Here is a 288,358-nt window from a genome sequence, read left to right as displayed (position 1 = left end):
AAAAATCATTCATTCGTCGGAAAACAGCTATCAATTTAGGATTGAGCATAAAGGATTCGAAGATATTAGTGTCATGCTTAGGTACTTTCAATACAACTACTACTGGAGAAGTTGAGTTGTTGTTTACACCTCATTTTAATACTAATTACAGAATTTCAACATCCGCTTACATAATAGACAAAATTACAGGAAACATTCCAAGTGTAACTTTACCTTTGAATTTATATGAAAATTTCCAGGATTTAACTTTAGCAGATCCTACATTTCATGAATCGGGAGAAATTGATATTTTACTTGGAGTTAATGTATTCCTTACTTTAATAAATGGCGAGGTAATTAAAAGGGGCAAAAATCTTCCATTTGCATGTTGTTCTAAGTTAGGATGGATAATTGCTGGAACTACACATTTTGAATTCCCAAACCGTAAGCAGGTTTCAGTCAATACGCTAAACGTAAACATGGAGGAATTAGTTAAATCATTTTGGGATTTGGAACAAATTCCCACATCGAAACCTTTAACTAAAGAGGAAAGATTGTGTGAAAATCATTTCGTGGAAAATCACGTGTGTAGTGAAAAGGGTCGTTACACAGTAAAACTGCCATTCAAGCCTAAAAGAAATGAGTTAGGTAATTCCAGACCATCAGCCTTTCGAAACTTTCTTAATGTGGAACAAAAATTAATAAAAACTCCTGAAGTATATCAACAGTATAAAGACTTCATGTCCGAATATTTATCACTTGGACACATGGAAGAATTATCCGATGATAATCCAAATAAAGTAAATTTTCATTATTATATACCTCATCATCACGTGCTAAAAGAATCCAGTCTTACCACAAAATTACGCGTCGTTTTCAATGCTAGTGCCAAAACTACATCAGGGATATCGCTTAATGACACGCTAATGAATGGTCCCAAGGTACAAGACGACTTATTTACTATTCTTTTGAGGTTTAGATGCTATCCCATAGCCATTACTAGCGACTTATTGAAAATATATCGACAAGTTCAAATTCATGATGAAGATCGCGATTACCAAAAAATATTTTGGAGTGATGATCCATCGAAGCCGATTAAAACTTACAGGTTGTGCACAGTTACGTACGGCACTACTTCCGCTTCATACCTGGCTACTCGCGTATTCAAACAACTAACAATTGACGAAGGAACTAAATTCCCAAAGGCAGCTGAAATAATATTACACAATTGTTATATTGATGATGTCCTATTTGGTTCAGACACAGTAGAAGACGCAGTAGAGTTAATTTCACAACTGAGTGAACTTTTACAAAAAGGTGGCTTTCAATTGTATAAATGGTGTACAAATGATCGCTCGATTTTGGAAACTGCTTTGAGTGCTCGGAACTCAAATTCTTCATGTACAGTAGTTGATACTAAATCAATAAAATTATTGGGTTTGGAGTGGTATCCAACGCAAGACGAGTTTACTTGCCACTTTGGAAATTTCGAAAACAGAGAGTGTTCTACTAAAAGGATAATTTTATCTTCTATTTCAAAAATCTTTGATCCACTTGGTTGGTTAGCACCTTTTATAGTTGCAGCAAAAATCTTGCTTCAAGACATATGGAAATTACAAATCTCGTGGGATGATCCCTTGCCAGATGAAATCAATCAAAGATGGAAAATCTATTGTGAAGATATCGCAAATCTTGAATGTATTCATATTCCTAGGAGAGTATTATTGCCCAAATTTACGAAAGTAGAACTTCATTGTTTCTGTGACGCATCAGAGAAAGCTTACGCCGCAGTGATTTATTTAAAGTCTTCAAATCATTCTTCAATTTCGGTGCAGCTACTAACATCAAAAACTCGCGTAGCTCCCCTGAAAGTAATCTCTATTCCTCGTTTAGAACTCTGCTCTGCAGTTCTATTAGTGCATTTGGTTCGAGCTGTGCAGAATTCATTGCAAATTCATGTTGACAGTATTTACGCATGGAGTGATTCAATGATAGTTTTGTCCTGGATACAATCAGAACCAACACGCTGGCAAACATTTGTAGCCAACCGCGTTTCAGAAATTCAATCAGTCTTACCTTCATCGCATTGGAATCACATAAAAGGAAAGGAGAATCCAGCTGATTGCGCATCAAGAGGTCTTTTGCCTTCAGAGCTTTCTACTCATGACTTGTGGTGGACAGGTCCTCAGTGGCTTAATTCAAATAATATTCCGTTCTCTATCAACTTACCATTTTCAGAATAGTCTTTAAGGGAACAACGAAAAAATATTTCTTGTTCAATTGGAAAAGTCGCTTCGCAAATTCCAGTCCTTAATGAAGTTTCATCATTTTTGAAACTTAAAAGAATCATCGCTTGGTGTTTTCGGTTTGCGAATAATTCAGCTAAATCTACCGCAAAAAGGATTAAGGGTTGCCTTAAAACCGAAGAATTGCAATACGCTAGAAATGCAATTGTTAGAGTAGTTCAAATGGATGAGTTTTTTAACGAATATAATCTTCTGAAAAATAATCAACCGTTAAACTCAAATAGTAAGATCCTTTCTTTGAACCCGTTTATCGATAAGAATGGACTTATACGCGTTGGAGGAAGATTAAGACAATCCAACATGGCGCAGGACAGAAAATATCCTATTTTGTTGCCCAAGAAACATCACATAACACAGATTATAGTGAATCATTTTCATATATTCCATCTTCATGCAGGCCCCCTGCTATTGCTATCAGTAATTAGAAGAGAATATTGGATAATCCACGCTAGGTCAGTTGTAAGACAACAGATTTGAAAATGTGTGAAATGTCATCGTGTACGAGCTAAAACATCTACCCAGATAATGTCTGATTTACCATCGTCTAGAGTCGTTCCGTCAAAGGTTTTCTCCAAAGTTGGAATTGACTACGCCGGGCCATTTCAAGTGAAGCCCAGGCAAGGTCGAGGAGTAAAACCAATGAAATGCTACATTTGTGTATTCGTGTGTTTTACTACAAGAGCTATACATATTGAATTAGTAGGTAATCTTACATCAAAATCATTTATTGCCGCTTTGAAGCGCTTTGTATCTCGAAGAAGAAAACCGATAGAAGTGCATAGCGATTGTGGCACAAATTTTATTGCTGCAGATAAGGAATTGAAAAGAGTACTCCTTGAAGGAAAATGAATTGGTTAATAAATATTGCTCTACTGAAGGTATTAAGTGGATATTTAATCCTCCCGCAGCGCCACATTTTGGAGGATTATGGGAAGCTGCAGTCAAATCTACAAAGTTACATCTCAAGCGAACCATAGGTGAACAACTTCTAACGCAAGAAGAATTTACGACATTGCTAGCTCAAATTGAAGCTTGTTTAAATTCGCGACCTTTGTGTCCACTGTCTGAAGATCCATCAGAATTTTCTGCACTTACGCCAGGCCATTTTTTAATTGGTACCCCGCTAACTGCCTTACCAGAAGAAAGTTTACACGATCAAAAAATTCCTATATTGCAACGTTGGAAGCTTGTTGAGAAAATGTTTCAAAGCTTTTGGAAAAGATGGTCCAATGAATACATTTCTGATTTGCAACGACGTTCAAAATGGTTGAAAGAGCAACCTAATTTAAAGGTTAATGATTTAGTTATCATAAAGGAAGACAATTTACCCCCGCTACGATGGAAATTAGGAAAGTTTTTCCTAGCTCAGATAATATTGTGCGTATCGTGAAGATCAAAACTGCTAAGGGAGTTCTCAAAAGGCCAATTCACAAACTTAGTGTTTTGCCTATCAATGATTAAGTTTTTTTCCTAAAGCATTATAACTTTGTACTTTGCTTTAGCTATATAAGTTCCTGAATTGTATCAAGGCTTCTGTGCATCTGTTTTAAGAATAATTTAGTTTCATTGCATAATTTCATATTATGTTTTCTTATGAATATTTTGATGATACATTTTTGCATAATTTAATATTGTTATGATAATTTCATTTTGTAAAAGCTATTTAGTTTGAAACGATGTTTCAACGCCGGGCGGAATGTTTCGGCCACCAGAGCTCTCTGCCTGTCTGTTAGATATTATTTCTCAATGCGCAGATTGTATGCGTAGTTCGCATTTTGTTCTTGCATTCTTAAAACCGCTAATTGTAACTCTGTCGCTTTACCTTGTGCTGTGTTGTGTTCGAAAGTTCAAACCGCCGAATAAAGGTTAAATTTTACAGTCCACTCGTAGTGATGTATTCTTAGGTTTATTAATTTAAAGTTAAGATACCGCTTCGCTACACTAAGAGATATATGTCGGAAAGATTTTTCCCTTTTTTCTTTTTCTTTTTCTTTCTTTTTTTTTTTTTTTTTTTTTTTTTTTTTTATTTATATTTTAACATTATACCGTACCAAAAAAAAAAAAAAAAAAAAAAAAAAAAAAAAAAAAAAGGTTTAATATGCAATATCAGCGTATTTTGGATAGATGCTGTAAGACCTGTCTCTGTTACTCCACATAAACTAAATTAGATCCTACAATGAATCTGGCGAATTTTCGCACAAATGTGAATAAATTACCAGCACAGAAGAAAAGTGAAAAATAAACCTTTATTTAATTCAAATGATTTACAGAAAAGCACGATCTTTGTGCTTTACATTGGCACCGTCAACTTGCGATGAAACTGAAATGTAGAATATAGTTCAAGTCAACTTCTAAAATAAAATAGTGGTGGATTAGAACGTTAAGTTACGCCTAACAGCTTTGACTCACAAAAGCCTAACAGACGTGACGGGAATCCGAAATGGTCAAGAGGCTTACTAGCGTTAACAGCGAGATGGGCACGAAACGTGAGCTGGCTAGCGAAAACACGCTCTGAATAAACTCAGAGATTCACCCGTTTAATACTCACTTCACTTTAAATTTACATCCTGGCGAAAAGATGTGAGGGGAAGTAGAAAAATTCAGGAAAAGTATCAAACTTAAATTTGTTATGCAAAAATAAGGGAAACCCTACAATGTGCCGAGTAACGCGTATGTCAGAGTAATTTTTCATTGGCCGACCGGATCTAACCTAAAAACAGCAAATTGTTTGCTTTCTGGGTTACCTTAATGTTAAATTCTATACTCACAGCATTTCAAAAATCTGAAATTATCACGAAGGAATTCAACAACACTGCAGCTGAAAAGCGGCCCACTGCATGCAAATATTTTGCTTTTTTATTGCTATCTTATGGCATAACTAATTGTACACAACCTACAAAATAATTTAAAATTATTTATGCATTCTTTAGCTCTCTAACTGTTAAAAATCATAAAAATTGTCTTCCTATACATATTTTTATCAAGATGAGTATCTATGAAAGTCATAAAGTAAGTTATATATTATCGTACCTTATGTATTTAGTTATTTGTGAGTCTTGCATTAAATTGTTGATCTATAATATTACCCAGTATATGTTCCTTCAGAAGCGTCTTAATTATGAATAAGAGCTACGCGATTTAGAGGCTGTTGTGGCTTGTGGGGATTAATTTTGATACTTTATCCCTTTCGAGGCGGTGCGCCTTTGTTTAAGACCTTCTTTCGGGACGGATGAAAGTCCAAAGGAATCGTAACAATCGTATAATTTATGAATCTAGTTCTTTCAAAATATTGAAGTCTAACTTTAATTAACAAGTTGTTACTGAGCCTAGAAGCATTAATTAAAGTCAATTAAATAGATTGATTTGCAATAAACTGACGTTTTCTTGGGGTTTCGATGCATACGGAATTTAAAACTCTCCAACCGTGCAACAGTTTCGCTCCGAAACCCCGAACTTCCCAAAACTCCCACGAGAACGAGTTATCCTTTTAATGCCAAAATGCGCCTCGAAATTTATACTTGGATTTATTTATTTTAATCTGTATATAGTCTTAATTTCTTGAACATACTTCAAGATGCAAGTACATATGGTTTCTTAATGACTTTAAAACTATTCTAGAACGTATACATACAGCTTGACCAGTCAGAGGACTAAGTAAGACTAAGTAAAATTTTTTTGTCGACTAGAGGAACACTAATTTTGAAACCATAAAGGGTGTTAATTTTCGTATAAAATAAGTGCTTAATTAAATTGCGTTAAGAGAGTTTTCTCGCATAGAGGGGTTAGGTTGTTTCTCCCAAAGCACGACCTTCGTTTCTTTTGATATTTTCTTATTGCCAACCTAACTACACAGGTAACGCAGGTAATATGTTTTCGGTACAAAAATTGAAGAGTTTTCAGTGAATAAGCACGAATAAGTGCCCCCAAAACATGTTTTTGCAATTTTTACTATGATGTCTGTTTATCTGTGTGGGACGATTTTTTTTTCCACGATAAGGCTTACATCAAACTTTTAAAAAGGTTCCATTTTACGTATTTAAGATTTCGATATTCATACCACATCATTGTAAGAACAGTTAATTATAGTTTAAGTAAAACTAGACAACCAGAAGTTGTGTTTTACGTACTTGAAACCCATAAATGCCTGTTTACACTAGCGGGATTTTTAGCCCTAGAACTGCGCATGAACTTGACAGTTCTGTTAAACTTTAAAAAGGGTGCTCTGTACTTTTATTTACCGCAAATTATATACGTAGGTGAAAGTGGTAGTAAATAAAACTTCTATACATAGCTAAGAAAGGTAGTGAAATTAAGGTGTCCATAGCAGTTTTTTTACTATTTTTACAGTGATGTGTGTCTGTCTGTGGTTCTGTATGTTAAGATAAATTTTCGCCCATAATAACGCCTATGTGAAGCTTCTAAAACTTCTGTTCCTCGTAATTGAGCTTTCTACATTCATATATAGAGGTTTTAGAGACATTAGGTATTTTTTGAAACCACGGACCTCTTGATAATGGCCCAGCGTGCAGAACCACTACACCACGAAGGCATGCTAGGAAGGCGGAAGAAGTATCTTATATACTACCCCTTTTAAAGGGCGACTGAAGCTTTTAGGGGTCCCAAACGCCAACTCCTGGGTGAGGAGAATCATCATCCACCACCCTTTTAGTTCGAGCGACACTGTAGAGACATTATGTATTTTTTGGAAGAAGGCAAGATGAAAAATATCCAACGCCTTCGGCGGCAATCGAATCGCGGACTTCTCAATTACGCACTGAGCGTGCAGACCACTACATCACGAAGGCACGCTAGAAAGGCGGGAGAAATACTTTATAAGGTGATCAACTTTTTTGTTAAAACTAGACAATAGGAAGCCGTAATTTATCAAAACCAAATAGATAACAGATGTTAATGGAAAATTATATTAAGATATAATCTACTAGTAAAACTTTGCAATTTTAGTTTTTGAGACTTTTGTATCAATGGGAACAAAAAATTTTATTAAATTTTGGCTAAAACTGATAAACCGAAAGTCAGCCTGTATTTGAAGCTCTAAAAGGATTTTCCTAAAAAATACATATGTAAGATAATCTAAAAACTCCTAAATATTTTATTTAAAATAGTTGTGTGATTGAGAAAAATATATTAATTTATAATATTAATTTATAATATATTAATTTTTAATGCATTCTTTTAATTAGGCTACAAGTATCGAGAATAAGCTCATTATGAAGACGAGCTCCCATTATAAAGCAATTAAAATACATTAGCTTCAATCCTCAATTTTCTATTCGCTTCACTTATGTATCGAGTCACTTTGGAAAAACTGTTACCAAATATTAAAGTTATGTATTACTTTTAAAGAAAAAGAGGAAAAATATAAATAACATAGTAAAATAAAAATGTACGGACTCAACATTCTTATAGGGAATTCTATAGTTAAGTTGATTTTAAAGATTTTGTGACTTTGTTGTTGGATTTTATGTGACGTAAGTAGATAGAAAATGACAGTTCTGCATCAGGAGGAGCTGAGGGCGTGGTCAATGACGTCACACAGAATGCGAGGCCAAAGGCAACGTCATCACACTAGGAGGCGTGGTCACGAGTGGAGTTGAGTTGTTGGTAGACTGCTGGTTGAGTTGTAGACCTCCTGTTTTTCATTTAAAGTTAGTTTTTTAAATTGGCAACAGGAAATATTTTCTGCATCTTAATTTTGATGAAATGGCGATGATGCCCTCTCTTGACGAAAAAGTGAATTATATGTTTTAGAAATATATTTTTTAAGTCTGGTGTTAAAATTATTCAATGCGCGGCTCTGAAAACAATGTAAAAGAAACAAATATAAAAAAGACTTTCCTTTAATGATAGTTCATCATGTCATGAAAATGAAACTACAAGATAATTTTTTTTATTACTCAATTTTATTCTGATACTTTTATTCTTTTTTTTTCCATGAAACTTTAACTTATTTCTCAGGTTTTCTGTTCATAATAACATATTCATTTACTGTCATATTTTTTTAATACTTAACGTTTCTAATTTGTAATATTTTATTTAATTTCCACATACTATTTTTTTTTCATACCTTTCATACCATTTCAGCATACCCTGATTTTTAACTTATATTTCACAAACGTTCCCGAACATGCTGTTTATTTGTTACATTACTTAATTTTAGATGCAATTTCACACTTTTTTAACGTTATAATGTTCAATATATTCTGAATTTTAACTTCATTTACTTTTTTTAAAACCACTCTAGTATATTATACACACTTTAACTTAGTGGTTTGAAATTCTATTTCAAAAGAAACGTTTATTTTTCGTAATCTTAGTTCTTTTACTAAATTTTCTACAAAATTTCTAATTTCTTTCACATGTTCAACAATATCTTCCTTACATTACCGAATATTTTTTTTTAAAAACTTAAGTCTATAACTGTTAATTGCTTCTCTTACGTTCATGATTTCCCTTCTGTGTTTATATTTCTTAATTCTAGTTTAACTTATTTATTATAACGTTTTTATTTCTGTCTCATCACTCGTAATTCCAACATTTTATCCCTTTTTATTCATTTTAACGATATGGATTGTTTTCATTTACTCCATATTCAAATATTTCCTTGCAATTTTTAAAATACTTGTTTTATTCTCCGATCATAATAGATCATCTACAGGTTTTCCTCAGAAATTTCCATTCACAACTTTACAGTTTAATACCATTTATATATAATGTATTCCTTTCTCATATAGTTTTATGGTCTTCAAAGTGTCTAACATCATGTTCAGTTTTAAATCCCGATTACCTTTAAGTGTGTTGATAATTTTCATTTCTAATTTTACAACCACGTTCAGTGTTTCATCCACACATACCAAAATATTTCTTACATCTTCTGATATTTAGTATAGTCATATTTCAGTACTTCAAATGAATTTACACTGCTCACACTATTATTTTTTCATGTTTTAGAGACACTGACTATACAAATTTTACTATTTTTCCTACACTAATTGCATCTATGTCAGCACTCATGATAAACTAGCAATTGTTTTGCATCACATGTATAAAGAAATTCTTAAAACCAACTTTTTCAATATCGTACTCAAATTACTCTTTTCCAGATGGGAATTACCAGTATTCTTTAGTTTTACTCTGTTACATCTTTTTAAATTTTAACATCTTACTTTTAATTCTAACATACATCTTATGAACAGTTTTTTCTTTTAATGATAGCCTTATCTTATCTGTTCAAATTAATTCTTTCATTCACCTTCTTTACTACCTTTCAGTACCTTCATAATTCACTATGCAAACGCAATGTCTTTCACTGACATTCTGTTTGATAATACTACAAGTTTCCTTAATTGACAAAAAGCGAATTATTTCTCATTTCAAAATAGAACTACTATATTTTCGCACAAACATTACCTTCATCCATTCAAGACAGCCCTTAACCTGTAACTGACGTAGCGATAGGAAAGGAGACTCTTATCATATGCTCTTTCGACATTTGAAGTTTCTAGAACTTCTTTGACAAGTATATCAATACCATTAGAAAATATACTTAACATTTTTACCCAGTTTAAAGGCAACATACTGTTATAAGAATGGTTTTAGTTAAATTTATAAGACAAATAAACACATTTTGTGCTAAATAGGCATAAACATTTAGATTCAGAATATTTCTTTTTAATCCGATGTAAGACTTGAATTTCATTCATGATACGGATTGTCTCTTGATTTTTTTGTTTACCTTACACTAATAGAAAATTTTTATTTTAAAAGTTCAGCTTTTAACGAAATAGAAATAAAAACTACGATACACCTGGTGTTTTTAAGAAAAGGAACTTTGATATATTTCTGAAAATGTAAATGTTTTTAGAGTTTTTTTCTTTCAATAACGTTGATTTTCATTACTTTACTAATTTCAATAATTCTCTTATTAGCTAATATGAATGAAAGAAGATTGTCAAAAATGTGACACAGTATAATTCTTACGAACATACGTACCTTTACCAGCATACAGATGTTACCGATTGAAATGAAGAAAGATACAGATATTTTACTCCAATCTACATTAAATTAAAAAAATATTTAAACTTACATACATTCCAAAGAATAAACGAAAACTCAATAGATATTGTCATGTTTGTATATATGAGATAAAAGTTTTATGAATGGTATTTAAAGTAATGCTTAGAACTTCATAAAAGCGAACATTCACTATGTTAATACACATATCATCAGTTATTTACATAATTCAATGTAATATTAATCATTACATGTACTATATGCATATATATTTAAAGTTTAATTGTCTTACAATTGAATAATTAACTATTGAGAGAAAGAGGTTCATATATTACACTATTTAATTCACATGGAACAAATTTTTCCATCAACCACATTGAACCGCGTTTATTAAATTCGCCAAAGCTCTTTTATTTCTGCATTTTCACACTCACGACACATTTTAAATGTAACTATTGATTACCATTTCAAACACCGATATCATAACTCAGTGTAAAACTACATCATAACTCATTTTTTCCCTACTAACTACAATTTTATATATTCAAGAAGTACATCTAAGACATGATCATTTTCTATGTTCTAGCAAATCGATTCAATTGCGAACATACTATTAAGACTTGCGATTTTAGAAGACTTGCATGTATTAACGATGTCAACGTTTCTTCATTTTTATAAGATTCGCATCAAATCATGTCGCATTCGAATGTGGTGTAAGAGATCACTTTTTCTTTTAAACACTTGTAAACAATGGATGCAATTTATAAGAAGAGAAGTATCATGCTGTTTCAAAACATCATCATCAGCATATTTCTGTTTCTTTTGACACCAGCAAAATTAAAAAAAAAAAAAAAGGTTCGTGAGAATTTTTTCAAATTCTGTTTTACTTGAAAAAATGTCCGAACATTCAATACGATGTAAAGATTCATATTGTTTTAAATTCTTATGCTCACTAAATATTTTTTATCATGATTTACTCTTAAAAGTAACTTTATAAGTTTTCATATCCTTTTTACATGAAAAGAACTTGTGATTATTCACTACAAAATTCTAAGACGAGAAGCTTCGCGACTTTTCAAACTATAAACTTAAATTTCTTAGGACATACACTACATCTGATGTTTCTTTCATGAGATTTCAAATATCTCTTCAGATTACTTATATTCAAGAAACCTTACAAATATATCACATAAGTTCAGCGAATAATCGCTTCATAAACTCTTAAATTTTCATCACGAGTGAATCACTTGAAGCATATACTGCACTGTAAACATACAATACTTAAAAAAATTGTTATAAAAAATAAAAATACATTCATTTCACCGAGAAGCTTTTCTATTTAAATACATTTATTTATTTCCAAAGAACAAGTTTCTGTATTACACATAAAATATACTTAGAATTTTCTTACATTAATTAACATCAAATTAACCGCATTATCCATTTACTGACATTTGATATACATGTTTGCTTTAAAATTAAAACTAAAATTTCAATATATTTCTATTAAAAAAATAAGGAAAAAAAATAGTCATAACATCAAACAAACACAGAAATTTAAATAGAATAGCTGTACTTATATTAATGCATTTTTATAATCTTCATAACATTTCAATTCAAAAAACCTATCACAAAATAAATGAAAAAATTTTTTCTGCCTTAAAGAATCTCTTATATTTTTTAAATTAATACATAAAAATATATCTTCACCAATATATTTAATTCTATTATCAACACTTATAATGCAATCATGTCTTGTTTGTGAAGGATGATTTACAATGCAACCTTCGCATTTAAGTAGTTTTTTAATCACCGAATTTAATTCAGTTTTGATAGAGTTTACGAGTTCTTTAAAAAGTTCATCATCATCACTTACCATAACCGAACAATTGTTTTTACATTTGATTTGCAACGGTAAAATAATTTCAAAAATACTTTTATATAAAGTATTAGATACATCAGGAATAATTTCTTTCAATTTTTTTAAAATATCACAGTTTACTTTTAGGTATGTAGGTTTTAGTTTAAAAGAATTTTCATCTTGTTTAAAAACTTGTTGAAAAATACACTCACCTTCTTTGTTGAAAACTACCAACTCAATATTGCAAATGATGCTGGCAGTCGTATAGACAAGATTAAATTCATATATTTTTGAGGAAAATTCTTGCCATGTTGCAGGAGTTATAACAACACCGCATGTAGTAGGGTATAATATTTTATTTTGTTCCACACATTCACGTAGATGAATGTTCATTTTGTTTTCAAACTGATTTATGAACACAAAATATCCCCAACCAAGAGTCCACTGTGCAATCAACTTCGAACTTTCTTTTTTCTGTTCTCGATTATTCGGCATGAAGATATTTTCAGGAACAGATTTCATATAGTGGGCAAACCAGTCATCCTCTGGAAGTTCATCCTCATTATCTTCCAAGCGTCGTTTTTTAATTTTCGAAATTTTTATGTTTTGGAATGTGATACTAATTCTAGGATCTTTAACGTCAGGTTGAGAGGGTATTCCGTGCATCCAAAATTGATTCGTTGGGGGTTTCATTACAAGGAGAGTTCCATGAGTTAAGTCTACGCTTCGAGATGTGAAATTTCGCCTGGTAAATACCATTTGACATTTTGCACCTAAACTGATGATAGGTATATCACTTTCAGGTTCGAGACAAGTTTCATTGTCTTTATGCGTTGAAAGTTTCGCCACTCCGTCAGGATAATAGTTCAATAAGGCAAAATTATATTTTTTGCCAGTTATCGTTTCAACATAATCTTTTACATTTATAAGAGTTTGAGTCCATGGTTCTGCACAAATGCTCGTTCCAGAGAATTCGTAACTAAGTCCTTCCTCACCAAAACCGAGTACTTTTCTTCGTGGAACATACTGAGTCCCATTAATTTCAAAACTAATATTTTTAAAATCATAATTTGATAGTTCATCTAGCAAAATATCAGCTTCATTTCGTGAATAAAATTCTTCGTATAATTCCACATTTAACTCTGTATCACATATATTCCTCACATTCGCTTTTGAATCTAACGACAATTCTGAATGATATAGAAATACGTAGCATTCTTAAATAGCAAAAATTATCTAAAAAATACATTAACGAAATGATTTCATCAACACTTATCGTAATACATTCTTGTCATGTCTTGTTTGTGAAGCCAGTCTTTCCGGCGTCGTATGTGTAAAAATAATCATGATAGGATAGTGGGAAAGAGTTATAGTGTCCTAATGTTATTATTCTGAACCTCGATATTACATATATGCATAAGGAGAACCTTAAAAGCATCATCCACTTATCATGATAGAGTAATGGAAAATTTCTAAAACTCTGATAATCATACGCGAAAGAATGTATTATCTTAAGGTTGTTGTTGCTATTCCAAGTTTGACAGTACATACAGAAGTGAAGGAAGATCCTTGATAAGCGCTCTTCACGTTATCATGATAACGTGCATTCTCCTTATGCATATATGTAATATCGAGGTTCAGAATAATAACATTAGGACACTATAACTCTTTGCTGGTTGGGATTAAACGCTTTCTACCTTTCTTTCCTTCGTCAAACCTGTAATCTATTTATCTAATCAGAAATTCTGTTGTAGCATCTTGTGGTCCTGAGGGAGTATTATTTTATTATACCTGTATAATATATTCTTAATAATGTTTATAATATTGTGATTGTGTCAACTGAATAGTATGACTATTTTTGTTTCCCTAATTTTTATATCCCTAAAAAGCACGTCTAGGTTTATTAATCTAAAACATTTAGTTGATAAATTCAATGATTTTATATTTTGTTTGTTTCTCTAGTATCCAATATATATATATTAATATTATATCTAATTTATAACTAGCAATTATGTTGTTCTATACTTAATTATTATGTTCATAGCTTCCTTGTGCATATTTGTGTCTATGTAATCAGTAATATATTTGTTGCATTATAAGGAATATATAGTAATATTTTCAACTGTATTTTTTGTTTTAAAGAATGTAGAAAGTAGATGTTATCCTCAACAAGTCATATAGGCAAATTTGTTATTCTCTATTCAGTAAATGTAACTTCTAATGTATGTAACTATAATTTTATAATAAGTGCGTTTACTTTTGTCATTTGAGTATATTGATTTTAATCGATTCTATTGTAATTATCTGTTTATAAAAAAGAGTGAATCTGGTATTTAATTCATAACGGGATCTATTAATCTTGTGCAACTGTAAATTTTGTATTTAGTTTGTAATGTGCGCTGTTAATCTTTTTGCAAAGTAACCTCCTGAAAGTGTTTAGTAAAATGAATCTTTACTAATTTGCAACAAATAGGAAATTTAACTAAGCTATGTAAGTCATAACAAATAGCTGTATTTAGCAACCTAACATCGAAAATGTATAGTATTATAAGTAAAGTTTTTATATAAAACTGTATGTATATGTGGCACTGTAACCGTATAGAGACATTAGGTATTTTTTAAAACAGGATAGATGAAAAATCAGCAGCATCTTCGACGGGAATCGAATGGCGGACTTCTGCAATATGCGCCCAGCGTGCAGACCACTACACCACGAAGGCATTCTAAGAAGGCAGGAGAAGTACATTATATACTCCCCCTTTTAAAGAGCGACTGGGGTTTTAGGGGACCCAATCGCTAAATCCTGGACGGTTATTCTACGCTACGAGAGTCGACAGCATGTTCTGGGCCGCCAGATGTCGCTGCTAGTGAAAAACAGGTCTGCCCGACATCCTATATTCTCTGAGTACGGAAGTTGTAGAAAGCGCGCAAAAAAAGTGTTGCCGCGTGGTCAATCAGGGTTGTGCAGCTGGCGTACTAAATAGACAATGGCTTTGTATATGTTTTCGCCGCTGACTTTTTTCATATTTAAACGAAGAATACGGTCGTAGATCTCTGAATCGGTGGCGAATTTATAGAAAATATGTTGATGCTTTTGCTCTGCCAGAAGATGTTTTCATTGCGTATTTCAGATTGCCAAAATTTATAGTTATTTTAATTTGCGATGAACTGATAGAGTATTTGGAGCCACATTCAGAAAACAAGAACGCAGTTTCTACTGAAATTATAGATATAAATTTTAATTATATGCTTTAAAAATGTAGAAGATAATAAGTTTATTAAGCACATATATACATCCGATAAGCTTCTACTCGATTTATGTATAGCAAGAATTACGTTTATTTTAAAATCTAACAGTTGAATACCTTACGAACAATACTGTACACAAAAAGGAATGTCGTTCATTATTACGCGAAATTCACACTACTGTAAAATAAAAATTTAAAAAACAGTTATAAAACTATAAAATAGCTTTATAATATTTTTTCAGTAGCAGTACTACTACTAGTGTGATACTTTTAAAAATAAGTTTTAGCCCAGAAGGGCTATTAACTTCGTTTTGCCATTTTGTAGCGTTTCACTTTTCAAATCGTTGCCACTAAATATCATCGCACTGTATTATATTTAGAGAAATTAAATAATGAGAAATCTGCATAAATGTATGAATGTTTCTCGCACTGTGATAAAACAACGGTACCTAGAGCCATGAAATTTTGAATAACGTAATCCTCCATCCTAATATAGGCATCTTGGAGGCCAAAATTTGGAACTGGGAATTTGTTTTATTATCTATTTCATATTTTGTAAAGCATTTATGAGTGTTTGATTAAGAAACTGAATGATTTCAAAGCGAGCAATGGCAACATTGTACGCAAAAGAAAAAGAGGAAAAAAACATTTTCATCTCTAACGCGCGAAACTATGTATCGGAAGTTCTAAAGATATGCTCTTTTTAAATTATATGATTTTGCTGTTGAATTGAATTTTATGGTTTAAATGCGAAGAACATGATATTTAATAAATAAAGGTAACACGCAAAAAATAAAAATAAAAAAACCGGCCTTTTGGAAGTAATATAAAATCTGAAAGCTTTTTTTTTTTTTTTTTTTTTTTTTTTTTTAAAGCCACGAAAACGCTGATGCGGGCAGCTCGTTCGTGGGACTCGAACCTCGGACCAAACTACCTGCGTTCAGCGACTCTACCGCTCGGCCACTGGTTGGCTTATTAGCAGAATTATACTGTATTATTATTGTATTATGCTATAAAGTAACAATGCTATAAGATTGAGGCATACCTTTAGAATTACCGATACATAGTTTCGCGCGCTAGAGACGAAAATGTTTTTTTTTTTTTTTTTTTCCCTCCCTTTTTTGTTCATGGAGTAGTACTTTTGTAATCCTAGTATTAAAAAATCATTGTTTCTTTGCAAACTTAAAAAAAAGATACTGTTCATAGCAGAGTTCTCATTTATATATTGTAAAAGAGATATTGATTATTATTAGTTTTCTATTTAATGTGTCGAAACGCTGGCAGAAAAATATTTAAAGAAACAGTGCGAATCTGGAAAAAAATCACCTTCAGTATATTTAAAAAACACTGATAAATTTATAAAATAATCTGAATTAATATAAAACATTTTCTTATATGAAATTATCTAAGTGCATTTAATTACAATATTATTAGAGCGAATATCGTTTTGTGTAAAGGTAAAGAAATATTTTTTCGTGCTAATTTAATTAATGGATGAATTATTTTGAGAAAAAAAAAAAAAAAAAAAAAAAGCACGAAATTCCGGGTTTAAATTATCGCGAAAAGTCAAAGAAACGTTTTGTCAAAGAACGATTCATCTTAAACCCTGTTCCTCAATTTCCTATATACGTCGTACATTGATTATTTTTATTTTGGTACTTGCATTGTGAAAATAATATTACTATCTTTTAATTATTTTCACAGAATAAAATCTTTTGAGAAGGAAGAATATTTTAAATAAGCAGTTTATATATATATAAGAAATTAAAACAACAGCAATGTAATATTAAAAAAAAGTATTAGTAATTGTGTGACAAAAATTGCAATACGAATTAATCACACATACAGGATAGATTAGTATAATTTTGATATATATTTTATATTGAAAAAATATTTTCTTTCATGTTAATTATAAAATAAATGATTTAAAATAAAACATTTTGATGCGTGTGTGATAGCTGAATGCAACAGCAATCGGCCGTACTGTAATAGCGAATGAATTTTAGTCCTTTTCCTGAAAGAAATAATTTTCATAGAAAAAGAAAAAAAGGAAGAAATATTTTCTTTCTAATTTCTTACCTAAAGAAATATTTTTTTAATATTAACTGTAAAATAAAATGCGTGAAAACAGCTTAATGTAAGCATATAAAAAAAAAAAAAAAAAAAAAAAAAAAAAAAAAAAACTTAGTTTGCAATTAGATTGTAGTGCAATAGTGCAAGTTAATCATATTATAAATTTAAATGAATAAAATTGTTTATTTCTAAAAAGATTTGAAATAAGCTTAATTCATTTACTCTTATCTATTTACCGTTGCTTTCATGGTTTCCCATACCACTCTATATTTCTTAGTCCTAAATTCCTGCGTTAACTTTCCCCTTAAAAAACGGGATCCTTAAAAAACGGATAACATAGCAGCATATTCTGCTGCGTGTTGGTCATAATACTGTTTTGTGCCATTTTTTTCAAACTACAAATGCAGCGTGTGAGTTAGTGAAATAATGGGAGAATATTCCTAGAACTTCAGCCAGCGCGCGCTATAAATTTCGTCACTGGTCTGTACTGCTATTGGTCTAAAGCTCCTTGAAGCCTTGTCCCCTTTCAGTAAAGTCAAATGGACCCACCCGCCCACCAACTGAGGACCACAGAATGGCTTTCTCCGATAAGTTGTGATGGGTTGTCCATACCGGTTTTTTTGAGTCAATATTGTTCGCTCAAGTTGTAGACAGATCCAGTGATCATAGAAGAGGCGTCCTGGGTTGGAGAATCATCATCCACCACCCCTTTAGTTTGAACGCCAATGTAGAGACATTAAAGCCGTTATCACATTAGCTGTTTGTTGCCGGGACAAAACGTTTGTAGCAACAGTTCTGAGAAACGGCCTTTGGCGAAATAGGGTTACCATCTTCACTTGGCAAACAGGCTGAAAGCCAAACAAGAATCAGTTATCGCTCAGATTGGCGAAAGTGACATTCGCTTCTTCGTGTTGTTTTGAATCGCTCACACGCTTTTCGTTTTAAACTTTATTGTTAGTAATGGAAGATAATAGAAAGGTGATTGCTATCAAGTTAATCACTTTGATCTCCACTCTGGCACTTCATGTAACAGATAAACACACTTCTGGTTATAGCAATCAATTACATCAGTAATAGCCAAATTCTGTATACACTCTAAGAAGTTTAAAAACATGTGCTGGATAAGTATATTTATCACACATCGCTTATGTGTATTTTCTGTTGTCTGCATTTCAATGAAAATTTGATGGCTCACTGGAAAATTTGTGACCTGGTGAAAGCATTTTCTGACTAACTTTATGGCTCATAATTGCTGTTCTGTCCATTCAAATGACAAAAATGTATATGGCTGATATTTACCTATTCACAGCCAGCAGATACTATTCAGCAAAATGAAGATCAAATAAAGCATATGAATACATGAGCAATCAAACATGTGCGAGTTGTTTACTGTCCCATAGAGCACTCGGTAATATACCTAAAACACATTAATTATACCAACTCTAGAAATTAGGTGTTCACATCATGAGTTTGTTTTATGGTTTGATTTATTGAGATTACAGTAAAGCCCACTAGGGCTATCTGCCTAAGGGAAGGGATGCCTTCGGGGAGGACTTTCTAAGGGAAACTGGCTCGTCTACACGTTACACATGGGGAAAACCACGAAAGCGTCCATGCAGCCAGCCCGTTCGCGGGATTCGAACCTCGGACCGAACTACCAGTGTTCAGCGACTTTACCGCTCGGCCGCTGGTGGGCTCAGTTGGTTTTATGTGATTACCGCAAAGCGTGAAGGGATAACAACAGGAGGGATCCCTTTGTAGAAGATTTTTTAAAACTGGCTCGTATACCAGTTACAAATGGGGCAAACCAAGGAAACGTCATGTAGCCAGCCCGTTCGCGGCATTCTTACCTGAGACAGAACTACCAGTGTTCAACGACGCTTCGGCCACTAGTAGGCCCGTGCACTTAATTGGAAAGTGCAATTCATTATGTAAACAGACATGAAGGTGATAATCAGTTGAGCGCTGCTTTAAGTAATCAAATGCTATAAATGCACAGCTGTTGCATTTCTTATTATTTATTAGTCATGTTTTTATTACGTAGATCATACGTATGATATAATTATGAATTAACTCAATAACAAAATGTGTACACTCTTTAGTACTCAAATACTCATCAATTATTTTTCAACTGATTATTACATACCCATAATAATTTGCAAAGAACTGATAACTATAGTTGCTACCAATTACATAATCGTTATCTGAATTAAAAGTAACTTCAAATAAACTTCTTGGCAATGTTCATTTTTGTATTCATACATACATATATATATATACAAATCTAATAAGTCATATATTTACATACAGATAGAGAGATGCGATGTTTTAGAAGTTGTTAATATATATTTATTAGTATTAATGTAATGAATAAGATTTATATTAATGAATGTATATACAAATGTTTTTTATCATGCATAATAATAAATCCATAAATTTTCAATGTTTCAATATGTAGCATTTCCAATAAAAGTATAGTTTCTAATGTATTTATAATTCAAAAAGTATTTCATTAATAACATGAAAATAATAGAAAAATTTAATGAGTATTCTCATTATTACATAAGCTATGCTTTTCTTTTTTATGCATCTTTTATGCTGTTTAAAATGTGTCACTGATTATGCAGTTAACAATTTAAAAGATAAGTAATTAGGAGAAAAGCCGCGCATATACAAACGGATTTTAAAAAATTATTCAACTTAAATTTAAGAAATAAAATTCTATTATATAACAGTGTTATAATACACGATCAGCACGAAATACGACAAATTTGGCGAAATTTTGGCTACGAACAATTTGTAAACAAATCCGAAATGCAAGAACGTCGTAAAATAATGTCAACTCTGAAATTTCCACGATTATATATTTAATGAATATATACACATTTAAAAAATGACTCAGGCAGTTGTATTACAACAAAACAGCAATAATTAAATCGGCCTCTATTTCCACCGTCCATCACTTCACAGTGAGAGCCATCGCCATATTGAAAGTTACCCGTGATCCTTCAGAAGCTGACCTTTCGTCTGATTGGTTGAACGTTCAAGGAACACGTCTCCAGCCGGAACATTTTGGGAAAAGTTTTAAAATGTTGCTCGTAGCCGGGACACGTTCCTCCTAGCTAAACGAAACATTTCTCGGAAGCCTGCCGCTTAAAGCCGTGCTACTAGAATCTCGTTTCTCGGAATTGTCCCGGGTAAGCGCGCGCGTCTATAGATGTGATAACAGCATTAGGTACTTTTTAAAGCAGGAGAGAGGGAAAATAACCAACGCCTTAGCCGGGAATCGAACCGGGGACCTCTGGAATACGAGCCCAACATGCAGACCACTACACCAGGAAAGCACGCTAAGAAAGCGGGGGAAATACCTTATAACCTCTTGGAGAATTGTTAAAAATGCATCGTGCCTGCTAGCTGTAACCACGGATAACAGGTATTAGATGGCATTTGCCAACATGATGATTACACCGAGAGACTCAATAAGTCCTAGGGTTGATGGTCATTTTGGTAGTGTTTCCAGAATATTCTTTATCAAAATTAGAGGTGGAAGTCGTCCTATCACTTAAATATTGCTCATTGCTCTTGCCAATGGCAGGCGCAATCTTGTACTTCTTGCCTCGGATTTCGTGGGCTTGTTTTGATGTTATTGTCAAAAAGTGAGATAAGTCACAATAACAGTTCAATTCTGAGTTGGCAATTGGGTATTGAATGCGAAATTCTAGATTCTGATTTTGTCATGTTGACTAGTGAATCAACATGATAAAACTTTAATTCTGAGATCAGTATTGCAATATATGATCCTATCCTACGTGGGAGTTGGATGGTATCTTCATTCTTTAGAATTCTGTTTCTTTCTTTTCCTGAACATTTTTTGTTACTGATCTGAAGCTACAATAAACGATCACATCCTTTTACACAAAAAAAAAATTAACACAACTCTTCTTAATACGTAAAAATATCTCCCAATTCTGAAATATTTTCGTTTTTCTTAATTTCTTAATTTGCTTATTTGTCAACAACACTAATAAAATATTTTTTCTACCCCAGCACATTATACTTTTACTAATAGTTAATACTTCTTTGGAATGCAACTTTTAACACTTATAACGCTGTGTGTATATTTATTTTATAAATTCTAAGCCTTTATAGTTTGCATATTATTACTGATATCCGATATACTTTTTTTTTTTTTTTTTTTTTTTTTTTTTTTTCAATATTACGAATCATCACTTCGAACTTCATGTTCCCATTCTTGTTCCTTAAAACATTTTCATCGATTTGAAGCCCTATTCGTTTCAAAACTGCATTCTTTTAGAGAAAAGATATAATTGTTCTAGTTATATGAACTCTATTTCTAGCCTTAATTAAAGCCTCAAGTCTTAAGTTACAAGTTCTCCTTCATTTCTTATTTAGAACAATTAATTTTTTAGTATGTTATCACCACTGCTAATTAAAAGGCACTTTTTTCTATATGATCGTTACTTCAATATCATCTCTTCTAATTAAAAGATAATTTTCACTAACGAGTGCTTTTACAAAATTACTGCTGTGTAATTTTTGCTTGTTGCTTAGCGACATGTCGATAAACATACTAATCTCAGTTTTTTTAATGAGGTAGTTACGTATTTAAATTTTATGATGTATTATATTCGAGAGCAATTATGACATTTATGAGAGATTTAGCATTTGTTTGCACTTTCTAATGTTTTTGTATTTTAACTCTAGTCTTACATTTTGTGTTTCTCTACAGTCTCTACATTTCTATACATGTGCCTACAAGAATAAGAAAGCTTCTTCAAGTTTTCTTATTTGTGCATACTCTTTTATCTCTTCTTTGGATAAAAACATACACAAATTGCGTGATTTTCCTTGGGTCTCATGCAGTATTGAATTCATAAAACAAAAACAAAATCAACGCAGTAAATCAGGCCTCCTAAAAGTAATAAGATTTTGAAATGAATTAACAAAGGTAATATGGCAATAAACACTTAACATTTACAGTACTGAATAAAGAAATTTAAAAAGAAAGTTGATTCATCTTTAGAAGTTGTTATCTGAGTTTTGCCATTTTTAATTTTTTGTGTTTGTGAAGCATTTAGCCAGAACAGTTTTAGAATTTGGGAAGAAATAGTTGCCATGAGAAGGTTGTTTTTCTACAATTTTAAAACTGGCATCTTGTAACGAGTAGATTGGCACAGAAATTATCCTCTGTCTCTCTGTTATTTCTTACCTGCTTTTGTTGAAGATCATGGCGAACGAAGTGATATCTCAGTTTGTATTCTATTCTTGAAATACCCTTATATGCGGTCATGTCCTAAATTTAGAACCCCTTTTTTCACAGGGGGGGAGCTGAAAAGTAGGGAATAATCTTGCTCGTGGTCTTGGGGTCGTTTAAACGGTGGCTTGGCAAATGCGGTCGAGAGCAGGAGACTGACGTTAATTACGGAAGGGGAAAGTAAACGGCTGTGCCAGGATCATAAGAGGTGATATATTTAAAAAAAAGTGTTTTGAGCTCTCATTCAGTATCAGTATATCAGAAATAAATGATGCACATGGTATCAGAATGGAGACAAATTACATAAGATACGAAAAGTTATATTTATTTGTTTATTAACATTTCATTATTACATTGTTTTCGTATAGGAATTTCCTTCCACCCTCCTCTGAGCAATACAAACAGGTACATGTAAGTCGGCTGAAAAGCACTGCTATAAACAAATAATCCAACCCAATTCCAGTTGAACAGCGCTTATTAATACTAATTGTTTACGGAAAGCATCCTAGTTTTTGAAAAGCTTCGTATCATCTAACATAAAATTAATTAATTAATCATCTTAAGAATGATTTTGTGTTGAATATGGCAAAACATATGAGGGTTGGCTAGGCATGATTTCATGGAGAATTTTCTAAGGGAAATGGGCTCATATATACATACCTTAAGATTATAAGTATTGATTAACATTTCCTATAACTACTTCTAATTGAGGCTTTCTAAGAGCAACCCCCTTAATTTTGACTCGCAGCTTTTAATTTTAGACTAAAATATGAGCATAGAATCTACCTTTAAACAATGGGATTTGTTTTTAAACACTGTGGCATGAGAGTGCCTAGTAATAATAGTTTTAGCGTCGCTAAGAATCATTTTCTGGATTCTCCTATTGATTTTTTTCCAAAAGATATTAAAAGCTGCAATTGACAAGTATGAGCAATGCATAATACATACATATATAACGTAAGCATACCATAAAGAAAAATGAACCCCCAACAAAAGCTGATCGACTGCTATTGAACTCTAAAGAGGGGTTTATCAGAGGAAAAATGGCAATTAAAATCAATTAAAATTCCATTTAATTGATTTTAATTATTTATTTACTGTATCGATTTATTACTTATTGTAATGGATTGGAATATTTGAATATGAATTAGCTGAATATTTAAAAAAAAAAATATTATGACTGCGAGAATAGGAAAAAAAAACATTTTTTGAATATTTACTTTCTTATAGAATGCAGATGAATTCATTTTTACTCAACGAAAATCAAAATTTAGTAGTTAATTAATCTGTCTTGTATCGACCACTTTAGTTCAGTGATTCGTATTAATGTGCGCTTTTTTTTAAAAAAGTTAAATGCTTCAAGAATAATTAATTAGAAAAAAGCATAATTTTTTTCTTACCCTTAAATTCTTCAATAAAAAAAACTGCATTTTCAGCTATAACCAAGTGAAATAATTTTCTAAATATTGCATGAAAAATAAGTTACATAAACAGCTTGGAAATGGAACTAGCATTGAGATTCTCTAAGAAATATGGTGAGGCTTAACAAAAAGTCTACGAAGTGAAGTAATTCCGTAAAATATTTTCTAACTCTTTATGATTAAATTGCATTCAATTATACTTTATAAACGACATGTAAATACTATTTAATGTATATGTGTGGATGTGTGTGTGTGTGTGTGTGCGTGCATGTGTGTGTGTGTGTGTGGCTCACTAACGGCTGAGCTGGCTGTAAAGTCGTTGAACTCTGGCAGGTCGATCCGGGGTTCGAATCCGGATCGACGGGGATGGCTGTATTGGCGTTTTCGAGGTTTTCCCCACGTGTAACGTGCATAAGAGTCAGTTTTGCTTAGAAAGTTCTCCACGAGGCACCCTTACCCTTAGGCAAATAACCGTCGAATGCTTTGCTATAATCAAACAAACCAGACCAAACAATAGATATATAAATAAGTAGCTTAAAAACTGCTATATTTTATGTATACTCATTAAGTAGTATTTCAATATATATAATGATTAAAAGAAAGGAAAAGTCGGATCCTAACTGATTGTATGTAATGTAATCCCTATGAAAGCCCTAACAATTCTTTCTCACTTAAAGTCGTAACCCAAAAAGAGAACAAATTAAACTTCAGATACGTATACAATACTGAATCTAATACAAAAAATACAAAATATAAAAATAAATTATATATGTACGAAACCTAACTAACTATTTATATTGATATTACGTAAATATACGTATGGTAATGAACATTGTATAAATAAAGATATTTTATACCTTATTCTATATTTGGTTCCATTTATATACACCTATACATAGATATATATAATTTAAGGATTCCGTTTAAGGATTATAGTAGTAGTTAATACTACTACATATAAAACACAAAAGTGCATCAATAATGTATTTTTCAGTATTAACTTCATTCTGAAGAATTTTCTACAGTCTAGTTTGCGTTATTTTATTCATAAGTCTCAAATTAAAACAATTTAATGTTTATATGTCATTAGAAAATTAACCAAAAAGCAGCGACCACAATGTAATTGAGAAACAGTCCTTAGCCGTGAAAAGGTTGAAAGCCATTCGGTTATGACTATTATCTCACATACTCAGCTACTTCGCATACCTGGAACATAGCATTCGAAATGAAAAACTCAATATTTACTACAAATTCATTCGTGTAACAAATATCTGTCTTTCTACATCTATGGCTTTAAAAAAAGATGGTATTTATCTTACAGTTTATCGTTAAGTAATACATTTTCATTGTACAAAATTGCATTCATTCGAAGACTTCAATTTGTATTTTCCTGTGTATAAAACTGAAAGTAGAGAAGTTAGATGTTTAAACAACCCCCTCATTTTCTCAAGATCCCTAGCGAGATTGTCCGCACCTTGTCAGCTCTCCCCCTGAAAAAAGGGATTGTAAATTTATGACCTGACCGCAAATGAGGGTATTTCGTACCCTCATTTGCGGGTATATTTAAATACTACTTGATAAGTATACATAAAATATAGCAGGTTTTTAAGGTACTTATTTATATATCTATTGTTTGGTCTTGTTTGTTTGATTATAGCAAAGCATTCCACGGATATTTGCCTAAGGTTAAAGGTGCCTCGTGGAGAACTTTATAAAGTATAATTGAGTGCAATTTAATCATAAAGAGTTAAAAAATATTCTACGGAATTACTTCACTTCGTAGACTTTTTGTTAAGCTTCACCATATTTCTTAAAGAGAATCTCAATGCTAGTTCCATTTCCAAGCTGTTCATGTACCTTATTTTTCATGCTTTGAATTATATTTAGAAAATTATTTCACTTGGTTATAGCTGAAAATGCAGTTTTTTTATTGAAGAATTTAAGGGTAAGAAGAGAGTTATGCCCTTTTCTAATTATTCTTGAAGCATTTAAATTTTTTTAAAAAAAAGCGCACATTAATACGGATCACTGAACTAAAGTGCTCGATACAGGACAGATTAATTAGCTACTAAATTTTGATTTTCACTGAGTAAAAATGAATTCATCTGCATTCTATAAGAAAGTAAATATTCATAAAATGTTTTTTTTTTTCCTATTCTCGTAGTCATAATATTTTTCTTAAATATTCAGCTAATTCATATTCAAATATTCCAATCCATTACAATTAGTTATAAATCGATACAGTAAATAAATAATTAAAATCAATTAAATGGAATTTTAATTGCCATTTCCCTCTGATAAACCCCTCTTTAGTAGTCGATCAGCTTTTGTTGGGGGTTCATTTTTCTTTATGGTATGCTTACGTTATATATGTATGTATTATGCATTGCTCATACACGTCAATTGCAGCTTTTAATATTTTTTGGAAAAAAATCAATATGAGAATCCAGAAAATGATTCTTAGCGACGCTAAAACTATTATTACTAGGCACTCTCATGCCACAGTGTTTAAAAAAAAATCGCATTGTTTAAAGGTAGATTCTATGCTCATATTTTAGTCTAAAATTAAAAGCTGAAAGTCAAAATTAAGGGGGTTGCTCTTAGAAAGCCTCAATTAGAAGTAGTTATAGGAAATGTTAATCAATACTTATAATCTTACGGATTAAACACTCATTCCCTATTTTATCACGTGTATGGCAAACAGATATTCGTCATTCATAAAGAAAAGAAAGGTGAATCAAAATGAGTTATATTCTTGTTTTTCCAACTGCAAAAACATCTTAAGATACTATCGGATTTAATCTTTAAATTATTCCAGTAATAATAAGAACAATGGAGGCCATTATTCTTAACTATAATTTACTAATGCAAATCCTACTTTTGGTTTCAAATGGCTTTAATTGATTACGTTAATGATATACTGATACTGAATGAGACCTAAAAATACTTTTTTTTTTAATATATCTCCCCTTATGATCCCCGACACAGCCGTTTACTTCCCCTTCCGTAATTAACGTCAGTCTCCTGCTGTTGACCGCATTTGCCAAGCCACCCTATTCTTGAGGGAGGGAAGAAGGAGTTGCATCTGAAACGTGATAGAAAATACGTAGAAAATGGGAAGAGGGTTGAAACAAAGGTTGAAATACGTATTATTTTCCTCTCATTTATTTTAAGCTTCAAATGATTGCTTCTCTCCATTATTTGATATATATATATATATATATATGTATATGATTTGGATCTAATATACAAAATATCCATTATTGTACTGAGAAAAATAGACAGTGACTATAATGATAGAATTTAAAAATTTTTTAACAGTCTCTTCAAAATAATGAATATTATCAAAGCAGATGTTCTAATATCCGCTTTCTCCATTGAATGCGCTGATTCATTCACAGAAGATTAATATGATGTATGCATTAACATAAAGAGCCGTATAACATTTTTATTAGTATCGATACATGTTAAAATAAAAATGAGCTGAACAAATTTTCAATTACACTAAGTTTTTTTTTTTTTTTTTTTTTTTTTTTTGAATTCAAATTTTGCGATTTCCAATACCTGTTGTTTGTTCCATTTGCTTGCTGTTGTTTAAGCAGACTAAAGTTTAAATATTTTTGTTTAATTTATATGATTTTTAGAAAAAAAATTTAAACTAGAATAGATCTTTCACTTCTTAAAGTACAAGATTTATTGAATTTCATTTGAAACCATTGCTTGATCCTATTCCTCATTCTACCTTCATAACTGAGAAATATTAATTTTATAAAATCATAGATGTCACTCTCAAAAAATTCCTCTTAGTGTAAATTTAAGCGTTTCGTAAATTTAAATCTGAAACCTGTATTAAATTGCAAAATTTTCTGGAATTAACTTTACATGTACAATTTAATTACAAAATACTCTAACTGTTATAAATCGAAAACTACTAACAATTTGCAAAATATTTGAACTTCTTTGAATTGAAACTGATAAAATGAGTATACTTATAGACTAGCTCCACAGATATTGCATAATTTTTAACATTAATCTGCTCTTCATTACAGATTGAAACGTGCACGTGGTACGTGATGTTATCACTTTCAGTCATTATTAATATATTCATTTTCTGAAATTATATATGCGGGGTGAATGCGTAACTCTTTTACTAAGTCTACCACGGATATAGTCAATATTTACCATTTCCCTATCTTGTTTGCAGGTATGATTTAGTTCATATTAGGCACCAATATATCCAATTAATTCGTTATGCCTTTATCTATTAAATGCATATATTACTCTGATTTTAATTACTTTTGTACGGCAGTAATAGAAGACTTGTTATAAACATTTCCCAGGACCACCAATGAACTATCATCTCCTATTTTGATGCATCATATTAGACAAGTGTCCAGATAAGGAGAATAATAACTGTTTTTGAATTTATGCGTGTTTCAATTTTTCCGAAATCAGCTTGTGTAAGTATACTTAATTTTACTCGGCTTACTTCATTAAGCAAGTAGTAGATCTGTGTATAGGGAATCCTCACATAACAGAACAGCTAGTTTTAAAAAGGTGCCCTATTTTATTAGTTTGTGTTGTAAGAATCGAAGAATTATTTTTAATAATTATCAAAATATATTTACTAGAAATAAAAACACGTGATGTTGTGTGATGCATAAACTTGTATCTGTAGAAGAACTGACGTTTCAAACTTTAATTGTCTTTTATGTTCATGCCTTTCTGCAAGTTCGGCCTGCATTTTACCCAAATAAAATTTCACCCGAATTTTTCTCTGCTGTCTTTCACTAAGGGATATTTGCCCTTCTACTGATATTCCGATTTCGCACAAAGCAAAGAATATCTATGTACACTGCGCAAAAGAAAAAAAAAAAAAAAAAATCTGAAATGTTTTCAGATTTTAAATTACGTCCAAAGGGGTGTTTTTTTAACGTTTTGTGTGTTACCTTTATTTATTAAATATCGTGTTCTTTGCACTTAAACCATAAAATTCAGTTCAACAGCAATGTCGCAAAATAATTTTAAAATTAGCATATCTTTAGGATTTCCGATATACAGTCGCGCGCTGGAGATAAAAGGTTCCCCCCCCCCAGTAGAGTGTTACCATTGCTCACTTTTAAATCATTGAGTTTGTTAATCAAAAATTCATTAAAGTTTTACAAAATATGAAATCGATAATAAAAAAATTCCAAATTTGGGCTTTCAGATGCCCATATTCGCAGTAAGATTACGTCATTCAAAATTGCAATCCGTACCGTTGTTTTATCATAATGTGAGAGACATACTTACATTTATGCATATTCTTCATTATTTAATTTCTTCAAATATAATGCAGGACTCTAACATTTGGTGGCAACAATTTGAAAAGTGGTACGCCGTTTACAGTGATTCGACGCAAACTCGCAGAACGAAAACAATAGTCCTTCAGGCACAAAGCCCCTTTGGACATTGTTCTAATATAAGTATTTTGACACAAAATCGGACTTTTCTGAATTAACATGCCTTTTTTTTTTTTTTTTTTTTTTTTTTTTTTCACATTTCAATTCTACGACTCAAATTACGTCAAACTCTCATGGTCTGTAAAAATCGTAAGAGTAGTTTTTAAAATATCAGCTCTCAAAATTTTAGCTCCTCAATGTTAATTGAGATTACTATATATATATTAATATCTCTTTCTTATTAAACTTATCTGATTCTTCCTTTCGCATTTGGAAATTTAGGTTCATTCCAAATAAAATTCGCCCATTTTTCATGATTTATTTTTTAAATTTGTGTTTTAAAATAATTTCTATAAATTTTTCGAAAAAAATTGAATTATAAATGTATAAAATTTTTACCATCATCTTAAGGTAGATGTAATTTTAAGCATACCTGTAAAATATTAGTTTTTTATTAAAAATTTTCGAACATATACGTGAATTTATATATAGGCAAGAATTTGAAAAATTTGAAATTTGTTGAAAGCGATGATTACATCAAATGTGGTTTAGGCTTTTTGTTAAAATTATTTGAATGTAGGAACGATGTGAGCTTTTTCCCGCTCACGCACAATGTAAAAAATTGGGAACGATGTGACTATTTTTCCTTCACAATGGAAGGGAAAGAAAAATAGGTTGACGTATATTAAGAAGTTCGCCAAATGAATTATTCTTAATGCAAACTTTAAAAAAAAAAAAAAAAAAAAGCAAGATAAATTTGTGAATTTTTCCGTAAATTTCGCACCAAATTTTACAAAATTTAATATCTAAGCATAATCGAGATGTGGAAAAAAATTGGTATGTTATTTCAGAAAAGGTCCGATTTTGTAATTCTATATCCGATCTAATATATATCCTAAGTCGCACTTTCGAGACATGAAAAACGCAATTTAATTTTGTCAATCGGTCCAGTAGAACGGGAGATATAGAACTGCCCCTTATATTTTATTTATTTTTGCGTAGTGTACATGTTCTTTACTCAAAGTTTCTAAACGCCAGGTGACGTTCTATATTTCTCATCTGAGAGTACTTTCTTTTCTTATTTACTAAATCCTCCTCCACTTTCTCATTAACTTTTACTCTCTGCATTTAAATTTTAAGCCACCGTCTTAACGATGTTCGAAATTATTAGCTAATTATTCTATTTGAGTTCGATTCATTGTTATCTGTACAATAATTTTTTTCCCCCTCCAGGTTAAAAACGATACTGTGAATATCGTTCTGAGATACTTTGATGAAAAGAAAACTGAAAAATTTGCAGATGTCTAGATATAACTTTGAGACTTTTGAATTAAAAATGTAGGATACCTCCGTATAATAAACTTGAAATCTTCAACCGTACGAAGACAGTCAGACGAGTTGTTGCTCCGTCTGTGAAATTAACTACTGAAACATGAAACGGCTTAAACAACCATATTCTATAAAATTTTTAACTGAACAGCTGCACGATTTATGCATAAAATTTAAATCTACGCAGCTGCGGGATATCAATAACAAAAAGTTTGGAGATCATATTATGCAAACAGCTTAACAAGCCCTGACTCAAAATACCAAGGGGGGTTTACTTAGCAAAATGGCTAAGCTTTAAAGACCTCTGTTTTAAATGTACCTATCTCATTTATATCCTGAGCAGAATTAGCGAGAAAATAAGTGAAACTACAATTCCAGATCATAAGAAAATGGGTTAATAAATATTAAATATATCTTACAAAGGTCCGAAAACGTTTCTATATAATAAATTTGATTATTAGGACAAAAAGAATAATTTCAGTATGGAAAAGTTTCCTCTTCTAATAAGAATCAAAGAAATATTAAATAATATTTTTGATAAATATTTGATAATATATGATAAATATTTATTGTTTGATAATATTAATGGTTTTGTTGTTTGGGGATCATTTAGCCGACTTTTGGATCCGGTCCTTGTATTAGCGTAATAGGTATTGTAATTGAATAAATGCAATTGATCCCCGTATTAGCTGAAACCGTAATTCGACCCTTATATTGCTTTCCAGTTATTTCGAGAAGCAGAAAGTACTCGAAATATCTCGGTGATCCCAAGTGACTATATAACGCCTGTGACAGCATCTGCTCTCATTTGTTATTGTTGCTGTTAGCTGTTAGCTTGTCGTGAGTTCGAAGTACTGATATATCTCTGAGTAGCTTTCTCTTTAGCTACGCTTTGCATTGAGTTGTGTTTAACGTTCATAGTAGTTTGAAATATAAATACTGATTGTACATTGTAATATTGTGAAGAGTTGTATGATTATCTTTGTGGAAAGTTTCAGAACATTGAACCGTATCTTTCGATAAAATTAATTTCATTAACCTGTTGTCGTACGCTTGCGCATTTAATCTACTACGAACCCCTAAGTACGCAACACTTTTGGTGTCAGAAAGCTGGTGAGAAAAGCGATGGATGAGCAATTAAGACAGCTGGTGACTGTTCTTGCTGCTTTTGAAGAAAAAAAATTGGAAGGGGCAGTCCATTGCGTCAAAGAAGAGATGAAAGCAAAGCAAGTTCCTGTTAAAGGAGAGATGAAGGTTGTTCAAGAGAAGATGGGAGCTGGCTGAGAATCCGTCAAAGAAAATATGAAAGCTTTTTAAGGAAAATGAAAGCTGGTCAAGAATTAATTAAAGGAGAGATGAAAGACGTTCAATAAATGATTGAAATAATCAAGAGGAAATGAGAAAAAAATTACCTTCATAATAGAAAACAAATTTGAGGCTATGGAAGGCAGAATAGAAGCGGTTGAAAATAAAGTTGGACAAATTGAAAAAAGAGTTTCTTCAGTCGAAGGTCAACTAGTAGAAGAGAGGGTTTCTGCCGTAGAACAACAAATAGATTACACGGTTTCTGCTGTTACCAAAGAAGTTAACACCTTAAAGTAATTCGTAACATCACCAAAATGCGATTCTGATGGTTTTAATTTTGTACACATGTCTTTTCGTCCCTCTTTAAAGCTATCCAGATATGATGCTAAGACCTCCTAGCAAGTATTTAAGACATAATTTTCTGTAGTGGCGGAAGCGAATGAATGGGATTCCCAAGTTAAGCTTGTCATCTCACCGCTTCTCTGAGAGCAGACGCAGCGGATGTTCTTCAGATTCTTCCCGAAAACCATAGCCTAGACTTCGAAGCTCTATTTGGTGCGTTCGAGCTGCACTTTGAGGAGAAAAATTAAAATAACTATACCAGGTTTCACTTAAATTCCTGTCAACAGAAGCCCACGGAAACATTCCAAGAACTCCTACGGATGATGAAAGTCTGTCTCATCTCGCATCCAGAGAAATCAATGCCTTGCGACAGAAAAGAAGTAACAAGAAATTGACGATAAAGTGCTGGAACTGCGGTGCAGAAGGCCATGTACGAAGGAACTGCAAAACACCCCAGTGCACGGAAAATAAGACCACTCTCCTGCAACGACACAGAAAACGAATTAGTGGCCGTATTACGAAGTTCAAGTTGCCAGATAATGAGACGTACCATTTTAAATCGCTTCAGATTTATGCAATGAGCGGCAGCAGTAATGAACTTTTCATCATGGGACGTATCAAGGGAGTTACTTACAATATGGCCATTGATACGGAAGCCAACATTATAATCATTCGAAAAGATCTGGCTTAACAACTGGCTTCAGATTTCTCCAGTGAGTGGCGGCAGTAATGGACTTTTCATCATAGGACACATCAATGGAGTTCCCTGTAGTATAACCATTGATACGGAAGCCAATATTACAATTGTTGGAAAAAATGTGGCTCAACCATTGAAAAGTAAACTCATCTGGTATCATCAGTAAACTCATCTTTGCGATACTCTCCAGCCTGTGTTTGTGAAGAAGATCGATATCGACGGAAAATTAAATCATGTTTGGAAGTGCCGCCTACCATCAGACGGCATATGTGGCAGGTATTATAGATGCCCTCATACTCGGATTGGACTTTCTAAGGAAATACAATTTCTCCTTGGACTTTAAAAATAATGAAATGCATTCTGCCTCTGAGGACATAACCCTATTCGGAATCAATGGCGAAGGAATTAAATCTTTTCACAAAATCACAGCTCAAAATGACTGTAACTGTAATTGAAAATTCTCGCCATCACAAGTATTGTCAGCTCCACTTTTACTCATTTCACCAATAAACCCAAATACAAGTATAATAGCAACATCGCAGAAGTTTCAAAATTTATGTACATTGGAAACATCATAAGATAAAAAGACATTGAGTACATATGCCTCTTAAACATCATAAAATCAGTAAACATCACCTTCAAATCCAAAAACTTATATTCTAATGCAACCTTAATGGAAATTATATTATTTTGGATGACGAAATAAAAGCTTCTTTGGATAATGCACTAAAAAACACGGTGTCGTCGGACCAAAAACACTGCAAAATAAGCATAAACAAACAATTTCAGTAAAAAAAGACAGTTAATATCAGTGACTTCTAACAAAAAATTTCAGGAGAAGAGAAAGTCAGTATCATCATAGTCCACAATCTGCTGTTATCCTAGACGATCACAGCCCGTATTTTTGCCAGCTCTCCAGAAGTAACACTATCTTAGAATAACTCTTTCTAGTCTAATGTAAGGTTATGGATCTTACTAATGTAAGAGTACATACAGATCAGACGGAAAAAAAACGTAAAATAATTATTAAAAATAATAAAATAATCTGCACCTTTTCAATAAAGCAGTACCTATTGTTAGACGAGCTCGATTTTTAGGAGTCATCCTTAATAGTAGCCTTACCTGGACACATCACATTCAGCATGTACGAAACAAAGCTTTAAACGTGGTGAAATTCCTATATTTGATCATCAGAAGATACTCAGAACTGGATATCTGTAAAAGGAGAGTGATCTACATTTCAAATACCCGTCCAATTATAAAGTTCGCATCACCAGCCTGAGCTGCCGCCACTCAAGCGGATATTGAAGAACTACAAACAGTGCAAAACCGCTTCCTTCGGATAATGAACGCTCACTACTTTGTGCGTAATAAATTGCTTTACGAAAATGTGCAGACGATCTGATAATTTTTTTAGTAATGCACAGGTCTTTTAGATCATGCAATATTTCGACATGTTTCATTACGAGGTTTTAAATGAAAATGAATATCTTAGACCATATGCAGCTTATTTTCGCACGGATAATCAGAATTTCTCTACATAATACTGCTTATGTTTGTGTATATTTGCATTTCTGCAGTCTAGGATATTATGGACTGCTATGGTTTTCAAAATCAAGAAGCATCTCTTAGAGTCAGTACTTGTGTGGAGGATCACTCACGTGACCTCCTCCTGGATTTTATGCTTTAAGGAACTCATGCTATGAACTTTGCACAATATATATAATAACAACTTAACTTAGCACAGTGTATATATGTAACGCAATGTTGTATGAGAGTGTGCAGTAACTTTCCTGGCCGGATAGTAATCGACCTTATGCTTAACGCACCCAACACAATGTATACATGTATATATTATTATTATTATTATTATTATAAGGGCAGAACCCCAATCCTCCTAGCCGTCACAAGCCAGCCATATGATCAAAAAATGGGACTGGCCAGAATATATATAATTATCTTTTTTTAATTTACTTATATTATTTTTAATTTATTTTGTGTACTTTATTGTCTGTATTAAGTACGGTGATTACTTTGACGGACTGCATTTCACTTCTAAACAGCACTCCTCAGCATCCCTATCTTGTAGGTGACCAAGTTACGTGACTTTAGAACTCTTACATAACCTTCATTTTCACTCTATAACATTGTAAATACCTTAATGACCATCACCTGCATTATATTTCATGACTTTTATTTATCAATTAATTTGTAATTTTGCATATTTTGTAAATTTTAAATAAAACATAAATAAAAAATTTATTTATGTTTCCTATGTAACAATCCTCAGAGAATTTTCATAGTGAAACGGGGCATTTCACTCAATCAGCATAACTAAAGGGAAAAAAGGGCACAGACATATGGTAAAAGTGAAAAGCGTAAATTTGACAAAATTGGAGACTTTGTATAACTAAAGGTATGTTTTGCTTCGGTGCTCTTTATTTCAAATTTATGTCTTCCAGTGATTGAGCGGTAAAGTCACTGAACACAGGTATTTTGATTCAAGGTTCGAATCCCTTGAGTGAGCTGGCTGCATGACGTTTTCGTGGTTTTCCGCATGTGTAAAGTCAGTTTCCCTTAGAACGTCCTCCTCGAAGCCATCCCTTCCCTTAGGCAGACAGCCCTCGAGGCTTTGCCATAATCACATAAACCAAGCTAAAACCATTTCAAATTTAATTCATAAACAATATTCCATGTGTCTCTTTTAATCTTGCAAACTTTGGGTTGCAAGATTAAAAGAGACACATGGAATATTGTTTATGTTATTATTGAACACATGGAATATATCACATTTATTTCAACGAATAATTTTATTGATCAATAAATTAATCATCGTGATTTTTTATTTCTTCAAACTTTTGCGTTTTCCTTAGCTCTGATACTGTCTTTGGTAATGTTTAATTTTTTATTAACCTGCATGATGAATTCATATTGCATATTGTTTTCTTGTCATTAAACAAGTATACGAAAATCATTTTTCAGATTTTTCTGGTTAGATTTCTTTTTACCGATTATTGCTTTTATGTGCTTTTCTTTGCAAGTAGCGTCTTCTAAAACCGTCAGTGTGTTTTGACTGGTAAAAATCAAAGCTAAATCTTCTACTTATATTTTGTTTATCCACTGAGCCCATTAAAGCAACATTTTTCCAGCTTACATGTTTTATTAAGAAGCTTATTTAACAGGCCTAGAAAAACTGCGCCAAAAAATATTTCTCTTGGAGAAGAAACATTTCAAGTACACTTTTATTTTCTGAAATCGCAAGGATCTTGAAAATGTTTGTGTCATATTCACAATGTGTCTTTACCGAGGAAAGAAAAATATTGTCATTTTTACCTCCATGACAGTTTGACACTTGTGGAGAGGAAAAAGAACGTTTACTTCGTGGGCTGTCTTCTGCTTCTGAACGGAATCTTGTCATTCTCTGATATAAAACAGCAGGTTGGAAAAAAAATAAGGATTCTTTGTATTTCGAATTTCATAAGGGGAGGGGAGGCTTCTTGGAACAAGGCAATCACGCATTCCATTTAGATCCCTGTCAAGAAATAAATCTAAGATGTAAAAGGTAATTTGAGATTTATTCCTTTCAGTTATCTCGTATTAACTTTTTCTAATGGTAATCCTTATAAATGATTTATTAAATAGGCTTCTTACTCACTGTAAAATTCTTCATAAAATTAAAAATTTCAAAAGATTTTTAATATACAGAATTATTACAAATAATTTATCTGATTACGAAATCTTACAGTTCCTAAGTTATAGATCAGATGTGTTCTTGATACTAAAGTAACGGAACAAAATAATTAAAATTTTAAATTGAGCGTGGAGTCTTTCTTACAACGCATCGTAAAGTAGATATGAGTTCCATTTTCAAAATGACGGATTTGCAGCCAGAAGTACTTCGGATCTTCGAATATATTTATATTTTTTTACTATGCAGCATGCGCTTTGAAAGCAGCACGATAATATCAAACAAGCCACCAGAGCATTCTGAGATGGTATCGACTATTTTGTAAATACTAATTGTATAAAGTGTAAAGGCCACATCCACGAGCGGAGAAGCATTTCCAGCAAAACAGGGAAGGAAATCGGAATGAATTTCAAGTAGCCTATAAAAAAAACTCCGTAAATCGTGCTAGTAGCTAATTTAGTATACAGTAGCTGTTTATTTGGAAGATTTTGCTATTACAACTGCAAATGAGACTTTATCGTTTTAGAATATGTAACACTTAAAGCCAACTATCAAGCTGGTCTGATCTGGTAGAAATGTAGTGGGACACACATTGTTACTTATAGACACCAATTGTCTATAAGTAATGTGAAGATCATCGATGACCGATGCTGAATTAGCGAATACTTAGCGAGGTGACTTTATCGCAGCTTAGGACAGTGCGGAGCAATCGTGACAACGCCAGATAACTTCCAGACGTGGACAAGAACAGAGGCAAGCAGACGGCTTGCAGATTCTCCAAGGACTTGGTGGGAAACAGACGATTTCCGTAAAGGTTCAAGTTCCTTGTGTTTCAAGCGTACGATGCTTGTCTATTGCTTATATCTAGCCAGCCATATGTGGGCAAGACGTGCCTTTGAATGTTTTTAAGGACTGAGTGCTAGCGATCGTTATATGATCACGGTATAATTGTCGGACTTACTTTCACCATGAGATTACCAGTGGAATTATTAACTTTTACTTTTTATCTTTTATTTCCTGTATTCAATATTAGTAAAATAAAGCAGTAATTGTGCATTAAATGTGCTCTACCATGCGTTTTTGAAAGTAAATACTACAGTAATTTAGGTATAATCCCACCGAACTTCGTCTATCACCACTTAAAAACAACACACGGTTTTGCATACACGGATCAGGAAAACGCGGTCACATTTGCAAATTATCTGAGTGAGCAGTTCCCTCCGAATGCAATTCTGAATAATAATGACTCTGATATTGACAATTTTGTTCAAGGGTGTTTTGAGATTAGCACTCTGAACAACACGATTAAGCTCACTACTCCTTTAGAAATAAAAGATATGATCAAGAACATCAACTCAGAAAAGGCGCCTGGAAGTGATAAAATTAGGAACAGAATGATGAATAACCTGCCTCACCGTCTAATTACCAAGCTGACTAGCATCTACAATGCTTGCTTGACGCATTCGTATTTTCCAACCCCGTGGAAGCATGCAAGCATTTTTTCTGATACCAAAACCAGGCAAGCCTCCCGATAAACCGGCCAGTTACAGACCAGTTAGCCTCCTGTCGACACTAGGAAAGATTTTTGAAAGAGTCATTTACAATAGAATTAAACTTTTCCTCGATATCCTGGCAGATGCACAATATGGCTTTCGAAGGGGACTATCCACTTCTCATCAGTTAGTCAGAATCACTGAATATATTAGAGCGGCTTTACATAGCAAAAATAGTGCAGCTATACTCATACTAGACGTGGCAAAAGTATTTGACCACGTCTGGCACAGAGGACCTATTTTTTAAGCTCATTAATTTGAATTTTCCACGGGAAATTATTCTCATCCTCAGCTCATTTTTGAACTCTCGAAATTTCTCAGTGCGGCAAGGAGATTTCAGTTCAAGCCCACATCAAATTTACGCTGGTGTCCAACAAGGAAGTATTCTTGAACCAATATTTGCTTTATTTTGTACGTAAATGACTTCCCAAAATTCATACAAGACCTGAATATGATGTCAGCATACTACGCAGAAGAAACCGCCATCATTGCGAAGTACAGATGGCAAAACCACGCCTTGGAAAAGATTCAACAGATTATTCCTGATATTGAAGCATGGTGTCAGCAATGGAAAAGAGTACGGCGTTATGAAAAAGCTTTACTCACTACTTTCTAAGGACTCTGGATTAAACCTTACACGCAAAATAAGGCTTTACACTGCAATTGTCAGGCATGTTATCACATATGCCACCCCGGCCTGGCAAGTGAAGTTCACCGCCTGCAAATTCTGCAAAATACGATCCTGAGAACCATGACGAACGCCCCATACTATATTAGAAATGAAGATTTACATCACGACCTTCATATTGATTATATCAAAGACCACTTATCCAAGCTAAATGGAAACTTTTTCAGGAAAGCAGGTCAACAGTACAGCTAACTTTGAGGATATTCTGAGCTATGAAATCATTCCGGACGATTTGCTCATCAGACCTTATGCTGTACACTTAATTAGGCAAGCCAATAATTAGTTTTACTTGTAGGTACTCTGTGTACATCTGTGCTTACGCTCCGTGTGCATCATTCCACATCATCTCTTCTGACAAGCATTCCAACAAGATCTCGACCAATCATACTGAATCGCCATCTACTACAAGCATCTCACAGTTTTTTAGGTGTAACTACTTTAGACTTGTTCTTGTTTGGACCAGTGTTGGAAATAGCTCGCGTCAGCTCCAGAGCCCAGGAAACGTATTGCTTTTCCTCCCTATTATTTCTCCCCTCTTAGGAAACTAATTAAGGAATTTTCTAATACCAGGCTCCGCATGGAACTCTTTGCATGACTGGGAAGTATTGCTCCGGCAATAGAAACCCAGTACAGTACAGGATATCGCGGTATCTCTCACCACACATCGACCTAGAGAAAGCCCTAAACATCACAGGGCTCACCAAGCTGTCAGGGAGCGAAACATTTGTTTCACCTCACACCGACAGTCCAGAGACCTCCCATGAACCCCGGGACTTCCAAAAAAAAAAAAAAAAAAAAAAAAAAACTCCGGAGATTTATTAAAATTTCGAAAACATATAAAAAAATGTACATAACATTTAACAGCCCTGCTAAAAATGCCCCGTAGAAACCCATAAAATTTTTTACGGGGAATTGGCCTACGGGTACCCACACACCTCTGCGGGTACCCGTAGGCCAAATCCCAGTAAAAACCGACAGACAGAAACCTGTAAAACTGTACGGGTACCCATAGGCCAAATACCTATAAAAACCTATAAAAAGAAACCTCAAATACCCATAAAAAACCTGTAAACAGAAACCCGTACGACTGTATTGATACGAGTAAGCCAAATCTCTGTAGAAACCTGTAAAACTGTAGGCACTATAAACAACATCCCTGTAAAAACCCACAACCAGAAATCAGAACTTTATGCATATCCATTTGCTAAATCTCCATTAAAAAAATGGATATGCCGTAGGTCTATGCCTCGTAAAAACCAGTAGACAAAAGCACGTACACCTATACAGGCACCCACAGGCCAAACCCCCTAAAAACCACTACACAAAAATCCACAGACCAATAAAGGTACCTCTTGAAAAAATCGCTGCACAAAACAGAACACAAAAACCCATAAACAAAACCAATAGAATTATACCATAGCGGCGTATTCATGCAGAGAATCGTACATAGAACGGGTATCCATATACAGAATCCCTATAAAAAACAATACACAAAAATAGAACTGTAGATCAAATTTCCATAAAAACATAAACCAGCAGAAGTACATAATTAGCAATGATGAAATGTGCAGAATTAAATAGCAGAGAAAGCATGTAAAGTAATTTTAAATAAAATTCAATGCGACTAAATAAAATTTTTAAAATATCTAGAAGCCTACAAGCCCCTGTCCTTCTCGATGCACGTCAATATCTATAAGCATATTACAAAATATTTGTATAAATTCTTTTCACAAAATTTTTAACTCCCTTTATATAATTTTGAAAATAAAATGAATAGAAAGATAATAATCAAAGTCATAATTCATAACCATGGAATGATATATGTACATATATATATGTAAGAAAAATAAAGAATATGCAAAAACTTAAATTAGCAGCGTAACATTAATTTTTCTTCTCTATTCTAAATATAGTAATGTCTTTGCGCTGCATCATTTCGAGATTAATTCATGTCGTATGACTCTTACATAATTTGATGTTGTAAAAGGAACTAAAACTCAAACAGCCAATAGTAATTTTACAGCAGTATTAATTATCAAATAAAAATGCATCGAGAACCAAAATTAACTCGGTCTGAATTAAGATTTCACCCTTAACATAACGCATTTGCTTTCTACGCTTTGGCCTAGCTGGACTACAGTCTGTCTGCTCCTTGTTTCTTACTACAAATTTAATTAGAATATTAAATGTAAATTTTTGGAATAGGCATAAATAATGTGCCAACTTGTTGTGGCACAACATATTTGCTGAAAGAAAAGTTGAATTAAAACTACCTCGACTGCCAAATTTCTTATTCATTATGGATTGGAGTTTCAACATCTCTAAGCCATCAAAATTCTTGCGGTTCATTGCGGATTCAGCTGCTTGTATTCGACTACAGAATCTATTACATATATATACATATCATTTGATGGTTGCGAATTATTACTTTGACTATATATATGTTATTGATTTGATTATAAATATATACATATAGTACTGTATCTCACTTAATATATTTGTATTTCAGTTCTTTAATTGGGAAATTAAACAATGGTATTTAATCACATCAGCTTGTTTAACTATTTGATACCTAATGAGAAATGTATTGCCAAGGCATGGTACTTTCTAGCATCTGCTTAAATTTTATTTTACCTACAATGCACTGAATCAAATTTAAAAGCAAAACTAGAAGAAAGCCAAATTTTCAGGAAGAGAAACACTATTAACAAGCAAGCAAAAAGAATAAGGGACTTAAAGCTCGCTTAAGGGGATAGTAAGTTTAACAACTTATTATGACACGCATACACATAGATGTTTTGCGTGGAAGAAAGGATGAATCCTAGAATATAATGTAGTAAAGAAATAATAATATACAAACACTGTGTCGACTCCTTATTACAATACCTGAATGTTACCTGTATCTCTCAGAAGATAAATGAAACATGAAGATGAAATGCAATAAACTTAATAATACCCAAAATACAATAAATTATATTGTAACGAAACGAACTTTAAAAAATTTACAAGTCTCAACAAATACCAATTCTCAACGCACAGTTCGGGAATTAAGGAAATACCTCATAACGTATAATATTTTATTCCGTATCTTACTTTTAGTGCTATATAATCTTCCACAGATTTTATATAAATAAAGTCTTTAACATAATGGGTATTTATACTATATGTAGCTCTTGATGTAAAAAAGATTGACTTTTGTACTGTAAAAATTCCATCTATGTGAAGAAGTATGAGTATTCTCATATACACATAACTATAAGTATCTATTTATTAAATAACTAATTTAATGAAACTAAATTCCTATAGAAAAATGCGGAAAGTGTAGAATCGACCACTGCTTGGCGCGTAATTAAGACTTGCAGATACTGAGTATCCATGTACACATATGACCTATTTTCACTTAAGAAAACATCCCAGAATTGCACAAAAAATGGCATTGCGCACTCCTTTGGCTTTATCCATGTACACATCGACCTAGTTTCATTTAAAATGTCAAAGGAAATAGACAAAAATCCAATTCTTTTAACTCTTGTAAAAAGCGCCAAACAAACGCCAAATAAATGTTTCCGTAACCGGGCACTTGGCGAAATTTCGGATTTATTTACATCAGAAAAGAGCGTATGTGCGCCAGAATATAACCCTGATAAGTGTTGCACCCCACACAGGGAATTTTCCTGAAGGAGGAAAAGGGAAATTTTCTGTTTACTTTTCGAACATTACGGTAAGGGAAAGTTTGAAAATCGCAAATCATTATTAGTTCGTATTTTCGCAAAACTTTTATGGGGAGCTAATTGAAAAAAAAAAAAAAAAAAAAAAAAGAAAAAACAAATCTATTTATTCTGAGAAATAAAACTAATCTGTTTACTTTTCGAACATTACGGTAAGGGAAAGTTTGAAAATCGCAAATCATTATTAGTTCGTATTTTCGCAAAACTTTTATGGGGAGCTAATTGAAAAAAAAAAAAAAAAATCTATTTATTCTGAGAAATAAAACTAATCTGTTTACTTTTCGAACATTACGGTAAGAGAAAATAAAATTTAAAAAAATTATTCTATTTATTCTGAGAAAAAAAAAACTAATAACAACAGCTTTTAAGCTTGAAAATCGCAAATCATTATTAGTTCATATTTTCGCAAAACGTTTAAGGGAAAATAAAATAAAAGAAATTATTCTATTTATTCTGAGAAATAAAACTAATAACAACAGCTTAAAAGCTTGAAAATCGCAAATCATTATTAGTTCATATTTTCGCAAAACATATTAATTCATATTTTCGCAAAACTTGTATTCTATTTATTTATTATAGCTTTTTTCTTACTTTTACTAGAATTCAAATGATAAAATGCTTAATGGGCATCTAGTGCATTTAAATACATATTCAATGAAAATATTAAAATAGATATGAAGATGCATTAAATATCATTTGGACTAATTTAATTATGCTATCACTTGTTTTAATTAATTCTGTATTCTTAAATATATAGCTATGCACATTTAATTTTTCTCAAATGTAATACTTCACTTAAAATAAAATTTACAAATTATTTTAATAAAAATTTCATAATAAAAATAATTAAGCTATCCTTATTCGTTTTAGATGTCTGTAATTTTTTTTTTTTTTTTTTTTTTTTTTTTTTACTCCGCATATAGTTACTCAAAAAGATATATGGATAGGATATAAGATAAAAATTATTAATCTTCCCTCCCAAGTTAAATGGATATTGCTGTAGTGTACGATTTCAAAAAAGTAAACCATTAGAATATTAAGCTGAAATTATAAGTCTGTAGCAAAGAGATTTTTCTTAAATTCTAACTGTGCACAAAACTTTTCAGATGCATTCAAACTCTGAGCTGGAATAAGTTAATTTACTATTGTGGGACTAATATGAAAATAATATTTTTGATATTATAGTAAGAAAGTTAAGATCTGTATAGTGTACCACCAGAGAATTTATGCTGTGAGAAGAAGCAAAGCTTTGATGACACCACAAAGCCAAATGAAAACTTTCTTAATTTTTACTGTTTTTATGTATAAAATGTCTTAGTCGTTAGTATCATGTTAAAATGTATTTTGTAATATATAATGGTTTACAAATGATGAAATTTACTTGTCATTAAAACCTTTTGTGCTATACATACTTCAGCTTATAAAAGAAGTTAAAGTTATTACAGCCTATCCCCATATTAAAAATTTTTTGATTAAATCAGGTTCTTGTCTAATGCATCAAAAATATAAATAAGCCTTCTATATTATTTGTCAAATATGTTTCATGGCCTTAAATTGGATGTAAGATTTACTATTTCACAAAGTTATGTTTTCATTTATGTGGCAAAACTTTTAAATTTATGTTATTTGAACCTGTTGCATTGGTCTTTATTTTAAAGGAGCCCACCAGCAGCCGAGCGGTAAAGTCGCTAAACACTGGTAGTTCAGTCCTAGGTTCGAAGCACGTGAACGGGCTGGCTGCATGAGTGTTTGCGTAGTTTTCTCCATGTGTAACGTGTATACGAGCCAATTTCCCTTAGAAAGTCCTCCACGAAGGCATCCATCCCCTTAGGCAGATAGCCCTCGAGGCTTAGCCGTAATTAAATAACCTAACCTAACCTTTATTTTAAAGAATATAGTGTATGTCATATGGCCATGAAGGCAATCTGGCTAAAGTAGAAATGAAATCAGATTTTCTAATTAATGTTATTTGGAGCCATTGTGTTATACTTTGAGGAATATGATGTATGGTAAATATGTGTGCTCATGTTTTTCCTAGAAAGGCGTAAATTTTTTTTTACAGAAATAAATTACCTACCTAAATCTATTGTCATGGCAATTAATTTTTTCTGAAAGAGCAGAATTATTTATAAACCAGGTGTTAAACCTTTATATTTTTACTGTAATCATAATTTTTTAAATGGTGATTTAATTTCTTTTTTCAGGTTGAACTGCTTTTCATTGAAAGTTTTTATTTGATGTGTGGCGTGTAATAACAATACGTGGAACTTTTGTAAACAGAAATTTGTTTCCCTAAAATACAAAAAGGTAAAATACAACTTTTTACTTAAGCCTAATGTTCTTAAAACATATTAGAATATGTATAGTTGACATTTGATTATTAACGTGATCACCATAATAAAATAAGCTGATTGAATTGCCAAATTTATAACTTTTAAATATTGCCAGACTTTGTTTGCTTTAATAAGGAAGTAACATACAGTGCATGTATGGCAGTGTTTTGATTTTCATTTATCATTTTATTCTGTTTTAATTATGAGTTCAGCAATGCTCCAACCTAAGGTATCCCAATTTATATAAGCTTGAAATTATGCAGCTCTTTATTTTATTTTGCATATTTATACTTGTTAATTTGTTTCGAAATTGTCATTAATTCAAAAAATGCTAATGAACAAACATTATTATGCCTATATATAAAAATTAGCTTTAATGAAATAAGAAGCATTAAAGTACAATAATTTATGATTAATTGCTCTAAAACTCTCCATACTCTTCCTCAGAACAGCACTTCGGTTATAATTGTGTTAACAGACAATGCAGTTATTCAACATTTTTATACAGGGTGCTGTTAATTTCATACTTTGATTCAGTAAAGTAAATGGAATTTGATATTGTTTATTTCTTTTTCCCCCATATTATAATTATGAATTCAGTTGTCAGATAAGAATTATTAAATTTATGAAACCATCAACATTAGAATAACTCCACTTCTTGCACATTTACTTTCCCACCCCGCAATGGTGCTTGCCTGTGCCGGCATTGGCCACTCCTAAGGCCAGATATGGTGGTTTCTTTATTATGGAGGCACCTAATAGACGGGTCACCTTTGCCTCCTATGAATGGACGGACAATTTACATCCTTGCCTTCTCCGGGATTCGAGCCCGGGTCCTTCGATATAGTAGTCAGGCTTCCTTAACCACTGTACCGTCTGGATGGCTACACATTTACTTTAATATGCTATTTTGTATTGATATGTAATATGAAAAACTACATTCTTTATTCAATATTTTTAATCATTGGTTCTATTTAACTAAAATTCACATGTATTGTTTTATATGCAAAATAAGTAGGACCCCGACTAATTAGAATCTGACTTCAAAGCTTTCATTCGTTGCATCTGTCACATAACTTCAGAGCTCTAACTGTGTTATATTTAATTTTTAGTACCAATAATTATTTTCATAACAATAATGTGCAGTTGTCCCTCTTTAGTAATGGTTTTGATTATCTGCAAGCTAAAGAAAATTGAAAAAAGTTGTTAAAATTAGTTTATTTTATTAAATTGCAATTGCCAATAAAGATTTACTTGCTTATAAATGACTTCTAAATGTGACATAAACTTTATGATAGCGTCAAAGGTCTATAGTACTATTATTAGGACAGTTTAACACTGGATATTTGCACCACATTACCTCAGATTGAAACTATAGGATAAAATGTAGTTGAAAAATTTGGGAGGTTATAAATTAAATAAACGCAGAAATTCTATGCAAAAGAAATTAACTCAAGCCTCTATCATTGTGAATGAATAAAAGAGCAGCTAGAATATTTTTTTATAATTCAGAATTAATGTTTAGTACTGGCGAAGAGAAAGTGAACAGTGTATTAAGTCAAATAGTTTTCACAATAGGAATATTAGCTGAAATACAAAAGAACAAAATTATAAATTTCATCTCATTTATTATTAATACTTTTATTCAATCATGTTTCATTATTAAACATGATTATTACTTCTGTATCTTGCCAAACAGACTGGCTGCATGGAATTTTTCATAATTTTCTCTGTGTGTGACATGAATTAATGCATTCAAAATGCTAACCTTGTATTAATACTCACTCATTATTTATGTTTTAAAGTCCCAATACTCGTTTAATTTAGCGTTTGTGGTATCAGTGTTATTACATTATAAGTGTTACTAATATTTTAATTCAGTGCTGCTTTTTAATAACTTTAACATTTATTTTATTCAATAAATAAATGAACGAAAATATAAAATTTATTGTGAAGCGGCGGCAAAGTTAGAGAAATGAAGAAGTCGTTTGAAGTTTAATGGCTCATCAATAGTTGTCAGTAAAACAGTTTTAAACAAAAGGCTTAGAAACTTTTCACAGCCTCCATTATCTCACTAAAGTATCTTCTAGCCAGTGATTCTTGAAAAGGACAAATAAACAGATCAATGGTAAATACTGACCTACCTCTCTATAGAGGCGAACCCCTGTATGGGAGCGCAAATTTTCTTGGAACTTCAGGTGTAGTCGTTTTTCGGGATGTTTCAGTAATGAATTTCTGAGAACAGAAAATATGCAGTCCCCTGCGGAAAGGTGCTTGCGATACTAGGGTGCCTGAGCCGAGGCTTTACCTCTAGTAGAACAATAAGGGATTACGAAAAGTAGCATCAAATAACCAGTTAAAAATAATGATTTGGTTGAGGGTAAAAATTACTACTTTTCTTGCGCACTGTAGACTTTACACCAATTTTTGTTTTAAAGCTTGGTTATGCAATTAATGTATTTACATAAATCTTACGATAATGGTTTAATCTCGAATAAAAGTTAAAAAAAAAGGTCAAAATAATCTCTCCTCTTTCTTACTTTCTATTCATATTTCTTATTTCTTTCATAGTTTTTCACTTTTTCTCATTTGTCAGATTGAAATAGTTTATAAATCTGACGCGTATTAAAGTTTTCGTGTACATAATTTTTATGATACTGAAATCTTATTCGACTATTTAAACAGTTAACATTTGTATTTAATATTTTTTGTTTTACTTCAATATATGTTACATTATAAAGTTTATACGCACAAATGTTATGCATATTAACTATTATTTATTTATTTATTTATTTATTTATTTCATTTTAAAAGTACTTAATGTATTAAAGCTTTCCTTCCTTAAGATGATTCGTTATTTCCTCAGCATCCATGGGCGTAGCCAGTTCAAATTACGGGGGGGGGGGGGCCTTTACGACTCCTATGGCTATACTATTCTACCTATTCTCATAGGTAGAATAGTATAGCCATAGGAGTCGTAAAGGGCAAATATATTATGTTAATGGCAGTTATGATAATATAAATAACAATTATATTATGGAATTTATTAATGATAAAATTATGTAACATAATTATGGATATATTGCATTTCATTATCGTATTTATAATTATTAACTTACAAACATACTAAATGCGTAATTCAATATCTTTATTTTTAAATTTTAAAAATTATTATTAAAATATTAAGAGAATTTTGAAATTCATCTTTCTTTGGTTTCATAATGCAATTATAATGATAAATAAATATATAAAATCCATATTTCTGTTGTATATAATTATATAATAAAGATATTGAATTAAATACATAAAAGTTGAAAATATCATCGTTTATTTTGGTCATGAAATTCAACTGCAAATACTATTTTTTTTTTTTTTTAAGGGAAACATTTTTCTGGCTAAATTTTTTGGTTCGGCAATTAAAATATTCCCTAATTCCATTTTCCGTGGCTGTAAACTGGCGAATATATCAATAATTTTGTCAATTGCTATATCTTTGGCACTAATGCCAAAGAATTTCTGTGCTCTTCCGTTAAAGTAGCTCTATTATATTTTCGAAGCACTTGCGGAACATTCATATTCACAAGATGTTGAGAATAATTTTGTCTATTACTACTTTTTTTTTTTTTTTTTTTTGTATAATGAATGTGCAATTAATGCCAAAGAATTTTTGGGCTCTTCCATTATAGTAGCTCTATTATAATTGTCTAACCTTTTCAAAGTTCTTGCGGAACGTTCACTTTCGCAAGATGTTATTGATAGTGTAGCTGCTTGCTATGTGCAAAAGCACATCAATATTGGGTAAAAAGATTTTATTTGAAGATTTTAAAGCCAAAATTCGTGTGTCTGGAAGCTTTGCTTAGGGAATAGTCATTAAAATGCCATCGCCAACGTTTCGTCTCTTCCTTTAGATATTCCGGAGAGGGTAAATCCTCTTTATGTATCACCTTCAACATATTTACACGATCAGCACAAACTGATGGTTGTATGCAAAACAGAGATGATGCAGTCAATGGCGTAACTAGAACTTTAAGGCCCCTATGCAAAAAATATTTCTTGGCGTCCCCTCCAAAGAAATTTACAGTACTAACCCCCCTCCAAATCGAAGTTTTCAGAAGCCAACATTTTGATAACGGTTTTTATCAGATCAGGATTAATATTTAAAAATCTGATATGGACACATATGACTTTCATGTATCGCTTATTATGCACATCTTTTGCTGCATTTCATTTAAGGTTATTTCCTCGAATAATTTTAATTTTATTACCCGATTTCTGAAAGCAAGCTGAAAGTTACATCAAAAATTGCAATTTTTTTTTTTAATTAAATATCCCGGTTATACGGAAATCAAAGTTTTTTTTTTTTTTTTTTTTTCATAACAAGTACAAAACTTTCCCAAGTATAGGAACAGGGAAGTTAAATTTCGTTATTTCCCGAGAATTATATTGTTTTAAATTTCACATACCCAAAACATTTTTCGTCATTTAGAAAACTTCTGTAATTGGAGGATATGACTACGACCAACGATTTCGAAAATAAAGGCCGGGTAAGGGGGAGAATATAATGTAAATGTACACAGACAATTGCAATCAAAAAGAAAAGTTCACAAATGGATATTATAGCATCCCCATGTGAAAACTTTCAACGGTATACGGCTAATCTGTTTTGAGTTATGCGATGCATATATATATGCATACATACGTACGTATATGGGAGCATACAAATGTCCAGAAAAAATCCCTTTTGAATCCATAAAAAAAAAAAAAAAAAAATTCTGTCTGTATGTACAGACGTCACCACGATCAAAAAATAAATAAATAAAATAAAATAAAATAAAAAATAAGCAAATGGATTCGGTTTGGTTTATGAGATTACTGCAAATTCTCGAGGGCTATCTTCCCAAGGGAAGGGATGCCTTCGTGTAGGTCTTTCTACGGGAAACTGGGTCGTATACACGTTACACCTGGGTAAAACTACAAAGGCCCATGAAGCCAGACCGTTCGGGGAATTCAAACCTCGGACCTAACTACCAGTGTTCAGCGATTTTACCGCTCGGCCGCTGGTGGGCCCCAGATGGATTCGAGAACAGTCAAAATGGATATTTCCATTGAAATAAGGTAATCAAATATTTTCGCGATTACGATACTTTCTTTACTTCGTACAAAGAAAAAAAAGAGAATTTTTTACTTCATCCAAAAGATTTGTTTTAAACAAATACTACTTAAACAGTCAATTAACTCATAACTCATTTTATGTTGCAGAATTCGTATATTTAACAGTGCTTGAGAGCATTTTTATAACGTCATTCATTCATCACCGTGTCATATTCTTCCAATAATTTGACATCAGATAAAAAATTAGCTATGTATGTAACCATTTTTATTTTTTGCTATAGTTGTCTTGATTTAATCTCTCTAAAATTCAGTGAAATTAATTTCATCTTTTACAGATTTTTTTCATTATTTGATCAATAAAGTTATCTCTTTCCCAATTTTCTTTTCAATACAGCTTGCGATATGATGAAAACTTCTCTGGCACTTTTCTTCCACATCTATCCTTATTTGAAATTAACCAATATTGTTCGCAATAGTCTTTCTTAAGTTCAAGTGAATAACAAAGCAAAATCTGTCTCTAAAACGGAGTTATTAATCCTTGCATAATGAACAGAAGAAAATGATTTGTCTTTATTTTGGGAAAGTAAGCAATATCTGCGGAGTAAGCAGATGTGGCAAAAGCTCCCAATTAAATACACTAATTTTTTGCAGCGTTGTTCTAGCTTTCGTGGAGGACTGTATGCGGTCTAGCGTTATCATGATCGAGTAACACTTTCTTGATATTCACCAATCGTTGTCTTTTTTTTTGATCAATTCTGAGTTTAGACGGCAAAGTTGTTCACTATAAACTTCTGAATTAATCCTTTGACTTAATTCTAACAGTTCAAAACGTCCTGAAAACGGGGTTCATCATGAATGCTGCTTTTTACAACTTTAAATTTTTTAAACCATTTCTGGGCAGTCCTTACACTAATAGTGTGTTCATCATGTACACTATTAATTTTTATCGCTGAAAAACCTGGCATATTCACCACGCATACACTTAATGTGCAGGAACTTATGGACTGACTCGTATTTTCCCGCCACTTATTAGCTGAGGAAGGATATTTTTCCTGATCTTACTTCTAAATGAAAAATCGTAAATTTTCCGTTCATTTTTTTTTTTTTTTTTTTTTTTTTCTTTTTGTTAATCACATGAATATTTTGGGAAGCTGGAAGGCAATATTTTAAAAACTTAAGCTTTATCTATGGAAAATTAATTAGCGCTTTTTTTAAGTGCAGTGGGAGGGTGCCCGTCCCCCCCACTGGCTATACGCCTGGCATCAAAGTGTAAGAAAATTAAAAATTGAAACGGCTTGGACATTCAGTATCAGCGGTTACCATGGAAGGCCGCAGACAACAAATCTTATTTAATAAAAATATCACAATGGTTTTCGCAAACGCAAAATTCCTCAGTTACATATATAACTTATCTTTTATCTGATGTCAAATTATTGGCAGAATATGACAGTGTGATGAATGACGTTATAAAAATGCTCTTAAGCACAGTTAAATATTCGAATCCATCCACATAAAATGATTATTATTGATTGTTTAAGTAGTAGCTGTTTGAAAACAAAGCTTTTGGATGAAATTAAAAGTTTCCTTTTTTATTTCTTTGCACGAAGTACAGAAATAATCATAATCGCGGAAAACTTCGGTTATCATATTTAAACGGCAATATCCATTTTGGTGACCGAATCCATTTGGTGCCCACCAGCGGCCTAGCGGTACCGTCGCTGAACACTGGTAGTTCGGTCCAAAGTTCGCACGGGCGCCTTTGTAGTTTTCCCCATGTGTAACGAGTATACGAGCCAGTTTGCCTTAGTCCTCCACGAAAGCATCCCTTCTCGTAGGCAGATAGCCTTCGAGATTTTGCCGTAATGGTTTTGGCGACCAACCCTTCTACAGCAAAGGCATTTTTTTTTTTTTTTTTACTCAACATTTTTTTCCAACAATCTGTTAGCCGAATTACGCTTATGCTAGAACTTTTATGGAATAAAAGTGTTTAATCGTGACGAAGATTAGGTGCGAAATTGGGAGAAAGTACAGAATCGCAAACTGCTTGCCGCGTTTTTAAGAATTGCACATACACGGTAACCATGTACACGTCGACCTATTTTCACTTAAAAAAACATCCTAGAATTGCACAAAAATGGCATTGCGCACAATTTTGACTTTATCCACGTAGACTGCTAAAGTCCTAGCTAGTAACCTTTATCGCCTTACCAAAATGTCGCCAAACTACCTGTTACCACATTCCAAAGATTAGTTTTTTTTTTTTTTTTTTTTTTTTTTTTTTTTTTTTCATGACGTCTGTACGTACAGACAGAATAAAGGACACTTTTTACAAAAAGGATTGTAAAATGGGTTTAAAATTGATTCAAAAAGGATTTGTTCTTGACATCTGTATGTACGTACATGTATATACATACGTATGTATATGTACATACATGTATATACATGCATCGCATAACTCAAAACGATTAGTCGCAGAGCGTTAAAATTTTGTGTATGGGACTGCTATAATATCCATTTATGCACTTGTCTTCTTCATTGCAACTGGCAGCGCATATATGTATATATATATATATATATATATAACCGGTCTTTATTTTAGCAATCGTTGGTCGTAGTCATATCTTCCCATTACAGAAGTGATTTAAATGACGAAAAATATTTTGGCTATGTCAAATTTAAAAAAAAAAAAAAAAAAGCAATAATAATAATTTTCGTCAAATAACGAAAACTGGACTTTTCCTGCAGTCTCCTGGTTCTCATACTTAAAGTTTTACATTCCTTATGAAAAAATAAATTAGAAGTTTGACTCCGTTATGACAAAAACTGACCGGGATAAGTAATTCAACATTTGAAGTTTTTGATATCATTTTAATTCAGTTCAAATATTCTAATTTTTAAAGGAATTACAAGCATTTAAAATGGGTAAACAACGTAAACTTCTCTGCCTTTTAAATTTTGGAGAAAATGTTTAAAATATATATATATATATATATCAACAGTTATTTACTGATCTTATAATTTATATTTTCCCAAAAGAAGTATTCATTTCTAAAAAGAAGGCTAGAAATGTCAGTACTGACAACTATTAATGAATTTAACTTCGTTTATGTAAATGCTATACGCATAAAACTTCGAATCACATACCAATTTGCAATGTGTTTCTTTTTGTCATATTTAATATTATGAGATTAAAAATAGTGAAATGATATGAAAATGTTATCTAGTGTTTCCAAATTCACATTTAAAGTTAATTTGCTTTTTCTCATGGCACTCATAAGGTACTCATAGGTTATATATGTCATGGCACTCATAGGTTATATATATCATGGCACTCATAGGTTATATAATAAGGTACGCTTGAAGGAAAATCTTAAATTCGGTTTTTTTCAAATGAAATTCTTTCGCAGTTCGTATCTTTCGAAATGCCTCTCAGTTTTAGTTAAAAATGAATGATATTCGGAAGAAACTATCTTTCATATGTTACAGTAGATCAGTGTATGCATTTTTGGATATGAGTCTATTAAGAAGTTTAAACTTGTGATAATGTTTAACAAAAGGTGACATTTTTCTGAAAGCTGTGTTTAAGTTCACAAAAATCCTTTTTTAAAATTTCTGATTAATAATATTTAGTAATGGACACACAAAAACTTTATAACTAGCTTAAAGGAAAAAATCTTCCTTTAAGTTACTTAAAAGTAAGTCTTCATAACTAAGTTTACGGAAAAATTAGGAAAAAGTATTGAAAATTAGATCGCAAGGAGCATTTTAAATCTTTAATTAAAATAGTTATTTATTTGGTTTAAAAATTTTTAATTTAAAATACATTGAAATTTTGAACATATGTTTTATAAACTAATGTTCTAATATGTATAAAACTTCTTGTTGAAAACACAAAAACATAAAAGAAACTAAACAAAAGAACAAAAAGGTGCTTAAGCTTAATTGCAACACAGGGATAAATAAAAGGGCTAGGTCATTCCTTTGTTCGACTCCTCGCCGACGCGAGCCTCATGGAGAGGGTTAACTGGAAGTAATTTAACGTGCCTCTGTTGCACCTGCTCTGATTTCGCGCTTTTAAAACTGTAGTTTCATTCAGTTGCGAGACAATTTTCTGGAGGTCGCATATCCCAAATTAATTTTAATCATACATGTTTATTTTCTAATATTGCAAATATTTAATAATTTGTGTATATAAATGTAATAATAAAATTCCATAGTCAAGAATACACTTAATTATTTTAACTGTATGTTCTTTTCATTTTTTTAATGGCGACGGTCTCTTATTTGAAAGTACGTGGAATTAAATCCACAGCCCCGTAGTCAAGTTGTTTTTGCCGCCTTTTCTACACGTACAGTTATAGAATGTTCTGGAAATATTTAAAGCAAATTGGAATGGCTGACGAGGCTGACGTCATTTCTTGGAAGCTCCGCCTTTCCAGAGGCTATAAAAGGACTCGCAAAGGAATATCTGGGTCTTTTCTTTAATGTAACGATGCAGTAAACTTCATACAAAAAGTTATTAGTAGTTCTTTTTTATTTACTCCGGATATCTGATTTTGTAACTGCTATTTCTCCTGACCAATAATAAATGGATCCTGTTTTTTAAACTTATCTTCTGATAATTTAAGCTACGACTACATCTATGATTCTTCACCAATCTATTTATTCCGGACAAAAGCTGGTACATCACATATATATAGTTTTAGTCAATTTTCCTTTTAAATTCTATATTTAAAGTATCCTTTATGTAATATTGCTTCTTGTGCTGTAGCAACGTGCCGTAACACTTATAGAAATACGAAAGGATTCATGCTTTTCCCAAGGACAGTTTGTTTTTGTCGAAAGAATGGATACATAAATGTCGAAGACAGGATTTTATTAATGTGAAAAACGCGAGAATTTGCGGCAATAATTTTCTGTGCAGTGATTATGAAGATGACATGAGAAATCGCTTGCTTGGATTGCCGCAAAAGAAACTGTTGAAATGCAATACTGTGTCTAAAGTAAATTTATCGTGTGCAGTAAACGAAATAACAGCAAGAAATCGGAGACATTTGAAAAGAAAACTAATGCAGAGTGCTTTTGAAAGACTACACGAATTAAGCCCAAAAAGAATTTATTTTGAGGCACAGAACGAAATTGAAGCTGACAATAATAAATAAAATGTGAATGATTTTGAAATGAAACTCACAAGTGGCAATGCCCTAAGTCAATGGTCGGCAAACTTATTAGCCAAAGAGCCAAATATGAACATTAGAATAATTTTAAAAAAATGGGAGCCAAATCTGCTTGTTTAGTCAACTTTTGTTACACTAAATAAAACTAAATACTTAATAAATATTTATTAATGCGAACAATGTGATTGCATCTCCTTGGAAAGTTTGAATAAGTCAGGTTCGTAATGCTGTTGTTTTTAATTTTAGGCATGATTCCAAGTTCTCATCAATAAGACGACTTCTCAGTTTACTCTTGATAATGTTCATGCTTGAAAAATATTGTTCGCATATGTATATGTAGAACCGAAAAGGGAAAGAACAGCAAACGCGGGCTTTTTCAGCTGATCGTTAGAGTCAGGAATACTATTCCAAGCGTTGAAAATGATCATGTCTTCCTTCTCCAGGTCATTCAAAGCAGACCACTTGTGTTGTGAGCTAAGATCACATTTTTTCTTCTCCAAAATTTCCAATTCAACACAAAGACGTTTGAATTTAGAGCGCCATATCTCCTTGTTTTTTAAATACAGCAATTGTATTTCAACGCTACCAATGTCCATTTCAAAAGGAGAAAATTTCAACTCGGTTATCGTAGCATTAAGAGGATTTTTGACAAATGCTAAAGTTGCTCTGCTGTTTTTAAATTCCTGAAACCTGCTGAGAAATGTTTCCCTCATATTTAAAATTATTGTTTCAAAATGGTGTTTATCAATAGAGGAATTTTTTTCTTGGCTATGCTTCAGCAGGTTCGGAAAGTGAAACAATGTTTCCCTTTAAAAATCTTGTGCAAAAATGGATAATTTGTTTTCGAATGTTATTACTTCTTCTAATGAGCATCCGGTTTCGGCTAAACGTTGCAGTCGCGTTTTTTTTTTTTTTTTTTTTTTTTCGCTCCGAGTTTTTGTTTAATAACTGCGGAAGTTTTCTTCGGATCAACATAGAAGTAGTTGGAGCATTTTGGAAGAGATTGAGCTAAGTTTCATGATTGCACGATAATTAGAACTTTAATTATTGATTTTCAATTTTTCTCTAAATGTAGTGTATTGTGAAGCATAGCTAACGCCGCTCTGTTCGTCTTTGAGAACACCTACAGAACCGTCGTGGACTGAACCTGCATAAATTTTGTACCATTGTGTACCCTGCAAATTGTACTTCAAAAAGATACAAGTCTTATTACGATCCGACAATTAGCTAATTAACTATGATTTAATTACTGTTTTAAAAGTTCGTTCTTGAAGGAGCTACAGTGTTTTTGACCGTTGGAGCGACCGTTAGATGAGTCATTCGCTTCAAATGCGCTCTTCTCCTGTTAAAAAAGGGGTCGTGGCCTTAATTGCACCATCTTCTAATTAAGCAACCGCCATTCCAACACCAATCTTCATCAGTGTGCCTCAGGAGATCAGGTTTCAAAATTCGTGTCATTCGGTCTATTAGAACCGAATTTACAAATTTGCGGCTTAATTTTTGGACTTAGAATTTCTACATTTTTTTTTGTGCGGGCCTTCGCTATTTCTGTGTGTACTTACAGTGTTTGTGTGTGTTCCTATTCCATTTTACGGATTACCTGGATTAAAAATCTGGATTACACTATAATTACACAGATAGAAAACAGATGAACAATTAGCATCCAGGCTTCCATAGGAGTACAGTATTAATTGCACCTGTTCAGGAACCCATCAGTGCTAGCCTACACAGTGATTCCCGGTTAATATAAAATGCCAGATCTGGACAACTTGGCTTACGAAGGTGACCTAGCCCTCCAGTCCTTGCTTTCCTCAACCGAAATTGCTTTTGTCGATAAAGTTACCACAGTGTTCAACAAGTGTGTAGCCATCGCGACAGTAGAAAGTGGCAGGAAACACATTTTGACATTGGACATGCGACATAGGCTATTGGCAGCCTTAGAAGCCTTCAAGGAACTTGCATTCATAGGCCCTGAAGGAACACATCCACAAACTACTGCAGACAGTGCAACTAACACGGAAGTACCGACAGTAGCTAACGTTGCTACCACCACTAACAAAAGTGAAATACGACAGACTCTAGCCGCTCAGACTAGCAGCTCACAGGAGCCCATACTGCAGAGCCATCCAAGAACTAAGACGTACGCAGAGATCACACGCAGGCGCACAAGACCAAGTCTGCTGATTCAACCTAAAGGGGATACAACACCGACCTCCCTGAGGGAACAGTTAAAAGAAAAGATCCCGATCTCTAAACTACAAGTGCGCATTGATAAGATCGTTCCAACTCGCCAAGGCGGATACCAAGTCTTTTGCAACTCAACCGATGACGTCGGGGCGCTGGAGACAGAGCTGCAAAATGCAGCCATACCTGCAGAAATCAAGAGACCACAGCGAAGACTACCACGCTGTGCAGTACACAATGTCCCAGCGCATACGCAGCCAAAGGATATCATCGATGAGCTCAGCGTCATCACCAGCTCTCCCAATAGTCACTTCAAAGCCCTCTACGTCTCAAGGAACGAGGAGGCGATAGAGTTAAGTGGATCATCGAATGTCAGCCAGCAAGCTTCGCGGCAGCAATCAAGCAAAGACGTCTCTTCCTTGGATGGAATGCGCATTCCATATCAAAATACTACGGCATCACAAGATGCTACCGATGCCAAAGGCTGGGGCACACTCAGGCCAACTGCCATAGCCAGAAGAATTCTGCGCGTACTGCGCAGGGGAGCACAGTGTGCGAGACTGCAGATCGGAGGTCGCGGCATGCATTAACTGTGGAGATGCCATCCACCGCTGTGGAGCAAGACGTGATCACAAGCACCCAGCCTATCACAGAGACTGCCCAGAGTATAAGCTGGCAGTCCAGAAATATCGCGACACGGTTGAGTACTAATATAAGCCCCAACGAACAGTGTCAGGATCCCTCAGCAAGTAACACAAGCCCGGAAATACCAAAGTGCATAGTTAACGAAATTAAGCTGCGTGACACCAACCCGATAAGATGCCTGCAGATAAACCTTCAAAAGGCACGTGCAGCTACAGCACATGTCACAGCCTACGCTCTGGAAAGCAATACAGACGTAATCTTTCTCCAGGAACCATATACCACAGAGGGTAAAGTGGTTGGGTTCCCTCTTACATGGGGCTTGTTCCAGAAGGAAGATCCAGAATCCCCACCAAGAGCAGCCATCACCATCTGCAATCCGGCATGGACACCAAGCATCATCTGCCTAGAGCATGACCATGTAGCTGTTCTACTAGAAATGCATGACATGAAACTAGTCCTAGCTTCTATTTATTCACCACCCACAGAGGTATCCGACCCCACCACAGAATTCATGTCTAAAGTGCTCGGAGATTTTAGAAATTATGGCGTTGTATTCGCCGAAGACTTTAACGCCCACAATGTATGTGCTGGGGCTATGCTGACACCGATGTTAAAGGCAGATATCTGGAGGATTTTATCTCGGCTAACAATCTAGTAATTCATAACTCTACTGATGCACCCCCTACTTTTGACAGGATCTACGCCAACGTGTGGCCGGATTTGACTATTTCAACCACTCGTGTTGCTCCTCTGGTACAGGGATGTGAGATAGTAGAAGAGATAAGCGTGTCCGACCACAACTATATAAAATTCACCATAGCATGTGAGACGATTACTTCTATCATCCGACGCTACAACTTACCCGGAAGCAAGATAAAGCAATTCACGAGGCGATGTAAGACCCACCTGGATAGAATGCGTATCAAAGTACTTAAGGAGTCCACTCAGACGGACCTAGAAAAATTCACTGAAGACGTCGTTAGCGCAATACAGGATGCATGCGAGGAAACTCTTCCAGCGAGATCAACTAAAAGACTGATACGCAGTCGCATGGACCTCCGACCTAAGGTTCTACACCAATCAGAGTTATATGTCCATGCGATGGAAAAGAATCTACAATCCACCGACAAACACTGAGCTGGTGGACCAGTGAACTGAGAAGAAATGCCGGTCCCTCCGACGTCGACTCAAACGAGAACGGCAGAGGAGCAACGGCACCGAGACGTCTATTCTCAAAACATTTCAAAGAGAAAGGGCACTTTATAAAAGGATGATTCTTCAGGCAAAACTAAACGCATGGAGAGCCTTCTGTACAGACAGTACAGCTCCATACGGTATCCACCACAAGCTGGCCACCGGAAAAAGGTTCATGCCAACCAACTTCCATCTTATACCAGCAACAGGAAATTACAACGACAGTCCCACAGTGCACACTTTAAATGACATCCTGGATGCGGTCTTCCCGCAAGATAATGAGGATGAGGACACAACAGAACATCACTTCTTGAGGAACACAGCTCTGGATACCCACCACCCAAACGATCAGCAATTCACCTCTTATGAGTTTCAGCAAGTGCTGCGTCAGCTACGTCGCCAAAAAGCACCGAGTCCGGACGGTATCAACAATAAGATCATTAAGGTGGTGATTCACACCAATATTGAATTCTTCAGGACCCTCTTCAATAGCCTGTACGACACAGGCACATTTCCAAGATGCTTTAAAGTAGGCCAAGCGGTTTTCTTTTTAAAGAAGAATAGAGACCCCACCAACACGGACTCGTACAGGCCAATTTGCCTGTTGTCCGCGTTGGGAAAGGTGTATGAAAAGCTCTTAATGAACAGGCTGCGGCATCACCTCTATTATACGGACTACCTAAGCCCCAACCAGTTTGGGTTCAGAACAGGAAAATCAGCAGTTCATGCGCTAGCAGAGGTGAAGAATGTAATACTTGCAAACAAAGGAAGCGGCCACCACACGGCATTCATCAGTCTACACCTGAAAAGTGCCTTCGACACGTTGTGGTGGCCCGCCGTCCTAAACGCATTAGCGGATGCCAGATGCCCCTCCAACCTCTACTGCACTATCCGACACTACTTATCAGATAGGAGCACGATCATAGTGCACAATGGTGGTATTCTACAAAGGAGGCAAACCCGTGGATGCCCACAGGGCTCGTGCGCGGGCCCTCACTTGTGGAAAATTACTTTTAATCGCATAATAGCAGAGCAGTGGCCATCACATACTAAAGTAATAGCCTACGCAGATGACGCGGCCTTTATTTGTAAAAGGACGTACCAGAAGGGAGCTCGAAGCTAACTGCATCGAAACCTGCTCCATCTTCAACACCAGATGCAGCACTTATAAATTACTCATAGCAGAGAGCAAATCGCAGATAGTTCTGTACCCCAAAAAAGGTGGTTCACTCTCGCGTCAACCGCGCATCGCGCTAAATAACCAGCGGATAAAGATTGTGCCTCAGTTTAAATATTTGGGACTCATCTTCGATAACAAACTCAGCTGGATCCCTCATATAATGGATTTAAAGAAACGCACACAGGCTATCGCTAAGTACTTGCGCCATATGCAAGGTTACAGATGGGGCCTCAACCCCCATATACATAAGATCCTGTATCAGACTGTAACAGAAAAAATGGTAACATATAGTGCGGCCGTGTGGGCACAGCCGATGCAGGGCCGAAAGGTCCGGCACCTGCTCAGCATTCAATGACAGTTCGCTCTTAATATAACGAGAGCATTTCGCACAACGGCCACAAATGAGCTGAACGTTCTAGCAGGACTGGTTCCCTTACACATCAGCACGGAACGGGAAGCAGTTCTACAGCAAATCAAACAGCTCAATGTGCCAGCGTCTTTTGAGGATACGACGTACTGGCCGAGTGACTATGAAGTACCTGCGGTGATCCTAGACAAGCACCCGGCCGAACAATGCATAGGGATAAACGTCAGCATCAAAGAACAGTCTCTCGAGACCCATAGGCACAATACCTATGCTTACACCGACGACTCAAAGATGGACGGACAGCCAGAAGATATACAAATGTTCAACACCCTCATCTTCACTGATGGTTCCAAAATGGACCACAATGTGGGATGCGCGTTTGTTACGTTTCAAGGCCAGGAGCAAGTCACGCAATGGAAGGGCCATCTTCACGGGAACAACAGCATCTTTCAAGGGGAGGCAGTTGCTATCCAGAAAGCAGTACAATATATTGCCAGCAAGAACATCAAAAAAGCTGTTAAAGTATCCGATAGTATGTCAACTCTGCGAGCCTTGCAAGATCCGGCACACTCCTTCTCAATAGTCCAGGAAATTCAAAGCCTCTTACGACAGTTTAAACATCTCGAAGCCCGCCTGACATGGACGAAAGCCCATGCAGGCAATATGGGAAGTGAGGCCTTCCCAAGTATTTCGTGATTAATTTTAGGGCCTGACTGAGACATAAATCTTACAAAAAGTGAAACTTGCGCTGTATCATTTATGTCACAAGACTCGTCAACTGCTATTGATAAAGCCGAATCCAATTTCAGATCGTCGATATGCTGGGTGGTTATATTCGAACACATTTTAATTGTTCTACCTTTAATGGTTTTGGCAGACAATGATAACTCTTTAATTCTTTTCAGAACATCTGCTTTGTTCTTAAAATCCCAAAATAGCTCTTCGGATGCATTTATAAAACAACTTTTTATGTATTCGCCGTCTGTGTACGGTTTTCCTCTTTTAGCAATCTCTTGGCTACAAACAAAACTTGCCATATTAATATTTCTGGAAGACTGCATCCAGTTATTAAACACAGAAGTTGACGACTCTTGACTCTTCTGAAATTCCTCAACTGCTTTCTTCCTTGCATCACCGGTAGGATATTTAGTGCAAAATGACGCGTGCTTTCTTGTAAAGTGTTTCTGTAAGTTTGACTTCTTGTTATGCGCGAATTTCTCCTCACAAATAAGACATGTCGGAAATCCATTCAAGTTTTGAATAAACGCAAAATTCTCGGTCCACTCAACTTTAAATTCGCGGTTTTCGTCTTCCGTTTTTCTTTGCTTTTTTTTTTTTTTTTTGGTAGCCATGTTAATTGGGGTGCCTATAAAATATTCCAAATATATTTTTTTCTAAAGTCACCAGTACAAAATTATTATCAATATTGAATTGATAAAATAAAAAATAAAAAAAAACTTTTTAAAAAATACAATTTTATTAATATATGTAACTGCACTAAAAAGAAAAAAATATTTTTTTTTCCATTATCAGAATAACAGAACTTTTAATATGGCCAAAAATGGAAGAAAATTTCCAACATTTGGACAAATAGAAGTTGTGCAGTTAGATTAAAAAATACAACGTTTTAATAAGACAGGACAACTGCAGACACGGTAGATAAGACAAAAGTGTTCGCACTGCAACTGCTGCTCTGTGATGCCAATTTGTACCTTCAATACTTTATAAAAAGCATGCACTCGCATGCCGGTAGCTTGTACATGGTTTATGTTTACGTTTACGAAAACTAATAAAATTAAACTCGATGTTCGTTACGTATTTTTATAACAATATAAAATTTTAATTACCCATCTATCTTTTTACTCAAACAAAAAAATATACATGTTCTCGATTTATAGAAGAATTTTTATTTATCAAAATAAGATGTAATTTTTTTCTTACCAAGTTTTTTTAAATGAAAATATTATTGTGCCTTCCGTGGATATTTGTACCCGCGCCGCACTTAAGGAGCCAAAAAGCCACATGCGGCTCTGGAGCCGCACTTTGCCGACCACTGCCCTAGGTGACAATATCCCTGAATGACCTAAGTGTAAAGATAAACAAGAATGTATTGATAATTTGAAGAACAAAATAATATCCTTAGAAAATCGTAATAAAATATTGAAAAATAGAGAAAAGAAAAATTTTATAGAGTGTTTGCTCAGCGACAAAGGTGGACGACATCCAGAAAGAAATTTGTAACGGAAATTCAGAAATTAAAATCCCAAACAATGAAATTTAGGAAAAGAACAGCACAGTTTGGAGAATTTGGAAAAACGTCTAAAGCATACTTTTGCAAAGACGCAGTTTAACGCATTGCTAAAAAAGAAGGAAAAATTCATTTGGACTAGTGAAGATATTTCACGTTGCATTGTCATAAGAGCTCTGCAGAATACGTTTCTTAAATAGAAATGCATGTTTTTACCCAAAGGAAAGCAACCCAAAAGACAAAAAAGTGGATTGCTTCGCATGTGGTAGCCAATAAATAACATTTCAACAACTTGTACTTGCACTGTGACTGTACAAGTAAGCATATATAATATGATTTGATTTGAAATATTTCTAGATGACATTTTAGAAGTTAATAGCGTAAAGCATATTTCAAATGAGAACTAATTTTGTTAAGTTCTTGTTAAAGTTATTTTTACTGTAACCTGTGTTATTATTGATTGGATTTTGTGCTAGCTTAGCATTCTAGATAAAATGTAATATTATAACATCAAATTACTTGGCATAAGGAAACCTGCCTCCTTAACTCCCACTTTTGAAAAATTAAATAATTTTTTTTAGGTACTGTGAGTAAAGTTGTTTTGTCTAAATTAAGATAACAATCTTACATGCATTTATTTAAATGTAATATTGATGTAAGCCTAAGTTACAAAATTATTTAAAAAAATATATGTTATTATATTGAATCGGTAGAAAAATATGTCAATGTAAAATTTACAATTAGGCTGAAACTCAAACTTAGATTAGCAGAAATTTTGAAAACTATGCCAATTTAAGGTTGCTTTTTGATTAATTTTAAATAGCTATTATTATAGTTACCTTAGAAGCAGTAGTACAGTTCTCTTAGTTAACATGCAGATAAAGAAATGATTAGAAATAAACAGGCATTTAAAGAAAAAAAATCTCTGCAAATTAAAAAAAAAAAGGAACTTCATGCTAAGAGTAGCGCATTTTATCTGCTATTTTAAAATCGAGTAAGTACTATTAAATTTTTTAATGTTCAGTGTAAAATGCATACTGCAGTAACATTGTCTCTTCTAAATTATAGCTATCTTTCACACACAGCTCATTTTAAAAGCTGGTTCTTCAGATTTAAAACGCTAATTTCTATGCTATCAATTGTATCTCCGCGCTCAGTCGTCATCACTCACCCCCTGCCTGTTTCAGGGGGAAAAGATATGAGCTAGCCCTTCTCTTTTAAGTCCTGATTGCAACCGCTTACAGTTAAAAGAGATAAGAAAGGACCTTCAACTGAGCCAGTTCGTCCTTCGTCCTATAGGGAACCAAATAGTAAATGACGTCAAAATGTAGACACCAGCCCCTCAGAGTAGATAGTCAATCCAAAGAATGTCCAAACAATACATACTCTTTGGTCAATCCTCCTCTAGCAGAACTCCTAAACTATTTTATTGACTGAGAGCATATAAAAGCTTCTTTTAACAGATCAGCAGCCGCTTTTCTACTCAGTGGAAACCAGGATTTTCCAACATAATTTGTGTTTTTAAGTATGTAGTGAAAAACTTATTTGACTTGTAAATAATGATGTTTAGAAATCTTAGCCGGATGATCATGTAACACACACAGCCAAGCCCACAAGATATTACTTATATTTTTCCTGTATATACTATTATACTTTTTGGAATCGTATTCTATTTTCTGCATTTATGACTGCAACACACACCTTTTATGAACTGATTTAGTACTATTTTATGTATAACTACTGTAAAACTTCAGATTTACAGCGCTACGATGCCTGGATACCTCATCGCCAACCAGATGTCTTATCGCTCATCACGTGACATTGGTCACACCCCCTGCATCTGCTATCCTGTCTCCACGAGAACTACGTTCGGCATTTCCTTACCTGCAGCGCTCCTAGAAGCACCAAAGTTCGATAGCCGGAACACAACCTGCGATTTCGCAGGTTAATCGCGGCAAATAAAGCAAGTTGGAGTTGGAGTTCAGCAGTTCTGTTGAGCAGTTAGTTCATTTTGGTTCATTCTAACATTTGGCAAAGGTTTTTGCTAACTTGCTGTTTTTGCTTTTTCCTGACATCTATTTCAATACTATTGTGTTACTTAATTGTTTGCTTTTCAGCATGGATTCCGCTTTTATAGAAAATTTTTTCTCAGACTTCATGTCCTATTGCAGAGACGTCTGCGAAATATACTCTTCCCACTACAGTGAGAAATTAGGAGGACCTGAAAAGACGATTCTTCTGGATGAAACTTTTTTAACGAAAAGAAAATATAACAGAGGCCGTGCTACAAAAAGTATGACCAAAACGGTCCTTGGCATATATTGCAGTGATGATAAAGAAGGCCTTTTTTTTTCAGGCAGGCAAAATCTAATTTTTAATAATTCATATTAAAGTCTTAGCTTAAATGTATAAGCACATTTAAAAATGTTTGATTTAAACAATATCTATTTTTATTTTAGGTGAATGGAAAAAAAAAGTCGGATTTATGGCCATACATAAAAGAATTTGTCTGTCCGGACACAAAAATTATATGCACGGATTCAGCTGCTCAGTATAAAGATGTCCATAATATGTTCAACAATGCACAGCATAAAACTACGAATCACAGTAAAGGTAACGGTTTAGATTGAAAAATAGAAGTTCCGAGGAAATGTTGACGCAATTTATGGCGTTGCATTATTATCGTCGCTCAAGGTTGGACAAAATATCAAACAAAAGACAAAAAATTTTGAAATTTATTGAAGACATTATAGCAGTTTTTCCGGGTTATGGAAAAAAAAAAAAGTGGCTCGAGCTGAAGTATTTTGACCACCTACTCCCGAGTCGGAAGGAATAGAGCATTTGATGCCAGCAGCAAAGCGCCCAAGGCTGGATGAGAGAATTACGTTTCTTGGACAGGAAAACGATTCTTGGGGTATTTTACAAATCATTATTTGTTCATATTTTAGTTTATCGTTGTTGATATGCATAATGCAAATTTCACTCTCTTTGCTTTTTACAGAATAGAACTTCTCTGCTGTTCAAGTGGAGGCGGCATAAATCATAAGACAGAGGATTAGGGCTCCTGGCGATACCTCTATAAAAAAAACGCATCTGGATTCCTACCTCAATGGTGATGTGGAAAAGGAATCATTAAAAAAAGGCTGATGTAAAATGCATCAGTACATACCAAAATACATAAAGGTCTACATAGCAAAATTACAACTATGCATATAAACGTTTTACATTTGCTCAGAAAGATAATGGACGAAATAAGAAAAAACTGCGTCAGTGATTTGAAAGATTTCCAAAAATTAAATCATTAGAACTTTATGCTAAAATAATGAACAGATTTTTCCTAAAATCAAATTATACACAAAATTTTTGAAGATTACAGCATAATTTTAAAAATTACATTATAGTTTGCCTAAATGTTACATATAATATCTGCATACCTTTAGTTGTAAACACAACTGTAAATGATTCTCTCAATATATATATTCTTAATGCATTATGAAATATACATACATACCATTATAAAGTAAAAGACACAAACATATATTATGGTAAAACGCAATACGAAAGACAAAATAAATACATAACTGACTGCTATTTAAGTTTGTCTCTATTTTTTGGATGGTACGATAAAGCAGTTAAGCTTTCTAAAGCATTTAATAACAGTTTCTCTCACCTAGACTCAACTGGAATTTCATAAAAGCCTGCAAACATAGAACTAAGTAAATTCTAAACATGTGTTTGAAAAGTAGAAGCCATAAGATTTTGAATAATTTAAAATAACATTGCAGATGTGTGCATGTTTGAGTAGATGCCAATGAAGCTTACGAAAATCACCTTTACCACCCTCTAAGTCCACAAACTGATCCTTAGCTTCAAATACAGGAGTGGAGTAATGTGAAAAGGAACACAATCAATGAATCTTCTATATACATATATATATACACATACATTCATATATATCTTCTTACACAAGGAGGAGAAAAATCGAGTATCAAAATTAAATCAACTATACGTATTGCTAACAGCAATTTACTTAGAGGAAAATATTATGAATAAAAATTATAGGAAAACATTTTTTTAACATACTTAGAGCAAAATATTATGAAGGGAAAAAATATAGAAAAAGCTTTTCTTTTGAACACGGTCTTACTTAATATATACTTTTCTTTTAATTGATTACATTTATCAAATTCAATATATGCTTTTCTCTTAAGCTGATTACATGTACCAAATTCGTCTTTTCGGTGGCATGAAATTATGATTTGACATATCTGTTTCTCCTAATATTTTGTATTATGTTTATCTGCAAGGTCCATCAGAAACATCCATGCACACTTTAATGCCAAAACTTATAATAGATTAATGGAAACATAAATATTATAGCTAAGTAGGAGATACATATTAAACATAAGTTAGATTTAATACAACCTTCCTGCACTTGTACAGTTACGTAGAGTGCTAAAAGTATCAGAGTGATGACTATTCGCAGTCAGTTACTTAGTACAAGCAATTGCTTGAACAGTTGTGGGTCAATATGTCTATAGGGATTACGACGATTTCTTAATGAACACCTTTAGCAATACCAATTTCCTGCCCAACTCAGTATTTATGAAGGTCTCTCAGGGTGATTTTGCTTACATGCTATGAGAGTATCTCTATATATGGAGATAATATCATACCATGTATCATAAACGTAATTCCAGTTAAAATCCAATATGCAGATACTATTTAAGTGTGCCTCTATTTTTTGGGTGGAAACTGTATGTATTTATTTATATCCATATCTAACTATGTCTCTCTCTCTGTAGAGAGAGAGAGTATCACAATTTTTTTTTTTTTTTTTTAAATATCCAAATTTTATTGTTTCTTTTTAAATAAATTACAGAAATGTTTGAAAATGGACTTGCCACTAATGATGGTAGAATAGTGAAATAGACAAAATATACAACTTATCAATCCTATTAATAAGGATTATTCCCACTCAGCCTTGTTTTACAATAAAATAAACTGATATAGTGTCTTTCTTTATAATTTTACATATAATTTGCTTTTTATTTAATCTTTTTATTTATGACATAAATAAAGATCACTTTCCTTTGTCAAGTTTCTCAATAAAAAATAACCTCTTATGTGGATCAACAAAATATAATTCCTCTCTCTATAACATATAAAAGCTATCATAAAACTCAATGTATAAACACTGAGAAGATGAAGAGTAAAAAAATATGAACAGTATTTACATAGAAGAGTGACCAGAAATGGGAAAACAGACTGTATGTATTTTATTCAAGTAACTATAAGTCATCTAGGGGAGCTTCCAGATCAAAGTTTGCAATACCATGCTGAAAAGTACCAGTTCTTGTGTGATAACCATTTTATAAACACTGAGTTGGCAGACATGCACCTCACGTAATGGATAACTGACAGGAAAGGACGAGCGACCATAAGAATATATCGGGAAAGATACCCAGCTACAATTTATAATACTTCTAATGGTATCCACATCCTTTACAAATTTATATAGTTTCTGACAGGGCTGTTTTTAGGCCATTGGCTGTCCGCGTACTTTCCTAAGATTGCGACCCCAAAATTTAAAAAAAAAGTGCTCAATGATAAATAAAATTTTTTACTTCATACTCACTAAGTATGATAAATTGGTATAAAAATTACTTACATATAAGAAGTACTTACAATGAATTTAAAATATTTAGGCGTGCTACGGCGATAGTCCGACCGCCTTTCTACCTTTACCCGTTGCACCCCTGCTAGGAATGGTTCTGGTTTCTGAATGCCTTTGCAGAGGTCAACTGTTAGATTCCTTTTAATTTTTACATTCTGTTCTAAAATGTTTCCAAAATGGTACCTTAACTTGATATAAGCAACCAAAAGTAATTTGCAATCTACAAGTACAAAGTTGGCAAATAAAATAAATAATTCGGAACAGTTAAACAGTAGAATCCTGTAAACTGAATTTAATGTGGACTGACAGGGTGATGAGTTACAAAAAATGTTGACTTGAATGGATTAATAAGAAGGGATGCGTTATTCACAACTTTTATTTCATCCAGCAGTTTAATCCACGGCAATTTTGTTAATACTTTCCTCTTTGTCCAGTCTCTTAAGGCATCAATGTCATTTGCATTGTCAAATTGATTTGTTTTCTTTTCTTCTCATTCATCATTTTCCCATGCAAACAAACACTTCTAAAACTGGATGACACTCTGCCTAGAAGAATTGGACTTGTAGTACTTCCCTGAACTTTGAGCAAGCCTTATGATGATTGCTTTTGTTCAGTTTACTTGATTATGGCATATGCTAGGGCTATATGCCTAAGAGAAAGGATGCCTTTGAGGAGGAATTTATAATAGAAATTGGCTCATACCCATGTTACACACACAGCGAAAACCATGAAAACACCCATGCAGTGAGCCTGTTTGCATGGAATTTAAACATTGGTCAAATTGCCAATATCCAGTGAATTTACGACTTATGAATAGACATATATAATCTATCATGTGTGTTGTTAATGACCATTACCAACAGAAAGAAATGAGAGTGGCAATCAGCAGCGTCTACCTGACTTTCTTCAGGTTTCAAAAAATAGTATCAGAAAGAGAAAACGACAAAAACTGCTGAAATAGCATAGCATAACAAATCGTTGAATAGAACAGAAAAACATAAGGATATTCATAAGCATAAATATGTCCTGTAAATTACAACAATACAATGATTGAAATGTATTTATACTGTCTGCAATGTTAGAAATTATTACATTTTTGTTATTTTTAAATCACATTATTTTAAAATGTAATAATTAGCAGCAATAATTTAGTGTTTAAAAACAGTGACCAAGTTACACGGAATGTTGAGTTTGTGGTACTCTAGTGGATACTTCTATATAATAAATCTCTTGACGATACTTACAGCACACAATACTTCAATCTCTAATGATAGAGTATATAAAGTCATATAAAAATTTTTAATAAAACTTCTTTTTGTGTACAGAAATGTACTAATGAATGCAGATTTAAAAGTGTCAATACGAACAGCATTGTAATTACTGCAGGTTCATGGATCCCACACTGAGGCATTATTCAGGGTTTCACCAGCCTTAAAGCTTTAAGAAGATGTTCGAGTCACGAAGTTTTAGATGATTCCACTCTTCAAATATGGCGAAAGGTAATGTTTCTGTGATAACATAACCATAGCAGTTTCTTGGGGTGGCAGTGTTAGCAAATTTTTTGACTAGAAATAATAATTTAAAATTGATGATAAAGTTGTAATTATTAGTAAACATAAAAGTTGTAATCAAAAGAATCATTTGGGAGAAATTTACGATCATCAAGATCATATAGTTTAAGTTTTAAAATTAAATAAACTGCACGTAGAGAAGTAAAAAATTAATAAATGGTATTTCCTGATTATCTGCACTCTATCAAAAAGCTGCATAAAAGTATCGATGAGGCAACACACCAAACAGCATTTATGTGCAACATTTGCGCCTAGAATATTGCTAAAGCTTTCTTAACGTATATATACAGAGTAATGTGGGTCGCTTAAAGGCATCATGCAGCTCTTTTTGGCCTAACATTTTAGGACTGATTCTGGTGCTGAGATTGTGCAATTCTTATTTTTTTTTAAGACTAAACAGATAGTTATGTGCATGGAGAAGAATTAAAAAAAAAAAAAACGAGATTTATGCATATCTTGCAGAGGCGTAGCTAGGGTTTTCAGCGCCCGGGACAATTGAAGATCTTGTGCCCCTTTCTGTGTACCAAAAGTGTAAAAAGTTTCATTCTAAAATTTTGTACCATTAATTTGGCGCCCCTGGATACTGCGCCCGGAGACAGATGTCCCCCTTTGCCCCTCCCTAGCTACGCTACTGATATCTTGTATGCAAAAAAGATTACAGAGAAAATAAGCGGCCCAGGATGTTTTGAAAGTAAAGGTACTCAAAAGAATCATTTCTTTCCAAAGTTGGTCTACCGTTAATTAGAAATACATTAATGAAAAACAGGTGAATTATTATGAATTCACTTATTTAGAAGTCAGATGTTATTACAGTTTGTCAGAAACTAAAGCATGCTAGATGACTCCAATACATGACATCGGGATATTTAAAATCTGTCAAGTAGAAAATCTTCTTGAGAGGCATTGAATGAAAAAGAGAGATACAACGATCTTTGAATTTCATCCTGCCCCTGGGCTAATTTATCAGAATCCAGCTTAGGGAAATAGTTCTATTATGTTTCGTATAAATTAAGTAATAAATCATTCAAGTTTTTTAGCTATTAATTTAATTGAGTTTAACAGCTACAATGACAGACATAGTGTAGCAGCGAAATAACGCTTTGCTTAGAGATACTTTTTATATTAATTTAATCAAATTAGAAAACATTATTATTATTAATTATTAATATAGAGTTATAAAAATAACATCTTATATATTTGATTCTCGAATCAGTTCAAAGCTAGTGTGCAAATGCACAAAAGCATGCAGATATAAGAAAATTATAATATATAAATATTTTACTTATTTATATATAATAAGCAGCAATTATCGTTTTAATAACTGTACTCCTAAAAATTTGAGTGAAACTTCTTAATGTTAACTAAATTTATTTAGCCAAACTTAGTTCATTTTTCACTGCAACCGTAAGGAATCAAATTTTTTAATTTTTTAAAAATTTAATTTTTAAATTTTTTAAATTTAATCAAATTAGAAAGCATAATTAAATATTCTGAACTGTAAAAAAAAGACCTTAAATATAAAAAAAAAAAAAAAAAAAAAAAATATCAAGCCTAATTTAAAAGAATCAGAATCAACCCTGAATTTTTAAAATTTTATTTTAATCAAATTAGAAAGCAGAATTAATTATTCTGAACTGTAAAAACAAAACCTTGATTATAATCAGGTCAAAGGTAGATTGTAAATAAACAAATGAGTATGAATAAAAAAAAAAAAAAAAAAAAATATCAGTTCTAATTTCAACAATTCTATTAACATAAACTTGCATGAACTTCTTAATAAATGTCTGCCAAAATTATTAACTTAACGATCTGAATTCATAGTTCACTGCAACCATGCCTTTCGGCGCCAATTTCTGGCACGCGCGCAAAAGTATCTCTGTACTCGATGTAAGTGTTTATTTTTTATTAAAACATTTTATCTGTGTGTATTTAAAATATATTATGATATCAATTAACTTTAATTCCATATATTGTTGGAGGATGCTAACGAGAATAAAGTAAATACTTAGTTTAACCTGATTACTTTTAACCTGATTACTTTTATTAACGATACTAAGAATTAAAAAAAAAGAATTTTTTTTTTTAATTCTTAGTATCGTTTAAGTTAATGTTTTAAGCTTCAAGTTTTTCTAACTTTATAAAAAATAGTTTATGTATTTATTATTTATAAAAGAGTAGGTTTCGTGATTGATTTTATGATAGATATTTCTTTTAAATTTATTCTTATTTCTTTTCTCTCTGTCTTTTCTTTAATGGAAAAAACAAGAATATTAAAATTTATATAAATGTGGATGATCAAATTTATTTTTTTATGTTGAAATATGAAGATCGAAATATATAAAATGCGAAAAATTTAGTAATTCTGCAAATCGTATATTTGAAAATATTAAGCAGTTGTATTTAATATAATTTAAGCATTTTCATTTAATATTTCTTAAACTAGTTGCTCAGCAAAAAAATATTATATTCTGTTTTTCTTATAATTTGCAGTTATCCTGATAATTCACAGATGATATCTGAAGAAACAGCGATGAGTAGCCTCAGGATGTCACTATAAATTCGGGAAGTTCGTGTTTTCTTGTTTTTTTGCATGTTCGGTAGGTCAGAGTTGTTTTCCCTCTCCGATTTCCCTCTTACAGGGAAAACAATTTGGGATTTCAATTTGAAATCCAAGATGGCGGCCAAAAAATCGTTAAGTGCCGGTTACAGAAAATTTGCCGGTATTTGCTTTCATATTCATAGTCAGTGGTGGTATTTTATTATTTATTACTAATTTCTAAACAGTAAAACACAGTAAAATTTGTAATACAGTAAATTATAGTTAATTATATATTGCATTAGTACATCCACGAAGAAAATAACACCTCCATCACAGAACCATAACTAGAAGGGCGCCATATTGCTTGTTTGGGAAATTTTTGAGAGTAGGGTAGAGAGCATGGGAGGGAGGGGGAATTTTTTTTCTCACGTCAGCGTTAACACGGAGAAAGTTTTGCGATTGTGAATGAACTTGGTCGCGTTAAAGAGATGTTGGTTGATACCGGTGTTCATTTGTAATATCAGAAATGTAAGTGCTTATGTGTGTGCATTCAGACAACCAACTCGTAGCAAAAACCACCTCCCTAAGACGACCGCTTCTGAAAGAAACCAGTATTTCTGAAAACATAAGTATATTTTGGTATTGAACATTCCCTCTGTAAGGCGACCATTGACAAAGAAATTTCTGCAAGAGTCGCTGTAGAGAGATTCATTTCGTAGATGCCATCTCCCTAAGACGACCACCTCTAAAAGATAAACGTATTTCTGAGAACGTGAGTATATATTGGTATTGAGCATCACCTCTCTAAGGCGACCACTTGCAAAGATGAATTTTCATTTGAAGCTGATCGCCTTAAAGAGACCTCGTTGTGTCTGGTGTATATGATTACTGTTATTGTTTCCGAAAAAAATTTTTAAATCAAATAAATAAGCATATTTAGTAAAAAACCTCTCTAAAACGACCACCAGCGCTTCCAGGCTACTCTGATGGTCTTAATGAGATCATATTTTCATTCTGTTAATTTTATTGTTTACAAGAAGTTTATTAACGTCAGATAGAAAAATAGCATAAACCCATATAAACCCACAGAAGATTTATTATTATTTTGATACCCGAAAGAAAACCAGTAAAAGTCAATATAAACCAATACAAACCAGTAGAAAGTTCTGACATTGATGTTGGTTGCATGGCTGTCAATTGATACCAGTAAGAAAAACTCACAGAGATCAATAGAAACCAGTAAAAGTCAGTAGAGACCATCAAAAATTCTATGGGTACCAGAAGAAAGTTTTACTGGTTTCTATGGGGCATTTTTAGCATGGAGGTGATGCCATCGCTCTTACATGCTTTGGATACATATCCAGTTTCGACTGGTACAATTTGGTCTTTGTGGTAGCAAGACATCTATATTAGGTATAATACAGTTGATACAATTAATACAATGCAATTTTGACTAGTTAGCAATAGATGGTATAGTTTTGAGAATTTAAATTAATTATAACAGTACTTAGATGAATAATACAATTTAGTGTTTCACTAATTCAATATATAATGCAATGTAAAATTCAATTTAGTTTAGTATAGTAATTCAATATAAATATTCGACTATAACAATAGATCAGTGATAAAAAGTTCATTGATCCTAATAGTTTATAATTGCATAGTTCACAAAAGGTCAAAGTAATACATTGGCATAACAGTTCACAAATAGTTCTTGCTATATGCTTCATAGTAGTACACTTATACGATATTGGTAAATAATCCTTAGTATTTCATAATAGTTTATGAGCAAAATGATTGGCGTTATGAACAACAAGAATAATTATAATAATTCACTGGCATTTCGTTATTATAAATTAGTGCTTATAATAGTTCTTAATAGTTAATAATAAATAATTCCATAATTAGGTAAACTGTTCCCAAATATTAGTATTTGGTATAGTTTATTCAGCAGGATTATTAAATCCGTTAGGCTCTAGGAATGGCTCTAGATTAATAGTTAATATTTTTATTAGTTCATAATAGTTCATTCTCGTTATTATTAGTGTCATAATTAACATATTAATAGACAATGACATGATCATGTATATTTTTTTAAGTTAGTATATGTAATAGTTTATAATAGTAAATTGACATTTTGATTGGTATCATAATCGTTAGATGTAGTTATAATAGTTTTGACAGATATAATAATAGTAGACCAACAGCCATAATTATAAAAGTTTCTTCATGTATATTTTATTATACGATTCCGTTTCTTTTATTTCAGATGTTATCATTTCGCGTTATAAGTTTTTGTCCAATTCTTTTAGTTAACGCATATATCACATTTTGTTTAATGTAAATATTTTCACTTGATAGCGTAAAGTAATAAGTTGGCATAATAGGTTTACATGATAAGTTATAATTTAGTTTTAGTTCATGTAAATAGATTTCATTAGTTTATTTTGTAGCATAAATATATTTATATCAGTATTGTAGTTATCTTCCTAATATTTTTCTGTCTTCTTTCTTGTGAAGCACTTGTCTTTAATGGATATATATATACATTTAAATAGTATTATCAACATTTTAATTATGTTGTTTTGGTGAATCAAGGTGAAGAAGTGATTTTATTTTAAAATTAGTGATTTTTAGGATGAATTTAATCTAAGATGTCATATTTGGTTCTTGTAACTATTTTGGTCACTTCCTTTTGATATACTGGACAGTTTGGTGCGTAAGCACGGTAATATGTATTAAGATACGTATCATTAGCGTCATTATGGAGTTTGCAGTTTATACACGATGGACTTTCTGTTTGGCATTCTCTGATATTGTGATTGATACCACCATGGAGGTAGGAAGTAAGATGGAGTGGCCCTAAAAGGTTTCTCTCGTAGGAAAAGAGTATTTTATTCTGTCCTTACGTACAGGTATTTTGCAAAAACATCGTTAAATTGCATTCGATATCAGTCAAAATCGATATTTTCGTTGAAATATGCTGACTGAAACTTTTCGCGATTACAATCCTTCCTTTTTACTTCTTACAAGGAAGTAAAAAATGTGGCCTTAGATGCCGTATAACGTGAATTTTCATAATAAATGAAGTTTCGAATTTTAGAATTTCTACAAATGATATTTTGAGATCTAAATTAATACAGTATGTTCACGAATACCACGCTCCAGCGAATAAGACGCGCACTCGATTTTTTCGATGCACCAAAAAAGAAAACAATGTCTGCGCATATTTTCATCAAGCCCCAAAAGTGGCAAAATATTCGAACATTTTGATCGCTTAAGAACAAGTATCTTTTTGTGTTTCTTTATTTCCACTTTCCAATCAAAGTATTGTACTACGTTCTTCTGTTGCAACAATATAGAACAATGAAAAAGCACATGCTTTGCTTTTCCTCGCGACATCAGTTTTTCTCCAAGCGCTGCACCTGCAACTTCAGCCACCTGCAAGCAGACACTGACTGGCTGCAACTAAATTGACAACCCCCTCCTCCGCTTTTGTCTTGTCCGTTTGTGTATCGGAATTCCTTCTTCCTTATCAGTTGAGCTCCAGTGCGTCTTCTTAGTCCAATGACTAATGCACAAGGACTAATGTCCAAAACCATTCAGAGAATAATAGTCTTACTTCCTACCTCCATGGGCGAAAAGACCCATATATCCCCTGACTAGGATTTATTATTTGAGAGAGTACAATAGCATCATATGGGGTTATACATTCTGGGAATACCTATCTTCAAATTAGGTATAGGGAACTTATAACTGATTTTCAAACAGTATTTTCAAATAGGATGTCAGTGAAAGAGATTGCGGTTGCATAGTGAATTAAGAAGGTACTGTATGAAATTTTAATAAACAAAATAAGGTTGTACGCTAGAATTTAAAAATAAATAATGCAAAAGAGGTCTGCTAGAATTAAAAGTAAGATGTAAAAATTTAAAAAAAAATACAACTGAGTAAAATTACAGAAACTTAATAATTCACATTTGGAAAATGGTAATTTGAGTACGACTCTCAAAAATTGAGTACGATTCTTAAAACCAACTATAGAAAAAAGTTCGTTTTAAGAATTTCTTTATGCATGTGATGTAAAAAATTGTTAGTTTCCCTTAAACGTTTTCTACGAGTGTAGATATAGATGCAATTCGTACGGGAAAAACGTCAAATTAGCATAGTGAGCGTCTCTAAAATATGAAAAAATAATGGTATGAGTGGTTTAAATTCATTTGAAGTAATGAAATATGACGTAAACTAAACATTAAAAGTTTTAAGAAATATTTCGGTAGGAATTCGAAACGGTGAAAATGTTTGTAAAATTAGAAATGAAAATTCTGAAAGCACTGAAGGTAATCGGGCTTTAAAACTAAACATGATGTTAGAAACGTTTTAAGACCTTAAAACTATATGAGAAAGAAATGCATTTAGATATAAATCGCATTAAACTGTAAAGTTGTGAAAGGAAATTTCTGAGTAAAACTGAGTCAAATAAAAAATCATGTAGATGATCAATTATGATTGGAGAATATAATAAGTATATTTAAAATGGTAAGGAAATGTTTGAATACGCTGTAGAGACATTAGGTTATTTGGAAGCCAGAGAGATGAAAAATAACAACGCTTTGGTCGGGAATTGAAACACGGACCTCTCAATTACGCCCTGAGCGTGTAGACCACCACACCACGAAAGCATGTGAAAAAGTGTGGGGGGGGGAATACTTTATAAACTTCCCCTTTTAATGGGCGACTACGTTTTTTTTTTTTTTTTTTTTTTTTTTTTTAGGGGACACAATTGCCAAATCCTGGGTGAGGAGAATCACCATCCAACACCCTTTTAGTTCAGGCGCCACTGTAGAGACATTAGGTATATTTTGGAAGCAGGAGAGATGAAAAATAGCAAACCGCCTCCGCCTGGAATCGAACCACGAACCTCTGGAATACCGGGCCAGAGTGCGGGCCACCACACCACGAAGGCCCGATAGGAAAGTAGGAGGAGTGCCTTATAACGCAGTAAATTCAAACGCTCCATATTGTTAAAAATTGTGTTAATGTCTGAAATGGAATAAAATATTAGAATTATGACCGATGAGACACAAATAAAAATAGTATAGTAAATAATTTAAACTAGATCTATGAAATGTAAACTAAAGAAGGAAATCATAAACGTAAGAAAAGTAGTTAACAGTTATAGACTTAAATTGGTTAAATAAAAAAAAAAAAAAAAAAAAAAAAAAAAAAAAAAAATATTGGGCAGTGTAAGGAAGATATTGTTAAATACGTAAAAGAAATTAGAAATTTTGTAGAAAATTAAGTAAAATAACTAAGATCATGAAAAAAGTTTCTTTTTAAATAGAATTTGAAACAAATAAGTTAAAATGAAAGTATGTATAGAAAACTAGAAAGGTTAAAAATATAGACAAAAAAAAAAAAAAAAAATAATAATAATAATAAATAAATAAAATAATGTTAAAATTATGTTTAAAATTACACAATATAATAAACAGTAGTTATGTAAATGAAGTTAAAATTCAGAATACATTGAACACTATAGCGTTAAAAAAGGGTGAAATTACAACTAAAATTAAGCAATGTAACAAATAAACAGCATGCACGAGAACAATTACGTTCGATAAATATAACATATAAGTTAAATTTCAGTTGAAAATTATGAAAGGTATGAAAAAAATCATCTAGGAAATTTAAAAGAAAATATTACAAATTAGAAATGTTAAGTATTAAAAAATATGACGGCAAACAAATATGTTATTATGAAAAGAAAATATAACAAATGAGTAAAAATTAAAAATTCAAGGAAACCTAGAAAGATAAAAGTAAAAATAAAATTAAGTAGAATAATAAATAAAAAACAAATATTGTGTAGTTTCAAATTTTCATGACATGATGAACATGTTATTAGAGGGAACTTCTTTTTTTAAATTTTTTCCTCTTATACATTGTTTTCAGAGCCTTGCATTGAATGTTTTTAACACGAGACTTAAAAATATATTTCTAAAACACGTAAATCACTTTTTCGTCAACAGAAGGCAGCATGAGCATATCACTAAAATTAAGATGCAGAAAATATTTTCTGTTGCCAATTTTGGAAAAATAAATTTAATTGAAAAGCAGGAGGTCTACAACTGAACAAGCAGCCTAAAAACAACTCGTGCCGTTATTGTTGCACCTGTGACGTCATTGTTAACGCCCTCGACTCCAGAGCTCCACAGATGCAGAACTGTCATTCTTATACTAATCGTGTATGACTAAAACATTCGTAGCATTAAGATCTGCGATAATTAACCCATTTTTTAAATCTAGATCCATGCCAACCCACAACTAATATCAGAGCAGAAAGGATAGTCATATTCAAACATTTAAGGCTAATCAAAATGCTCAAAGAAATCTTTAAAAAATTGTATTGTAATTTGTTGACATTCCCTGTCTTTCTTTAAAATTGAACAACTTTCTTGTTTTGATCTTTCCTTAATTTCACTTAAATAATTTTATATGTAATGCCTGACAAATAGAAAAAATGTTACATGCTTCTTTTCTATATGAGTATATATTTAATAAAGGAGTAGATTAATAGTGTGAGGTCTCTATCCAAGTCAGCTGAAATAAACTTAAAAATGAGCCCCTCATGCCAGACGTGGTCGAATGCCTTCGCCACGTCTAGCATAAGTAACTTCACACTTTGTTTCTTGTGCAGGGCATCACCTGTGAACTCCATAAGTCGAACGAGTTATTTCGTTGTCGAGAGTCCTTTTTCTAAACCCGAAGTGTTCGGGTGGGAGTCTAGACATGTAGGGTTCAAGACGTTTGAGAATTACGCGCTCAAAAATTTTCTTAAATCCTTTTTGAGTACTTGCATATTTAGAGATGATATTCATTTGCAAGTACTTGATAGCGATATTTGTAATTGAATCATATCCGGGGGCTTTTCTTAGGTGATGTGAAATTTATACAATTATGCACCCCGGGACCGCTAATCCAGTCTTTGATGAAATAGCAAATGTGAGATCACAGGGATCCGTATTAAACATAAACAGATTAGCCAAATGTTGAGCCATAACAGAAGCCTTATCCTTGTGGTAAGTGCTATGCAATATCCACTATAGATGGGTTTGTTGCACCGTGGTTTGCGTCGTAGGTTTCTGGCAAAATTCCAAAAAGCATTATCTGGCTCATTAAAATTAAGCATTTTTTCATTCCACGTGTCTTCGCGGTGAATCTGAATAGCCTTTTAAATTTCCCCATTTAACTTGTTAAGATCCTTTTTAACACGAGGGTTCCAGGAGAAAAGATATCTTTTGCGAAGTCTGTTCCTATTTTTAATCATATCACGGATAATGCGCTGTAATAAATCCGGATCCTGATCTGCGGGAATTTTTGTCGTAGTTGAGTTGTAGGCACTTAGGATCGTATTATTCAAGACATCAATTAATTGCATTATCAATGTCTCTTGTACTTTTGAGACTACAGAAAATCGGGCCATTATTAATCAAATAATCATTATAAGCATTCCAGTCAGTACAAAAATTGTACTTTTCATCCAAGCATTGATTTGTACCAAGCGTTGCGATTACTGGCAGATAGTCGGAAGTTAATTCAACTTAACATCAAGGTACATAGATATTGAGGTTGTAGTAAGCAGAATATCTCCCTTCCTCGGATTATCGGGAACATAAATATACTCTGAAGGAGCATAAAAGTAAATTGGATGATTATTGTTTTCCAAGAGAGTTTCACCATTAAGATTCGTTCTTCTGCAACCCCATTTGATGTTTTTGGAAGTTAAATCTCCCGCCAGTATAACATTTATGTCATTGGGGAGTAATTCTGTAAGGAGATTCTCGTCAGTTCGATTCTGATGCGGGTTGTAGAAAGCAGTAAAGTACACAACACCGTACTATGGCAGAGACAAATAGACAAAATAGAGACAGTGAGGGCTTCAAGTCCATTAATGCGGTAATCAGCAATATCACATGACTGTACAGAATTTTTAACATAAATGCCACTCCATCTCCGCAATGTTTTAGCCGATCGCAGTGGTAGCACCTGTAATTTGCTATCTTCAGACTAAAGCACGGAATAGCAAAAGTCTCTGTTATGATAGCAACGTCAATATCATACGTCAACAAAAAGTTGTGTAACTGCATAATTTTATTCAACACGCTGTGTGCATTCCAGATCAGGACATTTATGGGGGCCCTTTATCCTTAGTATTATTGTTAGAAGTTTTCAGATTATTCATATTTAATTCATTAACTTGCTAGGTTAGTTGTATGTTAAAATTCCTGGCCGCTTTGCTACTAAATTTGAATGCAGCCTGTCTAACTGTAGACAGTAGATGGCAGCAGTGATGGTTTGGCTGAGTGGCAGGACCCCCCAGTGAATTATTCCCTGCACATCCCACCATACACTCAATAACTCCTTCTTGGAATGAAGTTCGGCTTTCGAAGTCGATGCAGGCGGATCAAAAGGGCGACACACATTTCTACGACGCTTTATATTTACGGTACATAACCCACTTCTCATCTCCTGTCAAAATTCGTGTCAAGAATGCGTTGTCTTTGTACCGGGAAAGCAAGAAAACACAGGTGCCGATTCGGTCATCTCGTTGATAAGATGTCAGGCTATGTGTAACACAACAATCCAACTTTCTCGTAAAACCCAACTTAACCAGCCGTCTCTCGACCGTTGTCCGGTGTACGTTGAAACTCTCTGCTAATTCTTGCACGGCTGGGTTCGAATTGTTCCTTATGTCTCGGTCAGTATCGTTATTTCCAGCGTCTGATGGCCGTTCACTCCTATTCTGATCTTAGCAGCTTCTCTCTCCTTCCCTAAATTTACGAATTTTGTTGGAAGTGCACAGAAATGTAAATATCGCATCTTCGGCGAACAGTAATCATCATATTTGAAATGTAATGAACATATTCTAGCACTTTTGTACAAATCCAACAATCCAACTTACCAACTTTTTATTTACTAAGTCTTCATTATTGCTTGCGGCAGCCCATTTTTTTTTCGATCTATGAGAATCAAAAACATTAATTTTATTTTTTGAATTTCAATAAATCCATTTTAAGTGTTAGTAGAAAAATAGCAAAGTAAAAACATTCCTTCTACATTAGTTATACAACCTTGAGAAGAATTACATATTAAGAATAAACATTAAATTACAATTTCGGAAAAAATTCATGTATAACACAATAAACTTAAATATGATTTACTACATTTCTGACATATTTATAATAATTCTCTATTATTACAAAAACAATTTTATTTTCTTTAATTCAAAGAATCCCTTTTCAGTGCTAGTAGAAATTTAGCCATGTTAAAAAATTCCTTTTACAATAGTAACAAATCTTGAAATGATTTTATTTCATCTAATTTTATCTTGATCTACAAAAACCAATAATTTTGCAGATTTTCTGTGTTAAATGCAGTTACTGGTCATAGTATCCGGTTAAACATTTCATCATGTGTTTGTAGTGTTAACAATATGATTAAAATGTGTAAAACACCAATAAAAAATGCGCATTGTTCATAAAGCGTGTCTTTATTCACGTTTATAAAGCGTTTATTTCCTTCATTATTCACAACAATATATAGTGGCTCTCTAAGGTGTTCGTGCACTTACGACTTTCAGTGAAATATTACTATGAAAATTTTTTAATATCTATAAATTTCTCTTAGCAAAACTATATAAAAGTATTTTAAGAGCATAGTAAAACTTGTTTTGGGAAATCAATAATTAAAAAGTAACAAAAAAGTTACGTCACAAAACTCTTCGTGCACTTTAAAGAAATCTGCACACACTATTACAAAATATTGCAGTTAAATTTCTGTCAGTTTTTGCAGGATATCCTACAGCATTTATGACAGCTTTCAAACATCTGGCCAGAGAGTTCACCAGACTCATTTTTGGTAATATCTGCATCTATGTTCCTCCATCATTACTTTTTAGAATCCTTATTCTTATAAAAAATTAAGTTGTTTCTAATACATAAATTACAAAAATTATCTTTAAAATATTAGAGAAAAAAAATTAAAAAAAAATTGGTTTCATTCAAAATCACATTCAGACGATATGAGAAAATATTGAGCTTTATAATCAAATTCCGGGTTACAGCGCATTTTCTACAAATTCTTAAAGTGTACGAAAACTTTTGGTTGCTACTGTATCGCAAGCATAGCTATCTTGGATATTTACAGAGGAACACTGAACTATTTGTCTATAATGAGGAGCACTTAATAGAAATAATTATAATGAGGAGCACTTAATAGAAAACAAACGAGCTACTTATTTAAACTATTCCAAATACATGAAATATTTGCTGCTCTATCAAAAATTGAGATATATATTAATAATAATCAAAGCTTAATTTCTTTTAAACTTAGAAATGATTTATCTAATAGGATACTTAGAAAAATCTGGAGAATTTCCTGTCTGGTGTTTTTCGAAACATTGTTCCACAAACAAAACAGCAATACCAAGATTTGATTTGTTTGCTAAGTAAAGATAGAGTGAGTTAGTCTGTTATTCAGTACACCACATCAAATATTGATAGAGCTGAAAATTATATTTTTATCACAAAGAATTCAAATTTAAAAATTTTTCAAAAGCAATCATAAAATATGAAAAGCTGTATATAACTATCAATATACTAAATTCAAAATAATACTGTAATATCTTCAGTGGCCACTAGTATTAAATAAGTTTAAATTTTCTCAGATAAAATATTTGGTAATCTATAGCACAACTTTAAAGCTCAATAAAGCATAACACAATTGATTTATTAATAAAATTAATTTATACAATCATACATGCCATTAGTTGCAGCATTATTTTAAATAGAAAATTTATTTCAGATCGCTCGTTTTTCGCAATATTATTATTAGTTGACTCTAAAGCTCAAAACTCATTTAAAAATTTAGAAAGAAATACCAATTTGCCTATTTCACAAAATATAGTATATGTTTGCCATAGGATTAATTATATAAATTGTGTTGATTCATACTCTAAAATGCAAAGTCAATATAGTAAGTAACTTAAGAATGAAAATCTATCTGCTGTCTTATACAATGAGACAAAATATTTTTGGTGCTTGAGAATCAAAATTAATGTACTATACAAAATCAATTTTTAAAATCTATGATACGTATGCAAATTTAAAAATCAAGCTTACCTTGCAGAAATAGAATCGGATGAATTCCAATGGTAGTCTTGAGAAACTACAATATCCATCTTTAGATTTGCTGAAACAATTACAACAAAGAACCTTTCAAAGAACGTTTTCGAATAACACGGTAAAAGATTACTAATATGGCCGACGGCATGCCGGTTTGTTGCCTTCAGATGTTATTTTGCACAATCGCAGAAAGGTACGGAGAGTGGATGGATTGCCCCTTTAAAATAAGCTTCAGGGATATACATAATGTGTCTCTTCGGTCTGACGGAGCCACATTTGCTTAGAGGAACCTTTACTTCTTCTCCTTAGAGATTCTTTGGGCCAAATTTTCACAGGAGATTTAGTCAACCTACAACGTCAACAAGACGTTCTTTGACGTAAATCTGTAGTTTTAAATGTTGGAGAAATGATAGCCAGTGTCACGGGACTAGACCCCCAACAGCAATAGAAACTGTTGAATGGGGTTTCCACATATCAACAGGGCCAAGAAGAAAAGTCGTTAGCAACAGCACAAACTGGGGCTTCAAGAGAGTATATAAAGGAAAGACATTCAATTCCAAACTAATGTTCAATTCTCGGATCATTTCTACTCGTCGTTCAGAGCTAGACCCAATTCCTTAAGCGATCACTATTAGCTACTTACTTTGACTTTATTCTGACTTCTTTATTTTTCGTGTGATCCCTTTGGGTTTCACAAACCATATCCTACTTCAGGACACCTACCTGTGACGATGATATCAGTGATTACGCCGGGTCCGAGCAGTCTACTTATTCGTTGCCCAGCTGTTCACAGAGACAAGAATTCCTGAAGAGCCCTGCATCCGAGATAGCAGTTAAGTCTAAGAAAATAAAAAAGAAGAAAGCAGAAACCAATCTAGTTTCCCTAGAAGCAAAAAAGACCCTTGATATTGATAATGAAAAGGGAAAATTGATTTTTTGTTGAATGTATTTAAAGAAAACGGATAGCAATACGTTCTTGACATACTCAGGCGAAAGGGAAATATTCCAATACTACCGCAGACGAACCCAGCTCCAAATATTGATGACGGACGGAAAAGAACGCGCACCGACGAACCCCAGAAAATCGAGACGACAGAAACTGAATGGAAAACTCCAAAAAAGTTTGCAAAAATTATTGATGAGCCGAAACCTACGGAAATCGAGCAGTTCAAGCCCTGCAACAGCAGCCAGATGAAGGAAACGAAATTAATTATGAAGAGCTACTCTCACCCATTGTACAACCGCATGATAAAACTGACTCGTTAGGCATGTAATGAAATGTTTAAAAGGAATTGCAAAATTGAATACGAATCATCATTCTGGAGGTGGCCTTCCATGAGTGAAGGTTGCGTATGAGTGAGATCCTCCGAATCCGGTCCCTGCGACGATCTCACTCTTCGATGAGCACAGCCACGTGCTAGGCTTAGTGGATGCTCGGTGCGACTCAACGCTATCCGATCACGTCGTTTGTTGAAACGCCTGATTGCTTATCGGTACTGGTTTAGTACTGAATTGTTTTATTTGATTTTTGCTAGATTTTTCGCTCACTTAGTTACCCTAGCTTTCGCAGTCACGCGTTAGTCAGGAGCCTAGTGAGTTTTCCGCCTGCCCATCTGTCTGCCGAGACGCGGTCGAGCGAGCCCGGTTCCAGGGCACAGGCTTTTGTGCGCGTTTTGGGGCGCTGCGATCTCGCTTTTCGTTTGGATCATGGACAGAATAAGGCTAGTTTTTCAACAGCTTTTAGCTGAATTGGATGAGGGGCGTAGCGTTGCTGGAGCGCTTGCGAGCGATAACGAACGCAATTATAAATTTTATCAACAAATTGTACTGATATGTATGCATGTATTGATAATTACATTGCAGGACCAGATAGTGACACACTTAGCGTTACTACACATAATACTGATGCACATAAAGACGACATGAATGCTACACATATTGACAACGATCGTTCCCGTAACCCTATAAAGTTGAATGATAACTTTCCAGTTAACTCTGATCATGAAATAACGTTAGATCAAGATGTAAGCTCCAATGAGGAGCTTTATAGGAAAAGGCGAGGCGATCAAATGTTCGTAGTCGCGCTGTTAAAGCGGCGGTGAAAAATCAGAACAAGATCACAAATCACTTAATATAAGTAACCTCCCTCCTTTAACTAAATCCGATATTGCACGCGCTAAATGCAACACAGTATAAGTAAAAATAAAAATGACTAAATCTTCTTCTAAGGTGACCAATAATGATGAAGATAAAACAAATAAAGCTAAAAATTCTAATATTAATGAGAATGCAGGAAATGTAAATACAGCTGATAACGAAATAATGGATACTTCCTCCGCTGCTAATGAGCAGATTAACACTTTAACAATAGACACTACCACTCAAAATGATAACCTTGAAGCAGAATTTGTTAAGAAAAATAAAATTCCGCCCATTACTATCAGAGTTAGTAATAAAATTTTTCAAAATCTAAGAAAAACATTTATTGAGAGAAAGATAGATGTCATGAGTAAAAATATCCCTAAAGGTATTAAAAATTTGCCAAGGATGCTAATGACTACAAAATCATTGTTAGACTGCTTCGTGCTACCAATATTGAGCATCACTCATTTATACTCCCTCAGGATAGAGACCTAAAGGTTGTTGTCCGGGGTTTATTAGTTGATACTGACATAAATGATATACAAGCCGAACTCGAAGCTAAAAACTTTACTGTTGAATCTATAAAACAGGTAACCCGTAGGAGTAACGGTGAAGTTATAAAGTTACCATTATTCTTAATTATATTTCCCAAGAAAGACAAATCAAAGGAAATTTATTATGTCACTAATTTATGTAGACTTGGCACCAAATTTGAAGATTACGGCGGTCAGGCTGGGCCCATGCAACGTTACCGTTGCCAGGGGTTCCACCACAACCAGGCCGGTTGCTACTTTACCCCAAGTGTGTGCGATGCGCAGAACACTATTCTTATGAGTGTCCAAATAAAAGTAAGGAGAAACCCCCGAAATGCGCGAACTGTAATTTAGAACACACTTCGAGCTTCAGAGGGTGTGAAAAGTTTCCTAAGAAAAACAAGACAAAGTTAAGACCTTCCCAAGCCGTGTAATCTAAAATAAAACATTTGCGCAGGCTTTATCTGCTGGTCTTTACACGGATACTATCAAAGAAGCTAAAAGGGTTTTTGAGTATATAGTAGAATTAGTAAATGTCATTAAGGCTTTTTACTTCCAAAACAATCACAACAGGCCAAAAATTTAATTGATGTAACTCGCAATTCCAACGAACATAATGACAAATAACATCATTATTAAGGCTCCCATCAGATTAGTGTATTGGAATGCGCACAGCATTCAAAATAAGTTAACGGAGCTAGAAAATTTTCTATTCGATCATGAAGTTGACATTGTCCTGATTACGGAGACCTACGCTACTCCATGTAGTACTAACTATAAGGATAAAAAATTTTTGTGCATATCGTTGCCACAAACTGAGTTACAGAGGGGAGGGTGTGGCGGTGCATGTTAGAAACTCCCTTTCAGTCTTGTTTAATAGCCGAAGATAGAGACAACTCCCACGAGCTAGTTACAGCTTCGGTCTTATTACCCTTTCTGGGTACCATCTATTTTAGTGCCTTCTACAACCCGCCACAACCAAGTGAAATTCAGCGAAGATATTCTTAAGAGTATTTGTCTTGAACAGAACCAGTATATCTTAGCGGGCGACCTCAATGCTAAGCCCAGATTATGGATTGTCGTACTACAAATAAGAGCAAAAAAAAAGTACGAATTTTTGAACAATTACCCAATTATATTGGAAACCATAAGCATATTTTGAGAATATATTTTTGTAGCAAACGACCGATGTTTATAGTCTTACCCATTACAGAAAAATATGAAACTCTCTAAATACCTCTCATATTTATCAAGTAAAACTTCCATTTATATACCATTTTATATTAAGCAAATGAAAATTGCTGTTAAGAATTTTTAACGTTAAATTTACATTATTGTCATATAATAAATTATTTTTAAAATTATGTTATATATCAGTATTGATCAAAATTAAAATGACTAGGGATTTAAATTTAGCAAATCTCTTACCTCAGTTTTTAAATTTCCTCCCTTTTAAATATGCAGAGATACGCAATAAAATACCGTGTTGTCTCAAAACATAATGGTGTCATATATAAAAAAATTTTGTGTTTTAAAAATCTTTCAGAAAGACCAAAGGGGCTTGCATACTATAAGATTTTCCCACGTTTGATATATCAAAGTAAGTTACAAGAAAAGCCATTAAAAGTTTAATCTTATTATTTGAGATAAAATTATGTAAATACATCTTCCATAGCTTTACAAGTTAAAAAATACTCTTAAACGTATTCTTTAAGCTGCCTGATCAGGATGATTTCAGAAAGGCATAGAAATTAAAAATTTCGTCCTATGGTATTAAATTTACTGAATTTTATTAAAATATAGATAGCTTATTAAACTAAAAATTTATCCACTGTAAACAAATACTCTAAAGTCATTTTCTCACACAAACATGAATTAATGAAAAATAAAACGAAATAAAATTTTAATTGATAGGAATTTTTCAAAAATATCGTTATTGTTAATACCAAATCTCCAATAAATTTTAGCTTCGCATACCGCTTCAGTTAATAAATGATATTTAAACGAACAGGGCATCATCATTTGTCGTTCATAATTTCTCTAATGAAATAACATTTGATTTATACTATTCAAGAGACTTAAATAAAACACACATTATATGGTGTAAAATATCATTCACATATATTCATGAAAGCTAGTATAATTGTAAATATCAACTCTTGCAGAAGTTAAACCTGAATAAGACGTTTGAAGCGTAGAAGTTAGTTAAGGTGCTACTGATTTCTTATAGCGTCATTAAACATTAATTGCTCCGAAATTTACCTGTAATGATTGTGAGAAAAGTTTTTTTTAAAAAAAACTTGCTTCATGCCCATGAACGTACAGAGCATGGTAAAAGTTACACTCCTAAGCTCATAGAAGGTGGTAAATGGTACAGCTTACAGCTATAAAAAGTGCCTGATGTGATTTTAAATCTACAAAGGCAGAATTGCTGACACATTCCGCAGCATATCGCTTAAGAGGTTATCTATCACATATGGCTACAGTCCCTGCTAGACGGGGCTTTTCTGAGAAACGAGATTCTGGTAGCACTTCTATAAGAAAGAGCCCTTCTTATAGGATTCCTATAAGAAAGAGCCCGGCTGGAAACAAAGGTCCCGCCTAGCTACGGAAGCAACGTTGCGGCTACGCGGGATTTTTCCAAACCTCCTCAAAAATGTCTCGGGTCCCGGTAGAGACAGCCAATCAGGCGAAAGTTTTGCTTCTGAAGGATCACGTGATCCCGATTTGAGCGATAATCCATTAGTATTTGGCGTTCAAATCTTTGTAGTAAGTGAGAACGGTAACCTAACTATGTGGGTTTCCTGGAATTGTGTGGGTTCTGAGAATTGTCCCTTTCGACGTCAAGTCCCGCGTAGCCGAAACATAATGTGATTCGGACCTTAAGAATCGCAGAAATCTGAATTCATCGCCAAGCCAAGCATACATACATGTTCTTTGGCCAAGCGACGACGGTTACCATGCTGAAAATATGCCTGTTGCGCATGTGTGAAGCAACTTCGATGCTAAGGCTAGACGTTACTGTGAATTGCATCTCTGCGCTCAGTGACATCATGACTACGTCATCACTTCTCCCTTTCTGCTTCAGGGGGAAAAGCTCTATGAGCTAGCCCTTCTCTTTTAAGTCTTAGAAAGAACTAGTTTTCGCTTACGATCGAATCTGCTCTTCTGAACGGGGCGCATATAAGCATTATGTACCGAGCCATACGCATAGGCAAAAATCCGTCCATCTGATTGGATACACTTTCCGATGACATCTCAAGAAGGAAAGTAACGTAGTAACGACGTTGCAAACTTGTCGCGGATGTCATTGCAATATGTCGTCTTTAAGACGCCCAGATGTCCGCGAACATCCACTGTTTTGCAACCGTTGCAAAGACGTCTGTATTATGTCTTTGCAGATGAAGTTTTTGTCGCATAGACGTCGTTATTGCGTCTTTCCCGAGTGATATTTTGGTTGTGAAATTATCGTATTACGACGTCTTAAAGACGCCTAAATGTTCGCAAAATTCCACCTTTTTGCAACAGTTGTGAAAATGTCGTTATTATCTCCTTGTATTACATATTGATTTATGCAGAAAATGAAGCTTAATAATTAATATGTTTTTCTTCTTTTTTAAAATTTTTTATTCCTTGTACTTATATAAAGCATAAATATTTTATCATTTCCTGAAAACCAGAAGATAATAGGATTTTTTCTCTTTAGACTAAATGTGCATAATTAATAATAGCTTTAATTATTTTCAGTACTTTAAACTATAGTTTTTAAATAACTTAAATTCTATGTTAGGATTATTTAAGATTTCATCATTTTTTTCCTTAAGTGAGAGTAATTACGAAAGTTGTTATTATAAATATATAACATCAATAGTAGGTTTTAAATAAATAAAACTCAATTAGACATAAATAAAAGTAAAGATACATATGTGGGTAAAAAAAGGAGCTATTCTGATAACAGCATTACCACACTTATTTCTGTTAAATCTCAGAAACATTGAAAATTGCACCCGTCATGATAAATTAGGAAGCGATTTTTAAGGTAGCATAATCAGTATTTTACCTGAACTTAAGTATAAATAAATTTATTCGCGTTTCACAGTAAAAAATATAATTATTAACTTCTATATCTCCAAGATATGCAAATTGAAAGACAGTATAAAGTAGTTAATAAATTTGATCAAAAATATACCTAAATCTAATAACTTCCCATATTCATATCTAAATTGAAATAATAACCTAACAAACAACATGCATGACAGCACTATTTAAGAAAAAACATGAACTAATAGTGTTTGAAAGTATAAATAGCAGAAGGAAGGTAACAGAACTAAAATTTCCAATTAATAAAAAAAATATTTGTGTTTTTTAAATAGTAAGCAATTAAAAGTGCAATAATTATGAATTGCAGTATTTACTAGTAATGTTAATGATTCTTAACACAATTTCTTTCGATCATATGTTAATGTATTTACTTATTTTTAGTTTACATTTTAGAATAGTGGTAGATTACAATGATTATTTCATGCACTTTTTATAATCAATAAATTTCCTTTTTGTTACTGTACAGAAATAATTGAAATAATATAGTATACGATAGCAAGCTAAGTACGTTAAAGTAAGCTCTTTGTTAAATAGCACACGATGAAACTTTTTGTTTCTATTTATTATGATTTTTTTTATCACAAGCACATAAAAAAGTAAGCGAAGAAAATAGAATATACTTAAATTTAACAAAAAATAAAACCTAATTTCCAACATTCATTTATTGAGATAATCTACTATACATACATAACGGCAATAGAATATACTTAAATTTAATAAAAAACAAAACCTGATTTCGAACATTCATTTATTGAGATAATCTAATAAACATACATAACTGCAATATTTAAAAAAAAAAGCGAATTACATAGTGTTTGGAAGAATAGATACCAAGCGAAAAGCAATAAAACTGCAATTTGCAATCAATAAAAAATATTTAGTGTTTTTTAATATTACACAATTAAATATCACACAATTATAGATTACAATATTTCGTAGAAATGCTAATGTTTCCTTAGCACTAGTTTTTCGATCATACATTTCATACACTGTTTAAAATCATTAACCTTTTCTTCATACTGTACAAGAGACAATATACTATAGAATGTGCATTATTATTAATTTTAATAATTAATTAATTGCTTATATTATGCGTATATATAATTCATCTTCAGTCCTATTAAGTACTGGTACCAGTCCAATAATTTTTTTTTGTATTTTGAAAATCATGAACATAATATAACAGCTTGAATTGTTGTTGCTTCTGTATTAATTGTATTTTAAGCAAAACCAAAAAGTGGCTTACCATTGTATGTTATTTTTGGTTTTATATGAATTAATTCTGAAAGCCAACTTTTCAATATGAACACAATAATCGATTAATATGAATGATATGCGATATAGCACTTAGGAATTTATAACCGAAGCACAAAGCTAGTAAGGTTATCTAAATATTGCACCGCTGGAACCACAGTGACTGGAGACAGACACTATTTCACTAACCACAAAAACACTATTTCACGAATACTATATTCCACAGATCACTATAGACCACAGAGAAACTATTTCCCGAACACTAGATTCACACACAAAATAAGCACAAATTAGCATTCTGACCATAATTTCACTCACTGAATGCAGTTGAAGTAAATAGATACAGAACAATGAGATGATTCACAATGCGTTCTTTGATTGACAGTGCATTACATTTACTTTAATATAAGCAATATTATTTATATCAGTCATTGCTTGACTCAATTTCAAACATGAAGTATGTCTTTTCAAACGCCTTACAGATGGCGTGTTTACCAAATTACTTGAGAGAACTGCTAGAATCTGAATTAATTGCGCAGTTGTTCGAATTTGGCAACTATCCAAAGTGCGCAAATCTCGTGGTGTTCGTTTATAATAGGCATCCAGTAAATAATGTACAGGGCTGCTTCTCCTTCCGCCATATATATTGGACAGCCGTGAATTCGTCCTTACTTCAGAAATAAGAAATAAAGTCATATTTCAGTAGTGAAATAGTTGCTAACGTGTGATTTGCATTGATTTCGGAAATAAGATTTTTTTTAGTATATAAAATGCATAACTTAATAACTTACCTTATAGATTAGTTTCATTTTTAAATATTTTGTTGTGGGTATTTATTATGGGTAAGTATGACAATTTGTCTGTTTCTTTTGTACAAATAAATTTACACAAATCAAAACTTGTTACTCAGCAACTTATTTTATATAGAGAGGCAAATGACACTGATGTCGCACTGATTCAGGAGCCGCACTTTTATAAAGGTGTTCTTCCTGGCTTTCCAATAAAATATAAAGTTTACTATGATTTCGAAGCAGAAGTTATCAAGTCTGCTGTTATTGTTCGCAACCAGAATCTTTCTCCTTTTTTGGACTTAAATCATACAGTTTATAATACTGTTGTTTTAGATATAAAAATCAATGGATCTGACTTGACTATTTGTTCCGCTTATTTCGAGCCCCAAACTAATATTGACATAAAGCTATTAAAAATTTCACAGATTTAACGATGAAGAAACCATGCAATTTTTTATGTGGTATGGATTCGAATAGCAAATCAGCGATTTGGCATAGTCCTATTACTGATGCTAGAGGAACGAAACTTAGTGATTTTATTAGTGCGAATCATTTGTTTCTACTTAATGCAAATCGCGGACCTACTTTCTGTTCCACGCAAAGCTCGAGTTATATTGACCTTACGCTTTGTAGCTTAACACTGCTGCCATACCTTCAAGGTTGGGATATCTCTGAGGAAGATTATCTTTCTGACCATAAAATGATTACCTTTGAACTTGTTTTATGCCGTCCGATTATATCTTCTAATTTGTGTACTTTTAATTTAAAAAGAGCGAACTGGTTTTTATTTAATGAACTTTGTAAGAGAGAATTGTGTAACTTGAATATCCTTCTTAACAGTTGCTTTGATTGTATTGCATTAGAAAATGTTGTAAACAGACTTTATACCGTTGTTTTTAATTGTGCTTTACTTTCAATTCCGATGAAGAAAAGTAAGAAGAATGGGGTTCCTTGGTGGTCTAAGGAAATTGATTGTTATAGAATGCATGTAAATGCTGCTAGGCGTAGATTCCAGAGAGTAAGAAACTGTCTTCTTAAAAATATTTATAAAATTAAATATTTCGAATTGCGGCATAAGTACAAGGCTAAATTAGCTAATGCTAAGCTTGAGTCGTAGAGTAATTTTCTCTCAACTATTAATGTTCACAATGTCTGGAAATCTATATATAAGTATGGGGTTAAGACCAATTTTGCGAAAAGGATTGAGATTTCGGGAATTAAATTCCCGGAGGGCAGTGTTACTTCGAGTTTGAGTGATACAATTGTTGCTATAATGACAAAGAATTTCCCAAGAGATAATCCGCGTGATGATAGAAATTCTCATAGAACTATGCGCACTGAGTCTGATGGACCTTATATTTCTTTTATGGACTGTCCGTTCTCTACTTCAGAAGTTAACAGTGTTATTAAAAATCTCAAGAACAAATCACCTGGGCTTGACTCTCTTTCTAATGAAATTGTACAGTACTTTCATGCGGTGGATAGCACATTTCTACACAGACTTTTCAACCTTTGTTTACAATTAGCAGTTTTTCCAGCACAATGGAAGAGAGCTCGGGTTGTTTTAATTCCTAAAACTTTAGATACAAGAACCCCTTATCTTGATAATATTAGATGCATTAGTCTTTTGCCTATTTTGGGAAAATGTCTTGAAACTCTCTTCATTAACAGAATAAATTGGTATTTGAGACAAAAATATTTTTATAATGATTCTCAGTTCGGATTTACTCCTCGGAAGTCCGCTGAAGACGACATTATTCGCCTTTGTAATATCTTGCAGTGTGCAAAGAAAATGAAATATACTACACTTCTTATTTTCCTGGATTTCAAAGGAGCTTTTGATAATGCTTGGTGGCCATCTATCTTAAAAATTTTAAAAAATGCTGGTATACCACATAATATCTATAACCTTCTTAAAAGCTTCTTGAACGAGAGGACTGCTGAGCTTCAGCTTGGGAACGAAGCTAAGGTTTATTCTCTAGAAAAAGGCTCTGTATCCGGACCTACTCTTTGGAACATAATCATAAATGATCTCTTAAGTCATCTCGAAGGTTGTTTAAAAATTGCATTTGCAGACGACTTACTATTAATTTTCCAAGGAAGGATTTTGAATAACATTCTTTTGAGAGCACAAGAAGTTCTAGATTTTGTCTCCAGTTGGGCGATTTCTCATAAACTCACTTTCAATCCTTCAAAAAGTAAAGCTATGCTTGTTCCCAGTACGTTTGATGAACAAAATATTGCTTCTTTGATGCTCGATAATTCTCCGTTGGAATTTGTAGAAAATGTTAAATATCTTGGTGTCATTCTTGACCAAAAATTAACATGGAAAAAGCACATTGAATTCCTTTCTGCTAAATGTGAAAAAAATCATTAATGGCTTTCACCGAATTGCCAAAAATACTTTTGGAGTAAGCTACGATGTTAAGAAACTCATGTATAAGCAGTGTATTGTACCTTTCATTTCGTACGGCTGTCGTGCTTGGGGACATGTTCTTGCCAAGAAGGTTAACAAAAGAAATTTAAGAAAGATTCAACGGAGAATTCTTCTTCGTATTATTAGTGGTTATAGAACCTTAAGCTATGAGGCTACTTTTGTTCTTGCAGGAGTTCCGCCTATTGATTTTGAAATTGCATATAAGAATAATATTTTTGAGTCATTGGCAACTTATGCTTCGGAAGACTGTATTAATGGAATTGTCCCCTTCACTGATCTTCCTCATCTCGCTTCTTTAGAACCAATAAATTTCTGCGATTATAAAGAGACTGCTGAAATAAGTTTTCATATGGTTTTCTTTACAGATGGCAGCAAGATGAACAACAAGGTTGGCCTTGCATTTCCTCTTTTTGAAGGCCATTCCGAGATTTGTTTTCTTAGACACCGTATACGGAATGAATGTACAGTTTTTCAAGCAGAACTTCTGTGCATTTATCTTGCCGTCAAATGGATTCAGGATCATGGGACAACATCCTCAAAGTACCTTATTTGTTCTGATATTCTTTCTTCTCTTCAACTTTTGAACAGTATTACCAGCTGCGATAAATTAGTTATCGAAACCCTAATAACTGTTAGTTCACTTAGAATTAGAGGTATTGATATCTGCTTTGCTTATGTGCGTGCTCATCATGGTTTCTACGGAAATGAAAGAGCGGATTTCTTAGCTAAAGATGCCTTAAATTTACCCAATGATATCAACATTAGCATTCCAAAGAGTTATTGGAAGTCCTTTCATTATAAAAAGTTTTTAGCTATGTGGAATGAGGAATACATTTCATCTTGTAATGCTGAAGTCACCAAAATGTTCCTTCCTTCTATTTACCATAGACTGAATTCTGAGTCTTTCCTCTCTTTAAATTTTAAAGTGGCTCAGTTTTTATCTGGTCACGGTAAATTTGCAAGTTATCTGTTTCGTTTTAATCTACGATCAAACAATTTATGTGAATGTTCAAAAAGAGTTCCTCAGGATGTGGAACATTTGATTTTCTGGTGCCCTACATTTGATGGCCCTAGATTATGCTTAAAGAATGAATTGAAAATGTTTGGAGTGACTTGGCCAGTGAACTTATCTGTTTTCGAGTAGTCCAGACTGCTGTTCTCTGCTTTTGTTCGCTTTATTTATGCATGTAATTTTTAATGTTTATTTATACATGTAACCTTTAATGTTCTAGTTATTTTGTAAGCCCCGTGTTGCCCGTTTTGTAAGCCGGGGAGTCTGTATGTTCTCAAAGGAAAAAAAAAATATTTTGCTGTAATATTTATAAAAAAATATTTTAAGTATTAATTATTTTAACAGAATTTTAAACAATAATTTAGCACGTATTTTTACTACTAATTAAAATTAATAAATAAAAAGTATTCATATTAAATTTACATTTCATTAGATTAATCTACCTTAGATTAACATATTTAGATGAAATAAAGTAATGAAACGTTGCAAAGTAAATCTTATGCGGACTTCAGATTCTTGAAAGGGCAGATTTAGTCTCTTTTCATTCTAAAAATAACGCTGATGAACTAAAAACGAATGCTAAAACGACCACATCTAAAAGCGGTCGTATCATGACGTTTCAGGGACGTCGACAAATTTCCAAGATGCGACGGCAAATATTTTGCGTCTTCGCAACGTTGTAAAGACGTCGTGAAAGTTACCACGACTACTTTGCAACCTCTCGGACCAGTTTGCGACGTCGTTGCAACATCGTGTGCTTCTTGAGATATAAGTGTTTCTGTAAAAAATGTGCCATTCTTCAAATAGTTTAACAGCTTTTTCTAAGTTTTAAATTTCTTTCCTATTTATGTTCAATATATATATAGGCATTGTAAATTCATGCAATATTTATTTATTTCCTGTTATGTTCTAAGGTATATGTATATATTTTATAATTTTATGAGCAAGCCAAAGATCCACTCTGTACCACGTGTACAATTGTAACCAATGTTAAAAAACATCAGTTGTGTAAAACTTATGCTCAAAATACATAAACACCTGATGCAGCACTCTTAGTGTCTCTAGACAGTGATGTTGTGGATAGGACAGAGTGTGGCATGAATTCGCATGAATTGAGGTAGTAATGAGTACTTAGTCTTTAAGACTTTGACTCAGAAGTTATTTACCCTACGTTGTGCAGAGTGGTGAATGAGATCCACTTTAGTAAATTAAAGTGGAAAAATTCTTGAGTTTCATTTGCTTGGTGAGGATACTGTGGCTCCATCTGTTGGTCTTGGTAGAAGTTGTTGCCGGAGAGCTCGAAGCAGGGTTGGTTGAATAGAGCAATTTATTAAGATAAGCAATAATTGTAGAGGCATAAAATTATATGAGGATGAACGATTTTGATGATAAAACACTTAGTACACTTAAGCACTTAGGATGACAAAGTGTGGAAAATTCACTTGTTTATATATGTTAGACATCAGATATTAAGAATAGCACATACAGTTTCGTACAACAGATTATTGTATAGTTTTTATTCTTTGATTATTTCATATTACAGTCATTTATTGGTATTTCTATATACTTAAAATTTTAAGTATTAAACAAAACTCGTTTGAGAACTGCAAGTTACCACTTTCAGTTCGCTTACATTTACTTGCATAGGTCTTTTATACGTATAAATAATACAGCAAAAGTGATGATAAAAAGTAATGGAATTAGTAAATATAAAAAGATAATGGTATTCCATCTTGCTGAGCATGTGCTTGTTACAGTTATTTGAACATCTAAAATACTAGAATCTGAAAAAAATAAAAAATAAAACACATGGTTAAAAAAGATAAGCCGATATATACATATATATATTATCAAAACCCTTCAAAACCAACAACATTTAAGTCTGCATATTTTTAATGTGAGGTTTAGTTCTTTCACTATTCTGCAATAATTTCAAATCTTTGACAACAGGCATATATATATCTTATTATATTTTGTCAAATTACTCATCTTTCTCCTAGATCATGAAAGGAGCTCCTCTGGCTGTACGTATTTGTAAATATCAACTTTCTAGAAATTAAGATGCGGAATTTGCTATTCAAGCTATCCTATAGTGCTTAAATTACTCCTTTGCCTACCGCACTCTAGATCCTTTGCTGCTCACTTTTGAGGATAAATCATAATTATTACCAGAGCGCACCGAGAAACTCAACAAGATAATTTCGGGAACAGAAAATTCTTTTGATTTTATAACATTTTATAAAAATTAAGATTTAGAATTTAATAAGTAAGGCTAAGAGACAGATATTAACTTCTGAACGCATGTTTGTCGTTATCTGAGAAATAAATCCATAGTTTGAAATTGGAAAACTTAAGGCAAGAAAAGCCACCAAAGACGAGAATATACATGAAAATTATAAATTTCGAGCTCCCGAACATACTTGTGGCCACCCCAGTGCATCTGCTGATATGGTTTTTATCTTTTATGCTTTTAATGTCCCCCAAATAACAACAGACCTTACATAGTGAAATCCTAAGGTAAATGGCTCAGACTTGTGAAACACTAGTGACATCCCAATGAAAAAGATCACCTGCGAGCTTTTCAGATAACTGTTACCAAATATTGGGGAATAGACTAAGAAAAGTCACTTTTTCTATTGCTTGGAGTAGTAGTTTATTTGATTATCATAAAATATATGAGGGCTGTGCCGAAGGATAATGTCTTTGTGGAAGATTCTCAAAAGAAATTGGCTCAATCATTTAAACGTGGGGAAAATGACGAAAACACCTATGCAACTAGCTCATTGACCGGCATTTGATACTGCGTATACGGCAGGGTAATCCACTCCCCTAGCTCTAATAAATTCTCAGTGGAAAGCCTCTGCAGCTACATCTAATAATATCTTTTTATTTGCGAAAAAACCATATTTAATCTTTAAAACTCCTACCCAGGATAATAGCACTAGCACTACCTTTTTATGCTGTTTTCGTAATTCCGTAAGTTAAGGTACCAAATTTTAATACATTTTTGCCAAGGAAATTTCCTTATATTCCTTATATCTATATTCCTCTTTGGCTTCAAGCTTAAGACAAAATTTTGATTCCTTCGAATTTCGAAATTTTTAATCCTAGTCGCGAGCAAATTATTCTCACATTATTGCAAAATATTAGCAGCAATTAGCTTAGATAGCTAATAGTCATAACATCAAATTTTTTAAACAATGCATGTAAGTTACTAAACTTTGGAAGACTTGGTATAAATTATGTTAAATACTTGACATACTTTTCCCTGTTAAGTTGAGACTTTATATTAAAAGAATGTACACAAATTGTTCTTCCTAAGCTTGTGTGTGGATCCCACAATATCCGTGCAAAGTGACGCTCCTTCGGACATTTCTACTTGTGTGAAACAGCTGCTGATCGCTGATAAAATCACAAGCCGCCATTTTCCAACAGGCTGGCAGCCACGTTTGCCCGACTAAACCTCAGTGATTTTTGGCTTTGGGGATACCTGAAGAATGTTGTGTATAGTGGGTGGATTGGAAATCTGGCAGACTTGAAGGCAAGCATCAAACACCACATTCATAGCATCAGAACAGATACCCTCCGAACTGTTGCTGGAAGCGCAAAACGGCATGTACCACTAGTAGCGGAAAAAGGCGTAAGCCGTATCGAACAACTTATGTTCCGTAAGGTTGTTATTCATCCTTAAGGTGTTTGCTTCATGCAGCTTCTCTTTTTCTCTTGTCGCTATTATTGTTTTCGCTATACACACGTATTCTTCAAACTGTTCTCTGTGAACACTTCTTTTCTCCTGTCATAAAACCTTGGAGTTCCCTTAGATTATTTCCTTTTGACTAGCAACATGCCTGTGTTTAATGATTAGGTCTTACCACAGCCAACTGGAAAAATATGGCCTGATTAGCTACATAGTGAAGTAACGGAAGGCGTCTGAGTCTTCCCTTAGTCTGCTCCAGGTTTGAATAAGCCCGTTTCGTTAAATATTTAGATTCTTTTAATTTAAGTAATGCTTAGTAATTAAATTTTCACAGACGGAAAAAGGTATATAAAAGTTCATTTACTGTTAAGACTGATAGCTTAATACGTAGTTTAAGAAATATTCACGAAATTTTCTATACAGTGTTTTACGATATTTTGCACAATTATTTTTATACTGCATAATAATGATTTTTTAGGATTTGTTGAAAACAAAATTTTAAAATAAATAAATAAAAAAGTTTGCTATTTATGAAGATAAATAAATCTTTATAGTTTGATTATTCTTACCTTCACTAAATATTAAAATAAAATTCTTTAATAAATATATTTACAAAATTTACTGTGGATTTCACTGATCCCACATTTTGCAGGTTTGATTTCGCAAATGTGATGGAAAGGGGAAGAAAAGGAATGAAAAGATTCCAGAATATAAGAAATTTAGCTGACAAAATATAAACACTGTTTAACCAATTAAAAGACATAAAACTGACTTTTTTTGTTATCTTATCACAATATAATTATTTATTAATTATTATTGCAATTTTAATTTTAAGAATAATTTGAATGAAGGATCAGTACTATATCCAATGATTTAAAACTATAAATACACTATAAATACTTGAGCGCTTTCAGAAAGTATGCAAATGCATTTTTATTCATTTCAATATTATCTAATAAAAAGAACAAGAGCTCCAAAGTCGCAGAAAAATTAAAATTTCCTGAAATCCTCTTGGATTTTGCCAAAATAAATTAAATACACCGTACTTTTTTTTGAAAAGTTACAGTAATCGAACTCATGCAATGATATCTTTATAATCTGATAACAAAGGAGAAATCATAAAGGACTGAACAGATGTTGCTTCAATACTTTCAAGATTCTCAGCAAAGGCAATTATTTTTTCGCCTTCTGTATCGCTTGAAATTCATGAATTGTTCATACATAAATATATATGCTACTTTCCTGCCGAATTTTGTGTCAATCGAAGCAGCAATTTGTTGATTTTTTTGCAATTTACATCTTCGTGCTTAACTTTTGGAAGTGGGTGTATAACAAGAAGTTTACTTAATGTATAATAATTTAATTTGACTTGAGTTAGTTTGTTATGGCAAGGCACACTCGATCTATCTATCTGAGGGAGGCTTTCGTGGAGGAATTTCTAAGGGAAACTTTATAAATGGGAAAATTTACGAAATTGACCTTGTAGCAACCTAGGTCGGAACTATCAGTATTCTGCAATTTTACCGCTAGGTGGCTGGTGGACTAATGTATAACGAATAAGCAATGAAGAGCATCTTTAAGCCATTTTTACTTGTAATGACACATTTTCATTTGTCTAAAAGGTAAAATGTTTTTTTCTTCAAATAAGCTTCTCCAGTGATTTTTATTCAACGTATGCTTCCTAGTTATATAATGATAAGTTATAGTTGGAATTTAATATTTTTAATTACTATTCTTTTGACATAGCTATAAATGTTTTTAAATTCAGTCGATAATGTAAGTTTAGTATTTCCATTTAATATATTTTTAAATACTCCCATTTCATTTTCATTCAACTCCAAGAAATACTGCTGTATTCATATGAAGTGATGCATAGATACTTTTACCAATTTTACGTTGCAGCTTAAAACTGAGCAATAAAATATAAATTTTTATCAGCAGATTTTATGTGAAATTATATCTGAACCATCTAAAATGTTTAGTTTATTACATAATGGTGAAGAAAAATCATCAATAGAGGCAATTTTGTCCTTTTTCAAAAATACATTAAAAATATGTTTATCCATATCGGCTCTTTTTTTTCCCCCCTCTCTGCTCATCGTCGGAGATGTCGGATTCTCAGATAAGTATTTTGGACAACCAGTAAAATGTATCGATAAGCATCGTTTATAATTTAGGGTGTCCTTTACAAACTTAAATAACAGTGCCTTCGTTTTTTGATATTTTGATAAATAATCGTACTGAATGATATGATCTTCTCAAAAATGTACCTCCCTTACAAAGCTCCCTTGGAATATTTTATTCCAGAAATCTCGTTTTAGTGTGTCTTTTAGAAACTTGAATACCTATATATATTCATTGGTTTCATCATAATTCGATTTGCAGCCTTGAATGCAACATTGTGTGGGCCTGAAAGAAGACTTAACACTAAGCTCTACATAAAAATCGACAGCTATATTTATTAACAAATACTAAAGAAATAAGTAAACTTAACTATCAGTGTGAACTTAAAAACCAAAACTGAATAACTACTTTATTTCAATTACTTAACTTAAATTTAGTAATAAAAAATTCATGAATAATGAAAAAACAAAGTGCAACCTTAAAGAACAGCACAGAAACTAAAGTAGGAATTCTTCACTTGCAGTGTCCACAGTACAGCGCGAAGGATAAAGTTCAGACGTCTTTCGTGACATCTAATCAAGTGACTTTGTAGCTGACCAGGCCATCTAAATTCCCGACAAAGTTCCATTGCCTCACTATTATTCTGGTAAAATATGAAGTCATTCTGACCGGTAGTTTTAAAGTTAGAGTGTTTTGAAATCGCAACTTTAATTATAATCACCCTGGATTCCTGTATAACATTATTAGCCCAAATGGGCGTTATCCCAGAAGGACTATTAGACTCAAAACGACATTTTGCGTCGAATCACTTTAAATGTCCGAACGACTTTTTAAAATGTTGCTACCAAATATTATTGTTCTGTGTTATATTTAAAGAAACTGAAAAAAGAAGAATCTGCATGAATGCATGTATGCTTCTTTCATTCTAAAGAAACAGCGGTAACTAGAGTCATGAAATTTTGTGTAACATAGTTATCCAACTGTTGATAAGCCCGAGTTTGGAATTTCGAATTCGCTTTATTGTCTATTTAATATTTTTTAAAACTTTATTAATTTTTTTTAATTAAAAAACTCAGCACTTTCAAAGCAAGCAATGGCAACATTGCAGGGAATAAAACATTTTTATCTGTAGCGCGCGAAACTGCCTTTTTGAAATTTTAAAGATATGCTGTTTTTAAAGTATATTGTGCGATTTTGCGGTTCAGGTGAATTTTATGTGGCGTTAACGCTTCACCATGATTTCTAAATGTACACTGCTCTGCCTGTAAAATTATTGTAATTTAGCTGTTGAATTGCATATGGGATAAGTGCGAAGGAAATGATGTTTGATAATGATACCGAAAATGACACAAAGTTTAAAAAATGGTAAAAAAATTAAACACAATGGTTTAATTGTAATAAAAAAATCTGAAGGCTTTCAGATTTTACGTTACACCCAAAGAGGCGTTTTTTAACGTTTTTTTGTGTTACCTTTATTTATTAAGTATCCTGTTCTTCGCACTTAAACTATAAAATTCAGTTCAACAGCAATATCGCAAAATAATTTTAAAATGATCATACCTTTAGAATTTCCGTTACACAGCTGGAGACGATTTTTTTTTTTTTTTTTCCCTGGTACAGTGCTGCTATTGCTCTCTTTTAAATCTTTGAGTTTACTAATAAAAATTTATTAAAGTTTTAAAAAATATGAAATAGATAATAAAACAAATTTCAAATTCAAATTTGGGCTTCCAGATGCCCATATTCAGGTGGAAACGCACGTTATTCAAAACTGGATGGATGTATCGTTGTTTTATCACAATGCGAGAAACATACATACATTTAAGGTAGATTCTTCATTATTTAATTTCTTTAAATATCATACAAAGCTCTATTATTTGGTGGCAACAATTTCAAACGTGAACCGACATTTATAGTTTTCAACTCAAAATGTCAAAACGAAATTAATATCCCTTCTGGGTTAACGTCCTTTGGATTAAAAATGGTTTAGTAGGAGAGAGTGTAACAGCAAACTCTAGAGTGCGAGCTCAGCGACAGTGTAAAAAAAAAAAAAAAACTTACAAACCTTTTTGGACGATCGTTAAAATCAAAAACACTTCAGATTTATTTTATTACTTTAATTTCATTTCGTCTTCTTGCAAGAGAAGATGTAATCCTTTGGCTATGGATGAAATATTTGAAAAATGCATGGAGACTATTTTCTAACAACCCCGAAGCACGTGACAAATTAAGCGCGTGTCGTCATAAATATCGGTTTCTTATGTTGATAACTTTAAGTTTTCAAAACTACAAAACAGATGAAAAAAAAGAAGATATTAATTGCGTGATAATTAATAGAAATTATGAATACTTTACCTGTCTCATTCATTCCATCGATGATCATTACAGAAATGTCCGTGATTCTGAAGTATCCAACGGATGCCGCGTCCGAATTTTTACCTTGAGGGAAAAAAAATTATAAAAACATAATAAGTGCAAGCTCTGGTTGGATTTTTTAAAATTAAGGTGTACAATATAATATTATATTTTATGTTTCACTAACAACTAAAATTTGAAATGAAGATGTCATTATATATGACAGAATATTTAGCATTTCTGGGGGGGAGGACAAATTAAGAAATAAAAATGTTATTTTTTTTTAATTGCAAAGCTGATATCTCAAGTTGGAATAGCACTTGTCATTTAACTATCCTTAACATCAAGTCGTTTACCCCCCCCCAAAAAAAAATTAAATAACAAATAGCATAGAATTGGTACCACGTATACTTTAATATTCCGGCGGTTGATTTTGAAAACTGGGGAAATAATAAAAAAAAAAAATTGTAATGTAAGAATTCAGAATTCCGAATTCGTATTTTCGAGTTATCGTAGTACTGCAAATACACTGTAGGAGAAAGCCAGAAAAGTTTATTTGCTGTTTTAAAATAGTTTACATGCATACAAAATTGCTGAGTTTGCAAACTCTCTACCTGCTTAGACCAATGCTGAAGAAAGTCTTCAGTATAATTACTGCTAAGTTTAGAATACATTTTTTATTTTATTTTATTTATTTTGCTATACTGTTAACCAGGGCAATTCAAATTTCTTGCAGCAATTGTCTGAGTGAACAAGTCACACCGTTTCAACAACAGGTGCTGACCCTTTTGTGATGCTATAAAGTACTTATGCTTTTTGACACCAAAATTAAAAGCAAAATCACAATAAAAATTTCACCAAATTTAACTTGAACTTTATGAAAGTCTGTTATTATAGTGACAACTTCCAGCTCGAAATACTGGCGAGAGCGGTTCTTGTAACAGACAGTTTCATTATTTGCTATACTTTCATGTATAAAACAAAGACTAAAATATTAAACAAATTTTATTTTCATCTTTCTTTGTAAAAGACTGAGGATTCCTTCTGTTAAATGAAAAGCATATAGCTTCAACTAGAAAAAGACAATTATCTTTCAAAGACTGTCGATCACAGTGTTATGACAATGCACCTGTAATGTCCGGCTACAAATCAGGTGTGCAACAGAGACTCACAGCACTTAACCCAAAAGCTATATTTGTTAACTGTGATAATCATACACTTAATTTAGTTGGGATTCATGCTGTTAGTCATGAGGTAGCTTCTGTGACGTTTTTTAGTACCTTACAAGCTATCGATGTTCATTTTTCAAGATCAACTGTCCGATGGAAAAGACTGAAAACTGCTCTAGGTGTATAGTTGAAGTCGGAGTCAGAAACTCGTTGGAATGCCAGAGTAGAAGCTGTTAAACCCGTACATGATCAACTCGAAACCTTAGTAGAATTATTTGAAAATATTACAGAGGATCATGATGAAAATGCAGATACAAGAAGTGATGCAATTCAATTGTTGCATCGGATCTTAACTTTTGAGTTTTTTGTTCTACTTCGATTCTGGAATACAGTACTTGCCAAAATTGACAGGGTTCAGAAAAGGCTTCAATACCCCACTATGAATTTCCACAATGCTGTTCGAGATATTCACGCTTTACAAGACTATATCCTACAAAACAGAGATGAGATATGCACGAAATCTCTTGGAGACGCCAAGGAACTGTGTAATGTTTGTGATGTCCAAGCTGAAAGACGACAGAGAAAGAAGAAGAAAATGCCTGGAGAAATTGCAGAAGATGTAGGACTCACAGCAGAAAATGAAATGCTGCAATTGATGAAAAGTATGCTGGACAAAATACACATAGAAATGGCTGACAGATTCATCAGCTTAAAGAAAGTAGACTCTAATTTTGGCTTTCTTTTAGATATAAACGGACTAATGGCTACAGGCAACGAAAGTAGCTCGAAACAGTGCTGCATTTCCATGGAAAACGTTTACGATACAGACTTGGATGGCTTGGAGATGTATACTGAAATAGTGGACTGCCGAATGCTACTCAAGAAAAGAGCTGATGTTAAGCTTTCCAGATAAGATGTTAAGACGCCAGAGGACCTGCTTTATTGTACAGTATGGAGAAGATGTATCTCCCAATCTGAGAGTTGGTCTTCAGATTTTACTAACTAGTGGAACCTCCATCGTCAGCTGTGAAAGATCTTTCAGTAAATTGAAACTTATCTTGTCGTACCTGAGATTATCCAGGAAAGATTATCTGCCTTAGCTTTGCTCAGTGTAGAACAGCAGGTTGCCCAGAGTATAAATTTTAATGAACTAATCGATAAATTTGCAGCAGCTAAAGCTAGAAAAATTTCTCTTTGAAATTAGTGATTACGTTTGAAGCATTATACATTAAACTGTCTTTATACATTTTCAAGTTATTATATTATTATATCCAATATGATGTTTAAGTTTTCGGAATTTATATTTGAATAATATTTTAGAATAATCATATTTTCGAACTATCATTATTATCTTAATTATTTTACTACGTTCTAAGTTAGTGAACTTAGCGAAACTTAAAAAATATACGCTTAAAAGTGCTTTAAAAATTAAAATATTTAATAATTTAAACTATTTAAAATTAAAAAATCTCATATTTTAGAAGATTATTGTTATTTTAAACAATTAAAATGTTATTATTTTTAAAGTTTTCTTTTCGTTCTCCACTGCATTTTGGCAGACGCGGGGGGGGGGGCGAAATCTTCACTTGTCTCCGGGCGCTGATAACTCTAGCTACACCTCTGATTATAGTTAGATACTTTGAATTTTATATTCTAATTTTCTTTTTTACGCATTTATACTCAGAAAATTCTGAGTAAGAAAACGAGGCTTTTGTTTATCGAGTTACTTGAACGATGATGAAAGGTAACAAACTCTGATAAATAGGTTGAATATAAATATAATTAATAATTTACGTACTATTGTGTAGAAAAACTTAATAACGTACCATATATTATTGTAAAATAAAATTAAATTCAAATATTAAATTATTAAATATCATTAAACAATTCTACAAATATGTATGATAGATTATCACGCTTCAAATCAGGTGAAATTTAATAACAAAAATTATGCTCGAAATTCCTTCATTATCCGTCAGTAAATTCCTAATCGCAACACTTTGACAACAGGAGGAAAAATTTGAACCAGTTATTAGTAATTAAAAGTACCCATAAGGGGATCAATATCATGATTTAGATTGAGGAATATATTAAAGCATACAATTTGTATCTAAAGAGAGAGAGGACTTCATGGAGTACATTCTAAGAAAAACTAGTTCGTAATTGAAATTACGCATGAGGAAAAACACTAAAACCAATTATACAACAAAGACTGTTCGCCTGAGATTGAATACCCAGTATTCAGCGGTCTTAGCGCTCGGCTACTTAATATTAGAGGGATATTATAATTTAGGAGTAAATATGTGCTTGAAGCGATTAGCGCATAGATGAGTATTTTATTTGCCACTATTTTTTGTTAAAAAAGAGTCGTATCCCAAAGTCTCTCAAATGAAGTACTTGCCACAAATAATAGTTCGAAATTTGAATTATCATTAGCCTTCCGGCACGCACATATGCGCAAAATTTATGACAAATTCTGTTTTTAATACACATTTTTCGCATATCGAAGTTGAGACGTCTGAAGGTCATTTCTATTCCTCCCACATCATGGAATTTCTACCCTTCCCCACATCATGGAATGTGCCAACAGGAAGTCATTTGACTTTTTTTTTTTTTAACTGGGCTTTTGTGCTACGTGGCAGCTTTTCCATAAAATTTACAACACGCGCGCGGTAGTGTTTTAAAATTCGGAAAATATTTTTTTTCTCAAATATTTTGTAATTTTGTGTTATTGCATTGTATTATTTTAATTTGAATACATTTGGCTCTGTAAATTTTATATCAGTTTTCATTGCAAAAAATATGTGCAACCAGCTGATTTTGCACGGATTCTTCAAGAATTATCTGATGAAGAAAAGGAAACCTTTGGATGGGAGAACAATAGAGATTTCCATTCCTTATTTTCTTTTATTTCTATTTTTTAGAAATAAATAAAAACACTAAAGTTAGTTTAAAGTGCGTTTTGTAACCAGTAAGATGCAAATTTCCTTGCAGAAGTAAGTAATGCTAAGCTTTCTTTTTTTCTTACCACGGTGTTTTCCTTTTCATATTGCCTATATTTGTCTTTGAGGAATATTAAAATTAGCTTCGATTTTAAAATTATTAAATAATAAATTTAAAATTTTCTATAATGTAATACATCATTGGATTTCCATCTCACTAACATAAGAACATAAAAATAATTTACTTATATTTGAATGTGATATCAGTTGTATTTTGCAATAATAAGATTAATATTTTATTTCTTAACAAATTTATTATCAATATTCACTCGTTTCTGTCGTTTTTCGTGCCGAAAACGGTAAAATAACGGATGTCTTAAAAAATACGACGCACGCGTGCTCATGTAAAATTGCCAAGTGCGCATGCTGGAAGGTTAGAATAGAAAGTTTAAATAGTGATTTCGGAGGTTATTCGGAGCCTAGTGTTTTATTTTCAAACATGATACAGATTTTTTACGAAATAAAATGATGGTTAAGCCCAAATATTAGATATTTTTACTAAGGAAATGCTTTTACTGTCTGTAGTTCAGTCTTCTATAATTCATTTTTTCACATAACTTTGTTAACTTCAAAGGTAAAGCATAAAAAATCCTTATCCTTAAAACGTTTCAGTATTTCGATATAAAAAGTCGTTCACTTTTACAACCATATGTAAATTTCCTTCTCATTAACAAAAAACAAAATATTAGATTACTTAACAGCAGATGAATAGTTGTCACCATATCAACTACTTCAAAATTAACGCGTGTAATTAGCTAATTTCCGAATAAATAATTAAAGTGAACATATATTTTTTTGCGTAGAATATATGCACAAAATTTGAAATTAGATAACAGCTGAAATAACAGACAACAGCTGAAAATAAGAAGCTAATTAATAACATATCAATTATAAGAAGTTATTAGAATTTTACCATCGATTGGACTATTGACCTCAAGAGAGCACTTCGTGATGTTTACGTCTCCCAGCAAAGACAAGGTTCCATTTCTATCTGAAATTTAAATAATAACTACAGTAACTTTCCAGAACATAACTTTAGTAAATTTTGAGTAAACTTTCTAAATTTCTTAACATAAAAATCTATTCCATTTATTTAATAGATAGTACAAATAAATTTTGAATGATATATAAGGAGATATTTAATAAAATTCTTTAAACGAAGATAGCATACATATTTTCACGTTTCTTGACATTTTATGCTCTTGTCACTTCAATAATTATTAAAATATCAAGAGAAAATTTTAATGAACCCGGTTCACCTCTTTTGTGAAGGGGGCGGAAAATTGGACTCATTAAAAAATCAGCGCTGCCTTTCAGGACAATACATTTATTCCTACCCACTGTACATATACTATTATACAGAGAAAACTAGAAAGATTATCCAGCGCCATCTCTCGGTGGCAGTGGAGGTCATAACACACTGTGCCCAGATGACCTCGTAGTCAGCTCAACTAGAAACATAAAGTGAAATATAATGCAATACATAAAAATTAAACAAACTGTAAATATAATTATAAAACATGAAAGAAAGAAATAAATCAGTCGTTTATGGGAAGTCTGACCAGTCTATGTATTGGTCTTTTCATTTCATTTTTAAGTTGACTGACCTTACTCTTTGGTCACTTCCCTTTGTAAGTGCAAATTACTTTTGCCATCTTCCACTTAAGTAAAGGCAAATTCTCATCCTTGATTAGCACTAAGTCATTCACACGTAAATCGGCACTGGGAAGTTTCCACTTGTTGCGCACTTGCAACTGAGTCAAGTAGCCACGAATTCCAAAACGATTGGGAAATCTGTGTGACTAATTTCCACCGTTCACGGATGGGAATTTTCTCATTTTTAACATCAGGCTAGGGAACACTTTTTAACACGGAACCGACAATAAATGAACCGGTGTAATGACAGAAAAATCATTTGGGTCCTGATCAGCCACTAAAGGACGGGAGTTAAGTATAAGAAAAATTATAGAGGCCAAGTTAATCTCATGGAGAACTTTCTGTAGTAATGTCACTGAAGCCTTTGGACCTACTCAAAAGATAGCATATAACAAGGTGTTTCGTCCCACGACCCTTTCGCCTATGGTGAATAGCACTGCCTCATCCAACATCGAAGTAATCAGTGAGATCATAAATGCCGCTTTTCCTGTTGATGATGAAGAGGATTTCTTAGAGGAAGCGAGAAGAACCTACAGTATGAAATTTCGCCAAGTTACCAGAAGAGACGAACCCCTTCCTACGCAAATGGAAGTGGATAACACCATACGTACTCTGGCACCAAAAAAAGCTCCAGGTCCGGATGGAATTGATAATACCATCATTAGAGAGATACACCGGGAATTCCCAAAACTATTCTTTGTGGTCATTTCAGCTTGCTGGAAACATCAGCACTTTCCTAAAAATATGAAATTGGCAGAAGTGGCGTTATTTCTAAAATCTGGGAAATCTCCGGGCAGAACCTTCATCTTACAGGCCAAACTGTCTACTGCCAGCGCTCGGTAAGGTATTGAAAAGAGTAATTTTTTCCAGACTGGACTTCTTCCTGCAAAGGAACAACGCCCTGCATCCCAACAATATGGATTCCGAATAGGCAACTCAACTGAGCATGCTATAAAAGTCTTAATGGCCACTATCCAACAGAACAAGGATAACAATTTGCACTCACTGGCAATAGCCATTGACATCAACGGAGCCTTTGACTCCCTTTGGTGGTTAGACGTAATGAATTTGCTGCACAGCATGGCCTGCCCAACAGCCATTATTACAATCCTTCGCCCACACTTTCAAGATCGAAGAGTACAAGTAACATTAGACAGCGGCCTTTGTGTAAAAATGTGTTTAGAGGGTGCCCACAGGGGTCATGCCTTGGACCAACCCTGTGGAATATAGTGGCAAACTCGGCATTTCGTCAGTTCGAGAGCGTAGAATACGATCGAATCATAGCCTATGCGGACGATTTTATGTTAGTTGTGGCAGAAAGGAGTAACCTCGAAATGAGATCTCAATACTGTCTTGATCTGTTCTTCCGATGGGCCAGAGCTCATATGCTTCAGATTTCGTCAGAGAAAACTAAAGCTTTACTCTAAACTAAAGTTTATATTTAACTCTTCTTTTACTTTAATTCCTAAAGCATCAAGCTCCCACAATACCTGAACATCTGAAGCGGCTACACAAAAATTTGCTGAAACTGCAGTCTTAACATTTGGCTTGTAAACATCTTGACTTCCCCGTAAAGCAAACCCGAAAATCGTTGGCACGCAAGTAATTTCCTGGTTTAGTTTTCCGAAAGATGAGGCTTCAATAATCTGCCGAAACACATCTGCCCCAATTAATATCTCAATGTTTATAGCACTGTCACGGCAGTCGGCTAAGACTAATAATAATACTGCATAATAATTTCTACTTCTTCATTTGGAAAAGAAACAGATGCAGCTGTAATGGTATCGGCCTCTAGCACTTCAATTTGAATACACTGAAATTAGGGTTGTATCTACTAGATAATTTTCATTCTACTACTTCATATCATTTCTCAGTAGGCTTTGCTGAGCCAAAGGAAAAATCTAACAACCTTTCCTTTCTAATTTATTTTAATTTTAAGAGACTTCGTACACCAGCTTCTTTCGGAGACATTATCGCATAATATGCGCGTCATTTTATTGAATTTTGTTTTATTAATAGAACTAACGTATACACTGCAAGTGAGTAACAGGACAGATGATTTTTGTACTCGGTTTGACCTTGACTCTGAAGAATTGCATTTATTCGATGACACCGTACTCTACTTTGGAAAAAGGTATATTTTGTTTATAGAAATGAATCATAGAATGATGAACTTTCCCACAGAAAAAATTTGTGGCTCTATAGTTTTTATAGTTCATTACACTCCGAAGAAAAACATTTGAAACAAAGGTTATTTTGCTTAATAATTTCAACACGCTCATTTACTGAAAGCCTTTTAAAATTAGAACAATTTTGTATCGAGTAGTTTGGATTAGTTTTACACAAAATAAATGTTTGATCTTTTGCTCCAGATACATATACATTAGATATCTTTTTGTAATTATCATTGCGATATTTATTTCTCATCAAAAGGTAAACAGAAACCAAAATCCCTTTTTGCAAAGTCATTTACGGGTAACGATAATAAAAGAGGCGATGGAAATAATAATAATAAACAAAAAATTTTCACCTCTTTTGTGAAGGGAGGGGGGCGGAAAAGTGGACTCCACAGATTAAAAAATCAGCGCTGCCTTTCAGAACAAGACATTTATTCCTACTCACTGTACATATACTATGATACAGAAAAAACTAGAAATATTATCCAGCGTCATCTCTCTGCGGCAGTGGAGGTCATAACAAACCCAGTAACTAACTATTTTATTAAAATGAGTTATACTGTGCCGCACAACAGTTTATAAATTTGCTTAGTTTTCTTGTAATATTGCCGCTTCGAATGAGTTTATCTACCTATTGTAGCCAATATTACTGTCTGAGACCGAAGAGTGTTATTTGCTGTTAAAATGCATTTGAATGGGCTTGAGTATTGCAATAAATTCAACTGGTCGCCGGTCAGAGTCGGACAAGGTCATGCCATGCTGAATCACATTCATGACCCTCATGGTCGTAATCATGGTCTTGATAGTCAGGGAGGATATCTCACTGACAGTATTAGGAATCTCCTAAATCAAAGCAGACCGAACGGGCTAAAGGCAACAAGACTGTCAAATTTCAGGACATGGGTATCTTAGTCCTTACGACTGAAGAAATGAACCCCGAAGAAAATAATTGTAGAAGAAGCAGGTACAGCGATATGCTAAACAGAAAAGGAGAATCAAATTTCACTTCTAAGAGAATCTTAATTTATTTGGTATAGAAACAAAGAATCGAAATTTTTTTCAAAGAAAAACTTCATCAGTTTATTTAAAGAAAATTCTAAGCCTGACCAAAGACTTCAAGATGGTAAGCAGAGCAGAAGAAAATTCGATCTAGGCATAAACGAGGAATTTCGTGGCAAGGAGACAGATGTCAGACAAATGAGGGTAAGCAACAACGGAAGATCACGTTAGGAAATCGATATTAAATCTAGCAGTGCAGAGAAGATGGAGCAACTGGAATGGATCATTTCTCCTTTTCGGCATTTTATCGCTCAAGACTGATGCAGTAGCGCTCATGGACGTTTGTTTATGGACTTGAGCACTCATGGACTCATTATTTTACCTGCGGAACCAGGAGTCATGTATTCTAAACCTAGACAGTAGATGTCTGCAAATTAAAAAAGCATCATTCAATGCATGTAGAAATATCAAAGAACGTTAAACTGCTTGTCCACTAGCCATTATAAAATAGAAGAACGTCAGAATGGCTTTGCATATTGACAAAAATCAGTCCATACGTAGATGATCATCACCAGAACATAACTACTGGAAACTTGGATATAATTCAAAACGTTTAACTTAAAAAACACATGAGTCATGGAGTAAAATATAGACCAGTCAAATACGTCAACAAAAATTACTATTACAAGAATTTAGAAAACAGCATTAACGCATTTATTGCTAAAGCTAGCTATCAGCTATCAGCTTAATTTTAAAAAAAAAGATATCAGCTTAATTTGACTATTGATACATTTTTAAAATGGATAAATAAAATTAAACAAATTAAACTGAACTAAAATTATCAAAATTTGAAAGTCATTTAAATCGGTCTGAACTTCTTTCAAATTTAAACAACTGTTCGCCATCACCAAAATTGATAAAGCAAATAATAACTTTAGCATTATATGAAAAATTCTCTACAAAACAATTATTTGTAAAGAACTTTTTAACAATACTTACCAGCTAGCTAACAATGCTTACCAGCTAGCAAACACTACAGAAACATCTATAATTAACATAATTAAAGCATTAAATAAAAAACTCAAAATCTCTGCAAATCTAAGGTACAACAGATTTACTAGCCTTTATGCTCTCCCCAAATTCCATAAAACACCACTAAATTTTGGATTCATTGCAAATGGCACCAATAAGTACAAGAAAAATCTAGACTATTATTTTGCACTTCAACTTAAAAATATTTGTAATTAATCTTCAATACTTGTACCACAAAACACAATTTTTGCTGGATAATAAATAATAATACGCTTGTAATTAATACCGTTCAGTCTATTGACATAAAAAATATTAACTGCTATAAGTTTGAAAACTTATATGCCTCTCTTCCATTAGAAGAAATCTATACTAGCTCGCTTGATCTGCCTGAAATCTTTCCTGCTATGCTTATAATTATAGATTTTAATAGATGGAAAACCTTCCTTAAATGCAGTATTTTTAATAACTACATTAAATTTCAAAATCAAAACTTTGAGCTAGTCAGGAAAATTCCAATGGGAGCTCACACGAGTACAAGTGTTTGTAATATATTTTTATTCATTAAAGGATTTATCTTCCAAAAATATTTTTACAGCAACACGATTTAATTTACAACACCCATACTTAGTAGATACGTGGCTTATCTTTTTATCTCTAGTAATTTTAACAAGATTGAAAATTCATAAATTTATCCATATTGCCTTTTTCTTAATATTACTGATACTTCACAAAATGCAGTCGACTATCATGATCTTCAAATAATTAAATCGAAAAAAATTCGACTGTTTGACAAAACACAGAACTTCAATTTAAATACTAACAAATTAATAAATTGGACTTCGAACATTTCAAAGAAGGTTATTAATAATACTATATTAAATCAAATACAACGCATTCGAAGTATTTGTACAGATACAATAGATCTACAACACGAAATTCTACTGTGTATTAAAATTGTTAAAAATAATCAAGTACCGAATAACTTTATCAATCTTTGTCTTAGATGAGCTGGCGTTAAATACGCAATCTAAATCATTTAGCTGATAAGTATATGAAAATATATTCCTAAACTTTAACAGACGGTATATGTTGGATGAATATCAGTGAAAAGACTTCTAAATAGAGTAATTACTGTAGTTATTGAATATGATGTAGAAATCATTATTTCTGATATTTTCTTTATTACTGTTACTAAACAAGTGGATATATTTCAGATTTTCTCAGTCTGTTTAAGAGCTCTGATTCCTTGTACTTTGTTGCTCTTTCCACTATGACAATTAGCCAGAAATTAATTAATTTCTTTTGTTTGGTTAGTTTAAAATCAAAATTTCAACAGACGCATCTTACGCTCAAAAGTTTGCCGAAGTTTCTAAGACCGCTTCTCTCCCGCATTCTAAAAATAGATTACAACAGGTCCCCGGTTTCGCGCTCTTTTTCTCTAATCCTCCATTCTTCATCGCAGTTCGATTTCCAAATTCCAGCCTGAGTACGCAGAAAGTAACGGAAATGTATCTGCTAGCAAACATGTAAATTAATTAATTCATGTTCTGGTTATTCTGGTAAATTATGTAAATTTCCTTTTCATACATTTTTTATATTCAATTTTAGTCTTATATGAATATATATTTATTCACCTCTTTTTCCTTATTTAATTGTGTTTTCAAGGATTTCATTATGTTCATTATTTTCACAAAATGTACTATATTGCGTTAATATGATTAAAGGTGTGCATTTTACTCAAGTAAGAAAATAAAACTCTTATAAGAATATATTCCGGTTTTAAAATTAACTTTAAGACTTGACTGTACAGCCAATTTCTTACTGAATTTTAATTAGCAGTTTTACTTCAAAATTTTTTTTTTCCAATGGCTAGGCAAAGATTGCAAAGAACTAAAATAATACATATAAAGGTTACAAACACTAGAACTAAAAACAAAAAGAACGAAGTGATTGCCTAAGGAGCGCTCTTGCTTCCCAGTATTTCGACACTCTTCCTCTCTCTGTAGAACGGAGTTTGAGACACCAGGGTGCCTGAACCAAAGCTCTACCCCTTGTAGAAAAATTTGGTCATTTCGCAAGGTGGTATAGAATAACCGAATGATGAAGCGAATAGTTTTTTTTTTAATAATTTTGTTAAGGTCAGATAGGAATACTTGTTAACGTATTAATAACAATGGTATGTCTGTGTGTAACAATGGTATGTCTGTACAACAACTGCTTAAGTTAGTGCGAGCAGAAAATCAAGGAACTGGTGACTGTGACAAGAATGAGGTAGTGCAAACATAGGCAAATTGAATTCATTAAGAATTATGAAATGTAAAACTTCAAGTACTAAGACATGAACTTGGAATAATTATATACATATACCTATAACTTACACAAAAATGAGAATGCAGACAGAAAATTCGAAGTGTAGCATATAAGAGAAATGAAAATAAATACATAAATAAACACATATAACAAATTATTAGAGTTGCATATTACATGATCCATACCATAGGCGATAGGCCTATACATATTTTCCAAACAGTTATAGTCGTAATCGCAAATTTTAATACTGGGATTGTCAATATTTGGCTGCCTTTCATAAAATGTTTTGGCTAAGTTATAATAATGAGTATGCAATAACTCAGTACCTAACTCTTCGTGTATTCTATTATTCCTTACATACCATTCAGCATTTACAATTTGTTGTAGAACAGTGTTTTGGCAGACTTACAATCTTTTCCTATTAGTTTTCTGGGTATATGCCCAAACTGGACTTGTATGACACAAAAGTGGACGTAGAATGGACTTGAAAATGAGTAGCTTGTTGTCAATACATAATATACTGTTTCGAGCAATTAAGGGCTATAGTTTGGCTTTACGAACTCAAAACTTTTGGATAATATAATGTGCGGGGACCATGTAAGTGACTTATTCAGGATCATCCCCAGATAAGGGACTTGCTTGGCCCAGGGAATAGCTCAACACTCTGTAAGATCACGAAGAGCCCCACATCAAAACAGGTGTTCCCTGCCCATTTCTTCTCCAGAATTATAAAGTGAACAAATATAATCGCTTGCCTATGCCTTGGTGGTGGGCAGCAAGACAAATATGTCCTGTAGACAGACGGAAAGCTGCAACTGCATTGCACCTTGGGCTATCGGAATTAAGAGAACTGATCATTCTCTAACTTTTTAAGGCTGTACGAGTCTGAAGATCTCATAAGATATTAGACGTAAATAAACATTTTAAAAATGGTTTAATTATCCAATAAGAAATGGCTGTATTAGGACGTTTTAATAAGCTGGCACCTCTTTCTGCAAGTAAGTCCGCTTGTTCATTACCCCAAAGGCCGCGATGGCCAGGCACCCACTGGAGAACGATTTGTTCCAGTTTAAAATGAGAATTCTCAGGAATTCTTGACATTGCAAAATCTCAGGTGCTAATGGGCGTTCAACAGAACTAATTGTTTGAATGGCTGCATGAGAATCAGAAAAAAAAATGGCTGTCTTTGCAAACTTTTAATGAATAACAAATAATTGTTGTAGAGCTATACAGATGGCTACTACTTCACTATCAAAGGAGCTACCAATGTATCCAGCAGGGGAGTAGAAAGAAAAAAGATTTGAAAACACACCAGCTCCAGCCTTAAAATGACAGTCAAACTGAGAACAATCAGTAAAAATATGCAGCCATTGAATAAGTGGATATCTAGTCGCAATGGCCTCCAAAGAGAGAGACATTTCAAAACTCTTGGTGCAACATCTCTCTTTCTATGAATGATTTCCACTAGGTATTCTTACTTAGACATTAATCTCATTACTTCGACATTAATCACCTCACTAGGTCTATCCTTACTTCGACATTATTCATCAAAAGGGCTTCTAGTTGTCAAGAGAGGTTGTATATTACCTGGAATCTCAAGATATTTCTCCGCGTCTAACACTTTTTGAATAAATCCATACTGGGTTATTAATTTCTTAGGCTTGACTGCGTAGTCCCTCCAGTAAGGATCCTCCGTCCACAGTAGTTTTTCATAGAAAAACAAGGTCTTCATTTTCAAAATATCCTGGAAGGGTTTATTTCCTGTCAACAGTAACATCACATCGATACGTGTGAACTTCACAGCTCCTTGTTATCAAGAGAAAAGCTTGGTTTTGCATCACTTCAAATTTTATGAACCAACGAATGTGGGGGGGGGGCAGTAATGACAGCTTCACAACAATAAGTCATTAAAATCAGGATATAAGTATTAAATGCAATGTTAAGAGTGGACCGAACGCGCCCCCAAATACATCTTGCTAGGCGATTAAGAATACTAAGTTTATTTGAAACACGTTCGATAAGCTGCTCAACATGAAGCTTCTAACTTACTTCACTATCAAAAGTCATTGCCAGATTAAGTAAAGTTGCCCATTTTGGTAATCAAAGTATGTAACTTCGCACGTTAACTCTGGGCGAAAATTTCATGGTTTAGAGAAAAAGACTGTGAAGCTGTCTTTTCCATATTTACAGTCATATTATTTTCTTCACACTAATTCGAGCGCCCCTTCAGGGCCTTATTTAATCGGCTTTCAATAAGGTATTTTGCACCATGTTTTGGACCCTCACTCTAAATTACCAAATCATCAGCAAATAGTAGACAATTAATACCAGGTGTTGATTTAAGAAAAGAAACTAGATCATTGGCATATATATTAAAAAAGGTGCAGCTACTAACTGCTCCCCGAGGAAGCCCAGTTTGAAAATTAAAACATTTGGAGAAGGAATCGTCAAACTTTACCCCGCATGTCCTCTGGCTTGTGAAAGGCCTAATCAAATTAAATAATTTTGATGAAACACCAATACTGAGGATCTTCGTATAGAACTTTTCCCACCAGACAGAATCATAAGCCCCCTCAACGTCAACATAAACAGCTGTCAAAGTGTTTCTGTCATCCAACGCATCCTTAATAAATTGGCTGAATTTTCGGAAACCAGCCCGTTCTACATTTAAAATACTACGTTTCTCAAGTTACAGTTCAAACGGTTTACCACAAATCTTTCCATAGTTTTCGCAAGAATACTCGTAAACGAAATGGGTCTGTAGCTGTTTAGCTGTCCGTTGTTCTTATTTTCCTTTAGGACAGGAATAATTATAGTTCTTCTCCAATGTGCCGGAATCTAACCTGACTAGCAATTTTATTTCAACTCATCTCGCTCAACTTAATTAATTTAAATACACCTTACTAAATAAAAAGCTTGTCATAATTCTTATGTGGGAAAAAACGAAACACGTTCTCACTTATTCAGTATTGTTAACTGATTGAAAGTTACTTTATGCCCCTCAATGTCTTTATGTCAGCTAATTCCTGATCAATGACGATAATTACTTGGTTTATTGACTTCATTTTCAATTTTAATTATACCTTTTCTTTTGTTTTCATTTTCAATTGTTTCAAGATTCAGATTTTTAAATATGATAATGAGTTACTTAATTTCAACAGAATTTTAACTACCTTTATCAAAGGAGATAATAATAATCTAATAGAAAAATAATCTATTAGAAAATAAATTATTATTTTATTACTTTGCAGTTTTTAGCGCAAGTATTGGGCAATTTATTGAGATTGACTAAATTGTTTACTTTAACCTTTGATTTTACTTATATATATATACATATAACATGTTAAATTATGCATCTGAGACCAGCAACGGAAAATAAAATAGCAATTAACTGAATATTAATATTAGAAGTTAGTAGCATTTTACCATTATTCTTCATTTTATGTGTAAGAGAGCAGTTCATGCTGTCTAAGTATGTCAGCAAACTGTATTTTGGATTTTCACCTGAAATAAAAATTACAGAAGTTAACTATAATCATTTTTGAGAAAACCTTCTAAAATTCGAAGTACAATAATTTAATTTTTATTAGAAATAATTTGGTAATGATTAAATAAGACTTTTGTTAAAACCCCTAAAACATGAAAAAACAAATATTTTAAATCAGAAATAATGATAAGGGAAATCTGAGTCCATATATCATGCATATTTATGAGCTTTCTGAATTCTAATTTCTACAAGAAAATAAAATTTCAAAAATAAAATTTTAAATACACAATTGTAATGCATACAATTATCTCAAATGCACTTGCAATGCATATATCGGTTATGAATGTAAAGATTTATATATAGCATGCTTAGCTTAAACTCTGTATTAGAAAATGTGTTTTTTTTTATTTATTTTTTTTATTTTTATATATATATATATATGCACACTTTTTAAATAATTCTACTTTAATTAAACTTAGGAGATAATATAATCAATTAATCAATACTGTTTAGGAAATAAATTATTATATATATATATATATATAACACAATTCTTCATTTGCCTGCGTGCCTGCGTATTTATCTTTTCAATCAGAACTGCTTCAAAAGTTTTCATATTTAAATTTGGTCGAAACTCAGTCTGATATTTTTAATAATAGAAAAAGTTCTTTCGCAAGCTCCATTTGAATGAAATTTAAGCAGCAAGCATTATAATAGGAAAATTTTGTATTTAACTCTTTTAGTTTTGCAATTTCTTCTCATGCTATATCAATTAGTCAATCTGCAAATTCTTTCAAATTACATACTTCGTAACGTAGAAAACTGAATTTTCACTTGCGCAAGATATTTTTTCATCAATAATGGATGTTAAATTACTCATCAGAAACAAACACATGAAAATGAAACTTTGGATTTCAAGTTAATCTCAGCAATTTCGCACGTTTTAGAAATAGATCATTTAGAAGAAACTTGTCAATTATATATATGAACATGCAGTTACAAAAAAAAACTTTCACTGAGTTAAAAACTACCTGCATTTCCCTTTCATCCAACCAATCCTTTATTAAATATAATCTTGTTTTTGCACCAATCATGAAATTTTCTTTTTGCTTATTATGCTTTCTAAATGCATACTTGCCAACCTATGACACTCAAAAATCAGGAGATTTTTTTAAAGAAATCAGGAGATTTTTCACAATGTTAAAAAGACTTTTTAAATGATAAAAATACAGTTACAAATGTTATAAACAGTGGCAGATTTTGCTTTCTTTAAGAAAGAAACTTCATAATTTTGTTCACAGCAATTGCCACGTAGGCCTGCTTTCGTTAATAAAAGTTTTCCTAATGTGTCATCACTAATATTAGATCTAAATTTAGTCCTCGTTTTCGCAAACACACTGAAAATCCTCTCACACTCTGCATTACTATGGGGAACTGTCAAGATGGCCAACATAATTCTAGATAGTTCACTATATTTTACAATTCCATCAGCACCTTTCAGTTTTCCAATTAAACTCCACTGGGTGTCAATCCTAGCTGATTTTATAACTTCATCCAAGTTTTCTAATTGTAAACTGCTGTTATGCAGCTGTTGGAACTGTTTCAATTTTTCCTTCCTTTTAGAACTCCTTCCAAGATAATAATAAATATCAACAATGTGTTCATCCACGTTTATAAGTTTTAATAATTAGATGTGCAAAGCCTGTTGAATGTCCTTCTAAAGTGGGGACAGAAAGTAAACTTCACTCCATTTCTGAAAACTCTGGATTAAAAAAAAAGAAACAACAATTGGATACAGTTTTGAATCGGTATTATTGCTTCCATCCCTAAAGAGGCAGAACAGTGTTTTAACGCAATCAACTAAAGATTTATTTTTCAAACTCATTTCTTTAACAATTTACCTATTTTGGTCCTTACACTTGAGTATTTCTTAGCGATTTGGCTATCGGGAAACATTTTTCTAAATAAAGCTGCAGCGTGATCCGATGCATTCAGTTGCAGGTTGTGCTCGAGGAAAAAGGCAGAGAACAGACATTCTGCATTAATAACGTTTTGGTCCTTTGTTTCTGAAGAAAAATTTAATTTTTCGTTTTTTTTTCAAAACAACTCATGTTGTCCTTGTATTTTTGTGTACTCACATGTTTGAGAACACTCGCCCTTCTACCATCGAAATCGAAAAATCGCAACGCAGGCGGTACATATCTCAAATTTATTACATTTCCTTGAGGAAATTATGAAAGTAAAGTCAACTGTGTACAATTTTTGAAATGTACACCAGTATTTCGCCTTTCTCGCAGACAATGACATATTCTAAAACTAATTCCAGAAGGCACGTGTACTCAAACAACTCAGGACAAGGTAAACGAAATAACTAAAGAACATACAAATAACAGCCTTGAGCTTGCTTTGTGCTCATTGGCTGATATATGCCAGATGACACGCAGTGGAGCTTGTATGAAGTAAAAAGAAAGTATTGTAATCGTGAAAAGTTTCAGGCACCATATTTCAACGAAAATATCCATTTTGACCGCTATCGAATGCAATTTAACGATGTTTCTGCGTGATATCTGTACGTAAGGACAGAATAAAATACTCTGTTCCTCCAAAAAAAATATAAAACTGCTTTAAAATTAATTCTGAAGACAATTTTTCGTGGCGTCTGTACGAACGTATGTACGAACGTATGTACGTGCGTGCGTACGTACGTATCTCGCATAACTCAAAAACGAGTAGCCTCAGAACGTTGAAATTTTGTATATAGGACTGCTATAACATGTAGATGTGCACCTCGTATTTTGGTTGCAATCGGCCGCACCAAACGTATATAAATATATTTATATATATATCCACTCTATTACCCGGCTCAGTAATCTCAGTTTCTTTACTCTTATATGTTTGTAAATTGTACATTTTTTGCTTTAAAAATTATTGAATTATGTTGTTTTTATCTTCCGGTTAAGGATTTTATGCCTTTAGAAAATCTGTGTGCAATATTTTTAGAATTATCAGCAATTTTAAAGTTGTTTAATTGCCGCTAAGCCTGTTTTTAATGGCGGCCATTGATGTTTACATTTGAAACAGGGGACTAGTGTATTTGTTGCCAATCTAGAGAAACTTAGCTTCGCAACAATAAAGATAACGCATTCATTTATTATTGCCAATTAAATCATGCTTAATTCTTTCTGGAATTTTTTCGAGGAAATAAGCGTTTGAGATTTACTTCGTAATTTTTAATATAGATATTTTGAGTTTTTATGTATTTTTGCCTTCTCGCGAAGTGAGAACTGAATTAATTAAATGAGAAATACTCAATCGTCTGTAAAACACTGTTTCTTTTTTGTTTTGTTTGCTTAATTTCTTTTATACATAGTTCTAGCTTTATTATAGTATTTGAATAGAACATGTGGCAACGATTAGATAATTCTTTAAATGATATACATTTTGTGCATTCTGAGTTATAATATGAATGAAATACTATAATATTGTTAAGTAAACCTAGCGCCAGAGTGTCGCTATGGTAAACAAAGTGAATTTTAAAGAATGCATTTATTCTATTGTGGTTTATGCGCTGTCGGCGAAGTAGGTTTAATTCAATCTAATAAGTTTAAATAAAATGCAAGAAAAAATGCGTGTAATTTAATATTCCGTACAAGGAAGTCATGTGGTGTACACATCAGATTTTTTTTTTTTTTTGGCAACATCTGCATCAATGTTCCTCTATTGTTCCTGTTTTCAGCTCTATTTTTGTTTCTGTGTTATGTCTTCGTATTCTCTTCTACTTCTCTAGAGATTCGTTCAATCGAGTTTCAATCTAAAGACTGAGATGGTGTTTTCAGAGCTTGTGGAGAAGTATAGATATACGAAACGCGAACGTTCAGGGCCGTGTGCTTAGGATCCTTATCCTGAGAAAAAATAGAGTTATTTCCAACACCCACATTTTGACCGGATAACTTTTAAATTATCTTTCAACATATTTGAATAAAGATCATGGTTCATTATGCCGCCAATAAATACTAAATTATCTAATACTGATTTTGACATGCACCTCAGATAAGGACTATGCCGCCGCCATTCTTTACTCTTCCATGCAATTTCTTGAGATTAGATACTCATTTTTTATTCTCCGTACAATTATATGCCAATCAGAATCAAAAATGTTAAATTTGCTTTTATCTGCAACAAATGGTTCAATACACTTCGGACTTATTTTACCATTGGTTTTGGGAAGTAAAGAATAAGCTTTCTACCTTTTGCACTTATAAAAGGTTTTCTTCGCGCAGAGCGCCCATGTAAACCAGCTGATGAATGTTCGATGAGAGTTTCAGGTGGAATTGAAGTAAATAAATTTTCAGTTAATTCTGTAGAAAACTTCACGCACACAAACGTGGATTTTTCACAAATTTTCTAACCATAATCTCTGGTTACATTGAAAGAACTCTTCTTTATTTTTTATATAATTTTTTTCTTTAAAGCATTTTATCTCATAGTGTACCTTAGAATGTGATAAATTTACTAATTTAGAGACATCCCAGATCGATTTGACTACCTTATAATGAAAAACGGTCAGTTTTCGTACAATATGTGTTGTTTCCTTACAACTACTTTTTTAAAATTTTATTTTAAATTTTTGATAAAATTATTTAAAGTACACATTTTTAATTTTCAAATATAAATAAAATTTAACGAAATAAGCAAGCAAATAAAGCCAAGCGAATTTTTTAATATCATCAAAATGCAAAAATTAAAAAAAAAAAAAAAAAAAGGTAGCAGACGATAATTTTATTTATGAAATTTTACGAAAATGTGTCAATGCAAAATCAATTTTTAGGCGTGTTTTATCTATACCTGCTTGTATTTTTCAATTTTAGAAAAACAAAATAAGTCCGTGTTGAAAAAAGATCAGTTTTATTCAAAATTGCATGGAGATGATGTAAAAAAAATATCCGCCCTTCGTATTCGAATTCATTTCCGGGCTACATTGCTTTTTCTACAAATTTTAAAAGTGTACGAACGCTTTTGGGAAACCACTGTAGCTTGTTATATATGTTATCTGCACTTCCATCAGTACTCAGAGAAATCAAGTTTTTTTACACTGACAACTGTAATTCCTGCAAGCGTTTTCTCAATTGCAGCAATTTTCGGCATCCGCAGCTGAATGTTTCTGCTGTGGCAGAATCTGGCCAACGCCACCTAGACTACTGTAGTCTAGGTGGCGTTGATCTGGCAAACCATTGAAAGGATATTACGAATGACCCGAAACTTAAATCTGTAGATAAAGTTCAATACAAAATCGAGCAGAATATTATTAAGCTTTTAGGCATCCATTTCATCAACTTTTATTAAGAGGTTTGATATTTCTTTAGATTTTTACATACCGATTTCTTTGTGCTTTTGAGGAAACATGTGCCGTACTTTCGTTCTTTCCGCTATTCGCAAGTGAGAAGTCTTTGCTGCACACAATGCAATGTGCATGATTCATGGACATTTGGGATGCTTTGATGCATGGAAATTCTACAGAATATGAATCTTTGGATTTCTAGCTTCTTAGCTTGAGGCGGAATAATTCACAAAAAAGCTTCCAGCTGAACCACAATTAACAAGTGCACTCGCGGTAGTCTGCAAGAATGAAGCCGAAGCGAAGTCCTTCAAAGCAGTTGATTAAATTACAAATAAGGACGAAAAGCTTGGGCCATGGAGTGGCGACATGCATGATGTTTTTGAGGTGCGGAACATTTTACAAATGAAATATAGTCATATACAGGACTGTTCTTCTCTGTAGTCTGTTAAGCAGAATGAGGTCATTATGTTAAAAAAAATATGGAAAGTGTTTCAAGCTACTATGGAAAAATTATGTTTATGTAAAATACGTAAATGTATTTCATTTGATCCTTTTGAACAAGGTCGCTGTTTCTTTTCTTTTTGTCCAGAACACATATAGTAAGTGGATCCTAAGTGATGAACTCAGAATGTTCAGATGTGAAAGGGGAACCTTTCGATTTCTTTCTTAACTAACAAAATGTAAGTTTAGGTATTTTATAAAAGCATATTCGTAAATAGGGAGATAATTATATCATATATCATATTTTGAGTAATTTACTTTACATATTTTTCTTAAAAAAGGAACTGGATTTCTTCCGCAAATTGAAAAAATTATGCTCTCGCCAAAATTAAATATATTGACAGAAATAATTCCTGTTACGTGTTGGAAAATGACTGAAAACAATTTATTCAAAAATATTATTTAACTAGAAACTGAAAAGAATAAGTATTAAACTGAAAATATTGAATTTAAATTGAGATTGTTGAAAATTTCAACATTTCTGAAAAATCGTCTTCCCTGTTTTGCAACAAATTTTTCTTTAATATGATGTAGGGCCAGATATGGCAAAAATGCGGTCCACATACCTTGATTGTATATAATTTACCAAATTCTTTAGCAGCTCGTAAAATTTTGCGCTGTTTTTCTGACAGTCCACTTTTTCAGATCCTGGATAACACTATAAGCATTTGAAGCACAGAATTTCGAAAGCCTAAGCCATCTCCTCCACACTGAATATGAGGTAAAATAATTAAAGTTTGAGAAAAATTAAAAATTTCTGAAAAATCACTTATATTTTACAACAAATTCTTCTTTTTAATACAGTTACGACAAAAATTCAATCCGCATATCTTGATTTAACAGACTTTGCAAATTCTTTAACAACTTATGAAATTATGCCCTGCTTTTCTGAAAGTACACTTTTGAGATCCTGGATAATGTTCAAAATTCTGATATAGGTACCCGAAATTGTCATCTATGATCGAAATCTTCGGATAAACAGGACCCCTGTTTATCCGAAGGTTAACATATGAGGTTTATAATCATATGAGGTTTAAAATCTTATTCCTGTACGACAAGTAATTGCATCTTTTTCAAAAATATGCAGTTCGACTCAGCCATTTTCGATTTTTCGTCCTTAAAGGACGTCATTGCTTCTGGATCTATCATTAACAAAGGAAAGCAAATGGCGTGTTCGTTATTGTCCCGAAATCAAGAAGCATCTGGTATCACAGTTGAGGATATAGTTGGCCGAGGTCAAAAGTAATGCTTTTCTCGCATTAAATTCAACCTCGTGAACAAGACAAGAGAACTGCATATTTAAATGAGTTCTTGTAGGCAGCCTGAATATCCAAAACGAACTCTGTTGAAATTGTTTCCTAGTTTCTGGAAGCCGAATATGGAGGGAAAAAAGTTCTTTATTGATTCCAATAATTCAGACCAATCTCTCCTAGTCTGCCTGCTAACCAATTCGCATTTCAAAAGGAGGTTCTAAGTTCCTGATATCATACTGTAGGATAATGGAGTCTTCCATTTGTGTTTGCGTCCCTTCGCATCTAACAAACAATTTTTGTTCCGTATATAAATAGTGCGTTTTGAGTTGTAACTAATGTATAATGTTCGAGCTCAGAAGTCTGGAATACTACAGACATGAATTCCAGTATGCGTTCCTTCACAGTGTACGTTGTCGGCCTTCAATATGCTTATTTTATGCGCTTACCAGAACAAAGAAGAGTAATTTTGAGTTCAAATGCAGATAATTAACAGAAATAATTAAACTACTATACGTTGCTTGAAAATTTTAATCTTTGAATACATTTTTCTGATCATTCTCTATTTTGACGAACAGAATTCTAATTTATATTTTTCAAAAATTTAAATATACGTAAGAAGAATACTTGTATAATCTTTTAATTATTTTGTTTCGGTGCCGTTCTTGGAAAATGTAAGTGTAAAAATTTGTGTGCACAATAATTCTCAGTGTCCCAAGGGAATCAGCTGGTAATTTAAACTAGGTCAATAGAGTCAGATTACAGAGCTACTTAAGTTTTTCTAAACGTGAAAAAAATTAGTGAATAAAATAAAAAAATCATTTAACAAAAGCTTAATGGTGAAACAGGAATAAAGAAGGACCATGAATAAATATTATCAACTGTACACAGCAGTAAGCCTAAGGTTAAAAGAACACTAAAAACGGCACTAAGTTTCTTCTTACGTCCTTTTTAAAACTATGAGGCGTAAGAAAAATAATAATAATAATGACTAATAGTGGGTATTGATTGCAGCTATGCAATTAAAATTCCATGCAAAGCTAAAACAGATTTTAAGTGTCATGATGTTATTTATAAGAATTCTACTCTTTGAACTACAACTCCTTTGGAATACTGAATTCTTTTCCGGTAATAAAGGCTATCAAAATGTTGTTAATCTTACCTCTGCAGAGGGTTGCAATAAAGAATACAGCCAGTAGCAATGTTGAAAGGTGTCTTGAGCTGTTCATCTGGAAAAAATAGGAACAAAATTAATATAAAGCACTGTTGTACTCTTCATTTTACAATCTATCTTCCGCTAAGAAGAATCTTAAGAAAAGTATATTATTTAACAATCTGAGAAATAAATTCCCTTTCAGGCAAAGGGAACCTTTCCGTTGTGAATTTTATTCAAAATCGATGCCAAAGTAAATTTCCTGTTCCGCCTTAATATAAAAAATACACTGGCATGCTTCTATTCATTTTGCTAATACACCACCTATTCATGAATTTGTAGATGTTTTTAATTGCTAAAAATTACAAAATTTTATGGAAGCGATCAATCGTATTGCCTATTTGTAAACGGCCCTCATTTTGCCCTACTTTAACTATTAAAACTATGCAAACCCTACCCCTTAATACTGAAATGGATCACACCCGGTCTAGCTGAGTGTAAGGTGACCTTTGACACAAAGTTTCCGGAATTTTGCTTTATTCTGTTCGGTTCCGAACCCGGCGCAACTTAGGCCCGGCGGGAGTAAACGTGTTTCTAATTTCGAATTTGAAGTGCACTGAGTTCGTAGCACAACATGGCTCGCAGATTAACATATGATGAAGAAATGGAACGATTACGTAATTTGCTAGATGAAGTATCGACTGATGACGAATCTATCGAAGGTGATGATTTATTGTCTGATTGCGATGAAAGGTTTAGTGAGCATAATACGTCGTCTGAAGAAGAAATCGAGTCTGATGAAGAGGACGCTATTGATTCTAATTCAGTTTGTGATTGTTTTATTGGAAAAGATGGAAAGACAATTTGGAAGAAAACAAAATTTCGTCAAAATGTTCGACTTTATTGCGAAATATTATTTCAAAGTTGCCTGGAAATGTTGGAGTGGCAAAAAAATAACTTCTCCTCTTGAGTCTTGGAGTTTATTATTTGATGAAAATATCTTGAATACGATCGTCAACTGTACAAATATATATATTGACACTATCAATGACAACTTTCAGAGAGAACGCTATGTTAAAAAAACAAAACTCTCCGAAATTAAAGCTTTTATTGGATTGCTATATTTATGTGGTATACATAAATCATCCCATATGCATGTGAGAGATTTATGGCGCACTGATGGAATGGGAATAGAAATATTTCATAGGACCATGTCTCATAATCGTTTTTTGTTTCTTATGAGATACATAAGATTTGACGGTGTTAGAAACAGGCAAATGAGAAAAGAAATGGACAAATTTGCCCCAATAAAATATGTATTTGGCTCATTTGTGCATAACTGTCAGAAGTTTTACACAGCTGGGTCATATGTTACAATTGACGAAAAAGTCGAACCATTTGGAGGACGCTGTTCATTTCGACAGTACATGCCAAAAAAGCCAGCTAGGTATGGAATAAAGACTTTCACTTTTGTTGATGCAAGAACTTTCTTTACAACTTAAGTTTATGCAGGTACTCAGCTCCAAGCCCCGTATCATGTAAATAATTCACCAGTTGAAGTCGTCAAAAGGTTAACAGAAAAGTTAAATTCTGGGAGAAATGTAACAGTCGATAACTGGTATACTAGTTATGAACTTGCAAAGTATCTCCTTCAGAAAAACATTACTGTGGGCACCATAAGAAAGAACAAGAGGGAAATACCGAAAGAGTTTGTGAACAGTAAAAATCGTAAGGTGCATTCATCCTTGTTTGCATTCCAGAAAGACATAACTTTAGTGTCGTATGTTCCTAAGAAAAAAACAAATTTGTTAACCTCTTATCTACAATGCACAACGACGACGCTATTGACCAAACAACAGGTGAGGAAAAAAGAAAAAAAAAAGATATAATAACATTTTATAATTTGACGAAAGGAGCTGTTGATGTGGTGGACCAAATGTCAGCAGCGTATTCAACTGCACGAATCAGCAAAAGATGGCAAATGGTTCTGTTCTTTACATTGCTAAATACTGGTGCAATCAATGCTTGAGTATTACTCCAATACTCGAAATATCCATCCTTACAGCACAGGAAGCGGAGTCAGTTTTTGCGAGATCTTGCAACAGATTTGCTGAAAGACTACACAGCGGAGAGGTGCACTGTACCATGTCTTCATGTCGACATTTGCAAGAAAAGCTATCTCCCAAGAGCAAAGAACCTACTGTTAAAACACAGAAAGTAATTGAGAGAAAAAGGTGCTATATTTGCCGAAGTTCAAAGGACTGGAAATCTAAGATAATATGTACAAAATGTGAAAGAGATGTCTCTGGAGATCATTCTGTTTTAACATGTACCAATTGTACATATATTGAATAAAATAAGAGCTCTAAATATTGTCTTAAATTATGTTGTTAGTAAATGCTTAATGGGGTGTTTAATGACCTGCATAAAATATAAATCCATAAACGGGTCTCGCAGGCCCGGCGCGAAATCTTGAGTACGTACGATTAGCGCGAGTAACGTCGGGTTAACCAACTGATCGGGCCTCGGAAGCCCAGCGCGAGTAACGCCGGATTAAAAAGATTTGAGAAGAGCATTTTAATTATCTTCTGTCAACAGACGGCGCTGATTGTTGCACTGGATTTGTTATGTCAGGATTCAGAGCGTGCTGTATTTGGTTATATTATCATCCGAAGCCACCATGAAATACACCGCAGAGACAGATGGAAGCATAAATGTTGAGTCTGTCAAGCAAAGTTGCTGTCGTTAATTGAGACCATCCAGATCGTGATAATGTGACTGCCATACTGTAGATTCGAAACCCGGAGAAAGCATGGGTGTTTGTAAGTGTATACTGGTCGCTATACCGCAAGAGGGCATTCAAAATACAAGGCTAGCGTAGGTCGCAGTAAGAGAAGCTTTTACCCTCTATTTATTATCCATCCGCTTGCAGGATTATTTGTATATTATTTACTTTTAAGCCTTTTTGCTTTTTGTTCTCAATATGGAGATCGTTAGGCAGAAAACAACAGGTTTAACTGCCTACTTGGAAGGCATTAAAACAGGAATGCTGATTGAGGACGAAAATAGAACTGTCTGAAGTAACTGACAGGTTTCAATGCTTCTATCAGGCAGAAAGGTATCAAATTCAAAGCAGAATCTAAGCTTTTACCCAAAATTAATATGAGAAGAATTAGATTCAAAAGACCTAAAATTCCAAAGGTTAAAAATTTGGACGAACTCGAAATAAGAAATCGGTACAGTCCATTAGAGCAAATTTCAAATGATGTACCGGACAGAAAAGAATCCGGTATTCCCGTTTTTCTGAATCTGATTCAATTACTAATATTATATTTATTAAATAACATTTATCAGTTCTTCCAAATCTGCCAAACAAACACCAGTGGCTGTCTGGGTAAGGCTGCTGATTACTGCTAGTTCGATTCGCATTCGAACCCAGGCGAAATTATGGAATGCATGGTTGGAATTCGGGGTTTCATCATGTGCAACGTTAACATGAATCAGTTTTATTTAGAAAATCGTCTATTGTGGAATCAATTCCCATAGGCATATTGTCCTTGTTTGCTTCGACATAGTCTAATAATTCACAATATCTGTCAAAATAAAAAAGGATTAAAATCTAAATGCCGTTAAAGGAGGGGGGAACTCATGAAATCACAGGAAAATTTTAATTATGTTCGAATACGTAAATACGTCCGAATACGTTTACTCGTAAAATAATAGCTGAGGGGGAACCAGAAAGTAAACAAAATTTTATCTCCCGACTTGGTGCTGTCTAAAACAATTTAAATTTACAGGTATTAACATTTTTACATTTGTATAAAAAGAACAAAAATTTTTTTTCGGGGGGTATGTTATGTATATACCAAAAAATACCAAATTCTTGCTGTCAAGCTTAGAAGTATAAAGCACATTTTTTTGCACAAATGTTTCCAACCTGGAATTTTTTAGGAAACTAGATTAGCAGGGTGGTTAACAAAGGACACTGAATATATTTATTTCTGTTTTAACAGACTAGTTCATTGGCAGACGTTGACAGTCATTGACAGCCGTTTCTGTTTTGACGGAGAAGTTTTGTCTTACATTCACAAGAAAACTGTCAAAATAATCGCAGTTTCCATAGAATGTTAATAGCCCTCTCAGCTCTTTGGCTTCATGCGATAAAATCACGTAATTTAAATGTGGATCAAAATACAATTTCATATCAAAATTAATCATCATATTTAGCATCAGGATAACGTGATTAACATTGAAATCAAATCTTATTGAATACAGATCTTAGCTGATCTATCATCCCAGTGACGCAGCCTCAAGAGGCAGAACGCGCTTTGCCTTACAAGCTAAAATCCTCACCTTAAAAGCACCCGAACTAATATGCATTCTGCCGGGAAAACAGAAAGAAAAAGTGACTGTAAAGATCCAAAACATAAAATAACTGGTTAATTAATATAAAGGAACATTACACTGTATCAAAAAATGTGAAATGGAAATTTGACAATGATATGATATCACATTGTTTAATTTCTATATGTTTTGTTTTTCGCTTTTAAAAACAGATCACATGCTTCAAAATTAATATAACATATTTTGCATTAAAACATCTCAAAATTATTCCTTAAGAAAAGCAGAAACACAAATTTATTTATTCGAAATTGAAACATAATTACTTCGAAATTAATAATAAATTTCTAAGCTTGATTTATCCACAAATACCATTCGAAATACAGTCCCTGATAAAGAAGTCCATTATTTTCGGGAATTGATATTCTTTGTGCTGATCCTTAAACAATTGTGTATGCTATGCCCATAAATAATCTAAAAGTTTGTTTTCATAAAACACATGAAAAATAACTCACATTTAACTCTCATCCTTTTTCAAAGCAGCAATCCATGTATATTATTATTATTATTATTATTATTATTATTATTATTTTATCCCTGGGCTTAAGACATTCACTTAAAAAGGTTTGTGTCACTGAATATTTATTTAAAAATGCATATATTTATCTTTATATACATATTTCATTATGTATTTCTCATTCAAAAAGGTTAAATTTCCAATTAATAACATTCCTTTGAAAAAAGGTACGTAATTTTCAGCATAAAAATAAAGTGAAACATCGCATTTACAGCTGACGACGCAAAATTGAGTTTCGAGATTTTATTACAACACTGTTAGGCAAAATGTTCCTAAATGAATAGAAATGCTCTTATACAATAAAAGTAATCACACTCATAAATTAAGATTTCTAGCTTCTAGACTTGTTTTACAATTTTGAATAAGTAATTAGATATCATAAAATAAGACGACAATAAAAAGATTGACGAAAACATGTTATTAAAAATAACTCGATATTCTACCATGTCTAATGCAGCGCTTCTAAATATTTAGTCCTTATTTCTTTGAAATTATATTTATACATCGAGTAGTCACTATGATGCTAATTAAACATTCATAGTTTTCCTTATAATTAAAATGCGTAATGGGGAGCCTTTAACAATTTCTTACCGAACACGCAGATTTCAGAAACTTTCAACTGGTTTATAAATTGCAGTTCGAAATGTGAGCGAAGTAACACTGACGAAATTTGCAGGATGGAAGCAAAATTAAAACAAAATCCAACAGTCAAAATTACTTTCTCATATTTTGTCATTCTGGTAGAAAAGACTTCAGGAGCTAGTACTATTGAAATTCGAAATAAAAATTCATCATTCTTTCAAACCTGTTCATTTAAGGTAGTAATTATTATTTTTATGAAATGTCGAAATACGCAAAATTATTCCATTAAACAACAGTTCTTACTTCGCAGCAGGGCAGTTAAAATAATTTATTACTTTCACTTAACAACACAATCTTGAATGCATAACTGCCAAATGAATAGGCAGCATATCGGGATAAATTCAGTTTTAAACGTTAGGAACCTTATTTCTATCAATGATGAGATCTGATACATTAGTAAAAAGACAGCACTAAAACAAGACATAAAGTTACTACGTAAAAAATTCTTTTCAACAATAAAAGTTTCTTTATTTTATTATTCGGATTGAAAGGATTTCAGGAATTATTATTATTTATATTAAAAAAAATATTATTTTCAGTAACTTCAATTAAAAAAAAATTATTAAATAGCGAAATAAAAATTCATTGAACTATAACAATTCTTACTTCAACAATAACGCAGTAAAAATTAATACTTCTACTTAACAGTACAGTCTTGCAAGCATAACTGCTACATGAGAATGCAATATATACACGTATAAAAAATTTTTAAAAATTTAATTATATGTGTAAAACCAGGGCCGCCGCTGCAACAAGTACTGTCGCACAGGCAACAGAATTTAGAAGCAGCAAAAATTTAGAATTTAGAGAAGCACCGAGCAAAAAAATTTAGGAAGCACACCAATTTTTCAGGCAGCAGAGTTAGCATTAAATGGTAAAATACCTATGAATAACAAAAATGAAAATATTCATCTGCAGGTGGATACATGTTGAAAACAAAATTTCCTACAACCTGATTTCAGATATCAAAAATTATTTGAACCTCTTGTTTATCTCTGCTGCCATAAAGGTTGGAAGAGTGATATGAAAATTAGAGGTTATTTTGCATACAGTATTCATTTGAAACGTATTGCGCTATAGGGTGACTATCATTACAAAATTATCAGATTTTCATTATTTGGAAAGGTAACGAATATGACATTCAAATAAAATGTTTAGAATAATATTTATATAAAATTCACAAGAAATATAATAAAATGCTTCAAAGCAGGATACACTTACCTTTAATCAAAGAGTAATGCAAAACTTGCTTCAAAATTTCAAAATGTTATATCACTTAGTTTCTTAAAGCGCTGCTAAATTGCAGAGCAAAGCGATGATACTGAGGAAGGAGGTGGAAGTGATTTTGTTTTGAACGGCCAAATTTTCACGGGAGAATCAGTCAACCAATGAAGTCAACAAAACGTTCTTTGACGTCAATCTGTAGTTGCAAAAGTTGGGGCAATGAAAATCAGTCTGAAGGGACTAGAGCAAAGAACGTCTACATACATATTCTTTGACTAGACTTGGGACAACAATAGAAACTATTGAATACGGTTTCAACGAATCAACAGGGCCGAGAAGAAGCGTCGTGAGCAATGGCACAGCCTGGGGCTTCAAGACAGTAGATGAAACAAAGAATTTCTAATTCTAAACTATTCTAATACAAAATATAAAAATGACATTTAATAACTACGTTTCTCCACCACCAGTATTGCGCAGCGGATAGGGAAAAATAGATACATTCTTACCACATTCCAATTCAGAAGCTCAAAAATAAAATGTTCCAAAAATGAATATTAAAACTTCATCTATTGGAGAATTTCCTTGCAGCTCACTTCACTAAAAAAATCTGATGTGTACACCACATGAGTTCCTTGTATTGAAAATTAAATTATACACAATTTTCCTGCATTTCTTTTAAACATTTTGAATTAACAGTTATTGACTTCTGAATTAAATCTACTTCGTCGATAGCGCATAAACCAAATTAGAATAAATGCACTTTTTCAAGTTCACTATATTTATTTACCATAGCGATACTTTGGCGCTAGGTACACTTATTGTTATACTGTATTGAGAGATGTACGTTTCTGCTCTATACAATTTTTAAATATTTCTACTCTGCACTGAAAATATTTTATTCGGTTACAAATTTTTTTTAATAACTTCCCATTTTTATCTGGTTATAATTGCATAATTGACAACTGATTTTAATAAAATTAAACAGAATTCAAAAACTGATTTTGTAGTCTTTATTATAAGAAAAATAGATTTTAACTCAAGATTAGAATTTTGTTGGGTTCTGAAAATTGGAACAGCAAAATTTTTCTCTACTCTTAATCCAAACACAATTCTAAAGAAAGAATAAAAAAGGGACATGGACAACGTTACAATGAAGAGCAATTTCAAATTATTTACTGAAATTTTGTTTAAAATACTATCAGCTTAGCACGACTTTGCATAAAAATTTATTCTTTAATTTTTCACATAGAACTACATTGTGACCTAACTCTAAATCATTTCATTAATTCATAACGTACAAAAAATTCGATTATCAGATACAGTTTTTCCGAACTGCAGTCTGTAACTATTACTGCATACATCTATTATGTCACTAAATAAGTTATATTGGCAGAGTATACTACCAATATATATTGTACATCTTAGATTGTACATCTCGTTTGACAGGTAAGAAACTTTGATTATGTTATTTGTTTTGAAGGTTGAATTAGAATTCTAAAGCGAAAGCGATTTTTAGATGCAATTGTAAATTGCAATCTAAGGAAAGAGGCGTGGGACACCCTTGTACCCGTGCCCTTGAAGTGCTCTCCATCAAAACTGGGCCCCGAACTGAGCGAAATTGTATTGTCACCTGTATGGTGCTCAAGGTTTCGGCCAACGGCACTCATGCACAGCCATGCACTCATTGCCACGATGACTTTCGTGGGCTTGTTCTGATGCTCCTGTCAGACAAGTGAGATAAGTTACAGCGCAATAACAACACATCTCTAATGCTGAGATACGATGGTCAATGTTTCAAATGTTTGCTATTGTTTTTCTATTTTCTTAATAAACAATACATTGCAATCCACGCAGATATTAATTTATGCTATATCCAAATCTATCAGAACTGTTTTAGAACAAATTCATAACGGAAAGGTACTGGCGGGGCACACAAAACTGCTTCATGTTCAAATAGGCGTGTGGGCCGCCTATTTGAAACCATTGCTCTAGCGATTTAAACTTTACGAAGAACGCTACTGCTCTAGGAACTGATTAAATGCGTCTACGGCAAGGTGACTGATCCAATTTGCATCACTTAAAGAAGTACAAAATACTATTAAAAGACTTTTTATTAAGAAGGACCCGGGACAGGATGAAATCTGAAGTGTTGCATTAAGAAATCTGCCCTATAGTGTAGTAGCCAAATTCACCAGCCAGCATTATAAATGTCTACTTGACTGACTCTTATTTTCCATATTTAGGGAAACGTGCAAAATAATACTAATAAGCCAAGCAAGGATACAACAAGTCAGATGATTACAGAGCAATTAGCTTATCTACAGATCTATGGAAAGTTTTTGAAAAATTATTATGCACAAAATACAGTTCTATCTTAAACTATTACAGTATCTTATCTTAAACTATTATTATTTGAGCAGTTCTGTTTCAGGAGAAAATTGTAAACTGTTAAGGAATAAATAAGATTAACTTAATATGTATGTGCTTCATTGTATACAATGAGAAATGCTGCCTTACTCATGTTAGACCTAGCGAAATTTTGTGAACTCGTCTGGGATGAGGAACTAATTTACAAATTAATACATGTGAACACGGATAGAGAAATAATTCTCCTCGTCGTAACATTTCTTGAAATTTAAATATTCTTGGCAGCATACTGAGAACAGCGCTCAGATAGCAGATTTATTAAGGCAGGCGTCTCCCGCAAGAATCAATATTTGGCTGGTTATTATACTTATTTTTGAGGACTAACTGACCCAAGAACAAGTAAAAATAAATCTATATTCTAGGATGCTAACCAAATAATCCTGCGTTAGCCATTAAATCTGCTAATATAAATCATGCCATCAAAATTTTTCAGGTTCGAATGCCACATATTGAAAACTGCTACAAATATCTGAAAACTCCCGTAATCGCTCAAATGTCTCAACTGCTCATAATTATATGGAGGAAAGCCAAAACTTCGGCTAGGAGGCAAGTTAAATTTTTTAATGAAACGGTGCCATTAGTCAATAAAGCCAAGATTTATCCTAAAGAGTAAATGGACGATGATATAAACAATATTAGAAATAAGGTTGGAAAAGAGATAAATTACTAACTTCCAATAATGGGAAGATATTCAAAGATGAATTTGAAAAAAAGTTTTTAATTTACACTGCAAGTGTACGAATACGCTTGTTTCATGAATTACGCATACCCTGCCTGGACGTTTGTCACTGAGAATGACCTTCTAAAACTTCAAGCAATTGAGAATAGATTCCGTACAGTCATCAGAAATGTACATTGTTGTGTCAGAAATTAGTGACTGCATGGAGATATAAAACAGGATTTCATAGATCCGTAAAACAAAATAAACTCTTTTAAGAGAAGGAGATAAATTGCGAAAATGTCAACTTATTTGTCTATAAAATTCTGGAAGATGACTGGAGACTTCGATATTTTAAAGCTCATTCAAGAAATGATAACAGTTTCACGACTTGAAGGAAAACTCGTATTGGGTGTTATCGCCTTCCTTTGCGTTCCAATTTACTTGAAGCCTGTTGCTGAGGTATTTGTTCTGTCGAAATCCGTTATTTTTGGGGGGCACCCCTTTCTTATTCTTTCTCCATTGTCCCTCGTGGGGACTACGGCTAAGATTCTGTGACTCATGTGAATTGCCCCAGGGTTTCTTAAAGGTCACTGAGCCGGATAAGTTACATTCTGTCCGATTTTCGCCGTTAAAAATTTTTCGATTCACTAAAAATCCAATAAAGGATTAAAGAACGGTGAATTTTCAATAGAATATTTAAAACGATTTCTGTCTAGTAAATTCATCAATTATTTTGGAAATATTAAACTTTAATTTAACGTTTTTTGCGCCATATGTAATTTTTCTTCTAACATCGTATTTTTTAGTAGTTTTTTAACCTTAAGGACAAGGAAATATATATATATATATTGGTACGAAATTTGTATTAGAATAATAAAATAAATTTATGACATAATTTCTGCAGATGAAAACACTCTGCAAATGGTTTTTCTTGTATTATTATATACTTGTGCTGTACAACCAAATTTGTTTTTATTTTCTATAAAAATAAAAAAAGCTGTTCGAATTTTTCGTCAGAAATTGATGTTTTTAGAGAACGATCTTAACTTCTCCATGCAGACCTTCGCTTCTGGATTAGACAAATTTAAATGACAATAAATTTTATAACTACCTATATTATTTTATACAGTATCTCTGTAAGAAAATATGCTATTGTACTGTTGTAAATAACAATGAAAAATAAATCATTTGGGTCAGTGAAAGTGTTTTAGATTCTTTCACTAATTTCATCATTCAGTAAATAAATAAATAAATAAATAAAATGCTTTTTTGTAACTTCATTCAATTCTTAAGATGTTAAAGATCGCAGTTTCTTTTCTTACGTTAGAAAATTCATTAAACTTATCACTGATGAAATAGTTAGGTTTCGCTTAACGACAGGAGACAATTTTTCTGCTCTATTGTATTAATAATTACCGGAAGTGGATCTAAATGATCAGGTACGTAGCTAGAGGGGGGCATCTGTACCCGGGTGCAGAATCCAAGGGGCCCCAAACTGATGTTACGACATTTTAGAATTAAATGTTTTCCATCCTTGGCAAGCAGTAGGGGGCGCGAAATCTTCAGTTGTCCCTGGGCACTAAAAACCCTAGCTACGACTCTGTAAATTATTTCATCTATCTCTGACTGAAAACTAACAGTTCTTTCAGCCCGCACCCGTCCCTTATTTATGTTGCCACTAAAGCGTGGCATCCGCTGTTTCATAAAATAACTATATTACATGAATTACCTTATTGAATCAATTAAATTATATAAAATTATTGGATTCCACAATATAACTAGTTATAGAATAACGATTGCCTAAACGCTATGAAGTATTAGTAAAGACTCTTCGTTAATGTATTAGGAAATGCCTAATCGTTAAAGATGGCACACGAAAGCTGCTTTATTGCCAGCAGGACTAAGTAGCCTAAAAAGGTTTATAAGTTGTAAATATGTAAATATACTCGTAACTATTGGTGTAGTGTAGTCCTATTCTTAATTGCTGTTTAATTAACCTAGCAATAATATTTTATTATGCATTATGTTTTACATTATTATTTATCAATTAATCTATTCGTAATATGAAATGTACTTTTCGAGACTAACGATTTGTCATCAGTTATTTTATAAAACAAAGGATCTGTTTTAATACTAAATTGTTTATTTTTCAGCTTTAACAATCTATCTTTAGTTAATTTATAGAACAATTAGTAAAGTGTGAAATTATTAATCCATTGTTCTTGTGACTTATCTCCCTTGTCTGACAGAATGACAGAAGCATCGGAACAAGCCCATGAAATTCATCATTTCAAGGAGTGCAGAATTGCGCCTTTCGTTGGCAATAACCTAGAGCACTACAGGTGACAGTACGATTTTGATCAGTTCTGCTCCCCCACCAATCTTGAAGGAGAGCACCCTGGAGGACGGTTCCGAAGGTCTCCCACCGCTATGCCTCTGGAACCAACATCTCGAGAGGACTTTCGGATCGCCACATATTTAGAATGCTGCTATGCCGCACAGACACTATACATTTACAAACATCCATGCCTTTCCCAGGATTCGAACACGGGCCTTTCGATACGGAAGTTAGCTTCCACTACCCCGGTTGGATGGCTTATTAATCTATTATACACTTTAAACGATTGGCTAGTTAGTTCATGAAATACCTAATTATTCTATGAAATAATTGAATTATATGCTTTAATTATATGCATACATAGCGTCATTAATAACGTCAACTCGTAAGTCAGGATTCATGATGTGATAAAACAGTGTATTTGAATCCAGTTTCCTCACAAAATGCGGTTAGGGTTGCTAGAAAGTAGCAGGGAAAAGCAGGGTTGTCAGATTTGGCGCGAAATTGCCCATTTGCGACATTTGACAAGAAATTTAGAGGTATGCCATAGACGGAACTAGAACATTCTAGAATGCATTCTTAGCGACATTCTTGAGAATATTCTCGTAGGTAGGTTAAAGCTATATATACCTGCCTGTACGCGCAGAATGTACATTAGTAGTATCTTGACTTCAAATATTAGCTTAAGAACGACCGACAGAATCGGGAGCTGTACTTTAGTGCTTCGCGGTGAAGCTGTCTTCACCGTTATAGCCTGAAGGGTCAGTTGCTGATTGTTTCAGTGTGTTTTATCGTAGTTTCTTGACGACTGTAAACGTGTTCTCGGAACTGTGCTGTGTAATACTGGCAAATAAATTGTGTTTGATTCTTCGTCAAGTGTTATCATTAAACACTCAATCCAGAACCAGTGGAACACAACAATACTTTAAATTGTTGTTCAACAAGATAAGTTAATTCGGAGAGTATCGATACTACACAGAAAGCACAGCTTTCGCATATTTTAAACTTCTTGTTTCAACTGTGTACTTTTAAGTTTTCGGCACCAAAGGTAATACTGAAACCTATGCAATATTGAAAATGTATTTTTTATTGGATTATTTATTACTTAAGTGTTCCTAACAGCTTTCTTATTTTCTCTTGTTGGTTTTTGATCATTAATGGCTTTCTCAGATCGCTGTAATTTTTCTCCAGCATAATAATGTGTACTGAGGGGAGGGGGGAATGGAACAGTTCTACATCTCCCATTCTACCGGGCCGATTGACGAAATTCAAATTGCGTTTTCCATGTCTCGAAAGCACGACTTATGATATATATTAAAGATAAGTAATTTAGATTAATATATAGCATTGTTCTAGCTTAGGTATTTTGGCACAAAATCGGACTTTTCTGAAAAGACATGCCAATTTTTATTTCATATTTCAATTCTACGACTAAAATTATACCTAAATTTTAAATTTTGTAGTATTTGGTGCGAAAATTACGGAGAAATTTCAGAATAGCCAATTTCTTTATTTTGCGCCAAGAATAATTCACTTCACGAAATTCTTAATTTATAGAAACCTCTTTTGCTTTCCTTTTTTTCATTGCAAACGAGCGGAAAAAAAAAGCAATCATTCGTTATTTTAAGTAATTTTAACAAAGTGTGTAAACCACATTTTGTTTATTATTGCTTATAAAAAATATGCCAAATTTCAAAACGCGCCACTAAATAATTTACGTATATCCTAAAAATTCTAATTTTTTGCAGGTATACTTAGAAATACATCTACTTTAAGATGATAGTAAAAATTTTATAGGTTGTAATTCAAAATTTTTTTCGAAAAATTTATAAGAATTATTTTAAAGTATAAATTTTAAAAATAATACATAAAAAATGAATGCATTATATTTGGAATAAACCTAAATTTCGAATTCTGGAAAAAGGAATCAAGTAAGTTTAATAAAAAAAGAGATATTAATAAATATATACCAAATTCAATTAAGATTGAGGAGTTAAAATTTTAACTGCTAATTTTTTAAAACCTACTCCTGCGATTTTTACAAAACTTGTCAGTTTGGTGTAATTTGAGTCGCAAAATCGAAATATGGAGAAAAATGGATTTTAAATCATTTAATTTAAAATAATTAAATCCTCCAGTTTCGGACTTTTTCTGAAACTCGATGATTAACTTAAATCTTCCAGTTTCAGAAAAGGTCCGATTTTGTGTCAAAATACCTATATTAGAACACTTCTATGTACGAATCTAATACATATCCTAAGTCGCGCTTTCGAGACATGAAAAACGCAAGTTGAATTTCGTCAATCAGACCAGTTAGAACGAGAGAAATACAAGTGTCCCATCTTTTTTTTTTTTTTTTTTTTTTTTTTTTCTCAGTGTACCTACATTTAGTTACTTGTGTGTTCTTTTACAATATGTGATGTGATTTTTGCTTAAACATTTTTCAGCATTAGAATTCTACAGTTTTTGTCAAGTATCTTTCCAGAACCCTTCGGTTATTCATTCATTGCAATAATGTTGTCTGAATTAATCTGGTGCAGCTTCTTCTTTTCTTGAAGATCGTTTAATTGGACAAACGGTTCTGTTTAAAACTGGCAGTCTGTCCTTTAAAATAATTCTTCAACTCTCTGTAGAAAGCTTCTGCCCAGCATTCTGAACTTACTGGAGACGATCAGCTGAACTATAACTTTCTGGGGAAAATATCTGGCTTTATAACTACGTCCCTGCTTCTACCAGAATCGGAGAATCGGATGCCTCTTTTAGAAATGAACCTGAGGGAATTCCTGACGTGAGTAACGAAATGGAATGGATTACCCCAACTGCTAGCCCTGACATTGCTACGACCACGGTTAAAAACCGTTTCCAAGGACTTGCTGATATCTCGAATGACGAGATACAATCGGACATGGATAACTATATACACAGTACCAAGCATGTGGGTAATGTGAAATTACAGCGCAGACCAAAAGCGAGGTGTGCAAATAAATTTGCTCTACACAGAAATCCGAGACAGGTAACCTTAACAGTCAAACACACGAGGTTACTGCCAGTAGTCATGATAATGTGGCGTCATCTGTTGGGGCAGCTGAGAAGTCAGCTCACGCGAGTATGTCCTTGGCAAAAAACGTAGCTCGGCCAATCAGCATTCCGGATGAGGTCACATGTCTCGCTGAGCCAATGGATAGTGATGCTCATGAAATTCAGACTGGAGCAAACCGAACTGAGGGTCAGTTCACTTTCCCGCGCAGGTTGGCAAAAATGCCACCGATTTGCATTCGAGAATGCAAGTATAACTGGAATTCTTTCAACGAACTGCTTGAAAAGGAGCAACTGACCGATTTCACCGTGAAAAGAAAGGTGAAGGCAACTATGAGATATCTACGAAAACTTCAGCCACCTTTCGAAACATGACTGGCCTTTTCGATAAGAAAGAACTTTCTTATTACTCGTTCCTTCTCCCTGAAGAGAAGAACCTCAAAGTTGTGATACGAAATCTTCCGATTGATTCGGAACCCACGGACATTCAGGAGAAGTTCCGTGAAAAAGATTTCACTGCGCTCAAAGTGGAGCAACTGATTAAGGGCAGTGGGAAAGATAGGGCTAAAATGCTCCTATTTCTAGTCACTCTCCCTAAGAACCCTAGGAACAATGAGATATACCATCTGAAATATCTAATGTACTTGCATATTAAAGTCGAAAGATATCGTGGTCGGCGTGGGGCGACATAATGCTTTTCGATGCCAAAGATGATAAATCCTACCCCCAGGCAGTTCAATCTGATATTTTCACTGGGAAAATTCAGAAAACTCGCTGACCTTATAGCGCTTCTACGCAATACAACTACCATGGCTAAAAAGCAAAATACAGTGAGGTGCGAAACTGAGATAAATTATGGATCGTAGGTCCTTAGTAAAAATGACCCCAGTGACGATCATGACATGCAATGCGCAAAACATTACCACCAAAATTAACAAACTGCAGATCTTTCTCACACACTACAACTTTGACATTGCACTTATCACTGAGACGTAAGCTACGCCAGCGCACTCCCTGAGTATTGCTAACTATCGCAGTTATTGCTGCGATAGGATCAAACATAGTGGCGGAGGTGCCTTAGTCTATGCTAAGGAATGGAGTTTGGACTCCTGCTTCTATGCTTCTGGCAATACTCATAGATTTGAAGAAGGGTAGTAGTACGGATCCCTAATTGGGGAAATATGATTGTATGCGCCCTTTACAACACTCCAGATCTCACGCTGCAAGATCAACACTTACAGAATTTACTAAATAACCCCCTTCCCACCGTAATCGGAGGTGATCTTAATGCTAAACATGTTAGCTAGGGATGCCGCAAAACAAATAAAAACGGTGATATCCTTTAAAACTTCCTGTTCAACTACCCATACTACATTTACCTCCAGAAGATTTTACTTTCCAGCCTACTCACCCAAGTCAGTATCCAGACATATTGGATATTTTCTTCACGTTTGACAACTTATCGATCACTACGGAAGTAATTAATGATCTTTCTTCAGATCACGTACCAGTTCTGGCACACCTAGGTATTAGCAGGCTTGAAGCCAACACCACTTACAAAATTACTCATTCGGACAAATTTAAATCTGAAATTAACAATCACTTCCCCAATACAGAACTACTTAAACATACGCATGATATCGACCAGGCTATCACAAGCATCACCATCTGCATTGATAAGACATTGAAAAATGCTACTACAGAAATTATTAATAAAAAATCCCTTCAAACTTCCGCAAGAAATTAAATTAATTAGCCAAACACGAAATAGACTCCGCAAGATCTTCGCCCACTCACGTGACCCGGCAATTAAGTCGCAAATTAATAAACTTAGTCGCAACATTAAAAGCTTAATTGACTTCCATCAGACTAAACTTTGGAATAACAAAATCGAAAAATTAAATGCGGAAGACGGAAAATTCTGGAAGTCCCTCCGTTTAATGAAGTCGACAAAAAACAAACAACAAACCTCTACAGGACGACACTGGTTTCAAATACAGCATCGAATACAAAGCAAAAGCCTTTGCCACCCACTTCGCCAAGCAGTTCACTCCAAATGAGACCACTTCAGACCGAAATTTCATTAATCACATTAACATGTTTGTCGGTAACTGGATTAACCATCTAAGTGTCAAAAATCTCCCTGTTTTTACCTCTCCCAGAGAAGTTAAGCCACCAGCGGTAAAGTCGCTGAACACTGATAGTTCGGTCCGAAGTTCGAATCCCGCGAACGGGCTGGCTGCATGGGTGTTTTCGTGGTTTGCCCCATGTGTAAAGTGTATACCAGCCGGTTTCCCTTAGAAAGTCCTCCACGAAGGCATCCTTCCTCTTAGGCAGACAGCCCTAGTGTGCTTTGCCATAATTAACCCTTTGCCATAATTACCACCACCCAGAGAAGTTAGCTCTATTATTATAGTTAGCTTATTATTACTGTATACACACTTCTATTATAGCTAAACTTCATCACAGAAAAGCACTTGGGAAGGACAAATCTCTAATTCAGTGATTAAACATCTGCCTGGTAATTTCATTAACAAACTCTATAGCATTTACCGCGCCTGCCTGTACCTGTGCTATTTCCCAGCTGAGTGGAAACAAGCGGTTGTCATCTTAATTCCCAAACTCGAAAAAGATAAAAAAAAAGTGGATGGGTTTCGTTCAATCAGCATGATTCCCTCACTGGGAAAGATCCTAGAGAGGATTATCTGCAGAAGACTACAGCCAGCCCTAAACACGCTCCCAAACCAGTAGTTTGGATTCCGTAAAGGGTTGTCTACCACCATGCAGCTTGTCAGAATCGTTGAATTTTAAGCGCAGCTATTCATAAGCACAAGACAACTGCTTTCCTTATGCTGGATGTGGTAAAAGCCTTTGACCGCATCTGGCATAACGAACTTATCTACAAGCTTGCTTCCCTCGATCTGTCCAGGGAAACGATCTTGATTCTTCACTCCTTTCTAAGCGATAGATTCTTCTATGTCAGGCAGGGCGATGTTTATTCTGAAAACACATTAATTAAAACCAGCATCCCCAGGGAAGTATCCTTCGGCCTATTCCCTATCTTATATATGTTAAGGACTTCCCTATGATTGGAAATACAGACTACATCACCGCTTGCTACGCGGATGATACCGTCATTCTTTCTAATTCACTTAATTTCCGACATGCCATGACCAGAATACAAAACCACACATAAGAGATTGAGGAATGGTGTCGCAAATGGAGAACATCCATTAATGCCACAAAATCCAAGTTATTACTGATAGGACTGCACAGAAGAAAAGCATTGATGCAGATCTGACCCTCTTTAATGAAACAGTACCTAAAGTCAGAGAGGCTACATACCTGGGAATTCGTTTTAACGGCTCTGTTACATGGGGTCCACACGTTTCCATGACCATCAGGAAAGCCATAGGAGTCTCTAGGAAGCTCCGAAACTTTCTTGACGCCTCCTCACCACTGGATGTTGCTCGCAAGAAGCACATTTACTCATCAATATTAAGACCCATCCTTACATATGCCTCCCCTGCATGGTACTCTGTTCCCTCCTCCGTATTAAATAAATTGTAGATTTTCCAAAACAACTACTTACAAAAAATCACCGGAGCTCCCTGGTTCGTTCGCAATGAACAGCTACGCAGAGACCTTAAACTCCAAAGTCTGGCTTTATTCATCAATAAATTAAACAATAATTTTTTCAACAAAGCCATCACCAACGCGAAGGTAAATTATTCAGAGAATTTTAAGCATGAGCTCCTAGAAATTGACATCAATTTAAGGCTCTATGCAACCCACATTTATCGGAATAACCCATAAATACTTTTAACTTCTTCCACCCAATTTCAAAGTATAAAAGTATGGTATTTTCATTTACACTGGCCTGCGCCACATCTACACACTCTTCCCACAGTTCCTTGTCAACGTATTCCTGCGCAGCACTTTATGTTATGTCTCCTCTAACCGGGGTTTTTTGAGGTACCTGTAATAGCAGGATATAATTCCTGCTGAAACAGGCATATCAAAAGTATCAAAGTAGTAGAAAGCATAACGGGAATACTATGGAGAAATTTGAAATCTACGTGTTTAATTTAAATCTTTGGAATGAGGGGTACTTGAGCTAATTCTAATTCTAATTTAGTGTCTTTTATGTGGATTCTGTTGCTTTTGAACGTTTAGCATTACAAAGCAGAATTGAGTATGAGTTAACCAGCTTTCCTCAGATATCCGCATATATTTTGTCTGATATTTAAATTGCTCTAAATTATATGTGTATTATCTTCAAGCATCAGATAATGTGAGAAGGATAATTATAGAATGATTTTATACCTCGATAATGCAAAAAAAGACACTTCTTTTGACATTCTAGACGTACACAATCTAGTCTTTCAATTTTTCAACTCACATAGCTTTATAGTATGTTAATACCGCATTTATTATCTTTGAAGTCAGCTAAACATCCAGTTCGGAGCGTTGTTGATAAATCATGGTTCGTAAAAGTATTTAGCTTAGCTTTGAAAATTTATAGCAGTAAATTCTATGTCAGTGAAAGAGGGTGAATTCTTTAACAGCAATAAGCCCTTACTTTTGATTAAAAGGCCCTAACATGCATTTTATATTTTTAATCCTGTCTCTCATTATTATAATTTCTGTTATATATAACGCATAAATTCTGAAGCATTCATACAATTAATGTTATTGATGTTATAAATTGATGCTTTGTGGTGTAACGGTAGCACACTCGGCCCGCATTTGAGAGGTTTAGGTTCGAATCCCGGCGAGAGCTTGCTTATTTTTCATCTCTCCTTCATCAAAGTAACCTAATGACTACAATGTAATTAATAAAATACATTTTTAAAATTATATATCAATTACGCTCATTCTAGACAAATATTTGTTGCATCCTAGTGAGATTTGTATGTTCTTTTTAATTTCTTACACTTATCAGTCAGATAAATTTGCATGCATTTACATAACATACACACCATCTTTACTTTATTTCTTTCGTTTATTTATTTTTAATTAATGTGGTTTCTCATTAGTTTATTTTGGCAGTTATTATTTTATGGCTTTTAATTGGTTTCTTAGTTATTCATACAACTAGAAGGTTTCCTCGTCCAAATGATTCAGACGTTAATTACTGTATTTTAGTAAATGCAATATTATGCCTATAAATAGAAATGTAATTAAAAAAAAGGGGGAAAAGAAACGAATGCTTTTCTTGTGATTTTTTCAACTTGAAATTAATTTTGTACTTTCTGATGTTTAGCAAACTTCTGCCCTATTATTAAATATTTGTTAAATAATTCTATAGTATAACTTAATTAATTTCATCTACATTATTTCTTTTGTAACTCAATTAATAGCAAATTACGATAAAGATTTATATAATAATACATGCAAAAAAAGTTCCCTTGAATAACATTATATGGAAGAGATGAATTTTAAAACTGATGCTGAGACTGATAGGAAAAACTTTGAACCCGAAAAAAATTTCTAGACGCATAGAAAATGATTTAAAAATATAAAACTTCAAAAGTTTAGATAAAATGCTTTAAATAAAAAAAAAATCTGTCTAAGTACATTGCAGTTCTTTAGAATAGTTTCTTTTAAACAACCCTTCAATACAGGATTTTTTTTTTTTTTTTTATTATGCATCGGCAATAAATAAAAGTGACAATAAATTTTGCTTGCTACATTAGCATATATCAGTGTAAACAGCCGCATATATCTTTTGCTAAATTACCCATGAAAATAAAGAGTAACGTTTTTTCACACAAAGTCTATATCTACAAGAAACATGGTATAAAACTGTCAACTTAAATATTTTCACATAATTTCAAACTTTTTATTAATAATCTTAACTTGTAAGAGCTCATTTGCGATATTTAAAGCATCTAAAATTGTTTAAGGTTTCTAAATGTGTTATTTTATAATGTCTTTAACATACATAAAATGCTTATTTCTCTAAGAACTGCCTACTTTAACATTTCTTATACTCATAATGACAGTGTTGTAAGATGTTAGAACTTAAATATATTACACTTTTAACTGTTTTTACTTTAGGGTCCGTTTATTTAATAAAAATATATTAAAAAGGAGTAAGGGTTTGAATAAAGTTGCATTTACGTATTTGCTTCAATAGCAGATTGATCATTTTGTAGGGAAAGGAAAACAAAAATGGAAAATAATTTTCAAGAGTGAGAAATTTTCGCTCTAAAGAAAGCACAGTTATATCTTCCTATTAAAGATGATTGAGGTAAAAAATTCCTATCCATAACATAAGAAATAAGGGCTGAAAAGGGAATGTTTGTCAAATATTTATGATGTAAACAATTTTCCTTGTAAGAAAAAAATATGGATTTTAGACGTCGCATAAACGTGAATTTTCATAATAAACAAAATTTAGAATTTTAGAATTTCCACAAATGATAATTTGAAATCAATATTTCTAAATTAATGTTTTAATTCTTTTTTTTTTTTTTTTAACAAAATTTTATATGAAACTTAACAGATGTAGTTGATTTGAACATTATTTAAGATTCACTGAAAATTTAAATAATGTTATTTTCAGGAAGCTTTTGTCGTATGATTACCTTTCTTCAGAAGAATGAGATTGCTGTCGTTATCGATGCTTGCTTTGTTTTAATTATTTGATCTTAAAACCGTTTTCATAAAAACGCTTTCTTTCCGAGGGAGCACATCAAAATTAAACTGCATATTTTTGCTAATGTGTCGTGTATGACTAAAACATTAGTATCGTTAAGGACTACGATAATTAGCCCATTTTTTATATCTCGTTCCATGCCAACCCCGTAACTAATATTACAGCAGGAAAAGTAGTCATAGTCATCCATTTAATCAATTAAAGTACCATAGTCATCCATTTAAGTCTAATGAAAAATCCAAGATTTAGTCGATGCATTGTTTCGAACCTCCTGTATACACACATATAAAATGATATGCAAACTCTGTAAGTTTCGTTTATGGTAAAGATTTTAATAAAACGGAAATTCAAACTCTGAAGGGGAAAATTAAAATAGATCATTTAAAGACCAAACAAATCTTAAAAAAAAATTGCATTCTATTTTGTTGACATTCCGTGTCTTTCTTTAAATTTGAACAATTTTCTACTAGAGCAACTTTACTTAATTTCATTAAACATTTTTATATGTAATACCTGACAAACAGAAAACATGTTATGTGCTTCTTTCTATATGAATATATATTTCATAGGAAAAATATTGAAAACTATGAAATAAAATAAGTGAGCTTCAGTAAGGCCCGATATTAAACCGGAGAATAATTGACGGAAATAAAAAGAAGAATTGGCTGATTATTTCTCACGATCAAAGGAAAATAAAAAGAAAACAATCTGAGCTAGTGGAGAAACGTAAATGTACATTTAAATCCCAAGACAAATAAAATTGTATATAAACAGGGTAGATAAATCTCATTGCTAGCTTTAAAAAGTTCAATAAATAAATAAATTTTAAAATCTTAAAAGAGAGAATTGTTCGTTTAATTGTTTAAATGAGGAATCTTAAAAGATATGTATAAATTTAATATTTATTTTTATTTTCGTTAGCATGCGTTATGCAATATGCAGTAAGCATACATATGCAATATGCACTTATCAGAAATCAGAAAAACAGGCTAATCGGTGTTTATGCAAGTCAAACTAGCAGAATGATCTTATAATTTCAGGCTTGTATTGCTTTATATAGTAATTCTTTCACTTGATTAGCATATTATTAATTTTTTATATACAACAAAGCCTAGTTTAGCTATGTTTTTAAATTTACCATACATCAGCATAGAGGGCAAACGCAAATAATGTGAATAAATTTCGTACTTAAAATATGTATAGCGGGTATGACCTTGGTGAAGGGCAGCCAGCATAGTACTAGCGAGAGCATTTTTCACCACCAGGCAGATTTCCGAGCGATTACGTTACACCTTATTAATAGCGCCCAGAACAGAAAGTGGTGAGCTCTCCGGCCCGGTTGCATGTAAGCATTCTGTACCGCACCACGCGCGTAGGGAAAAATGCCTTTTCGGGATTGGGTATGGCTTCCGATGATTTCCGCTACGCTTAGGAAGCCTTTGCTTAGGTTCGAAGGTACATTTCCATACTCTTTTACAGTGATAAATGTTTACAGTAATAATGTTTACAGTCTTTATTTTGATAGCAGTATCAAAAAGATTATTACTGTTAATGACATGCGCTGTATTTTTGGTGCCATGAGATTAAGATTACACTTCTTAGAGCATTGTGGAGTTGTGAATTAAATTGAAAAGTTGTGTTGAATTCCTCCCCCCTAGAGAGAAAAAGTATTATTTTTTCTAAGTGTGCTAAATCCGTAAATGTGTATTAATATTAGGTGCAGCGATTTTTAATAAATGTATTCTTAATTTAAAACCGTTCATAGTAAAGCTGTGAGGATTATTAATTCATTATTTCATCTTCATTAATGTACTCTTTCTCTGCAGATGTAATCTCTGAAAATACGAGACAAGTCAGTTTCCGCAGATAGCAAAAATGTTGAGAGTTAACGTAATACACAGTAAATTCACTATATTTGTAGTTAGTCAGGAAGAGTAAAATTTATTTTTAAAGTTAGACTACAATAGATTTGGATTAGAGAAATAAAGATACGTATGTTTAAATTGAATAGTATTACTTTATCAGTATTGTCCCTTTTTAAAGTGTAATATCTTTTGTACTTTCTCATAAAATAGTGTTTATCAGAAAAGAAAACTCCTTTCCCTATACACATGTATTAAATACTGCGATAATACGGAATGCACCTTTTTTTTTAAATTTAAGGCAACAGAATATCAGAAATGGGAAAGACATGGACACTGACATGGAAATAACATATGCAGTTGCAAAACATTTTCTGCAATGTGAAAGGAAACAAACGCAACAAAATTGCAGTAATAATACACCCTCGAGCACACAGTGCCTTTACAGTTGAGTCGAAATCGTCGGGTAATCCTATATGTTTTGGTTTTTGTATTAAATTTATGAATTTGCTATTTATATAATTTAAGCGCTTAATTTTGCGTCTGGTATTAACAGCATCTTTAATGGATTTAATAATTGTATTATTCCATGAAACAGCAAGCCATATGCAGAAAGCTGCAAGTAAACCTTTCGTCTGGTATTATTGTTAAAAGAAAACAAACGATAATTGTAATATTTCCGTGTCTCTCGTGCGCATGATTCAACAAAAACAAAATCGTAAGAATACCTTCTAAATGTCAATACGCCAAGAGAAAGTGGTGTCATCGAAAAGTAGGTCCAATCACAAGCACGGATTTTCCCTTATGCGCGTGGTGCGGTTCAGAATGCTTATGTAAGCCCTGGTTTCAAAAGGTGGTAAGGGAGGAAAATAAAAAGTCGTTAAGAATCCGGTATGGAAACCAAATGTTCGGCAAGTGATTTGGTTGGCATCTTACAGGTGATTTTTGGTTGGACTACCGCCCCTTGCCTGATATGTGTGTTCTCACCTGAGACTCCAACCCTTGTAGCTGCATTCAGCTGCAGTAACATGTATAAAATTTGTTGTTGTTACATTAGAGCTGAAGTGATGAGCATCAGGGAAAGTCCATGCTCTTCAGCTTAAGTCGATTCGAATAGGGTTTAAATATATCTAATATATTAACTCTTACATTTTTATTTCCCTTTTTTTACTGAAATTTAAAGGAGAGATAATGTGATTTCCTTTTTATTGAGCAGCTACTTTACCAACTTAGCTATTAGCTTAGTTGATAAAAGAGGTACCTTGAACTAATTCCGAATAACTTCCACTTAATATGAAATATTGCTAATCAGACTTTGATAATTGATTCTGTGTAAATATGAATTGATTGTCTCAGCATGTCCCACTACGACTGAATGAATTCAATAAGGAAAGGGGTAATCTCTCCTCAGATACTCAAAATTTCTATTTTAATGGCTACTTGAAGAAGCTAGTGTTAAAATGTTGAAATCATTCTTTGGAACTTAGGATTTTATCTATAATAGAATTAAATTTTCGATTATCGCCTTGGTGTGACTGACCATTACCTACAGACTAAATACATTTAATTCGGTTTGTTTCAGCAAATATTTACCCTATGTGCTTGATATATAAGCTGAAGTATCTTATTATTAACAGCAAGTAGCTCTTCCTTATATCCGTATAAGTATGGTCTCTTGATGTAGTACTGTGACTATGAAGATAAATAAAACCAGAAATGATCTATGAATGTGTACACACTTGCGCAGCATGTTTACTTGTTGCTTCTGCTACAAATTTCGTTAAGCCGATAGCCAGTTTAGTTAGTTGTGCCTACCTTGCACAATGGATATTGCATTAGTTTATATTATGCAGCCTATCATCGGCCTATCATTGGCCGGATGGACAAAGTCATTTCGATACATGTTCAAATCCCAATGAACGCGATAACTGCTTGTCGTTTTTGTGGCTTTAATCATGCATAGCGTAAGTCAATTTATTTTATGAAGTTCTCTACGTAAGCTTCTCTCTTAGAATGATAGCTATCGAGGGTCTTGCCATGTTCAGCTAAGCAAAACATCACCAATAATGTGCCGGTAATGTACTTGAAACCATAGAATGAGCATCTGTTCCGTCTGAAAGACTCAGCTTTTTCTGCTCATTTAGCGACTTTTATTTAAAAAGAAAAAAAAATTATTTAAAAACAAAATTTTGGTATAGTGGTGAGATAAATGTTAGAGAGAATTTTTTACACTTTTACAAAAAAATGTTACACTGGTACAAAGAATGTTACATTTTACAGATATTTTTTGTGAAGTATAAAATTTTGTTACAGGTATAAATTACTTGTTATAAAGGATTTTGATAACTGTAAAATTATTGAAAAATTAAAGCACTGTTATAGAATATTTTACCAAGAGTAATGCAAAGTTGATGATCAGAGTTGTTCGTGGATACTTTTGACATAAGTTCTGAGATTTTGAGAAAATTTTACAATTCTGAGAAAGTATTTTGCGAATTTTGAGAAAATTAAACAGTTTAGAAATTTTTTTAACAAAATCAAATAATGTTACAAAAACAAAAATGAATGAAATAAAATAACAAACTAAATAATTAATAAATAACAAACTAAAAGAAAAAATAAAAGTAACAAAATAATATTTAAAAGTAAAACTAAGATCATTAAAATTATAAGCCACTTTTCTGACTCCTACTTTTATCAATAACATTAATAGCTAAAAGTTATTCATAAAAATTAAATTTATACTGCTTGGAGATAGTCGCTGTTCATAATAAGATTGTTCATTAGAGTTTGAAGCTTCTGCCGAAGAGATTTATTCCTGAGAATCTGCTGAAACCCTTCAAGAGCATTGTTTGACGCATAGGACCAAAAATGTAGATCTTTGGTTATTTGATGCTGAACCAAGTAGTGGTATGCAACTGTCTGTGTTATGGAGCCCAAAACTAAACATGTAGGCCACAGAAAGTCCACGAGCTGTCCGAAGATAAGTCATTGCACTATCAGTCATCTCTAAGATTATGAAATACTCAAACAAAATGAAGACCTACATCCAGCATATTTATTCCTAGAAAACTTGCTTGTAAATTTACCGACTAAATTATTTCAATTAGAAATATTCACAGGTGGATCCAAAACAGAGTTGGGGGTAGGTTGTGCTTTTAGACCTTTTTTGAGGCATAATAGCTAAGATTTGTAACGCATGCACATGACCCTTAGTCTTAAACCATTTATATTATTCATTAAGAAACTGTCAGATGCTTGAAGTTTTACCACAAGCTTAAAGACTAGCTTATATTTATAGTTCATTTCCAATACAGTATTCCTAAAATGCGCTTTAATTCTACCGCAGCTAAGGCGGGAAATGGAGAAAATTGCCCTGCAACATGATTTTTCCACAACAATATTTTGCTCTAACACGGTTTGATTAAAGGTTAAAGAAACTGATATCACCCAGTGCCAAAGGCAGAATTTCTTTCCCTGACATGATAGAATATTAAAACACAACATAATTAAATAAATTCGTTGTCAGAATAAAAATAAAATATCTATTAAAATAAATTGTGAATTGCACCCCAATTAGCAAATTGATTAATTGTATATCCTAAATGAAGCCCTTCAGTGAAAAAAGAAAAGCTGAGACAGAACCTCAGTTTAGCCCAATTTAGTATGGAAAGAAGATGTAAAGATTTTTCACGCAAAGAAGAAGAAAAAGATAAGAGCTCTAAGCTCAGAGCATTAAGATATTTCGAGGCTGACTGCAAAGGAGTTTTCTTGGTTTTCTCCAAGTAATACGACTGAATACGAGTCATTTCCTCCTAAACACAGTCATTAAAAACTTCGTTTTCTTTCTTCGTTTCGAAATTGTATTAAGAGAAGTTAATAATTTTTTCACCCATTATAATACATTCCAATAATATGAAAAATACATCGAAGATAGTGAGTAACTGAATGATTGACCGATTTCTAGTATGATGTTTTTAGTTTTTGCTTATTTTTTATTTTCGCTGACGAAAAAAATCCTCCGTGCTGTTCTCAAACTGATTATATTACTTTCACGGATCCTTACGATGTAATTAAATACCTATAAATGTAAGTATGTGCAGAGCGATTAGGTATTTATTGCACCAGGAAATACACAAAAACTGGGATGCCCTCTTCGGGACTTGAAATAGTAGCCTTCCGATTCCAGAGGACGTGTTTCCAATTACACCATCAAGGCATATAAGGCTTCTGCATTCCTAGAGCGTGCCTTCGTAGTGTAGTGGTTCTGCCCGCTGGACCGGGATTCCAGAGGTCCGAGGTTCGATTCTCGGCGAAGGCGATTTCTAATTTTTCATGTTACCTGCTTCCCAAAATTCCTAATGTCTGTACAGTGGCGCCCGAACTAAAAGGATGTTGGATGATAATTTTTCTCACCCAGGATTTGCGATTAGTTCCCCTAAAAACCCCAGTCGCTTTTTAAAAGGGGGAGTATAAAAGGTATTTCTCCCACCTTCTTGGCGTGCCTTTGTGATGTGGTGATCTGCACACTGCGCCGGTATTCCAAAGGTCCGAGGTTCGATTCCCGGCGAAGGCGTTGTTAATTTTTCATCTTTCCAGCTTCCCAAAGTATACCTAGTGTCTCTACAGGCATACAGCAAGAAAGGAGAAAATTCTTTATAAATGTGCACACACAGTTTGCAAAGACGAATGGGCTTTACTAATGCACTAAACGTTTGTACAATTTACTTACGTATCTTTTTACATATTCAAAGAAAAATACACAGAAAATATTGAAAACTGCTTTTTAAAGCAACGTTTTATTCTCTAAGTTTTAATTCCCAGCCTACTTTTCTTCCTTCCAGCTTCGACAGCTAGAAAATCCACTATAATAAATTGGCGCAAATGGTTAAGTTTCATTTGGAATGAATATTTGATTCATCATTTCTTCTCTTTTTTATATCTTCCGAATCATAATTGATGGTAAAGTCTTACTCAAGCCTCCGTTCAATCTTTTTCTCCCCCGCACTGTAAACGTAACGAGCTGATTCTTTAACTGATAAAATATAAATTACTTTTTTCCAAAAATTACAGAAGTTATCAAATGAGAATTTCTTTTTTCTTAATGGCATCAGCTGCCACTTTCAATTCAAGATAATGTCCATTCTTTTTTATAGCACTGCTAAACTTTTCCTTCCTATTTTATATCTATGGCAATTTAACGGTTTAATTTTGTCGTTAAAAGTGATGATGAATTTTTCGCTTGGATATGCATGTAAGTTCTGTTTTTCAGATAAAATAATGCCTCCTAATGATTTTTTGACTTCAGAAAGATACGAGAATTTAAACTTTTTTTCACTCTTATACTTTTTTTCCTCATTAGATACGATGTCGAAGTGGGTGAAAGTTGCATTAATTAGAATATTTTTTTTATCAAATGGGAATTCTGCGTTTATAAAGGAGAAAAAAATTACATTTTCATTTAAAATGACGAAAATGATCAGACTTATATTTTTATCTGATATTAAATAAATTAAAATTCTGCAAAAGTTCCAACATTTTGGTTGTTTTATTAACTTAAATGAGGAAGATATTAAGCTAGTTAATGAATATTATTGCAATTAAAGTCAAACTAAGTGTAATTGGAAATAAATTTTAGTTCTTTTTCAATAATAACATCTAAATTAATGATGCTTTATTTATTACAAGTATATGGCCTATGACAACATATGGTTTATACAACTGTAGGTTTTATAAGGCCAAGTTTTCATGTTGCCTCTTTCTGGTGAGTATTGAAAAAAATATAGTTTTTATCTACTATTTTTAGTCCAAGGGAGCGTTAGCCAAGAAGCGCTATTAGTCTCGAAACAGCATTTTGCTTCGGTTCACTATAAATGCTCGTTTCACTTTCAAATTACTACTAACAAATATTATAGCCCAGCATTACAATTAATGAAATTGAATAACGAAGAATCTGCATGAATGTATGTATATTTCTCATACTGTTAATAAACAGCGGGACAGAAATTATCAAAGTTTGAATATTGTAGTCCTCCACCCAAAAATCGGCACCTGGAAGCTGGCATTTGGAATTTCGAATTTGTTTTATTGTTTATTTCATATTTTTTAAAACTTTAGCAAATTTTTGAGTAAGAAACTCAACAATTTCAAAGCAACCAAGGGCAACATTGTAGGAAATAAAACATTTCTATCTCCAGCAGCAAGTTTATCTTTCGGAAGTTCTAAAGTTTCGGAAGTGTACTAAATCTGAATCTCTCTCTTCTACTTAGATAATTCGTGAGTCCTATTTGTCAAAGAGTGAACATGGTTTGTTATTTGTTGGGCAGATTAATTGCTTAGCTCAAAATACCTGCGGGTTATCTGTCTTAGAAGGAAGTCTTTTATGGATAAATTTCTAAAAGAGAGTTAGTTGTTTACATTTTCGATACAAAATACTACGACAAAGACACATAAATAACCTAAAACCGTGATTCAAATGCATAATAAGCAAATGAAAAGCATGCTTCATATTTATGATACTCAAAGAAAAATCCTTGGACATTCGTCTCATGCTTTCCGTTTGTTTATTTGAGAATGATAAAACACACTCAACGTTCTTAATACTGTCAATGGAGCAAAAAATTAACTGGAGTAGACAGCATATCGGCCAGATTGCCTTGTTCATCGAACCATCCTAAAACTTGGGCTATGAACTGGCCACTAAAATTTGATGAAGCACGAAAAGAAACTATTTCTACCATAGGGAAGCTGTTCTTTCCGATATAGGATATATGAGTATTATTGCGAAACGCTCGACTGCGGTAAGATAGGTTCCCTGCAAAGCGGGTTCTGGGTTGCCAGAAAATGGCAAGGAAAGTTATGGTTGCCAAATTTGACGCGAAATCTCCCATCTGCCGACATTTAGAGACACATTTGAAGATATCCCAAAGATTTAGTGAGCACATTCTAGAACGGTTTTTCCAGATTGTTCTCGAAGGCAGGTCAAAAGCTATAAACTCCCAGCCTGTACGCGGAGCAGCATTTTTATCGTGAATAGTCTCTTGAGAGTTTTGAGTTCAGAGATCAGCTTAAGAGTGATCGACCTTATCGGGAGCTGAACTTTAGTGCTTTCCCGTATTGCCATTAATCACTCCAAATCCACGAACCCGTAGAACGCAACAACTGGTGTCAGATTTGAGATATGAGATTCAATGCCGATAATCCGCCTGCAGGAGAAAGCCATGGCGCAGAAAATGTAGGCTTTGATGGACTTGTTACCCGAGACGAAAGGCAGACATGAAGAGATGAAAGCCGTACGAGAAGCGATGAAAGCCGGACAAAAAAATCTGCAAGAGAAATTCCAACAGGTAGAAGTGGAGTAAAATAAGGTTAAAAACGATATCACGGAACTTAAGAAACTGGAGCAAAAATAGAAGATGTGGAAGAAAGATTTTAAGAAAAATTGAGAAAGTTCTGGAAAGAAGCAGATGTTTTGAAAGAAACCCCGACTGAGCCCAAGAACGAACCCGAAGAAGGTTTCTCCCATACGGTAATCAAACCAAGCACATACAATGGAAATTCATCACTGAGTGTATATAAGACCAAGCTTTCGATTGTGGCGGAAATATATCGGACTCCAATATAAGAGCATCGCAGTTGACTGCATCATTCCGAGGCGATGCTGCAGATATCTTAGGAGTGCTCCCTGAAGACCAGATTTCAATCTTCAGTGTCCTCTCGAATGCGCTGGAAGTGAGTTTCGGGGAAGACTGCGTAAAGGATTGTAACCGCCTGCAGTTGAAAACTCGCCAGCAGAAAATCACGAAAAGCCTTCAAAAACTAGGGGTTGATATCGAGAGTTTGACGTATCAAGCATATCCGGACTATCCACCTGATATCCGCGAAAATCTGGCCCTGATGCATTTCGTCAATCCAATCAAGAATGCAGAAATTCAGAAGGCTCTCAAACTGTCGTGTCTGAAAGACCTAAAATCTGCGTTGGTCTACGTCAGGAAGTTCGAGTTGAAGATCGCCTTCTTATAGAGCTACTCAAATAGAAGTTCCAAAATTTGATGTCGGAAAACTGAGAGAAGAAATAGGAGGGACTCAGAAAGCCGAATAAAAGCAATACTGGAAACAAAACAATGAAGTGCTGGAACTGCAGACTGGAAGGACATTTCCGCAGGAATTGTCACGTGAACAGAAACCGAGAGAACCAAGAAACCTGAACCCAAAAACACGTAAAACAATACAGGGGATCTGAAATGCGGCAATCTCACGGACCATAGGTTGCCAGGCAGAGATGCAGCCCCTTTGAAAGTTCTACAGATATCTTTAATGAACGGCGGAGATAATGGATTGTTCGTCTAAGGATACGTGAATAAGCATCCTTCTGAGATAATCACTGATGCGCCAAATGTAATGGTTATTAGAACAGGTGTAGCTTGGAAATTGAACTAAACTTTGAGTTGGACTTCACCCTGTGTCACTCTACAAGCAGTGATAGGTGATAAGATTCCGATTGAAGGTAAAATTAACATCACCATTACCTGCTGAAATGAGACCTACCAGCACTTGGTTTTGGTCGCTAGTATCAAGGACGAATTAATATTCGGACTGGACGTTTTTGCGGAAGTACGAATTTACCCTGGACTTAGGACGAAACGAAATGCACTTTGCAAAGGAAGATATAATTATTTATGAAATTAAAAACAGCATTCATTCCAGGTTTGAAATGAAAAATAACATTCATTCAGCTCATCAAGTAACAACAAAAACAGATCTTACTATTCATTCGACTTATATGCTTACATGCTAACAACATGCCACTTATATGCTAACAACATGCTTTACATAGTGAAATACACATACAATGGATAAACAGCTCAGAATTATGAAACACCATTGACATGCCATGAAAAATTCCCCTGCGAATGTTTCAGACAAATGTTAGCAGATATTGGGGAAGTGCCTGAAAAAGGTCACTCTGCCTAGCTTATAAGAAAATACACTCTACAACAAAAACTCGACGGATCAAGAAGGAATCATTCGATTGCTTTGAAATTTACTATGTCTTGACCATATGTTTAAATGATTAAAATTTGATGTCTAATGAATGAATATTGCGATCTCCAGCGCATCCGCAGTTCTTGAACTGTCCTCAAAAATTTCTCTTTTATTGCGACTTAGGATATTTTTGAAAGACTGAAAAATTTCCTCGCCACAGGATCAAGCTCATTACGAGCAACTGTCAGAGTTTGAAAGAGGACGTATCATTGGATTGAAAGAGGGAGGTTGAGCAAAATGAGTCAAAGAGATGCGGCGTTTAAAAGATGCTGGCAAGAATGGGTGGACAACGGCAGATTTCAGCGTCATAATGGTACCTAGGGCCACAACCTAGAGCCAGAGCAGATCGGGAGGACAGAGGGACTGTCAGATCGGGGGGACAGAGGGACTGTCACAGAGGCGGATTCATCGCTGTCAACCAGTAGACGTGCCAACCGCACACGAGTATCAGCCATGACCATTCACAGACGGCTGATAGAGCGAAATTCTACGCTCGTTCCGACCGTAACGTCACCTGCCACTCACGCCTGCACACTGCCGAGCCAAATTACAGTGGTGCTTGGCTCGATCAGGTTAGAATGATGCTGACGTATGGTCTTTAGCGAAGAATCCCGCTTCTAGCTGTGTCGTCACGATGATCGAAGACGTGTCTGGAGACGACCAGAGCAACCTGTCGATCCTGCTATCACAATTGCACGCCACACAGGCCCTCAACCAGCAGTTGAAGTCTGGGATGCCATTTTCCATGAGAGCCGGGACCCTTTGGTCGTCATTTGAGGCACACTTACAGCACAGCGGTACGTCGACGACATTCTGAGACCTGATTTGCTACTGTTTCGTTTACAGTACCCTGGCCTTATTTTTCAGGAAAATAATGCCAGAACACATATGCACGTGCTGCTATGAACTATCTTTCAGCTTATCAAACACTTCCTTGGACAGTAAGATCTCTCTTCCATCGAGCATGTCTGGGATATGATGGGAAGGGAATACTGCATCTACCAGGGAATGTTGATGACATAACCCGACACTTGGAGGAAATTTGGCAAGAAATGCCGTTGCCAACCATCCAGGAGCTTTATCTGTCTATGCTACGCCGTATGGCAGCTTGCATCCAGGCTAGTAATGGGTTGTTGAGCTCGTCATTTTATAACTAGGAAACTCTGAAATAAATCATTTAAATGTTCTGAAATTTTAACAATTTTCTATTCTGTATATAATCATCCTATCCAGCAATTTTTGTCTCCATCAGACAACTCCTTCTTGGCGCGTCGATTTTTTTTTTTTTTTTTTTGTTATAGAGTGTATATTAGGACTGTCTTCCAAAAAAGGAAAATGCATTTGTGGAGGATTTTCAAAAGAAGCGGACTCATTCCTTTACACATCAGAAGAACAACGAAAACACCTTTGCGCACCTTTGCAGGTAAATACACTCTCACAGCTTTATTGAATTCTCAATGGAAAACCGCTGCTGCTACATCTAATAATATCTTTTCATTTGCCAAAAAGCAGTATTTATACTTTAAAACTCTTACTCAGAATAACAGCACTACTTTTTTATGCTATTTTCGCATTTCTGTAATGTATGATCTTAAATTTTAATACTGTTTTACTAAGGGAATTTCCTTACACAGGGTTGCCACTCGAACAGGAGAATGAAATTTTTTCAGGTTTCCCAGGTGCGTCCGGTCCTTAGAAAATTCCGGTCTATCCGCTTTCGCTGTGTTGAGAGTAAAATTAATAACAATACAGCTTGAAAACACAAAAATTTGCCAATTACAAATTGTCGCGAAAGATTCGCTCTTGGGGAACGGATCGAGCCAGTGCCTCCTATATTATAAAGCCAACGGACAGGTTGTGGAAACAAGTGTAACATCAAAGTTAGTAGGCTCACGTGATGTTCTCGAGGTTTGGATTCTCAAATTTGAAGCCATTGTTTTGCGGTGTACATAGAGTGGAATGTTAGTACGTGCTGTCGAGGAGAAGAAATACTTGGTAAGTTCGTATTTTATTGTAATGTAACTTTATACTTTGTTCATTGAAATAAACTCTTGCTATTACAAATGTTGAATTAAATTAATGCCAGAATTTACTTAATATATATTTTTTTAAATGCTTCACTGAGGTTTTAATTTTATGTGTGCAGTATCTAATGTTACGTATATTTTTTTATAAAAGTTGTGAGGTTTACCACCGTATATTTGCAGTCAAAAGTGAGTAACCTTAAGCACTAGTTTGCGAATAATTGCTGAAGTTCGTGTGACAAGAAACAACAAGGTGGAAGGGTAACTAACCCTTTATTATTCCAATAAGATTTAACAAAACTCCGTCTTGGAGTGTACAATAAAAGTCGACATTTGGGCTTGAACTTAAGAGTTTAGAAAATAAACTAAAACTAAGATTAACTAAAGAGATTTAGCCGAAACTATCAAGATTCTAATCGAGTTGGCCCCTTATATCTATTTTACTACGAAGCTTATCAAGGGCCTGAGTACGACCGAGCGTAATAACAGCTTTGAGAGAGAGTAGCCAAAAGGCAGGCGCGCGCAAATCAGGAACTCTTATTCTCTCTAACTCAGCAACTGACTGACTGATAACTTATAGCCAGAATACCACTGAGATCCGTAGTTTATCTGGCTCAATCAAATTTATGCCGGATGGGCACAATAACATAGAACTATCTTCACATAATGTCCGCAGTAAGGAGGAGAAAGACGGATAAAGAATAGGTTGACCAGCAACGCAAGAGCTCACAAGCAAGTAACCGGCCCGGTAAAGGCGTGACTAAGTGGGAGTCATAAAATGAGTGTAGAATGTGAATAAAACTAGAGAATTTAAGAAATACACAGTACAATAAATAAGTAAGATACAAAATTAAGAATGCTAATAAACACATTGGGTACATTATTTACAGGTGGGCACTAGGTGGGAAAGTTCGGGTCCCTGATAAGGTGGGCCGCAAGTGGGCGCAGTTTGGAGTCCTCATTCAATATTTCGTAGGTAAAGATATCAAAATTTCTCATATGGTCACAGTTCAGAGCTTTCGTGAAGAATTTCCTGTTGATCTTATTCATGTGCTCTTCTAGAGTGTCCAGTTTTAAGTCACAGTGCAGTGTAGCATTGCTCACAAAAAAGTGAGCATGGGTGATAAGCCTTAAGACTTTGTTTTGCATGATTTGAAGTCTTTTTATATCCTCCTTGGTAGCTGTGCACCAGGCCGGCGACGCATAAGTCATCAATGGCCTAATTCCCGTGATATAAACTAGCCTCTTTTTCCTGAGGTCTAAGCTAGAATAATTACCCAATATAAGGATGAGACTATTTACAATAGTGAAAATTTTTCTTCTGACCTCTGTTATATGATCTCCCTATTTTAATCTTTCATTTAGCATTACTCCTAAATATTTCGCCTTACTAACTCTAGGAATCTCTTCAGAGAATAAGAAGAGCTTGTTGTTAATAGTCAACTGTGTATTTTAACTCCTTATCAATAATAATTGCGACTTGCTGGCATTAATAGCAATTCTCCAAGTCGTACACCACTTTTCTACCACTGGTAGAAGCTCCTGTAATTTCTTGATTGCATGGTGTGCGTTTGCGGACTTTACGGCTAATGCCGTATCGTCCGCATAGCACCCAAGAAAGTAATTTCTGCCAATGTGAACCCTAGGGAAGTCATGAACGTAAAATAAATACAGGACAGGCCCTAAAATGGACCCCTGTGGGACGCCTGCATTCATGGTGCGTAAACTGGAGATGTCCTTTCCAATAGCCACAGTGAATTTCCTATTAGTGATGAAAGACATAATTAGCTGAATCAGCTCTCTATCCATAGGGAGATTTATAAGTTTATAAATAAGCCCCTCATGCCAGACGCGGTCGAATGCCTTCGCCACGTCTAGCATGAGTAAGGCGAAATTTTGTTTCTTGTGAAGCGCATCCCCACAAAACTCGACGAGCCGAACCAGCTGCTTCGTTGTTGAAAGCTTTCTCCGGAAACCAAATTGTTCCGGAGGCAGTAATTCAATATAGTTTTTCAATCTGCTGTAGATTAATCTCTCAAAGACCTTTCCTAGTCCCGGAAGCAAGCTAATGGGCCTATACCCATCTGGCTTAGTGTTATCCTTGCCGGGCTTAGGCAATAAAATAACTTTTGCGATTTTCCATTTTGTGGGAAAATAGCATTGACTAAGACACGCATTGATAATACTCGTGAATTTTGTCACGACATTGCAGGGCAGATTTCTAAGTGCGTGATTATTAATACCGTCTATGCCAGGGGCCTTTTTGACTTTAAGCTTCTTTGTGATTTCTTTGATCTCACTGGGGGTAGCAGTGGCCATGTACCTCTTAGCAGTGTGGGCATTAAGCCAATCCCTAACAAACTAGCATGCCTCATTGACAAAATTAATGTCCATGGGCGTCATGTTAGGTCTGAACTGCTCTTCTAAATGGTCCGCAAGGACCGTCGATTTGTCTTTATTGTTGAGAGCAACAGAGTTTTCAGTATAAATCGGCTTATTGCATGTACGCTGCCTTTTCAAGTTACGCATGAACGTCCAGAGACTGCCATCATTCGGACTAAGATTCTGAATTTTTTCCTCCCATACATCTCTCTTATGCTCATCTATTTTCTTTTTAATTAATTTATTTAATTTGTTCATATCTCTTTTAACGCGAGGGCTCCATGTAAGGTGCCACGCTTTCCTCATCCTATTCCGGTCCTTAATCATCTCTAATTTCCTGTGGCAGAATGCCAGCGTTATTATTTCTTCTCACGTGTCTAGAGGCATTTTCAATAGCATTATTGATTGAATCAGTGAGGGTATCAACTGCATCATCTATATCTTTCCGCGAGTTCAGAGTATCAAAGATGGGCGGATTCTGACTGAGAAACTTCTGGAACTTATTCCAGTCAGTCGTGCGGATCATTTCATTTTCTGCCTCTTTAGTAGTGCCTAGGTAAGCAATGACCGGTATATGGTCAGAGCTCAATTCGTGCTTTACTTCAGTATAAATAGGGATTGAAGTATTTGTCAGAAGAATATCAAGAAGGTCTGCATTTCTTGGGTTCTGTGGTCTATACGTATACTCCTCAGTAACATGCAAGGCAACTGGGTGATTATTTATAAATTCATAGAGGACCTTACCATTTTGGTTAGTTTTACGGCACCCCCACTCGGAGTGCTTTGCGTTGAGATCACCCGTTAGGATATACTTATTAGTGTCAGAGAGAAGTTTGGAAAGAACACTTTCCGTCAGTAGTTTCCTTCTAACTCAGCAAGTAGAACTTCGCGGTTTAAATACCGCTCCTCCTCATTAAGTATTCACAGTTATTCCAAAAATGCGTTCTGGCCGGAAGTAGTAAGTTGCAGTTAAGAATTTGACAGGAAAGGAACTTTAACTTAAAATTTAACTGTTCATAAAATTAACATGATCCTTAGAAAGAAATTAACATAATCCTTTATTATTTCATTACAGTTTTACAAATTTTTAACCTAATGTAATTCAAAATAAACCTATACAATAAATCTAAATTAATAATTACATGTATCAGTTAACAAACGTACGTACGCTGATATGTGAGTGTGTAGTATAAATGAGAGTAAATGTGAGTGCGTAGCGTAATGAGTGTAAGTATAAGTGAAAATGGCAAAATTCTAAGTTATGTGATCAAAGCATTCAGTATTTGAAGAACAGATTTTTTATTTTTTTTATTGTGAGTTTAATTTATATATTAACTTGTCACTAATGAAAGATGTATTTTATGTGGTTTCTAAATTTATACTGTGTATTTGCATACAAAGTATTTAAATATTAGACTAAATAGAGCGGTAAATTCATCTTAACACCCCATAAATAGTGTTTAGTTTACCAAACAAAGTCTTTCTTCAGATTTCAAGCATATATTTTACTGTTCAATATTCTAAACATAAATAACCTGAAGTTTGATATTACAAGGGTTGGACAAAAATATGGAAACACCTTAAAAAAAAAACATGTTTCTTTGCTTAATATGGTGTAGGAAACCCGTTGGCATCCAAAACAGCTTGCAGTCTCTCGGAATGAATAAATACAGTTCCTGTATGTTTGCCAAGGGAATATTATACCATTCTTCCTGCAAAACTTCAGTGGCAAGTTCAGATAACGATGTTGGCGGTGGATAACGAGAACGCACTTTCCGTTCCAATGTAGACCACAAAGGTTCGATAATATTTAGGTCTGGTGACTGTGGTGGCCAGGGGAGATGGGACAACTCATCGTCGTGCTCAGAAAACCAGTCCTGGACAATGTGAGCTGTGTGAACAAGGGCTTTGTCGTCTTGGAAGACACCATCACCATCGGGCAACAAAGTTTGTACCATGGGATGAACTTGATCGGCCAAAATGTTCACATAAGTCTTGGCAGTCATGTGCCCTGACACAGTTATCATGGGGCTAACAGAGAACCACGATGTGGCTGCCCAAACCATAACAGAACCCCCGTCATGTTTCACTCTTGGCAACAAGCAGTCTGTATTATAGGCTTGAGATGGCGTTCTCCAGACGTAAACTCGGCCAGAAGTGGGAAACAATGTGAAAGAAGACTCGTCTGACCATATTACTCGTTTCCACTGCTCTATAGTCCAGGCTTTATGACTTAAAAACCACCTTTTCTTGTTACGGGCATTAGCATCACTGATGAGTGGCTTCTCAATTGCAGCACGGCCAGCAATTCCCTGTTTATGAAGCTCCCTTCTAATTGTTTTGGTACTCACAGGGTTCGGTAACACAACCTTCATTTCAGCAGTAAGTTTTGCAGCTGTGGTCTTCTTATTTTTCGTCACAATTGCCCTTAATGATCGTCTGTCACGATCACTCAGGACACACTTTCGTCCGCGCTGTGATTTAGCAGATGATGTTTTTCCGGTTTTCAAATATGCGGAATAAATCTTCGATACAGTACCTCTTGAAACACTAAACACCTCGGCTACATTGCTTACGGAAGCACCTACCATACGTGCTCCAACAATTTGTCCACTTTCGAAGTCTGTTAACTCTGACATAATGCAATGACAACCTCACATAACAGTACTCCGACAACAACTGAACTGTTTAGCACATTTACGAAGTTGTATTGGTGGCGTCAGTAGTCAAAAACGCCAGCGCCACCTACATAGTTCATTAAAATCAGTCTTTCTTTTCAAACATGCATTTCACAAGGTGTTTCCATATTTTTGTCCATCCACTGTATTTTCATTTGATTATTTCAGCATGTTTTATATATTAAAATTATCTTCATTGATGCGAGTAATAATTTTAGTATAATAAGAGATATCTTTATAGAAGCTTAGGTGTTCTTCAGATACGAATTTCTTGAAGTCTCGTTCACTCAAATTTTTGAATGGCATTTGAAATTCTCCACCGTTCTTATTGATTTATGGTGTATCGAAGTTCAAATGTATAATTATGCAATGTTTTGAATGTGCAAATTTAAATTGTTATAACATTTAGTATTTATATAACTGATTTTTGTACTGTTTTTACAGAAAATATGCCCTTTAAATTTCTGCGTAACTGGTTGTTGGGAAAATGTTAAAGGTACTGAAAAGGTGCATACATTTTTCTTTCCCAAAAACAGTGCTCTTAGAGATAGGTGACTAAGAAATATATACCTAGGAAGGACTTCTCAGTAATTCCATATTCTCGGGTAGGTGTCTCAGAGCTTTGCTTTCGCCTAATTAATTTATTAAGATTCAATAAATTGTTGGTAGAATACTCCTACTCTGGTATGGAAACTTTCTACAAGCTATAATTTTTACCTCCCGCCAACAGGTATAAATAGGTTTCAGTCTATAGCTTTCTATTTGTTGAATCAACAAATTACATTTCATTTACAAACAGTCAAGGGGAAATGATACTTCGAAGCTCGTTGCTGTATAAGCCATAGAATAGGCGGGAGGTCGTATGGTGGCAAGATCAGATTTTTTATAAGTAGTATTAACTGATCCTTAAATATTTGAAAAAAAAATTAATTTGCGTATATGCATTTAAAATTTAACCTGCCCAAAGCATTTAGATTTTGAATGTTTTTATTTATAAAAAGTGATACAATCTTGCTTTACAGTTTGTTGTTTTAAGAAGTTAGTTACATGATGTCTCCCTTTTACTTAACAGGTGTGCCATAAACATTTTCAACCTGATGACCTCATCTGGGAAGCATCAGCTTTCGATGAAAAAAATGGGAAAATCATTAAAGCTTCACTGAAAAGACCAAAAGTTAAAGGAAACTCCATCCCGAAATTGAAATGTGACAGAGCCATATCGACTAGCATAACCAGACTTAGGACACATCACTTAAAAGGAATGAGGAATTCTGCAGATGGACAGCGTAGTTACACCAACATTTGTCCTCACTGCCCAGATGACATTGCACTGTCTCGCCATCCCATCTTCAGCTGCCCAGCAATCCAGGTCAGACTGTTTGACATCGGCATTGAAGACCCAGTGGACCTACTTTATACTGATAGAGCTGCCGAGGTTGCAAAAGCTGACTTTGACAGCTTCGAAGCTATATAATTGCACTCTGTCATAGACACGACATCATCATCACAGAAAGTGTGATTCTACCGCCATATTCAGTTTGTAGAGAATTTATGTTTGTGGATTAAAGCCAGATGCTGAGAAAAAGGGGTAAGTTGCCTTTGAAATTCTACTAACTATTAGCTATTGCACTGAGTAAATTTTGAATTTGTTCATAATTTGTAATTATTGATAAGAGCAGAAAGTACGGCTACGAAACTTAAAGATGTCTCTAAAAAGAGAACTAAAAATTCTTTGATTATCATAGTGCAATCATTTAGTGTGGAGATAGAATAATGGTTTCAGAATCTAGAAATTTATACTTAAAGAAAGATAACTAATACACTCCTTCGATTTGCTGATAATACTTTCTATAAAATAGTTGAATAATCATAAAGAACTTCAAGTCAATGAAAATGTTTTGACCACTTTTATTACATATATATGTCTCTATAACAGAACTGTAAATATACATTATGTAATGATTCGTGCTTTTGCTTGAAATCAATCCCGCTATATACATAATGCTAATCAGGATATTTTGGTACATATGGACGTACGTAGAGGTCGTTAAAGTTAATCTAAATAGCCCGTAAATTTTGCATGAAAACAAACAATGGGCGTATGAATTTATACATGAATGTACTCACTAGAACCTTGTGTATGTATATTATGAAACTTGAGTATTTATGTAGGCCGTACATCTTGATCAGTCACAGTAATTAAAGCGTCAAATTTTCACGCTCAGGTTTTCCGTCTGCGAGGATGACCATACACTGGAAGGCATTTACTTAAGTGTTAAGTTAGTGGTCGCCCCTGTTGGCGCACAGCCACCTTAAATTAAAACAACCACTAAGCTATTATTTCATAGTGAATTTTATTTTATATGATTTTTTATTCGTTTTTTTTTTTCACTTCTGATCTTTCTCAGTGACAAAACTTACATGAGATGAAAATGATTAACAAATAAACTTATAGAAATTTTTAACGCTGTCAAATCTTTAAATAAGGAACTAACGCATGTACAATATAGAATAACAATGCAGTCAAAACAAAGCAGGTACTCTATTTTATATTTATTTATTACATTTCTTCGCATAGATACTTTTAAGCTGCATGTTCATTATTCATTTTATTGCATATTATGCGTGCGTATATCTCTACATGTACATAAACATTGCAAGTTCATGTAATATTTATGTAGTTTCATGCTAAGTTTAGCTTTAGAACATATGTATATATGTCATTTTAAAAAAATTCTATGAGCAAACCAAAGATCTACTCTGTAACACATGTGCACTGCGAAAAAAAAAAAAAAAAAAAAAAAAAAAAAAAAAAAGGCAGTCCTATATATCCCGTTCTACTCGGACGATTGACGAAATTCAAATTGCGTTTTTCATGTTTCATTAAGCGCGACTTATTGTTCTAATCTAAGTATTTTGACGAAAAATCGGACTTTTTTTTAAAAATGACATGCCAATTTTTTTCCATATTTCGATTCTAGGTCTCAAATTATGCCCAAGTATTAAATTTTGTAAAATTTGGTGCCAAATGTGCGGAGAAATTCAAAAATTTATTTTGGCACATTTCTGTCAGTTTGCGCCAAGAATTAAGATTTAATTCACTTGGCGAAATTCTTAATATATAGCAACCTATTTTCTTTTCTTTTTTACTTCCTTGTACGAAGTAAAAAGGAAGTATTCGCGAAAAGTTGCAGGCATCATATCTCAACACAAATATCCATTTTCACCGCTATCGACTGCAATTTAACGATGCTTTTAATTGACATTTGTACGTAAGGAGAGAATAAAGGACTCTTTTCCCCCCAAAAAATTGTAAAACTAATTTAAAATGAATTCTAAGGATAATTTTTCGTGTGTACGTATACGTACGTACGTATGTATCTCGCATAACTCAAAAACGAGTAGCCTCAGAATGTTGAAATTTTGTATATAGGACTGCTATAACATGTAGATGTGAACCTCGTATTTTGGTTGCAATCGGCGGCACTAAAAGTATAGTGTTTGTGTTTAATAAGTGTTTAAGATTTTACTTCATAATTTTCAATACAGACATTTTGAGTTTTAATGTATTTTTGCTTTTTCGCGAAGTGAGAACTGAATTAATTGAATGAATTAATGTGTAATTAATGTGAGAAATACTGAATCGTCTGCGAAAAACTTTTTTTGTTGTTGTTGTTGTTCTTTGCTTAATTTCTTTTATACATCGTTATAGACTAATTATGGTATTTGAATAGAAAATGTGGCAACGATTAGATAATTCTTAAGATGATATGAATTTTGTGCATTCTGAGTTAAAAAATGATTGAAATGTAGCGCTGTTAAGTAAACCTAGGGCCAGAGTGTCGCTATGGTAAACAAATATAGTGAATTTTAAAGAGTGCATTTATTCTATTGTGGTTTATGCGCTATCGACCAAGTAGATTTAATGGTAAACAAATACAGTGAATTTTAACGAGTGCATTTATTCTATTGTGGCTTATGCGCTATCGATGAAGTATATTTAATTCAATCCAATAAGTTTAAATGAAATGCAAGAAAAAAATGCATATAATTTAATATTCCGATATATAATGAGGAAGTCATGTGGTGTACACATCAGATTTTTTTCTTTGTAAAGCAGGACCGGAAAAAAGTCAGCATTCATACTTTTAAGTAATTTTAACGAAGTGCACGAACCACATTCGGCGTTATTATCGTTTATAACAAATATGCCAAATTTCAAAATGCGCCAGTATGTAAATTCCCGTACAACTTAGGAAATTCTGAATTGAAATTGTAATTTTTTCTAGGTATGCTTAGAAATATATCTACTTTAAGATGATGGTAAAAATTTTACAGATTATAACTCAAATTATTTTTGAAAAAAATTATAAAAATTATTAAAATTAGAAATTTTAAAAACAAATCGTAAAAATTGGGCGAATTTTATTTGAATTGAATCTAAATTTCGAAAGGGGAAAGGAGGAATTGTTAGCATAAATTTAGGTATTTTGCATAATGAAACTCGAAAGGCATACGAAACGAACGTGCGCCAAGGTATATATTGGCGAGAGAAAGTAAAGCTCGTGTGCAATGCAGTATATTTGATTTTCACCCTAGCTACTTGTACCTGGCCACAGGTCTAATCCAGTAGTACTTTCTTCTCTTTAAGGTACGATGGCAAAGTATGTTCCTGTTTATTTTTCTTATTGCCTAATATAGGTAAGCCTGATGATATTTAGTACTGATGATGATTATATGTAAGTTATTCTTTTCAATACTTCAGAATTTTAATGTCCGTGAACATTATTACTTTTGTTATGCTTAAGTTAAGCAGAATTATCCTATTTTATTAAATAAAGAATTCGTAGTTAATCTTTTGACTTATGATTCTTTAATTCTGTGCTTGAGGAAACGTACTCATTACGCCTTCAGTGCTAATGCACAACCAACAGGAATAACAAAAATTTAATAAAAAAGAGATAATAAATACATATCAAATGCAATTAACATTGAGGGGTTAAAATTTTGAGAGATAATTTTTTAAAAACTACCTACCTGTACGATTTTTTTTAAACTTGGCAGTCTGATATAAATTGAGTCGTAGAATAGAAACGTGAAAAACAGCGGCCCAATAGAACGGGAAACTGTCTTTTTTTTTTTTTTTTTTTTTTTGGTGAGCGATTTACAATTGTAACCAATGTTAAAAAATATCTGTTGCGGGAAACTTATGCTCAAAATACATAAATACCTGAAGCAGCAGTCCTTAAGCCCCTAGGAAGTATTTCTGTGTATAGAACAGCTGGTTGGACATACACCTACCTTACCTATGTTAGACATCAAGTGTCCCAGCCCCTCATGACCAGGCACCAGCTTTGGGTTAGCGGTTAAGATTCTCCTATTTACGATGATATTCAGGGCGGCATTTTATTATTAATTGTCTCTGCTGATAGCATGTGGAAATCCTCTCCTTTTAATAAAAGTTCATCTAGTGGAATAAGTTTAATTAAAGAAATATATTAATTTGAGTGTGGTTGTGAATGAAGGTAATTTTCATTGTTGAGCTATGAGTATAAATTTTTTAATTTTCATGTCCTTTATTACTCCTACTGAAGCAACTGTTAAAAAATCTGTAAATCATGACTGTCGGGACCATAGAATTGTTTTTTCATCCATATGTATTCTTCCAATTCTGTATGCTTCTTCACTTTGTTTCTTGACGTATTTGTCACCAAAAACCTTAAGTATCAGACTACTGATACTTTTACCCGAAAAATATAATTTACAGTTTACTGGAAAAGGTTATTACACAGATTTTATTCTTTTATTATCATAGTACAATCACTTATTGGTCATTTTCATGTATTTAATGGTTTGAGAAATAAAAAATAAAAAAGAATTGTTATTTATCTTTTGAGAAGTTCCAACTTTCAGTCCGCTTACATTTTGGTTTACCGCGTGTTTTTCTGTCGCATTTTTTGTCCGCATTTAAGACATAAAATAACAATTACCATCAAAATCCACATGCCAAGCATATAGTATAAGATTAGGAATTCGTTGCTTTCTGGTGCAGCAATTTGAATGTCTAAAATATTGGAACCTGGGGAAAAAAAAAAAAAAAAGTTAAAGTACATAATTAGAAATAATGAAAGTCGAAAACCGACATGAACATTCGCAAACACTTCAAAACCAATAAAAATCCATGCCTGTATGTTTTTTATGTGAGGCTTAATCCTTTCCGTCAATAATTTCAAAGCTTTGACAACAAGTACATCCATGGCTTGTGATATTTTGTCAAATTAGTCAACTTTCTCACAGATCTTAAACTGAATTCCTCCGGCTGCACATGTACTTAAATATCAACTTTCTAGAAACTAATTGCTCCTTTTCCCACCGCAGTCTAAATCCGTTACAGCTAAGTTTTAGAGATAAATTATACAGTGGGTAAAAAAAGTATTTGCACGCATACATTTTTGTTTACAATTTATAAGAAAATGCATTAAGAAATACCAAAATTGGCATTTAAAAAATAGAATAAGCTTATTCATTTAAATTAATTACAAAAAATACAATAATATTAATAAAAAAAAATTTTTGCAACAATATTAAAATAGCTTATGTCAAAAAAGTATTTGCACACTCAACTCATCTTTAGCAAATTTGCATTTTTATGCTATTATTTGACAGTCATCCCGCAGTATATAGCATACGTAAGACGACTATAAAAGGAGGTGTTGTCGAAACGTTATCAGTTGATTGTCGATTTCAAATTGTAATGGCACCCAAGAAATCTGAACTGCCGATTTCGTTACGAGAAAAATTTTTTTCTCTACGTGAAAATACTAGACCGTCAATCTCGGAACGCCTGCTATTGTTAGCTGGGCGAGTTCAATATAAGCAGGTTAGAGGAATAGAAAGGAAAGGTTCTGTAATGGTTTCCAACGGAAATAATTAGATCATGGAACTAGGGAAAAAAGGGATATGCTCGCTGACTTATTCCCGAACCGTGGAAAAAGTTTCACTTATTTTTATGCTCCATGTTTTATTGGACATTTTGTTTAAGGACAGATTATTTTTTATCAATTTATGAAACAAAAAAAAAAAAAAATATTTCGTAGAGAAATACGTGTTTGCAATGTAAAATTTTATGCTTATTTAAAATCTGCTTAAAGGCATAACGTTTTGGCGAAATTACATAATTTTGCTTATTCCAACTAAATTTAATATTTATTAGAACTCCATTACGGTAAAGTAACAGAGTATTACATGAAGTTACAATAGGTAACTGTAAAGTTTTTATTTACTTAAGGTATTGTAGAAAATTGTAACTGTAAAAAAAAAGGGGCAGACAATCAATAAGAATAATAAATACACTTACTAACGAAACGCTAGCTACCCTCACAACGCAGGAGCCCGTTCATAGTAGGCGCTCAATCCCGGAACGACTGAAATTCCCTATACTCAAAATCCCTTTTCTTTTCTCCTCTTAGCTCATCCCTACTTTCACGTACCATACCTACAAATCTTGGACTATTCCAGCAAACAATAGAATTCGTTCCGGGATTGAGCGCCTACTCGTGAAAATGGCCTAAGTTATCGAGAAATAGGTAAAAATGTAAATGTTTGCTTCTCTACTGTTCGGTATGTCATAAAACGTCATAAAGAAAGAGGATCTACATCAAATAACTTGCGCTCTGGACGTCCAAAGAAACTTTCACTGCGAATGAAGCGAAAAATCATAAGAGAAGCATCAAAAATCCATTTTTTAGTGCAATTACTTTAGCCAATGATGTCGCTTCAACATCTGGAGTTCAAATCTGTGCCCAAAGTGTTCGAAATGTCCTGCACGATGCACACATTTATGGGAGATCTCCAAGGGAAAAACCTCTCATAAGTGAACGAAATAGACTGAACAGACTTGAATTCGCTAAGGAATATATCAATAAGCTAATTGATTTCTGCAAAAATGTCATATTCTCCGACGAGAGTAAGTTCAATATCTTTAAATCAGATGGCAGAAAATTAGTTTGGAGATTACCTTGTACTGCTTTTCATACCAAAAATGTGTTACCTAAGTTAAACATGGAGGAGGTTCTGTTATGATTTGGGGGTGCATAGCTAGCAAAGGAGTTGGTAATTTGTGTTTCATTGATGGGAATATAACAGCTCGAACTTATATTGATGTGTTGCGACATAACTTGCCACAAAGTGCAATAAAATTGGGTATCAGTAATTCGTACTATTTTCAGCAAGACAATGATCTCAAGCACACTGCCGGTATAACACGTATGTGGTTGCTTTATAATGTACCCAGAAAACTTTCCACTCCACCACAATCACCAGACTTAAATCCTTTGGACAATTTGTGGAATTCTTTGGATTTAAAAATAAGAAAAAGGAAGATTTCAAGCTTAAACAAGCCCTTATTGAAGAGTGGTCGAATACTGACCCCACTGTTACAAAAATTTAATTAAATCAATGCCAGCAAGATTACAAGCAGTAATAGATGCTAAAGGAATGCATACTAAATATTAGTTATTTGAAATTTGCTTATACCGTATTTATACGAATCTAATGCGCATCCCCATTTTAAAACTTTAAATAATAAAAAAAATTGTTTGTCGGCGAATGTAATGCGCATCAATGGTATGAGGAATTTATTGAATCTTATTTTATACAACAATGGATTTGCATATAAACTATCAATCAATGGTATGATAATTTTATTTAAATTTAGATACCATATTTTATACAACAATGGATTTATACATAAAGTAACAGAACATAGAATTAACCTATTAGTGGGCTATTGTTATGTGAAACAATCATTGTTAATTACCACTACCGTATATACGGTACATATCGTAAAGTATGAACATGAAATAAATGGTAACATTTCTATCTAGCTAACAGTTTCTACAATCAGTGATTAATAGTAAACGTCTTTATTCACTATTTTCATGATAACTTTTTTAGTCCCCTTCTCCGTAATGGTGTAGTTACGAGGCATATCAAACCAAATTGGCGTCTCGTCAGCGTTGCTAATTTGCCCCATTGAAAAATTCTTTTCCTTCCGAAGTGTGATGACATACCGCTAAAATGTTAGTAGTTTTCCCTTAAAATCTGCAGGAAGCTTTTGGCATATTGTTGTACGGCGTCTTAGAAATAAGCCCATCCGCTTCATAAACCGATCCACCCATCGACGGCTAGTTTTAAACTCTCGTTTCGGTATTCCAAAAACTTCAGCCTCCTCTTTTGCTTTATTTCTTATAGTGTCGCTAGTCACAGGTTGTCCGTTCTTCCTCCTTTCACGTACAAATTCCAAAACTTTTTCTTCAATTTTAGGGTCTCTTCCTTTGCGAGGGCCAGTGAATTTCTTTCTACTAGTTTTAGTTGCAAACAGTGCCAATTTCTGTTGCCGCCACAAGCGAACATTGCTCTCAGCTACGTTGAACTCTCTCCCAGCCTTTCTATTGCCATTTCTTTCAGGATAAAAAATTACTTTACGTTTGAAAGTAGCGTCATATGACATTCTTCTCTGCTTGCCCTCCATTTCGTGACTACGTACTCTGCAGTATGCAATAATGTGTCAACGATAAATGTAACGGTAAATGTAGTCGAGAAATACAGTAATCCATTGTTACGATTTAAATTCGGTTGACGTCATCGGCGAACTTTGCACTCGAATCTAATGCGCACCCCAATTTTGAGTACTACATTTGGCCAAAAAAGATGCGCATTAGATTCGCGTAAATACGGTATATTTTATTTCTTTTGTATTTATGCAAGTGTGCAAATACTTTTTTGATACGAGATATTTTAATTTTGTTACAAAAAAGCATTGTTATTTATATTGTTGTAATTTTTCTGTTTGTTTTGGATGATTAAACTTATTCTGATTTCGCAATACCCATTTTTTTATTTCTTAATGCTTCTTTTTATGAATTGCAAACATAAATGTAGGTGTGCAAATACTTTTTTTACCCACAGTAATTATAACCAGAGCGCACTATAAAACTCAATGAGAGAATCTCTGGAACAGAAAATTCTTTTGTTTTCATAACATTTTATAATATGTAGTACCTAGTATTTAATAAATAAAACTGAAGGACCCAGTATTTAATAAATAAAACTAAAAAATTGATACTAACCTCTAAACGCATGGTTATATTTTTCTGAAAAATAAATCCTTGGATTGAACTTGGAACATTAAAGGCAAGAAAAACCTCAAATCCCAAAAAATATATGAAAATGGTATATTTCGAGCTCCCGAAAATACTTTTGGCCATGCCGATCATCAGCTGGTTTGGTCTAGCCAGTTTCAGTTCACCATGGTTAATAGTAGTTTGGGAAGCCGAAAATTAAGAGCTTACATAGTGAAATACTAAGATAAACAGCTCAGACTTGTGCAATACTAGTGACGTACTACGAAAAATATCACCTGAGAACATTTCATACAAATGTTACCAGCTGTTGGGGAAAGGCCTAAAAAAGTTTACTTTGCCTAGATTACCAGAAAACATATTAGGTCTGTCTGCCAAAAAGGATAATGCCTTTGTGGAGGATTTTTGAAAGAAACTGACTCAGTAATTTACACATGAGAAAAATAACGAAAACACCTCTGCAACTGGTTCATTTACTCGGGCATTTCAGTTTGTGTATACGGCAAGCTAATCCGCTCCGACAGCTATATTGAATACTCAATGAAAAATCATCGCTGCTACATCTAATAATATCTTTTCATTTGCGAAAAAACGATATTTATACTTTAACACGCCTACCCAGACAATTTCTGCTGTTTTCGCGTTTCAATAAGTTATGATCCCAAATTTTAATACTGCTTTACCAAGGAAATTTCCTTACACAGGGTTGCCACTCAAACAGAAAAATGAAATTTTTCCAGGTTTTCCATGTGCGTTTTTAGGAAATTCCAGTCTATCCGCGTAGTGTGCGTTGGCTGTGGTGAGAGGTAAATAAATAACGGTACATCTTGTAGACACAAAAATTTGCCAAATACATATGACTTAAACACACACATATATATGTCTCTCTCTATATATGTGTAATGTATAACCCCCAAAGCATTACTGCTACAACTATAATAGGAGTTGTTTTCTCCACTGAAGACTGAGATTAGAATCTGCCCAATCTGTAGCAAAAAACTTTTTTTTTTTTTTTTGCAGGCATTTTGCAGCTAAACGAAAGAAAGAAATCTATTTAATTAATTATTTAATAATCTATTTTAAAATAAATTTAGGTAATCATATTTATTTAGGAGCATACATAAGCAAAAAATATGTGCATTAACTTTCGAGGTAGTGTGCCACCATTCTGCTAGAATGAGTTTCAGGATTATGCCAGAGAATATTGCCTGATATTTAAAGGTATTATTAAGTAATAATAAATAATTTAGAGGGAAGAATACAAATTAAATGGTACGAATAAAGTTTATTACTTAAAAATTGAATTACAATAAATCAAAGATATTGGGGAATATAGTTGTATTAAATAGTTAGCCTACATGACTGATTACTATTTTTTTTTTTTTTTTATTTTACTGCAAAATGAGAAGTAAGGCAGTTATTAAAAAGAAAAAAATATTTAAAAGATTTTGGGGTAAAATCCTAGTGTACACTATGACCTTGGCTCAATTTTGAAAATGGTCACCAACATCAAATTGATCCGTATAGTACTCATTATAAACGTCGCCAAATCCCGTACGCACAGTATACCAACAGATCTTGTTAACGGATTCGAGATGTTAAGCTGATTTTGTTTTATACCAGAATGGAAAGATATTTTCTTTAGTTCAACATGGGTTGCACAAGCGCATACGAATCTCTCGATTCCCGATGTTTCTCGAAACCAAAGTTACTGGAAACTTGCTTTGCCTTTCTAAGGGACAATTTGCTCCGAGCTGCGAAAATTGGCTCTACACCAGATGTCAATTTGGAGCTCATACAATACATAGTTCTCCAAGAAAGTGATGATTTTCAATAATGTGCGCACTGACCCAAATTCAGCCCCAAAATAATTCACATTTTGTTGCAAAACAACCCTGTAGCTTAGCAATGACATATCTATCGAACATACGATGGCATTCATGCGACGCTACGATTATTTTTTATAGGTATTTAACGGTTATTCGCAATATTTTGTGAAACTGAACATTTCAAATGCATTTTCCGAATGTATAACACTATTAGCCTAAGTTGGCGTTATCCCAGAAGAACTAATAGTCTCAAAACGGCATTTTGCGCCGAAACGCTTTAAATGTCCGAATAACTTTTTTTAAATTTTTGCCACCAAATATTATTGTCCTGTACTATATTTAAAGGAACTAAATAATGAAGAATCTAGAAAAATGTATGTATGTTTCTTTCATTGTAAATGAATAATGGTACCTAGAGACTATAAATTTTGAATAACATTGTCCTCCACCTGAATTTGCACGAATTTGGAATTTGGAATATGTTTTATTGTCTATTTTATAGATCGTAAAATTTTAACGAAATTTTGATTAAAAACTCATCAATTTCAAAGCAAGCAATGGCAACACTGATTTAATAGATCATTTTTATCTGCAGTGCTCAAAACTATCTATTGGAAATTTTAAAAATATACTGTTTTCAAATATTCTGTAATTGTGTTGTTGAATTGAACTTTATGTGTCGTTAGACAAGAATGTGATATTTAATGTAAAACAGACACACAAAGCTTTAATAATAAAAAGACAAAAAAAAAAAAAAAAAAAAAAAAAAGAATGTAAAACCCACTTGCTAAGACTAACTGAACAATGATATGATGAACTGAGAAACAATTGAAAAAAAAATAATGGAAAATTTTATTCCAACGCTTAATGCTTCATCGTGAATTCTAAATGTACGCTGCTCATAAATTTTTTAAAATTTTGCTATCGAATTGTATTTGGCGTAAATGCCAAGGAAATGAGGCCTAATAATAAAGCTAAAATGACATAAGGCTCAAAAATGGTAAAAAAAAAAATAAAAATAGTGGTTTAATTTTTAATAAAAAATTGGTTTAGCAGGAGTGAGTGTAACAGCAGAGTCTTAAACTGCGTAAAAAAATCCGTAACAAAACCCTTTTGCGTGACGGTTAAAATCTCAAGTTTCAGATTTATTTAAATTTTTTAAAATTTAATTCATCTTGATGCAAGAGAAGATATAATCCTTTAGCTATACATGAAGTATATTAAAAATTTGAGCCTTTATAAAGTGCACAGCAGCTATCTTATAATTACTACAAAGCAAATGACAAATGAAGCCCGTATCCTCATAAATATAGCTGATCATTTTAACTTTCCAAAACTATAAAACGTACGAAACTAAAGAAGATATTAATTGCGTTATTATCAATAGAAGTTATGAATACTTTACCTGTCTCATTCATTCCGTCCATGATCATTACAGAAATGTTCGTGATACTGAAATCATCAATTGAGCTGAGGCTCGAACCGAAACCTTGGGGAAAGAAAAAATTATAAAAACATAATAATTACAATTTCGAATTGGATTCTTTTAAATTAAGGTGCATAATACAATATATTTTATCTTTCACTTTCTGATCAGTAACAACTAAAATGTGAAATGAAGATTTTTCTTTATTTATTACAGAATATTTAGCGTTTCGGGGGGGGGGACAAGTAAGAATTAAAAGAATTATTAAATTCCCTTTTTTTTTTATTATTTTTAAAAGTATTAACCTGACAAGTTGGAATGATGCCTATCAGATAAATACATTTAAAATCAAGTCGTTTAAGAAAAAAAATACTTTCCCCATCAAAGATAGAAATTAAATAAGAAATAGCATAGAATTAATACCATGTGTACTTTAAGATTCCAACCATGCATTTTGAAAACAGGCGAAATTAAAAAAAAAAAAAAAATTGCTAATTTACGTGCTCCTAAGTATTCAGTTCTTTTGGAATGAGATGGCACTGCCATCGCTACTGTTAATGAAAGAATGTTTCCTTTGTTTCTACTTTCGGAGCTGACTGTGTGTGGAACGGAAGCACAACTACGAAAGTATGACCCAGGTGACGCATAGGTTCATGAACACCAGACAAAAGAGCCATTATTACAAATTAGACTGATTACACCACAGCTCTAAACAGCACACACTACATTAACAGTGCAATATACACAAGAGATGAGTTATATGTTTTAGTAGAAAATTTCACTAAAGAACTCTGCGCGGCCTATCATGCAAATAAAAAATCAATTCCTAAAGAAAAAAATCAAGCAGAATAAGAACCTAAAAGACCTAATCAAAAAGAGAAATTCGTTCAAAGCATCCTGCTGCTGATAAAAGAATCCTAAACGCATTACATCAGGAGGTCAGAACTCTTAAAGAACATGCACGTAAACTCTGGGCTAATTACTCTGAAGGACTTACTACTGATGATAACTCAATATGGAAAGCCATTTCAAAGTTAAAAAATGCTACACGAATATGGCGCCTTTAATCTTCAATATCTAAGCGAACGATATTCCATACACTTGAACACAACACTTGCTATGAACGCAGACGATACTGAGATACTCACTCAAAATGCATCTATTAGCTCAGCTATACAACAGCTACAAACACACATTCATGCAATGGAGTCCTCGCTCAGAAAATGGAAGAAAAAAATTAATGTTGAAAAACCTGTTGCTGTCATGTTTACAAGGAAACTGACTAGTGATGGAAACCTCACCTTCCACAATACTTTTCTTCCCTGGGAAGTCAAATACGTAGGTGTAATTCTAGATCATCAATTAGCATAGAAGCTCCACACGAAAAACATAATTAAAAATTTTCGAGCTAGTAAATCTACACTTAGCACCTAACTCATTTATAAGGATATTCTGCGATCCATTCTGACATATGTATGCCTAGTCTGGGGTCATGTTTACAAAAGTACCTTACTAAAATTGCAGCAGCTCCAAAACTCAACACTGAGATTACTGGCAAACTGTCCTTGGTATATCCCTAACGATGCCATTCACAATGAATGCAATATTTCACTAATAACTGATGTGATGATCAAGTTATTAAAAAAATTTACACTGATTACCAAGGCGCAGAACCCAACAATTCCGGTTCTGAACTACGACAGCAATTTAGTAGAACAAAAAAGCCATCCTCAGAAACGTTTATAGAGGTTATAAGGTATTTCTCCTGCCTTCTTAGCGTGCCTTCGTGGTGTAATGATCTGCACGCTGGGCCGGCGCGTATTCCAGAGGTTCGTGGTTCGATTCCCGGCGAAAGCGTTGCTTATTTTTCATCTTCTCCGGCTTCCAAAAAATCCTAATATCTCTACGGTGGCGCCTGAACTGACGGGATGGTTGATGATGATTCTCCATGCCAGGATTTGGCGATTGCGTCCCCTAAACCCCTGTCGCAATTTAAAAGGTGATGTATATAAGGTATTTCTGCCTCCTTCTTAACGTGCCTTCATGGCGTAGTGGTCTGCATGCTGGGCGCGTATTCCAGAGGTCCGTGGATCGATTCCCGGCGAAAACGTTGCTCATTTTTCTTGTCTCTCAGCATTAAAAAAACCTAATAGCTCTACAAGGTAGTTCCTCTGTTGACTATTTCTAAAAATAATCACTTTTCCCCTTAATCAAATTATATTAATATACCAGCACTAATAATTTCAAAAACTTAAAAATTTAATGTTTTCTGTTCATTAATTAAAATTATAGAAGACTTGATTTAACTTTTTCATCTGCCCCCACTCTTTCATTTATTCGGCCATCTCCCTAAATTAGTATGGAACTGAAATGAGCCTAGCCCCTCCCACTAGCACACTGCAGACCTCACCTTATTCAACAAGACTCCTCCTCTGCAGCCAATAGCAGACTTGCAAGCTCCTGTTGCTTCCCTGTCTGCTGAATAATTTCCGGGTCTTCATCGCTTCTTCAAATTTTTCAGGACTTCTCTTCAACCTAATAATTTCCATGAACTCCCTAATTGCAATGAACTCTGCCATTACTTCTGAATATATCAAAACTGCTATCTCTCCACACCTCTACTCACTGAATTACTATTTTCTACGAAATTTTACAGCGTTCGAAAAAAGATACAATTATTTTAATGGGATAGGGCTATGCCCAGGATTAATACAACTGAACGTTAGTTCAACCGAGGTTCATGAACGTTTCTGTAATAAGCCATTTGGTCTTCATACTTTGTTCGTGCGGAAGAAGAGAGCTTTGGGCAAGGATGACTGAAGAACAGGTCTCTGGTCGGTAGTTCTTTGAGGGTTCCATGACTCATGTTACTTATCTGAAGACGTTGAATGACTGGCTTCTTCCACAACTGCAGCATTTGAGCATTAGTGACACGATTGTTAACCAACACGATGTAGCTTCCGCCGACTTGGCACCTAGTGCTCATGAGCGCCTCAATGGGCTGTTCCCTGACAGGTGGATAAGGTATGGGTCAACAAATTCATTAGCGCCTTATCATTGTCCACCTCGAAGTCCGGCCCTTAAGATACCAAACAGTGCCTTGTGTTGGATCATCAAACCATACGTTTCAAAAAGCGGCACGTCAACAAAGATGTTCTGCAGGCAAATGCCTTCCATCAAGTGTCACGCAACCTGCCAGAGCGGAGGAATGGGAGAACAGTCAGGCACATCAAACTATACAGAGGTAATGGTGGTGGATACACGGATGTTTAGGACAAATAAATTTAACTCTTATTAAAGTTACAATGAAATTATTGCACATGTAAAGGGAATTTGTGGCCACTTTGTACCTAAAAGAATTTTTTATTTCAAAAAATTTCTTTCCAAAAATGCTCTTATTTAAAAATAAAAATATTTATTTAACAACGGAAAAGAATAGTATACAACTGAAGTATGTATTAATACCCATTTCTGAAAAATAAGAAAGCAATAAAAGCTTACAAAATTTGCCCTTGTTTTTTGTTTTAATTTCGTATAGTATGTGTGGTAACTAGGCAGATATTTTCATATAAAAATCCCTGAAATTTTGAAACGATTTTCTTTTCATCTTTTTTTCTTAAAGTTTAAATTTTTCGATTTCGTTTCTTTTTACACTGAAAGATATTAATGTAGATTTTAAATAAGAAAGTGCGTTCAAAAATTGAGGGAGAGCTGTATTATCTTTTCAACTATTTAAATTTAGGTATTGCTCTTGAAATAAATGACTGGCAAAAATACATTCTACGGCGCTTTAAGATACTTTAAAAATTAGTTTGTTTCAAACAAGAAATGCAGACGGATTATTTTCACAACCGAGTAAATAAGGCTTTCATTCATATAATCAAAACTGCATGGGAAGGATGATATGCGAAATCGACTTAGCGTAAAATCGATATAGTATTATAATCTATTATAGTATCGTTATACTAATAATAGTATCGTTATACTAATAATAGTATCGTTATACTAATAATAGTATGGTTATACTAATAATAGTATCGTTATACTCGTTTTACTACTCTGATAATACTATTATAGTATCGTTACTAACCGCTACTAACCAGTTACCGGCAGTTACCTACTAGACACTAACCTGTTACCGGCATACCAATCGATACTATGACAGTATTTTTACATAGGAAACTGATATTTATTTGTCACCTGCATAGAAATGTCGCAAGCATATGATTTACACTTCGGAGGATTGACAGGTCAGGAGAGGGAAAGGTGGGTAGGACAAAAGGACATTTACCAATACAAAACTACCGAACTTTAATTATGAAAAATCAGGAGATTTGAGACACGTTGTTTTAAAACTGCTCCATATTCATTTAAATTCTCGTTATAATGCATGAATCAGGTTTTGTACATTTTAAACTATGTTTGTCATGTAAAATGCACTAGATCATAATTAGATACTTGATATTTTATATTCTTAGCTAATTTTGTTTTACGCATTTGTGCTCAGACAATTCTGCGTAAGTAAGCGAGGCTTTTTTTTTTTAGCTGAAACGGACAATTTCTCCAAAGGAGATATTAATTTCGTTTTGGCATTTTGCGTCGATTCACTGTAAACGGCGAATCACTTTTTAAATTGTTGCTACCAAATATTTGAGTCCTGTATTACATTTAAAGAAATTAAATAATGAAGAATATGCATAAATGTATGTTTATTTCTCGCATTGTGATAAAACAACGGTACCTAGAGATATCCAGTTCTGAATAACGTACGTCTGCACCCGAATATGGTTATGAACGTTAGAAAAACGCCCCTTGGGACAAAATATAAAATTAAATTCAAATATTAAGTTATTAAGCATCATTAAGCAATTCTACTTAAAACGTTCTACAAATATCTACGACAGGTTATCACGATTCAAACCAAATAAAATTTAAAAACAAAAATTATGCTCAAACTCCCTTCAGTATATTCTTAATCACAATTTGACAGCAACAGGAACACTTTGAGTCAATCATTAATAATTAAAAGTTCCTTAAGAGGATCGATATCGTGATTTAGACCAAGGAACATACACAAGTTGTATCTAAAGTAAGAGAGATCTACATTGCTATACTTTCTAAGGGAAACTAGCTCGTACTGATGTACGCATGAGGAAAACCGCGAAAACCAATTATACAACCAGAGTGTTCGCTTTAGATCGAAAGTTTAATATTGTTACGAAATGTCAAGTCGCGGTGAGATGGCTTCTCCGCAAAGCAGTTTTAGGGTTGTTATAAAATAGCAAGGAGGGGCAGGGTTGCCACATTTGACGAGAAATCCCCCATTTGGCGACATTTGGCGATAAAATTGGCTATATACCATGGACGGTTGGAGAACCTTCTGGAACGAATTCTTACCGTTTTAGCCCAGAATGTTCTCGAACACCAGTCAAAAGCTATATAAGCCCTGCTGGCACGCGGAGAGTTAGTTACGAGTTAGTATGTGTCTCGTCTAGCGAGTCAATCCCTGCGGAGTCGATCGAGTTGACAGCCGGGCAACGAGTGCCGAGTGGGTCGTCGAGTGCACCGAAGGAATCTCTTAGTGTATCGCGGTTAGTGCATTGTCGAGAGAGCGTGTTGAGCTCCGGGAACGACTGAACCGAAGAGTCGGGAGCTGTGCTCGGGTGTCATCGAGTGCATCGCGAGTTGTAACGTGGAGTGTCTCGAGAGTACGTGGAGTTCCGAGAACAACCAAACAGCGTCAGGAGGTGTACTCTGGTGCTTTGCAGGAAGCTGTCTCCACCGTTATTGCCTGACAGAGTGAAGGCTGTGTCGCTGATTGTTCCAGCGTGTTTATAGTAGATCTTCGACGATTATAAAAAGTGTTATTGGAACTGCCCTGATTAATATTGGCTAAATAAAGTGTGTTTCGATACTTTATCAAGTGTCGTCATTATTCACTCCAAATCTACAAACCCCGTACGAACGTGAGGGAAGAAAATAACGCAACAATATTCTGCGGTCTTAACCCTCGCCCACTTAGTATTGGAGTATTGGTGGAGTATTGTAACTTAGGAGTAACTATCTGCTTGAAGCCGTTAGCTCACAGATCAATATTTTATTTGCCTCTCGTTTTTGTTAAACAGTTGTCACATCACAAATTCTCTGAAATGAAGCACTTCCCACAAATAAGTTTCAAAGTTTGAATTATGATTGGAATAGGAAATTAAAACAGTAATTTCTAAGGTTATTCGGCACTTTTATTTTCGAACATAATTTAGACATAGATTTGTTCGAAATAAAGGGATGCTTAAGCCCAAATTTTAGATATTTTTACCAAGAAAATGCTTTTACCTTCCGTAGTTCAGTTCTCTATAATTTAATTTTTCACTTAGCTTTAACTTTAAATATAAAGCGACAAAAATCTTGAAAACATTTCAGTAGTTTGAAATAAAAAGTCGTTCTCTTTTACAATCATGTATCAATTGTCTTCGCATTAACAAAGAACACAACATTAAATTACTTAACAGGATAAATAATTGTCACCATATTAGCTGCTATCCAAATAACGCTTTTAAGTAGCTAATTTTCAAATATATAAAGGAAGGGAACATCTAATTATTATTATTTTTTTTTTTTTCCCGTAGAATATATGTACAGAGTTTGAAATTATGCGATAACAGACAACAGCTGAAAATAAGAAAGTAATTAATTGCAGAATAATAAGATGTTATTCGGATTTTACCAACGTAATCCACTGGATAATTGACTTTAACAAAGCACTGCGTGATGTTAAGATCTCTCAGCATAGTCAAGGTATCATTTCTACCTGAAATTTAAATAACAAAACGTAACTATAGTACATTTTGAGAGAACTTTCTGAAATTCTAAATATAAAAATATATTTCATTTATTGAATATTTAGTGTAAATAAATGTTGAATGATATAACGAGATGTTTGTTAAAATCCTTTAAACGAAAATAACATGCATATTTTCACATTTTTGGTCATTTTAGAAGCTTTTCACTTCAATAATTATTAAAGTGTTATGAGAAAATTTTACTTAACACAATAACTAATCCATTTATTAATGAGGCATACTGAAATGTACAACAACTGATAATTTTGTGCAGTTTTCTTTCATATCGCCGCTTCGAATGAATTGTCTACCATTGTAACCAAATATTATTGTCGGAGACCGAAGTGTGTTATTTCCTGTTAAACCGAAGTTGAATATATTTGAATACTGCAATACATTCAACTAGTCGCCGGTCAAATACATTCAACTAGTCGCCGGTCAGAGTTCATCAGGGTCATGATGAATAATAATTAGGAGCCTCATGCTGGTAATCATGGTCATGATGGTCAGGGTCAGGATCAGGGTCAAGATGATCAGGGTCCCCGAAATTTACCTAACTGACAGTCAAAGAACCTCTAAGAAGAGGATTGAGATTCTTTGATGACAGTATTACGAATCTCCTATGGTAAAGCAGGCCGAAACGGCTAATGGCAGCATGGACATCTTAGTCATTACGACTGTAGAAATGAACCCGAAGGAAAAAAAAAAATTAGAAAGGCAGCTACGGCGATATAGGACACATAAAATGAGAATAGGAGAATCGACTTTTACTTCTCTATTGGAGGGAAAGCGAATCTTCTCATCAATTTATATCATATAGAAAGAAAGAATATATATATATATTTTTTTGAAGAAAACTTCATCAGTTTACTTAAGAAAATTCTAACCCTAACCAAAGACTTCAAGATGGTCAACACAGCAGAAGTAAAATTCGAACTAGCGATAAATGTTATTAAGGAATCGCAAATTAAAGCGGACAAGTGCAAGAGGGTAAAGGTAAAGGTAAAAGTATGGGGGACACCAGCAATGTACCATAGGTCAACTGGTAATGCCTTCCCATACTAACTCCAGTGCAAGAGCAGAAGCCATCTCGAATGGATCATTTCCCCTTTCCGGCACTTCATCGCTCATAACTGATGCAGTGGGCGCTGCACTTGAGCCCCGCCCTTCGTTTTTATTTGCGAAACCAAGCAAGAGTCGGGGGTCCTGAACTTAGACAGCAGATGACTAATAATTGCTTTGAAATTTGAAAAAAAAAAAAAAAAAAAAATTAGTTTTTCCTTTTTTTCATTTTTATTTTCCAATTTTTCGCCTTCCTTGAGGGGGGGGGGTAAAAATATTTCATACTTTATCTGTAGGATAGACCCTAGGTTTTATTGCCTCTTGTAATCTTTGCGATTCCTACATTCTACCGCTCAATGCTTCTGTAAGTTTAAAAAAATTGTCCTTTCTAAATTCTGCGGCCCAACTCGTACATTTCGATTGCACCAGCTCTAGCGCTTTCCCGATGACACATCACAGTCGCTATCAAATCTTAAATTCTCTGGAATGAAATGCTTCGCATCATAAATGGATTAGATTATCATATCAACAGAAAAAATTCGTTTAGTATTTTATTTTGAAAAAGAAATAGGTACTTGTCTTTCCGAAATAATTTTGTGCTTATGCCCAAATTTAGGACACTTTTTGCCTAAGAAATTTTTTTACAGTGCGCAATGAAGTCTCTTACTTGGTTTGTGGCAGATTTTTTACCAAAACCAAATAAAGCATCAACTAATGTACATAGAATTTTTGCATGCACTATATAATATTTGGATTTATGCTTTAGAAACAAAAAATGGAAAATAAGATGGTAATTAATTACATATTAAATCTTAAAAGTCATTAGCATTTTACCATTATCCTTCATTCTACGTGCCACTAGAAAAGAGCATTTCATGACGTCCAAGTTTCTCTGCAAATTGTATTCTAGATTTTCATCTGAAATAAAAATTTTAAAAAGTTTAACCACTTTTGCGAGGACCTTCTAAAATCTAACCAATGAAGTATAATATAAAGCATTCAAGATTTTTTTGCGAAATTTGTCCGTTTCCATGCATCATAGACACAGACTTAAGCTTACAGAAAAATTTAACAGTAGTCAACGCGTAAATGGCATTTTGATAACTTTGAAAATTCGCATGTAATTCATACTTTTTAATTAACGATTAAGTGTAATCAATTTAATTACATTCATCTTAAAATTCATGGATAGAATTAATTCTTATAAATTTATATACATATTTAATTATAAATATTCATTTTACTCCTCAAACAGAAATATCGCTAAATCTACGAATATATAATTGAAGCAAATATTTTAAATCACTAATAATCATAGAGTAAATCAGTGTCCAATATATCATATATCTTTATGCGCTTTCTTAATTCTGTTTTCTACAGAAAACAAAATTTAAAAAATTAAATTTTAGATACACAGGAATAATACATATAACTACCCGAAAAGTACTTATAAATAATGAATGATATTATTTACATGCAGCCTATTTATATGCATGTATATTTTTATACGTAGATTAAGCTAAGTATTAGGAAAAAATATAGCACAATTCCTCATTTCCTGCGTATTATTTTCTTTTTGATCAAAACTGCTTCCAGAGAGTTCATACTGAAATTTGGTCGAAATTCAGTGTGATCTTAAGCATTAATTTTTCATCAACAATGGATTTGAAAGCATTCCTCAGAAATGAACAGATGAAAATCAAATTTTAGTTCTCAAGTTAATGTCAGCATACTTCTCAGGGTTTAGAAATGGACCATTTAAAAGACATCTACCAATTATATATATAAACATATACTTACAAAAAATATCCTCTCACTGAGTTAAAGATTAACTTCACTTTCATTTAACTCGTCATGTTTAAAATACAATCTAGTTTTTGCTCATGAAAATTTCATCCTATTTTTGCTTATTACACTTTTGAAATGGAATGTATGCCAGAGTAGCAAATGCACTTAGTTCAGGAATTACTGATCGTTTTACGAATGCAAGGAATATATTGATAAAATTTTTAGAAAGTTCTCTTGTCAGTTTATATGTATAAATAGAGCTTCTGGAAGCAAATTAAAATTTTCAGTTATAAACATTTTTAAAAAATAGTAAATAGAATTTGGTGGTAAGTAATTGTAACCTTTTTTAATGCCTGCACGCCTGCTGCTTGTCCCTGTTAGTCTTACGTGTATGAGCCCAATGGGACTAGCATAACAAAGCAATGGTCTAAGAATGGACTTGTAAACAAGTAGCTTGCTGTCTATAGATAACACACTGTTCCGAGCAATTAAGGGGTTGTGCTTTACGAACTCGGAACCTCTGGATAATAGAAGTGATGTGTGGGGACCATGTAAGAGTATTGTTGAGGATCACTCCAAGATAAAGGACTTGCTTGGCCCATGGAATGTTGGCACTGTAGAACTGCAGGTTCTTTTTAATTTTGGTCTTCCTGGTGAATAGAATTAATTGCTTTGGTCTTATCCACTTTGAAGAGATTTTCCATTGGTTAAGCCAGATCTCTAATGTGTGAATGTAGTTTTGTAACCGTTGAATTACTGGACCAATGAATGCACTTTGTGCCAGGATCGCAGTGTCGTCTGCATACATAGCTAAGGTTGTGTCATGTGTGGTAGGAATGTCGTTCACATAAATATTAAAGTATGTAGGTGCGGCCAGCTACGTGAACGACAAAGTGTCTACCTGTTGGGTAGGAATTAGTGATGTTAATGATGCAGTCTGGGAAACCAAGAACGTGTAACTTGTAAATGAGTGCATCCAACCAGACTCTATCAAAAGCCTTTGCTATATCAAGAAATAGTCCACCGGTAACTTTCCTTGTGGTCATCCCCTCAGCGATGGTCTCGACGACTCTATAAAGTTGGTTTGTGGTTGATAACTGCCTCCTAAATCCAAATTGATGCGGAATCAGAATATTATTGGCTTCCAGATGTGAATTGATTCGCTTTAGTAAAACAGCTTCAAATATTTTGCTGATGGAGGAGAGCAGGCTGATAGGTCTATACGACTCCGACTTGATGGACGATTTCCCATCCTTCAGAATAGGGACAATCTTAGCTGTTTTCCAAAATGTCGAGGCTGATGTCGAAGTTAAGTTTTTTTTTTTTTTTTTTTTTTCCTGTAGAGTGTTGCTATTGCTCGCTTTTAAACTGTTGAGTTTGTTACTCATAATTCGTTAAAGTTTTCCAAAATATGAAATCGATAATAAAACAAATTAAAAATTTGGTCTTCCACATGATCATATTCGTAGAAGGATTACGTCATTCAAAATTCGATGGCTCTATATACCGTTGTTTTATCACAATGAGAGAAATATACATGCATTTATGCAGATTTTTCATTATTTAATTTCTTTAAATATAATACAAGACTCTAACATTTGATGGCAACAGTTTGAAAAGTGATTCGTCGTTAATAGCGAACAAACGCAAAACGAAAACAGTAGTCCTTCAGGGACAAAGCCCATTTGCGCTAAAAGTGGGATTAAATAGTACTCAGCTTTTATGGCATTGATTTCATCATCTTTTATGAAGAAATTTGTTATTTCTTTAGATTTGACAACGCCGATTTCTGTTTGCTTTTGAGAAAACACGTGCCGTTAACAGTCATCCCTTTCGCTATTTGCAACTGAGTAGTCAGCTGCACCCACTGCGATGTGTATGATTCATGGACAAGCATGAAAATTCTGTAGAATATGAATCTTTTAATTTCCAGCTCCTTAGTTTGAAGTAGAATAATTCAGAAAAAAGCTTCCAGCGGAATCAAAATTCACAACTGCTGAACTCTTGCCGTACTCTACACAAGGATTTTACTGCAGCTGTTTTTTTTTTTTTTTTTAATTACATATATTAACAGTCGGAGTCTTCTACCACCGCTGCTCTTCAAAATCAGCAGAGCACTTAATGCATGGTACAGCGATTATTTAGCCAAACATCAGATTAATTAGTTCTGCTCTGCGTTACTTCTCATATGCTCTTTCTGTAAAATCCATACATATTCCCCACAGTTCGCAGTTTATCATAATCTTCCGTAGAAACTAGGGACGATGCGTAGGAGATGGGCTACGTAGTTATTCCTTAATTAGTCTTTATTTGTTCCATAAAACGAATAATGAAATTTTAGAACGCTTTCGTTTTTCCCTTTTCTTGAAAAAGAGAATATTTGGATTCATTTTAAGTAAGGAAGCATAAGTTAAGGTTTCTCATAAAAGCAAATGTTCATAAATAGTGAAATAGTTATATTATTTTTAATTACATTACCTGGATCCATGTTCTTTGAAAAAGTAGCTCGACTTCTTCTGTAAACTAAAAACAAAAATTATACTTTTGTCAAAATTAAAGTACATATACAGAAGTAATACTTGCTACATATTGAAAAATTAGAACAATGTATGAAAAAGTATTATTGAACATGAAAACTGAAAAGAAGAATATGTATTAAAATGAAATTATTGAATTTAAATTGAAATTAGCGAAAGTTTGAAAATATCTGAAAAATCATCTTTATTAAATTTTTTATTAAATATCATGCAGGGCCAAATACGACAAAGTTGCAATCGACAAATCTTGATATTATAGGTTTTAACAAATTCTATAACACTTTGTGAAATTATGCGTTGCTTTTCTACTGTGCACTTTTCAGATCCTAAATGATGATGCAAGCATTTGGAATACGCATGCTACAAGAATTTATGTCGCGCTGGTTTTTATTCTAAAGCTGAAATTTTATTCTGCAATATTGCATAATATTTATAATTTTATGCCACCTGTTTAGATTTAATTGCATTTCCTTTTTTTTTATTTTTAATTTTTCTGTAGAATATTCTAGGTTAAAAAATCAAAAAGAAAAATTTAGGAAATTAGAAATTTAAAAAAAAAATCTGAAAGGTTTCAGATTTTAAATTACGTTCAAAGGGGTGTTTTTTTTTTAACGCTTTGTGCATGGCGTTAACTTTATTTATTAAATATAATGTTCTTTGCAGTGAAAGCATAAAATTCAGTTCAATAACAATGTCGGAAAATAATTTTAAAATGAGCATATCTTAAGAATTTCCGATACACAGTTCCTCGCGCTGGAGAATTTTTTTTTTTTTTCCTGTTCAACGTTGCCAGTCTCGCTTTGAAATCCCCGAGTTTGTTAATCAAAAATTCATTAACGTTTTACAAAATCTGAAACACATAATAAACAAATTCCAAATTTCAAATTTGGTGTTCCACATGCCCATATTGGTACGTCATTCAAAATTCGATGGCTCTATGTACCGTTGCGTTATCAAAATTCAAGGAAATATACATATTTTATACAGAATTTTAATTATTTAATTCTTTAAATATAACACAGAGCGATATTCCTTTGTGGCAACAGTTTGAAGAGTGGTTCGCCGTTTGTAGTGAATCGAAGAAAAATGTCCAAAGGCTCTTTGCCCCTGAAGGACTATTGTTTTTGTTTTGCGATTTTCCGTTGAATCACAATAAATGTCCGTTTCACGTTTCAACTTGTTCCCCACCTCCAGCCACTCTTATTGAGCTGGAAACTGCTCTACAAGAAGAATGGCGATTGCTTAATTCTGCGGTGGTTGACTACCTAATTTAAAGCATGGTCACAAGGTGTAAACTTTGTATACAGATGAGGGGGGTCACATACCCTATTAATGTCCTTTTTTTTCGTTTTATGCTGTTTATTTTCACTTTATACATAATTCTCTTTAAGTCTCCAGTATGCCATTATCTAATAACTTACAAAAAATTAATATTGTTTTCATTTCTGTATATAATTATTGATTTTGCTTTATGCATAAATATATATATGCTACTTTCCTGCCGAATTTTGTGTCAATCAAAGCAGTATTTGTTCATTTTTTGCATTTTACATCTTCGTGCTTAACTTTTGGAAGTGAGTCTATATATACATAATAACAACATTCGAACTTCTGAGCCGATTAATTTTTCAGTAGCATTTTTGCAACTATATGCAAGTGGATGCAGGGATAGCCTATTTCTAAAGATTGATACTACACATTTAACTTTTCCCAACATGTTGCTAGCGTTTTCAGAAGAAAATGACAAGCACTTAATTCATTTAATTCTTTGTTTATAAAGTATTACGAAGCGTAATACTATACGAATGCGAAGTTCGAATGGTGAAAACAACAATTAACGATTCTTGTACGAATGCTATTATTGTTTCGACGAGTTTGCATAATAGGTAATTTTATCTTTCGATTTGGTATACAAAAATACATGACGACATCTTTCATTTGTATTTAATGAAAACACTAAAATATGTCACAGTAATACATACACATCGCAACGGCGAACCGACAGTTACATAATGTAAACACACAGAAAAATTCTTTTTCGCGCAACAGCGCCCTCTGTACTATGAAATGTTCTAACATAAAGTATTCCTTTACACTTTAAAAAACATATTTTGCAGTATTATCCGTGAATTCCAAAATAGAAATCGATGAAGTTTGCGGTAATGAATCATAATCAGAGGATATACAGTGGTTCCCAAACGTGTTTGTACACTTACCAGTTTCAGTGAAATATTGCTTTACACATTTATAAAAATTAATATTTGAGAATGAAATTTTTAATAATATCTATAATTTTCTCTTAGCATAAAAATTATTCTATTATAATAATAATTCTTTGAGGGCGATTAATAATCAAAATATAACAGAAAATTTACCTCACAAAGTCTTCGTACACTTTAAAGAATTCTAAAAGTAATCTGTTAGTAAATATTGTATATTTCTGATAGCATTTTGTAGGATATCTTGTAGCCTTTATGAGAGTTTTCAAAATTCTAGGCATTTAGTTCCCTGTTTTTTTTTTCGGGTAATATCTGAATAAATATTCCTCCATGTTTTTATCATTCCTGGTTATATTTCGGTTTCTGTTTTTATGTTGCATTTTAGTACTCTAACCACTAATTTTCTCAAATTGCGTTCTATGGGGTTTTCAATCAAGGGACTGAGATGGAGTTTTCGTAAAGCGTAGACAATTACAGATGTGCCAAAGTTGAACGTTGAGGGCCGTGTGCCCAAGTTCCTTATCCTGATAACAAAAAAAAAAAAAAAAAAGGGGGAGGGGACTAAGTTGTTTCCAACACCTAAATTTTGGTCGGATAATTTTAATTTATCTTTAACAATATTTAGATAAAGAACACGATTCCCCTTGCCACCAATAAATCCTAACTTATCTAATCCTGATTCTGATATGCACATGACACAAAGACGTCACTACCGCCATGTTTTACTGTTCCAAAAAAGTTCTTGGGATAAGTTCCTCATTCGTTTTTCTTCATACAATTATATGCCCTTCGGAACCCAAAATGATAAATTTTCTTTCATCTTCAATTAAGAGATGGTACCACTGCTCTTCGGGATTATTTATCATTGATTTTACGAAGGAAAGAATAAGCTTTCTATTTTTTGCATTTACAAAAGATTTTCTTTGAGTAGAGCACCTATGTGAAGGAGCTGATCTGAGTACACGTCAATAATTTTAAGGTGAATTTAAAGCTTTAAATAGAAAACGTTTCAGTAAATTGTGTAGAAATATGTACAGAAATGGAACATGGCTTTTTCACAAATTTTCTAACTATGAATCTCTGATCACATTGAGTTAACGTTTCCGAACAACCTCTTCTGGCTGTATTTTCTACTCGATTTTCTTCTTTATCACATACCACACCAAAGAATGTGTAAGATGTACTAAATTAGTCTTATCCCGGACCGTTTTCCACCCTTATTATGGACAATGTTCATTTTTCGAATAACATTTGTTATTTCCTTGCCATTACAAACCATTTTCAAATATAAGTAAAATATAATGAACCAAGCAAAGAATAAAGCACGATCAGTTTTGTGACGTGTTTTATCTATATCTCCTTATATTTTTCAATCTTAGAAAAGCAAAATAATTCAGCATTGAATAAATTTCACTCTTATTTAAAATCACATGGACATGATATGAAAAAAATACCCGGCTTTCTATTTGAATTCATATTCGGCCTACAATGCCTTTTCTACAAATTCTAAAAGTGTACAAACACTTTTTAATATCACTGTATATTGTTATCTATGTTCTCTTTTCTTCCATCAGTACTCAGAGAAATGAAGTGTTGTAGAATGACAACAGTACTTTTTACAAGCGTTTTCAGAAGTGCAGCACTTCCGGAACACCCAGCATTGAAAAGGCATTTTGAGTGGCATGAAACTTAAATCAGTAGATAAAATAAATAAAATTCAATAAATGAAGAGAAAAAATACATATTAAATTATATATATTAACAGATGCAATCTTCTACGTTTGGTTACGCTTCAAAATCAGCAGAGCACTTCATGAATGGTTCAGTGATCATTTAGCCAAACATCAGATTAATTAGTTCTCTGCGTTACTTCTCATATGCTCTTTCTGTAAAATCCACACATTTTCCCCATAGTCCGCAGTTTATCATAATCTTCCGTAGAAACTAGGGACGATGCGTAGGAGATGGGCTACGTAGTTATTCCTTAATTAGTCTTTATTTGTTCCATAAAACGAATAATGAAGTTTTAGAACGCTTTCATTTTTCCCTTTTCTTGAAAAAGAGAATATTTGGATTCATTTTAAGTAAGGAAGCATAAGTTAAGGTTTCTCATAAAAGCAAATGTTCATAAATAGTGAAATAGTTATATTATTTTTAATTACATTACCTGGATAAATGTTCTTTGAAAAAATAGCTCGACTTCTTCTGTAAACTAAAAACAAAAATTATACTTTTGTCAAAATTAAAGTACATATACAGAAGTAATACTTGCTACATATTGAAAAATTAGAACAATGTTTGAAAAAGTATTATTGAACATGAAAACTGAAAAGAAGAATATGTATTAAAATGAAATTATTGAATTTAAATTGAAATTAGCGAAAGTTTGAAAATATCTGAAAAATCATCTTTATTAAATTTTTTATTAAATATCATGCAGGGCCAAATACGACAAAGTTGCAATCGACAAATCTTGATATTATAGGTTTTAACAAATTCTATAACACTTTGTGAAATTATGCGTTGCTTTTCTACTGTGCACTTTTCAGATCCTAAATGATGATGCAAGCATTTGGAATAAGCATGCTACAAGAATTTATGTCGCGCCGGTTTTTATTCTAAAGCTGAAATTTGATTCTGCAATATTGCATAATATTTATAATTTTATGCCACCTGTTTAGATTTAATTGCATTCCTTTTTTTTTAATTTTTAATTTTTCTGTAGAATATTCTAGGTTAAAAAATCAAAAAGAAAAATTTAGGAAATTAGAAAATTAAAAAAAAATCTGAAAGGTTTCAGATTTTAAATTACGTTCAAAGGGGCGTTTTTTTTTAACGCTTTGTGCATGGCGTTAACTTTATTTATTAAATATAATGTTCTTTGCACTGAAAGCATAAAATTCAGTTCAATAACAATGTCGGAAAATAATTTTAAAATGAGCATATCTTAAGAATTTCCGATACACAGTTCCTCGCGCTGGAGAATTTTTTTTTTTTTTTTTCCTGTTCAACGTTGCCAGTCTCGCTTTGAAATCCCCGAGTTTGTTAATCAAAAATTCATTAACGTTTTACAAAATCTGAAACACATAATAAACAAATTCCAAATTTCAAATTTGGTGTTCCACATGCCCATATTGGTACGTCATTCAAAATTCGATGGCTCTATGTACCGTTGCGTTATCAAAATTCAAGGAAATATACATATTTTATACAGAATTTTAATTATTTAATTCTTTAAATATAACACAGAGCGATATTCCTTTGTGGCAACAGTTTGAAGAGTGGTTCGCCGTTTGTAGTGAATCGAAGAAAAATGTCCAAAGGCTCTTTGCCCCTGAAGGACTATTGTTTTTGTTTTGCGATTTTCCGTTGAATCACAATAAATGTCCGTTTCACGTTTCAACTTGTTCCCCACCTCCAGCCACTCTTATTGAGCTGGAAACTGCTCTACAAGAAGAATGGCGATTGCTTAATTCTGCGGTGGTTGACTACCTAATTTAAAGCATGGTCACAAGGTGTAAACTTTGTATACAGATGAGGGGGGTCACATACCCTATTAATGTCCTTTTTTTTCGTTTTATGCTGTTTATTTTCACTTTATACATAATTCTCTTTAAGTCTCCAGTATGCCATTATCTAATAACTTACAAAAAATTAATATTGTTTTCATTTCTGTATATAATTATTGATTTTGCTTTATGCATAAATATATATATGCTACTTTCCTGCCGAATTTTGTGTCAATCAAAGCAGTATTTGTTCATTTTTTGCATTTTACATCTTCGTGCTTAACTTTTGGAAGTGAGTCTATATATACATAATAACAACATTCGAACTTCTGAGCCGATTAATTTTTCAGTAGCATTTTTGCAACTATATGCAAGTGGATGCAGGGATAGCCTATTTCTAAAGATTGATACTACACATTTAACTTTTCCCAACATGTTGCTAGCGTTTTCAGAAGAAAATGACAAGCACTTAATTCATTTAATTCTTTGTTTATAAAGTATTACGAAGCGTAATACTATACGAATGCGAAGTTCGAATGGTGAAAACAACAATTAACGATTCTTGTACGAATGCTATTATTGTTTCGACGAGTTTGCATAATAGGTAATTTTATCTTTCGATTTGGTATACAAAAATACATGACGACATCTTTCATTTGTATTTAATGAAAACACTAAAATATGTCACAGTAATACATACACATCGCAACGGCGAACCGACAGTTACATAATGTAAACACACAGAAAAATTCTTTTTCGCGCAACAGCGCCCTCTGTACTATGAAATGTTCTAACATAAAGTATTCCTTTACACTTTAAAAAACATATTTTGCAGTATTATCCGTGAATTCCAAAATAGAAATCGATGAAGTTTGCGGTAATGAATCATAATCAGAGGATATACAGTGGTTCCCAAACGTGTTTGTACACTTACCAGTTTCAGTGAAATATTGCTTTACACATTTATAAAAATTAATATTTGAGAATGAAATTTTTAATAATATCTATAATTTTCTCTTAGCATAAAAATTATTCTATTATAATAATAATTCTTTGAGGGCGATTAATAATCAAAATATAACAGAAAATTTACCTCACAAAGTCTTCGTACACTTTAAAGAATTCTAAAAGTAATCTGTTAGTAAATATTGTATATTTCTGATAGCATTTTGTAGGATATCTTGTAGCCTTTATGAGAGTTTTCAAAATTCTAGGCATTTAGTTCCCTGTTTTTTTTTTTCGGGTAATATCTGAATAAATATTCCTCCATGTTTTTATCATTCCTGGTTATATTTCGGTTTCTGTTTTTATGTTGCATTTTAGTACTCTAACCACTAATTTTCTCAAATTGCGTTCTATGGGGTTTTCAATCAAGGGACTGAGATGGAGTTTTCGTAAAGCGTAGACAATTACAGATGTGCCAAAGTTGAACGTTGAGGGCCGTGTGCCCAAGTTCCTTATCCTGATAACAAAAAAAAAAAAAAAAAAAAAAAAAAAGGGGGAGGGGACTAAGTTGTTTCCAACACCTAAATTTTGGTCGGATAATTTTAATTTATCTTTAACAATATTTAGATAAAGAACACGATTCCCCTTGCCACCAATAAATCCTAACTTATCTAATCCTGATTCTGATATGCACATGACACAAAGACGCCACTACCGCCATGTTTTACTGTTCCAAAAAAGTTCTTGGGATAAGTTCCTCATTCGTTTTTCTTCATACAATTATATGCCCTTCGGAACCCAAAATGATAAATTTTCTTTCATCTTCAATTAAGAGATGGTACCACTGCTCTTCGGGATTATTTATCATTGATTTTACGAAGGAAAGAATAAGCTTTCTATTTTTTGCATTTACAAAAGATTTTCTTTGAGTAGAGCACCTATGTGAAGGAGCTGATCTGAGTACACGTCAATAATTTTAAGGTGAATTTAAAGCTTTAAGTAGAAAACGTTTCAGTAAATTGTGTAGAAATATGTACAGAAATGGAACATGGCTTTTTCACAAATTTTCTAACTATGAATCTCTGATCACATTGAGTTAACGTTTCCGAACAACCTCTTCTGGCTGTATTTTCTACTCGATTTTCTTCTTTATCACATACCACACCAAAGAATGTGTAAGATGTACTAAATTAGTCTTATCCCGGACCGTTTTCCACCCTTATTATGGACAATGTTCATTTTTCGAATAACATTTGTTATTTCCTTGCCATTACAAACCATTTTCAAATATAAGTAAAATATAATGAACCAAGCAAAGAATAAAGCACGATCAGTTTTGTGACGTGTTTTATCTATATCTCCTTATATTTTTCAATCTTAGAAAAGCAAAATAATTCAGCATTGAATAAATTTCACTCTTATTTAAAATCACATGGACATGATATGAAAAAAATACCCGGCTTTCTATTTGAATTCATATTCGGCCTACAATGCCTTTTCTACAAATTCTAAAAGTGTACAAACACTTTTTAATATCACTGTATATTGTTATCTATGTTCTCTTTTCTTCCATCAGTACTCAGAGAAATGAAGTGTTGTAGAATGACAACAGTACTTTTTACAAGCGTTTTCAGAAGTGCAGCACTTCCGGAACACCCAGCATTGAAAAGGCATTTTGAGTGGCATGAAACTTAAATCAGTAGATAAAATAAATAAAATTCAATAAATGAAGAGAAAAAATACATATTAAATTATATATATTAACAGATGCAATCTTCTACGTTTGGTTACGCTTCAAAATCAGCAGAGCACTTCATGAATGGTTCAGCGATCATTTAGCCAAACATCAGATTAATTAGTTCTCTGCGTTACTTCTCATATGCTCTTTCTGTAAAATCTATACATTTTCCCCATAGTTCGCAGTTTATCATAATCTTCCCTAGAAACAAGGGACGATCCGTAGGTGATGGACTATATGGTTATTACTTAATTAGTTATTGTAACCAATCCTTTAACATAAACTATTGGACTAACTATGATAACAAGTCTGCCGTCTGGTGAGTAACCAGAGCAGTACTTCAGTAAAAGCCAAGTCTCCCACTTGATAGGTTATACCCGACTGTTGCTCTGTAATTTTTCTTAAAGTTAAATGTAATGTCCGTGTGTAAATTAAACCTGTTAATAAATACTTGTTATACTATACAGGACTCTTCTATGACCCTATCTAAAACGACCCCCTTCACATTATTATTTTTTCCATAAAACGAATAATGAAGTTTTAGAACACTTTCGTTTTTCAATTTTCTTGAAAGAGTATTCGGATTCATTTCAAGTAAGGAAGCATAAGTTTAGGTTTCGCATAAAAGCAAATATTCTTAAATAGTGAGATACTTATATATTTTTTTAAATTACATTACCTGGAGCCATGTTGTTTGAAAAAGTAGCTGGACTTCTGTAACCTAAAAAAAAAAAAAAAATTATACTTTTGTCAAAATTAAAGTACATAGGTTGAAGTAATGCTTGCTACATATTGAAAAATGAGAACAATGTATGCAGATCCTGGATGATGCTGCAAGCATTTGGAACAAGCATGATACAAGAATTTATATGGCGCCGGTTTTATTAAAAACCAGAAATTTTATTCTGCAATATTGAATAATATTTTTAATTTTATGCCACCTGCTTAGATTTAATTACGATTTTTCCTTTTTTTTAATTTTGAATATTCTAGGTTAAAGAATTAAAAAGAAAAATGTACTTTAAGAATTAAGAAATTAAATAAAAAATAAATATGTAAAAAATCTAAAAGGTTTCATAATTTCAATTGTGTCCAAAGGTACTTTATTTGACTTTTTTTGTGTTACCTTTATTTATTAAATATCATGTTCTTTGCACTTAAACCATAAAATTCAGTTCAATAGCAATGTCCCAAAATAATTTTAAAATGAGCATATCTTTAGAATTTCCGATACAAGGTTCAGCGCGCTGGAAATAAATTTTTTTTTTTTTTTTTTTTTTTTTTTTTTTTTGTCTGTACAACTTTGCCATTCTCTCTTTGAAATCCTTGAGTTTGTTAATCAAAAATCCGTTAAAGTTTTACAAAATATGGTTTGATTTGGTTTATTTAATTATGCAATACACACTAGGGCTATCTGCCTAAGGAAAGGGAGGACTTCGTTGAGTACTTTCTAAGGAAAACTGACTCGTATACATGTTACACGTAGGGAAAAACCACGAAAACTCCCATGCAGCCAGTTCGTTCGCTGAATTCGAACCTCGGAGCGAACTACCAGTGTTCGGCGACTTTACCGCTCGGCCGCTGGTAGGTCCCTTTTACAACATATGAAATAGATAATAAAACAAATTCCAAATTTCAAATTTGGTCTTCCACATGCTCATATTCGTAGGATATTTACGTCATTCAAAATTCGATGGCTCTATGTACCGTTGTTTTAGCACAATGCCAGAAATATACATACATTTATGCAGATTTTTAATTATTTAATTTCTTTAAATATAACACAGGGCGATAATACTTGGCAGTTTGAAAAGTGATTCGCGTTTGTAGTGAATCGAAGCAAAATCGCAAATCGAAAACAATAGTCCTTCAGGAACAAAGCCCCTTTGGACTAAAATCTTACTTTTTTCAGAACTAATATTTTTTTTATTCTTTTGAAATCTATTATTGGTCCAAAGGGGCTTTATGTGTAGCGTATTTATATGTATGTATATATATATTTAGATTAAACTGTGTATTAGAAAAAAATTATAACACTATTTTTCATTTCCCTGCGTATTATTATTTTTTTTTTAAATCAAAACTGCTTCCAGACATTTCATACTGAAATTTGGTCGAAATTCAGTATAATCTTAAGCATTATATTTTTCATCAACAATGGATTTAAAAGCATTCCTCAGAAATGAACAGATGAAAATGAAATTTTAATTCTCAAGTTAATGTCAGCAAACTTCTCAGGTTTAGAAATGAATCATTTAGAAGACACTTATCAATTATAGATATAAATATATACTTTCAAAAAATATCCTCTCACTGAGTTGAAGTATTTCACTTTCATTTAACTGCTGTTTAAAATACAATCTGGTTTTTGCCTCACTCATGAAATTTTCATCCTCCTTTTGCTTACTGCACTTTTGAAATGGAATGTATGCCAGAGCAACAAGTGCACTTAGTTCAGGAATTACTGATCGTTTTACGAATGCAAGGAATATATTGATAAAAATTTTAGAAAGTTCTCTTATCAGTTTATATGTATAAATAAAGCTTTTGGTTGCAAATTAAAATTTTCTGTTATAAACAAAGTATTTAAAAAAAGAGTAAATAGAATTTGGTGGTAAATAATTGTAACATTTTTTAAGGTTTAGCAATTTCGTTTCTTCATAGTCACTGCCAACTAGTTGATCATAAAAAAATAATAATAGTATCTCATTTTTCTCGAACACCTGTTGTAGACTCCTAGCATGACTTACGGTATTTCAAAGTTTTATGAGATGTTGCATTCTAACCCAAAATTTTTTGAACAAGTTTGAAACTGTGCTTTCGTTCTGAAAGATATATATATATATATATATCTTTCAAATTATATATATATATATATAACAAAAACATTCGAACTTCTGAGACGATTAATTTTTTCCGTAGCAGTTTTGCAACTATATGCAAGTGGATTCAGGGATAGCCTATTCCTAATGATTGATACTACACATTTAAATTTTCCCAACTTGTTACTAGCATTGTCAGGAGAAAATGAGAAGCAATTTTTTCATTTTAATTCTTTGCTTTTCATTTACACAGCAAAAAATAAATTTTCCAGTATTATCCGTAAATTCTAAAATTGAAATTAATGATATTTGCGATGATGAATCATAATCAGAGGATATACAGTGGGTTCCAAACGTGTTCGTACACTTACGATTTTCAGTGAAATATTGCTTTACACATTTAAAAAAATTAATATTTGAGAATCAAATTTTTAAATAAAATATATATAAATTTCTGTAAGCGAAATATATTAATTATTTTATGAATACGATAAATTTTGGGGGGAATTTTAATAAACAAAGCGTAACGGAAAAGTTACCTCACAAGAGTCTTCGTACACTTTAAAGAATTCTAAAAGTAATCTCAAGTAAATGTTAGTTAATATTGTATCTTTCTGACAGTTAGTATTTTGTACGATATCTTGTAGCATTTATGACAACTTTCAAACGTCCTGGTATTTAGTTCACTAGTTTACTGTTTTTTTTTTTTTTTTTTAGGAGGGATACCTGAATAAATGTTCCTCCATGTCTCCATCATTAGTGTTTTTAGTTCCATCTTAGTATTCTAACCATCAATTAATTCCGAATGCGTTCTATCTAGTTTTAATATAGGGAATGAAATGGATTTTTCATAAAATGTGTACAGTTATAGATATATTAAAGCTGAATTTTGAGGGCCGTGTGCTTAGTATCCTTATCCTGATAAAAAATATATTTGTTTCAGTACCTAAATTTCAGCCGGATAATTTTAAATTACATATATTTAAATAAAGGGCATGGTTCATCATGCCATAAATAAATCCTAAATAATCTAATCCTGATGCTGATATGCATCCTTTACAAGGAGACCACTTCCGCCATGTTTTACTGTTCCAAACAAGTTCTTGGGATTCATTTTCTCATTTGTTTTCCTTCACACATTTATATGCCCTTCGGAATACAAAATGATAAATTTGTTTTCATCTTTAATTAATAGATGTTACCAATACACTTCGGGCTTATTTACCATTATTTTTGCAAGGGAAAAAATAAGCATTGTATTTTTTGCACATTTGCACATACAAAAGATTTTCTTTGAGCAGAGCACCCATGCAAACCAACTAATCGGAGCACATGTCTAGAATTTTAAGGTAAATTTTAAGTAGAAACTTTTTCAATAAACTCTGTAGACATCTTTACAGCACTGAAACATGGATTTTTTACAAATTTTGTAACTATAAATCTCTGATCACATTCAGTTAACGTTTCTGGACAACCCTTCTCACTTTATTTTCGATCCGACTTTCTTCTTTAAAGCATTTTATCACATACCACAACAAAGAATTGGCAAAATTTACTAATGTAGAGACATCCCGGGACAATTTTCCAACTCTTATGATGGAAAATGGACATTTTTCGATTAATATTTGTTGTTTCATTACCATTACAAACCATTCTTAAATATAAGTAAAATATAACGAACCAAGCAAAGAATAAAGCCAAGCAAATTTTTCAGCCTCATCAAAGCGCAAAAACCGAAAAGTGACAGACGATAAATTTATTTTAAAAATTGTACGCAAATGCTTCTGTGTACATCTGCATTTACTTATATTCAATTTTAGAAAAACAAGATAAGTCAGTACTAAAAAAAAAAAAAAAAAAAAAACACCTTTATTCAAAATCACATGGAGATGATAGGGAAAAAAATACCGGGCTTTGTACTGGAATTCAGATCCGGGTTACAGTGCTTTTTCTACAAATTCTGAAAGTGTACGAACGGTTTTAGGAAATCATTGTAATTTGCTATTTATGTTATCTTTACTTCCATCAGTACTCAGAGAAATGATATATTGTAGAATGATAACAGTACTTTCTACAAGCGTTTACAGAAGTGCAGCACTTTGCAATAGGTGAATCAGGAAAACCCAGCATTCGAGTGGCTTTAAGCTTAAATCGGTAGATTTATATTCAATAAAAAAATCGAACAAAATAGTATTCAGTTTTTACGGAATTTATTTCATCATCTTTTATAAAGAAATTTGTTATTTCTTTAGATTTTATCAGGCCGATTTCTTTATGATCTTGATAAAACACGTGCTATTAACAGTCATCCCTTCCGCTATTTGCAACTAAGTAGTCTGCTGCACACACTGCGATGCGCATGATTCATGGACATTTGGAATGCTTTAAAGCATTAAAATTCTGTAGAAGATGATGAATCTTTGAATTTCCAGCTTCTTAGTTTGAGGTGGATTAATTCAGAAAAAAGCTTTCAGCTGAATCACAATTGACATGTGCTATAATCTTGCCGTAGTCTACAGGAATGAAGCGGAAGTGCTCCATTGCAGCGGATTAAATTACACATATTAATAGTTGAAATCCTCTGAACGATTGGCTACTCTTCAAAATCAGCAAACCACTTAATGCATGATACAGCGAGCATTCAGCCCAATGATCAGATGAATTAGTTGTGCTTTGCGTTACTTCTCATACTCTCTTTCTGTAAAATCAATTGCTTTTTCCGCATAGTTTCCGTTGCTCCCGGTTTTTTTAGGAACTTCCGTAGAAACTATGGATGATCCGTAGGAGTTGGACTATATGGTTATTTCTTAATTAGTCATTATTTGTTCCATAAAACGAATAATGAAACTCTAGAACGGTTTCGCTTTTCACTTTTCTTGAAAGGGAGAATATTCGGATTCAATTTTTAACTAAGGAAAGCATAAATTTAGATTTTTCATTTAAGCAAATATTCGTAAATTGTGAGATACTTATATTATTGTTAATTACTTTACCTGAAATCTTGTTCTTTGAAAAAGTAGCTGAACTTCTTTTGAAACCTAAAAATATTATGCTTTCGTCAAAATTAAAGTACATTCACAGAAATAATACATGCAACATATTGGAAAGTGTGAACAATTTATGCTAAAGTATTACTGAACATGAAATTAAAAGGAAGAATATGTATTAAACTGAAATTATTGAATTTAAATTGAAATTAACGAAAATTTTAAAATATCTGAAAAATCATCTTTATTAAATTTTTTATTAAATATCATGAAGGGCCAGTTTCGGCAAAAATGCAATCCACCTATCTTGATATTATAGATTTTACAAATTCTTTAACACTTTGCGAAATTATGCTTTGCTTTTCTGACAGTGCACTTTTCAGGTCCTGGACGATGATACAAGCATTTGGAATAAGCCTGCTATAAGAATTTATGTGGCGTTGGTCCTATTAAAAACTTGAAATTTCCTTCTGCAATACTGAATTTTAATTTTATGCCACCTGTTAAATTTAATTTCGTTTTGTTTTGTTATCTTGTATTTATCTATAGAATATTCTAGGTTAAAAATTAAAAATAAAAATTTACTTTCTTTAAATTAGAAATTTAAAAAAATTACTTTTACAGAAATATTTTTTTATTCTTTTGAAATCTATTATTAATTTATAATTTTTTACTTAACGAAAATTAGTGGCAAACTAGTAATTCGGTGCACTCCTAAGTGACGCCGCTGTAGCGGAATAGTACCGTATATGTTATTTATGCGGCGTGTTTTTATTAAAGATATTATAGCATGCAGAAAACAGAGTTCTAAATTTAACATAATTTTTAAAAATTAAAAAAAAATATAATTGCATAATAATACTAAAATAAAGTCTTCTTTCTACGCATATGAATTCAGAAAGTTATCAAAGAAATTTTTTATTTTTACTTAATTTTCCAAATTAGAGCGAGGTTATTCTAAATAAAACTTATTTAGGAACCCCCCCCCCCAAAAAAAAATTACCTCTATCCTCTCTTTAATGAAACATAATATAAAGCATTCAAAATTTCTTGCGAAATTTGTCCGTTTCCATGCGCCATAGACATAAGCTTACAGAAGAAATTTGCTAGTTGTCAAAGAGCAAACGGCATTTTGACAACTTTGAAAATTCGCATGTAAAGAACAATTTAATTAATCATTAATTGTAATGAATTTAATTGCCTATGACGTAAAATCCACGGACATACAAATACAATAGTTAAAATTAATTCTTATAAATTATATCCATATTTAATTTGAAATTTTAATTTTACTCCTCAAGAAAAATATCGCTAAATCTACTGATATGTTATTTCAGTATTGAAGTAAATATTTAAATCACTAATAACCATAGAGAAAATAACTTTTTATATATCTTTATGTGCTTTCTTAATTCTGATTTCTACAGAAAATAAAATTTAATAATATTTGAATTTCTGAGCCAATTAATTTTCAATCCTTTTTCGCAACTATATGCAAGTGGCGGACCGGATAGCCTGCATCTAATGTTTGATATTACACCTTTAAATATTCCCCAATTTGTTATTAGCATTGTCAGAAGAAAATGACAAGCAATTTCTTCATTTTAGTTCTTTGTTTATAGTGTTTATTTACACAGTAAAAAACATATTTCCCACTATTATCCGTGAATTCTAAAATAGAAATCGATGGAGTATGCGGTAATGAATCATAATCAAAGGATATAAAGTGGCTCCCAAACGCGTTTGTACACTTACAAATTTCAGTGAAATATTGCTTTACACATTTATAAAAATTAATATTTGTCAATCAAAATTTTTAATAATAATATCTATAAATTTCTCTTAGCAAAATACATTAAATATTTTATGAACATAATAAATGTGGGGGGGGGGAATTAATAATCAAAATGTAACGGAAAACTTACCTCACAAGAGTCTTCGTACACTTTAAGGAAATCTAAAAGTCATTAGTAAATAATGTATATTTTTGATAGTTAATATTTTGTACGATATATTGTAGCATTTAAGACAGCTATCAGATGTTTGAGTACGTACTGGTTTACTGGCTTTCCTTTTTTTTTTTTTTTTTTGTAATTATCTGAATAAATATTCCTCTAGGTTCCCATCATTACTGTTTTTAGTTCCGTTTTTATGTTGCAGCTTAGAAATCTAACCACTGATTCTCTCCAGATGCGTTCTATCGAGTTTTAATCTAGGAACTGAGATGTAATTTTCATAAAGTGCGGACAATTATAGATATACCAAAGTTGAACACTGAGGCCGTGCGCTTAGTATCCTTACCTGATTATTATCCTGCGCTTATTATCTTAAGAATATTTAAATAAAAAGCATGTTTCATTATGACATCAATAAATCCTAAATTATCTACTCCTGAGCATGATATGCACCCCACACAAGGACACCACTGCCGCCCTGTATTACTGTTCCAAACAAGTTCCTGGGATTCAGTTCATACTTTTTTTTTTTTTTTCTTCATACGATGAATTTATGGTTATTACTTAATTAGTTATTATTTGTTCCATAAAACGAATAATGAAGTTTTAGAATGCTTTCTTTTTTCACTTTTCTTGAAAGGGAGAATGTCTCCTTCGTTGGAACCGCTTTTTACGAAAACCTGCTCTATAACTAATTTTGTATAATTACCATCCAGATTTTGCAGAATACTCGATCTTCATTATATCTCTTTATTAAATTTACATTTTATATTCTATGTAATTGAAAAAATAAGCTTCGAATAGGATGAATATTTGCACATTCTACTGAATTGTTTAGATCTGGAGAATGTCTTTTACTTCCATATTTTTTATCTTATGTCTGCATAACCTGCATTTATTCCATTCGTCTTCCTATTACTGATAGAAATATTACATTTTGCGTGAGGGATTTGGAATACCGAAGTTCATATGAATGTTGAATAAAGAGAACAAATCCGGCATTCTATCGTAATTGACTAACACTCTGAATAATAAAATTTTAAGAAAACATCAGTTTCATTCACGTGAATAAAATACATTTTCCAAAAACGTCCAAAAAAATCTATCACAAGTGTCAACATAAAAGATCTACAAATATATTTTTAAGTATTTAAATAACTCATAAGCTGAAGATAAACCAAGAGAAAAAAGTATCCAGAATTCATTGGCATATACCAACAGCAGAGATAAAATAGTTTCCAATAGCAAAGAGAAAACAGTTTCGAAATGTCTAAACGTCTACTCTCAAAACGTTTGCGAAAAGACGATGACATCACAAAGACATAAATTTTATGGAATATGACATTATTTAAAAAATTTTCGTTCGAAATTTTAGTTCTGATATAGGAAAGTACACATTAAGTAATTAAATGTGGATATTCGTGTACATGTTTTTAAAAAACAAATATATAAATTTTTAGGAAAATTTTGCATATTTTTCTATTTTGGTAATAATATTTTTAAGTTAGGAAAATATTCTGTACTGAACATATGTGTCTACGAAATTCTTTGGAAAAAGTGGAAAGTAAATAATCATTTCGATACTTCGCTAGAAATCAAGTGTTATAGTTGAAAAACGCTTTAAAAATTAACCAAGAGGACAACAAAGTACATATATAAATTATTTTGCTAATCGGTTATGAACTTTTAAATAGGATATATCCAGAATCTTCAAAATTAATAATGAAACGATCAATTTAACCCTTGAAATTTTACTAAAGAAGTTTCTGTAATAGTAAAATGCTGGTTAAAATTGTGCTAACAGAAGGAAAAAATATGCTTTTTTTAGTATATAAACTTTTAAGAAAGAAATATATTTCACGAGAAAAACGTCTATGACAATGCAAGTCTGTCATCGTGGTGACTTAGAGAAAATATTCCAAGTCTGTATGAGCTGGGTTAAAAGTCTCTATTATCTACATACGAATACGTCAATGTCAGAGAAAATTAATCTATCCCCATAGAATACTAAGATAACAATTACATTTCTTTTCTTAACTTCTGGTTTAGCGTGATAGTGAAGTTAAATCTTCCAAACGTGTAACAAAATTATTAAATCGAATGATATAAGTATTTAGTAAAAATTTGTTCTCAAGACTTTACGAGGCACTGTAAACGATAAAAAAGGAAAATATTTGAAAATTCAATGATTTGCAGTGGCATTAAGGTAAAAAATGGTAATATTTAAACTGTTCTAAAGGTTACCAATAGGGTGTTTCACAAAAACGGTTTATGAAAACACGAACACATCACAGCCACTTACAAATAACTTCTGTCAAAACTGAAAATTCTACACTCAAAATTTACTTTGAATTCAGGAAAAGAAACATTAGGGGTTTCGAAATGAAGGTACTCATGTAAACTTTCCGGAATGAAATGTACAGTATTTCAGGAAATATTCATTTAACTTCTAACTTGTTCGTAATTTTGTTAAATCATATGTAATGAGCGTATGTGAGACACGAAAATGCATTCGTATGCGAAAAAATAACATTTAACTATCTGACAATGAATCAAATTTCATTTGAAATGTAATGGCATGAAAAGTAGTACAATATATCTGTATGGAAAATCTTGATGATAATTTCTGGTGTGTTTTTTTCGAATAAAAAATAGTTAAAGGCTCCTAGGTTAGTAATGAACTACTAAATTCGGTCAATTTTCATCGAAAACGCCGTAAGAAGTTCTCCGTACTGGTAAAATATTACTTAAATTCTCTAGCTTTGTGACTTCCCTCAGACATTGGCAAGACCAACGGCTGTCTGGTCAATACAAGATAACTATGTGTTTAATAGGTTACTTCAAAGCTATGAAAGAAATAACAGTTGGGTAAAATTATGGACATTTTCAAGAAACAAATGTTCTCTTATGTCCTTTTGTTATTATATTTATAAACAAAATGCAAAAATTTAGTAAATACATAGATAAAATGGTAAATTAACATGAAATGTTTACTTAAAGTCTATGTAAAGTTGGTGATCGTAATACATTTGAAAAATAGTTCATATACGGTGCATTAAAATTTTGCACCCCATCTATGAATTCATGAAATTCAGCCCAAAAAGTCATTTATCACGTTCGCTTGCTTGCAGTATATTCTCTTGTCGTTTTAATCTTTTTGCTTTTGAGTTGTAGTATTTCTTAATTTGAAGCTTTAAAACACAAAATCACTCTGATTTATCAACTTAGGTCTGAATGTAAAGTACAGTCAACCAAAATGGAAGATTTTAGCATAAGTAAATGTACTACAGACAAAATAAAATTAAAAATTCATCATTATTTTTCATGCTCTGTTCATGAAACTAGTCCTGACTTAAACCATTCGGAACATTTTCAGAAAAAATATTCGTTTCTTGTTCATGTTTTTGCATACTCAGATACTAATTTTGTTTGAAATATGGGATATTCTTATTCCCTTTTATATTTCACTGTTAAAGTCTGGCTTGGGAAAATTGTTTTCCTTGGAAATGGCATACTTGTCCTATATGTCTGTGACTGTTCTAATAAATTACAGTACTAACAAGTGTGAATAAAATCCCTAGTTATACAGGAATTATCTTGAATGTTTCCTTAATCTGAAATGCAAAATGTAACCCATGTGCAAAAATAAAGCAAGTTTATCTTAAAAAAGTTCTCCACGAATACATCTTTCTCTCGGTCCTTACATGCTTTTGTGTATTTTTCACTCAAGTTCATTGTGTACCTTTCTTTCATCTAATTTGTGAAGTATTCCTCTTTGAATACTAACATTTGAATTTGTTTAACTGATTTTAAAGTACATGTATATTTTGGTCAATGCGTGGGGAAATGAGGAACTGTGGCCCTGAGTGTTCTAAGCATTCCATACTGCATTTTTCTTAAGAGTACAGTTCAGTTAAAAGAGAAATGTGTTTCGTACTTTGTGAAAATTTTATTTACTTATTATGTGTCATGCTCATGATAAATAAAGATGTTATGCATGTGCGCAGGACTGCGTGGCTCCAATGTTTAATTAAAATAATGCTTTTCAAAAAAGTGTGGTCTTTCTTATATTAGAAATGCGTTAAAATTTTTAAAGTTGGTGACTATAGTAGATCATTATATGGACTTTGTCATTATTACTTATTTTGTATAATTATTTGTGTGTAATTTTATTTATTATCTATGAGAAGTTAAATGTCAGTCAAAAAAGCTGTAAAAGTTCATTAGTAAGCAATTTCAGTTTGAAATTTCTATCTTAAAATTATTTGTGTTAGGTCTTTTATGTTAATTACTATGTTAGATCATTATTTGGAACTCTACTCAGTATTTCGTGTAATGTATCATAACTATGTAGGAGTCATTTGTCAGGTATGATAAATTAAATTTCGTTCTCAAAAGGCTGTAAGAGTTCAGTGCTCAATAAATTATTGACAATGGGAAATATGAGTATTTTTCAGTTAAGTTACAATGAATACGTTAAAAATATTCCAAGTTAACAAATTTTTATATTCCAAATTGGTAAAAAGGCGATAAAGTTTCATTTCCATGGCTGAATATTAATTCCATGTGTATTATAGACTTTAAGTTCTCCTTCACAAAATGTGATTATAATTCAAATTTAAAATAATTCATTACAATGTGGATATTCTTCTCTGTAGTTAAAATATAATTCAATCTTCTGTACCTTGTTAAGAGAGTTAGGCTGTGATAAGTTCAAATAGAGTAGTGTTTATAAAGTTCTGCGGTAAATGGTGGAATCATATTAAAAATCCGAGTGACGCTTTCACATGAAGGAAAAATCAAGGTTCAGTGTATGTTTGGTGATTTAAGTAGGATGTGTGCAAGAAAATACAAGATATTTTCGTAAAATATTTCAAAGAGTTAGCAAAATTTGTGTTAGTAGTATAAATGAATCTTACTGAATGAAAGGGAGTGTTCTGAATATATATGTATAAATGTCTGTAGAGTAAAATAAGAAGAAATGAAGTACTATTGGTACGTATCTAAACTTAACTGGGTAGAAATGCTCCATGCATTGGTTTGAGTAGGCTTCATACCATGAAAATTTATTGCTCCTTATAAGATTTGTTTAAAGTCAGTAGGTCTTACAATAAAGAAACATGTGTAAGTCTGTATTTATTATGGGAAAAAGGAATCAGAAATACAGCATGAATATGTTTTATAAGTTAAATATAAGGGTAAATGTGTAAATGGAAAGTGTAAAAATTACATTTGTCAGACATAGTTTGGTGAATCCTTTGAATAAAAGTAAGACGTGTAAAAGGGAATCAACAAAGTTTTGTATAGTTGGCCAAAAAAGTTAATACAGGCATTAATAGTTAGTACAATGCATTAGAAGGAAAAGTTCTGAGTATCTCCAACTTAGTAGTAAAAAAAGTAAGAAATGTAGTATTCCAGTTAAACTATATAGAAAGAGCATTGTGTATATTGGCTTAATGTTACAGAAAATATTATCTAGTGAAGTTATATGCATGTAAATTCCAGCTTAAAATTTCAAAGACACAGAAATGTAGGTAAGTTTACTTTTGGAGAAATGGAAATGTAACATCGTATTGTATTTAAAACAAGGGAAAAAAGTTAAGGGTAAAATAAAAATGTAACAAAAAAACATTTGTGTAAACAAAAAACTCAAAAAAATTAAAATTATGAAACTAAATATTACTTTTGTAAAAAAAATTAAGTTAAAAATGTAGTAACAACTTTTTTAAAATTAAAAGCGGAAAGGAAAATTAAATTTGGAAAAATAAATATTTCTTTTGTAAAACCAAAAAAAGTTTAAACAAAAAATTAAAATAAAGTAAAGTAAAAATACAAAAAGGAATAAATTTTGGGAAAAAAAAAACTTTTGCAAAATAAAAAAGTGAAAAAGAAAAGTTCAATTCGTAAATAAAAATATTTCTTTTGTAAAACCAAAAAAAGTTTAAACAAAAAATTAAAATGAAGTAAAGTAAAAATACGAAAAGGAATAAATTTTGGGAAAAAAAAAACTTTTGCAAAATAAAAAAGTGAAAAAGAAAAGTTCAATTCGTAAATAAAAATATTACTTTTGTAAAACCAAAAAGAAAGTTAAACAAAAAATTAAAATAAAGTAAAAATACAAAAAGGAAAAAAATTTGAAAAAAAAAAACTTTTGCAAAATAAAAAAGTGAAAAGGAAAAATTCAATTCGTAAAAATAAATATTACTTTTGTAAAACCAAAAAGAAAATTAAATATAAAAAAAAAAAATAAACTTTGCAAGATAAAAAGTAAAAAGAAAATTTAAATTCACTTTTGTTGAAGTTAAAAATAAAATTTATGTTTGGGAAAGGGAAAAAAATAAAATAAAAATTAATAAATTAACTAATAACTTAAAAAAAGTAAGAATGAGATGAAAATTGAAAACAATTAAAAATATCTTAATAATAAAAAAATTAAACCGTGGGAAAATCTTACATTTAAAACAGCAATGAATAAAGTAATGATTAAGAAGCCAAAAGAAATCCTAGCCGTCGTGTAAAAACAAATGGGTGACGCGGTTTTCATGTCAAAGCGCATGCGCAGACTTTCAGCCTTATGTCATCAATGGTGCAAAAACTCAAAGAAACAAAGAGAGTTTCAAATAACAAGTCTGATAAGAGGACAGGGTAGCCGAGCGGTAAAGCGCTAGACTCCCATCCCAGAGATAGCGAGTTCGAATCCCAGCTGTGGAGTTACTTTTAAAATTCAGGGAAAATAATATTAATTTCCACAAAAATTCATTAAAGGTAATAAGTAAAATAATGATGTACTAAATAGTTAATAATTAAAAAGTTAAAATTAATGACGTATTAAAAATTAATCAAATAACAAAATAATATTAATCACATGTCAAATAATTAAAAATAATAAATTAAAAGTGATGTCATTCCAAACACGTGGTTAAGAGCTCATTGCCATAAACATAAAAAATAGTGTCGTTGCCACAAAAAATAAAAACTTTGAAAACATAAAATCGTTGCCACAGAATCAAAACGAAAGTTTGATGATGTCATTCCATCACGTGATACAAGATGGCGCTGGTGTCGTCACTTCCGGAGAAATCCAAGATGTCGGAGGTCACGCTTTTCTGTGACGTCACTTCCGGTTGTCACGTGATCCAAGATGGCGGAGGCGGCACATCAAAGGAACGCCCCATTGTGACATCTATTGTTCTCTTACGTCATCTATTGTTATATTACGTCATGGCGGCATCCTTTGACCGCACGGTTACCCCCGGTTACTACTCATGTATTATTTCTGTGAATGTACTTTAATTTTGACGAAAGCATAATATTTTTAGGTATCAGAAGTCCAGCTACTTTTTCAAAGAACATGATTTCAAGACCTTTGATAAAACTTCAATAACCGCACTTGAATGAGATTTCAAACCACATGTGAGGCTGAATACGGGTCCCGTTGATCCAAAGGTCTTCACCTCGATGGGTCCATTTTCGATTCTTGAACCTTAAGCAACGTTGTCACTGCCACCAGATCAAAGCGCATCCAGATAAGCAATTCAGGCTATATCTGGACTCCGCCGTCTCATTTCTCATGCCTCCTATAAACATAATAATAACACTATTTTAAACAGACTCTCTGAAATCTGAAGCGTTTGAAATCAAAAATATTGGTTTCTCGCGCATTAAGTTAATCCTCGCGATGTAGTATTTGGAAACCAGGCAGCAGGATAAATTTACGAGTTCTTGTGACAGCATGAATAAAACGAATTCTCCTATAATATGGTTTCGTAGTTTCTTGAATCCGAAGATGGAGGTGGTAAAAATACCCTTTTGGATGCAACTATTGATTTTGGCCAATCTTTGGTAGTTTGTCTACTAACCAATTCCCAGGGCAAAAAAAAAGTTTCTCAGTTCCTGACATCATATTGTGGGATACTGGCGACCTCCGTTTGTGTTTGCGTCAATTGGCGTCTAAAGGCTCGTTTCCACTACTGCGTACGAACGCGTTGCGTCAATTGAAGACACGCCTACGGCATCCGTACAAGCGTTTCCACTGCTGCGTATCCGTAAAATATTTTCATTTTCCGCCGCTAGGTGTCACTGTAATATTTTGGCGCCAAACAAGCAGTTCGCGAGTTACGACGCTGAACATCTGAATTTTTCCCGCTTTGTTTTGGATTTGATATGGATCCTGACGTAAAATGCAGAAAAGTTTTGTTTATTAAATTTCATGTTATTGGAAATTTTTATTTCTGCTTATGAATTGCGAAAGTAAAGTACGCTAGCAATTTTTACATAAGTAAAGTTATAATGCATATTATGAACATCACTAATTCCATAGAAGCTTGAGTAAATTAAAAAAAAAAAAAAATTGTGTTTCTAGAAGCCTTAAATATTATGAAATAATATATATATTATTAAAACTAAAATGTACTGTTAGTGAAAAAGTAAACAAATAAATAAATAAAATAAAAAAGTTAAAGGAATTAAAAAATAGTTGGTACTTTAAAAGTACAGAGCAACTGTAAAGAAAGGTTCACAAAATTTACGCAAAATTTGCTATGCTTGTATACCGCTGACTTCAGGGTCATAGCTGGATAATTTATTAGAAATCTCGTTTGTTTTAAAATGCACTATGGACAGTTATATTTTATGCATAATCCATAAAATATTATTTTTAATTTAAACATTTTTAATTCATATCTCTTTTTATAAAAGTTATAAAAATAAGATTTTTCTCTTTATATATACACACATTAGATAAAGAAAATGGAAATATTTAATTAATTGATTCCTGCGCTTCTGCTGGAGAGGACTGAATTTAAAAGCAATTATTATAGTAATTTTTTGTTAAAAAAATGTTTAGGGCATGTCTCATGTTAATTGGAATGAAAGTTTAGAGTCGTAAACATCCCAAAATCTGAGCAGATGTATATACATTCACATAAAAGTGAAACGAATATATATATATATATATCTGCAGGGTTTCAAAATAAATTAAATTTAAATAATTCTCTTGCGCCATTGCTGCAAGGAATGAAATTTGAATTTAACAAACATTTTCTATTTGTAAAAAGCAAATTAAAAGTTAATTAAATTTAAATGAAATTTAATGCAAACAAATAAAGGATTAATTATTGCTGCGAACTAATATACAATATCATTTAAATTCTGAGAGCATATGTAAATCAAGTGCAAGTATCAAAATCCATGAATAAATATAATTCCAAAAATTTATTTATCTTATTATTCACTTATGCATTTTTATAAATTTTTTAGGATTAAATCTATCCTATTATTCATTTATGCATTTTTATAATTTTTGTAGGATTAATAATCTATCCCATTATTCACTTATGCATTTTTATAAATTTTTTGGGATTAATAAATTTTTGGAATTATATATTTATTATCAAATTTAATTTATAATTAACGTTTTTAGTTTTTACCTGTTTCAAAAGAAAAAAATAGCAAATCTTTTAATCCTATCTAATTTGCTATAGCAGTTTGATATAGTCAGACATTCATTTTCATTAAAGCTAAATGAGTATGCAGAACTAAAAAATGATTATCAGAACAAATTTTGCTATTTCATGGATTTGGAATTATAATTTTTGCCGCTGATTTTCTTGAACTGAATTTCCTGAACGAACAAGTACTGTAGTTGCAGTTATCTTGTTTTTCTTATCTTTTTTTAACTAAATTCAGCTGATTGCTGTCTTTTTCAGCACGCAGATTTCTCGCTATAATGTTAGTTCAGAAATAAGCATTTTTTAGCAAAACATTCTTTCCCTATTAGCGAGCGTTCATCGCTACTTCTGCCGCCATTAATTTTTAGTCACTGCACCTGATTGCTCCTTTTTTACCACGTGACCTCAACGCATCCGCAGACATACGGATAGAAGTTGAACATTGTTGAACTCCATCCGTATGTCATCCGTCACTGCACACCGACCGGATTGCAGATGCCAATCAAAGTGAATCCGCTCGCGGGCCTTAACAGTTAACCCACCATTTTTGTTCCGCATCTAAATAGTTCGTTTCGAAATTGTATCTAATGAATAATGATCCCGCTCAGAAGTCTCAAACACTACAGACCTCTATTCCATCATGCATTCCTTGCACAGTATTAATTGGCCTATTTCATGCGCTCACCGTAGATTTAATTTTGAGTTCAAATGCAGATAATTAATGGAAATAAATTGTAATGCCCATAACCCGAGAAGGAGAAGGAAAAGCCTAGCCAGCGGAATAATTAGTCCGAAGGAGCAGGTGGTCCGTTGGACGGAAGTAGAAAGGACGAACAAGAAGACGAGGGGGGCGAAGAGGACTTTGCACCCTGGTTGTCGGACGGGACGGGCAGAGTATTTTTGGGCGGATGAGAGTCGCCATTTTCTTTCGTGATGCAGAGATTGTTTTTCTCATCCGGCGGAGACCATGCCGGACTTACCTGTTCATGCTTGTACATTTATGTATAATAATTAAGAATTGTTTACTTATTAAAGTTATTGTTAAACAAACAAAAAAAATGGGTGTCATCTATGCGTCGATCGACGGTGACATGTGTGAAGCAACTGAACCCTACGCTACGGTATAATACAACGATGCTTATCTGTCTCGGCAGGACTACCACAGTCAACTACATAAATAAACTACTAATACGTTGCTTGAAAATTTTAATCTTTGATCACATTTTTTTTAGATTATCCTTTAATTTTGACGAACTGTATACTAATTTAAATAATTCATAAATTCGAGTATTCTTATGGCAAGGAATACTTATATAATTTTTTAATTATTGTTTTTTCGGTATCGTTCTTGAAAAATGCAAGTGTCAAAAATAATTTTGGACAATGATATTTAATTTCCCAAAGGTATTATCCAGTAATTTAAGCTAGAAACTTAAATTTAGATTATAGAACATCTTAAGTGTTTCTAAACATTAAAAAAAAAAAAAAAAAAAAAAAAAAAAATCAATGAATAAAGAAATCTTTAAACAGAAATTTAACGGGGAAACAGGAATAAAGAAAAACCATGAATAATTATTATCTGCTGTTTGAGAGTAGCTTGCCTTGTACATTTACAGTAGGAGTCCCAAAACTGTGACACACATGGAAAATAATAATAATGACTTAACAGTGGGTACTTAATTGCAGATATGCAATTGTAATTCTGTGAAAAGCTGAAACTGATTTTTGGTGTTATAATGCTATTTATAAAAATTCTATTCTTTCATCTACAACTGCTTTATAATATAGAATCCTTTTCGGTGATAAAAGCTATCATAAAATTGTTAATCTTACTTTTGCAGAGGGCTGCGGCGAAGAATAATGCCAGTAGCAATGCTGAAAGGTGTCTTGAGCAATTCATCTGGAAAAAAAAAAAAAAATAATGAAACTCTGTAAAGAACTTTCGTGCTTTCCTATTTACATTCTATCTCCCACTAAAGAGAATTTTAAAAGTAAATTATTTTACATTCTACGAAATAAATCTCCTCTTATGCAATAGAGAAACCTTCGTGTCTGACTTTTATTCAAAATCTTATAATTAATTAAATTATAAGATTTTGAATAAATCAAATTTAATTTCCTTTTATTCTTAATTAAAAAATTATACCCGCATGCTTCTATTCAATATGGTTTGATTTATAGAGGATTTTTAATTACTATAATTTTAAAAATTTATGCACGCAAAACAGTCCTATTGCGTATTTGTAAACTTCGCTCGCATTCCTCTACTTTAATCATTAAGAACAAGATTTGAGAAAAGCATTAATTATCTTTTGTCAACAGACGGCGCTGGTTATCACACTGAATTTCTAATGTCAGGATTTAGAGTATGTTGTACTTCGTTATATTATTGTCTGAAGCTATCGTGAAATTCATGCCAAAGAAACAGAAGCATAACAGCTGAGACGGTCAAGCAAAGTTGCTGTCCTTAGTTAAAACCACACAAATCGTGATAATGAGACTACAGAACAGGTTCGAGACCCGGAGAAAGCATGGATGTTTTGTAAGTGTATAGTGGTCTTTGCCACAAGAGGGCAGTCCAAACACACTTTTACCCGGCTATTTATTTTGCATCCGCTTACAGGATTATTTGCATTTTATTTACTTTTGGCATTTTTTTGTTTTTTGTTCTTAGTATCGAGATCGTTAGGCAGAAAATAGCAGGTCTAAATGCCGACTTAGAAGGCATTAAAACAAGCAAGGAAGGCTAATTGAGAACGAAACTCTTAGTTCTGTGTAGTAAAGATGTGATCAAATTAACTATCCATGTTAGTAACCTGACAGATTTCAGTGCTGCTATCGGGCAGGAAGGTATCGCATTCAATGCAGAGTGTAAGCTTCTACCCAAACCTAATATTACAAAATTAGATTCAAAAGACCTTAAATCCAAAATTATAAATATATAGACAAACTTGAAATAAGAAATATACATTCCACTACAGCAAATTTCTAATGATGTACCGGATACAAAAGAATCCCGTATTTCGGATTTTTATGAATTTGATTCAGTTATTAATATATTTATTAAATAATATTTATAAGTTTTCTCGAATCTGTTAAAAAAACTGCCAGTGGCCGTCTGGCTAATGGTACTGATTACTGATAGTTAGACTCGCACTTAACCCAGGCGAATGGAATGAATGCATGGTTGAAATTCGCAGTTTCCTTATATCTAATGTAAATATGAGGCAGTTTTATGTAGAAGTTGATCAGTTTCGACACAGAAGTTTTATCTTACATTCACAAGAAAACTGTCAAAATAATTGCAGTTTCCATCGAATGTTAATAGTTCTCTCAGCTCTTCGGCTTCATGCGATAAAATCCTACAATCTAAATTTGGATCAAAATATAGTTTCATATAAAAAATTAGTCATCATAGTTGGCATCAGAGTTTGAGCATATTTATGAATACATGGTTGCGATTAATATTGAGTGCTAAGAACATTATCTAAAGGATAACGTAATTAAAATTGAAATCAAATCTTATTGAATACAAATCTTATCTAATCTGCCAACCCAGTGACGCAGGTTTTCAAGAGGCAGAACGCTTGCCTCACAAGTTGAAACCTCACCTTTAATACACCCGAATTAGTATGCATTCTGCTCTGAAAACGGAAGTAAGAAGTGACGATAGAGATCCAAAACATAAAATAACTGGTTAATATAAATCAGTGACTCTTAACCGGGGGTGTGGGAATGTATTTTTGGGGTTTACAGAAGAAGCCCCTACCTAACCATAAAAAGTATTAAATATCATTTATTAAATTTCTTATAATAAAATATTCGAAATCAGCAACAGTGTCCCCAATATTGAAGCTCATAAAAATTGGTAGCACCTAGCTCACTTCTCGGCAAAAGACACAGGAAAGAGCCGGTGCCGATGGGCGTATACACTACGCTACGAAAAGGCATAAACGCTACAAACGAACGCGAACAGGCAGCTAGGTGAAGGAGAAAAGAAAAAAACTTTGTGGGAATACAAGCGGAGAACGTTATGCCAGCTTGCGCACGTGCTGAGTTCAATATGTGCTACTCCAATGGAATCTACGGATTCGCAGATTTGTATCTGCATCTACTGCGCCTGTGCTAGGTTGAGGCAAGTTGAGTCAAATATTGTGTCTGCGACATGTGTACTGTGTATTCTGACTTGTCCAGAAACCTCTTGAGACTAATACATTCTTAATTGCCCGTTCAAGCCGAATAGGATTCAATTATATTACAAACGTAAGAACATTATATATATTATATTACATTATTTCTAAATAATAAAATCGATTATAACGAACCCCACTATGTCAAAAAAAAAAAAAAAAAAAAAAGACAATGGAACGATAAGTATGACGGTTATGGATTTACCTGCACAACCGAGAAAGATGGTACGCAACGACTGCAATGCATCTTGTGTTACAAGATATTTTCAAACAGCAATCTCAAACCGTCAAAGTTATTAGAGCATTTCAACAATTTGCATGGTGACGAAAAAGCGAATAGCATGAATAGCTTGAAGCCAAGGAAGGCTCAGTTTGATACCAGTGGAACTATCCTAAAATTGTGCGGTCCAGCAATTCAAAAACCTTTATTAGAAGCGTCATATAAAGTGGCATATTTATATGCAAAAGAAAAAAAAAAGGAAACCTCACACGATCGCTGAAGAGTTGATTAAACCTTCTGCTTTAATTGTAGCTAAAACAGTTTTAGATTCGGAACCACATAAAAAAATCCAACAGATTCCATTATCGAATGATTTTATACGATCGCGAATACAAGATCTCAGTGAATATATTTTAATGCAAGTAATTGAAGGCATAAAACTCAGTCCACTAAAAATAAGCCTGCAACTGGATGAGTCAACTGATGTTGATAATTGTAGCCAACTTTTGGTATTTGTCAGGTATGTGAAGGAAAAAGAGGTAATAGAAGAATTTGTATTTTGTGAGCCACTGGAGGTGAGAGGAATTGATGTTTTCAATCGCATCAAAGATTTTTTTTACTAAATATCAATTACCAAGGAATGTGATTGGCCCAATATGCACTGATGGAGCCCTAGCAATGTTAGGCAAAAATTCAGGATTTTTTTCACACATGAAAAGAGAATTACCGGAAGTTATAATAACGTATTGCATGTTGCATCGTCATGCATTTGCGTCGAAAGCATTGCCAGAAAGTTTAAAACAACATCTAACTACAGCAGTAAATGTAGTAAAATACATCCTACATACAAAGAGTTGAAAGATTTAAAGATTTTTTATTTATGATTAAAAAATATATATTTAAAATGCAATCGAAATTTTGCTATTTGTAAGTTTCAGCATTGTCACAGAAGGAATGAAATTTGGACCAAGTATTAGTTAAAATAGATATTATTAATTGCAGTTTAATGAATCTGGATTGAAATTCAGCTGATAATCAATGATTTGTGAATAAACTGCATAATAATTAGGTAAATTTTAAAACCAATTTATTTGAAAATAAAAGGCTTATAGTAAAGAAAACGTCTAAAGTTTGTAATTCTGAAATTTTCTTTAAACTATTTTGTAAATATGAAATGTGCATTTCTCTCCAAATTTCCATGATAGAATTACATTATCATATTTTAAATAAAATTTATTCTATTTAAACAAAATTATTTGAATTATTAATAGAGCGGAATTCTTTGTTCACTGGCTTTCTTCTAATTTATAATATGATGTATTCTCATTATTTTCCTATTAAAATGCTTATCAATATTCGGTAACATTTTGCTCATTTTTACAAGATGAAAACAAGAAGAATTTTTAAAGACTTATTTGATTACTTTCTTCATTAGTGTCGATCGTCAATAAATGAAAACGTAATTACATATATATACTCAACGAGCACGGATAATTTTCAAAATCTAACCAAAATATTTATCATTATATTCACTCGTAAAACGTCGAACAAAATTCACGCTTTCTGCACCCCTGGTCTCAGAAATGAGTTGTCAACCTTTCTTTTGCCATTACCTGAGTAGCTGTGTTATCTGAGTATTCCCTCTTTTGTTTAGCCTCAACACTGGCCTTTTTGCTATTTTGCAAATGGTCTTTCTTCTGCTTACATCTATCCGTTACTGAAATCCATTCAAGGAGAGAAGCTAAAAAGATGGCAGTACAGTAACCAATGGAAAATTAACAGATTCGTTTAAATAGGTAATATTTAATTTTCTTTTAGTTTACTTCTTAGACGAAAGGAATTCTAATCGAATAGAAAATTGTAAGCGCAGGTGTTTCTGGAGACTAAAAGAATAGATTTTGAGGTTGACCAATGCGAAAGAAAACAAGTGATGGAAATTTCCCTTTTCTCCTCCAACAACTGATTGTGGGCAAATAAACTGACAAGTAAACGGTTTTTACCTCTCAGTTTCGTTTCATTTATAGTTAATTGAAATTTAATACGTACAATCATTCCCAAAGATATTCTGTTACATGAAGAGACTACTTTATTGTTTTGAGTTGCTTTTGCTGCACTTAATGATTAGTGTCAAGTTAAAAAAATGACTTCTTTATTTTAAATAAGTTTTAGAACGAGAATTAGTTTAAATAATTTCGTTTATTGTTCGGCTTATTGTAAATAAGTTGTAGAACTCGGGGAAAAAAACTGAAGAAGTTTAAAAGAGCGTTGCTACTCAAAGAAAATACATAAATTGTACTGTTGCAGAAAATCTAAAATATTAGTAAACAGTTAACTATGCCATAATCATAAAAATTAAAATTTACGACGACAAATTTTGTCAGACAGTTCTGAAAGAGAAGCAGGGTCCACCAACTATCAGGCTCGAGTTCAAATCCCAGCAAATAGGTAGACTACATAAGAGTTTTTATTTTCTTTTTTTTGGTGTATAATATCATACGAGCAGTTTTCCTTTAAAATTCCTCTACGATGGAATCCCTACTCTTAGGCAGATAAGCATCGCGTGCTTTGCCATAATCCAAAATGGAAGGCAACAGAAAATACCTCATCACAAGCAGGGAAACTAGTTAGAAGGAAGATGATGTATTCTAACTAGAAATATATAGGTACAAAAGCGTTTTACCTATATAGTTTGATGCAATAAAAGTTTAACTAGAGTATACACTAATATATTTCGACGTTAAATATGTCAGTATAAATGTACTAAAAAGACAGATTCTTTCTCGATTTTCATAAATCAGCTTATGAAGCGCATACCAGCACATCTCAGTTAATCAGCGATGTAACATCCGTACAAAAAGTAGAAATGAAAGTAGATTAAGAAATACAACTGAGAATATTGGAACTAAAATCAACTGAAACGAATTAAAAATTTTTGGTTAGTCGAAACAAAATTTTCGTTAAAGCATTTATCTACAGAGAAATTTTATTAAAAGAAATTTTATTAAAGACTTTTAATAAAAATTTTATTAAAAGTCGTTAGCCCGAATGCGCTATTAGTTACTTTGAAAACTTGATAGATTGATCAATGTTTTTCACTAAAATCTGCATACAAATGCATATTACTTACTTTTTTAAATACGAAACCTTTTTTGTTAAGATTTATTTTTGGAAAAGTAGAGATGTAAAGATTTCGCTTTGCATAGTGTACGCCGCTTGAATATTACGAATATTATTTTTAAGTTTAAAAATGAAGTATCATTGTAATTTTTTTTTCTTACTGGAGTTCACATCTTGTACTTTTTTTTTTTTTTTTTTTTTATATAGTGAGCACAAATTTTCCTAAATACAGGTATAGGGACCAGTAGAACATAAAAATTATTAATAATTTTTGCAAAATTTATATTTTTTAAATTTAAAAATCCAGAAATACGAATATCAGCGTCTTTTAGCATAATTTTATTACTGGAAGTGTACGTTTACCACCAAAAGTTGCAAAAGTAAAATCCGCGTTAGGACTTTTGTGATCACAGGGTAAAAATATTGTAAAATTTTGATTATTAATTTGTAAACTTGCGCAGTATGCTGCGAAATTAATATTGCCTCTTAATTTAATTGAATCTTTCAATTCTAATTTTAATAAATAAGTATTTAGGTAATTAAATAATATGCCAATGAATTTCTAAGTTTGCTCTCAAGATTTACGGATATGCCTATGAAACATGAGATCTCTTTAACAATAATTATCATAAAATATATATCATGAGATATCAAACAGAAAAAATTTACACTGTTCCATAAACAAACATTCATACTTCTCTCAGCTAAGATTCTTATAACTTTAATATCTTCCACAAAAAAAAAAGAAGCATCATAATTATTTAACCATGCGATATTCATCATCATCTTTGATTCAAAATATCATTTTTTTCATTTGTTTCGACAAACAGAAAAATGAGAAATTTTAAAAAAATTTCTTGGAACTTCTTAGAGCCAACGTACAATATATTTTAACGCTATAGGTAATATTTTTCTTACAGTTTATTAGTTACTGACGTATAAATTCTAATGTTATACCTTCTGAAACCCATGAATAACACTACGTAAGGTAGATATTTTTTAGAATTTTTAAATGCGTATTTGGCGAAATTCAGCCTTATTTTTTGAGTAACCATATTCGGACCTATTTTACAGCAACATCATTTTTCCTCTTTGCCCACCGGCACATGAGGCTTCTCATTCTTCTTGGAAGAGTCAGAGAAAAATAATTTTAGGAAGCACTTTGTTAGAAATCTATTGAACCACACGTAGTGAACACAGTATAGATAATCTAGTGAGGTAACCCATGGAAATAAGAAAAGAAGGAGGGGCCAAATCTGCCCTGCAATTGAAGCACTGCTCGGAGCCTTCGCTCTCCAGATGGGATGTTTTTTGTTTACATTCAGACAGCGCTTTGATAATATTTCAACAAACGACAGTTCCATACAAATCGAAAAACAGGACACTTCCGCATAAAAGAAGCATTCATTGTTGGATGGATAATAGCAATTTATAAAGCTTAGTAACATTTACGCAAAATTCACATCATTTATTATTAACGGTAATCTAACTTTACTATATTATCTTGGTTATTTTTCGATAACTAACAACAGCGACTTTGATTGTGAATTTGTTTTATAAAATTCGAAGCTTTACGGTAAAAACACTTTACGGTACCATTAAAATTGTATACGTCTTTCTGTACAGTTGATAGAGTGTTCGCTACTTTTATTTTATGTTCTAAACGCAAAAATATTTTGAATAAAATATTTTTTTTGTCATCCACATATTATTGTAACATGTACATTTTAAATTTTTTAGAGGAGAGCCCTTTATAGTTGCTCATTTTAAACTCATCATTTTATGTTTATATAACTGAAAAGTAATCACTTTGGGTTTACACTTTTTACTTATTTGGGTTTTATTAAAAAAATAAAATTTCTACCAAATGCTTCAATCCTCGTCAAAATTAATAAATATACACTCAGATATGCCAATAATTTAACTTTTTTTTTGATTTGTAACCACACATTTGTGTAAAATTATTGACTCCAGATTGTTAAATTTTTCCCAGGTAAGTCCTTTTTTTTTCCGGAAATTCGAGGTTCGTGTTTGCTTCTTCTTTACGCAGGTCTCATTCATAGACAAAGAATGGCTAACTGGAGTTCATTGCAATATTATTGCTCTTAGTATCTTAATTAAAAAGTGGCGAAATTTTCGATTCTCAATTAACTCTCTCCTGGATTAAAGATTTCTCTGAGAAATTGAGAACCAGTAACAGCAAAGGTATTGAGTGCTCTGCAAAAATATATTTACTAGAAGATTTGAATTTGATAATGAATGTATCCTAAAAGGTGTTTTAAGTCAAAAGTTTGAAACTTGATGGCTACTTGTAAATATAAAATTATGCATGTTAAAATATTTGAAACTAGGCACACAGGTGAGGTTAAGTTTTTACTAAATAGATGCAAGGGAGAGAGAAAGGGAGAGATTCCATTGTGAAGGAATTTCGAAGAAAACTGACCTTTCAGTAGGTATTAAAAATAATGCATGTAATTTTCATTCAAATTATATTTATACATATTTCTTATGTAAATATTTCGGTTATATGCTACACTATTGTGAATTGCTTTACTCGAAACAGATTGTGAATGCACTGAAATAAAAGATTTGCTCATGCCAAAAATGAAATATATAAATTATGTATGGGTATTTATGCATATGCTTGCAAAAAGCATGTATCTGTTTCTAAACAAAATACGTAAATATTTATTAAATTATTTATAAATGTATTTGAAGTGCAGTATTTATTCATTCATAAACTCCTGTGAAAGTTACTGTGAAGAAATCTAATTATTAAATGCATCTAAATTTATAATGATTATAACTATTATTTAAATATATAACAACTTTAATATTGAATTGTAAGCATAAATTGAAATACTGTTGACAAATACGTTATAAAACTATTTAAGCAAGAATTAGGTTAGGTTATTTTATTTAATTACTGCAAAGCCTCGAGGCATCCCTCCCCTTAGGCTAGCCTAAGGGGAGGGATGCCTTCGTGAAGGACTTTCTAAGGGAAACTGGCTTTACACGTTACACATGGGGAAAACCACGAAAACACCCTTGCTGCCAGCCCGTTCTCGAGATTCGAACCTCGGACCGAACTACCAGTGTTCAGCAACTTTACCGCTCGGCCGCTGGTGGGCCTAAGCAAGAATTGTTCGTACTGGAAAGCAATCTGTTAAAAAAAGGCATTGTAAAGCAAATTCAATGAGTGCGTACTTAAGGAAGTAATAAAGAAGAGTTTTAGAACATATATTGTTGAAATTAATGGTAAAAAAAAAAAATTGGGGATACTCAGATAACCGGCACTTGGCGAGGTTCCTGAAATCGCGTTCGCGAACTTGGGCGATAGGCGCCAAACAGTGGGAAGAGTGTTTAGGTTGCTAGCCCAGATATTAACTAAGATAGGCAAAAGGAAAGAGATATTTTCTTTCTGTATGGTTGATATTTTGTGTTGGGGACTTTGCAGATAAATCTTTGTTCTGATGATCTATTGACTTTGTCAGTAGACGTTTTGAATTCGCTGTTTAATTATTTTCTAAATAAATTAACTACGCCTTGTAATTAGAATAAGATAATCTTATTTTTATACAAGAAAATTACAAAATATGCTCCTTTTCCGTACTTATGGCTCACATGTGTAACAACATATAATTAATTTTTAAATAAATTAATTAAAAGAAATTAGTTAAAATTTTAATTATAAATTTAAATAAATTAATTACACTTCTAATCAGAATAAAATGATTTTATTTTTATAGAATAAAATATGTTCTTTTTCTAACTTATTGCTCGTATTTCCAGATAATTTCTAATTAGAATGAAATTTTTTTAACTATCTATTTAATATTTAAATATATGAGAGTCTGGCCATAAGAAACAGGGATTAATATCTAAATAAATTCATTGTACTTCTAATACGAATATGTATAATTTTTAATTTATGGAAGTCATTTGTTTAATCTAACCGAATGCCTTATTTCTAATTATGTCCATGTATAAATAGGATAAGGATAACTTATAATACAGAAAACACTCCCGGGATATTTGCTTAAGGAGAGGGAAGCGTGTTATTCCGGACTTGACTCCAAGACGAACTACCAGTGTGCAACAGTTTTACCCTTAGGCTGCTGAAAGACAGCCTGCATCATTAAAGCAGTTTTATAACCCCTTATAATCAAATTTATATTCAAATATAATTAGATTGTGAAATGCCCTGAAATACAGTAGAAAAGAAAATATATACATTTAAATGTATATTTGCGACGCAATTACAAAATATTTACATCTGATCCTGTGAAAACCCATTGATCTTAATGGTAAATCACCCAATGTTTTGGTCGCCATGAAGGGAACGCAGTGCTTCAAAGCAGTGTATGGGGGAAACCGGTTAGGGCCTCTGCATGTTACTTTCTACCTCCATGAGGTAACCTAGTGAACCACAGTATATATAGAAGGTCATAATATTGCTTCTTGAAATTAGGGGTAAGTAATGAATGACTCATAGGCCCAATAAACGGTAAAAATATCATGAGACTGTGTTAAACAGTCCAATGTGCAAATTTTTCGGTTTCGGAAATCGAATAAGAAAAGTAAGTAAAAATATGGCTATATCTGAAATAGTACACCTTTAACGGTCATTCAAAAGGACTCCTTTAAATCTTAATATATTATATCAATATAGACTATCAATAGAGATGGCCCAGCTGGAATAGCGAAGCATTATTTAAGATACTAAATGAATATACATTTAGACTAACGAAGGAAAGTTACATATCTTTTGTGCATCTAAAAAAATTAAAAAGTATATAACATGATTCTAAAAGAAATTTAATGTTTTTAATTATAAATATGAATTAAATACATTTTTTAAAATCAATCAGATTAAAAACCAAACTAATATTCTTAATTACTCCATCTATTGCTTTTAATAGCTTATTTGCTAATCAATGAAGGGCAGATTAAATTTGAAAGGTGAATATCTTAAACATTTTGCCGAATGGCAGCAAACTGAAGTAAAAAGTGAAACATCGCTTTTACAGTGAATGATGCAAAATTGAGCTTCGAGATTTTATAACGCTTTTAGGCAAAAAATTACCTGAGTAAAAATCTTCTGCTATAAGAAAAGTAATCACACTTATAAATTAAAATTACTAGCTTAAAGACCAGTTTCACAAACCTGAATATAAGGGAATATAATAGAAGACAACAAAACGATTAACAAAAACAAGTCATAAGACCATACTCTACTATGTCTAATTCGGTGCTTCAAAATATTTAATACTTATTTCTTTGAAATTATATTCGTATCTTATGGGAGCCGCTGTCATGCTTATTAGATATTTATAGTTTTTTTATTTTTAATATTAGCCGAAAAGTGTTATTAATTTCGTTTTGTCATTTTTCGCTGAATCACTATATTCAAAACTGTTGCCACCAAATATTATCGCCCTGTATTATATTTGAAGAAATTAAATAATGAAGAATCTGCATAAATATATGTATGTTCCTCGCGGTGTGATTATACAATTGTACCTTAAGCCATCAAATTTTGAAAAACATAATATCCCCCGAATAGTGGGCATCTGGAAGATCTAATTTGGAATTTGTTTTATTATCTATTTCATATTTTGTAAAAGTTTAACGAATTTTTGATTAACAAACTCAATAGTTTCAAAGAGAGTAATGACAACACTGTACGAAAAAAAAAAACTTTTTTATCTCCAGCGCGCGATACTGTGTATCGGAAATTCTAAAGATATGATAATTTTAAAATTATTTTGCGATATTGCTATTGAAATGAATTTTTTGCGTTAAGGGCGAAGAACGTGACATTTGATAAATAAAGCTAACACACAAAACGTTTAAAAAATGCCAATTGGAGCGTAATGTAAAATCTGAATGTTTTTTAGGATTTTATTTTTATATTATTATAGTTTATAATTATTTTCTATTCAATGGGGAGCGCCTCTAAGGATTTCTTCCCGAACCCTAGGCTTTCAAAAACACTGATCTTGTATGTCGATATTTGGAAAGTTTTATAAATTATAGTGTTAAGTGTTAGCAAACCTATTTTTAACGACGAAACTGAATTGATTTTGCAGGAAGGAAGCAACATTAAAGCTAAATGTAACAATGTTTTCCAGCAGTCAAAATTACTTTCTCATATTTTGTTATTCCGATGGAGAAATCTTGAGCTATTTATTATTAAAATTCGAAATCAAAATGCATCATTATTCCAAGTCTGTTCGGTTAAGAACGTAATTATTATTTTTATGAAATGACGATATACGCAAAAATTCAACAAGTGTTCTTACTTCACAAGCGCCCAGAGAAATTTAAACTTAGCAGTGCAAATTTGAATGCATAACAGGCACAGGAATATCGTGAAACACAGGAAGTTTACTTTAAAAAAAGAATTATTATTTTTATCAAATAACTAAATACAGCAAAAATTATTCATTGAAATATAAATTTTTACTTCAACAATAACGCAGTAAAAATTAATTATTACTTCTACTTAACAGTGCAGTCTTGAAAGCATAACTGCTACATGAGAATGTAACCCATCGCTGTATATCTATATATATTAAAAAAAATAAAATAGCTGTGTGTGTTAGACTAGGGCAGCCGCTGCAACAAGTACTGTCGCACAGGCAGCAGAATTTAGAAGCATAAAAAATTTAGAATTTAATGAAGCACCGAGCTGCAAAGGGCAGTTTTTTAAGTTTAGGAAGGCATCAGGCAGCAGAGTTAGCACTAAATGGTGAAATGCCTATGAATAACAAAAATGAAAATATTCATCTGCAGGTGGATACATGTAAGAAACAAAATTTCCTTCAACCAGCTTTCGGAAATTAAAAATTATTTGAATCGATTGTATATCACTGCTGCTAAACACACATAAAGGTTGGAAAAGTAGTATGAAAATTACAGGTTAATTTTCCTACATTACCGCAATAATTGTTAAATAAACATAATAGGTTGTAGTTTGTACAGGAAAGATCTGTATTAAAATAATCTTATTTGTCTTAAAAGATATTCAAATTATCTGCTCATAAGATATAACAAAAATACGTCCATAATATGCAAATATATACCGAAAACGTGCATTCACTACAAGCGTTTCTTTTGCATTTTCTACAAGCATTTGAAATGTATTCTGCTAGATAGCGACTATCATTACAAAGTTATCAGACCCTTCATTGTTTGAAAACGTAACGAATATGACATTCAAATAAAATGTTTAGAATAATATTTATATAAAATTCATAAGAAATATAATAAAATGCTTCAAAGTAGGATACACTTACCTGTAATCAAAGAGTAATGCAAAAACTTGCTTCAAAATTTCAAATTGTTATATCACTTAGGTTCTTAAAACGCTGCTAAATTACAGAGCAAAGCGACGATACTGATGAAGGAGGTGGAAGTGATTTTGTTTTGAACGGCCAAATTTTCACGGGAGAATTAGTCAACCCACGAAGTCAACAAAACGTTCTCTGACGTCAATCTGTAGTTGCAAAAGTTGGGGCAATGAAAATCAGTCTCAAGGGACTACACTTCGGACAACAATAGAAACTATTGAATACGGTTTCAACAAACAAACACGGCTGAAAAGAAACGTCGTGAGCAATAGCTCAGCCTGAGGCTTCAAGACAGATAAAGCAAAAACTTTCAATTCTAAAGGAATCTAATAGAAAATCTTTTAAAGGTTAAAAGAACATATTTTAGACCTACTTCTCTCCACCACCAAAATCTAGTTAGACAACACGAGGTACATTCTTACCATATTCCGATTCTTGAAATTCAACCATGAAATCTACGGAAAATCAACACTGAAATTCCTTATATTGGGGACATTTTTTACATCTTACTTTACTTAAAAAGATCGGTTTGGCAGAGAACTGAGGGACATCAAAGTATTGTAGGATATAAACTCAGCATTCGAAATGTTAAGTTTTAAAACAGCTATTTGAAATATCTCTCGTAACATCCTAAAAATAATGAAAGCCTTCTGTTTCACATCAGAGAGCTCACTCGAGAAAAAATTAGGAAAAATAGCATTTGGCTTAGGATCAGCAGATGAAAAAGACATCAGTCAGTTAAATAAACTTCTTAATTAGAATATTAAGCAGTTTAATAAAGAGCATTTGGAACGCAAAATTCTCAATTTGGGCTCAAACGATGCCTCGTTTTGGGTTTATATAAATAATACTAAAAGAACGTGTAAATTCAGCAATCCCATTCATAGCGAAAATAATAGAGCACTTATTCAATAAGAGGAAATTCAAGGTATTTACTGATCACATACAGAAGCAATTTGTCCCCCAATAAATCTCAGATTTATGTGACCCGCATGCATGACCTGAAATTAGCCGGAGGATAGGTATTTATTAACAAAATTCCTACCTGAATTGTAGCTCAATTTCAAATTCTTAATATTTGCTGAAATCTACATAAACAATAATAATAACACAAAGGTAAAAATTCTACATTTCGTAATTCAAGCGTACTAGTAGCTAAATATTAATTTTTGCATTGTCATTTATTTCAAATAATTCTAAAATGTTAAATTAACCTCAAATAACTTGCTTTTAACATCAGCTTGAAAATACAACAAAATATGAAGGATTCTGAGCTCGTCCATCGATACATTTTACAGTATTAATTAACATTTCCACAATATTGGCCATCAAAACGTGTCCTGAAAATATTCATTTCACGGCATATTCTTTAATTTAACCGCTACTTCATATTTTTTTTTTTTTTTTTCTTTACAAACATAGCTAGTTTTTTTGTTTGTTTTTTTTTCAGACATTTAAGTATTCTCAATATGAATCTGCAAGAAATGGATAATCTTATCTTTGACATGTATACGTCTGTTCGCTTTTAAAGTTAAATTGCAAATCCAATTTTTTTTATCCAAACTTAATTTACCGTAATTTCCGGAAGAAAGGCCATATCAGCGTAAACGCCGCACTCGAGAAAAATGGCGGGAAAAAAATTAAAATTACACAGAAACGTTGCATCAGCGTAAACGCCGCAATAGATTAAATTGCGCGTGACATCGTCGTGGGCCGTATAGATGTAACCTAAGTCCTGATATATGACATACCAGTTAAGAAAAATGCATGAAATGAAACCATAACTCAAAAATAAATTAAAGGTAAGAAATGTATAGCTTCCTTGCCGTTTAGAGACATTTTCACAAATTTTCCGCTCCCTAATTAAAAACTATTCAACAAGTACTTGTACCCTAACTGATGGGATCTGTATTTGGCAGAATGCCAAGAAAAATCCATTCATGCTGAAGAGGAAATACGTCAGAGTTCGTTATTGTGAGGCAGGTGGAGTCGTGTCCGCCTTTGAAAAAAATTGCAGAAAAGCATGGAGGTAGGAAGTAAGAAGGAGTCGCCCTAAACAAGTTTCTCCGTACCCTGCTCTGAAGCACCGGCGATCCCTACGTGGTGACCAAAACATTGGGTCATTTGCCATTGAGTTCTATGGGATTTGACGCGTTCGGGTGTAAATATTTTATAATTACGTCGCAAATATACATATAAATGTATATATTTTCTTTTTCTACAACGCTTCAGAGTCCTAAGTATGTGAAAACAACATATTTTTAAACATTTCATTCTGAACGGAATTAAATGCTATACTTTTCACAGGACAGTTTTCTCAGAATGGTTTAATTTGAATGAAATATTTTCACAAGTTTTCGTTAATTACATTAAAAAAAAAAATTAAGGTAATTCGATTTTATTCGGTTAAGGTACAAAAATTAAGATCAAAGTTTATTGAGTTATTAATATTAAAATTATGCATTATTTCTTTTCTATTTATAGAGAGAGCTTCTTCCTAAAATACTTTCTTAAATATGACATGATTTTTTGGCTTCTTTTAAATCGAAAAATGTAAGTCAATTTATAATTAATGCTCTATTCGGTTCATTTTAAATTAGAGAATTATTAGGAAAATAGTATTTGACTTTCTCTGAACATTTCTGAAAGGGAATAAAATAAGGAATTTTTTAAAGTATTATTTAAAACTTGTAACTGAGTTATTATAAAATGTAAAGGGAATAATTCTTTTAATTATACTTATCAGATTTTTTTTTTTTTTACCCTTCATTTCAACAATACATATTCCAAAACTCTTTATTACGTTCTTAGGTGCGCATCTCATAGCATTTGCTTTACAATACCTTTTAACAGATTGCTTTCCAATACGAACAATTCTTGCTTAAATAGTTTTATAACGTATTTGTCAACAGGATTTCAATTTATGTTTACAATTCAATATTAAGGTTATTATATATTTGGATAACATTTATAATCATTATAAATTAGATACATTTAATCATTAGATTTCTTCACAGTACTATCACAGTTGTTTATAAGTGAATAAATTCTTAATTTCAAATACATTTATAAATAATTTAATGAATATTTAAGTATTTTGTCAAAGGCAGATACATGCTTTTTGCAAGCACATGCATAAATACCCATACATATTTCCTATTTATCATTTCCGGCATGTGCAATTTCTGTGCATTCACTATATTTGTGTAAAGTAATTTACACTAATTTAGCATACACCCGAAAGTTTTACATAAAAAATATATATGAAAATAATTTGAATGAAAATTATAAGTATTATTTTTAATACCCACTCAAAGGTCAGTTTTTCTTCAAAATTCCCCCACGATGGCATCTCTCTCTTTAGGCAGATAGCCCTTGCATGCGTTACTCTATTTAATAAAAACTTAATCTGACCTATGTGCCTAATTACAAATATTTTAACATACATAATTTTATATTTACATTTAGCCATCAAGTTTCAAACTTTTCAAATCTTCTAGAAAATAAATTTTGGCAGATCTCTTTTAGCAATTTTCTTAAAATCTATATTTTTGTAGTGCAACAGCTTAGAATTTTATAAAACAAATTCATAATCAAAATCGCTGTTGTTAGTTATCGAAAAATAACCAAGATGTGATTTTTGCATAAATGTCACTAAACTATACAAATTGCTATTATCCATCACACTATGAATGTTTCTTTCATGCGAGAGTGTCCCTTTTTCGATTTATATGGAACTGTCGTGTGTCGAAATACTATCAGAATCTTGTCAACCGAGCTTCTGAATGTAAACAAAAAACACCCCGTCTGGTGACCCAAGCTTCAAAGCAGTGCTTCACTTCTAGCGCGGAATGGCCCCTCCTCCCTTTCCTACCTCCATGCAGAAAAGGCAGGGGTGGAAAGAGGATGGGTCCTGGAAGATTCATCGAATGGCAGAGGAGAGAGACTATTCAAACGGATGAGAATGTTGATTTGAAAGGGGGAAGAATGTTATTGTTCTGAGATCTCGTTTAGGGTGAATAAGGCATGTAGGTCCGTTCAAGGGAAAGAACGCAAACAAAATAACGTTCGCAAAAAGCAACTGAGTGGTCTTTTGTGTGGGAACAGCACCAATCTATGCACAATGACAAGGCCATCCAAACTATGTACAATGACCATCATAGGAAATATTTTATTTTTAGTGCACCTAAACGCCGCATGGGTAGAAACGCCGCACCCGCTGAAAATTTAAGTTTTAAACACGTAAACGCCGCGGCGTTTCTTCCGGAAATTACGGTATATTTATCAATAATAATTCTTTTTTTAGAAAAGAAATTCTGCTAAACAGCTTTCTCTTTAACGGGAACTATTTCCAGTAATTCCTTATCTACTTCAAATTCGTCAATGGCATTCGTAAGAAAATGGTAAGCTGTGCTATATCTGTTTTTATATCAGTTCTCTTATCAACTGCTGTCGAGAGTACTTCAAAAGTACCAATTTCACGTTTATTTGGGTTTGATTTATTTAATTATCGCAAAGCATCGAGAGCTATCTGCCTAATGGAAGGACTTGTGGAGGACTTTCTAAGGAAACTGGTTCGTATACACGTTACACATGGGGAAAACGCCCATGCAGCCAGCCCGTTCTCGGGATTCGAACCTCGGACCGAATACCAGTGCTCAGCGACTTTACCGCTCGGCCGCTGGTGGGCCACACGTTTATTTGGGAATAATGGCCGCCTTCTGTCACTTTTCTTTTACGAATTTTTCAAGACTTGCACTTTATCTCTTAATTAAAATCACAATTATTACTTTAATTGTTATTTTTTATTCAACGAGATAAATTTTCTCAAATTTAACAATCAAAGGTTTTACAGAATTTCAAATGACTAGTATTTATGTAACGTAGATCTTACGAAGAGCTCAAATAGCAGGTTATACGAACTGCACGTTAATTTCTCTCTATCTGTTTAGCAACATGAATACTATACTATAGCTGCATATCCAGCTTAATAACTAGTGATTGGCGCAAGGAACAGAAAAAAAATTATAAAATTCAAATAATAAATTAGTGACAAATTAAATAATAATAACTTTTATCCCAACGCATTAGTTGAAAAAATGGACACGACCAAAATATACCGACTTTCCACCCTAAGCTCAGGCTGCCATATAAAGGTTTATATAATTTTTTCATTTATCTTAAATCGTAAATCTATTCATTCTCTTTCTTTTGCATTCAACAGCAAACACAATATCCCTCTAGTGCCGCCCAGACGGTGCCGTACGGATGGTTAGGAGATCCAACTGTGATACCGAAGGGCCCGGGTTCGAATACCGGAGAAGGCTTGGATGTATGTAAATGTACAATGTGCGTGCGGCATCGGGGCACTCTAAATATGCAGCATGCCGAAAGTTCTCTTGAGAGGTTAATGGTACGAGAAGAGGAGTGGGAGCGCCACTTACCCTTCTTCCTGGAGTAGTCACCATCAAGGGGCGGAGCTGAGTTCAAAGCTCTTGCCAACGACAGGCGCAACCTTGCACTCCTTGCTACGATAACTTTCCTGGGCTTGTCCTGATGTCACTATCAGATAAGAGATATAAGTCACAACACAGCAACAAAATATGTTTCTAATACTGTTTATAATTATATTTCAAATTTTGATTTCCTGAGTTAGATGGTTAATGTTCTTTTTTATCTTTATCCTATTCTACCGGTCTATCAGAGTATTATTATGTGTGTTACTACGTATGTATTCCTGCGCGCCAGTGGCTTCGAATTCATTTACACTCATGTCCATAAATTAAGGATAATTCGGAGTTACGCGGAACTCGGACTCTAAAATAAATATATCACCTGTAAAATCACTACACATCTTCAAGAATCATATGCGAATTTCAGGAAGTAACCAGATTACACCGATGGTACGTCACAATGACGAGAGTGTAAGAGAGTGATATATAAGCAATACAGGCAAAGAAGTAAAACTGTTCGCAGGCGCTTTATAAGCATTTCAGTGAAATAGCTGAATAGTTATGACACAAAGGACGCATTTGGATGATTTTTTATGTGGTAGAATTATCGGCCGTCTGGAAAGAGGGCGTACCCAACTGGAAGTATCAGACGAACTTGGAATTTCCCAGAGTGTCATCTCCAGGCTTTGGCAACGATTCCAAGATGATGGTAATGTGAGTAGACGTTACAGCACAGATTGCTCCAGAGTTACAACGCCGAATGAGGACCGGTATTTGGCAGTTACTGCCAAAAGAAACAGGCGGAGCACAGCCTCAGACCTGTCTCGTCAGCTCTCTTCAGCCACTGGTACGACAATTTCAAGGCAGACCGTGTACAGACGCTTAGGGCAGATTGGTCTATATGCTCGTAGACCTGTCAGATGCGTTCCACTTACTGCAACTCACTGTCGCCTGCGGTTAGCCTGGAGTAGAGAGCATGCATTGTGTACACCGCAACAGTGGGCTTGTGTCATGTTTTCCGACGAGTTCAGGTTTATCTTGCAGTCTGATTCTCGCCGGACTTTCATATGGAGAGCTCCAGGTACCCGTTACCACCAAAAAAACATCATTGAACGACACCGTTACGGTTGTGCAGGAGTGCTCGTTTGAGGTGGAATTATTCTATGCTCCAGAACTGACCTGCATGTTCAAATTGGAACCATGAGAAGCCAAATCTATCGGGACGTCATTCTGGAACAACATGTAAGTTTGTTTCGGGGTGCCACGGGCGCACAATTTGTGTTTATGGATGACAACGCCCGTCCTAACCGTGCAAACATCGTAAGCGAATGCCTTCAATCGGAGGATATCACCCGTATGGACTGGCCAGCATTCTCACCGGACTTGAATTCAGTAGAGTGCGTGTGGGACATGCTTGGCCGACGAGTTGCAGCCCGTCAACCTCCTCCTATATGTCTAACGGAACTTCGGAGAGCATTGCTTTTTGAGTGGTGTAATATCCCCAAGATCAGATCGATAATTTGATACTCAGCATGCCTAGGCGTTGTACGGACTGTATTGCATCGTCTGGGAGACATACAATGTATTAACAATCATACCAATCATATAATATTGGTTTCTTGTAAATATATATATATATATATATATATATATATATATATATTTTAATTTGCTCCAGGGAGAGAAAGTCGCTATTTTTTAATAATATCAAACATATAGCATCTTTTTTTGCTCTTTACCTTTTGTTTAAAAAATAAGCTTTACAAATAAGCCAAATTTGTTTTGCTTCTAACTCTTCCTTTGCCTGATTTTAAATTATCCTTAATTTGTGGACATGAGTGTATAACGTAATGATTGCTCAAATGTTTGCTACTGTTTTGCTATTTTTTATTGCAATGTTGCACTAAATTTTAATCCACACAGCAATGAATTTATGTTACATCAAAATCTACAAGAACAGTTTTAGAACTAATTCCTAACCAAAAGATACTGGCGGGCAATAAACCAGCTTCATGGGCCGCCTGTTTGAAACCGTTGCACTAGGGTTTAAACTTCACGTACGTAGAGTGCTGCTACGTTAGGGACTGACTGAGTGCGTCTGCGGCAAGGTGACTGATCCAGTTTGCATCACTTAGTACAAAATACTGTTAAAAAGCTTAGAATTAAGAAGGCCTCGGAAGACGATGAAATTGCAAATGTTGCATTAAGAAATCTGCCCCATATTGTAGTTGCCAAATTCACTAACATCGTAAATGTCTGCTTGACCAACTTGTGTTTTCCATATTTATTGAAATGTACAAAAGTAATACTCCTTCCTAAGCCAGACAAGGATGCTACCAAGCCAGGTTGCTACAGACCAATTAGCTTAATTACAGATTTTAAGTAATTTTTTTAAAAATTATTATACACAAAATACAGCTCTATCTTAAACTATTACGAATGGAGCAATTCTGTTTCAGGAAGAAACTGTAAGTTGTTAAGCAGCTAATATGATTTTAATATATAGGTGCAACCTTGCATAAAAAGGGGTGTTGTCTTACGTAATGAGGCAAAATTTTTGACTGCTTCTGGTATGAGGAAACTAATTTGAAAATTAATCCATCTAAACATAGACAGAGAAATAATTCTACTAATCATGTCGTGTATTAATCAAAGAGAAAATTCTTTATAGCACATTGAAAAGAGTACTCAGGTAGTAAATTGATTAAGCTAGATGTCCCGAAAAGGTCAATATTTGGCTGGTTATTATTCTTATTTTTTTTGGGGGGGGCTCACCTTTTCCAACAACAGCTTCATCAAAACTTAAAACTTTTACGACAAATTCTTGGGTGCTACGCCGATGATACAGCATTAGCCGTTTAATCTTTTAGGCATAAAGATACAATTTTAATGAACCAGTGCGTTTACACATTAAACCTAAGTTATCTTAGAGTAAATGGTCCTGTAGCGATCATATAAACAATGTCAGAAACAAGGGGGAAAAGTGATAAACTGCTTTTTTTTTTTTTTTTTTTTTCAGTCATTTTAAGATAGTCAAAGATGAATGACTCAAAAAAAGCGTTTAATGTACTTTGCGAATATATAAATGCGAACGTATCATGGATAACGCATACCCTGCCTGGATTTTTGCCATAGAGATTGAACTTCTAAAACGTTAAAGAAATCGGAATAGATTCTATAGAATCAGCACAAATGCACACTATTACGTCAGAAATCAACTACTGCATGAAGGTTTAATATTGGGTTCCCAGATGAGTAAAACAAAATGAGTAAAAACTTTTACGACAAGGCTATAAATTGCGAACGCTTTAGCATATTTGTTACAGTTAAGTTATACAGTTAAGTTAGATTGAGAGTAATGCATCTAACAGAGAGAACAATACCGCTATAATCCTTCTCTACTAATGGTGCAAAAAATGCAATTTATACTCCTACATTTCTCAGTCTAGGAAATAAGCTAATTCTGTCTCATTATATCAGCAACAATGCCACGCGATTTTTAATGATTTTCGTCTTTGTAATCAAATGGCCGTAAAAGCACAAGTTCCATCCAATATTTCACCTATATTCAATTTTACACTGGTGTGCAAAAATTAAGGACGAAGTCGAAAAATTAGCATATCAGCTGAACGAAGAGGCAGAGCGGACAGAAAGACCAATGAGGATATTAAGTAAGGTGATGTACGGTAGCACATGCGGAGATACGCAGGTAGACGTAATGGGGGAGTGTCTGAGTAGTGTAAAGTATGTTGTCGGTGTAAGATCAGTATTTCTGGCAAAGAGATTGCACGCCGTATAGCAGTTAAAATCACACCGAGTTGCTGCCTCAGCGAGAAATGGCGATTAATCAATCTGTTAGACGACATCTGGATGCTTTTACCCGAGGTCGAATCATTGGGAAGTTGGAGGAAGGCCACAGTGTGACAAGTGTGGCTGCAGAGTTCGGAATTGCTCACAGCATCGTTTCACGACTTTGGAGACAATTTCAAACTACAGGAACAGCTATCCGGGGGTTTAGTAGTGGTCGTCCACGAGGAACCACACCCGCAGATGACCGGTATATTGCTTTACAGGCCAGAAGAAACAGGCGGCAGACAGCGGGAGAAATCGGTAGACGCACGACACATTCGACTAGACGACCGATATCGCGTTTTACCGTGGCCAGAAGACTGCACGGTGGTGGTCTGTTTGCACGACGCCCTGTACGGTGTGTACCTCTAACGCCTGCCCATCGGAGAAAGCGTTCTCTGTGGTGCCGGGAACACCGGAATTGGAGAAACAATGAATGGGGACGAGTACTCTTTACAGATGAGAGCAGTCTGAGTAGCGATTCTCATCGCATACTCATCTGGAGAGAGCGGGGAAGCCGCAATCATCCCTCGAACATCATTGAAAGGGACAGGTATGGAGGTGGCGGTGTTCTTGTTTGGGGAGGCATCATGCTTGGTAGTCGTACAGACCTTCACATCTTCGACGCAGGTTCAGTCAACGGGACCCGTTATTGTAAGGAGATTCTTCTTCCATATGTGCGTCTTTTTAGAGGCGCTATGGGTGCTATGGGCGTATGTCAGTTCCTTGTCATGGACGACAATGCACCATGTCATCGCACAGTAGCTGCCGAACAGCTCTTAGAGAGTGAGGATATTGAACGTATGGATTGGCCGGCACGATCTCCGGATCTCAATCCCATCGAGCACGTATGGAATTTTCTAGGCAGACGCTTGGCAGCTCGTACCTTACCACCAGTAATGATTCCGGAGCTTCGATTGGCGCTGCAAGACGAATAGGCAGCAATGCCTCAACAACTCATTGACACCCTCATTCTCAGCATGGGAAGACGCTGTGAAACCTGCCTAGCAGTCAGGGGAGATCATATCCCCTATTAAAGACCGGATGTTTCTTACTGGACACCCATCACAGGGATGTTTCGGCCTTCAGTCGCATTGCGCTCCATGCTACTTTTTCAATAAAGCTTCTTTTTATCCCTCTGATTTCTCTTTTAGTAAGTGTTGCTTACATTACTCATGTCCTTACGTATTGGGGATCTTACGGTATTAAATGTGTTGATTTGGAAAGCTTTTGTACAAAGTTATATTGAAAAAACCGTCTCGTCCTTAATTTTTGCACACCAGTGTAGTCGATTAAATTCATCAGAACTGATCAGAAATCAATAACGAGAACAAACACATTAACAGACATTCTTCTTTATATGTATAGATTTTGTAAATCTTACAAATCTTTGATTAACAAACTCTACAATTTGAAAGCGAGGAGTCGCAACACCTTTTCGAAATAAAGCATTTTTATCTCCAAAGCGCAAGACTGTTGCCCACTCGGAAAAATGACTGCAAAAATTAGCGCTTTCAGAGTTTTTAATTAATATTTCGGTTAATTAAAGTCATAAGAAGATGAGAACAGTCGAAATAGCTTCCCATTAATTTTTGGAATTGAGAATAATGTATTTAATGTTTAGCAATGCTATTTTTATTTCATCGTAAAACTTTGAAATTTTTTATTAACAGACTCTAAGATTTGAATGCGAGCAGTGACAATAACAATATGATTCCGAAATAAACCAGATTTTCATCTGCAGCTTGCGAGACTGTTGCCATTGGGAAGAAATGAGGTCGAAAATTATTGTTCTTCCGAGTTCTGATTAATATATCTTATTTTAGCCTTCTGGGGAGGAGTGGAACTCGACCTTTTTCAGAACCCAGAAAGAAATCGGAGAAAGTTTGGCGCCGATAGCTGTAGTAGTGGCTGAGTTATTAGAGGACAAACACACAGACTTTGTTCTTTGTATATAGATTTGTCTATGAACTTCTCAAAGATGGCTGGAGACTTCGATATTTCGCCGCCCGTTCAAAAAATGGTAATAATTTCACGTCTTTTCTCTTTGCATTACTGCAACCTGTAATTTACCTGTGTATTTTCTATATATTTTATATAGTTTTCTCTGAAGGCTATTTTAATATTTTGTATTCAGTTCATTGAATTTCCGTCAGTTGTTTTGTATTTATACACCTTATCCATTATTTTTCTTTCTTGCAATTGTTTTTGCATTGTAATTTTGTGTAGATTTATTGTAGTAACCGGATTTAGCAGCTGTTCTTATACCTAAGAAGAGTTCCTATCATGTGTTTTTGCTTTGTTTTGTGTTCCAGTGCATTGTTCACTCTCTCTCTGTAGAATGGTGTTTGAGACACCAGGGTGTCTGAGCCAAGGCTCTACCAAAGAATATGTATTTCTTTGGTAGTCGAAAAACTGGTGACTGTGATAAGAATGTGCGAACATAGGCAAATTGAATATATTAAGAATTATCAAGTACACAACATCAAATGTAAAACATCAAATATTAAGACATGAACTTGAAATAATTATATTCATATATCTATAACATACACAAAAGTGAGAATGCAGACAGAAAATTTGAAGTGTAGGCAGATAGGAGAAATGAAACTAAATACATAAATAAACATACATGTCAAATTATTAGAGTTGCATATTACATGATCCATACATTTAGTTTATTTATTCATATTTTCCAAACTGTTATAGTCGTAATCACAGATTTTAATACTGGGATTATCAATATTTTGCTGCCTTTCATGAAATTTTTTGGCTAAGTTGTAATAATGAGTGCGCAGTAACTCAATGACTAACTCTTCGTGTATTCTACTATTATTCCTTACATACCATTCAGCATTTACAATTTGTCGTATAACAGTATTCTGGCAGACTTGCAATCTTTTCCTATGAGTTTTCTTGGTATATGCTCCAAACTGGACTTGTATAACACAAAAGTGGACGTAGAATGGACTTGTAAATGAGTAACTTGTTGTCGTGCATTGATGCCTCATCAAAGAATATGTAATTTTCTTTGTTCTCTCGAAATAGGGGTTCTTTACTTGGCACCCTTTCTTCCTTTGTCCAGTCCTTGTGTCAAAGGATTTGTAGGAAATTCTGAATTGTAGGAAATTCGTGAATCAGTGGAAACTCGCTGATTCACGTCAGTTGCCCCAGGCAAAGAAATTCTTTGACCCAGGTGGTTCTCTAGAAGGTCACTGAGCTGGATAAGTTGCGCGCTGCCCGATTTTCGCGGTTTAAAATTTATCGATTCGATTTGATTTACTAAAAAACTAATAAATGATTGAAGAATGTAAATTTTCAATGGAAAATTTAGCATAACTTGCTTCTAGTAAATTCATCGTCAATTATTTTAGAAATGTCAATTTTATTTAATATTGTTTTACACTATACATTATTTTTACTCTTGAGTTTTTTACCCTTGAGATAAAGAAATACATTTTTTCCCCGATAAAATCGGTAGTAGGATAGTCAAAGAAATTTATAACATAATTTCTGCAGTTGGAAATGTAAATATGAATTTTCTTGCATTATTATATACTTGTGCTGGAGAACCAAATTTATCTTTACTTTCTTTTAAAATAAAAAAAACTGTTATAATTTACCATTAGAAGCTGATGTTTTTAGAAACTTCTCTTTACTTTTTGTACAGACTTTCTCTTCTGGATTACATAAACTTAGTAAATGAAAGTAAATTTTGTAAATTCATATATTATTTTATATAGTTTCTTTGTATAAGAATTGCTATTATATTACTGCAAATGCTATTATACTACTGCTAATATACTACTGCAAGAATTAAAAATAAATCACTTGGGACTGTGAAAGTGTTTTAGATTTTTCACCTTCATTCATATTTTTTTTTAAAGCATGCATACTTGATTCTATTCTTTAGATGTTAAAGATTTCATTGTTTCTTACTTTAGAAAATTAATTAAGCCTATCATTGATGAAATAGTTAAGTTTCTTAGATCTTGTAATTTCACCCGGGTATAAATCCTGCTAAAGCGCAGGGCAATTTTTAAATGAATGGACAGATGTCTCATTTGATTGTGTTGCCAAAGTTTAAATGAATGGTACAAACAGACATTAAAATCTCAAAGCATTTTCAGAAGATTTCAGTGCCCAGAATGTTTGTTTCATGAGAGAGGAACAAAAAAAAAAAAAAAGTTTTTAGATTTAAATTGCAGTCCAAAACGGTCTCTTAAGGTTTTTTACGCAGTCTACCAGTCTGCTGTTGCATTCTCTTTTACTAACCCATTTTTTGTAACTTTTTTTAGTTTTATTATTAAGCATCATGTTTTCCGCATATACGCCATATACTATTCAACAGCGAAATTGCAAAACCTTTAAAAGAAACATAGCAATACACGTTTAGAATTCCCGATTCAGCGTTAAGTGTTCGCATATATATTTTTTTTTTCTACCCCCAGTTCATCATATTCAAAATTCTTACTAAGATGGCTTTGCAAAATTTTTTGTGTGTTTACTTTATTTATTAAATATCAGGTTCTCGGTGTGTTGCCCACATAAAATTCCATTCAACAGGAAATTCATAAATTATTTGAAAATAGCATTTCTTTAGAATTTCCTATAGACAGTCCCTTACAGTGTTGTCACTGCTCGCTTTGAAATAATTGAGTTTATTAATCAAAAATTCGTTAAAGTGTCATAAAATCTGAAACAGATAATAAACCCAATTCGAAATTAAACATTTTGGGCTTCCAGTTGCCCATGTTCGGGTGGAGGTTTTACGTTATAAAAAATTCGAGGAATCCAGGTAACGTTATCTTTTCACACTGCGAGAAACATCCGTATATTCATTCAGATTCTTCATTATGTAATTTCTTTATATATAATACAGTGTAATAATATCTGATGCCAACAATTTAAAAAGTAATACGCCGTTTATAATCATTCAACGTAAAATGTCGTTTCGAGACTGAGGTCTCTTTTCGGCAAAAAAAAGAGAGAATTAGTAGCAGTTTTAAGATAACGTTGAAGCCTTTTCAAACTTCGAGGTCAAGAGTATATAGCCAGTAATAAAATTCTGCTTTTAAATATGGCAACTCAAATGATTGCACTGATTTTACAGGATTAATATTTCCTTTCTGTTAGTTGCCATATTTTTGTAAATACAGTTTGAAGTTCATTTACTACTTGTAATTGACAAAGGGAACTGTGCTTTTGTTTTACCAAGCATCTCTCAGAAGGAACTCATCCCAGAATAACAGGACCAAGTCTAATCACCTAGACGGCATGAGAGGATCACAAGTTTAAAAATTTGAAAGGAATCGGACGAATGGTTCATTTTCTACAACATTTGTCGAATTTTTTTTTTTTTTTTTTTTTTTTAACTTAGTCGTTGGGGCGATTACAGCATTAGTGATCTGCAAATTTTCATACCCTGAACAGTGTGTGTGAATAATCCAGCAGTGACAAACAGGTCATTTAGTTACTAGTGTGTGCTATTTAATCACTAGTAGCAGAGTGTGCGATAGTTATTCAGGTACCAATTAATCAGCGGCAATGTGTGCGATAATCATCAGCAGTGTGAATAGTAATTTTTAATAGTGTCAAGTTTCCTTTTTCAGTTAATGAAAGTGTTCAATTTGTGCATAGTGTCTCTGCATTTTGCTTTTGCAAAGTGTGCATTACGTGTTTTTGTGCTTGTGAAGCTCAACCTAATTGGATTACTAAAGTCACAGATGAAATGCATATAAAACCTGGCTGCCAAGGTAGGATACTTCCGAATTAAATTAATTGGTTTAACTCCTGAAATATTTATTGGTTTATAAGTACGCATTAACAATACAGCGCTCAGTAATAGTTCTCTGTTAATCTCACTGGAATCTAGTGAACTAATTAAGGGTATTGCACTCATGTGTCAGCACTATCTTGGCACTAAAACTTGTTAGTGTAGTTTTATTTGCATTCCTATTTGCAACTAACTTTTATTTTATTTACCATAATTGTGTAAATTCCTTATTATAGCGCACTAAAATTTGATTGCAATTGTTGTATATAGTGCTTTTGCTTGTGTAACGCAGTATTTTCTCTCAGCATATAATTTATAAGTTAGTAACTTTATTATGTCAAAATTAATTTCTTATGTAGTTAAGTATTATGTAGGTAGTAATTTTATTATGTTATAAATTATGTTAGTAATTTTATTATGTTATAAATTATGTTAATAATTTTTTTTGTCAAAAGTGATTTATTTTATCTGCAATACGTGCTATTTCAGAAATAGCCTTGTTTTGTGTTAATTCAGTAACAGCATTGTGTTAATTCAGTAACAGCATTGTGTTAATTCAGTAACAGCATTGTGTTAATTCAGTAACAGCATTGTGTTAATTCAGTAACAGCATTGTATTCTTGTGTTAATTACAATTCAAGCAATATCTTATTCCACCAGTTTTTCTTCTACCTGCTAAGTGTTTTCATTTAATTTCAGCAAAAGTTTTATGTCTTTTTGCTAATTGCACTTCAAGCAATGAACTAATTAGGCGTATTGCACTCATGTGTCAGCACTATCTTGGCACTAAAACTTGTTAGTGTAGTTTTACTTGCATTCGTAATTGCAATTGACTTTTATTTTATTTACCATAATTGTGTAATTTCCTTAGCGCACTAGTATTTGATTGTAATTGTAGAAGTTTTATTCTTCTATTGCGACTTTTACACCATATGCTCAGTTTTTTATGTTTTTTTTTTTTTTTTTTCGACTGTATTACATTAACTTGTTTTAGTATTGTTTTTGTAATACAAGTACTAAGCATATAGCACTGTTAATGTACTTAGTGGTGCGTATCTTTAATATTTCTGCGTATTCTACTTGTGGTTATCATTAGCATTGAATTTATGTTTTTAACTTACACTTCTTAAAGACTTTACACTGCATTATACTTTATTCTCTGTGTAAGCACAACATTGTTTATCTTCTGCGCACGAATCTTTTGGCATTTAGTACTAGTCTCTGATGGCAACCAGAGACGATTCACCCAATTTGCTGTATAAATTAGATCAGCCAGCAGTCATTAGCCAAGAGGCACAGACTTCAGAGGATTCTGTACAGACGCCAACTGTGAAGGTGAATTCCTTAATAAACAATTTTTTTAGACACCTAGAAAAGCACCGAGGTAGACGTAAACTTACCTCAGCAGTAATTTCTGTCCTGGCAGATTACTTAGCTGATATAAGGATTGTTTTGAACGACCAAGAGGTCAGAATTGCAGAACTTTATGTTGAATTAAAGGCACTTAAGGATAAATTTCCAACTTGTGTTCCGTAATGCTCAGCTTCTGACACTGTTCAGCCCATCCCCTCTGTTCAACAAGACACTGTTCTTAGAACAGAGGAAGAAGTGAACCACGAAGAGATAGTGGAAGAAGCTTTCCAGACGGTTGTTAACAAACGCGCCCGCAAAAAGCAACAAGCTTCCGTTCAGATTCCTCTCTCGGAGCACGTACTACTAATTAAAGACAAAGACGATAAGAGGACTCCAGACAGCATTACAGAGCTTTTAAAATCTGTTATCAATCCAATTAAGCTAGGTGTCCACGTAGTACAGGTAAGATCCACACAATCCCGTGAACTCTTGGTAAGGTGCAGGGAGAAGGCACATCTAGCAAGACTAAGAGGCGCCATCACTGCGAATTCTCAATTAAGCAATCTGCAAGTTCGAGAGCCAAGAGTTCCAAGACGCTCCGCTATTGTGTTCGCTACTCCAGAAGACACAACTAAAGAAGATCTTACGACAGCGTTTCGTGAAGCACTACTCAAACGAAGGTATACACCCAGCACGCTCCTTCAAGAGTAAACTGGGTCTGACGAATTGGATCGTAGAGTTTGATGTTCACATTATAGATAAAGTCTTTTCACTCAGAAGTATCTATCTTGGCCTAAGTTCCTGTGCTGTAAAGGAATATCATCGCATTACGCATTGTTTCAAGTGTCAAGGCTTTGGACACCTAGCCAGGTATCGTAGTGAAGAAATAGTGTGCAGCACTTGTAGGGGCGCCCACCGCCACACAGATTGCAGTAGTGATCTAACAATCTGTGTCAACTGTCTAAGGGCAAACGCTTCTCAGCAATTGAATTGTCTCAGCAAGTGACACGCAATGTCCCATCTACAAACAGCATATGGAGCGTCTGATGCGTCGCGCTCAGGCGAACAATTAACTTCTCTATTTGCTAACGAATTGCAAGGTATGATATTCGCCCAATGCAATCTGCAAAGGGCGCGAGCAGCTACATTAAATTTTGCTGATCTATTGGTAAGATTTAAGGCCACAGTCTCATTTATACAGGAGTTTCATACTAGTGGTGAATACATACCTGGTCTGCCAAGCACAGCTAAAAATCTACTTGTCAACTTTAAAACTCGCAGCTTTGATTTATCATGGATCAAATGTCACCAGTTCTAATCCGACAAACCGACATACAGTTACAATCCTTTTAGAACTACACACTTCCTCGCTAGCTCTCACGAGCGTCTATATGCCTCCCAGTGGTTCTATGGATGATCTTCTGCAGGAACTGAATCCTGATTTTCTTGCCAGATATCCGTTTCACATTATAGCAGGGGATTTTAATGCCTCGAGTCCTCTTTGGGGAGCACGGGGAGAAAATGAGAGAGGGCGGAAGGTTCTAGACTTTATCTCGGAAAGTCGGCTAGTTGTGATCAACTCTGAGAAGTCCCCTCCCACTTTCTTTACCACTAGGGCGGAGGGTTGGCCTGATCTCACTTTAGCTTCATCCCCACTAGCACATCTTATCAGCAATTGGAGAGTCATTGATACACCGACGTTCAGTGATCACAGGCTGATTCTCTTTGAACTGCAATTACCGGGCATATATTACACACAGTATCGATTATAGACGAAATATGACGGACATTCCAAGTTCATGCAGCAGTGCAGGCTGATTTTTCCCCAGTACCTCAAAGTAGACAATTGTACAACTGGTAACCATTTGGACAGGATCTACGATAAATTAATACATGATCTAATGGCAGTTGCTCGGATGTCATACAAAAGGAAGAGATTGAAAATATCTGACTCTTTAACCTGGTGGAACTGCAAACTTACGGAGCAGAGGAGTAGAGTTAGGGATTTACGCAGAAGAGCGCAGGCGGAAATAGACCCTGCTGCCAGGCAAAGTAGAATGCAACTTTACAGAATGGAACACGCCAGTTACAAAAAGCTAATCATTATTAGCAAACTGGAAGCGTGGCAAAACCATTACAGCAGAGTCATAGAGCATTATGGCAAGGTACAGAAAGTAGCCTGTGCGAAAGTATTTCGTCCACTACAGTTAGCAGCTTCGCAACTTGGCACCACTAGCGAAGAAATTTTGGGCAACATACTTGAAGCTGTCTTTCGCAATGACACACAGGAGACAGGTTCAGCACGACAGGCGGACATCAGAGAACACTATGATTACTGTAATTGGTTTACCACTGAAAGTGACTCGAAGCTGCCAACGCCAAAAGAATTGCACAGAATAGTCAAGGCCCTAGTCAATAACAAGGCACCGGGCCCAGACTGCCTTGACAACATCTTAGTCAAGGTTGTGCATCAAGCATGCCCAAAGCTCTTGGTTAAATTATGCGGCACATGTTGGAGACTGGGTCATTTCCCAACAACTATGAAAATAGCCGAGATAGTTCTCTTTCTGAAGGTTGGGAGGGGCCCCGATGATCCAAGAACCTACAGGCCTGTCAGTCTGCTACCAGCCATTAGTAAAGTAGTTGAACGAGTAATACTGAGCAAACTCAATCATTTCTTAAGCAAAAAGAAATATAATACACCAAGCTCAGTTTGGTTTTAAACAGGGTACTTCAACAGAGCATGCTCTGACCAGTCTGTTGTACACAATCAAGGATAACCGAAATAACGATCTGCACACAGCAGTCGTGTCAGTCGACATCCAAGGGGCATTCGATTCACTCTGGTGGCCAGATGTGATCAAATGTATAGACCGAATTCTGTGCCCGATTGAAATCCTCAGGATTCTTCGCAGCTATTTGTCTGATCGGCAAATACAGATAACAATGCCAAATGGCCAACTTCAACGACGACTGGTGCGTGGCTGTCCCCAGGGTTCATGCCTGGGCCCAGTCTTTTGCAACCTGGTTGCCAACACGATATTTGAACTTTACAATGGTAATGAGACTGCCAAAGTCCATGCATTTGCCGACGACTTTCTGCTTTTGGTCACTGGAAGACACAGACTGCAGGAGAATGTACAGCGAGCACTGAACCTCTTTGCACAGTGGGCAGCCGATCACAAATTGGAAATTTCAGAGTCCAAAACTAACATTTTACTCATAGGGCGTAAAGGTCCATTGAGGCGGAATCCAACTATAAGATTATTAGGTCATCCAGTTAGGACTGTTTCCCAGTTGAAATATCTAGGTGTCATCATAGACAACTGCCTCAACTAGATTCCACATTTGCATCATATACACCAGAAAGTAGTATCTCTTACCAATAACATGAGACGAACTACTGGCATGTATTTGGGCATTAGACCAGACATGTTGAAGATCTGGTATCGCACAATAACAGCGAGTTTGATTTTGTACGGGTCTTCAGCATGGGGAAACCTGAGGAGGAAACTCAATTCTATTCAGCGTCAACAACTCCTCATGATTACTAAAACTTATAGGACCACTTCGACAGATTCATTGCAAGTGCTCGCTGGGTTACCACCATTGGATCTTGTCGTGGAGAGGGAGGCTGGACAAGCACGGATCCTACGCATAAAGGAAGATTTTATCTTGTGGGGTACCCATTATCGCGCTCGTGATTACGAGGATCATTCCCCTCGTTCTCTGGGACATCCGGCGGACATAAATTATGATGACAAAGTCACCATAGAGCCCTTAATTCCCTTAATTCCGAAATTTGTCTTTATACGGATGGTTCCAAAACGGAGCTTGGCACAGGTAGCGGCTTCTGCGTCATGCGAGGCAATACTATCTGCTACACTTGGTCACAGAGGCTGTCACATTACAATAGTGTATTTCAGGCGGAACTTGTAGCAATTAAGGCAGCATTAGATTATATTAAGCAAATTCTAACAGGACCAGTCAGAATACTAAGTGATTCAGCATCGAGACTACTGGCCATTAAAGAACTCAGCAGCAAAGCGGATTCTGTCCACATTATTAGGGATGCTCTACTTCAGATTCCCGAGTCCCAACGACCGTACTTGCGCTGGGTTCCAGCGCATGTAGGCATTGCTGGAAACGAAGAGGCCGATAGGCTTGCTAAGCTAGCAGCTAACGACTTGAATATGCCTGTAACAGCCCTAAAAGCACCAGTTTCCTATTTAAAAAAGATTACCGAACTCAAAATGTTAGAAATTTGGCAACAGATATGGAACAACTCCACCACAGGCCGCAGAACCTTTCGTTTCTTCCCCAAGTTGGTCTGAATCTGGTCACTAGTAGTGCTCATCTTAAACATTTCTTTACTGGACACGGACCATTTCCAAGCTATTTACGGCGCTTCAGATTAGCTACAGACAGTTGTAGATGTGGAACACTAGGTGATCCGGATCACTTTGCTTTCGAATGCTCTCTCACGATACCATTTCATTTAAAAAAACCCTCTGAAGCACACTGGTCCGGGTGGTCAGACACCCTCAAGAGAAGTAAGCTCGCATTTAATCAGATTCATCGAGTAATGGACATTTGTGCTCGTGAATTCTGTTGAACAGAAGCGGTGTCAACAGCAGCTATAGCAGGCAATTCTATACCAACAACTTTCATAATTCTTACCTTACAAATTTGGTATCTTACTATATACGATAATATTCAACTACTGAAATTAGGACAATTTCAGAGACTAATGGCATGCCATTGTACCTATGTTACGTATATGCATGACAGCCATGTTTAGTGCAGTACATGAATAACTTTGCTGGAACATGTTACCTCCTAGATGCAGATTACCACAATTAATGTCTGTCTATTTGTACTTCAGTTTCGCTTCTATCCATTATTAATCTTTAAATTTTATTGTGTTTACTTAATTTTTGTATTTTATTCTGTGTATTTCAATTTACACATTGTCTTAGTGTATTGACCTGTTAAGTAGTAAGTGCGTTGTGTTATGTTTTCAAATTAAGTTTGCGGTATAATAGTAAATACATATATAGAGTTCTCGGCTACTACCATGAAATATTGTGTGCAAATGTTTTGCAACAATTTCTAGTATTGTGCAAAATGCAACAGTTTCTAACAAATATTCGTGGCCACAGAACCAACTTTCTGGTAAGTACATTGTTTATTGATTGTTATTTTGTAGTATTCGCCATTTTATTTCAGTGTATGTACAGTATTCCATTAAGTATCTTGTATAAATTTTTCTATTAATGTGGAGTATAATAGTTTAGGGTCGTATAATGATAAGTAAGTGTGATGTATAATAGTAGTATTGAACCAGACTTTCTTGGTTGTAGAACTTTGTAAATATGTATCGAAATATTTTGCTGGATTTAATGTTTTGAAATGACTCGTATTCTAACTCTGCTACAATATATTATATTTCTAATTTCACTGTGACTGTTTCCAAAGGTTATTGTCTAGTGTTCTTTTGATTAGTTTTAGCGTTACAGTACAGCATCATATACAGAATTGTCTACTTTTCTGATACGAGCAGTGTATATATTGTGTTTTATTTGTAGTATCAGCTTTACTATGTCAGTGTGTACTCAGTACTTTTCTGATACGAGCAGTGTATATGGTGTGTTTTATTTGTAGTAACAGTTTTACTATGTTAGTGTGTTGTTCAGTATTATAGTAATATATTGCATAATATGTTATAATGTGCGGAATTATAGTAAGTGTATAATAGTAACTCAGTGTGATGTACAACTGCAGGCTTGAAATTCCAATGTTAGTTTTAAATTTTACTGTTTCTGTTTTACCTTTACCAGTTTTGTATCAATGCAGCTTTGTACTTCTAAGTATTTTTTTTTTTTTTTTAATCTATGCTATCAGGAATGTCATATGTATTCAAGGTAGTCCTTTGTATTCCCTATCTAGATGTAACTCTGTAATCTTTTTTTTTTTTTTTTTAATTTAGACTTAATAAATGTCTGCAGGGCGGACATCATACTGCAAGGGCTTGTTCCCCGTCAGTAGTCTTCCTTAGCAGTGTAAAAGTAAAAAAAAATGTACTTGTAATTTCAAGCATGTCAAATAATTTCCTTTCCTACTTTAAGGCCCACCAGCGGCCGAGCGGTAAAGACGCTGAACACTGGTAGTTCGGTCCGAGGTTCGAATCCCGCGAACGAGCTGGCTGAATGGGCGTTTTCGTGGTTTTCCCCATGTGTAACGTGTATAGGAGCCAGTTTCCCTTAGAAAGTCCTCCACGAAAGGCATCCCTCCCCTTAGGCAGATAGCCCTAGTGTGCTTTGCCATAATTAAATACACCACCTTTCCTACTTTAAGTTTGACCTCCAACGGGAACACCTCTTAATGGGTTTAATAATTTCAGCGTAAATATCATTCTTCTAAACATCTCATTTTAGTAATTTTCTTTACGTTTTCTCTATTGATCTCTTCCCCCCCCTTTTAGGAGCGTTGTCGTCCTTGATTATGTCGAAGTTTCCAGATACTACTACTACTCGCCGCTGAGGAGGGTACCACACGGGATTTTCACCTACTTTCATCGGAGGTGAACTACTTCTGGCCAAACCCCAGCCAAGGACTGGGATGAGATTACAGAAATTATTATTATTATTATTATTTTAATAATAACATGGGCAAACAAGGCTCTTGAAGAAGATACGGTTTTCAGCAAAGAGACACTTACGGAATTGTTCTGCTAATCAAAAGAGTAATTCCGGAAATGATGCCAGTAGTGAAATAACATAAGCATACAGGGCTTTTAAAGAAAGTACATGTTTCCAATGTATAAACATCATTGGGGTCTTGTTTTACAATTAATCAGAGAATAGTATTACAAAAGATGAGGGCACACTAATGTAGGCAATGATATGCAACTAGACAATAATGCAATTTAATGTTAATATTATGATGTTAACATTCATTTATAAAGCATATGTTCAAATCATTTAAAGACTACGTATCACTTCAAAGTGTACATTTATATTTTTAGGCATATATTGCAATCGTTAATCCTTACAGGTATATATTTAAAAATGCTGTACAGAATGGGTATAATAGTACCACGTTTATAGTTTCCAGATACTATAGCAACCCTATACGCTGATACGAAAAAATATCAATTAACTGAAAAACATTATTGTTGCTTATAATATATTTAAAAAGAAATTTTGCCCACCAGCGTCTGAGCGGTGATAGTTCGCGGAACACTGGTAGTTCGGTCCGTTGCGCAAGTTTCGACCAACGTGCTAGCTACATGGGTATTAACTTGGTTTTTCCATGTGAAAGTGTGTCTCTCAATAAATATTTTATATTAATATTTTATATCAGTAATAAATATTTTATGGAATTAATACATTTTTTTAAATAAATTATGACAAAACGTTTTAGAATATCTATTATATTTAAGGTGAGCAAACGTTACACACGTTTAAAATCTCACTTTAATTTTCATGCGTAAACGAACATTAGTTAAACACCTTGTTAACTACTAATATAACGTGAACACAGTTGGTTGTCATATTTTACGGGTAATATGAAAACTATTCTTTCTCCGGCATTCGAGTCTAGTTCTATCACCAGTGCTTAATGATCCTGTCCCCTCAAACACGGACATGAATACGCATCACTGGAAATTTGCTAATATATATTGTATTTTAATTACATTCGTTTTCATTTATTTTCACCTAAATTAAATTATATTTCGTTCCATTTTGTTTGATTTAACAAACAAATATGCTGAAAATTAGCATTTTTTACTCACGCGAAAAGTACTTTTAAATATCTTGTATAAAATAAAAAATTTCGTTTTCCTCAAATTTAGGATTAATGGGTTTATTGTTTTATTTTTATTTAAATTTCGGCAAAGCACGCTAGGACTATCTGGCTAGGGGGGAAAATGAACAGTGGAAAAAAATGGATCTAACTAAAATTATAGTCCAGTTCTCTAAAATGTCCTTTCTGTTGGGAAAAATAGATTTTTTCCCCCTGCATACTCAAAATGTCCACTATTTATAATATTTCGTGTTAGAGAATAAACTGAGTTAACATGTATCGACATAACTCTCTGCATGTAGCTTTTCTTAAATTAACCACGAAAGGAAATTGTAATTTTTTAATTCTATTTTTATGAAGATCATGATATAAAACAGTCTATTTCAAGAGTTAAAAGTAATTCCACCTTAAATTCATCTTTTTTACTATTGGGTGTAAACAAAAGTAATGGCCGTTTATGTTGTGTTTAACATTTCGCGGTAAAATAAAATGTGTTGGCATAATGTTTTGTGTTTTTGGGAAGAGAATCTTTTTCTCTGCAAGATGCTGTATTCAATTTTTTTGGTCTAAGCTAACTTTTTTTATTTTCCAGATCATTAAAATGGAGTGTCAAGTCGACAAAAATAAGCATTTTTGACAACTCCTTTCTTTTTGTGTTGAATCGAGGCGCCAATGCTGCAGAAGCTGACGAGAGATTTGTGAAGTGCGTGGAGAGAAGGCGCAATGCCTGAACGAACTGCAAGAAATTGGTTTGCCAAATTCAAAAATGGAAATTTCGATCTGGAAGACGCTGCTCGTTCCGGACGACCAAATGTGTTTTATGAAGAGCGTTTTAATTAACTTCTTCACGAAGAAGCCCATCAAACCACTCGAGAACTAACCGAATGAATGGGTTGTAGCCAAATGACTATAGTTCGACATGGGTCTATGGGGAAAATCCGAAAACTCGGATATTATTGACTAATTTATTGCCTTTTGTTTTGTTAAAATAAAAATATTAAAAAAAAAAAACAGCCACTACTTTTTTTTAACGCAATATTTTTATTATCTAATTTAAGGCCTCATTTTGCAACACTTAATATCTTCCAAACTCTTTCTTATTTTAAAAATCTTTATTTTATTGTATTTTATCATGATAATTTCGCAAGGTGCAAAATCATAAATGTGATCTTTTCAATCATTTTTTGCATCTGAGTATGGATTTGTTAAAAAAAAAATCCATTTAGAATGGGCGAATGTTGTAATAAAAACTTTACTCATTCGCTACAACAACAAATTGATCATGCTAAATAAAATCATCAAAAGCGAGGAAAAGTAAATACAGTGAAAAATATTATTTGGTTTTTAAAAAGAATTTCGAGAAGTAAGAGAAGTAATTACTTTCTTTTGACCTTCAGCGTAAAAGAACTTGATTTTTTAAAAAGTTTTCAGAAGGCTTTCTCATTTCCATCACATCGTTTTCGGGGAAGGGATGTAAAATAACTGTTTCTATTTGAGGAAATGCATGTAACTATTTTCTATGTAAGATGACAATAAAACGTATGCTTTAAATAAATTGTAACAAACAAGAGAGGATGTACTTCATTGTATGTTTGATAACAATATACAATTAAATATGTCGTATATCTGTAGATTCACATAAATTGAACAAAATTCAAGACAATTCAAAACAAAGAGGATCACACACATATTTTACCGGATTTATTTTACCGGATTTATTTTGTTTTAGGAGCACTGTAGGTGTGGTGTGGTGTGGTGTATTTAATTATGGCAAAGCACACTAGGGCTATCTGCCTAAGAGGAGGGATGCCTTTCGTGGAGGACTTTCTAAGGGAAACTGGCTCGTATACACGTTACACATGGGGAAAACCACGAAAACACCCATGCAGCCAGCCCGTTCGCGGGATTCGAACCTCGGACCGAACTACCAGTGTTCAGCGACTTTACCGCTCGGCCGCTGGTGGGCTCAGGGGCACTGCAGGAGCTCGTCGAATAACTAGGCTGAAAGAGTTGCGGAGGGAGGGGGAGGGAATTACAGGAAATATGTAGACCATGTTCTTCAGCACGCAAATCCATACGATGACAAACTTTTCGCCATTTCCATCAAAGTACTAACATAGATGTTACGTATGGTTGTTTACTATGTTTTTTCACAGATTTTTTTAGCATTTAATGGATAACTAAAACAGCATAATCTACTCCCGTTTGAGACTCATTTCCCTCTGATTGTCATTTCTTCCTTCATTTTGCTCACTGTTGTTTTTGTGTTCAACAGCTCGTCATTGTTAAAATAAATTAGATTTTATGTCAACATGTGTTACTATATAGCCATATATTATTATTATGCAGACATACATTATTAAGAAAAGTGAGAAAAATTTAAAATGAGAGTTCAAAGACCTTTGATTTGCAATGTTCAAGAGGGCTGAAAACGATTACATTCACCGTGCAAAAATACACAAAAGAGCTAATGAAGATCAGAAAGCACCTTAATAATTAAAAAAAGAAAGAAAAGTCTTAAAGCTTTCAGATTTTATACTACGTCAAAAGGTTCCGTTTCTTTCATTTACATGTTTCGAGAGCATTTGAGTTAAAAAATATTTAAAAGCAGAATATTTCTAGAATTTTCGATAGAAAATCTTACACGCTGGAGATAAAAATATTTTTTCCGTGCAGTATATTACCACTGCTCACTTTGATATCGTTGAGTTTCTTAATAAGCAATCAGTTATAGAGAAATATAATAAAACAAATTCTAAATCTGGGTGCCCATATTCGGATGGAGGACTAGGTTATTCAAAATTTGATGGGTTTAAGCATCGATGTTTTTCATAATAGGAAAAACATACATACATTCGCGCAGATTCTTCATTACTTAATTTCTTTAAATTTAATACATGGCAGCCGTTTTTAGTGATCTGTAGCAAAATGCCGTTTCGAGACTAATAGCGTTTCTGACCTAACGCCTGTCTGTGCTAATAATTGTATAATTTTGGAAATCCGTTTCAATTTTCATCATATTTTGCCATGTACTTTAGCTAATTTAATTCATTAATAACTGAATTTAACTTCTTAGGATATTACGTTTTAAGAACACAGGAAACTACGCCTTTCTAAACTTTCTAGGAAATTGATCTTTACAGAGTTTACGTCCGATCTTAGTCCTCACGGGTGTCAATCGGCTGGTCACTAGTCCTTGTGTCAGTGGCTTGGGGTCAAGCTCTCGGGAATACCTGCTTTCGGGAAAGCCGACTGTGGGGCTTCAGTTTGCGTATAGGTCCGGCTAGCTTTAACACAGGTATCTGTGTTCCCTTGTTGGGCTCCGTGGTGAGCGGGGCCTTTGGACCCGAAACTTTTTTTTCTTAAATATGGCTAATTCTAAAATATTCTTAATTAAAGACTTCATTCCCATCACTCTAAGCGCTAGTTCCGAAAAATCTGCTAAAAAAGTATGTACAGATGCAACTGCTAATAATCCTAATAATCCCCGTTTTCTTGTTGTCTCTAGTCCTTCTGGCGAGCTTCAAAAGATGTCTCTTTTTGTTATAAATAAATATATCCATTCTTGTATTGGTGAGCCCAGAAATATTAAGCGTCTCCACTCTGGAGACTTGCTGATTGATACAACTTCGGCCACCCAGTCTGCTTCCTTACTTCAAATAACCAAACTTGGTAAAGCAACTGTCACTTTAACAGGGCATAAGACATTGAATTATTCTCGCGGTGTAATCTCGGAAGTCGACCTCCTGTCTGTTCCTGAAGAAGAGTTCGTTTCCGACTTAGCTGATCAAAAGGTTTGTGCTGCAAAGCGGATCAAGATGCGTAAGGAAGGTCAGTTGATTGACACGAAACACGTCATCCTGACCTTCAAGTCGCCTGATCTGCCGAAGAATATCAAGGCTGGATATCTTAATTGCCCCGTAAGACCGTATATTCCAAATCCTATGCGATGCTTCCAGTGCCAGCGTTTCGGCCATTCCAAGATGTCTTGTCGTGGGAACCTGACGTGCGCTCGATGTTCGTTGGTTGGCCACGATAGCGATAATTGCACTGCTGCGGCACTGTGTATAAATTGCAAGGGTGACCATCCAGCATTTTCCCGATCATGCCCAAAATGGAAAACAGAAAAGGAAGTACAGACGTTAAAAGTCACTAGGAACATCTCGTATGCTGAAGCCAGAAAACTAGTGCAAAGCACACAGCTTCAATCAAACAAGTCATATGCCAGCGCCGTTAAATCAACACGTACCATTGCCACCCAAACCTCAATAAGTACACAGACAGTACAGAATAAAACTCATCAACCTGCAAGCAAAAAAAAAAAAAAAAAAAAAGGAATATCCAACACAAGTACAAAATAAAGAAATAGTTATTCAAAGCAAACCAAAAACTGTCCCTGAAAAATCAATTAAGAAAATAAAAGTCCCAGCAGTAGTTCTGTAGATGAAATGATTTTTGAATCGAGAGATTCAGATAGTATGGAAGTGGAAAAGGTCATGGAAGTTCCCGAGCATCTGCTTCCGCGCAAAACTAAAAAGCAACACAGAACTAACAAACATCAAACATAATGGCCACCCTCGTCTCATGGAACTGTCGCGGATTCCATCGAAATTTCCCTGACATCAAAGCTATGATCAATGCTTATCAGCCTGTGTGCTTGGCAGTACAGGAAACAAATCTGAAACCAGATCAACATGCAAAACTTCGGAGGTTTTCTTTCGTCAGGAAGGATTACCTTGCAGGTGAACGTGCTTGTGGAGGTGTAGGTCTCCTCACCTCACTCGACTCTCCCTCAAGTTTCCTTCCTTTGACGACATCCCTCCAAGTTGTCGCTGTACAAGTTCATATATTGTAGTTTCAGTCGTTTCTCTTTATTTGCCTCCTAATGAGCACATTGATCAGCAAGATTTAAATGGTCTTATGGAGCAGCTGCCTGTGCCTTTCATCATAATAGGATATTTTAACGGCCATAGTCCGCTCTGGGGTAGTAAGATACAAATTGCCGAGGAAGACAAGTTGAGCAGATGATCGAAGATCATAGCCTTTGTCTCCTGAATAATGGGCAGGATACGTACTTCCATGAGCCTTCAAGGACATTCCACGCTCTCGACCTTGCCATCTTTTCACCATCTCTGTTGCCATTTTACACTTTTAGTGTGGGAAATGAACTTTACAACAGCGATCACTATCCCATTTTTATATCTCTTGCACGAAAAGGAGCAAACCCCATGTCGAGATCCTCTCGATTCATACTTGATAGGGCAGACTAGGAACTCTTCTCTTTCATTGCAGAGCTCACAGATGAAATGGTAGAAGATGCGCATATCGATGATGCTGTTGAAGCTGTTACTAATACCAATATTGAGGCAGCTATGCTTTCATTCCTAGAACATCAGGAAAAATGCTAAAATATTCGAAACCATGGTGGAATCGCGACTGCCATGAAGCACTGAAAAAACAGAAAAAAGCATGGGGTATTTTTCGTAGTTATCCTACTCTGCGAAACCTCATAGCATTTAAAAGAGCCAAAGCAAATGCACGAAAAGTAAGGAGGCAGAGCCAAAGGAATTCTTGGATTTCATATGTGTCGTCAATAACATCCTTCACGCCTAGTAAGCTGGTTTGGGAAAGAGTTCGAAAAACATGCGGAATATATAAAGACCACTCACTTTCCTTTTTGGAAAAAGATGGCCGAGTGATTAGCTCCATAGAAGAAATTGCGAATACTATTGGTGAGACATTTGCTGCCATTTCTTCCAGCAGAAACTATTCACCTGCATTTCTCTCTATCAAGCAGCACTCTGAAATAAATCCCATCGCATTCAACTCTTCCAAATCTGAGCCTTACAATAGAGACTTTACTATGCTGGAATTAAGGAGAGCTTTGTTGCAGACACATAGGTCTTGTCTGGGTCTGGATGGCGTATATTATGAAATGCTAAAGCATCTGTCCTATAAGTCAATGACTGCCCTTCTCACACTTTACAATAGAGTGTGGAAGGAGCGTACTTTTCCCAGTGCATGGAGGAGAGCTGTTGTAATTCCTATCGCTAAGCCAGGGAAAGATCCAAGAAATCCCTCCAACTATCGGCCAATTGCCCTTACGAGTTGCCTATGCAAGCTGTTTGAAAAAACGGTAAACAGCCTCCTAGTCTACTTCTTGGAAAAGAATAATATTATTTCGCCTTATCAAAGCGGTTTTCGAAAGGGGAGAACTACCGTAGATAATATGCTCCTTTTAGAGACATCCATTCGAAAAGCATTTGTAAGAAGAAGCCACCTTGTCTTGGTATTTTTTGACATTGAGAAAGCTTATGATAAGGCATGGAGATACGGTATACTTCGGGATCTTCAGGAGATTGGCTTGCGCGGCAACCTACCAATTTTCATTCAGAATTTCTTGAATACTAGAACTTTTCAAGTAAGGATTGGCTCTGTTTTGTCGGATGTTTTGAACAACAAGAGGGTGTGCCTCAAGGCTGTGTGCTTAGTGCAACTCTTTTCAGCCTAAAAATAAATTCTGTATTAAAACAACTTCCTCCCACCATTTCAGGGTCTTTATATGTTTATGATCTACAAATTAGCTGTAGAGGTGCGGATATAAGACATGTAGAGAGGCAGCTCCCGATCGCTTTGAACAGGATCCAGGAATGGGCAAAAAGACAAGGATTTACGTTTTCGAAACAGAAGACTGTGCGTTTTTGTAGAAAGCGAGGTCTCCATCCTGAGCCTGAATTATACCTTAATGGGTCTATGATTCCAGTTGCATCTGAAGTAAAATTTTTAGGGGTGATGTTCGACCGAAAATTGACTTTCCTTTCTCATGTCCTAAACTTGAGAAAAAAAGTGTACAAAAATTTTAAATATTTTAAAATTCCTGGCGAACACCTCCTGGGGTGCAGAGCGTTGTTCCATGCTTCGCATTTACGGAGCTCTTGTTCGCTCTAGACTAGACAACGGCTCATCTGTTTATGGATCCGCTCGGTCTTAAGTGTTGTTAAAACTAGACCCTGTTCATCGTCAGGCTCTGCGGATTTGTTCTGGAGCCTTCAGGACGTCACCTGTCCAGAGCCTTTATGTTGACTGTTACGAACCATCACTCCGTTTGAGGCGTGAGGAGTTGTCTCTTTTACAGTATTTTAATATTTTATCTCAACCTGACCATCATTATAAGCTGTCTTTACGTGATAATAGCTGTGACCTTTTATTTGAGGCACGTCCATCCTGCGTGCCTTCTTTTCCTGTCAGAGCTCGTCCCCTCATTGAAGAATTCTCCCTGTCTGATTTGTCCCCATATGCAGTACAGTAATTTGAAAGTGCACCTTGGGAAAATGCACAAATTCAGCTTCTTGACATTTTCCAAAATTACGGAAAAACAACTACTAATGAGAGCATCTACAGACAAATTTTTGCTGAGCACAGGCATAGTTACAGGAGTTATATTTCCATATATACGGATGGATCAAAGTCAGCTTGCCATGTTGGGATGTCATTTATAATTGGTGACCACATGGAAGGCAAACGTTTACACGACGCTTCCTCTGTCTTAACCTCCGAACTGACTGCCATATCTTATGCGCTTTTGTACATCTCAACGCTGCACCATGGAGATTTCATTGTATATACAGACTCCTACAGTGCATTGAAAGCTTTAGAATCCTTTTCTAGCACTGAGAATCCTGTGATAGTGGATGTTCTCAAGTTGAATATTAAATTGACAAGTTGTGGATATGAAATTCTGTACTGCTGGGTCCCCGGACATACAGGAATAAAGGGCAATGAAGTGACGGACATCGCAGCGAAATCTGCTGTTGAAATGTCCGGCCGCCTCAACCCTTTTAGAGATATTCGTTGTGTCATCAAAGAGAAGATCAGAAAGAAATGCCAGCAACTTTGGGACATTCAACTTCATAACGAGAAGGGTGAAGCCTAAAATAGAGCAATGGGATACTACTAGCAATCGCAGGGAGGAAGTTCTTTTGACTCGCCTTAGAATTGGTCACACTAGAGTAACTCATAACTACCTTCTGAAAGCTGAGAACGAGCCTGTTTGTGCAAATTGTGATGTTTGTGTTTCAGCGTATCACATTTTAATAGAATGTCCATATTTTAATAGTCTTCGTGAGAAGTATTTTAATAGCTGTGACCTGCCTGTCGACCGTTTAATCGGAAGAGAGGTCAATACCAATTTGTTTCACTACCTGAAAGAAACAGGTTTCTATTATTTAATTTGATTTTTGTCTTAAGATTTTATGTTAGAATTTTAATGAATCAGATGTTTTAGTATTTTATATCTGTATCTCATTATCTGAATCATAATCAGCATTTTCATCCCACCATTTCATTATCTTTTTACTTGCCTCTATTTTAAAAGTGTGCTCTTGTCTTTAAACTTTTTCTTGATCTAAAATCTATACTTTAGTTTATAAGTTTAAAAATGAATCCTGTGTTTGGCGCATATGGCCTGTAGAGCTTTGCGCCATACATCTACTACCACCACCACCAACACCACCAACCACTTCTAATCTTAGAATTTTTTCAAAAGTAAGTAATTAAAAAAATTTTACATTTTAGCCTTTGAGCTTAGCGTACCTTTTCATGCTTCTACGTAACGGAGAATAAACGTAAGTTTCTAAAATTAAATTTAATTCTGTGATTTCAATTTTGTAATTAATACCTTTACCATACTATTTAATGAAACATAAAATTATTAAAAAATTCAATATATGTTTAATAATTTGTAAATAAGCATCAAAAAGAAAAAAAATCATATTTTTTAGCCTTAAGGGCCTTTAGCCCAGAAGGGCTTATAGTCTCGAAACAGCATTTTGTGTGGATTCACTATAAATGACTGTAATATAATGGCTATAATATACTTTTCAAATTGTTGCCACCAAATATTATCGTCCTGTATAATATTTAAAGAAATTAAATAATGAGGAATCTGCATGAATGTAATATGTATGTTTCTCGCATTGTGACAAAACAACTGTGCGTAGAGCCATCAAAATTTGATAATGTAATCTTCCATAAAATATGAGCATGTGGAAGCCCTAATTTGAATTTGAAATTTCTTTTATTATCGATTTCATATTTTGTAACATTTTAACGAATTTTTTATTAAAAAAACTAAACGATATCAAAGGGAGCAATGGCAACACTGTCCAAAAAAAAAAAAAAAAAAAAAAAGACTCTGTATCGGAAATTCTAAAGATATGTTCATTTTAATATTATTTTGCGATATTACTGAACTGAATTTTATGATTTAAGTGCGAAGAATATGGTCACACACAAAATGTTACAAAAACGCCCCTTTGGACGTAATTTAAAATCTGAAACCTTTCAGGTTGTTTTAAATATATTTTCTAATTTTTCAAATCTAAACGAGTATTCAAAAACAAAATCATAGATTTTGAACTTCAAGTAGTTTTCATTTTGACTAATGTGACGGCTGTGTTTGGTTATGCAATGATTTTAATATTTGGCTTAAAACTGTTTAACTTAATTCTTAAATCGCCTCTTTTAGAAATATTCAATCTGTTTCTTCTTCTCCATCGTATATTATAGGCTCGATTCAAGCCTTCTAGTTCTAGGTACGAATTGGGAAACTATAATGTTGATTCGGTAACAATTTTTATTTGTCTTTGTCACTCACGTACGGCTTTTTGCATGCAAGTGTGTTTTTGAAATCAATGAAACCATGACTGTGCGAATTAATTGCCCTTGCATAACCGACTGTGGATGCCCAGATCATCAGTGAACACTTATACAATTTTAAGAGCCTCAGGGGGTCAATACAGCCCTATAGGAAAGTTTTGCTATAGACTAATCTTTTTAACTTAATAATAGGAAGTTATGCACCTCTGAATTTCAGTGCAGACAAAAAACTGAAACAGTTTTCGACAAGTTTAAGGACCGGGAGCAGAAAAATTTCCATCAAACCCGTTTTATTGAAGGATTACATACGTGAATAACAAAGCCATGATCCGCAATACGTTAAGTTAATGAACTATGAAAAGCTGTGATAGGTATAGGTAAGAAATTTTAGCACTGAAGCTTCAGACCTTTGCCAATCTGAGTTCAATAAATGGAAAAGATGAACTTAAAAAAGCAGTTTTTCTATTTCTTAGCACTTTCTATTTATATATGGAAATTTGAACGTAATGCGTGGTTGAATTTATAAGCTAGTGAGTTTAACAAGTGGCGGGTACTGTATTCCTTTATTACTATTATTGCAGCAATTATTAAAGTGATATCTATTCTAGCTTGACATCAACTCATTTCCTAATTTGTCCACATACATGCTTCTATGCCGATAACATTATTTAATTTAATTTCCTAGCATTATACTTGCCCTTAGTCCGTCAAGTTTACATCTACTGACACCTTAAAGTAAAATATAACACATTTTTAGTACAATAGTCTGCTATATAGATTCATTCGTCTATTTTAATACCGCGATATACTATTTACATTAAGTATAATATAAACCTTTTTATGCATTTTGAGTAACACGAATGATAATATTTTCCTCATCTGCGCACCATTGAAAGCAACATAAATGAATAATAAAAATTGTACAAATCAAGACATTTATCTATAAAATTAACTGATTTGCGTTATCATTGCCTGGATTTTGAATACTCAAATTATTTGAACCTGAAACTAAAGACAAAGTATATTAAGTCCTAATCTATAATAGGAGGAATACTAGCAAGAATATTTGAAAAACATTCAAAGTTAACACATATTTACAAGTACTTTTGATGCTTGTGGCGTAATTCTTTCAACTCTGTACTGAGTTAAACGTTTTGCCAACAGGCATGTTAATATAAAATCACGTTTTGTCAAGTTACTCATTTTTCCCACAGAGGCTTGATGCAAATTCATCCAACTTTACAGTGCCGCGACAGAGTATTAAAATTCAACTTCACTTCGACCAGAAACGATTTTATGAAGATCTTTAAGTATATATGAAAACGAAAACTTTTACTCAGTGTCATTCTCATCTCGACAGCTCTTTGGAGATACAGCGATATTGGAATATAAAAACGCCTCTGCGTCGGCCACGAAGACATGGTTCATTTATGACTCGTTGATTTTCAATGTTTTGGCGGACTTGAAGAACAGCGAGCCATAACGGAGTCTTGCTCGTGGCGAGATCTATAAGTTGAATCAGAACGACATTGCGAAAGGCCACTTGGTCTTGGGAACAGAAATATAGTTCACGTCATGGAGTGGATTTCTCTACCGCTAGGGCAAAAGGGCTTCTGCCGTAGATTCAAGAACTCCGATTCTTGCAAATTTCAATAGCTTCGTGGACGCCGCTTCTCTCTAACATTTTGCATTATCTCGCTAGTGCATGCACAGAATCCTCACATTCTTTTAACTTCTGACGGAAGTGCTCTGTAATATCAACAAACAGCATCTGCTTGCATAAGAAACTGCACGAATGACTAAAATAGTTCATCCTCTATAATGGTGTACTCATTGTTACAATGTATATGTTACCAGAGAAATGGAAAGAAAAAAGCTTCGTTTGCTATTTTTAGTGGCATTCTTCACTAGGCAGTATTTAAAGTTACATGTTGAATACTTGATGCCGGAGGGATGCCGTTTGACTATGCTTTTTCCTCTTATAGTACTAAAAGGATTGAAGGGGAAAGGTATGATTTTGCCTGTCAGCATGTCTCATTGTTATCTTTAATGTTGAATTGTGGATATCCTAAAACTTTACCATACTCATCATACAGCAGAATCAACTCAAATAATTCTTCATATTTTTTCATGTTTTATTAGTTGCAATAAATTTTTGTCTTGGTTTGGTTTATTTGATTATGGCAAACCATTCGAGGGCTATCTTCTAAAGGGAGGTATGTCTTCGTAAAGGACATTTTAACAGTTGCAATAAAGAGAAAATTAAATTGAAACGTTATTACGTATTGTGGACCCCTTTCCTATACCTTCCGGGCGCCGCGTTTATGGCCAGACTCTTGTTCAATATAAAATAATCATGTAATATCAGTTGCGCAGTCCAGACATGATAGCTCTGAATTAGTTTATTAAACGTCAGTTAAATTTCAGTGCATATTTCCAGACAACTGTCTCCAAATGTATATCTCATTACAGAGTGAAACCATTTGCGAAATTTTAGAGCTTAGATATTTAGAACTTTAAGTCACTGTTTAAATATCTTCATGCCATGTGAGAACGGGAAGTCTTTATATGGTAAATAAAGAATATGTAGCCAAAGTGGGCTTACCAAGCTACATTTACCCTTTTACTTGATAATTGTAAGTGGGATAATTAACTAAAGTTATAAATAATAAATATAAATACTACTCAATAAACAACCTGAAACCAATCCTAGCAGCTTTTTAAAAATCAACATTTTTTTCCGCGGGTTCATTTTCTTGAGGTAAATACGCATTTTTTAAAATCAGCCAGTGATCATATCGAATTGTATATAAAAGTAACGAAGATTTCTGGTTAGAAAGTTCCAAAAAAGCATATATGTTTTCTCATGGTTTATATGAAACAAAATTTGTAATATAACTAAAAGTTTCTTAGAAAATAAATAGATGAGAGAAAGTTGCTGATTAAATACGAAATGTGTAAGTAAAAAATTACTAAAAATGAAAAGGCTTTGATCTATATCTGAAACGATATGGTTGCTTCATGCTTTTCCTAACTTAATTCATAAACACAGGTTCTTCAATTTAAGAGATAATTTTGATAAAACTAAAAACTTGCATAACTTGTGCAATTTCATGAGGTTTAAATTTATGTAAAATTTAAAACAAAAATTCTGTTGCTGAAAATGATACGCACAAAACTATATTTCTTATGGACGGTCTTAGCCGTAAGCATGTTTAGTTAATCCAGAAATGGTCATTCATTTATTTGATATATTTCTTGGAGAAACGTAGCAGTTTTTTGTGCTTCAAAACGAGCTCAGAGGAATACCCGAAATCTATTATTTAAATAATCAAGGACGCCAAATGCCGGAATATTTATCTATTTTAAACTTCAATCCTACATACTTAGCAGTACTATATTTACCCCCTTCTCTTGTGGAAAGGTGTTTAAGACACCAGGGTACCTGGGCGAGGCGAAACCTACCCAAATTAAAAATACAAAGCTTCAAAATAGTATTTCAAATAACTTAAGATCGATTATTATAAAATTATATACATAGATTTATACCAATATTTTTTTCTAATAATATAAAAAATAGTAAAATTCGTACTAGAGAATGGATAAATGGGGAGAAGCACCAGAAAGCCGCAGATCTGGTACAATGAGCGATGGTCGGCAAGTGCGAAAATTCATACCAACTGTGGAACGGCAGAAGAACAACTGATATAAAAAATCTGATGTGTAACACCACATGACTTCCTTGTACGGAATATTAAATTATACGCATTTTTTATTGCATTTCATTTAAACTTATTGGATTAAATTAAATCTACTTCTTCGATAGCTCACCGAATAAATGCACACTTTGAAATTCACTATATTTGTTTACTATAGTGACACTCTGGCGCTAAGTCCCCTTAAAAGCATTATATTTCATTCATTTTATAACGGTAGATCGGCAGTTATGTATCGAAATGTGCGATCCGAAGATCTTTACTCCAGTATATCACTTAAAGTTCATAGCCTCGAAAAACGTAAGTTCGTGAAATTCCGGAAATTTGGAGGTATATCTATGGCTGGAACAATAAAATAGCATGTCAAATCATCATCTTTAAAAACAGTTTCTTGAGCAATAGCAATCTCAAGACATGTCATTTTATAACTCAGAATGCACAAAATTTATATCATCTGAAAAATTATCTAATCATTGCCACATGTTCTATTCAAATAATATAATAAACCTAAAACGATGTATAAAAGAAATTAAACAAACAAAAAGTAATAGTTTTTACAGACGATTCAGTATTTTTCATTCAATTAATTCAGTTCTAACAAAGCTATAAGGGTAAAATACATAAAAATTCAAAATATATCTATTAAAAATTACAAAGTAAATCTTAAACACTTATTTCCGCGAATAAATTCCAGAATGGATTAAGCATGATTTAATACGCAATAATAAAAGCAGGCGTTATCTTTGTAGTTGAAGAGCTTAGTTTCTCTAGATTGGCAACAAATCCACTATTCTGCCAAGTTCATATGTAAATAAACATGGCAGCCATAAAAATAATTAGGCTTAGCCGCACTTAAACAACTTTTAAATTGTTGATAATACTACAGATATTGCATGCAGATTTACTAAAAAGCATAAAATCCTTAACCGAAAGACAAGAACAACATAGTTGAATCATTTTTAAAAGAAAAAATGCACATTTTACAGACATATGAGAATAAAGAAACTGAGATCACTGAGCCGAGTAACAAGAGTGGATATATATATACATATAATTGATATACTTTTGGTGCGGCCGATTGCAACCAAAGTACGAGGTGCACATCTACATGTTATAGCAGTCCTATATACAAAATTTCAACGTTCTGAGGCTACTCGTTTTTGAGTTATGCGAGATACATACGTACGTATGCACAAACGCCACGAAAAATTCTCTTCAGAATTCATTTTAAATCAGATTTATAATTTTTTTTAGGGGAAAAGAGTCCTTTATTCTGTCCTTACGTACAGATGTCACGCAAAAAACATCATTAAATTGCATTCGATAGCCGTGAAAACGGCTATTTTCGTTGAAATATGGTGCCTGAAACTTTTCGAGTTACAATACTTCCTTTTTACTTCGTACAAGGAAGTAAAAAACATATACATACAACATAAGTTGGAAAAGTAAAAACATAATACAACATAAGCAAAGTAACAATACTTTAAATCTTCCATAATTAATTCTAAGATTGAGAATAGCCTTAGGCCGGAACAATTTATAATTGCTCCATTTTGAATAGAAACTTTTCCCTGCCTCTGATTGGTAACAGTCTGAACTTTAGAACTTGATTTTCGATTTGTTTTGACGTAGTTTCAATGCTGCCGATGAAATGTTAGATTATATTTTACAATTGGAATTCAACTAAATTCGTTTTTAAACTAGACCGAGTATTTCGAATATAAAATTTTGGGATCTGGTTAACTGCTAGACAACCATTTAGAAAAATAAACTCTTTTAATAAATCAAAATATATACATAGCTTTAGGATAACATAAATCTCAACAATGAATACGGTTTATACACATTCTCGTAAAAATAGAAGGCAGAAGTTCTTTTTTGCAGTCCCGCAGAGATGAGGGATTCTTATCGCGTATGCGCGAGGAGGAGAACTGGAGACGCTGAAAAAATGTTGGGGGCGGGAAGCTCTATTTCTCGGGCAGTGTACTAAAGACTTGGTTGATTTCTTCAGTGCTAAGATGAACATTGTTACTGGTAGAAAGAAGTGAACATTGTTACTTTCATCTAGGATGGCTGTGTGCTGGCGAGTATCGAAAAGGGTATCCATGATGACTGTGGACATATGAGATGTATGATCGGTATGGAGACTTGTGTCTGTTACGAAGACAAAGTTAGTTTGGTTGAGAAATTTTAGTTCTTGAAATTTTATGGAGAATTCCGTAAGATTTAGCATTAGATTTATAGAAGTTTTTCCAGATTGAGACTTAACTGTTAGTATGTACTTAGTTTTTAGTATAGTGCGCTTGCAATTAGCTCTCTCCTGTCAATAAACCGACAGAAAGTGATCCTTCTCTGATTCTGACATTGATTTGTCTAGCCTCTTTATCAGCATTCTGCACTTCAGTCCCCGATGGCAGAGCTCTTTGGTCCACCACGAGACACTTTTTTAGCGTTCCGCCAGTACATGTCTGAAGGATGGACTGACTTGTAGTAATGCTGTAGTAGTATTCTTCGAGAGTAATCGAGAGAAAGTGAACTGTCTTTCAGGGGTCGTATTTTATTGTCTGGTAGTTTATAATGATTAAAGATAGTGGCGAGGTGCTTTTGTTGATGACGAAGTAAATGTACTTGTCATCAGAAGAGTTTTCAGCATCAGAGATTTCCCAAATCTGAAGAAACTCTGTAGAAGGTAGTAGGCAGATTGAGAGGTAGTTGGAAAGTGATTTCTACTAAAAATTGGAATTTTAGTAGAAAGAGCTCAGAATTACTCTGAAGTTTTTAGTTTTCATCAGATTGGTTATACAATCTCCCTCAGTGGGGGATATTAATGGGATACCACATTGAGTAGCAGCAAACTATGGCCGCTGAAAAAGTTTGTTCAAAGTTCAGGACTAAAGCATGTACAATTCTCCATAAGTAAAGGAAGCTTGCCAGTTTTCCATGTCTGCAGTAAAGTTCTTTTACTAGGCGAAAGTCTGTATCTTCTTGTCCTCATTCTCATCTCATATGGCATATGCTACTGCTTGTGTTGTTACAGCCTTTGCTCTCTAGAGATTTATTGAATGAAGCATTTAGAACAATCCTGGTATCTAACTGAAACATAAAGCGAGCAAAACAAGAACCTTGGGTTTGATGCAGATTTTAAACAAGACTATCGGTTTCGATAGCAAACAGGTACAGAAACCTCTTCATCAAAGAAATGAAATCTGTCAAAGAAATCTGCAACGACGGGAAAGCAACACTCAAGAGGAGCAAAGAGAAAAGTAAGTAGTGCCATCTCTCGGCAGAAATAGCAACGGAATTTGAAAAATTTAATTAACATAATTTTAAAAGCCGTAAGAATGATTAGATTATAATTAAGGTCATTAACTTAACAAGATATATCTTGGTGAAGGCGAAAAGCTTCAAGAAAATCAAGTTCTTTAATTGAAGAAGCCTTTTGGACAGTTTTTGAAGACATAAATTCAAAATTATGATGAAATTTGAACTATGATTAGCTATCGAATACTTAATTTCCGCTTCTCGGACATAACATTCAAGTTCTTTGAATGCGAAACATTAGCACTCCTTTAGTTTGGCCGATATATCTGAAATCAGATTAAAAAGATATGTTATAAATTTCCCCAGAATTAACACCAGAATTGGAATCTTTAAAAATCAAACCACGTGCAGTCTTGGAACTGACAGAGGGATGAAATGGAAGCACGACAAGTATTAATGTCATTTATAAGAATGCAGCGTCTTTTCTGATAGCAAGACGAAAATAATTTTAAAGGCCGTATAAATGACCTCTGGACTTAAAAGGTGTTGTTTATATCTTGTTATAAAGACAAGAAAGCTGAAGATTTAGCAGTGTGTTGAGCTTCGTCGTAATCCGTCGACATAGTGGCGTATATTGAGCATACAGAGCGGTATGTGGGTGATTCTAAGGAGTATTGGTGCAATGTCGCAAGGAGTATTTCACATTTAAGCATTGCTATGGTTTTATATGCTGTTCACAATATTCACACTCAGAACAAACTGCAGGAATAGTGCAGTAGGATATAGCTCTAAACCTGTTAACAACTAGCACCAGAAAGTAAGAATGTGAATGCTAATCGAAAGCGATTAGCTTATTTTCTTCAACCATTCTGTTTCTGAGAAGAGATATGGAAGCAATTGGTATTTCACAAAAAGAATAAAACCTGTCCCCAAATTCGTTATACGGTTCCAAGAAATGCTGTCACAAAAATTCCAAGGAGTCTCACAAAGGGAGAAAAGGATTGCATAATTAGAATACCATAAGAAAGCTTTGAATTTATTAAGCGGCTGATTTTAATAGAAGTTGATTTGTGTATTCCAAGCACTGATATAACTTTTGAACTTTTCAAATAATAAATGACAGTTATTTCATTGATAAATGATAAAATAATAATTAAAATCTAATACTAAAATTAAACCATTTACGCAATTTTGAAATTCATTTTTAATTTTTTTTAAAAAACGATCTTTACGATTATATTTTAAAATCTGTGTCTCTTTGGAAACATAAACTTTTGAAAGGTCTTTGAAGAATTATCTTCAAACCTAGTGAAACTAAACAGAGATCAGAAGTGTACAAGATTGAAGTGTAAATTTCTTGAAGAATTCAGGAAAAAAACATTTACCACGCATGAGTTCGTATTGTTATGGTCACTTAGAAATAAATTATTGACTCCTTCGAAAGCTCTGGTTATAGAGAAAAGCAAAATGTGTCCATATTGTTAATGAACAGTAACTTATTCCTTCAGAGTTTTAAACCAACTGTTCACTTTTGAATATTAATGTGCATTTTGTTATGTTTTGCAGTCCAGTTCGTCTGTATTATAAGTTTTAAAGCGCTTGTGTTCATTTAGAAGCAAAAGTAAAACTTCTTTTATCTGATTATCAGCTGCATGATGGTCTGCATTTTCCTTCTCACCAGGCAGGTTCTGTTGAATAATATTTAATTTCTATTTTTCCAACTTATGAGCCATATCTCAGTTGACATAAAATTTTCTCTAAGTATTTAGAAAATTAGTGAAAATAGATTTAGAAATAGAAACATTTTTAGCTATATAGATTGAAACTATTCCAGAAATGCAATTTCAGCACCTCTCGATTTTCTCTACGCTTCTTTAAGACATTTGCAGTTTTTATTATTTCTACACTAATTGTGATCTTTTATTACAATAAATTCCATATTGCTGTTTTCGAAAGTCCCAGTTCAAATGTAGCTTTCTGTTGGTTGCAATTGCAAGATATTTAAATCCTTTCACGATTTATCTTCCTCTTTCAGGCTTTTCACTTGGCATTTCAACAAGTAAACTAACAGCAGATTTTTAAAAAATGCTTCTCCCAGTAATTTATTCAAATTTCATAATTTACGTTTCTAACCAGTAGAAATATTCCCCTTTAACTGTTTAGTTTGTCTGCCACTTCATGATTACAGGCATGACCAATGCTTCATTTCCATTCTTCAGTGTACATTACAGCAATCACTCTACAATTCCTTTCCATTTAAAGACTCTTAATGCAGGTAATGCGTAGAAGCCTTTCATGAACCTTTTTTTATAACACTCTGTGAACAAAATATATTACATATTCATATAGAGAGGTACTTTTGAGAGTAGAAACTTTAAAAGGTGAGATATAAAAGTTTGATTTCCATCTCCTTATAAATGATATTCCAGGTACCCTCACTCATTTACAATATGTCTAGGGATGTGTTTTTGTTAACTTTAAGGTAATGAAATTCTGTTATTCTGAAGTTCAGTGGAGACAAAGAAGTCTGAATACTCTGTCTGAGTGGTAAAGGAACTAACGGCAGAAAAATTTGGGTCAAACCTGTTTTATTGGAGCGTTACATACCTGATAAAGACACAGTCTGTTAAATGGGTAATTTGCGAACAGTTTCGATAGCTACAAGTATAATATTCTGCTACTGAAGAATCAGTTTTTCCTAATCTGAATTTAATAAGTGGCGAAGAGAAGTTTAATTAACGGTGGTTTTTCTATTGCTTAGTATGTATTTGTTCCAGTTCCTGTAAATTTGAACGTAATATGCAACTGAGTTTATTACCAGTGAATTTAATGAACGGCGGTTACTGTAATTAAAATACACCGATATTGTTTTCACAGAAGAGACGACACTGGAAATTATTATAGTCTAGCTATAATGAGCTACTCGATTATTTGAAAGGTAGCACTCTCCTTAAGTTGCAGATTTTAGGGATTAAACAAAAAGTGAGCTTCGAGTTACACGAAATATCAAGTAATTGAGAGTTGAGTTTGCTGAACATTTCTGTGTTAAATATTGCCAGAAAACTTGAGAATTCAGTTCTGTTCTCACAAGGTTTCATGTACCGGGGATCTTCCTATTTCGCAGCTAGACCTATAAAGTATTTCTCTTGCCTTCTTAGCATGCCTTCCTGAAGTAATGGCCAGCACACTCGGCGTGTATCGAGAGGTCCGTGGTTCGAGTCCCGGAGAGGGCAATGCTCATTTTTTAAGTCAAAAATTCCAATGTCTCTACATTTGCGCCCAAATTTTTTTTTAAAAATTGTGGTGAGTAATGATTCTTCACCACCAGGATTTGGCGATTGGGTCCCCTAACCCACAGTCGCCCTTTAAAATTGGGTGTATATAAGGTATTTCTCTCGCATACGAGCCGAGTGTGCATGCGAGAGGTCCGAGGTTCGAGTCCCGGCGACAGCATTACTCATTTTTCATGTTTCCTGCTTCGAAATAACCTAATAACTCTACAAAGTGAGAAGTTGTAGAGTATGCACCGTGCGGGAAAATGTCTAGAGCCGGTCCTGCGTATCATTCCAAGTCATAAAACTTAGTAAATCAGCGACCCAATTTACATCGAGAGGTTGCGCAAAGTCAAATTAATACGTATTTCATTTAGGGCTTTTTCTGGCAATTGTATGATTAAATATGCTTAAAATGTATTCATTAATATTTCCACAATTCCAGTTATTCATTAATATTCATACGATACTCCACCTTTTTTGAATGTTATAAGAAAAGCAGCTTCTCTTAACAATCATAGTAATTTCAATTACTAACTACACGCTGATTGAATGATAAGAGTTAAAAAATATTAGCTTACACAAACCAGTTCTCAAATGGACGATGAGATAGTTTTCGTCAAGTTCCGAGAAAAGAAAGCCTGAGAACTTAAGCATGAATTCTCTTCGAAGAAAACCTTCGAATTTCGCTTAAAATTTTTTAAAGAAACTGATGCTAAAGGCAAGTTCTTTGGTCAGAGCTGTCATCATGGCTAATCAATTTCACTTTTTAAGTAATGAAATACAGGTATGATATTCCACCGTCGGTTATGGACGGGATGCTATTAATTGAAAGCAATAGACAGCCCGCTGTAGCTTATTCTGCTTTTCATTACTCATCTGCTGTTAGAGGGAAACCTTTTCTCAAGAGACAGAATAAACCGCTTTTAGGTTCTAGCTTTCTGATACATTTTAATTCCAAATACATTACTTGGAAATCATCAGGATTCCGGAATACACATTTCAGATTCTTTCTTACACTTTCAGTGAATGTTAGAAAACATTCCCATATTTGAGACAATAAGAGCATTTTACGGATGTTACGTTTGAATATTTAAATGTTAGCATTAAAACGTAGAATCCGTTATTTCATAAAATAACTTTCGTGAATTACTTAGCCGAGTCAGCTTAAGTGCATAAAAATATTGTATTCTACACTTTAACTAGTAATTTTATAGAATAACTATTGCTTAATCGTTAATGCTTTAGAAAAGAACCTTCATCAAAGTGTTAGTAAATAATGATAACTAATAACGTTTGTAAATGCCTAAGTAAAGATGGTGCTAAAGCTTTATTAGTAAATGACGAATTGTTAGTAAAGACTGCACGCGAAAGCTGCTTTTTTGCCAGCAGGAGTAACTTGCAGGACTAATTAACCTTAAAATTAGTATAAGATGTTAAGATTTTAAATATAACTACTGGTGTAGTATAATGTTATTTTTTATTACTATTTAACTAATCTAGAAATGATATTATATTATATATACTGTTTTTCTTTATACTTGTAAGTTAATCTATCCGTAATATAAAATGTATTTTTCCAGAGATTTTTACCGTTTAAGATTAGTTAATTTATCAAACAACGTACTTAATTTAATGTCGAATTGTTCATTTTTCTTTTTAACGGTCTATCATTAGCTAGTTATTGAATAACTCGGTAAAGTTATTTATCCCGCCTTCGTGGCGCATTAGCACACACGGTCCGTTTTCGAGAGGTCCAAGCTTCGAGTCCAGGTGAGAGCATTGCTCATTTTTCACACCTTCTGATTAAAAAAAAAAAAAAAAAAATAACCTAATGTCTTTACAGCGACTCCCGAACTAAAAAGGTGGTGGATGATGATTCTCCAACACCAGAATTTTGGGATCGGATCCCCTCATCCCCAGTCGCCCTTTAAAAGGCGGCGTACGTAAGGTATTTCTCCCACCTTCTTAGTATGCTTTCGTGTTTTAATGGTCAGGTCTGAGTCCGGCGAGGCATTGCTCATTTATCACGTCTCCTGGTTCAAAATAATCCTAATGACTTTAGGGTCTTTGCTGACACGTAATGGTACCAGAGAATGTATAAGGGAATGTAATAATTTCATTCGGAGACTGAAACAGAAGTCTCACAACAACAGACACAAGGAGAAAACCTCCCTGCTTACTCAGATCATGAAATACCTCATATCTTCGCAGATTACCTCTATTAGAGTAGTTTTCACCTATTGCGTTCCCCAGTGATCCTCTCTTCGTAGACGAATTTAATTATAGAATCCCGGTTAAACATTGGTACGGCTAGCAAGTACATTGAACTCACAACCCCTAAAGAGGTTACTGAAATTGTGAAAAATGTAAAGCTAAAAAAGGCGTCGGGAATTAACAATATCACAAACATGACGATTTGAATTCTCCCTTAAAATTGCATAGCAGAGCTATTTTTAACGCTAGTCTAACAAGATCATACTTTCCCTCACTGTGGAGAACTATAATGTCACACTCCTGCCAAAGCCTAAAAGGGGTGCTACCAAGCCCTACGGATACCGTCCAATTAGCCTTCTCGCCAAGAAGGGGTGATTTTCAAGACTCAATAAAGTTACGAGATTATTTAAGGCAGCCTTACCTAGAGCTCCTCCCAAATGAACATTTCGGTTTTCAGAAAAAAATCTATGCAGCACGAAACAACTGGTCAGAATCATAAATTTTTAAATTTCTGCTTTTATTTATTAGTTTAGCATTTTACTTATGTCATTTACTGAAACTATTTTTTTTTTTTTTTGATATGTCGTTGATTTGAATTAACTGTAAATATGGCTTAATGTTCAAGGAATGTAGTGCCCGGAACGCGTAGTCCTTGGGAAGGGGACAATGCTACAAATTTTGTATATACATATAAATATTATTTATAGTTAAATATTTACGAAATTATTGTAATTTTTTTGTATGATATAACATGAAAATCGTAAGAGGCGAAGCTTGCCGGAAATGTGAAGGTAAAAATACAAGTGCAGGTCCATTTAACATTGAGTAAATGGCTATCTCGCTAAATTGGAGAGATATTGCGAAGATGGCATTGGTTTTGTTGTCTATATTATATCGCCAAATTTGGCGAGAAATCGCCAAAAGACGGAAAACTTCGCGACCATTTTGGTCAGTTTCCTGTGTAATTGTAATAGATCCTCTGTGTAACTGTAAATTTATCCGGCGCTCGTAAGTCTTCCATTAATTTCGGGAAATACTAGAGAATTCTCGGTTGCCGGGGAAAACTATATAAGACCGGAGCGAGCATCAGTTTCAGAGTAGTTGTTAGTTCAGCTTAACTTCGGAGTATTCAGATATCCGAGCAAGCTTCGTCTTTTACATACGTTTAGCATTGTATTGTGTTTAATGCCCTTCGCAGTTTAAAGTGTAACCACTGATTGCACTATGTAATAATACTATGAAGAGCAGTACGAATATTTTTGTGGAAAATTGCGGATGTGGAGTGTTTCTTTAGATACAATTAATTTTATCAAACTATCATCGGTTCTGTCTGCATAAATCTGTTACGAAACCATACGAACGCAATAGATTTTTCCAAAATTTAGCAGAAAGAGTGGGGCAAATTAAGGGTCGATGTTCTTGTTCTTTGAATTTCTGCCGTTTGCGTTAACTTGTAAGCAAGGATTTAGTTGCTGTAATTCATTACAAGTGTTCAGTCAGGGAAATCCAAGGTTTAAATTAGGCTTTACTGATATTACGCATTATATTCAATTTAACTTAAATTGTGAAAACCTGTTATTACACCCACAACTTAGCGGGTTTTTTGACTCTTTTAATTAAGAATTTAGGTCGACATGTTAATGAATGTATTTATTAAGCTTTGATTGTGTTTGCGTTGTTTCTAGTTAAAATGACAGAATGCTTGAGGAGTTGAGTCTGTGTGAATATTACATTGTCTCCTACAAAATATGTGAAATTAAGTGATAAATTATAATTATTTAATGAGTTACAGTCCGTTGTTTAATCATTAACCGGACTAGTTTGAATGGTTCAGTAGAGCCGGAAGAAAATCGGCTAAGTAAATAAGAAAGTTACAGAAATGGCGATTTTACAGCCATATTTGTAATTATTGATAAGTGTAGCAAAAATAGCTGAGAAAGATTTTCTCTATAGAAAGAGAGAAAAGAAAAAAAAAAAAAAAAAAAAAAATGTTTGCTGTGGGCGATACAATCTAAAAGTTTATACCTAAAGGTTTAAGATTCTAAAAGTTTATACTTAAAGGAAGGTAACTCATATAATATTTGCATTTGCTGAAAATATCTTTTATAAAGAAAGTACTTCAATTCAATGAAAACGTTTTAAATACTTTAATTATACATATCTTTTTAACAGAATTGTGAATATGGACTGTATTGTTGTGTAGAATTGTTATGTATTATGTTACAGTGCTGAGTGAATATATTAACTCACAGTGAATAGTGAATTATTAATGTTAATATCTGAGATTTAATTTTCAATGTATTATTGTTTAAACTTATTTTTTCATTTTGACAGAATTATGTTTGAAATCATTCTGTGTTGTTTGTGCTGGGAAACAACACGGAATTTGTCACTACAAAAAAAAAAAAAAGAAAAAAAAAAAAAAGCATTTGGTTTTGTTCGGAATTTGGAGTTTAATTATTGACTTTGTCTAGTTGGTTAGAGACAGTAAAAGTTTTGTTTAGGTATAATTTTATAGCTATTTTGAGCCAATAGTAAATATACAGGCGGTTGTATTTTGAGCGTTACCGAGGTTTTAACAGTAGTTGCATGAGAGGCGGGAGTAGACTTTTTTAGCAGTTTTTTCACCTTTGAAATTAGAAGAGAGGAGTGAGTGAAAAGGTTTTGACCGTAGCCCAGCGACCTTTCAGACCGACCGCAGTCTGCGAGTACAGTTTTCCGGCGACGGAATGGACTGTCGCGCTAGTAGAGGAAATTTCTTGTTTGCTCGAAACGCTGAAAATAATAGCAATGTTCTGTTTGACGATTTTACGAACTAAGGATGTTCAATTCTAATTTTTCGAACATCTTAACGACGATCATTTCTAATTTTTTTAACATCATAAGGACGATTATTTCTAATTATGTGAACATTTTAAGGACGATCATTTCTAATTTTGCGAACATCTTAAGGACGATCATTTCTAATTTTGTGAAACGTCTTGAGGACGATAATTTCTTCAACATGTGTGTCTGCGACATGTGTAAATTTCCAATGAAAGAAAATCTCGGAACATCACCGGCTAAGATGCCACTGAAGAAAGGAAAGAACGCCGCTTTACCTTATTAATCTTGAGGACCTAACGCTTTACCTTATTAATCTCGAGGAATTAATGATCAGCACAAGCGTATCAGTTCCAGGGCCCTCTTTATGTAGGTCTGAAAACAACATTTCTGATCGGACGAGATTCTTCACTCTCATTTATGGACTCTTGGTGTTCTGAAATTCTCGAGTGAATTATTTTTATTTGCTTTTTCTTTAATAATTAATTATTAGGATTTTGGAATGTTAATTTCTAAAGCATGAGCAGTCATTTTAGGACGATAATTTCTTCGAAGATTTCTCCCGGTGTGATTGTTAGATGAAAATTGGAAATGTTACTGGCTACTTAATTATTAACTTAGAAGGCGGATTTTAAAATGTTTAATTGGTATAATTGAAATTAACTATACAGATGAAGGAAAATCTTAATGTTTAATAATAAAAAAATATCACTGATTTAATGTGTATCGAATATTATATCAAGTAATTTAATTAATTACTAAATATCAGAAAATAAATTACTGATGTGTTACTGGTGAAGGAATTTGTTCCTCAAATTTAGCTTTGGATGTGAGTTTAAATTCACGAGTAACTGTTTTAAAGAATGTAATAATTGTAAGGTGGTTTAATTATGTTTTGATAGGATATGAAAATATTAAAAATGAGAAATTTCAGAAGTTTTTAGTGTTCAATGATAATTTTATAATTTCGATAGCGTACATTGCTAATAATGGATGCAGAATCTTTGGTCATGATTTTGAATGTGAAAATGTAATATTGTGAACAATTTACATGACCCTGACACCACCGGTCCATTTGAATGCCGCAATTATTCGATCTTTCTGGAGTAGGTTCTTGTCGATTTACTTGACGATGTTCCACCAAATGTGAGGTGCGACATGTGATTCCAACATGATGGAGCCCCTGCATATTTTGGACTAGATGTTCGTAGCCATTTGAACAGATCATTCCCACATCGATGGTTTGGGCATGGTGGACCGGTTCCCTGCCCCCCCCCCCAAGCTCACCGGATTTATCAAGCCTTGATTCCTTTTTGTGCGGAGCCATCAAAAGTGTCGTGTATCACGATCCTGTTGTGTCTAAAATGGATCTCGTGGCAAGACTCGCCTGCGCAGGCCAACGCAATCACAGAAACTCCCGGTGTGTTTGAACATGTTCGGTAATCAATGGTCCGTCGGTGTCAGGCATGTTTGGCGTCTGATGGTGCAAACTTAGAGCATCTGTTGTAACTGTAGAAACACCATTTGTATTCGTGTCCAATTAATGTGTAAAATTAATCACGCTCTTGTTTCCTTTCCCATCTTCTACCTCTGCTACCACTTACTTCTGACATTTCCGGGTATAGGTTCTTATGCAATTATTAATCCTTATGATGTGCCCTACCTCCCATAGGAGTTTGTCGCAACATTTACGGTACACCCTGTATGTATATATACACACATTGTAAATTCGTGTAATATTTATATATTTCATGTTATGCTCTAGGGTGAAACTATATATGTGTAAGATGGCATTTTCGATAATAATCGGATGACGCGACAAGCTGTGAAAATAGATCTTTGCCTTCCGATGGAAGAACAAACACGATTTCGCCATTTGAAGCGATTAAAAGAGGTTTGCATTTAAAAGACGGTTACTTCTCTTCATCTGTAAATAATCTCATCTGTTTCCTTCTATGCATGTAATCACTTTGTGGTTTGTAGCAACTATTCATGTTTCCATTAAATATTCAAGTTATTTGTAAATCAGACTAGTTTATTAGCCCCTAGACAACCACCTCGGATGTAAGTTTACAGACATCATATTCCTATACAGCAAGTACCGATCCTACAGATTTTGGTGGCTTAGGCCGCGATGATCCTAGGAAGAATTGCAATGAATATTGCAAGAGAAAGCGAGTAAGTTTGTTTCGATTATTTTCATATTGTTACTTCTAAGAATATTGTTCTACTGTATTGTGCATCAAGAAGGTTACTTTAAATTCCTTAAGAACTGGACCTACAAAATCTATTAAACTTTTACATCAAATTGTATTTGGAACAGTGGGTGATAGAAAAAATAGCGCGAGATTGCGTAACTTGGTTTTCAACCTGATTTTAATGTTGACTAATCGAAACAAAAGTTACTTCAAACTTTCACGGCAAACGGTTTTATTACTGTGTTTTGTTCTTAACTATGAATCAAATTCTCATAAAAACTGTGATTTAATATTGAAGAGATTTTGTGATTTTAAACTTTTAAAATTCCGAAGTTATCGGAAAACGAATGTGTTTACGATTCTGATAAGGATGATGACGTTAATTCTGTTCGGTCAGAATCGCCTCCCATAAATAATTCAGTAAATCAAAACATTATAACGCCTAGTAATATTTCATTACATTTTAGAAACTTTTTCGGAATTTAATGGTACTGATAAATATTAAGTTGAATCATTCATTTGCAATTTATAAGAACCCTTTCAATTATTTGAATTACAAAAAATTGCGTTTGCTGAAAAATTGCTTACTGGTTCTGCTGGTTCTGTATTTATTCTGTCTTTGAAAGGTATTATATCATGGGACAAATTGAAAGAAAATCTTTTACCTGAATTTGGTTCTAAAATAAACAGTGCATAACTTCATAATTTATTGCAGAAACGATGTTTTAAAAACCGGTGAATTCCTTTCTGAGTATTTAATTGCAATACGAGAAATAGCCATTCGTGGTTCTGCTGATGATTTATCCATTCTTGATTATGTAATTAATGGAATACCTGATCCAAGTACCAACAAAATTATTTTGTATAAGTGTAAAACTATTTCTGAATTTAAAGAAAATTAAAAATATATGAGAAAAATTCCCGTTCCAGATAAAAAGAATAAGGATTAATCAAGTACTAACACACAAAATAAAGCAAGCGCTGTACATAGTAAGAGTGAAGAATCAAGGTGTTATAATTTGCAAGTATAGGTCATAAATCGTACTCATGTAGAAATAATTGTAAAGAATTTAAGTGTTTTAAATGTAGCTTATTTGGAAACAATGTCGTGGATTGTTCCGAAACATCTTCTAAAAATATCCAAGATGCTAAAACTGTAACTCCTATGACTCAGACTTATCAGAAAGGAATGCATAAAACTGCTAATTTAGGTAATTTGCGAATTGAGGCTTTAATAGATACTGGTAGTCAAGTGATGTTAATTAGAGAAGATGTACGTAAGAAGACAGGTTCTCCTGAACCTCAGCCGGGGAATCTACAGTTAACAGGATTTGGCAATGAGAAAATTAAGCCTATAGGGAAATTTGAAGGTGAATTCGAAATTTATGGTTCCTTATTTAGATCAAATATTTAAGTTATCAAAGAAAACAAGAAATCTGAGAGTGATTTTGAAGAGTAGAAAAATTATCATTGCAATCAAAGTGGTTCTGAAAAAGGATCCGAAAAAGCTGTGAATTCTTGTTTTCCACTTCCAAAACCAGAAACTGATCTTGCTAGTATAGTTCCTGTTACAGTACAGAATGGGATAAAACTGGACACTTCATCTATAATTAAAGCATTAAAGCATTTAATTGTGAATTATGACGATGTCCCAAGTGATGCAGATTCTTCTGTAAATTAAAATGATGCTGTCAGCGATGAATTAGGGCGAAAAGGAAACTCAAACACAATCATCGTCGAGGTCATCTAGGTGAAAGTCATCGAGGGAAAACGGCACTGCAGAATTAGATTCTGAAAAGAAGCATTTTCCCAAAGAAGAGTCACATGTCAGAGTTTATGATGAATTAATTGCTAATTTTACTAAAAAAAACTACAGTAACGTACCTTGCAACAGAAAAACAAAAGAAACCACTGGAAACGAAGAAACTACAGAGACCTCCGAAGAAGAGCAAAAGACTGAAAAACAGAAGTCAGTTAGAAAACTTAATCACAAAGACGCCGATACGGACAGCAAAGACGGAACAAACGAAACTAAAGAAGGTGAGA

General features: G+C 33.4%; 1 protein-coding gene and 1 non-coding gene across 4 annotated transcripts; one reads left to right on the top strand and one right to left on the bottom strand.

Annotated features, from left to right (window-relative positions):
* Window positions 1-98,153: 98,153 nt before the first annotated feature.
* Window positions 98,154-240,512, bottom strand: LOC118189103 (uncharacterized). Of its 3 annotated transcripts, none has more exons than XM_085810328.1 (15): window positions 240,373-240,512; window positions 221,880-221,946; window positions 208,649-208,693; window positions 203,513-203,554; window positions 198,809-198,853; window positions 194,364-194,408; window positions 190,932-191,015; window positions 188,921-189,004; window positions 182,176-182,259; window positions 174,790-174,878; window positions 128,908-128,974; window positions 120,596-120,673; window positions 109,909-109,986; window positions 104,825-104,908; window positions 98,154-98,432 (listed from the first exon to the last, which is right to left on the bottom strand). In XM_085810328.1, exons 1-15 carry the CDS (start codon window positions 240,394-240,396, stop codon window positions 98,284-98,286), a joined length of 1,065 nt encoding a protein of 354 aa, XP_085666454.1. In that variant the 5' UTR covers window positions 240,397-240,512; the 3' UTR covers window positions 98,154-98,283. The 3 variants fall into 3 exon arrangements, with proteins under 3 accessions (XP_085666454.1, XP_085666455.1, XP_085666456.1); XM_085810329.1 differs by lacking the exon at window positions 240,373-240,512 and adding an exon at window positions 234,875-234,995; XM_085810330.1 differs by lacking the exon at window positions 240,373-240,512 and adding an exon at window positions 234,875-234,914 and having other exon boundaries at window positions 208,649-208,707.
* Window positions 156,918-156,991, top strand: TRNAP-GGG (transfer RNA proline (anticodon GGG)). Its single transcript has one exon. It is a non-coding gene; the product is annotated as a tRNA-Pro (tRNA).
* Window positions 240,513-288,358: the final 47,846 nt, after the last annotated feature.

The sequence above is a fragment of the Stegodyphus dumicola genome, chromosome 2, assembly GCF_044657685.1.
Source record: "Stegodyphus dumicola isolate Sdum_Otavi_A_Nest chromosome 2, ASM4465768v1".
Lineage (NCBI taxonomy): Eukaryota > Metazoa > Arthropoda > Arachnida > Araneae > Eresidae > Stegodyphus > Stegodyphus dumicola.
The sequence above is the reverse complement of the archived record's forward strand: the minus strand, read 5'-3'. Positions and strand labels throughout refer to the sequence as shown.

Bases quoted from the DNA above. Each gene is read 5' to 3' on its own strand.
- LOC118189103 (XM_085810328.1), bottom strand. From the start codon at position 240,396: ATGGTGACTACTCCAGGAAGAAGG. The intron at 203,555-208,648 runs GTAAAGTAATTA...TTTTTTTTTTAG, and splicing joins TTCAAAGAACAAGATTTCAG to GTTACAGAAGTCCAGCTACT. The intron at 109,987-120,595 runs GTAAAATGCTAC...TTTAAATTTCAG, and splicing joins ACATAAAATGAAGAATAATG to ATAGAAATGGAACCTTGTCT.